Source organism: Bubalus bubalis, chromosome 9, assembly GCF_019923935.1.
Source record: "Bubalus bubalis isolate 160015118507 breed Murrah chromosome 9, NDDB_SH_1, whole genome shotgun sequence".
Classification (NCBI taxonomy): domain Eukaryota; kingdom Metazoa; phylum Chordata; class Mammalia; order Artiodactyla; family Bovidae; genus Bubalus; species Bubalus bubalis.
In genome coordinates, this window is record NC_059165.1 from 59,551,197 (window position 1) to 59,814,722 (window position 263,526).

General features: G+C 44.3%; 5 protein-coding genes and 4 long non-coding RNA genes across 27 annotated transcripts; 5 read left to right on the forward strand and 4 right to left on the reverse strand.

Moving 5' to 3' along the window:
- Positions 1-1,176: 1,176 nt before the first annotated feature.
- On the reverse strand, positions 1,177-14,974 carry SLC4A9 (solute carrier family 4 member 9). 4 transcript variants are annotated; one of them, XM_006070782.3, is made up of 22 exons: positions 14,693-14,974; positions 14,181-14,341; positions 13,774-13,887; positions 12,176-12,231; positions 11,875-12,032; positions 11,539-11,626; positions 11,029-11,183; positions 10,602-10,718; positions 10,263-10,437; positions 9,989-10,122; positions 9,562-9,824; positions 8,423-8,481; positions 8,022-8,210; positions 7,780-7,893; positions 6,427-6,588; positions 6,102-6,280; positions 5,392-5,464; positions 3,911-3,979; positions 3,533-3,706; positions 2,804-2,959; positions 2,356-2,448; positions 1,177-1,327 (listed from the first exon to the last, which is right to left on the reverse strand). In XM_006070782.3, the coding sequence occupies exons 1-21, from the start codon at positions 14,908-14,910 to the stop codon at positions 2,395-2,397; spliced, it is 2,868 nt and encodes a 955-aa protein (XP_006070844.3). In that variant the 5' UTR covers positions 14,911-14,974; the 3' UTR covers positions 1,177-1,327; positions 2,356-2,394. The 4 variants fall into 4 exon arrangements, with proteins under 4 accessions (XP_006070844.3, XP_044803518.1, XP_044803517.1 ...); XM_044947583.1 differs by lacking the exon at positions 8,022-8,210; XM_044947582.1 differs by lacking the exon at positions 3,911-3,979.
- LOC112586901 lies at positions 8,107-9,979 on the forward strand. The gene is made up of 3 exons (XR_003111384.2): positions 8,107-9,073; positions 9,152-9,247; positions 9,658-9,979. It is a non-coding gene; the product is annotated as an uncharacterized LOC112586901 (long non-coding RNA).
- Positions 14,975-27,183: 12,209 nt separating the features above from the next.
- Positions 27,184-29,629, reverse strand: LOC123335068. The gene is made up of 3 exons (XR_006553361.1): positions 29,493-29,629; positions 28,526-28,627; positions 27,184-27,531 (listed from the first exon to the last, which is right to left on the reverse strand). It is a non-coding gene; the product is annotated as an uncharacterized LOC123335068 (long non-coding RNA).
- Positions 28,947-40,910, forward strand: HBEGF (heparin binding EGF like growth factor). Its single transcript, XM_006070787.3, has 6 exons — positions 28,947-29,299; positions 29,499-29,672; positions 32,514-32,691; positions 37,964-38,119; positions 38,940-39,030; positions 39,446-40,910. The coding sequence occupies exons 1-5, from the start codon at positions 29,254-29,256 to the stop codon at positions 39,010-39,012; spliced, it is 627 nt and encodes a 208-aa protein (XP_006070849.1). The 5' UTR covers positions 28,947-29,253; the 3' UTR covers positions 39,013-39,030; positions 39,446-40,910.
- A 22,295-nt stretch (positions 40,911-63,205) lies between these two features.
- On the forward strand, positions 63,206-145,028 carry PFDN1 (prefoldin subunit 1). 16 transcript variants are annotated; one of them, XR_006553367.1, is made up of 8 exons: positions 63,380-63,552; positions 65,929-66,095; positions 102,670-102,754; positions 135,287-135,366; positions 136,164-136,309; positions 138,500-138,666; positions 138,997-139,119; positions 139,634-145,028. XR_006553367.1 is itself a non-coding variant. In XM_044947586.1 (6 exons), the coding sequence occupies exons 1-6, from the start codon at positions 63,330-63,332 to the stop codon at positions 138,613-138,615; spliced, it is 627 nt and encodes a 208-aa protein (XP_044803521.1). In that variant the 5' UTR covers positions 63,206-63,329; the 3' UTR covers positions 138,616-145,028. The 16 variants fall into 16 exon arrangements, 8 of the variants coding, with proteins under 8 accessions (XP_044803521.1, XP_006070856.1, XP_044803526.1 ...); XR_006553363.1 differs by having other exon boundaries at positions 138,500-141,936; positions 144,822-145,028; XR_006553364.1 differs by having other exon boundaries at positions 138,500-140,763; positions 141,323-145,028.
- Positions 102,761-106,076, forward strand: LOC123335070. Its single transcript, XR_006553372.2, has 2 exons — positions 102,761-103,212; positions 103,626-106,076. It is a non-coding gene; the product is annotated as an uncharacterized LOC123335070 (long non-coding RNA).
- A 3,408-nt stretch (positions 145,029-148,436) lies between the features above and the next one.
- CYSTM1 (cysteine rich transmembrane module containing 1) lies at positions 148,437-205,557 on the reverse strand. The gene is made up of 3 exons (XM_044947592.1): positions 205,394-205,557; positions 179,549-179,772; positions 148,437-148,621 (listed from the first exon to the last, which is right to left on the reverse strand). Exons 2-3 carry the CDS (start codon positions 179,751-179,753, stop codon positions 148,512-148,514), a joined length of 315 nt encoding a protein of 104 aa, XP_044803527.1. The 5' UTR covers positions 179,754-179,772; positions 205,394-205,557; the 3' UTR covers positions 148,437-148,511.
- On the forward strand, positions 204,537-205,126 carry LOC123335069. Its single transcript, XR_006553371.1, has 2 exons — positions 204,537-204,679; positions 204,820-205,126. It is a non-coding gene; the product is annotated as an uncharacterized LOC123335069 (long non-coding RNA).
- A 50,076-nt stretch (positions 205,558-255,633) lies between the features above and the next one.
- Positions 255,634-256,005, reverse strand: LOC102411997 (IgA inducing protein). Its single transcript, XM_006070788.3, has one exon. It carries the CDS (start codon positions 255,941-255,943, stop codon positions 255,800-255,802), a length of 144 nt encoding a protein of 47 aa, XP_006070850.1. The 5' UTR covers positions 255,944-256,005; the 3' UTR covers positions 255,634-255,799.
- Between the last annotated feature and the right edge of the window lie 7,521 nt (positions 256,006-263,526).

A 263,526-nucleotide genomic window follows, 5' to 3' on the forward strand; every position in this document is an offset into this window, starting at 1 on the left:
CTGTATCACAGACTCGAGATTCATCCACATCACTACAAATGATCAGTTTCATTCCTTTTTATGGCTCAGTAATATCCCATTGTACATATGTACAACATCTTTATCTATTCATCTGTTGATGAACATTTAGGTTGCTTTCATGTCTTGGCTATTGTAAATAGTGCTGCAATGAATACTGGGGTACATGTGTCTTTTTGTTTGTTTGCTTTTTGTTTTTTATTATTTTTTACATGTGTTTTTTTGAATTATAGTTTCCTGAAGGTATATGCCCAGTAGTGGGATTGCTGGATCATATGGTAGTTTCATTTTTAAAGGAACCTCTTTACTCTTCTCCACAGTGGTTTTATCAATTTACATTCCCACCAACAGTGCAAGAGGGTTCCCTTTTCTCCACACCCTCTCCAGCATTTATTGTTTGTAGATGTTTTTATGATGGCCATTCTGACTGGTGTGAGGTGGTGTCTCATTGTAGTTTTGATTTATATTTCTCTAATAACAAGCAGTGTTGATCCTCTTTTAATGTGTTTGTTGGCCATCTCTATATCTTCTTTGGCAGGTGTTCTTTTTGTTGTTACTCCTTAACTTCACTCCTAGGTATATACTCTGGGGAAATTCTTGCCCTTGCAGAAGACATTTTATATACTCTTTTATATATATGATATCTTTCCCAGCTTGTAAAGTTATTTATTCTATGCAAAAAGAATAAGTTGGATATGTATGCAGTACTGACATGGGGAAAACATCCAATGCATCCTAAGTATCATGCATGTTATAGAACTCAAGAAACCTGAACAATATATACTAAAAGGTGGGCCCTAGTTATCTCTGGAATGGTTTCCACTTCAAAATTATACATTTCTAGAGTGTTCCAATATTTTGCAGTAATCTCATTCACTTCTGTGGTTAAAAAAAAATTGTTTATTCTTATACATGTAAAAACACTTTAAAATAGAGGAGTACTTATTCTGGAAAGAGGGACATTTTTCCCTTTTGCAAACTGAGAAGAGTTCCCTGGCAACCCCCTGATTGTATAAAAGAGAATCTGTGAGGATAGAAGTTTCAAAATGAGAAGGGCTCCTAGACTTAAGTTCCTTTAATGGAGTAAAGAGTGAATGGGGCCTGGTCAGTCCCTCTGACTTACCAGACTTTCCTAACCACAAAGCAAGCCTGCTTGTTCCCTGCCACTCTCCACCCCAAGCTCAGGAGGGTGACTGAGGTCTTGGCCAGCTGCCTTCCAGTCCTGCCCCAGTGTTCCAGGCTCCCAGCTGACTGAGCATCTGGCAGTTAAGCCAAAGGCCAGTAATTTCCTGACTTCCTGAGTAAATACCTGTGAACAGAGAGAAAACATAGTGGGGTCAGAGCAAGTGCTCAGGGACACAAGTAAGACAACGAACAGAGCCAGCCGTAGTGACCGGGAGTAAGGCGAGCTCAGGAGATCTCGTTCTGGGTTAGACCATGATTTGCCCTGTCTCCCTCTAGCCCCCAGAATTTTCCACTGCAGCTGGTGGGGACTCAGGCTCTTGGACTTGGGGAACCATGGAGAGGACAAACCCCAAAGAGTTCATTTTATCAAAGGGGAAAAATTCCAGGCTTTTGCACGTGCTACACCCTTTGCCTAGAACGTTTTCCCTTCATCTTATCCTGACTAGCTTCTGTTTGTTCTTCAGTTTTCAAATTATGGACCACTTCCTCTTGGAAGCCCTACCCAGCTCCCACCACTTCACCACCCTCCTTGGAGGCCTCTCTGCTGCCACAGCCTCTCCTTCCCTGAGCCAGCACTAGCCCACTCTAACAGTTTCCAGTGTGTCTTTCCCACAGGAATTTTAACTTCCTGAGGTCAGGAACCGTGACTATTATACCACTAGTACCTGGACACTCCAGAAGTGCTAAGAAAATATTTTGAGAAATAGATGAATAAAATAAAAGAATGGCAGACAGGGCAAGTGACAAAGAACCCCCCACCCTCACTTGTTTGTAGTGTGGTTCTTGGCAGCCTCTGGAAGGAGCCTCCAAGGCTCAGCAAGCAAGCAAGCTGCTGGGAGCTTTATCCTCTCTTTCTCTCCTCCCATTCCTTTCCATTCTTTTATCTTCGAACCCTTCCCTTCCCCAGTTCCCATCCCTGCCAGGTTGATGTGAGCTTGAGCTCCCTCTACTGGCTAGACTTCAGTGCCACAGGAAGCCAGGCCCAGGTACCCTCTCTTGTTTCCAGCTTTCCTCTGGAGAGATTCTCCTACCCACTCCCACTCTGGGGTTCATGAAGGACTGGAACATGTAGAGGAAACAGCCATTCAGCACACAGACGAGCTTTCCACCGCCCCACCCTCGACCCTGGGGGCATTTCCCTCACACCCTTACCTCATTTTCCTGGGTCTCAACTCCATACTCCTACTCCAGCTAATTCACAGAGATGTTGATTTCCGGAGCCTTTGGCTGATACATCAGCTCTGACTGTGGAACAGAGATCTCAAGATGAGTTGGGAATAAAAAGACAAAAGACTGAGAGAAAGAGCAGAAAGAATAGGACCCAGAGAGGGAAAGGATATAAACCCACCTTAAGACAAAGATCCTGGGTAAGACAATCCACTTAAGAGTTTTGTCCCCGACCATTTCCAACCCTCATACAGCCCTGGACTCACATGAAGAAAAATTTCCCTCACTCTTTCAGTGTGCCTATGTTAATACAGAACTAGGAGGAGTCACTGTGTTGATCAGATCTTCAGACTTAATAGAGATATTATACTTCAGTTAAACTCCTGGAGATGACTTCTCTCCCCAACCCCTGCCCTGTTCTCCAGGAGCTCACATCTTCACTGTCACTTCCACTGAACGAGTACTCTGGCTCCACGCCCTTTTCAGGGATGCCTCTCTCTTTCTCCGGCATCAGCTCATCCAGCCAGAGGAGTTCCTGTGGCGAGAAGACCCACTCCAGTGCCTTTCGGACCCCCACCAGGCCCAGCAACTGCAGGGATAGAAACAAAGCCAAGGGCTGTCAGCAATAGCAGCAGGAACGTTAACAACAGCCGCATTGTGTATAGTTTCAGTGAATGCTAACACATTCATATGAGGTAGACATGATAATTATTTCCATTGTACAGAGGAGGAAACTGAGACCCTGGGAGCTTACTAACTTCTCAAGGTCACAGAACTGAGATGTAGTAACCAGATTGGTTCCAAAGCAAAGCCCATGACTCTTAACTTCCTCAGTGGGTAAGAACAAAGCCAGAAGCTTACAGTATCACCTAACTGGGTAAAAGAGTGCCAGCCTTGCCTCTCCCAGGTCCTCAGTTTCCTTCTGGGCCTTCTATCCCTACCTGTGGTTGACGAGCCCAAAGAGGTTGGGAAAGGAATTAAACCAGATATCCCAGGTCCAGAGCCTCACAGTCATCCCTTGGCCATCTTTCCTTGTCCTGAGATTCCCAACCAGGCAGAGCCAGGACAAGTGACAGAGGAGAGATTCTTCCTCTTGTGAGGACTTGACCACCCTCCCAGGCTCAGAGCCACCAGGACACCACCCAACCCTGCCACAAGTCACCATGATGGGGAAGATGATAGCTGCAGGGGTAGACTTGATTATCCAAAGCAGACCCAGGCAGGCAAGCTGGATGGCTGTGAACAGGTGGACCCTGCTCAGGGGCACATGCCGCAAGAACAGAAGGTCTGGCTGGTGCTTCGCTGGTATCAATAATAGCTGCACCCTCTTCATGAACTGGGGGAACAAGGGGAGGAAGAAAACAGGGTACTCAGGTAGTCTGGAGGGTGTCACTGTTAGCTATCGAAGCCTAGCTTGGAGGTCAGAAGGCTCCCTTGGTCCCCTCTCCATCCAGAGTGTGGCAGCAGAGGCTCTGTGCCCAGGAGAAGCAGGAAAAGAGGAGGAGAACTAGCAAATGTAGGCAGGAAGTAATGGGCTCACCTGGATGCTGCTAATCGCTGTCACCCCCATGTACAGGAAGATGCCATAGAGAAGAGGCATTGGGATGAACTGGTAGAGAGAATTGGAGAGCTGGCAAAGCAGTTCGCCTCTGCTAGCTGCCCAGATAACCCCATTTAGCCCCCAAGCCCAGCCTCCAGCCTCCAAGATCTGAACATACCCACTTTGCATGCCTGATTTCATTGAATGTTCACATCAGTCAAATGAGGTAAATTCTATAATTGTCTCCATTTTACAGATGGAGAAGTTGGATTTCAGAGAGGCTAAGTAACTTGCCCATTAGCTCTCCACTCCTCTCTCGCATTCCTCTCTGTTCTCTCTGTTCCTGTTGTACTGGCCCCCTTTCCTTTCCTCAATATGCCCACATTTACTTCTACCCCTTTGCAAGGCCTTTTGCTTTGCTAGTCCCTCCACCTAAATGCTCTTCCCTGACCTCCCTCTCATTACTCCTGTCGTGACACCCCAGAAAGGCCTTGCCTGCCCAGCACCATTAAGTGCACCATTAAGATCACCCCACCCTCTTTTATTTTCACAGAAGTTATCACTATCTGAAATTATCCCATTTTATTGTTTTAATTGTTTTTATCTGTCTCCTCTCACCAGAATGCAAGATGTGGATGACCTCTTTTGATCACCACTATATCCCCAGTCCCTGGAACAGTGCTTGGCATATGGCTTATGCTTGGTAAATATCTGCTGAACGGGAGTCACCTAGTTTAGTCAGCAGCCGATCCAGTCCATCTGGCTCTTTCAACTACTCTTCTCTCATCCAGCTTCCATGACCTTTCCCTCCCCTAACCTCCTGTCGTCCTGCCAGTGACTCTTGTGTGCAATTCTCCACACCCTCCTTGACTGCTCTGCTGTACTGGCTTGTTGAACCTTTCTGCTGTTACTTGTTACATAATTTTTATTCATGTGTATGTGTTGCTGACAGGGGCTTGGTTCCATACTCTTTTTCAGTATCCTTCCTCTTCCCATTCCCTTCTCCCAGGTGCCTCTCAGAGCCTTGCACTCAGCAGGTATTCTATAAACATCTGGTGAGGGAGATGTGAAGGGGTTTTGCCTCAGAAGTTTTCCTGGATTGTGATGATCATGTTCTTAGTCTAAGCCTCATTGAGTATGGAGTAAGAGTAGCTAGTGCTTGGCCCCTGGGGATGATGGCGTGTCTCTACTCGGCTCCACTGGGTAGAAAGCCAACTGGGTCACAGTTCAGGTTCTCAGATAGATCTGAGAAACCAGGTCTCTTGGTGGTCTCTTGTAAGTTCCTTAACCTCTTTAACTTTCAGCTTCCTCACTTTAAAAGTGTATATGCTTCTCATGGGTAATGCCAGGATTAAATGAGACTGTGGGTGAAGAAGACTTAACACAGTGCCCAGTATGTAGTAAATGTTCAACCAATGTTGATTCTTGCTATATTTATTATTTTTACTGCCTTGCCCCTGATGATGGCTTGTTTAAGGTACCTTGAGTATAGGTGCCAGGAAGATGGAGATTCCTGTGAGGATGAATACTGCCAGGCCCGTCAGCCTCTGCTCTCTGTGGGGAAAGGAGGAGTTAGCTCTGGGGGAGCCCCTGGGGTGCCAGGTTGGGGGCCCTGGCATGAGGGAAGTGGAGGGATCCCCTGATAGTTCCCTGGAAGGGAGGGGATCTGAGCTTGGTGTGAAAAATTGGTGGAGAAGAAGGGACAGGTTACCTCTATACGAGGGTCCCAGTCCTCTTCAGCAGCTCAAGTTCAAAGTTGCTCTTTGTTTTTATTTTGATGGAAAATTAAGCAATCTTATACCACCATAAAAACTTTTACTTCATAATGTACAAAGTTGATTTCCCATACTTTCAACAATTAGATTGCATTTCCAATAAAATTGTTTTTGTGATGTTACTCTATAATATCAATGAAGTGCTTCTACACAGAGTGGGATTCTTAGGTGGCACCTCATCCTTGCTCAGCCTTCACACTCACCTCCATGATGCTCCCCTGGAGGCCCATCCCAGTCCCATGACTGAAGGAGCCCAGCACCCACCCATTCACCCCACTGCAGTGCTCATGGGGCAGTGAGAGAGCCCTCTGGAGTCACCAGCTTAGAATTTAAGTTGCCCAAATAACTCTGCCCTGTACCCAGTACCCAACCTTGCTGCCCACGTCTCATTCCAGTCTCCTGAATACTGGCCTTACCTGATGCCCAGAAAGCTGGGAGCCTCCCCTGGGGCACAGGCTCTGCTTTCTCTCCGAAGACTGTCCATGTGGGCCAGGGAGATGACAGTGGCTGAGACATACCAGGGCAGCCCAAGCGCTGATGTGAAGGGCATGAGCACAGCCACACAGAAGAGGTCCAGGTGGAAGCCAGCTCCCTTCTGCAGGCAATGTGGGGCAGTGAGGATGAAGCTAGCCCAGATCTGGGCCCTCTGTCCTCTGGGGTGGGAAAGGGGGAACCCAGACCCCACCCTGGAGCTCCTGTCCCTTGGGCTAGGGACCTGGGGTCTGACCCCACAGGCCTTACCCGCAGTCTGTATTCAGCACGGTTGAGGATGACCCCTGTGATCTGCTGGTCCATGAAAATGAGGATAGACAATAGCAGAGCAGGCAGGGCAGCTGCCACACTCAGCCACCAGGGGTTGGCTCCAAAAGGTGACACCAGCCAGCCACGTCCAGGGAGTGTGGGCTGGGGAAGAGGAGTCCATGGACAAGTTGGAGAGGCTATCTTAAGAACACCTCATCTACACACTCTAGCCATGGCATTCTTCCACAATGCCCCCCTCCCCACCCACTGTAAGACGATGGATGCTAGGTGGGAGCAGTCTTGTGTGTGTACAGCTGGTTCAGCGCATCCCAGGGCAGAAGGACGGAGACCAGCCTGGGGCTTGGGCTGGAACCAGGGGCTCTGGACTTTGACTCTTAGGGTCCTTCCCTCCCTGTAAGAGGAGGAGGTAGTGGATGAGGCCCACCCACACTTCTTGATGTACAGAGCACTTCTCCCTAAGCAACCCCCCCCTCCCCCACCAAGAGCCGGGCAACTCAGGTTCAGACCTGCCCTGATCTGGGGCTGGGGCAGGGGTAGGGCTGGGTGTGTCTGCGTCTGCTCTGATTACAAGGCGTCTGTGTCGGGGAGGGCCTCAGTTGCTATCTTGGGTTCTGAGCCCCTAAGGCTGCCTTGGAGCCTTGGAGCCACCCTGCTTTCCTGTCCTGAGGGAAGCTGGAGGGGAGGTCTCCAAATGCACCGACAAAGTTTAGGTACTAAGTGAGCGCTGAGCCTTGTCCTGTGCACTGTCATGCCCTGGGCAGGGAGCTCTAGCTTGACCTCATCAGAGCAGGCAATTGGGGGTGCAAAGTAGAGAGTGGGGAGTAGTGAGTAGGGCCATGCCGAGGGTAGGGAGAACACAGAACAACAATAACTAGCTTTAATTGAGGTGTTGGTATGAGCCAGTCCCAGTAATGTGACAGTGCTTTGGACTATGATCTTCTGTGAACCTCAAAACAAGCTATGAGGCAGAAACTATTGTTATTTATTATTTCCATTTTATAGATGAAGAAATTGAGGCTCAGAATGTGGTTTAACTTCCCCAAGACACACAGCTAGGAAGTGACAGAAATGGGACTCAGACCCAGGGCTAGCTGACCAGAACCCACTCTTTCAACCTCTTACCTGCAACAGTAGCTACCTATCCTAGGCTTACTATGTGTCTGGCACACAATGCGCCCTCACAACAATTCTGTAAGACCATTATTATACTATTTCTATCTTATGAATGAGAAAACGGAAGGCTAGAGAAGTGTGGTATCGATTCATCTTCCTCCTCTAGGGTCCTGTCTGCTGACCCTGCTTTGCCCTCTCCCCTCCATGCCCAGCTCTCACCTTGAACTCTCTGGGCACCATGAGCTTCGGTGTGGCTAGGCCAAGGAAGGCATCGAGGCCACAGCCTAGCAGGATGGCCAGGACCGAGGAGAAGTCACCCAGCATCTTGCGTACCTGGCCACCCAGCGGACACTCAGTCAGGTTCAGGCCACCACCCCCTCCTTCTGCCCCCTTTCCCATTTGCAGACAGGGCCCAAGGCCAAGAGCCAGTTCTCTCCCACAGAAGTCCAGGTGACACTCACCACGGAGGGGAAGAAGCGACTGGTCTTTACGTGCTTGAGGGCCATGGCAAAGAGGAAGGAAGTAAGGAAGAGGAGGATGGAGAAGAAGGCAATATCTGGGACTGTATGACAGCCGGGCCCACGAGGATGGCCTCCCCGCTGGGCACACTCAGGTGGGGGCAGCAAGGATGCATTGACCAGGCCTAGGTCCTGTGTGGAGAGGTCATCCAGGTTGGGATTATGGGCAGTGGGATAAAGGTCCACCGATGCCCACTGAGACTGAGGACACCAGATAAGAGATCTCCAGCCATAGCAAATGGTTGGGCCTCAGTGGCCTATGAAGGGTCAGAAGAGCCTGGAACCACTGACTTCTTTGACCTCCACCCTCTCTTTCTCAGGCCCTCCCAGGAACAGGCCCTCACCATGCTCAAGATGTCATCTCTGTCTTTAGGGTTTGTGCTTGTCCACTGAGACTCATTTCCTGGGAAGCAGAGAATTCAAGTGAGTTTTCTTCCCCTGGGAACCTTCTCCAGCCCTAATTAGAAGCCTAATTTCACAGGTCCAGCTGAACCAGAGAGTTCTTTGTTCTGACTCATCTGTCTGCTGACTCCAATCACTACCCAGTCTATTCTCAGGACACTGCCTCTTGCCCTTATCCCTTCAAATTCCCTCCCTATCTGTATCCCTGGTGGCTGGCACAGGACCGGCCAAAGCAAGTGCCTAGTAAATGACTGAGCACACACATCTGTGTGTTTCCACCAGCATCAGAATTATTGTTGTTCGTGCCTGGTACAGAGTCTGGCACTCTTGAGAGGATGCCTATTCCCCAGTCCTGGTGTTCCTGGCCATGTGGAAGGAAATGTGCTGGTGCAATAGTCCGAGCTCCTCTCCACCCTGTCACTCACATGGCCCAGGGGAAGAGCGGTGATTTATTTGGTTGGTGACTTTGGGAGAAGAAGCTGGGCATGCCTGGTCCTGCCCCTTCCTCTTCCTCTCTAGGGAGTAAGCACCCTGCATGCATTGAGCTCTGCTCCTCTAGGGTGAGACAGTCCCTGTCCAGCATGGCCACGACTGTGAGTAAGTCAATCCAATTTTGGTTTCGTCATTAGGAAGCCCACATACTCATAGATATAACCATGGTCTTCTCTTAGCACTGGCAGAAGTAAAAGAAGAAATTGGGCCTGCTCTGTTGACTTATTTTTCATCTGACTCAGAACCAAAAAAGGAAGTTTGCTGCTGGCTACTGGGTAGGTACTCAGCATTTTGCTGAACTTAACTAAGGGGACAACCCTTCCTGCATCCTCCCTTATTTTGCCAAGCTCCCTATTTCCCTCGGGCTTCCCAGGTGGCTCAGTGGTAAAGAATCTGTCTGCCAATGCAGGAGATGTGAGTTTGATCCCTGGGTGGGGAAGATACCCTGGTGAAGGGAATGACAACCGCTCCAATATTCTTTGCTGGGAAATCCCATGGACAGAAGAGCCTGGCAGGCTACAGTCCATGGGGTTGCAAAAAGAGTTGAACATAACTTAGTGACCAAACAACAACAATTTCCCTCACCAACCTCCTGGATCTGGGTACTGGCAGAGACAGCCATAGGTGGGAGAGCCAGGTCTCTGGATGGGATAGGTATGGGTCAAGGTCAGCATTTTTCCAACAGCATCATAGATGAAGATGAGACTGATGAGAGCACAGAAGCCTTCCTCGGTGAAGCGGGTAAAGTAGCGCACCAGCACGCTGGCCTCCGTGGCCACCAGCACCAGGCAAAAGATGGCCACCCAGATGCCAACCCACAGGCGGAAGGGCAGGTAATCCAGGCTGTGATCTCTGGGGGAGGTGAGAGTCAGCAGGGTTTGCCTGGGCCCACTCTTAATCCCAACCTAACCCAGGTCAGGTGCCCCTGGAGCCAGTTTCTACCCTCCCCTACTGACCCAGCTGATACCAGGCTGAGGGTGTGCTAGTGAGGTCAGGTGAGGTGGGAATTCTCCTACCTGCTGAAGGAGAAGAGCAGACGTTCAAAGACCAGCACTGGCCCGGTGCTGCCAAGGATGGTGAGGGGCTGGCCAGCCATCAGGCAGAAGGCAGCTCCAGTCACTGCCGTGCCCAGGAAGCTTTCCAGCACCCCCTAGAAGCCAACAATGGCCCCTGTCAGCACAGGTACCCAAGTTCCCTAGGAGCCTCCTCAGCCCACCCATAGACACTAGAGGAGGGCGTAGGGCATGGCTGGTGGAACACAGAAGATAGGCCTGCTTCCCACCCACCCACCTGCGCACCGTCGGTGGCTTCTCCCAGCAGACCCCCAAAAGTGATGGCGTTAGTGATGGTGGCCAGGTAAATGTAGAGCACGGCCGAGAAGCACTGGGGGTGCAGGGCGTCCAAGAAGTCGCTGGGGTACCACGAGGCCTTCCTCCGCACGTCCTGGACAAGGCCCCCGAACAGCCTCCCGCCCATGGGTTGTCAGTGATCCAGGCTTCAGCATCCCAAGTCCCTGGGGCCAGGTGAGCCTCCCCCCGCGTCCCCCACAGTGACTGCACACCTCAAGCCCATGACAGCCCACTGCCCCCCCACCCAACGTACCCTGGCTTCCACCTCAGCACGACTCACCTGCCCGTCCGCCGCAACTCCGGGTTAGCCGCGTGCTGTCTGCGGCCGTGCCTGTCCTCAGCTGGGGTCCTTCTCCGGACAGAGGGCCCCTTGGCCACCCGCAATTGTGAAGGGAGCCTGAGGACCAGGGGAACCCGAGTTGGCTAAGGCTCTGCGACCAGACCGCGACTCGGCGCCGGAGTTCTCGGCGATCCGCCCCCTGGCGGCGGGTTGTGTGTTTGCGGGCTAGGGGCGCCGCAACTCCACAAGGTCCAGGTTGCCTTCTAATAGTGAAAGCCAGGCTCCAGCACGGGAAGGTACTCAAGGTCTCACAGCCACAGAGTGGTCCAGCAGAACGCAGGTCTGCCCCTTTCTTCTTGCCCCCCTTCCCCACTTCCCTTCCTCAACACTGGAAGGATCTCTATGGCATGATGACCCCCCCAGATACCTTTTGTGCTCAGACGGCAGGCATTTAGGTGGGGGAATCCGAGCTGTCGGGTCCCATCGACCTGGAGGGAGCACTGTCACTTCCTCTAGGAAAGCATCCAGGGCTGCCAGAAGGTCATGAAGGCTGCTGGCCCGCCGAACTCTCCACTGAAATTGCTGGGGACAGGGGCACAGAGAGGCACTAAATACAGTCTAAATACAAATCTGTGCTTACATGCATTTTCACAGTTTCAAAACTAGACACAGGTCACATAGGCAGATGAGTCATTTAAGCATTCATTCAGGCATGCATGCATTCAGGGAGTATCTGTGGGTGCCTACTGTGTGCCAGCTCTGTGCTAGGTAAGGGGGGCTGTGGTGGTAGCCAAGGCAATTTCAATCCTCCTGCTTACAGACAGGAAGCCACATTCTGCTTCACTGTCGTCCTCAGTCACACCTAGAGAGTACACACACACTCACTTGACACAAGCCTATGTGCATGCACACAGACACACACGCCTGTCCAGCTCACCAGGTCACTGAGGAGGATGGCCACTGCTCGGCCCATCTCATGGTAGCCCCTTCCCAGTGTAGGGGGACCGAGGAGCAGGCAGAAAAACCTGAGGAAAGAACCAGGTCCTGGAGAGAATCAGAGGCTGCTATCTCACAGGGCAGCCCTGGCCTCTGACCTCATTACTACTCCCTGTATACACGCTCACACCTTCTTTGCAGCTCTAACCACTACCCCTCCCTAAGCACCACCCCCCACACACCCTAAAGAACTGGTCCCAAAGACCTCCTAATACCCTCCTGGGTAAAGGCCTTTTCTGGATTCCAGGATCCCTGACCCCCAACTCAGCCACCTCACCTGCTGGGGAGGGGCACCTCAATAAGGGGCCCCAGTACCACTGGATCCCGCAGTCGCACAAAGACCCCCAGTGGCTGTTCCAGGAAGCCCAGCTGTCCTGCCAGCACAGCTCCTGCTTCAGCCCCTGCAGCAAACTTCTGTCTTAGAGGGTTCTGATGCTGGGTGGGGGTTCAAGGAGACACAGACGATGAAAGGTTATTCAGGGGCGAGGATGTAGGCAGGATCTTGACTGATGAGGAGCCCAGTGGAGGGTGGCTCCCCTGACCTCTCTCCCAGCCCTGCCCTTGGAAGGGCCACAAACCTGTTCCTTCAGGGGGGCTTCCTGCTCCAGAGAAGCCTCTCTTGGATGGGCAGATCCTACAAAACAGGATTATGTTTAAGAGCACAGGCTTTGGGGACTTCCCTAGTGGTCCAGTGGTTAAGAATCCACCTGCCAGTGCAGGGAATATGGGTTCAGTCCCTGGTATGGGAAGATTGCACATGCCACAGAGCAACTAAGCCCAACTAGAGAGCAGCCCCTACTTGCTGTGACTAGAGAAAGCCCTTGCTCGGCAAGGAATACCCAGCACAGCCAAACAAATAATAATAATAAATAAAAGCTATATCATAATCTGGAGAAGGCAATGGCACCCCACTCCAGTACTCTTGCCTGGAAAATCCCACGGACAGAGGAGCCTGGTAGGCTGCAGTCCATGGGGTCGCTGGGAGTCGGACACGACTGAGCGACTTCACTTTCACTTTTCACTTTCATGCATTGGAGAAGGAAATGGCAACCCACTCCAGTGTTCTTGCCTGGAGAATCCCAGAAACAGGGTAGCCTGGTGGGCTGCAGTCTATGGGGTCGCACAGAGTCGGACACGACTGAAGTGACTTAGCAGCAGCAGCATATCATAATCACTGCAGATGGTGGCTGCAGCCATGAAATGAAAAGACACTTACTCCTTGGAAGAAAAGTTATGACCACCCTAGACAGCATATTAAAAAGCAGAGACATTACTTTGCCAACAAAGGTCTGTCTCATCAAGGCTATGGTTTTTCCAGTAGTCATGTATGGATGTGAGAGTTGGACTATAAAGAAAGCTGAGAGCCAAAGAGCTGATGGTTTTGAACTGTGATGTTGGAGAATATTCTTGAGAGTCCCTTGGACTGCAAGGAGATCCAACCAGTCCATCCTAAAGGAGATCAGTCCTGAGTGTTCATTGGAAGGACTGATGCTGAAGCTGAAACTCCAATACTTTGCCACCTGATGTGAAGAGCTGACTCATTTGAAAAGACCCTGATGCTAGGAAAGATTGAAGGCAGGAGGAGAAGGGGACGACAGAGGATGAGATGGTTGGATGGCATTACTGACTCAATGGAGATGAGTTTGAGTAACCTCCGGGAGTTGGTGATGGACAGGGAAGTCTGGCATGCTGCAGTCCATGGGGTTCCAAAGAGTCGGACATGACTGAGCAACTGAATTGAGCTGAACTGAATATCTATATATTATAAAAAAACCACAGGCCTTGGGGGTGGATCCACCAGGGTTCCCTGACCAGCTTTGCATTGTTATGGAAACTGGAGCACACCTTCCCCCCGCTACTCCTCAGTTTTCTCATCACTAAAATGAGGATAATTATGGTGTTACCTCCCAGTGTTGTTGTGAAGATGAAATGATCTGCTGTGTGTAAAGCTCACCACGATGCCCGCCAAGAACATCTCTTCATGGAGCTCTGGCCCTTGTGCTTCTTTCTAGCCCTTCCTCTCCCCTCAGGACTGCCCCTGCTGCTTCTCACCCTCGAGTCCTAAGTTGAGGTCTGACCCAATGCCAGGCCACTGCTGGTCCAGGAAGGTGAGGGGAGACCTGGGGTCCTCCCACCCCAGGGATTTTGGTCTTGGGCCCAGGGAGGGCCCTCTTACCCCAGCAGGGGCTGGTGCATGGGGTCTGGATGAGGTGCTGGGGTCTCTGCAGCAGCAAAGCCTTCAGCTTCCCTCTCAGCTCTGGGCTCAGCGACTCCACTCTGGTCACTTGCTCTGGAGAACAGAGGTGGGGCTCCCATCCTTTCCTGAGAACTCCCTGCCCCTGAATTCTTCCCCTTTCCACTCTGCCCAGGCTTCTTTCCCTTCCAAGAGTCTCAGGGAACACAAGTCCAACCAATGGACTTGCTCTTCCCCTCTGCATTTCCACCTCTTCCTTGTGATACAGGGGTGGATAATTCTCAAGAGTAGGGTGGGGTGGGCTCTGGAAAATTCCAAGACTTCATGGGGAAAATCTTAGAGAAATCATGAGGATGCCCAGGCCCTCCCAGCAAAGGGTCCCAGGGCACCTGTGAGCTCCTGGAGGCTCAGAGCTGGACAGTCCAGCAGGACAAGGCCCTTGGCCAACAAGCTGCGGAGCTTCTGGAGGCTGGGTAGTGCCACGGTGGGCACGTGGGGGGTGCTCCACCGTCCTGCACCCACTTCCAACTTCTCCTCAAACAGCACCCACCTATGGTGAGAGGGGCAGACAGTGTTACCGGGGGCATCTCTCCCAGGTCCAAGAGTGAGGACGCAGGAGAGCCAGGGAAGGTGAGACAAGGGTGAAGTCATGGGCCCAGTGGTACAGAGCCCCTCCCCAGGGAAGTCACCCCCTCATCATGGATCTTGGGGAACTCAAAACCAGACTGCAGAAAAGGCTGAGCACCATAGGGCATGAGGGTCTGAAATGGGGAACACAAAAAGAAACTCATGATTGGAGGTGATAATACCAACCCCGCACACAGGAAGAGCTGGGGTCATGGAGGAGGACCCAATGGGGGAAGGGGAAGGACCCCATAAAACTGTCCTGGATCCCACTCACCTGCCTGTCTCTTTCCACTCGGGTGCGTGGGGCCAGCCCAGCAGCTCATTCAGCTGAATGAAGAGCGGAGGGTCCTTGTGTACCTCCAGTTCCCTGCTGTCTGTGTCTAAGGGGCCATCAGGGCTGAGGCCAGAGCCAGGGCCACTGTCCAGCTGTCCTGTAGGCACATTTTCACTAGCACTGGAGATGTCAGACCCCTCTTGGCCTGGCAACTTCATCTCAGCGAAGCTTCTACAAACTCTCAGGGACTGGTGTGGTCCTAGGTTCTGAGGCCAGGGGCCCTCTGGCTGGCTGCATTTATAATGCATCCCCCACCCCCACCCCCGACCTCCCTCCACCCCGCCATACAACACAAACAGAGCCAGACCTGCTGACTCCAGAGCCAACTGGTCACCTCCCCTGTGGTTGTTTTCCCCTCTTGGCTAGCCTGAGTGTGAGGCCAACCTGACCTTTTCCAGGCTCTCCAGAAACGCCCAACCTGGAGCAAAAGTGTTATGCGTGTTTCCTGTGGGATCAGGTCTGACCCTATTGTATTTTGTGTAAATTAATGGGAGTCTATCACTGGCTTGGGTCTGAGGACTGACCCCCAGATTATACCACCCCATACTCTGTATCAAATACAAACACAAAATACAGTGGACTGTTTTGGGTGTCACCAACACACCCTGAGAGTACCCATTTGGAGAAACAGAGGCCTACTAAATAACTGGGTCTGTAGAAGTTAGGCAGACTAACGAAGAAGGGAGACAGCAAGAAGAGACCCTGTCATTAAATGGGCTAATGATGGAAAGTAGAGGCCGTTCATGGAGAACATAGGTCCGCATCTTAACTTCATTTGTTCAGCCACACCTGGAAACTTCCTAATTTAGCTGTGTGCCTGGGATTGGCCTCTCTAACTCAGCCCCCCAGTGAAGATGGAGGAGCCACCTAGGGTGTGTGTGTGGAGGAGTTCCTGGAGCTAGATGAGCAAGGGAGAACATGGTCTGTTAGCAAGTCCTATTGACTCAACCTTCAAAACAGACCCAGAATTCAACCACACCTCCCTACTTCCAACATTACCTCCTTGTTCCAAGCTATAATCATGTCTCACCTGAATTATTTCAGCAGCTTTCTAATTTCTTATGGAGATCTCTCTGCTTCCACTCTTTCATTCTCCACAAAGCAGCCAAGAGGACCTTTTTATATTATTAGTTAGTGTAAGTGAAAGTCGCTCAGTTGTGTCCAGCTCACTGCGACCCCATGGACTATACAGTCCATGGAATTCTCCAGGCCAGAATACTGGAGTGGGTAGCCTTTCCCTTCTCCAGGGAATCTTCCCAACCCAGGGATCGAACCCAGGTCTCCTGCATTGCAGGCAGATTCTTTACCAGCTGAGCCACAAGAGAAGCCCTATTATATTATTATTTTAATAATCTCGTTTTTTATTTTCTGCAGTTCTGGGTCTTCGTTGCTTCAAGGGCTTTTTTCTAGTTGCATGAAGTGGGGCTACTCTTCATTGCAAGGTGTGGATTTCTCACTGCAGTGGTTTCTCTGGTTGCAGAGCTTGGGCTCTAGAGCTTGAGCTCAATAGTTGGGTGCACAGGCTTAGTTGTTCCATGCCATGGGAGATCTTCCCAGAGTAGGGATCAAAACTGTGTCTCCTGCATTGGCAGGCAGATTCTTTACCACTGAGCTACCAGGGAAGCCCTATTATTTTTATTTTTAATGTTTAAACTACATTTCCATTTCATCCAAACGTAATGGTCCTTTTATTCTGCTGAAAATCCACACAATACATTCTCATTACTCTTAGTAGAATAATTAAACTCTGTCATGGCCTGAAGATCTGATCTATAGTCTGGCCCCAGCCCACCTCCCTGATGGGCTCTTACTGTTCTGTCATTGCTCGCTCCTTTCCAGCCACACTGGCCTCCCTCTGTTACGTGAAGCCTGTTCCTGAGGGAGGGTCTGTGCAGCACTTTTTCTCTCTGCAAGAAGGGTTTTTACCCCCAGATTATCACAGGACTGCATCCCTGTCACCTAAGTCTCATTTCGGACATTACCTACTCATGGAATTTTTAGTTTCTTCATCACTTTTCTCTGTTTTATTTTCTCCCTGGCAATTGTCACTACTAGTAACTGCCTTGTTTATTTATTTATTTTTAATCGTTTATTGCCTACCCCTCCACACACACACACTGGAACGTACAGTCCACAAAGTAGATATTTTATCTATCTTCTTCACCACTGCCCCTAGAGCACCTAGTGGCACTCAATAAATACCTGTTCAATGAGCTCATAGAAAGGGAGGGGCTAAGGGAAGCGCTGCGCTTCTTCTGGAGACCACACGAGGGCGCTGCTCCCCGCGGACTGGATCGCTAGAGCCGCTCCCTTGGGCCAAGCGGCGGAGTTTGCTTCTTGCGCGGGCCCGTAGAGTGCACAGATGGAGGGGCGGCACGAAAGAGGTCCTTGAATACTTTGCCTTGCCTTGGGGTGTAGCGGGGAGCAACAGGCCTGGGGCGAGAGACCCATCAGGCTCATCTGATGTGGGTCAATCAAACCCCCCACTAGATACCTGGGACCCATTTCCTCTCTGAGAAATGGGATTCCCCACCAACTCCAGGTCTGGACTTGTGGCAAATATCTCCAAGTTCACGGAGGTCCCAGGGCAGGAATTAGAGGATCGAGTCACCCTATTACCAGTTGGGAATGGGTGCTGAGTCTGAGGGGGGAAATTGGTTTCAATCCAGGATGAATAGAAACTGGCCTAAGAACTGAAAGTTCAGGGAATCCCTGTGACCACTCCTTCAAGAATGCGTCCTAACCCCAGGGGCCAGTGACTCAAGGAAGCCTGAGGGGGACAGGAGCTGGATTTAGCATGAATACCCCCTCACAAACATGTCCTCCCTTCCCACCCCTACTCCAGCTAAAGTTCAGAGGGTTTGCCCTGCCCTCTCTGGCCCCAGCTACTCTGGCTCCCCAGGCTGCCTATAGTAGAGGGCCACCATGCCTCCATCCTCTCCAGACCCTTTTTTCTCTTAGGTCTCAAGTGCTCTGAGCTGCACAGGTTGATGAGGGAGTGAGTGAAGATCTGTCTGTGGGCATCAGTGGTCTCCCAGACAGGGCCAGTGAAAGTGTGCTGTCTGAGAGATCAGTACTGGGCATGAGCCCTGGAAAATGCCCTGGCCCAGGATGCAAAGACTTGGTTCTCCTCCTGGCTCAGTCACAGACTTGTCAGGTGTTCTTGAGCAAAGCTCTTCCCGCCTCTGAACCTGTTTTCTTCTACCAAAACTGCGACAGTGTTTAAAGCAGACCTTTAGCAGTACATGGGGGAGCCATGTCACCAGCTGGCTGCCTGGGTGTAAATTCCAGCTTGGTCACTGTCTAGCAAGTGGAGAAGAGATTTATCCTCACAGAACCCGAGTTTTCCTATCAGCAGGAGGGGAATAATAAACGTGCCCACTTCATAGGCTTTATTAAAGAAACAATGCATGTATAATAGGCCTGGTAAATAGTAAACACAATAAAGGGAGGCTGTTATTATTAAAAACTATGAATATAGTCACTTCTAGAGTGGAGAGAAAAGAAAATGTATGCTGAAATGTCAATTGCATCCAACCACTGTGCGTGGCACATTTTCTAATATTATCCTTAGGACAAGCTTTTAAAAAACTTTATTTTTACAAACTTTTAATTTATTTTTAAAAAACTGTTTATGTGAGTCTAATTATAGAAAAAGTTGCAAGAAAAAAAAGTAAGTCTCTGGCTGGTACCTATCATCCAGCTTCCCCCGGTGGTAACATCTCACATAACAACAGTACAACATCAAAACCACGATGATGACATAAGTACAACACTGTTGACTAGACTGCAGGCGTTATTCAGGTTTCACTTGTTTCTATTGGCGCTCATGTGTCTGTGTGTGTTTGTGTGTATAGTTTTATGCAATTTTATCGTATGTATAGCTTCACTTACACCCAACTGGACAAATTGCTCCTCAAGACTTGGTTTTCTCATCTATAAAATGGGAGTGAGAATGAAATGAAATAATGCATGTAAAGTGCTTGGAACAACACCTAAAATTGAGTAGCAAGTATTCAATAAATTTAAGTTTTTTTTCTTTTTTTTTCCCAGAAAAAAAGCATTTTTTAGAAAAAAATGACTTATATGAATAACTTATATTTGTTATAGAAAATATCTTCCCTGGTGGCACAAAGGATAAAAAGTCTGCCTGCAACACGGGAGACCCAAGTTCGATCCCTGGGTCGGGAAGATCCCCTGGAGAAGGAAATGGCAACCCACTCCAATATTCTTGCCTGGAGGATCCCCATGGACAGAGGAACCTGGTGGACTACAGTCCATGGGGTCGCGAAGAGTTAGACACGACTGAGCGACTTCACGTCACATTATAGAAAAAAACAGAAAATATTCATAAGATTAAAACTAAAATAAATTTTCAAATGCCCATACCTCCAAATTTTACTCATACCACAAATTTTAGGTGTATTTCATTATCCTTATTTTATTGTAAAGACACTGAGGCTCAGAAAGGAAAGCACTTTGCCATAGTCACTAAGCTTATGAATGAGGAGCCACAATTGAATGCATACTCTTGCCTCCAGGAGCTCACAGCTGTGGGGCAGTAGACAGGCCTATGAGTCATACCAACCCAGAGCAGACTGGAATGAACAGCCACTGGTGGTTTTCTGAACACTTGTTATGTTCCAGTCACTGCCTGAACACCTTGCAGGTTATCTCAGTGAGTCTTTGTAGTAGCCCTTTGAGATAGCTAACATTCTCATTTCTGGTGAGGAAGCAGATGAGGCTCAGAGAGGTACCTTGCTCAAGATCAGAGCTAGGGTCTGGTTGGCCCAGGGTTTAAAAAGGGGTCAGTTGCATGCCTCAACCTGAGCTTCAAAGCCTCCTCGCTGAGGGATTCAGACAAGGTGTGGAGTGTGTGTGGAAGGAGGGTCTCTCCAGCTGGAGCTTTGGGCTTCTCTCATCCTGGAGCTGGGGTGCCCTTCTCTGACCCCACTTTGACCCCAGACCACCAACATCCAGTCAAGACTTGGAGTGTACCCTAACAGCTGGAGCCTGCTTCCACTTCTCACAATACCCTGACTCCATCTGGAGTGGAAGAGTGAGAGCCTATGAAAGGAAATCGTGTTAGTCTCGTCAGTCATGTCCGATTCTTTGCAACCCCATGGACTATAGCCTGCCAGGCTCCTCTGTCCGTGGGATTTCCCAGACAAGAATACTGGAGTGGGTTGCCATTTCCTTCTCCGGGGGATCCTCCCAACCCAGAGATTGAACCCAGGTCTCCTGCGTTGCAGACAGATTCTTTACCTCTGAACCACTTGAAAGAAAGAAGCAGAGGAAAAAGAGCAAAACTGTCTGAGCCTAAATCGCTCTACCAGGCGCCTCTGACCCAGACTGCCAGGCTCAGGAATTGTTGGAAAGGCAACTGCAGGTATGTGATTGTTGAGTTTCAGAGTAATTACTTATGCTCCCCTTACTTTCAGAAAAGGTTTAGACAGCAAGAGACATAGAAACAAGTATTTAAAGAAGGATTAAAGAACCCCGTAATGAAATGAAATTGGAGAAGAAAGAAATAATTGTCCTCAAAATGCTGAATAGGGGATAATTACTGTAATTGAGCATAAAAGCTTAACTGTGAGCTTCCTGGCGGTGGATGCAAAAAGGGAACATATGAATTCTACACTTGCATTGTCTCATAAAAGGAAGTACTTCTACCAGATACTAGATGAGCCAAACTTTCTAACACTGAGCTACAAGAGAATTTATTGTACTTCATTCAGGCACTGGCCAGGGGCCTTATATGTAGTAATATCCAGAACAGTGCTTTTATAAAGGATACAGATATTCATATTCCATGTGAATATGTCTTATGTTAGTGGTTCTCAACCCTTTCTGAATCAGTATTTCCTTTTTTATTACAAAGATATTAACAACCCTTTAATATTCTGAAATGAAGTTAACAATAATATCCTATCTGCACACTTTTCTCTTTAAAGAAAGTCAATATCCAGGATCTCTCTGGCGGTCTAGCAGCTATAACTCCACATTCTCAATGCAGGTTGTATGGGTTCCATCCCTTGTTGAGGAACAAAGATCCCACGTGGTGTGCCACGTGGTGTGCTCTAAGCATTAAAATATATATGTGTGCATATGTATATATGTGTGTGTATATATATATATATAGTCAATACCCTAATTAATATAAACGTGATTAAAAATATGATATTTGAATATCAAATTCTTGGCCACAACTACTCTAGAAATCTCAATGAAGTAGCCCATTACTTGCACCTACACAGACTTGTCTTGAAATGTGACAACTACAAATATAAATATAGGTTTTTTGTTCAGCAACTCAAATACCACCAAAATTAATAATTCACGCTTAATTCCATTCCTGGAAAACAGTGCAAAAACCATTTTTGTGTTTTTAAAAATATTGACTTATTTATTTGGCCTTGCTGTAGGTCCTAGCTGCAAGCTGGATCTTCAGTTGCAGCGTGTGAGCTCTTAGCTGCAGAAGTTCTCCAACCAGGGATCAGACCCAAACCTCTTGCATTGGGAGCACAGAGTTCCAGCCACAACACCACCAGGGAAGTCCCTCTTTTTGTGTTTCTGTGTGAATTAGGTTCAAGTAATTGTAATCAAGAGTTTTACCCATATGAGTGTCTGGTGGGACACTCAACAGCAGTGTGGAATGTGCGGCAATTTTTTCCCCCATAAATTGCTTATTGACACATCCGTCCAAGTCACCTTTACAAACAACCCATCAAGAATCTTAAATGTCACTGAAGCTTCCTCCAATTCCCAGGGGCAATTCTTTTTTTTCCATCTCCCAAACTCCTTTTATTAGAAAACTACCGGAGAATGTCCTCTACCAAAAAACAGAGGTTTGGATCGAATACATACAGACATGGGGGTCCAGGGTTCAGAAGATCCAACGCAAGGCAGAATCAGAAGGAATCCTGAGGGTGACAGTAACGGGGAACCAGGCTAAGAGAACACTGAACCCACATTGTTAGAGAACTTTAGGAGTGATTTCTTCAAGAAGACAAACTTAACATAACCCTCAATGAACTTGCAGATTTTGAAAAGAGATTTACATAACTGAGGAAGTGTTTGGATTTGAATTACTACTAAGTACATAGAAAATTAACCCAATATAAAAACGTCAGAAAATCATTTCACTCCAGGGAAAACAAAATGCACTGGAAAAGACAAAGTAATCATAGTATACTATATGATTTACCTATGAATAGATATCACATTGTTGTTGTTTAGTCCCCATAAATCATGTCCAGCTCTTTGCAACCCCATGAACTGTAGGGAGTCACCAGGCCCCCCTGTCTGTGGGATTTCCCAGGCAAGAATACTGGAATGGGTTGCCATTTCCTTCTCCACAACAGGCAGTTCTTAATAGTGTGAGCCCAACAGCTTTCCCTCACAAATAAATGTCTGCTGCTGCTGCTGCTGCTAAGTTGCATCAGTCGTGTCCGACTCTGTGCGACCCCATAATCGGCAGCCCATAAGGCTCCCCTGTCCCTGGGATTCTCCAGGCAAGAACACTGGAGTGGGTTGCCATTTTCTTCTCCAATGCTTGAAAGTAAAAAGTGAAAGTGAAGTCGCTCAGTTGTGTCTGACTCTTAGCGACCCCATGGACTGCAGCCCACCAGGCTCCTCCGTCTGGGTTCCTCAATTGGTGACAATGAAAACTTTCCCACAGATTTCTAAAATGTTCCCTAAGAGTTAGTACCTCTTCCTTTGTGAATCATTGTCTTAGATCAATCCTAAGTTATAAAAAAGAACAAATGGAACTTCCTTGGTGGTCCAGTGGTTAGGACTCTGCGCTTCCACTTCAGGGGGCATGGGCCTGATCCCTGGTTGGGGAACTAAGATCCTGCAAGCCACTAGGCACAGCCCCCAAAATAAAATAAAATAATAAAAAGGCAAATGGATGTTGTTAAATTGCAGCTCTCTGTGACCAAATTTCTTTCTTTTTTTTTTTTTCTTTAATTATTTATTTATTTTTGGCTGTGCTGGGTCTTCATTGCCACAGGGGCTTTCCTCTGGATGTAGCGAGCAAGGGCTACTCTCTAGTTTCAGTGCTCAGGTTTCTCACTGCTGTGGTTTCCCTTGTTGCGGAGCATGGGCTTTACGGCACACGGGCTTCAGTAGTGATGGCTCACGAGCTCTAGAGCACAGTCTCAATAGTTGTGGTGCATGGACTTAGTTGCTCCGAGGCATGTGGGAATTTTCTGGATCAGAGATCAGAACCCATGTCCCCTGCATTGACAGGTAGATTCTTTACTACTGAGCCACTAGGGAAGCCCCGACCACATTTCTAAAGGGAACGAAACTTACACATTCCTGGTATAGGATGTGATGTGACCTTGTTCCAAGACTGAGCTCTGGAGATGTTAATAGTAGTTCTGGCCTATTCATATAGTGCTTTCCCTTTTGCCAAGCACTTTCGGAGGTGCTATCTCCTTCAATTGTCAAGAGCCCCCTAAGAAGATTGTTATTCTCTTCCCATCAGAAGACAAAGTTGAGGCACAGAGAGAAAGGTTATCACATAGAAAGGTTATCACATCTTGTAGATCAGGCACTGTAGATCGTCATAGAATTGTCTCGGCAAGCCTTTTCGCAGCAACATGACTGCAAACAGTTCAGGATGGACATCACTGGCCAGTGCCTGAATACAGAACAATTGTTTCAAAGTTTCATTTTACACAGAGGAACCTGAGGCTTGAGGAGGGAGGCAGGTTGTGTGATGCACAAGAATCACATAGCCGTCTATGCTAGGGGATGACTGAAGGGGTAAAGTCCTGGGACTGCAAATTTAAATCTCTTGAAGTCACAGAAATGGGCCCAGAAATGGAGGAGGATGGCCTGGAATCCAGGCCTTCGCCAATCACATCATAAATCCCTTTCCTCCACATCTTCTGTGGATGACATGAGTTCCAGATATCCTCTAACCTCCCCCTCCATCCATCCCTACTTTCACCCTATTCAAAGGATCTTGACTCGAGGCAATCAGACAGCAGAGCCTCTCCACCCTCTGGGTATGCATGAAGCATTATCTGGCACTTCCTCCAGGGGCCCCCAGTCAGCATAGGAGGTGCAAGGGGACTTCAAAGGGTAGGCCTGAGTTGAAATCCAGCTGCACCCCCAAAACTGCTGGATCAACCGGCTCTGATGGGGAAAGAGATATGGATGAGAGAAATCATACTGGGATAGGAGCAATGACCCCTTACCCTGAGCTTCCAAATTTGGGTAACTGGGCCCATGGCCACCTTGTGATAGAAGTATCCTCCATGGAGGAACCCCTCCTTTAGCAGTCTCCCCAGCCAGCTGAGCTCTGGGTCCACTTAGCACTCACTTCTCCAGGTCAGAATAGAAGAAGAAGACAGCTGTATCCCTCCCCCACGGGATACATGTTGTGAGTCAGGACTTCTTTCTTGGGTGGAGGTTTCTGAAACTCTGAGTGGCCTTGCAGAGCCACTGTCTCATTGGTAATTATGGCCATCTCCCAGCAGAGAGGGACCACTTCAACTGAGGATGACTGGTCCAGGTTAAAGCAGCACCTTACAAAACTCCCACTGGAAGGAAGGGAGGGAAGAATGAAGGAAGAAAGAAAGGATGGGGGGAAGGAAGAAAGTGGAAGAAAGTATCTGCTCTTAACTGCGGCTGTCACCAAGTCAGCACCTACAATGGGCCAGGCATCCTATTCTCCTATTATTATTGCCCCCATTTTGCAGATGAACAAACTATAGATCAGAGAAATTGACTAACATGTCCAAAGTTAGAAAGCTAGAAAAATAGCAGAACCCAAATTTGAACCCATGACAGTCTGGCTCCCGAGAGTGTACCCATTTCGTTAACTGCCCTGCTGCTCTTACCTAGGCCTCCTTCTAGTCTGTGAGGCAGAGATTCTTACCACCTCCCCCAGGACATATGGAGCACTGAGCCTCAGTGAAGCTGAGGACGTTACTGTCCGTAGAGGCAGAGGGAGGGTGGCCATCGTCTCATGTGTTTGTTCAGAGTAGCACTGAACCTTAAGAGCACAGGCCCAGAAGAAAGAGAGGAATTCTAATTGAGTCTGAGATTCTTGATAACTGGGTGGCATTGGGCTGTTACTCACCTGTTTTTAGCTTTACCCCTTTAAAATAGGGAGGAGTATCTAGTCTTAGGGCAGTTGTGAAGATTATGAAACATTATGAGCACATGGGAAGTGTCATTGCTTAAAGCTCGACCGTCTCTGCCTCAGAGGTTCAGATTTTGCTCATATGCTTAATTCATTACCCTAGTTAATTATGTAAACCAGTGCTTTAAATCCTGGTTGATGTCAGAATTACATGCTCAAAATGTAAATGTTTGGGCCCCACCCCAGGAAGTTTTGAATTAGGAGAACTGGGATGAGGCTTGGACCTCTTTATCTTAAATAAATTCTCAGGTAATTCTGATGCACAGTCAGGTGTGGGAGCAACAATTGACCTGCATAGACATCTCAGCCACATTTGGGGAAGGGACTCAGGTGGGTCCCTTCATGTCCCCTTCTCCCCTTTCTTGTCACCCACCAGCACCTCTTCCCCACTGGCTCACAAGTGCTCTTCCCAAATGTAGGTCTGTGTGGCCTAGCAGAGAGTCAGTGACACTCAGGGTCCCATGAAGCCTGCCTTTCCAGAGGCCTGGGAACCCAGCACAGAGCTAGGAAGCAGGATGCCAGGGTTTCTGCTGTGGATTTGCCCCCTTGGGACTCACTGGTGGCCCAGGGCCAGCAGGTTTCCAAGCCTCAGTTGCCCATTGTCCATCACTAGATAGTCAGGGAAAGCAGAGTGGCCTGTCTGCTTCCTCAGGAGTGTGTCCTTGGTGCTTGAACGCCAAAGAGCATGAGGAGGCCTGGGTGGAGAAAGGGGAGGAGGTGAAAGAATCCTTTATAACTGTGCTTTCCCACTGACATCGCCTTTGATGCTCACAGAGATAGGAAATAAAAACCAGCATCTGCCTGGGGCTTGGGGGCTTCCCTGGTGGCTCAGTGGTAAAGAATTTGCCTGCCAATGCAGGAGAGGACCCCTGGAGAAGGAAATGGAAACCTACTCCAGTATTCTTGCTTGGACAGAGGAGTATCATGGTGGGCTACAGTTCAAAGGCTTTCAAAGAGAGTCAGACATGACTTAGCAAATAAACAATAACAACAACCTGGGGCCTATAACATCCTCTGTTATCTGTCCTTGGTCTTTGCTTTAATGTTATCTAACCCTCCCTCCTTTCTGGCCTTCTAGCTGTTCCCTGAGTGCTCCAGGCTTGTTTCTACCTCAAAGTCTTTGCCCGAGTTGCTCTGCTTAGAATACTTCAGCAGTGGATCATCACAAGTCTGGTTCCTTCTGTTATTCAAGCATCAGCTTCCAGGTCACAGGCTCAGAAAGACCTTTGCTAATCAGTCACCAAATCTAAAGTGTTGTTCCGAGCACTGGGACATAGCATCCTAGAGTATACCATTAAAACTTAACTTTCATCTTAGTATTTGTCATCATAGGATCTATTTTCCTTTTTAATTTATTTAATGTGTTGCCTGTCTCCCCCTACTGTAGAATGTGAGCTCCATAATAGCACATCCTTGGCTGTCTTGTTTTTTGCTGTGTCTTAGTGCCTGAAAAGTGTTCAGTGATTGTGGAATAAATGAGTTAATGATACTGCCCCAGAATGAATTGCGATTCCTTTTTCTATTTTTTAAATATTTTTAATTTATTTTTGGCTCTGCTGGGTTCGTTGTTGTGCAGGCTTCTTACTGTGGGCTTCTCTTGTTGAGGAGCACAGGCTCTAGGCACCCAGACTTCAGTAGTTGCAACTCCCAGGCTCTAGAGCATAGGCTCAAGAGTTGTGGCTCTTGGGCTTAGTTGCTTTGTGGCACGTGGGATCTTTCTGAACCAGGGATTGAACCCGCATCTCCTACATTGGCAGGCAGATTCTTTACCACTGAGTCACCAGGGAAGCCCCTCCTTTTTCTATTTTTGGAAATTAATTTATTTATTGGCTGAGCTGGGTCTTTGCTGCATGTGGGCTTTCTCTGATTGTGATGAGTGGAGGCTACTCTCTTGTTTCGTAGCATAGGCTCTAGCCCGCAAGCTTCAGTAGTTGGGGCTCGTGGGCTCAATAGTTGTGGCACACAGGCTTAGTTGCTCCACAGCATGTGGGATCTTCTGGGACCAGGGACCGAACTTGTGTCCCTTGCGTTGGCAGGTGGATTCTTAACCACTGGACCACCAGGTAAGTCCGTGATTTCTTTTTCAGATTAGAGGACACTCAAAGTTCTGAGAGAAGTGACTGTCCCCAAACCATTCCAGGCCTTTTGAATTCTTTCTCCAGGTCCTTCCTGTAAAAAGTGGCTGACATACAAACGTAGCTGGGGTGAGGCTCACAGGTGTGATGAAAACTTGGAGTTGCCCCATGAATGGGCTACGACTGATGTGAGGGTGAGAGGGCGGAAGGACAGAGCGTGTGAGAGGCAGGCTGAGACAGGAGAGCAGGGTGTGGCCCTGGCAGGGACGGGGGGGAGGGGTGACCTGGCTGGTGTCAGGAAGTGTTCCCCCTACCCTCCCCTGGGGAGAGCCCTAACCCTGAGGCAGTTTTGTTGTGGGGAAGCAGGTTGTCAGGCAGCTGTTGAGGGAGAACAAAGGTGTGGCCTGGGTGGTGACTGTCTACTGAGGTCCTAGGCCCGATACTGATCACCCAAAGGAACAATCCCACAGTGGCGCTTGGCCAAATAGGCGATAGGTAAGCTTCCTCCTAAAACCAGCCCAACCACACATGAAGCCTCAGACCTGTGGGGAAGAGAGAGAAAAGAGTCTCTAAGGAAATGGAATGGTCAATGTAGAATGCTTAGTAATAATAATGATAATAATATGGCACATTTACTAGAACATGTCTGTTCCCTTGATCAATCTTCAAGAAGCTCTCTATAAAGTAGGCATTATTATTTTTGTTGTTCCCATTTGAGAGACTTGGAAACTGAGACTCAGTGAGATTAAACATCTTGTCCAAGGTCACACAGTAAGAAGCCAAGTCAGGATTCCAGCTTAGGTCTATAGTGATTCCAGGGCACTATGGAAACCTAAACCTGGGGAGAGTTGCTAGGGGCAAGTTAAGAAGCCAGAGCCCCATGGACTCCTGCAGAATTATGGATGGGGAGGGAGAGTGGAACAGGCTGTGTATAAATAGCAGGCCTGTTTTTATCCCTACACATGGGCTGAAGCAGGCAAGCAGCTCTATCTGGCACAATGTGAGGGCTCTGAATGCCAACCCAGCCTTGTGTCATACAACTCCCGCCCCAGCATGTCCCTGGGAGCTGAAATGCCTACTGAGAGTTTTTCTTTGGGTCAGGACATTGACTCCAGAGGATTTCTGTAAAAATACATAGATTGTTAGAGAAACACATCAATCTCCTGGCACCTGTTGAAGGTGGCAACCTAGGCCAGCCAGCTGGGTCCTGTGGGAGGGGGCTCAGCTTTTCTGTTGAAGAAGATGGCGTTTCAAGACAAAGAAAAGTATGAGGCTTGTTTCACAGTCTGTGTTTCTTCAATTCTATAAGCCTGGGAATTATAATCCAGAGTTCAAAAATCCTAATGGAGACTATGTCATCTGGGACAAAGATGGAAAGAAGCCACTCCAGTGGATGGAAGAATACTAACTTCCTTTGCTTTTGCTGGGTTGATACCAGATGCCTGCAGCTGCAACTCTGGTAACCTTAGGCTTACGACACTTGTTAGCATTCATGTGTTTAATTTTTAAATGATAAATTAATTAATTATTATTTACTCCTTGATTTGTGGGTAGGCAAAGAAGCAGGTTTCTGAAACTCAGACGAAGACATGGGCGGAGATCTCTGGTTTAGAGCACGGATAACCGAAGGGACCAGGCCTGGAAGGGAAGAAAGAACGAGGGGTGTCCAAGGGCGAAGCGCAGCTCAGCGGTCACAAGGTTGCAGCGGCGGACCAGCATTTGGGGAAAGGTAGGAACTGGTCCCCGCCACCTGCCGGTCAGCAGCCCTACCCACAGTCAGGCCGCGGCTGCACTGGCCTAGTCCCAAAATATGTGAGCGCCGCCCCTTTCTCCCGCCCCTTTTCCCCGCCGCGCCCGCGGGGTCGGGGGCTGAGCGGTCGGCGCCTGGAGCCCGGCCGGCATCCCAGAGCGGGAGGCGGGAGGGGGCCGCGGGGGGCGGGGCGGAGCCTCGGCGCCTCCCGGAGCCTTATTCCAGGCTGCACGCCGAGGAGTGCTCAGTCGACCCAGGGAGCTGCGCGCGGCAAGCAGCTGGCTCTCTTGCTTGAGGCACTAGGGCTCGGGCGGTCGGACAGACGGAGTGAATAGAGAGACGCCCAGCGGCCGCGAGCTCCGCGCAAATCCCAGGCAGGCTTGCACCCAGAGGCCCGCAGCCGACCGTGCCCGCCGGGATCTCCAGAGCTTCTCCCTCCCGGCTCCCGTGCCAGCGTCCGGTGGTCGCCGCCCCCCAAAGTGATTGCTGCCTCGCCTCCGCCGAGTCCGGGACCATGAAGCTGCTGCCGTCGGTGGTGCTGAAGCTCTTTCTTGCTGCAGGTAAGCGGGCTGCCGCCGCTCCCGGAGGTCTGGGGGGATGGGGACTCTCTGCTGGGGGCACAGGGGAAGATCGCTGCAGCGCCCCCGGCGCGAGCCACTTAGTGGGGCCCGTGCTCCCTGGCTTGCGGGAGCCGGCCGCGGTGCATGGCGACTGGGGTCTGGGCTGGGGGTCTGAGGCGGCCTCGCCCCTTACCCGCAGTGCTTTCGGCGTTGGTGACTGCCGAGAGCCTGGAGCGGCTTCGGAGAGGCCTGGCTGCTGGAACCAGCAATCTGGACTCCCCTACTCAATCTACGGACCAGCTGCTGCCCGCGGGAGGTGGCCAAGGCCGGGAAGTCCTGGACTTGGAAGAGGCAAACCTGGACCTTTTCAGAGGTGCGTGTGAGGGCTGCCCATCTTAGGACCCTGGTGGTCAGTTGAAGTATCATAGGATCTGGCATTTATGCCGATTGGGCACAGTTGTGGTTTGGAGCTTTTCAAGAGAGGACTTCAAGGAAAAGCCTCTTGGCCTGACAAGCTCCCTTGGGGATCCTAAAACGTAGGTCCTGTTATCTTTTTTGTCCTCGGGTCTCACATGCCACATTGCTGCCTTTCTGCATACTTGGGGGCAAATTGAGACAGGCAAGGTGCTTGGGTTTTTGTGTGTTCTTCTCTGAGGTAAGCTAGGTGACAGGAACAAGGACTGGTTGAGATGCTTTCCCTAGAGTTTCTATATAAAAATGTGCACAAGATCTAATTTCCACATTAATTGACTATTATGTATAAAATCACAGATGTGGAGGTGCTAGGCACATACCAGGTGTGCAGGATTAGTCTCCTCCATCCACCTGTCTCCAAGTTGGGGAAACAGTGGGGAATGAGGAACACTTGGTCCTGCCAGGTGAGGCCAGCACCTCTTGGGGAGGCTGTGAATGGCGAGCACTGGGACCCTAGAGAGCTGTTTTGATATGCTGGGTGTCCACAAATCCTTCACAAGCCTGGATACTTCCTGACCACTTGGAGACCCTGAGAGGGGCTCCAGAGGAGGAAGGGCCAGGTGGGATCCTTCAACCAGCAAAGGTACTGTGGCCAAGTACATACAAGTGCAGGGCAGAGTCCAGAACCTCCAGTATCGCCTGTTTCCCTGCCCCCAGTCACCTGCAGAGATTCTTGAGGGTGGAGCAGGGACTGAACCCTGGAGCCCCGGAATGACTATATTTGGTTGGAAAGATACCCACCTGTTCTAACTCCGCCTGCTTCTCTGCCACTCTTCTTCTTCCTTACCCAGGGATTACCTTAGGTGCTGTCCACTCCAAAGCTGAGGCTGGGCTCTCACCTTCCATCCTCTCACAGTAGCCCTCCAGGGGGCGGGGGTCACCCCTGGCCTGAACAACCTGGATTCTCCTGGCCCTCTCCTAGGCAGGGCAGAGCTGGGCTGTGACTCACTCTCCACCCACACAGCTGCTCCTCATACCTCGCAGACCTGACTCACTGCTCCCTCTCCCCAGCAGGAGCCTGGCTGTCACCCTGTCGCTCTCTCCCTCCCTTTTCTGATTGGCTCCTTCCTCCTGCCTCAGTTTCACCACAACTGTGGTCACTAATTTCCTCTGAGCATCTGCCTCTTCTGAGTTCTGAAGGGGCTGAGTTCTGAAGGGGCCTGGGTCTGCACGGTAGGAACAGGGGACTATGGGACTATTGGCACCTGTCTCTTCTCTTTTCTCAGGTTTGCTGGGCAAAGACTATTTTTCAAGTTTAGGGATCCTGTCACCTGAAATAAGTAACTGTTACCATTTACTAAGTGTGTTCTAGTCACTTAACATGTTATTGTGAATTAATTAATCCTGCTGCAACCCTCTGAAATAGGAACGCCTGTTCACTTTTTACCAAGAACCTCAGGGTTCAGAGAGATTAAGGGACTTGCCCAGGATCACATGGCTGTAATTCGAGCACCATTCTGCTGACTTCAGAGCCCATTCATTGTCTGGTTCCTGGCTCAGCATCCCAAGTGCTCTGGGCTTGTCTGGAGGAGGACACTGCTGGGGTGTATGAGGCAGCTTAGTGTGTTGGGGAAGAGCACTGGATATGGAGTCCAGAGACCACATTTCAGATCCCAAACCTGCATGACCTTGGTTTTTCATCTGAAAATGGAAAGCCATATATTTTGAAGTTAATTCTACTTTCAGAATCCTAAGCCTTCAATCTAATAATGTATGATGCTCACCCTTCTGCCAGACATGTGCCTATAGCCATAGACAGCAGGCACCTTTTCTTCTGCTGGGACAGGGGAGGGAAGACTGGCGTCAGACCCCTGGGCTGATGGGCATAGCCCAAGGTCAGTCCCAGCTGGGTGTCTGTGTGAGATTGTTTTTCTCCTTTGAAGCATCGAAAGAATGGAGAGAGCCATCATTGTTCTAGTTCCTTTTGGTAGTTCTTTGCTCTCCGTCTTTCTGCCTCTTGGGCACCCCATCCTAGAAAGCAATAAACAGGACATCTGGGGATAAATGTAAATGGGCCTTCGAGAAGTAGTGAACTGCAAAGAGCACCGAGCAGGGTAAATATTTTGCTTGATGTCAAAAAAGCAAGGCTCTTTGAAATTAGCACAATATTATAAATCAATTATAGATCAATAATATTTTTTAAAATTAAAATTAAAAAAATTTTTTTTAAGTTAAGAAGCAAGTGTCTGACCAGGGATGGCCTGCTTGCTGTCCCTGAGCTGGGTTCTGGTCTGGGCTTATGGTATCCTGGTGCTACAGGGTACCCCAGAGGGTACCGCCTGGGCATTATTATTATTTTAGAAACCTCTTTCCTCTAAAATACCCTCCAAGTGCCTTCTCCAGAAGCAGTTTTTATCTCTGACACTGTTTTCCTGTAAGTGGGTCACTGAGTGCAACATCAGGAAATGAGGCTGATTTAAGGCCAAAATAGAACCAAGTGGGTATGGGGGAGTAGGAGCTGAGTATAGACAGGGGTAGGAGTGAGGTCGGTAGAATTGCCCAATCAGCTGCAATTACTCAACTGAAGCTAGCATTCTTAGAATGAGATTCTTAAAATGAGGTTGTGAAATGCCTTCGTTGGGACCCCCCCACCAGCCTCTACTTCCTCTACCACTTTTGGGTGGTCTGCCCAGACTCTGACTTTAGGTAGAATCAAAGTGTCCTTCCAAACACTGTGCTGTTCTGATTTTTTTTTCCCTTGAGGGAGTCAAAGACTTAACAGGGTACTTTTCTACTGCAGCTGCTTTCTCCTCCAAGCCACAAGCTCTGGCCACACCAAGCAAGGAGGAGCGTGGGAAAAGAAAGAAGAAAGGCAAGGGGTTAGGGAAGAAGAGAAACCCATGTCTTCGGAGATACAAGGACTTCTGCATCCATGGAGAATGCAAATACGTGAAGGAGCTCCGGGTTCCAACCTGCATGTAAGTGTCCCTTCCCTGGGGCTGTTATCAGCTCGGTCTGTCAGCCTAGTGGCTGTTCTTCCATTATCACTGTTCCTTGAATTCATAAATCCACTCAGTTTCTTCTCACCCTCTGGGAGGAAGTTGGGAGGAGGGGAAATATTTTTAGTCAGCGGAAGGGGCTCCCCCCAACATAGGATGCAATTTCCTGTGGCGTGGGTTTGTGACGCTCTTTCATCTTTGGGGGCATTTCCTGCTTGTTCAGAAATGAGCATGTGACTAAGAGAGCTGACACCTGAAGGCAGGTTCTTCATCTCTGCCTCATGCCCTACTCCAGATGGGAGAAGCGAGTAGGAAACACGGCAGAGTGGGGCTCCTGGGCGGAGTGCAGCTCCCGTGGCCTCCTTTCCTAAGTCCTGCAGGCAGGTACGAGGTACCTTTGGACGTGTGCTGTGCAGGTGTGCTCAGACAAATGTGCATGTGAGTGAGCAGATGTGGGTTAATTGTAAGGCATGGCAGGATTGTACAGAAAGCAATCATTGTGGGAGCAGGGAGAAACCCTTCTTCCTCACCCCAGCGAGGGCCAGGATGTGGGGGACGTGGTGGGTATTGACCTTTGGCCATGGGGGTGGGAGAACACTTCCTTTGTGCAGGATTAACGGAAAATAGAACCCATCTCAGTAGGCATCAGCCCCCGGTCAGACGGCACCACCCCTTCCCTGGGCAGGGGTGTGGGTGGAGGGGCCATGGGTTCCCCAGCTACTCTGCTAGGCTGAGCCCAGCAAACGGCTGCCTTGGCAGTCCCTCAGGGATGACGACACTGCCATGCTCTGTGGCAGGCATAATGTCACCACTGTACCCAAGACCCACACCCACATCAGGCTGCAATCATGCCCTCTCTTCTGTTGGGCTGGAGTTTCTATGGGGAGGCAGCCTCTGTGACCTGGGAGACTCTGGGCAGATCAGGAAACTACTGTGTGCACACTGCCTCCCAGCGTGGCAGGAAGGCTTGGCTGCCTGGCACTTCTGCTTCTGTGATTGGTACAGATCCTTTGATTTTTTTTTTTTTTAAGCTTCCTTTTGCCATCTGATCTCATATAGCAGAGTTGCCCTGTATTTGGCAGTAGGATCCATCACCCCTCTCCATGTCCACAGTCACTTGTGGGTCCTCTCCTTTAATATCTGTATCAGGAACTTGGTGTTGGATGGGGATGCTTAAGAGTAACCTAAACAGTCCCCATATTCTTCTTCCAGAGGTCTGGGGACAGGGCAGGGAATGTTTGTCTTAAATTTGTAAAATGGCCTCATTAACACAGGGTGGAGGCAGTGACTCTGAGGGTTGTCAAGATGGATTCAGGCCAGGAATCTGTCTGGGCTGAACTGGCCAGGGCACTGGTGGATGGACTCCCATTGCTCAGCTGAGAACCCTTGTAAGGCTGCTCTCCTGGACACCTGGGCTCGACCGACCACCTAAGCCCAAAGAACCTAGGTAATGGTGTCCAGGGCCAAGGTGCCCCTAGGGATGGTGATGAAGACTGTGATGATGCCTTCTCTCCTTTTTCCTGGAGCTTAACAGTTTACATTTAATATGAATTGAGCCCAACAGGTATATGTTGACCACCCACTTGGTGCCAGTTATTCTAGGGGATGGGAAAATATAGCCCTGTATTCTCAAAAACACTCTGCTGGTTAGGCAGGGCTTACTGTCTCTACTTGAAAGATAAGGAAACTGGAGCCCGGAAGTAGGAAATGATTTGGTTTGAGATCAGCAGCTAAATAAAGTGGGTGGAAATAGGACAGGCACTCAGGTGCCTAACTTCCAGTCCAACATGCTTTTCATGCCCCCAGGCTGCACTAGGTGTTGGCTTGCTTCCTTCTTCCCCGTTTGTTCTTACAGAGTTGGAGCACAGTTTTATAGAGAGCAGCTATTATACTAGAGGTCTCTTAAGGCTTTTACTAGTTGAAGAACAGGTTGAAGTCTGATGTGACGACTTTGTCTGCTTCCAAGGCAAGATTTTCAAGGGGCTGGATTCTGTGTCTGGTTTTTCTGCCTCCTGCCTCCAGCCCTTGGTACTCAGGGCAGCAGGCAGCAAAAAGACACAGAGCTCCTGGTTTGGGAGAATGTGACATCTGGGCACCTAAATCTGGGGCCCTCTGTGGCTCCTTCTAGCCTCCAGACCCAGCAACCGCCAGCCAGGGTGTGTCCAGGCTGCCGTGGTAAGCTTGAGGCTGGCCAGCTTCCTAAACCAGCCCTCCACAGCCATCAATCCACAGGAAAACCCTTTTGTGTCACCAGCCAAATGTTACCCTCAAAGAGCAGTTTCCTGGGGCTCCTGACGAGCTGCTGACCCAGAAATTGACTGCAAAATTTCCTGTGGCTGGAGGAAGTCTAGGGACAGTTAGCCTGAGGAGGACTCAGGGCTGAAAGAGGGCTCTACTTGGCCTCGCTGCCCAGTTGCCAAGAAGCAATAGCGAGCCCCCTTCCCCTTGACTCTCACTCTGGTACCCCTTTCCTAAGGATATGGGCAGTATCCTCTGGAATCTGATTAACTCCCACACAAGTGGGATTTGGCCTTTATTCAGTGCTTTTATCCATATTATCTCATTTGATCTTCATAAAGCTCTAGTGAGGTAGGCACTTATTATTCCTGTCTTTCACATGAGAAAATCAAAGCTTGGAAACGTGACCCTCCCTTGCTCCAGATCACCTGGCTAGAAATAGTAGCAGAGCCAGTCTGGAACTCATATATTCAGAGTCCCCTCTGCCAAATGGTGCCCCTCCACCTCCTGGGATAGGCATGGAGAAATCCAACTTGGAAGATGTCTCTGGACTCTAGAGGGTTCTGTTATAATACACGTTCTGAAACGGGCCACAGACGTGGGTAGGAGGAACACGTCCCAGTTTGATGGGTCGCCGGCTCTGGGCAAGAGACACGATCTTGTCACCACCCTGGGATGCTTGGAATGCCCCTTCCCTGGGGGAGCCAGGAGTTGTCTACAAAGGGAGGGGGAGGTGGGTAATATTAGGATGTTTACATTATTATCCTTTTGACTCAGGGTGGCGGAGGGGGTGGAGGGATTATGTAACTGAATTGCGGGACTCTGAGACCAAGCTTTATTTCTATCATCTGAGTAAGTACCTGTGGGGTTTGAATGATGGGCTTGAAGTGAAAAACAGACTCAACTTCAGCTCCCCTCCCCCCAGGAAAGCACAGTCTCTGAAGTCAGCCAGATTACTGGGTTGAATCCTGACTCGACTCTACCATTCACACACTGTGTAGTCTTGGGCAGGTTATCTAACAGAAGTCCAACCTCAGTCCCTTCATCTTTAAAATGGAGATAGTAACTCCTACTTCAGAGGGATATTTTTAAGAAGAAATGATCCTTGTAAAGCCATTAGCACAGTACTTGGCTCATAGTAAACTTATAATGTGTGCTATTAATTATTATTTATTTATCATTCAAGATACTAATAATTAAGAAATCAGAGTCAGACAACCCCCAAAATCCATCAAGCCCATCAGATATGTGTTTCCTTGGGGTAACAGTGTTCAGAATGGAAAGAATTATGAATTTGGAATTTGGCCCTTCTGCTCTCTAGTTTTGAAACATTTGGCAAATTGTTTACTCTCTTCTGACCTTAATCTTAGTCTTTCAATATGTAAAAGAGGCTATCGCTGCCTACCAGGGTGTTGTCTTAGTTAAGCTAGTTGATAAGAATAGTGTCTTGTAAAGTGTGGTGCACAGGTGATGTTCCAGGGGTTCTCCTGAGAGCATCCTGTATGTCCCGGCAAGAAGAGGGGTCATTGTCTTGCCCACCTGGGTCGATGGGACAGTTGTGTGGAGAGGCTGGGCACGGAACTCTGTGCTGTGGGCCTGACCTACCTTTATCTTGCAATGAGATGGTTCTCAAAACGTGCAGGAGATGGGAGAGGAAGAGGTGCTGGGCAGGATGGCAGGGGCAGCCTGCCCCTGGGCTGGCGTCGGTCTGTTCCTTGGAACTTGCCTGCTACCCTTCCACAGGAACAAGAGATGCTTTGCTCTGAGGAGCCAGGTGCCTCACCTTCTCCCCAGAGGATGTGCAGTTCAGAATAAAGGGCCCCCAACTTCTTGGTGCTTCCTTTTGCAGCAAATGGCCTAAAGGCCATGGGCAGACAGTGCCACCACTTCCGTGACTAGGCATTCGTGGATGCGAGTGAGCAGCACGCTGAGTTCAGCGTCAGACAGTCTGCATCTGTGTTTCTGCCCTGCTGTGTGACCATGGGGAAAATTTCTCTGCCTTTCTGTGACATGGGCTCCTACCTACATCAAAGGATCCGTGGGCTGCTCAGATAAAGAAAGGGACATGAATGTGCCTGATCAACAGTGGGCATTTCTCAGTCTTCCCAAGAGCTTCCAGGAAAAGTTTTGTGTTAGAAGAGGCTGTTGCCTGTGATTTCTTTCTTTTTCTTTTTGGCCATGCCCTGTGGCAAGGATCCTAGTTCCCTGACCAGGGATCAAATCCGCCTTGGAAGCACAGAGTCTTAACCACTGGACCTCCAGGGAAGCTCCTGATTTATTTCTTGAGTGAAAAAGCCGAGGGGGTTGTTTCTGATGATCTAAAATGCGCTGGCAGGACAGCTGGGCAAGATGTTTTTCTTGCTTTGTTGCTTTGTCTTGGGATGATAGCTGGATGTTCAGAGGTCAAAGGCCAGAATTCAGCTTTCAAGTTGGGCCTTGCACCCAGGGGGAGCTGGGAGTTAAATGAAGGAAACTTGAGAAAAACGACTCCTGGCAAAGGAACAAGGCCTATTAATAGGCTGGGCAGTGGCAGAGAGGGACTGGCTGCTGGGAGCATCGGTGGGGAAGGCTGGGTTTATTTCTGGGTCAGAGTGATGAGGGGCCTCACTAGAGAGAGTGATACTGAATCCCCTCAGTTCAACCCATGTGCCTAAGTCCTCTGAACTGACTGAAACAACATCTTTACACACATGTAGTTAATCATCCACAAGTGGAACCTATCTAGCCAAAACCTGCAGTCCGTCCTTTTTTCCTGCCTGGAGCAGGATTCTGGGGCCAGAAAACCAAAGGGAATGAAGAAGGGGAGGGCTTGGAGTGAAGGAGGAATGCCACAGAGCCTTTAGAGGGGCTTCCAAAGAGCCTTGTACTAGAAAAGAATAGAGGAGCAACAGGGATCACAGAGACAGAGAGGCTGAAGCTGTGAGGAGTGGAGTTTGGCTTGTGTAGGCAGCCCATCACCAGGAGTGAAACCAGACCACTAACTTCGTCTCTGCTTTGTTCTGTTTTGGACCAGCTGCCACCCAGGTTATCACGGAGAGAGGTGCCACGGGCTGAGCCTCCCGGTGAAGAATCGCTTATATACGTACGATCACACAACCATCCTGGTTGTGGTGGCTGTGGTGCTGTCATCCGTCTGTCTGCTGGTCATCATGGGGCTTCTCATGTTTTGGTGAGTGTTACAGGCTGTTTCTGAAAATCACTTCTATTTCTCCTTCGTTAGGATCTTTTATCTGATGGTCACATGAGCCCTCCAAACCTCCAACCCCACCCCGTACTCCCCCTACCCTCTGCCAAATCCTGGGCTAAGAGCCTGACTGACATTCCTGGGTACGGGCCCTCCAAGAGCCTGGCTTCTTTGGTATGACGTGTGTCCAGTGTCTAGAGCCCAGGGCCAAAGTCACCAGGTCATAGGATGTCCTGTTCTAGCAGGCTCTGCAGCCCTCCCATGAAGCCACGTCTTCACACAGTTCTTTTTTCTCTATTTTCTGTTGGCATCAGGATGTGATTTGGTCAACGGAGCATGAATGGTGCTATTGGTGTATTTTTCTAAATCTGAGGCATCTGGACCTCAGGCCACACTTCTGATCCTGCTTCTGTTCTAGATCGGAGGGACCTATTAAGCACTCTGTGCCCATTTATAAGCAGTGCAGCTCATCTGTTGTGAGACCTGGATCTAATTACCTGTCTTTCTAAGAGTTGTAATCTTCCAGGGATTGTAATCTCTGTTCCCCTACTTCATAAACATGTTGTGAGGATTGTATAAATTAGATGAAAACTCTTGGCAAATTGTGGCCTGCAATTAAGAGACAGGCATCCTTTGGATATGGGCATTTGGACCTTTGGGCAGAGGTCTGTTGACCCACCATGTCCTCTGGGTTTTTCCAAATGTGAAGAGAATCACTGCGCCAGAATCTTTTAGGAGGGCCAGCTCTGGAACCCACACCCTGTTACAGCAGGCAGAACTTGCTCACAAAACTTACCTTCCTCAGGTACCACAGGAGAGGAGGTTATGATGTGGAAAATGAAGAGAAAGTGAAGTTGGGCATGACTACGTCCCACTGAGAGGAACCTGCGCTCAAGGTAATGGTCCATCCTTTGCCCCATGGTACCATCACCGCCTTTCCTGGATCTAGGAAGAGATCCAGGCATGCTGGATTCTTCTTTCTAGGCATTTTTCTCTTGACTGGGAGTTAGGGGGCAGGCTTCCATGGAGTCAGGGACCCATTGCAGAATTATTTTCAAAAAGCTTGTCAGTGCTGCATCTCTACTTAGGGTGAAAGTTGCCAGAGAGATACCCAAGAGAGATGCCTGAGAAGACAGCTTCTCCCATCCTCTTCTCCTCTCCTTCCCACCCCTTCTCAGAAGATCTTTCCACTTCTTTTTGTTGTTGTTGTTGTTTGTTTTTAGATTTTCCACTTCTTAAAGCTGGACCTAGGAGACTCTTAAGACCTCTTAAGCTGGATCCAGCTTTAAATACCTTCTTCTTGTACTTTAGGAATCAGCTGGGGACTGCTACCTCTGAGAAGATACAAGTTGATCACAGATTCTACAGAGGGGAAGGACTTCACAGCTAGCCATGAAGATTGCTTCATCCCCAGTTGCCATCTAGATTGGGCCTCCCATAATTGCTTTGCCAAAATACCAGAGCTTTCAAGTGCCAAACAGAATATGTCCAGTGGGATCTGGGTCAGAAGAAAGCAAAAGTGAGGGACCTTCGTGTCCTGATTCTCCTGCACCAAGCCCTACTTACCCCCATACGTTTGTTTGAACACTTCTCTTCTGGATTAAAAATGCCAGTTAAATTCCATATGCTCCAGGATCTTTGACTGAAAAAACAGAAGGAGAGGAAGAAAGAAAGATTTGGGGGCTGGAAGAAAGTAACAAAGATCGAGAAGCCATGTACTCAAGTCACCACCAAGGGATCTGCCATTTGGACCCTCCAGCGCTGGATTTGATGGGTTAACTGTGAAATACCATAGACCTGAGAACTCTGAATTTTGGGACTTCTACCCAGATGGAAAAATAACAACTATTTTTGTTTGTTTGTTTGTTTGTAAAATGCCTCTTAAATTATATATTTATTTTATTCTATGTATGTTAATTTATTTAGTTTTTAACAATCTAACAATAATTTTTCAAGTGCCTAGACTGTTACTTTGGAAATTTCCTGGCCCTCCACCCCACATCCCCCACCATCTGGCTCAACATTAGACTCTTCTGCTGCAAACATGAGATGGCTCTGTGACCCATCTGTAGTCATCCATTGTCTGTCCACATTTCTGAAGATCTTCCATGATCAGAGTGCCACAGGGGGAGTTCTGTATGGTCAGGATGTAGGAATTAACTTTGTCAGATCCACTCTGTGAGTTGGACTGCAGTCTTGCCTAGGCGATTGTGTCTACCGTTTGTGTTTTGAAAGCCCGCGGTGCTGATGTCAAGATGTAACAGATATCAGTGTTATCCTGTGTCCTCTCCCTGCCCAATCCCAGAAGAGGTTGGGCTTCCATGCCTCCAGCTTTCCTGGCCCCTCACTCTCCGTGGGCCCAGGTCCACAGAGTGGGAACTCACTGTCCCTTGTGTCAAGACATTTCTCTTACTCCTGCCGTTCTTCTGGTGCTACTCCATGCAGGGGTCAATGCAGCAGGGGATAACCTAGAGAAGGTATTCACAAAGAAAAAGGCTGAGGAGGAACAGGAAACATTGGAGCTGACTGTTCTTAGTAATTGATAACCTACCAATTGCTACAGAGAAGGATGGAGGTGGGGAGGGCTTTTGTGTAATCCCACCCACCTCACCCAAACTACAAAGGTATGCTGTCATGGTCCCTTCTGGAAGTTTCTGGTGCCATTACTGAACTGTTACAAACCTGTATTTCCAAACTTGTATTTCTAAAACTGTATTTCCAAACTTGGTTCATGTTTATACTTTGCAATTCAAATAAAGATAACCCTTACTCTGTAGTCTTCTGTGTGCTTGTTTTAACTGGGAAGTGGTTTAATGTAGGTATTTTCTAAGCCCTGACTCTCTGTTGGGCTCTGCACCAAGTCTGTTTATATATACTATCTCAGTATCCCCAACAATCCTGTGTAGAAGCTACTGTTGTCCCATTTTTCCAGAATCAGAAACTGAGGCTTGGAAAGTCTATGTAACTTGCCTGAGGATACCTAGTTGGTAAGTGACAGAGCTGCAACTGGTAATCTGACTTTTATTATTTGTCTTAATACTTATATGATAGCATATCTGAGGCAAGAGAGAACAGACTTTCACAAAGGAAAGGTTGTAACCAAGAAAGACATCTACGCTTTCAGTCAGCAGACCTTGGCCTCAGGGCCTGACCCTACTATGCTGTCTGTGCAAGCAGGCATTGCTCCTGGTGGAAACAGGCACGTTTGACTCCCCTCTCGTGCTCTACATTCCATCTATCATCCATCAACCAATCTTGTCAGACCTATCTTTTGGATATATGCAGAGCGCAGCCACTTCTCACTGCCACCATCACAATCTCAGTCAAATTTCGCCATCATCTCTCACCTAGACTTTTTTTTTTTAACTTTTGATTTTGTCTCACCACTTGTGGGGATCTTAGTTCCCTGACCAGGAGTTGAACCTGTGCCCTCAGCAGTGAAAGTGTGGAGTCCTAACTATTGAACCACCAGGGAATTCTCTCTTACCCAGACTCTTGTGATGTCCCCTTTCTTCCTCCTCACTCCCATATAGCCCATATCCAACATAAAACTCAGTGATCATTTAAAACATAATCCAGATCTTGTCTGCCTTACAGGCCTTTCCCGACCACCCTGTTACACAATAGCACATTCCTTCCCAGCCCACTCTTGCTCTCCTTGTTATTCTGCCTTATTTTTCTCCACTGCCCTCATCACCACTAACATATTCTTATTTGTTTTTGTCTATCTCTTCCTACTAGAATGCTAGCTCCATGAAGATTGGGGTGTGGACATTGCTCCAATCCCAGATTGTAAAACAGTGTAATTGAGTTGTAGGCACACAATATTTGTTATGTGGATAAGTGAATATAAGAGATGACTAAAATCCAGTCCAAGGCCAGCAAATGGACAGATACGGGATGCAGTACTGCCCTGGAAGTGTGGTTGAGTTTAAAGAAGGGTCTTTGTTGGGGAGGATGGATGGGAATGACAGGGTGAATGGAATTTGGGGCAGGTCATGGTGCCCTGGATAGACTGGAGGCAGAGATCCATTGGGAGGCCATGGAACAAGAGCTAATGGATGCCCCCTCCTCATCCTCTTCTCGTAGAGAGTTGTGACACTGTGAAGTTTCTCCAGGAGCCCACACAGAGATCTTATATCTCTTTGAATATCCAGAACTGAACACATGCACACCTGTAACCAAGCACTTCCAGGGATATACACAAGACAAATGAGTATGTATGCTCATCAAAAGGTATGTGCAAGAATGATCTTAGCATTATTTACAATAACTGAAAACTGGGAACTACCCGATTGCTCATCAGTATTTGATGATGAATAAATACATTGTGGTACAGCTATATAATGAAATGTTAAATAGCAATATGGATGAATCTCAACATACTCCAGTATTTTTGCCTGGAAAATCCCAAGGACAGAGGAGCCTGGTGGGCCACAATCCATGGGGTTGTAGAGAGTCAGACATAACCGAGCACACAGCACAACATACTGCTGAATCAAAGAAACCAGACTCAAAAGGATTCTGTGTGATGCCATTTATTTAAAATTTTAAAACTAATATATAGGGAAAGAAATCAGGAAAGGGATTGCTATTAGGATCTGTAATGACTGGAAGGGGACAGATGGTGATACTTCTGGTGTTCTAATAATGTTATATTCCAAGATTTAGGTACTGACTACCTAGGTGCCCCTTACTTTGAGAAAATTTATTGAGTGTGATTTGTGCAATATTTTTAAGGGTACTAAACTTCAAAGATTCTTCTTTGTTTTTTCTTTTTTTTTTTTGTTTAAACTTCAAAGATTCTTAAAACTTGGGTAGGGGACTCTTTTGCTGTTTGCATTATGCAAAGCTCTGTAAAATACCAATGTATTACTGTAGTAGTCAGAAAAAATGGTACAGATGTCAGAAGTAATTGGAGTATGAGTTACTTTGAACTCTTCATGGGGCTCCCTTTCCTGCTTCTAAGCTTCAAGCCTCTAGTCCTCACACAGGGCTGGGCTTTTCTGAGCACAGCTAATGTTTCCTGTGGGCTCTGGGCTTCCTGCCTTTCAGCTGCTTTCTCCTCCTGCCCCTGCCGCTGCTGAAATCTCTCCTCAGCATCCTCAGAGGAGGTCCCCTGGGCATCTACCTGGCTGATACAGTGACTCTGGGAGCCTCTGAACCATCAGCCACTTTTCAAGATTGGTCAGCAGAAGAGATTGGGCCCTTGTGAGTACTGAGAAGCATCTACCTCTTGTCTATGAACTTCCCTTTCAGCAGCCTTGGAGAGATTTTATTTTATGATGTTCATAATCATTGTTATCAGGTTAATAAAGATTTAACAGTCATTGAGTGCTCACTGAACCGGGTCCGCTGGGTTAGGAGAGAAGTGCTCTGACTCTCCTGTGTTGTAGTTGCTTAAGTTAAGGGGTAAAGTCAGACTGTTAACCTAATCCTTTAACAACTAACTACGTTCCCAAATGAGTTCTTGGGGCCATATTTATCTTCTCTTCCTCCCAAATCCAAAAACAATAGAGTGAAGAAATCCCATCAAAGGAATCTGAGAGAGCAGCTCCTCGGAGTTTCTTCTCTTGCCCCAAGGTGCCTTATTAGGGTGCCAGGGGAGGAGCAGGAGTGCAGCCTGACACACACTTGAGCCCGCGTCTAGGCTCCACTGTTTCATGCATGATACCTGACCTCTCTGAACCTTCCTTCCTACCTATAAACTAGACATACTAAAAATACCCACCTGGAAGAGTTGCAGAAATTATATGTGTGAGTGAAGTGCCTTACTCAGGACCAGCCAAATGTTAGATGCTCAGTAAATGTTGATTATCATCAGCAACCTGTCCAAAAAGCTAATTAGTGGCACATCCAGGATTGAAACCCAGGCTTCTGATTCTCAGTCCACAGTTCTTTTCCTTAGAGACAAGCAATACTTTTCAATTGTCTTACATTTTGCCATCAGTTTTGGTTTTTAACAAATATTTGTGGATTTAAGAAGCCATGGAACAGCAACTCAATCCAAACATATCACTTCAACTTGGCTGGCCTGAAATTTTTCCCTTTGTCAGCAGTGCCTGAAATTCAAGCTTCCTGTTTGAGAATGCTGATACTCCTGGGAACAGCCGTGTGTTAAGAGGCTAGCGTTCTTAGTTGACATAATTCATTCTAGCTTCATTCATTCAGTGAATATTTGTAGAGGCCTCTCTGTCAACTTCCAATGAAATCCATGCTCTGAAGAAGAGGGAGGGCATTTTGATGGAGTTGTGGGAGGCAGGGGAGGGAGAAGAAGTTGTCTTGCAGCAAGTACATTCATTTACTCATTCAAAAAAATCGACCGGGCACTTATAATGTGCCAAGTACTATCCTTGTTTCTGGAGAACAGTGAACAAGAATGACACATGGATCAACAATATATGTGTAAATAAAGAAATAGAATAATTTCAGAAATACACAAGTGTGATCTGCTAGAGAGTCAGTGGGGGTAGAATTAATTTATATACGTGGCTCAAAAAAGGTCTCTCTGAGGAGATAACATCTGAACTGGGAAAAACAAGATCAGGCACGCAAAGAATAAGCTTAGTATGTGTGTGTGACAAAAAAAGAACCCCTGAGCTGCAGCATAGGCATTGAAGATTTAAAAAGGAGGTAAGGACCAGATCATGTGGGGCCTTGTAGGCTGTGGTGAACAATCTGGAAGCCAGTGGAGTGTTTTGAGCAGAGGAGTGATATGATTTGATGTAGGTTTAACACATATGACTTTGATATAGAGAAGGTGTCTTAGGGGACAAAAGTTAGGAGACCTTTGGAGTCATCCAGGCAAGACATGATGGTGGCCAGGATTACAGTGGGAGCAGAGGAGGTGATGTTCAGATACAGGATACATATTGGAGGAACCACCTATAAGATAGGCTGATGGATCAAAGGTGGGCACTATGGGAGAGAGAAGAATCAAGGTTGATTTCTTGGATTTTAGCCTGAGAAACTGGCTGCATAATGGTTCTGTTCATCAGGATGGGAAGGAACACGGAAGGCATGTTCACAAGGGCCACAGAAATCAAGAATTCTTTCATGGACATATTAAGCCCAAATGAGGTAAAGAAAGGCACTACAAGTGAGAGTGATGGGTGGGAAAAAGATGCAAGGAGGAGAAAAATGGAACCAAAAAGGTAAATAAGAAGGACTTGAAGATAGAAAAAGGAAAAAAAGAAAAGACACTTGACATATGGTATTTCACAACTCTTCTGTTAGAGGATCTTATTTAATCCTTATAGTGCCTGGGGGAGATGGGTAGTATTATTATCTCCAGTTTAATGGAAGAAGGCCCTGAACTCAGAGGAATGAATGCAATTTGGTGTATGCTGCCTAGTCCGGCAGGGCCCAGGCTCCTCACTGACCTCAAGCTTCTATCTTGACCCCTGTTCTCCAAAGAGAGAAGAAGGCTCTGTGTTTTCCTTCTTGCTGTGGTGAGGTGCCCAAGCTGAGACAGGCCTCTGGGAACAGGACATCAGGCAGTGTCATTCCTGGAAAAAAGGAAAAGGCTAAACTTGTCTGAGAGCAGGAGAGGGAAGTTAGAATTGCCCCTTCCATGGTTGGTTTCTGGAGTGTCAGGCCACCACCATGTTAATGTAATTTGGAGATTGTTGTGGTTTGGATTTTCTTTTTGAATTTTTTAAATTGCATATTTTTTCTTGATTGCCCCCTTGACTGATGGAGAAGAAAACGGGACTTCTTAGCTCACTGCCACCCACACAGCTGTAAAGGAAGCCAGCCCTCTTGCTCTTCAGAGAACATCTCCCCTCCCTTCTTTCTTCCCTCCCAGCATCTTGGCCATTACTAAACAACAGGGCATCTAAGGAAAAGGGCTCCTTTCAGAGCTGGAGTGCTGTAGTTAGTGGCTCATAGTCTGTGTGGGAGGCTTCCCCAAAGATGTATGATGTGGGTGCAGCAACCAGACAGATGGGAGGAATTAAGTCACCCTTTTCCCCAACCCTCATTTCCTTGTAACCTAGAAGTCATTGGGTTGGTTTCCCTATGATGAGAGACTGGTTTTATTTTTGTTGTCCTCCAGATTTCGATAGCAGGCATGCTTCACTGAGAGTGTGAAAAAAGGAAGAAGCTACCAGCTTGTTCTTCCTTATGCCATTAGTGTCTGGGTTAAGCCTGGTTATGTATACCACACTCTCACCCAAGACTGTCTAGGAAGGCTTGATTTCTTTCTATTTCTTCTGTGGTACTGAGTGGATCAGTGGCCCTGGGAAGCCCTGTGCTTGGTAAGGAGGGCCTGATCAGGTCCATTTGCATGTAAGTGTGCTCTCCTGCCCAGTGGATGCAACTCTAGACCCCAAGATTCAAGGTGAGAGAAGCCTGATCCAAGTTCCGCCCTGCAGGTACAAACATCCTTTCCTAGTTTGGACACCTGGAGAAAGTCCACCGGTCCCAGTTGTGTTTGTCACCCCTCCTCTGCACTTTCACAGCAACTGGGCCTGGACGATGCAAGGAAAATTGGTCCTCTTCTCATAGCAGCTTTGGTTTTCCTCTACCATGGCTTCCATTGCACTGTGTATGGTCATTGCTCATCTGTTTTTCCCACTGTGAGCTCATGGAGCTCATGGAGAGTGTTCTTTTCCAGCTCTCTCTGCCTGTACCTGACACAGTTTCTAGCTCATCAGAGGCTCTCACTAAATGCTTGATGCATACATGAATGGACAATTGAATAAATGAATGAATGCATGAATAAAGAAATGAGTGAAAATAGGGGAGAGGTTAAGAGTTCAGGCTCTGCATTAGACAAAGCTGGGTCCATGGGATTTTCCAGGCAAGAACACTGGAGTGGGTTGCCATTTCCTCCTTCAGGGGATCTTCCCAACCCAAGGATTGAAACCCCAGCTTCTGTGGCTCCTGCATTGCAGGTGGATTCTTTACCACTGAGCCATCCGGGAAGTCCTCAAATCCTGACCAGGCCAATTTCTGGTTGTAGAATAATCTTAGACAAGTTATTTGACCTCTCAAAGCTTTACTTTTTAAAAATTCTTTTCTGTTATGGTTTATCATAGGGTATTGAATATAGTTCTCTGTGCTAACCAGTAGGACCTTGTTTATCTGTTCTATATAAAAGCTTAGCTTTGTTAACCCCAATCTCCACTCCATCCCTCCCCCAACCCGCTCTCCCTAGGGAACCACCAGTCTGTTCTCTATGTCTGTGATTCTGTTTCTGTTTCATAGATAGGTTCATTTGTGTTATTTTAGATTCCAGTTATGAGTGATATCATATGTTATCTTTCTCTTTCTGACTTATTTCACTTGGTATGATAATCTCTAGTTGTATAAAGCTTCACTTTTCCTATTAGGATTTTTGTGAGGATTATGGTGCATGTAAAGCATTTATCATAATACCCAGTGTGAAGGATGTACTCAATCCAGGATAGCTATTGACAAGCTCTGACTTCTAGCCCTCTGCTGGTTTTTACCATTGTGGATCTTGTTGGCAGTCTCCTTGCCAGACTCATGGCTGTGCGGGTACAAGTCAGAGTCAGGCTATGGATGTGCATACAGCACTGGGCTTTTCTGAGAGGGGGAAGCTCTGACAGGTCCCTGCCTGGAGCCGGGCACAATAGGTCAGCGGCTATCCCCATTATCTCAGGCCTTCTCTACGGGCAGGCGTCCTTAGGAAAAGTAGGAACAGGGCTTCTTTTAAGGTGTCTGGATGACAGCCACATCAACTATGTGACCTTTTCCTAGGAAGCCTGGTTTCCATGGTGAGCAAGGCGTATTCTTTCTCAAGCTACGGTCTGTGGTCTGTGACTTGTGGCCCTCTCTGGAATCTGGTGGCAGTGGCCCCAGCAACCGGGTGGGGACATCTGTCCAGAGGCTTCCCCTCCAATATCTCCAGGGTGTGCAAGCGCAGAGATAGCCCCCCAGGCTCTCCAGTGTCCACACCAGCCCTCTAACCTGGAAGGATTTGCCTTGAAGCCCTGACATTAATTCCCCACCCCATGCATGCACACTTACTGGCTCCTGGCCAACTGGCTGCCAGACTAGGCAGAAAGAAGGGGACTCTTTCTGTGATCCCCCATCTTAGGCAGAGGCCCTGACCTCCTCTACCTCATTCTGGCAGCCTGGGCCGGGAGAGGGCTGGCCTCCCTGGCCTTGGCAGAGTATGTGTTTGGGCCCAGGCTCTGCAGCTGCCAGAACAGGAGCTGAATGCCCAGTGCGTCTGCCAAAGCTTGCTAACTTCTTTCTTCTCTCTCAGAGCTATGCAAACGGAGGACGCTGAGGAATGTGGTGGCAGCGAACCTCCCCGCCACCGCCTCCCTCCCGCTGTGGCCTGTGCTCCCCCAACCCCCAGGCTGGAGTCACATCAGAAAAATGCAGTGGAAGAAAGAAATCCCCCAGTGTGTCATGACATTACATTTCCGCCTGGTGCTCAGAAACAAGAAAAGTGGGGTGGGGGGAGGTGGAGGTGGTGTGGTCATAGTTGGATCCCTGTGACTGCCTCACCTCTCTGCTTCCCTGGGGCAGATCACCTGCTCCCTTGGAGCTCTGTTTCCTCATTAAGAAATCAGAGCACATCACCACTGACTCAGATCACAGAGAAACTCTGAGAATTAACTGCTATCATGAAAGAGCACTGATATTCCTAAGAGGCTGCTGACAGAGGCCATATTGCAACTTTTAGTTGATAGTTACTGATCTAGTTTACTGACAGCATATGTTCATTTACCGTCATACAGTGATTCCTATTTTGTTCTAGAAGCTAAGAACACAAGAGTGAACAGGACTCAGGCTCTGCCCTCTTGGAATTTGCACTCTAACAGGAAAGATAGACAATTAAATAAGTCACACCAATCAAGTATCAAGAGACTTGTGATGGGCAGTAGGCAGTGCCAGGTGGGTGAGCCTGCTCCAGGGGTCAAGGAGGCCACCTCTGGAGGAAGTGAAATTCAAGCTGAGTCCTAAAAGATGAGCAGATGTGGCCCAGGGGAAGAGAGGGGTTAAGCTTGTTCTAAGCAGAGGAACAGTTAGTTGGGGGAGGGAGGATGATATGAATGAGGAACTGAATTTGCTGTGACAGGAGGGCAGACAGCTGGGCTGGGGTCAGCAGAGGAGTGAGGAGGTAGAGGGAGGCTGGCTCAGATCATGCAGGGCCTTCAAGACACTGCCAAGGAGTTTATACTGGATCCGCAGGGTGATGGGGAGTAAGTGTGGTACCCCAATGTTCAGAGCAGCACTCTTCACAGTAGCCAAGACATGGAAACAACCTAAATGTCCATCAACAGGTGAATGGACAAAGAAGATATAGAAAACTTATGGTTACCAAAGGGGAATACGGGTGGGGGAGGGATAAATCAGAAGTTTGGGATTAACAGATACATACTACTGTATATGAAATATAAATAGATAAACAACAGGGATCTGTTGTGTAGCTCAGGGAACTATATTCAATATCTTATAACTGGCTATAATGGAAAATATTCTGATAAAGGTTTTGTATAACCACTTTGCTATATACCTGAAACAATGTAAATCAACTATATGTCAATTAAAACTTGATTAATTAAAAAATAATAAGGGTGGGTAGGGGATGCTGTGATTGGATCTGCTTTTGAGTAGATGACTTGGGCTATAGTATGGAGAGCAAGCTAGAAGGGTAGCAATGGTAGAGTAGTGAGACTGTTTAGGGGTGGCTATTGTAGTAACCGGATAGCAGTATCTGATGGTGGGAGCAGTGAGGAAGAGGAGAAGTACATGAATGCAAGAGATGTTTATAAGGCATGTGGAGGAGAGAAAGGGAGAAGAGTCAAAGAAGACTGAGTTTTAGGCTTATGTGCCTGGATGGACTGTGGTGCCATCCACTGAGATGGGCCTTACTGGAGAAGGAGAAGCTGGTTGGGGAATAAAGAGAGCAAGCCCAGTATTGACCACATTTGACATCCCACCCTATCAGTAGGGTGTCTGGTGCTTAGTTGTAGAGCTAAGTTTGGAGCTTAGCTCCAAAGGAGAGGCTCTGGGCTGGAGAGGTATCATCATCCTGGGCAGAGTAAGGAACTATATAATTAAGATAATGCTAGCAGCTCTTAACAGGTAAATGCCCAGCTTAGTGGTCCATCACAGTGGTTTATTTCTCAGATCAAGTCTAAAATAGGTGTTATTAAGGCTTCCCTGGTGGTTCAGTGGTTAAGACACCATACTTCCACTGCAAGGGGCACAGGTTTGATCTGTGGTTGGAGAACTAAGATTCTGAATGCCACGCAGCACAGCCAAAAAAAAGGGAAAAAAAATAGGGTGTTCTTAATAAATGGGAGGCTCTTCTCCAAATATTAGTTCAGGGACCTAAGTCCTTTCATCTTGGATCTCTGCCATCTTTAATACATGACTTGACCTCTGAGGTCACTGTGATGTAGCAAGAACATGAAGGATTGTGCATGGGAGTTTCTATCACTTCTGTCCACATCCCACTGACAAAAGCTCATCATGTGGTCACATCTAGCTATAAGAGAAGTGGGAAAGCATAGTCTAGGTGGGTGTCTATGAGAAAGAGGAAATGGGTTTGGCAACCAGCTAGCCAGTGCCTGGCACAGGAATGCACAGGAGAGGATAAGATCATCTGGCAAGTCTGGGGCTTGTGCCCATTCATTTATCCCTATTTGTTATATGCCTACACAGGCCCAGGGCAGACAGAAGTGAAGGTAAGCCACTTCTTCCCCTCCCCAGGCTCATGTTCTTAGAGACCAACAGGAGAGGGTAGACTCCAGCCCATTTTGATCCCTCTTGTAAGTTCAACAGATCTTCAGGGTGAAATGATCCTGCAGTAGTGAGGCACGTTGATTCTGACACTGGCCACCCTTGCCTCTTCCCTGAGGCTGGCTGCCACTCACCCTTACTTACGTTCCTTCACCTCAACAAGCATTTATTGAGTATCTACTGTATGGGGGTATACAATGTCCAGTTCTGCAAATGCAGCATCGACAAGAGCAGGCTTATTTGTTTATTGTCTACTTCCCTCACTAGAATGTTAGTGTCATGAGTAGGGTCTATGGCTTATCTCGCCTCCCACTGTATCCTCAGGCTCCCAAACAAGACCTGGCACATAGTAGGAATTCTAGAAATGATTGTCGAATACATAGATGGTTGAATAAGGCCCTTTGGGAATTTACATATGTAATGAGTGCTAGGAAAGGAGAAGGACAGGTTTCTATGGGGTGGCCCACAACAGTGACCTATTCTGGTTCAGGAGGTCAAGAGAGCTCTTCCTGGAAAAGAAATTTTTAAGCTTAAAATAAGTGGGTGACCAGCAGATGGAAGAATGTGCAAAAGCCTGGCATCAAAAGGGTGTGTGGAAGAACGAAGGAAGTTCAGTGTGGCTGGACCCTAGAGGGGAGGATGGAGGAAGTGCTGCAAGATGAGACAGTGGGCGGGGAGGGGGGAGACCAGACTGCATTTGGCCTTGCGTGTGTGCTCAGTCGTGTCCAACTCTTTGCAACCCCGTGGACTGTAGTGTGCCAGGCTCCTCTGTCCATGGACATTTCCCATGCAAGAATACTGGAGTGGGTTGCCATTTCCTACTCCAGGGGATCTTCCCGACCCAGGATCAAATCCGCATCTCTTATGTCTCCTGCATTGGCAGGCAGATTCTTAACTACTGAAATCACCTATATGAATCACCCCACATATAGCCTTGAGGAACCTCTTAAGTCTCTGTATTCTGTCCTGAGGATGCATCACTCAGCAGCATCTTTGACATGCAATCATTATATTTCAAGTCCTTGTCCAAAGTGGGCAGTTTTTACTTCTCTAGTGATTTGCACATCACTGTCTCAATAGTGTTTGAACGCGGGTCGGAATGAAAGTTCCTGTCTGCTTGCCCTACTTCCTACACAGAGAGAGCTTCTCTTCTTTTCAGCAAAACAGACACCTAGACGCTTCTTCTTGCTGAAAGGATGTTGAGAATTGAACAATCACCTTGATGTGCTCAGTGCTTTTACATAAGACCTCATTTAATTATCACGACAACCCTGGAAGGTTGGCATGACCACCCCCATTTTATAGATGAGGAAACTGAGTCCCAAAAGGAATGAGAATCTGCAGGAAGGCTTAGGTAAAGTGCATCTCTCTAAACTAGAGATGTTGAAGTAAACGCTAGCCTTTATCAGAAAAATAATAACTCTGAGCTGCTCCGACAGGCTTAGACCAGAATTGCAAAGGAGTCAACAGTCCAATGAGTCAGGTTAGTTTAAGCAGCCAGTCGGAAAGTGTTAATGTCTGAGATGCTTAACATGACATTTTAAAAGAGTTAAACATGGTCCCAGCCCTGAGGAGCTCACTGACACCTGAGAGACAGACGAGGGAACTATAGTTTCAGCATCATGTAAGCAGCTACTCTCCAGAAGGTGTTGATGGAGAGCTGGGAGCCCGCAGGAACTTTGGTCAAGTTTACTGTGTGCTCAGAGCTGAGGGGGCAGGGAAGATGTGCAAAAGCTGGCAGTTCTGATACTGACCCAGTCTCTCTCTTCTTTTGAGATCCTTTCTTTTACCCCGCAAACATTGATGAATTTCTAATTATGTGCCAAACACTAGGGATAAGGCAATGAACAAATACACACAGTACATACTCTCAGTTTAATATAGGAGATAGCCATTTAACAAATAATTACATGGACCCACAAAACTATATAGAATTTTTATAGAATATAATGGCATTTGGCTGTGGGAAGAAGAGCTGAGAATCAGGGGGTCAGGAGCATGAAGCTAATTTTCTTTCCCTGCTATATATAATTTATACAGTTTTCATTTAATATGTGGTTATTGCATGAGTTACCTTTTTTTTTTTTTTAAAAAGTGATTTGGGACTTCCCTGGTGGTCCAGTGGCTAAGACTCCACATACGCAATGCAGAGGATACAGGTTTGATCCCTGGTAGGGGGACTAGATCTTCCATGCTGCAACTAAGACTCCATATTCGGCAGTGAAGAGCCAGTGCAGCAAATAAATAAATATTTTTAAAAAATCATGCAAATAAATATATTAAAAACTGTGATAAATGCCATGGAAAAAAAGTGTAGGATTCTCTGAGAAGATAACAGAGGCATCTACTTTACATTTTGGAGTCAGCACAGACTGAGAGAACAGACTTGCGGTTGCCAAGGGAGAGGGGTGTAGGGCGGTGGGTTGAGAGTTAGAATCTAATGGGATTAGCAGATGCACAAAGCCAATGTGTGAGTAGTTTTTGTTCAGAAACTATAAAAATACCAAGAAGGGATTGATTTGCACTAATGCTCTACTGCCCTGAGGACTGGGAATTCACAGAATCACACAGTCACTGGGGGGTAGAGTCAGGGAAACAAAGTCTGGGCTAGGAGCTGATCTGCCGGGTATGACCTGTGGTCACAGGGCAGTACAACAGAAACTCGGCACCTGCTTAATTCCACTGTTCTCTCTACAGCTTCTTGGGTTTCAACTTCCTTCCCTTTCCAGGAATTCTCATTTTCTCTTTGTAATAAGCACCTGAAGCATTTATATCAGAATGGCTTTAAAGTTCTGAGCTAATTTTTCTTTCTCTCTTCCAGAAAAGCATTTCATGAATATTTCCTTCCTGGTAAGTTCCTGGTAACATGCAGGTTCTCTGGGCTCCAGCACACAGATCCACTGAATCTATCTCCCCAGGAGGAGGGGCCCAGATATCGTGCTTTTGAAGATTTCCTGGGGAACTCCTTGACGGTCCAGTGGTTAGGACTCTGTGCTTTCACTGTCGAGGACCCGGATGTGAGCACTAGTTGGGGAACTAAGATCCCACAAGTCATGAAGCACAGTTGTGCTTATGGTGTACCCAGAGTTCATGTGTAGTCCAAATCTGAAATAACACCAGGTTCATGTTTCTTCTAGGGAGCAGAGGCCTAGAGCTTTTCCTATCTCAACTTCTCTTTGTGCCCTGGGATTGAGGCCCTTTTCCAAGATCTGCATGTTAAAGTCCAGTCAAGGGTAAATGGGTACAAAAAGGAGTCCCATATTCCCAAGACAAATGGAACCTTTTGATTCTAAATTCTGTTTGAGATTCAGCATAGTTTTGCCAGGATCCACTCAAAGGAGGCCATAAGGTGGCATGGAAGGAACTCTGGAAGGAAATCCAAGACTCCTGGGCTCTAGTTTCAGCTTGGATACCAATTTGCTATGTTCTAGACAAACTGCTTCTCTTTTGTGAGCTTCGTTTTCTATATTTCTATTTTATACTGTCCTATATATTTCTGTGTATTTTCTATATTTTCAACTATAAAATGAGAGGGTATGTGACAAATGGATGGACTGATTAGGATCCGTTGCAGTTTGCCCCCTGATTCTATGTGGCTTTCTGTCCTCAGAAGCTGATGTTTCCGGACAAGTATTTCTGCTAGGGACTTCTTATGTATTCTTCTAATCCCTGTGGTTAGAAAGACCAAGACCTATGAGGTCACTCACCCACAGCCAGCTACCCTTTGCCATCTTCCCAAGCCCAAGCTGACCTTAGCATTTGACCTTAGCTGAGGGGACAAAAGGAAGTGGTAACTTCCACATCCCCTCAACAATGCCTGCTACAATTTGTCGTCAATGAAACAAAGAGATAGTCCTTAGTGTCCCTGAGCTAAAAAAGCCAAACGATACTAAAACTTAGATTCAGTGCCCTTGGGTGGGACCCTCCATATCCTATGATCCAAGGACTCCATTGCAAAACAAGACTGTTTCCGTGAAGTCCTTGACCTCCACCATCTCAGGAAGAATAGAGGTTCACTATCATGAAGTTCATGTATTGACTGAAATGGAATTGACCTAGTCATTAAGAGAGAGGATTGAGAAAATTGAAATTTTGGACACTAAGGTGTAGTGGACACATTTTTTTCCCTATTTGTGACATCCATCACCTCTTTCTTTGATAGTTACACTTTATCCTTTGGTAAAGAAGACACTTTTCCCTCATTCTCAGTCCATGTGCTTTTTGGGTGGGGCTGTACCCTTAACCTTCCAGAAATGGCTGTATTACCTGCTCCTGGCTGATCAAGAGCCATGCCATTGGCTATTGTGATTGTTTCAAAGATGGGCATATGATCCAACCTAGGCCTGGAAAATCCAATCCTGGCACTCTTTCTGGAAACATAAAGGAAAGCGGTCTCTCTCTGCTTGGAGGCTAAACTGATAAAATGGAAGCCTGGAGTTGCTTGTGACTACAGATGAGAGTTAATAACAAGGTGGGCAATGTGCGACTTCTTGTTTCAACTAAGTTTTCTGCTTATTAGGTGTTACACTTACTCATGTTCTAATTTCTGAAAGGAAAAATAGTAAGTTTTAAAGCTTCTTACACTTTAGAAACCCTTGTTTAAAAAATTTGGAGCTGCTCTATGTGAGTGCTCTGGGGAAAAGCTTTAGTCACCATGTCCTAGGAACAGCTCTGAGGACAGAAAAACATTCTTCCATGTTGATGCTTTTTTGGAGCCTATTTAAAAATTGCATGTGGAGTTTTGTCCAGATCTCAACCCAACTCCATTGTATTCTTCTTCCTGTTTTAAAGGACAATGAACATTTTCCATTTAGGGTGAGCTGGGTGATAGAGACATGGATTCTCCACTAAGCTTTTGATTTTTCTGATTTTATTGCTTCCCTATTCTTGAGTCTCCTATTCTTGGCTCTCACCTCTGCCAGGCCCCACACCCTCACTTTCTCCGGTGAGCAATGGGGTAAATATCCCAGTCTTTGTTATGCTCTGTTACCCAGTTTCATCTCTGAGGCAAGGTTAAATCATCAGACTGACTGAAAGTACCCACTTTCTTTGGACTTTTCATAAACAGTTTGAATCAAATGTGGCCAGGTGCCTGGGAAAAGCTGCTGACTGTTCCTCCTTAGGACAACTCACTTCCTCTCTTTGCAGTTCACAATGACTGTTTCATTTGCTAGGCACAGCTAAGGCTCCCTCCTAGGAATGTCCCAGCCCCAAATCTTACTTTGTCAGCCAGAAGAGCTACTTCAGTTTCTTTGCAAATGTGTCACTTGGGAAGGACCACTCCCTATTCTTGTCCCTAAAGCCCTCACAGAACCATATAAGTCATACGAATGCCCCACCCCATCCTAACCTACTCCTAGGCAGACCCCTGCATAATTCATTTTCAGAAGAAACAGGTGCAAATTCCCTATTCCTGAGGATATCAGGAAGTAGCCCACTTGGAAGAGAATCTTAAAGGCCTTCAACACTATTAAACTCAATTTAATGCTCCAAGAGGCTACCCACAGATAACAGAGACCCTAGGATCACAGAACTACTTTTCTCACCATCCTTGGGTAAGGTGACTGGAGCTTGAAGTGAAAGATCTGGAGACATCCAAGAAATAATGACAGAGCAAGAGGATGTGTGGGACAGAAGTGAAATAAACCAGAAGACAGTAGGTTTATGGGTGTTCAGTCGCTCAGTCGTGTCTGACTCTTTGCGACCCAATGGACTGTAGCCCATCAGACTCCTCTGTCCATGGAATTTTCCAGGCAAGAATACTGCAGTGGGTTGCCATTTTCTCCTCCATGGGATCTTCCCAACCCAGTGATCGAACCTGTGACTCCTGTGTTTCCTGCATTGGCAGGCAGTTTCTTTACCACTAGTGCCAGCTGGGAAGCCCAGTAGGTTTATAACAGCTATAATTTCAGAATGGTCATGGCAAATGCAATTTTCTGGGTATCAGTCTAAATTTTAAATAGTATAGTTGTCCCTCAGTATTCACCAGGGATTGGTTCTTCTGATCCCATGGATATCAAAATCTCAGGATGTCCAAGTCCTTTAGAGTCAGCCCTTATCTTGAAATTGCATCCACAGATACAAAAGGCCAGCTCTATATTATTCACTCAGTTAATCTTCACAATAACCCTGTGAGGTAGTTACTACATTGCATCATCTCCATTTTTCATGTGGGGAAATTGAACTACAGAGAGGTAAAGTAACTTGCTCAAGGTCCTACACTTGATTCATAATTGGGCTAGGATTTGAATCCAGGCAATCTGGGTCCAGAATTTTTCTGTTATCCAGTACACAGTCTCTCTGTAAGCTGAGTGGCTGTCCTGGCCTGCCCAGGATTAAGCGGTTTCCCAGATCACAGGGCTTTCAGTGCAAAAACTGGTATAGTCTTAGGTAAACCATGATGGTTGATCACCTGAATATAGAAATATTATCAAAGAAGATGTTTCTGTAGTAAATTAAGTGATGCAAAAGCAGCTGAGATAAGGTAGAGTTAAGAGAGAACTTGCTCAAAACAGGAAAGGAATTTTGAAAAGCAGATGCACCCTAGGGCTCTCCTCTCTCCCACTGCCTTAGTTTTGGGCCCTTGCTATCTGCTTGGCTACTCTATTCTGATCTGGTTTCTCATCTTCTGCCTTCTAGGAATCACTCCCCCTAAAGCAGCCACCACAATTTTCTGGAGTGTAAATAAATGTGACCAGTCACTCCCTTGCTTACAACACTCCATTGCATTCAATGACCATTGCACTCAATGAGCTTGACTTCGAAGGCCCTCCACTGCTGGCTGTCATCGCTCTGTCCTTTCTCTCTGTGTTTAACATGCTCTGTGCTTCAGCCATACCAAACAATTTGTATTCCCCCAAAGACACTAGGCTCTTGCCTTGGTGTCTTAGTCTCTTCTAGGAATATCGTTTCTACTTTCTTTGCTGCAAACTCTTACTTTTCCTGCAAGATTCCTGGATTAGGAGTCCCTCTTCTCTGTTCTTCCAATTCCTGGTGTCACTTTCTCTACAGCTGAATTTTCAGATTCTTTCATAACTGTTTATCTGTGACACCTGCTGTACTGTGAACTGCTCTTTTATTTATCTGTAGGTTTGTAATACTTGACACATAATAGTAGCTAGTGTAGATTAGGTGTAACTGTATATCAAGAACTTTGCATGCATTATCTCACTTAATCCTTATAAAAACCTATGGGATGGGTACTATTACTATCTCTGTTTTATAGTTGAAGAGAAGGAGACTTGAGAAGTTAAGTCCTTTTCCTTGAATCTTGCAGCTAGTAAATAGTAGAAACAGAATTTGAAACTAGAAGGTCAGATTTCAAAGTCTATACTCTTAACTACTCTGCTAAACTTTCAAGTGGAATGAACCCTTCAGAGTCTATCCATCTTACAAAGTTGTTAAGATCAAATAACTTGATAAATAAGAAATGGCTTTGTAAGCTGAAAAGCTCTGATGTCAGAAACTGCTAATTTTAACCCAGTATCTCTTTGATTTCTCTTTCATAATAATATAATTCCTGGTGTCTAGCTGGTCACATAATTGCCCACAATAATAACTACATTTCCCAGTTTTTCTGGTCTCCAGGAATGGTCATGTGATTCTGTCTGGGCTAATGTGATATGAACAGAGCCACATTTTTATTTCTGGGTTACGCCTTTAAAGGGACAGAGTGAGTGTCCCCCGCCCCCACCCCAACCCCTGGGTCCTTTCCCCTTCCTTGTAGCTAGGCTATGAACATGGTAGTGATGAGTCATCTTCGATCACAGGGATAAGATAGAAGGAGCCTGGGAACTGTGGCATTGTAGAACTCACATACTTACCCTACATTGCTTTTGCCTGGATGATTGAGATGGAGAGAAATAAACTTCTATCTTGTTTTAGCCATTGTTGTTTTGGATCTTTATTATAGCAGCTGAACATATCTCTAACTAATACAGTCTGTTCACAGGGAGAAATATTATTCTTACTATTCCTATAGAGCAGCTTTGAAACTGCTTATAGGCTATATCATAAGAATTAACTTTCTCTTCTTTGTAAAAGACATTATCATTCAACTATTAATAGTTTGCTTGGGTCAAAAACCTTGGAGTCTTTGCTTTTCTTTTAAAACATCTTGATTGACATATAATTGACATATGATGAACTGAATATGTTTAAGTGTACACTTTGATAAGTTTCCACCTAGGAAACCTTCAGAATTAAGATAATAAGTATATCCATCACCACAAAAGTTATCTAATGCTCCTTTGTAATCACTTCCTTGTGCTTCTTCCTTAGGTTTCACCACCCCCAATCTGTCTGGTAACCACTGATCTTCTTTCTGTCACTTTAGATTTGTTTGCATATTCTAGAACTTTAGACATGGAATCATACAGCATGTTACTCTTTCTCATCTGGTTTCTCTCACTCAGCATATTTATTTTGAGATTACAAATCATCTTTGATTCATCTCTTTATTTCATTGCCACCCCCTCTGCCCCCAATCCATTCCTTCATTAAGTTTAGTAATCTCTACCTGAATCCATCTACTGCTATCTGTCTCCATTGTCATCATCCTCAGACCATTAGCATCTGTCTCGTGTACCACTGCAGTAATCTCCCGACTGGTCTCTTTGCTTCCAAGCTTGCTCCTTCCAATCCATTCTCCACCTTGAACCCTCAATGATCACCTTAAAATAGAATCATATCAATCTCTTCAGATCATATCAGTCCTCTGCTTGAAATTATTCACTGGCTTATAATCACACTCAGAATAACACTCTGATCCCTGACTGTAGCTTAAAGGTCTTTCATGGTCTGGCCCCCTGTGCAACTCTCTGATGTCACTGCCTTCTACCAATCTCTGCATCCAGCCATGCTGGCGTCTTCCGTTTGTTCTTCAAATATGCCAAGACTGCTCCCATCCTAAACTCTTTGTTCTTGCTGTTTCTTCTGTCTGGAAGGCTGTTTCCCCAGCTCTTTGCACAGCTATCTAATTCTCATTTTCCAGGTCTGATTTCAAATGTTATGGTCTTCCAGAGAGCTTCCCACACCTAAGTGGCCTCCACCCAGCAGCCTCTAACCACATTGCTGTTTCCTTCTTAATAACACTAATTAGTTTATTAAATTACTTGTTGGCATGTTTATTGTTTCTCTTTTCCCACTGGAATGTGTGCTCCATGGGGACAGGGAATTTGTCTCTTGTTGTTGTTATATCCCAAGGACCTAACAGATATTCAATAAATATTTGTTGAATGAATAAATAAGGGTATTGTGCATGGGTTGGCAGAGCTGAAGGGTAATAGGGGATCACTTTTTAAGTTCCACAACTGTGGTCTGTTTGCACCTCAGGAGTATATCCCTGTACTAGTGAAGTTTTCAGTGTGAAGGCTGTTTTTTTTTTTTTTCCCAAATAAAAATAATAGAAGCAAGCTCAGCATGGTTCTTCTCTAGACAAGTGTCCAAGGACTGAAAACCTTTTAGGGCTTTCATAGACAGTGTCTTCCTGTCATTTTAGAAACTCTAAAGAGGGAAAGGCAATAACATTTATTTTGAAGTCCAAAATAAAAGGGTGATAATATAGTGGCTGCCCATCATAAATGTATATCACATTCTGCCAACTTTATGCTCTGGGCAAAGTTTATTTTTCCCTAAGTTTGCTTCATTCATGTAGTATCAAGAATTAGCATAAAAATTGGTCTGGAACCTATGACTCTCTCAGGGCTCTGGTAGAAGTGAATGTGGAGGAATTCCCTGCCAGTCTAGTGGTTAGGACTTGGTATTTTCATGCTAAGGGTCTGGGTTCAGTCCCTGGCTAGGGAACTAAAATCCCAAAAGCCACAAGGTGCAGCAAAAAAAAAAGTGAATGTGAGACGTTTCTATAGTCCATGGACATGCTGGACACTGAAGACGGGTTCTAATGAAAAATTTATGAGTCAAATGAGAAAATCAGCTCTCATAAGAAAGACTAGCAGATGCCCAACAGTGCAAGAATTCATACCCCAAAGATTTCAACTGATAAGACATAAAGAAATTAAAAAATAGTTATGTGAATTATGTTTTAATTATTTTCACCATTAGGCAAGAATATATCACTGCATATCATTATGAAAAAGAAAAGAACATGTAGATTTGAAAAAATAACAAATACGTTTTTTAATTTTTTAAAATGTGGTGAAATATACCTAACATTTACTATTGTAATCATTTTTAAGTGTACAGTTCAGTGGTATTAAATACATTGACATTGTTGTGTTACTATCACTACCATCCATCTCCAGAACTCTTTTCATCTTATAAAACTGAAACTCTATACCTATTAAACAAGAATTCCTGGGCTTACCTGGTAGCTCAGTGGTAAAGAATCCACTTGCCAATGCAGGAGACACTGGTTTGATCCCTGATCTGGCAAGATTCCACATGCCCATGGAGTGACTAAGCCCACACACCACACTATTGAGCCTGTGCTCTAGAGCCCAGGAGCCACAAGTACTGAGCCGTGTGGCTGAACTGCTGAAGCCCTTGCACCCTGGAGTCTGTGCTCCACAACAAGAGAAGCCACCACAATGAGAAGTCCATGCATCACAACTAGAGAGTGGCCCCCGCAGCAATGAAGACCCAGTATGCTGCTGCTGCTAAGTCGCTTCAGTCATGTGCGACCCCATAGACGGCAGCCCACCAGGCTCCCCCATCCCTGGGATTCTCCAGGCAAGAACATTGGAGTGGGTTGCCATTTCCTTCTCCAATGCATGAAAGTGAAAAGTGAAAGGGAAGTCGCTCAGTCAGGTCTGACTCTTAGCGACCCCATGGACTGCAGCCTACCAGGCTCCTCCATCCATGGGATTTTCCAGGCAAGAGTACTGGAGTGGGGTGCCATTGCCTTCTCTGAAGACCCAGTATAGCCAAAAATAAATAAATACATTAAACATTTTTTTCCTTTCTATCCCTTCCTCCTGCCTCCTGGCAACACCATTCTACTTTCTGTCTTTATGATTTTGTCTACTCCAAGTCCCTTATATTGGAGAAGGACATGGCAACCACTTCAGTATTCTTGCCTGGGAAATCCCATGGACAGAGATGCCTGGCTAGCTATAGTCTGTGGGGTTACAGGAGTCAGACACAACCTAGTGACTAAACCACCACCACCACCAAGTCCCTCGTACAATGGAATCATACAGTATTTGTCTTTTCATGACTGGTTTATTTCACTTAGTGTAATGTCCTCACATTTTGTTTATCCATTTATCCAATGATGGACGTTTGAATAGCTAATAAGTCTAATAAAAAATTTTTTTTAAGACAGAAAGTGTCATGTGTCTTGAAAAAGGAACAGAAGTAGTCTTGAAATTCCGAGGAGAGATTATTTATGATCTGTGTGATGAGTGATGTAAAAAATAAAAAAATACATAAAGGATACATATTATGTGTCTGCTTGCTGGACCTTGAAAGACAAATATAACAATGCTAACTACATGAACTTAATTACAGCTTTTTCTTGTGTGCCTACTGTGTGCATTGTGCTATGCCTGGAGCTTTCCATCCTGACCTTATTTACTCCTCAGAATAACTCTGTTAGGTCAATACTGTTATTCTCATACTAAATGAGGAGACAAACTCTATTGATACACAACTAGTAAATGGAAGCAGACATACCTATGCTCAATGTAGACCAAACCTTGAATAGATTTGTTTAGTTCCAAACTCCCTGCCCTTTCCTCTGACTCACAGGTTTTTAGAGTAAGGAAGATATCCATTTCTTTCATGTCCATCCTTCTAGTCATCCTTCTGGTTCAAATGCCAGCTATTTTACAGCCGATTCTCAAAATGTGGTTTGCAGACCACTTAGACCAGATCATAAAAGGCGTTTGCAAAAGTACATATTTCTGTGTCCCATATCAAAGATTCTAATAAAGTTTGGGATGAGGATCAGAGAATCTGCATTTTTTTTCTTTTAAAAAGAAATTTGGTCTCTCGTGAGAACTCCTGTGTCTACAAGGTCTTCTGAGAGCATTCAATAGAAGTAAGTTCTTTGGGAAAACACTTCAACTACGCCTTCTGGTCTTCTCCATGCTGCCACGCCTGAAACTCAGGCTGATTTTTTCTCATCCCTCCCTGACAGCACCGGACCCGCTGAAGGCATGAATGACTTTAGAGGTTTTAGCCTGATCTACACACATTTTAATTTAGCGACACAAACTAAACTATTTGTCGAAGTGCTTAAAAACCACACACGAAATCTGTGCATTGTGCTGTGTTTGGAAGGACGTGGAGAATCAAGGCAGGCCTATAGGTAACGTGGGGAAGACGTACTCTGAATCGGAATCCCGGTTATTTTAGGCGTTAACGACGGGGAAGGTAGGAAAACCAAGCAGCCCCCTCATGCGCAGGCGCAGAAGGAAAAGGCGCTATCAAACCTTTAGGGCGCGCCCTTCCCCCACCCTCTTTCCGGGCTTCTCCCACTGCGCAGGCGCAATAGTGAAGCAAGATGGCGGCCCCCGTGGATCTGGAGTTGAAGAAGGTAAAAGAGGGTCTTGAGCAGGCGGAAGCTTTTGTTTGGAAGCTAAGGGGACTGTGGACAAGAATATCGAATGAGTCTCGAGTGCTGCGGAAGGAAAGAGGCCTCAGGGAAATGGGGAATGGTTTCTCAGAGTTCAAAGGCGGGACCGGGCCTCCTTAGGCTGGAGTCGAGGGCGAGCGGCTCTTTGCCGGTAAGAGCCAGTTGGGCTGGGCCTGGTTAAGTTTGGCGGGCCTATAGCTGTTTTGTTCCCTTGTTCCGAGCTCCAGAGTCCTTTCGTTGCTCTTGGTGCCTTCAGTTCCATAGTGAGGCCTGAAGTGAGCGCTTCCAGTTGGAGCCTGTTTAGCCTGCTTGCCCGAGCTGTAGCATCTGTAATTCTGTATCCTAATTTACTTTGAAAAACTTCAAGTCCAGTCTGTTTTTAGGTCAGTTCTTTAATCCCATATCTTGTAAGGTCGCTTCATACAGTTCAGTCAGGTATCCTCATAGCAATGTTCATCTTAGGGCTTTGCCAACAACCGCCCCCCTCCCCGCCCCGCCGTTTTTAAAGACTTGTCAAAGAAGAAGCAAGTCAAAGTTTTCCAGATAAAATTGGTATCAAGGAATTGAGTTTCTCTTTTCAAACAGTTGCCTAGAAATGTTACACAGAAACGTTTTCACCACCTAAGAGTTGTCAGGATTCTGACACCACTACCGACTCAAAAGCATATCCTTTTTTTTTTTTTTTTTTTTGCGAAGGGAGGGAGAATGGGGATTGGAAAGGAGCCTAGACTTCATCTACTTTAAACCAATACTTTTCTAGAAAAGGAAACAGTTTAACAGAAGATTCAGCCCAAGCTTGGTTCTAGAATACTGCATTCTCTGCCTCACTTCACACCTTTTGACCACTACTTTAGGTTAGAAGAGCAAATTTTGTTTAAGACTGTCTTGTGATCAACCTTTGCATGAGAATAAGACAGTTGAAGTAGCTCTTCCACGTAATAGATGAAGCAGTGTATTATTGCTCTGAGGATTTGTGTGTGTGTGTGTGTGTATTGCGTTTTGTTTGGAACTTGCACCTTTACTCCTTACGGTGCTCTCTAGTGCTGTATTATCTCAGCTTTAACAATATACTAGCTTCCTTAGCAAACTGTGTCTTAAAGTGTTTTAAAAGTTTACCTTTTTTTTCTGTTAAAAGTTCAAATTTAAGTTAGGGTTTAGTGAGAGCTAACAATAGAATACAGCTGTGAATGGACTTACCCCTCAATATTATTTGAATCTGTTGCTGGGAAACCTATGGACAGTGAATGCAAACTAAGAAAATAATTACAGGCTTAAATTGGGTCGTTTTGGCAACCAATAAAATTACAGAAGAAACTTGTTTAAAGGTCTTTTAATATGTTTATAATTTTGGGGGGAGGGGGAGGGATGGAGACTAAACTTTAGGTACCTCCTCTCCCCTCTAGATAAATCTTTTGAAACCTTACTAGTAGGTGAGAACAAAGTCAGAATAAAAGTTTAGTAGCTTTTTGCCATGCATTGCAGCCACAGATGTTATTATTAAGGCAGAATTTGACAGCATCTGAAAATCATTCTAGGCACTTCAGAAGTATCGAAAACCTTTTGAGTTAAGAGTACTCAGAGGTCAAGTTTGGCTTATTGTGTACATATGAAGATTATGATGCAATTCTTTTATCAATGCTTTGAATTTTTTGTGTGTCTTTCTCTTAAAATATTCATTTTCTGAATATTACTGTGGATAGTAGAGTAGAAAGATTAAGTAACTAGCGGTCAGAAGAAGTTAAGTACTTGGTTTTTGAGCTAGTAGTTGTTCAGCCCTGTGAAGGTCATTTATATCTCTTCAGAATGTTTAGTTAATTTGTAAACTGTGCTTATGAATCTGCCATCCTTAACTCAGGATTATTGAAAAGAGAAAATGAGACATTTATTATCTGTCAGTATTCTCATATTAATATTCACATGTTAATATTTTGAACAAGTGTGGGAAAGTGCTTTAAATAATCTTGAGTAGTACAGATGTGGTGAGTTGTTACATTTATGGTTCTTGATTTGGGTCTCTGGGTTTCTGATTTTTGCCTTTAGAGCTTTTATTACTGCTTGGGTACCTGCTACTTGATATGGTTATTATTTACCATGCCTTTGTTCAGCTTCTTCAGATAGGTTGCATCTTCTGAGGACTGGGTAAGTTCAGTACAGTTGACTCTCAAACAGCATTGGTTTAAACTGCAGCGATCCAGTTGTACACAGATTTTTAAAATAGTAAATACTGGAGTACTACATGATATGTAGTTGGGTGAATCAGCAAATGTAGAACCAGGGATACAGAGGAACTGCAATATGGAGAGTCAACTATAAATTATACTTGGATTTTCAACTGCACGGAGGGTCAGTGCTTCTAATCACTGAATTGTTCAGGGCTCAAGTTTTTAGCAGACTGGCTTTGAGATGTTTGCTGTGGTAAATTTCACAGCTTTTTCTGTTTAGCTGGCTTCATTATAATATATTAGATTTGATTTAAACATTTACTGTAAAATGTTGCACCTACTAAATCAAGGACATTTCTTTTTAGGCCTTCACAGAGCTTCAAGCCAAAGTTATTGACACTCAACAGAAGGTGAAGCTTGCAGATGTACAGATTGAACAGCTGAACAGAACGAAAAAGCATGCACATCTTACAGATACAGAGATTATGACTTTGGTAGATGAGACTAACATGTATGAAGGTGTAGGAAGAATGTAAGTAAAGTATATCCTTAAGGGGGTTATCCTGAAAGAAGTTTATCTGAATTAAGTCATAGAATTTGTTCACTTTACAACTTGGGTTAAAGTATTATAGTAGCTTTAAAGAACACTAGGTCAAATATCTTTTTTCTTTTAAATGAGAAACTGAATTCCAGGTAGATGTGTTTAATCTTAAACTTCGAAGTACATTTTAAAAATATTTATTCCATGTTCTTCTCTCCATACTTAGGTACTTATGTGTGTAACTTCAATGGTAAAAATATGATTTGTTGTGAAAAGATGTTTATAGTAGTTTTGTGTGTGAAGATTTTTTTTTAAGTAGTTGTAGTTTTAACCTCTTCTTCCCAACCTGATTATTAATAGTCACACAAGTCATGAATCTTAGATGTCTGATCAGGTTGTAAAACAAAAATAAATATTCAGTTGTCTATTTAAATATACTCATTCTGTCAAACATGAGAAATCTAGTAAGTCAATTTACCTTGTTCGTTCTAATTCTTATTATATGATTAACCACCTGCACTTCACTTTTTTTTTTCTTTTAAAAACTATATTGCCATTCTGAGGGAGACTACATCTGCTTCATGTTCTCTAAGTGGTAAATAGGAATGGAAAAGCCCTTAACTGCAGGTCACATTCCATTACACTGAGCTAAAAGGAGACTGATTTTTTTTTTTTAAGTGAAGGAGGTACAAGAGAAGGGTTTTTCTGGAATTTGGTCTTTGAATATTACTTAGTAAGTGGACCATTACTTAAGTTTGGAGCTCCTTTACTTGGAAAGGAATTTGACCTCAGTCTAGGATGATTTGTTTTGTGATTGATTTGAAGGAAGCACGGCATGTGTAACATTTACTGATGGCTTTAGAATGACATCATGAGAAATAGACTCTGCTCATGGCTGGCTAATCCATATTGGTTTGAAACAGAAGTAGATTATGATAAACTGTTCGTCTGATTTGCTCTCTGAGAATAAACAGCATGGATAAGTAAATAAAATCTTATTGTTGGAGTCCATTTTTTCATTTTAGCTTGTTTTAAAAGGAAGAAAATTCCAATTTGAGAGTTTGTTACTGGGACACAAAAGAATTGGGATGAAAACAAAGTAGAACCCTTGAATATGTGTCTGTGTAGCATGAAGTGCATTGTTGGCATTCACTGCAGGATAATTTTATCTTTGTTATGAATATCCTTAGGTCTTAAAACAGTAATGGTAGCTTTTATAGCATGCTTGTTAACATGTTGTGCTTCGGTTTCACATCATTACATTAGCCTTTGCTTGCTGCCGTTAAAGAATTTCTCTCTCCTGAAAAGAAAAACACTTTGGTCTTTTGATCTATAGTGAATTTTTTTTTTTTAATAATTTTGTTTTTTTATTTGTTTCGGCTTTGCTGGGTCTTTGTTTCTGCACGCTGGCGCTCTCTAGTTTTGGGGAGCAGGGGCTACTCTGGTTGCAGCGCTCTGGCTTCTTGTTGTGGTGGCTTCTCTTGTTGCAGAGCACAGGCTCTAGGGTGCACAGTCTTCCGTAGTTGTAGTTCCCGGGCTCTAGAGTACAGGCCCAATAGTTGTGGCTCACAGGCTTAGCTGCTCCACGGTGTATGGGATCTTCTGGGACCAGGGATTGAACCTGTGTCTTCTGCACTGGTGGGCGGATTCTACCAGTGAGCCACCAGAGAAGCCCAATCTATAGTGAAGTTTTAATTTTTAATAGAATAATTTCATTTACTAAACATTCTGTGGAGATGGTAGACAAGTTGCCTTTTTTTGCTTATTGCCCAAAGTGCTACTTATTGGTTGTATTCCACTCCAAGAATTTTAGAGTTTAAAGGCTGGGATATGAATTAGTTAATGGTAGAACAGTAGTATTTCTAAAAGATTTATTTCATGTGAATTATGTTTCTTAAAAGAAATAAGTAGCTTTAAGTGTTTAGATAATGTGGAATATCTACACGGTTTTAAACTTTGGTTTTAAATTTGTCTTTTGTACTTTGTGCATCTCACTGGAGTTTGTAGGGGCATGTAAGGTAAGTTGTGTTTGTTGTTTGGCTAGAGTGTTAGTGCCCTCAGGAGGAAAAGACTTGCTGAGTATTAGTCTGGTCATGAGGATGTTCTCTTTCTTGATGCTAAGCCTGAAATAGCTATTTCTGAATTTATAGTCTTGAGTAATCTTGAGTATCATTGCGATTCACTTCTTTAATTCTAGTCTTTACCTTAATTTGTCTTTTCTTTTCCTTTTTGAAAATTGTTAGGGAATTCTAATTAGAATGCTAATTTTTCTCAAACTGTTGTTTTAAAACCAAGAATTATAAAATCTAAAACGTTACATTTTTGTTTTAGAACCTCCAGTTTTACCCTTGCTGAAATTCAGCCCTCTTGCCTGGACTAAGAAGCAATAGCTTCTGAACTGTTCTTTCTGCCCTTATTGTGTTGGTTTAAATGCTTTCTTCACACATCTGCCAGATATGATTATGTCATTATTTTTCATAAAATCTTTTGTTCATCCTTGGTTGCCCACAGGATAAAATCTAAACTTGTTAGCCTAGCATTCATGGTCATTCATAATCTGTCCTTAATTTACCCTTCTAGCCTCAAATCCTACCACTTTCTATTCCCAGGCTGAGGATAGCACATAAATTTCATCTCATGGACTTACTTCTTTTCATTGGTTTTGAGTTATCTGTTGAGTTTGAGTCTCATGTGGGCTTAAACATGCTTTAATTGATCAGTGAGGTCTGTCATGGGCTGAAGGTAGAAGGGGAGTAGCTCATGTACCCAAAATTGTTACCCTACCCTCGTCACATGGGCTTCCTCGCTCATGCCATGTTTTTGTGTTTTCTTGGTTTTGCTCCTTCTGTCCTTCTTGGCCTGCAGTATCCCACTTTTCCTCCTGAAATTCACATCCTTTAAGACAGAGCATATCTTCTCTGAAGAGTTTTCCATCTTCCCTGGCAGATTTACTAACATGTTCCTGAATGATACCAGAGCTTTTGTTCCTGTAGATAGTAGAACACGTGGGTGGTGACATGAGGGTAGCGGGCAGAACCTGATTGAGTTTGAAATGGTCTGGTCTCCCCAACTAGATTGTCAAAGACCATATACATATCTATCTTTGTTTCCTCAGTCCTCAGTATAATGTCTGGCACAAAATGCGTGTTAAATGTGTGTTGGTTTGAATTGAATATAATTCTGTTGGCTAAAATAACTGCATTTTCTTTTGGTCCTTTAGAAAGGAAATGTTTAGTAAGTGTCAGAGACTTAAGAATTGAAGTTTATTATGCTTTTTAAATATATGATTCAATAAAGAAGAAAATTTAAAAGTAACATATTTTGAGTAAGGTCAAAGGAATTGTTTCTGACCAAAATTATGTCCTCTAATCTGACAGAATTAATTCTTTATTAAATCTTGTGAGAAGGTTGACTAATTCTAAATGCCAACCAGTTGCAGAGATTGTCAGCATTGACAATATAGAAAAACCCCAAGCCTTTAGGATTACGCTGAGGGCAGTATAATCCTTGGAGAGTAAAGGCTGTTCTGTGCAGAGTAATACTGGTATAATTGTATATTTTACCTTGCTTATGCTTACATAGGATGGAAGTCATATTTTTCATTTTAGGGTGTGCATTTAGTTTACAAAGTCATTTCAAGCCCAGATGCCTTTCCCAGTCATGAGTATGGAGAAAACTGGTAGTGTTAAATATCTTTTATATGTGGCCATTTTCGGGTTAAAACAAAGAAAATCAAGCTACAGGGTAAGAGATGATGAATTGCTGTATACTATAAACTCTGCATATTCGTTGCTCAAAAGTTATCGTCCATCTAGTCTCTTGGCATGTTGCCAGCACATTTTAGTTCTCTTACTTCATATTCTTTGGAGGGGCTGTTATGTAGCCTGATACTACTACCACCAATTTCTAGTTTTGCTACTTAAGCTGTTTGTGAGCTGACCTCACCATACTGCTTTGAGAACTATGATGAAAGTTACAACTGTGGAATGATGTGTCTGAATAGTTGGACGTGTTTGTCTTTTCATCTTTCTAGCATGCAAGGAAGGAATAGACACAGATCTCAGATAAATATTACATGAATGTTTCTTGTAGATTTTTTGTGTGTGTGTGAATAAAAACCAAGCTTGTAATTATTTATGGTAGTTTTCTTCCATTTTCCTTTGCATAGTATAAATAAGAATATTTTTCAAAGTTAGTATTACATCTGAAAGTGCACATAAATGACATTTAGTCATACTGATGTTTGAAAGAACCATCATTAGAATAAAGGTCAAATTTATTTTTATTAACAATAGGTATGATCCAGACTCTGATTTGATATTAGGTCCATTATTCTAATATCTTTGTGCTTGAGCATTACATTAATAACACTTCTTCTTTCCAAAAGAGATAAATTAAGCTTTATATTTCTTTAATGAGAGGAACTTGAGTAGATTAGCCTTTGAGAAGAATGATTAGTGCCTTTCTAAAACTTGAACCTAACTAAAAATAACTTTGTACCATATTTAAACTAATTTAGAGGTATGCCACCATTCTGTGGATATTTTTTACATTTAAGGAACTAAGAATGAACAATGGTATAAATCTACCAACTAGATAAGTGTCTAGCAATGCAGAAATTGCTGTTTGGGAGCGGTGTTGCTATTTCTACTTGTTGAAGTAATTTGATGGTTGATCTCTGGTGGTTGAAAAATCCACAAGTATAAAACTTAAGATAAATGTGGCACAGGTAGAAAATGAAAACAGTAGGTATATTTCTGATGGGTAACAAAATTAAAAAAAAATCCAAATAATTGAACAGATTTTCAACTAATTATGATGTAGAAATCTGAACTGTGACAGTTTGGTTGAACTGCCCTTTGTTTAGAATGTTACGTTAGTTTTGTTTTGATTTTAATTTTTAGCTTGAATGTTGACTTGTAATTTGGATTGTAACATTTAGAAAAGTCAAGATGAAACATTTGCAGTTGCTCTTGGTTTAGATATATTAAATATTAGTCAAAAGGGATATAATCAGGCTGTCTTAAGTTTTGCAGCCATTTTACTTCATGTAGAGTTGATATTCCAGTCAATTTGAGGTAATTTTAAAGCTGAAGATAAGTTGCATTATATTTTATTCCTAATACATTAGGAGACAAACCACAGATCTTGGTGTAATAGACATTGTTAAGTATTATTGATATTATAGTAATAATAGTCTCACTAGAACCAAGTTTAGATATTTTATGCTTACTGTTGGAGAGAAAAAATGCAGTCTACTTTTGGTGTGAGGGTCACATTGCAAATTCAAATTTATAAGCTCCTTTATATACTGTCTTTAAAGGTGTTAGTCTGTATTTTAGAGCAGAGAAAATGAAGCAAAGATAAAATAATTTTCAGTGGTAAGAAGAAATTTAATCATTTTTTAGGTTTTATTTTAAAAGGAAGAGGAGTTTTGATGTTGAGCTGCTTTTCCTAATAGAATATGAACCACCCTTCTTGTGTTTTTATACAGAGCTGTATAAAGTCATGGCTTTCATTTCTCAGAGTTCTAATGTGGAAAAAACAACTCTTTCTGTTGTGCAGGGGAAAATGACTTCAGTTTTGTTGATGTTGAGTATGTATATAACCCCAGCTGGGCATAGTCTCCTCTTCCACAGATGTGATACTCTAGGGAGAGGAGATTTCTGAGTCATAGTCTTAATTTTCTTAAGCTGTCAGTGATTTAAAAACTTGGTGTTCATTATAAGTCTTCTGACTGGTGTGTAGAATGACATCACTGTTTTTATGCCAGGAGAAGTTAACAAACATTTGCGTAGGAATGACATAGCTATGTTTCTTCTGCAGAAAGAGTAGTTTTAATAATTCTCTCCCTTCTTCCCCTCCCATGTCCTCCAAGATCCAAACAATCTCATTGAAACACTGGAAATTAATTTCCAAAATGTTGTGTTATTTAGGAGTTTATTGTTAAAAAAAAAAAAAGAGAGTTTGTACACTTACCTTGGGATGTACAAACATACTGAAATAAAAATTTTATTTAATGTGTCTTTGTTGTAGGGTTGGTTCATTTATGCTAGAACTTGTTGAGAAAAGGTAAATGTAATTGATTGATTTTGTTACTGTTACTTGGAGGAGTTTGCTTCTGCCATCTCCTGACATCAAAAAGCCTGCCTTTTTTTTCCTCATGTGCTTTTGTTGCATGAAAGTAATTAATCAGCAACATGAGAGGATAGTGGTACAGTGTATTCCAGTTGGTGATAAGCACGAAATTAATGTAGTTAACTGAGGGAAGGGTGAAAAAAATTACCTTGTTGTTCCTCTGTAAATAAAAATAAAGCTAGCAGTAATCTTGAACTTTGTTCCTTTGTCCTTGGGGATTTGGGTGCTGTAACTGACTTAAATCAGGTTGAATTTCTCTGAAGTAAAAAACAATCAATTTTAAGCTGTACCAAGGATTTTCTGATTTTAGCTGTCACTTATCTCATAGTGGCAAATTTAGGAACAACTTGCTATCTAATCTGTTTGAGAGAAGACTGATATGGTCAGGTCAAGGAACATAATCTGCTTAATGAAACATCCAAAAAAGAACTAGAAAAAAAAAACTGGCTTAAAAGTAAGAGCCAGTCCATATATATGAATATACAAGTAATGACTTATTGGTGTTTTTTCCATCTATTAGTTTTGTCAGGAATTGCTGTGAATTGCAAATGTCTTTTGCCCAGATAGAATAATTAGGATTGCATTGTGTTGCATGCACCATTAGTGCCTGTGGTTTTGTGAAGAATGCATGCCCACTTTATTTTTAGAATTTAGGTCTGAATGGACATTCTGGGAGAACGTTATCTAGTTGTTCTGACCAGAAACGCTCATTGCCAACTCTTGTTCTAAGATCAGTTACCTTGAAATGAACCAGATTACTTGGAAAACACTACCCTTTGGCTTTGAAGGGCTACCCTTTGAGGACTTGAAATATTCTTACATCAAAATTTCACAGCAGGAGGAGCCCAGTATCGAAAATGTATCTTTAAATAGGTAAGAGCATAACTGGCCTAAGCAAAGCCTTTTACATTGTTTGGCTTAGGGTAAAAAGATTTGGACCACAGTATGCATCCTGTATGTGTGTAATTCTTTTGTGCTTGTACCAAATTGTATTTATGTTTCTCTGTGACTTTCTGCTTTTGCACCAATAGTCTTCTGTTTGTGTTCTTCAGTACTCATTTTTTATTATCTGGTGATTCTAGTTTATCCAGTGTTATATTTTAACCTACGAGTGAAATAAAGATCACATCTTGGACAAATTTATAGCATAGCTCGATGCTTATGTGTGGAAATGTTTAGGTTTTGATGAGGCCAGAGTAAAAGTGGTAAACATCAGAGGTGATTATTTACCAGAATGCTTAGAATACCAAGTAGTGACCAAAAATAAGTGTCATGTTTAAAATAGATTAACATACTACTGTTTCTAATTTTGGAGTAATACTTTGATTTAAAAAATACACAGTGATTTTTAACTAGTACAGATTGAACCTATCAGTATATGAGTTACTCATCTAGAACAAGGAATGTTTACATGAAATTGGGTTCCTGATGGAACCATGATTTTTTAAAATAATTCCAGTGAATTCCCAATCCTCATCTTATTTAACCTATCAGTAGCATTTAGTCCAGTTTATATTTCTTTCCTTTATGTACTTTTTTCCCATGGCTTCTAGGATACTGCCTCTTAGTTTTCCTTCAATTTCACTGGTCATTCCTTCTCAGTCTCCTTCACTGTTTCCTTTTCTTTCCCATTTCCAAATATTGTTTGGGCTCATCTCAGCCTTTGGATTTTTTTTCTCTTTTCTTATATATAGTCAGTTTCTTAGTGATCTCATCCAGGCTTCTCTCTTTAAATGCTTTTTTGTATTCTGACAACTCCCAGAATTTTATCTTCCCTTCCCTGAACTCCAGACTTGGATATATCTACCTCCTTCCTTTACATTTCTTTTTGATGGGCTAATAGGCATCTCAAAACTAACTTGACCAAAATAAAAATATTATTTAAAATTTTGTGTATTTTTGGCCGTGCTGAGTCTTCATTGCTTTTCACGGGCTTTCTCTAGTTGCGGCGAACGGGGGCCACCCTTTGTTTTGGTGCAGGCTTCTGATTGCAGTGGCTTCTCTTGTTGTAGAGCACAGACACTAGAGCACAGGCTCAGTAGTTGTGGCACATAGGCTCAGTTGCTCCATGGCATGTGGAATCTTCCTGCACCAGGGATTGAACCCTTGTCACCTGCCTTCGCAGGTGGATTTCTTTCCAGTGTGCCACCAGGGGAGTCCAAAATGTTGTGGCAGTCTGAATAGGGTTGACGAGTTGGAAAAGAATTTCCAGACACAGAGTATTTCAGAAAGGAGTGAATTTATTGAGAACAAAGAGCAGAGATAGTGAGGGGCATTGCAAATGCCGACTTTCTGACACACCAGCGAGAGCCGGCTGTGAGAACAACAGGCCGGCTCAGGGAGAGCTGTCGCTTTTCATGGTTTAAGTACCCAATTTTTATAGCCTCGGGACAAAGAAGAATCCTACTGGAAGGATGGCATTAGGTAATTGGTGAGGGTGCTATAGGGTGAGTACTGGAGTGGCATTTTTGCCTAATTTGGAGTCAGGAAGCTGGCTGGTAATGATCAGGGGGGCTTTTGGCAGGCAGTGGTTACAAAGGGGCTCAGTCAACTTGAGAGGTGACCTTGGTTCTGGGCTTTACATCTATGGCCTTGGTACGAGGCCTTGCTACTGTGATCTTGGGATGGGACTCCACACAAAATTCTTATTCTTTACAAATTAACCAGTTCCTTCTTCAGTCTTTCTCATTTCAGCAAATGCATTTTCTTTCCTTTTAGTTCTTCTAAATCTTGGCTCATCCTTGACTCCTCTCTTTTAGTCTTAAGTTCAGTCCGTTAGCAAAGACTGTCTAAATTTTGTCTAGAATCTGCACATTACTTGTTACCAAGTTGGTCTAAACTGTCATTGGATTGCAGTTTTCTCTTAAATGGGTTTCCTGCTTCCATCCTTACCACATTATAGCTTTTCTCAACTGTGTAGCCAGAGTGATTCTTTTTTTTTTTTTTTAATTAATTTTTAGGCTGTGCTGGGTCTTCGTTGCTGCTTTCAGGCTTTCTCTAGTTGAGGCAAGCAGGGGCTACTCTCTAGTTGCAGTCTGCGGGCTTCCCATTGTGGTGGCTTCTCTTGTTGCAGAGCATGGGCTCCAGGGCACAGGGCTTCAGTAATTGTAGCGCACAGGCTCAGTAGTTGTGATGCACTGGGCTTAATTGCCCTCTGGCATGTGAAGTCTTCCCCAACTAGGGATCGAACCCATGTCCCTTGCATTGGCAGGTGGAGTCTTAAGCACTGCACCATCAAGAAAGTCCGAGAGTGATTCTTTTACAATATAGATCTTTCTTCCAGATGTCTGTATGGCTTATAACTTCCCTTCCTTCAGTCTGTACTAAGTAGGCATTGAGACCTTTTGTGACTACCCTATTTAGTTATTTATCAATATATTAAATTTTTTAATTGATATATAGTTAATTACAATGTTGTGTTACTTTCTGCAAAATAGCGAAGTGAATCAGTTATACATATATGTATATCCAATCTTAATGACCGCCCAGTTTAAAATTGGTATATGCATACTTCACCTCCCACCTACTTGCCTTGTGTACTCTTTTTTTTTTCCTTGGCTTTATTTTTCTCCTGCCACTTTAAACCATCTGGCATACCATAGTACTAACTGTCTATCTTTCTTAAATCAACTTTATTGAGCTATAACTTACATATAGTAAAATGCATTCATTTTAAGAGTAGAGTTGGGTGAATTTTGACAAAGTGGTGGTTATACTCCAATCATGATATAGAACATTTTCATCTCTCTAAAATGTTCTTCCTTGCTTTAGCCAATGCACTCCCCTAAATCCTGCCCTGGGCAACTGATAGTCAGATTTCTATCGCTGTAGATTAGTTTTGCCTGTTTTAGAACTTTATATAGAATATATAAGTAGAATCATTATGGTATATACTCCTTTTGTGGCTTCTTTGATTAAGCTTAATACTTCTGAGATCTGTCCATATCGTGCCTATTAGTCTTCCTCAGGGACTGTATTTTGGGCTTTAGTTCCACTTTTTAAAGTATTCTTGCCTCTGCCCTCCCCCCTGTGTTTGCCAGCTTCATCTTGAGATTGGTTGCAGGAATTCCAAGGATTTCATTCAGGTGTGACAACATCCAGAGTTAGAAAGTTATCATGTTTTTTTGTGTCACTTTTTGTGAGCAAAGAAATCTTTCCTTGAAGTCATCAAAAGGACCATCTCTCATATTTCACGACAAGAGCTGAGCTACATGCTTGGCTTAAATCTTGGGGGTTGGAACTGCCATAATTAGGAAAGACCAAAATTTACTGCAGAATTCACCTCCCGGAGTCACTCAACAGCGCAGGCTACCCAGACAAAACTGGGACTCTGTCAATAAAGAAGAACAGATATTGGATAGCCAACCAGTAGCATCTGCTAAAATCATCAACAGTAATCATTGCAGTGTCCAACAGTTCAGGGCTAGCTACATAAGAATTATGTAAAATATTTAAGAAGAATTAGGGAGTTTAATTAGGGAATATAGGTGGGAAATTCTTGAAGTAATTCAGGAGTATAGTATTAAGGGCATAATTAAGGTGGAAGAAGTGGGATGGAGAGGAAGAGGGTGAAAGAAAGTGATGAGCCTTGGAGATAAATTGGGAATATGGGGGCACAGAGAATAGCTATAGGTTTGGGACTTAGGTGAGTGGGCAAGTGGTGACATTGATAGAGACTGCATTTGAAATGGGGAAACCTGATTGTAGGCAGTGTTGGCCTGGGTAGATAAAATGAGTTTAATTTGGGACTTGTTGAATTTGAGGAAATGTGGAAAATATAAGTGGAAGTGACCATTAGATGATAGTGCAGGTGATAGGGATTTGTACTATTTTGAGATTCATTAGCCAAGTTTGTGGTGGTTTAGTCGTTAAAGCCATGACCAACTCTTGTGACCCCATGGACTGTAGCCTACCAGGCTCCTCTGTCCATGGGATTTCTCAGGCAAAAGTATTGATGTGGATTGCCATTTCCTTCTCCAGGGAATCTTCCTGACCCAGGGATTAAACCTGTGTCTACTGCATTGCAGGTGGATTCTTTACTGCTGAGACAGCCAAGTTTAAGCCTTGAAAATAAAAGAGTTCTCAGAGGGACTTTGGGTACAAATAGCTTAGCCCAGAGCTTGCATAGTGTTTTTAATATGGGCACTGGAAGAGAAAAGGAAAGAAGGACTTAAAGAATATAGTAGTTGGTAAGGGGAGCATGAATAGTACAGTACTAAGATGCAGCAGTATCACTCAGTTTATATTAATTTTTGATAATATTCTGTAGGTTTTTATCAGGGAATCTCCTATATGCTTTTAACATGTTCTCAACCTGCTTTATTTTAATTAATAGACTTTTATTTTTTAGAGCATAACTTTAAAAGAAAACTGAGCAGAAAGTACCAAGAGCTCTCACATTCTTCCTCCCCAGTCTCCTCCTTTTATATCTTGAATTTGTGTAGTATATTTGTTTCAGTTGAAGGAATATTGATACATTATGATTAATAAGATCCAGTGGGCTCCCTGGTGGCTTAGTCAGGAGATGTGTGTAGTATTTTAGTTCCCCAGCCAGGGATTGATCCCATATCCTCTGCATTGAAAATGGTGAGTAGCCACTGGACTGCCAGGGAAATTCCAGCTCACTTCTTTTTTTTTTTTTTTTTTTTTTTTTAAATTTATTTATTTTTGGCTGTGCTGAGTCTTTGTTGCTGTGCAGACTTTTTCTCTAGTTGCAGTGAGCAGAGACTACTCTCCAATTGCAGTTGCTGGCTTCTCATTGCCGTGGCTTTTCTTGTTGTGGAGCATGGGCTTTAGAGCCTAAGGGCTTCAGTAGTTGCGGCTCTCGGGCTCTAGAGCACAGACTCAGTAGTGTGGTGCCCGGGCTTAGTTGTTCTGTGGTATATGGGATCTTCCCAGATCAGGGATCCAACCCATGTCTGCTGCATTGGCAGGCAGATTCTTTATCACTGAGCCAGCAGGGAAGCCTTCATTTCTTTTTTAATTTCCTTTTTTTCTCACAGTGTTTCCGTCTGTCAGTTCTGTTGTTATATCTTTGAGTGTACTTATTATTTTGTTTATTTAAAACATTTTATTGGAGTAGAGTTGATTTATAAGGTTGTGTTAGTTTGGGTGTACAGTAAAGTCATTCAGTTATATTCATTATTTTTCAGATTCTTTTTTTTTTTTTTTTTTTTTAAATATTTATTCATTTATTTGGTTGCACCAGGTCTTAGTTGCAGCATGTGGGATCTAGTTCCCTGACCAGGGATCGAACCTGGGCCCCCTGCTTTGGGAGCTGAGAGAGTTAACCACTGGACCAGCAGGGAAGTCCCTATTTTTCAGATTCTTTTCTCGTATTGGTTATCACAGAACATTGAGTAGTTCATAAGGTATACAGTAGGTTCTTGTTGATTATCTGTCTTATAAATAATACTGCATGTATGTTAATCTCAAGCTCCTAATTATCCCTTCCCACCACATTTCCCTTTTGGTAACCATATTTATAAAATGTTTGTATCTGGATATCTGTTTAATCAAATAATCTGTAAGTCTGTTTCTGTTTTGTGATTAAGTTCATTTCTATCATTTTTTAAAAATTACATTCCACATATGAATGATATCATTTGATATTTCTATTTGACTTACTTCCATAGTATGATAATCTCTAGTTCCATTCATGTTGCTGCAGATGGCATTATTTCATTCCTTTTTATGTCTGAGTAATATTCCAGTGTGTGTGTGTGTGTGTGCGTGTGTGTATGTGTATATATATACTACATTTCTTTATCCATTCTTCTGTTGATGAACATTTGGGTTGCTTCCATGTCTTATAATTGCAGATAGTACTGCAGGGAACATTGGAGTGCATGTATGTTTTCACACCATGGTTTCCTCCATATATATTCTGAGCATATTTTCATGTGCTTCTGGTTTATGCTGTGTGTTTCCTTTGGAGAATTTTCTATTTTAGATCTTGTGTCCAGTTTTTGATTGATTTTTGAATTGAGCTGCCGGAGCTTTTTGTATATTTTGGAGATTAATCCGTCAATGGTTGCATTATTGGAAATATTTTCTCCCATTCTGTGGATTGTCTTTTCATTTTGCTTATGGTTTCCTTTGCTGTGCAAAGCTTTTGAGTTTATTAGGTCCCATTTGTTTGTTTTTGTTTTGATTTTCATCACTCTAGGAGGTGACGCAAAGAAGATATCACTGCGATTTATATCATAGAGTATTCTGCCTGTGTTTTACTCTTAAGGGTTTTATAGCGTCTGGCCTTAGAGTTTTGAATTTATTTTTGTGTATGGTGTTAAAAATAGTTCTATTTCATTTTTTACATGTAGCTGTCCAGTTTTCCTAGCACCACTTATTGAAGAGACACTCTTTTCTCCATTGTATATTTTTATCTCCTTTGTCATAGATTAATTGACCATAGGTGCTTGGATTTATTTCTGGGCATTTTGTCTTGTTCAGTTGATCTGTATTTCTGTTTTTGTGCCTGTACCATACTGTTTTTTTTTTTTTAGTTTATTTTTAATTGGAGGATAATTGCTTTACAATGTTATGTTGGTTTCTGCCATATATCAACATGAATCAGCCATAGGTATACATATGTCCTCTCCCTCTCCCTCCCATCTCCCACCCCATCCCACCCTCTAGCTTGTCATAGAGCACCCAGTTGAGCTCCCTGTGTCATACATCAAATTCCCACTGGCTGTTTTACCAATGGTAATGCATATGTACCACTGTTTTGATGACTGTAGCTTTGTGGTATAGTGTGCAGCTAGTGAGCCTGATTCCTCTGGCTCTTTTTCTTTCTCTAGATTGCTTTGGCTATTCAGGGTCTTTTGTGTTTCAATAGAAATTAAATTTTTTGATCTAGTTCTGTGAAAAATGCCATTGGTAATTTGACAGGGATTACATTGAATCTATAGATTGCTTTGGGTAGCATATTCATTTTAATAATATTGATTATTCCAATCCAAGAACATGATATATCTTTCCATCTGTTCTGTTATCTTCAGTTTCTTTCATCAGTGTCATAGTTTTTACAGTACAGGCCTTTTGTCTTCTTAGGTTTATTCCTAGGTATTTTACTTTTTTTTTTTCTTTAAAAAATTATTTTTTAATTGAAGGATAATTGCTTTACAGAATTTTGTTGTTTTCTGCCAAATATCAGCATGAATCAGCCATAGGTATACATATGTCCCCTCCCTCTTGAACTTGCCTCCCATCTCCCTCCCAATCCCACCCCTCTAGGTTGTTACAGAGCCCCTGTTTTGAGTTCCCTGAATCATACAGCAAATTCCCATTGGCTGTCTGGTTTGCATGTGGTAATATAAGTTCGCATGTGGTAATATAAGTTTCCATGTTACTCTCTCCATACAGCTCACTTTCTTTCTCTTCCCTGTGTCCATAAGTCTGTTCTCTATGTCTGTTTCTCCATTGTGTGTGTGCTTAGTCTCTCAGTCGTGTCCGACTCTTTGAGATACCACGGACCGTAGCCCACCAGGCACCTCTGTCCATGGGGATTCTTCAGGCAAGAATACTGGAGTGGGTTGCTATGCCCTCCTCCAGGGGAATCTTCCCAACAAAGGGATCAAACCCAGGTATCCTGCATTGCAGATGAATTCTTTACTGTCTGAGCCACCAGGGAAGCACAAGAATGCTGGAGTGGGTAGCCTGTCCCTTCTCCAGGGGAACTTCCCGACCCAGGAATCAAACTGGGGTCTCTTGCTTTGCAAGCGGATTTGTTACCAGCTAAGCTACCAGGGAAGCCCGTTTCAGCATTGCTGCCCTGCAAATAATTTCATCAGTACCATCTTTCTAGATTCCATACATACATGTTAGTATATGATATTTCTCTTTCTGACTTCACTCTGTATATTAGGCTCTAGGTTCATCTACCTCATTAGAATTGACTCAAATGCATTCTTTTTTATGACAGAGTAAGACTATTTTGGGGGCTCCAAAATCACTGCAGATGGTGATTGCAGCCATGAAATTAAAAAGACGCTTGCTCCTTGGAAGGAAAGTTATGACCAACCTAGATAGCATATTCAAAAGCAGAGATATTGCTTTGCCAACAAAGGTCCGTCTAGTCAAGGTATGGTTTTTCCAGTGGTCATGTATGGATGTGAGTTGGACTGTGAAGAAAGCTGAGCGCCAAAGAATTGATGCTTTTGAACTGTGGTGTTGGAGAAGACTCTTGAGAGTCCCTTGAACTGCAAGGAGATCCAACCAGTCCATCCTAAAGGAGATTAGTCCTGGGTGTTCATTGGAAGGACTGATGCAGAAGCTGAAACCCCAATACTTTGGCCACCTCATGCGAAGAGTTGACTCATTGGAAAAGACCCTGATGCTGGGAGGGATTGGGGGCAGGAGGAGAAGGGGACTACAGAGGATGAGATGGCTGGATGGCATCACCAACTCAATGGACATAAGTTTGAGTGAACTTGGGAGTTGGTGATGGATATGGAGGCCTGGCGTGCTGTGATTCACCGGATTGCAAAGAGTCGGACACGACTGAATAACTGAACCATTGTATATATGTACGACAGCTTCTTTATCCATTCACCTTTCAATGGACATCTAGGTTGCTTCCAAGTTCTGGCTATTTTAAATAGTGTTGCAGTGAACATTGGGGTACTGTGTCTTTTTCAGTTTTGGTCTCCTCAGGGTATATGCATAGTAGTGGGATTGCTGGGTCGTGTGGTAGTTTTATTCCTAGTTTTTTAAGGAATCTCCATAGTGGCTGTTTACATTCCCACCAGTAGTACAAGAGGGTTCCCTTTTCCATACCTCTCCAGCATTTATTGTTTGTAGACTTTTTGATGATGACCATTCTGACTGGTGTGAGGTGATACCTCATTGTAGTTTTGATTTGTATTTCTCTAATAATGAGTGATGTTGAGCATCTTTTCATGTTTGTTAGCTGTCTGTATGTCTTCTTTGGCGAAAGAAGGTCTTTCCCCCACCTTTTGATTGGGTTGTTTATTTTTCTGGTATTGAGTTGTATGAGCTGCTTGTATATTTTGGAAATTAACCCTTTGTCACTTGTTTCATTTGCTATTAATTTTCTCCAATTCTGAGGTTTGTCTTTTCACCTTGTTTATAATTTCCTTTGCTTTGCAAAAGCTTTTAAGTTTAATTAGGTCCCACTTGTTTGTTTTTATTTCCATTACTCTAGAAGGTGGGTCATAGAGGATCTTGCTTTATGTCAAATGTTCTGTATATGTTTACCTCTAAGAGTTTTATAGTTTTTGGTCTTACATTTACGTTTTAATCCATTTTGAGTTTATCTTTGGGTATGGTGTTAGGAATTGTTCTAATTTCCGTTTTTTACACATAGCTGTCCAGTTTTCCTAGCAGTAGTAACTGGGATTGGCTTCTTAAGATCTCTTTCTGATCTTTCATTGTTAGTGTTTAAAAATGCAGCAGATTTCTGTATATTTTGTATCATGCAGCTTTACCTAATTCATTGATGAGCTCTAGTAGCTTTTCGTAGCATCCTTAGGATTGTCAAATATAGTATCGTGTCATCTGCAAACAGTGACAGTTTTACTTCTTTTCCAATTGGATTCTTTTTATTTTTCTTCTCTGATTGCCATGGCTAGGACTTCCAACACTGTTTGAATATCAGTGGTGGGAGTGGACATCCTTGTCTCCTTGTTCCTGATCTTAGAGAAAAATGCTTTCAGCGTTTCACCATTGAGTATGATGTTAGCTGTGGGTTTGTTAGATATGGCCTTTATTATATTGAGCCATGTTCCCTTAATACCCACTTTTTGGAGATTTTTTTATCGTAAATGGGTCTTGAATTTTGTGAGAAGGTTGTTCTACATCTATTGAGATGGTCGTATGATGTTCATTCTTCAGTTTGTTGATGTGATGTATCCCATGATTTGAAGAATCCTTGCACCTCTGGGATAAATCCCACTTGATCGTGGTAAATGATCCTTTTAGTGTATTGTTGTATAGAATTTGCTAGTTTTTGTTGATTTTTTTTTTTGCATCTATGTTCATCAGTGATATTGGCCTGTAGTTTTTCATTTTTTGTGGTACCTTTGCCTGGCTTCGGTATCAGGGTGATGGTGGTGTTATAGAATTAGCTTGGAAATGTTCTTTCCTATGCAATTTTTTGAAAGAGTTTCAGAAGGATAGATGTTAATTCTTCTCTGAATGTTTTATAGAGTTCCCCTGTGAGGCTATCTGGTCTTGGACTTTTATTTATTCAGTTCAGTTTAGTCGCTCAGTTGTGTCCAACTCTTCACGACTCCATGGACTGCAGCACACCAGGCCTCCCTGTCCATCACCAGTTCCCGGAGTTTACTCAGACTCATCTCCATTGAGTCAGTGATGCCATGCAGCCATCTCATCCTCTGTTGTCCCCTTCTCCTCTTGCCTTCAATCTTTCCCAGCATAAGGGTCTTTTCAAATGAATCAGCCCTTTGCATCAGGTGGCCAAAGTATTGGAGTTTCAGCTTCAGCATCAGTCCTTCCAGTGAACACTCAGGACTGATCTCCTCTTGGATGGACTGGTTGGATCTCCTTGCAGTCCAAGGGACTCTCAAGAGTCTTCTCCAACACCACAGTTCAAAAGCATCAATCCTTCGGCACTCAGCTTTCTTTATAGTCTTAACTCTCACATCCATACATGACTACTGAAAAAACCATAGCCTTGACGAGACGGACCTTTGTTGGCAAAGAAATGTCTCTGCTTTTTAATGTGCTGTCTAGGTTGGTCATAACTTTCCTTCCAAGGAGTAAGCATCTTTTAATTTCATGGCTGCAATCACCATCTGCAGTGATTTTGAAGCCCCAGAAAATAAACTCAGCTACTGTTTCCACTGTTTCTCCATCTATTTGTCATGAAGTGATGAGACCAGATGCCACGATTTTCTTTTTCTGAATGTTGAACTTTAAGCCAACTTTTTCACTCTCCTCTTTCATTTTCATCAAGAGGCTCTTTAGTTCTTCTTCACTTTCTGCTATAAGGGTGTTGTCATCTGCATATCTGAGGTTATTGATATTTCTCCTGGCAATCTTGATTCCAGCTTGTGCTTCATCCAGCCAGCATTTCTCATGATGTACTCTGCATATAAGTTAAATAAGCACGGTGACAATACAAGCCTTGACATACTCCTTTTCCTATTTGGAACCAGTCTGTTGTTCCATGTCCATTTCTAACTGTTGCTTCCTGACCTGCATGTAGGTTTCTCAAGAGGCAGGTCAGATGGTCTGATATTCCCATCTCTTTCAGAATTTTCCACAGTTTATTGTGATCCACACAAAGGCTTTGGCATAGTTAATGAAGCAGAAGGAGATGTTTTTCTGGAACTCTCTTGCTTTTTTGATGATCCAGTGGATGTTGGCAATCCTCTGCTTTTCTAAAACCAGCTTGAACATGTGGAAGTTCACGGTTCATTGTATTGCTGAAGCCTGGCTTGGAGAATTTTGAGCATTACTTTACTAGCATGTGAGATGAGTGCAATTGTGTGGTAGTTTAAGCATTCTTTGTCATTGCCTTTCTTTGGGATTGTAATGAAATTGGACCTTTTCCAGTCCTGTGGCCACTGCTGAGTTTTCCAAATTTGCCGGCATATTGAGTGCAGCACTTTCACAGCATCATCTTTTCAGATTTGAAATAGCTCAACTGGAGTTCCATCACCTCCACTAGCTTTGTAGTGATGTTTCCTAAGGCCCACTTGACTTCACTTTTCAGGATGTCTGGCTCTAGGTGAGTGATCACACCATTGTGATTATCATTTTTTTATAGTTCTTCTATGTATTCTTGCCACCTCTTCTTAATGTCTTCTGCTTCTGTAAGGTCCATACCATTTCTGTCCTTTATTGAGCCCATCTTTGCATGAAATGTTCCCTTGGTATCTTACCGAGGGAATCCAGGGATTCCCTCGGGAGGACAGCATTGGCGATTAGAATAGCAAAGCAGAGAGATTAGAGGCTCATTATAACTGGTTTACGTGGAAAATCAATATAACCTGTGACATCAGGTTTGCTTTGACCACGGAGGCCGCAGGCGCCTTCTCGAATCGCTGAAGGTGCTCCACCTTAGGCACCTTCTCAAGTGGGTCTTAGAAGCCCAGGCAAGTAAGTGGTCCCAGAGGACCCCTGTGCTCTAATTAAATGTCCTGAAGGAAGAACAGAAAAGAAAAGGAGAGAAAAAGAAACAAGAAAGAACGACACGGGGAGACCAAGCTCTGAGCAAGGCCCGTATCTTTATTTTCAAAGGGAGCTTATATACCTTAAGTTGTGCATAGAGGATAATAGGGGGGTGTGAAATCATGCGAAGTCAGCAGTGTTTGATCCTTATCGAGACCAGGCTTTCTTTTCTGCAAACTTATCGTATACAAATGGTTTAGGTGATTTACATCATCTTCTGGCCAGAAGGCCTGTTAACATTTTATGACTCTGATAAAGGTTTGTCAACCATAAGACTTATTTTCTCTAAGAGTAATTATTTTAAAGTTTGGTGCCATCCTCAGAAGGTGTTAGATAAAGTTGCATTCCTATAGGGCAGAGGTGCAGTGGGTTTACAACAAGGAAAGAATTTATTACCTTAAGGGTCTAAAGTTGTTAGCACCAAGGCCACTACTTATTTTTTCTATGTACCAACTATATTAATTAATACATATTCAAGGATACAATACAGGGGATGTGGAAACTTGGCAGCAAGCATTGGCTCAACAATGAAATCTTCTACTAGTCCTAACAATTTCTAACTCTCCGAGAGGCTCTATACTATTTGAATATCTTAAGCTTCCCATGTCTCTCTTGGTTGGGAGACTGTAAACAATCGTATGCGTAGCTGTAGGAGTCCTGGTAAACCTGTCAGGCAAGTTGGAGAGCCGTCTGAGGGGTTTGGATTGAAACACTCCTATTATGCCCAGGAGGCTAATTAGCTAGGGCTCTAAGTTGATTTCTTTCAGAGAAAAGGTGGTCGCGGATAGCCCCCCGTGACTGTCAGAGGAGTTGGTGAAAGTCATGAAGCAGTAAAACAGACAGACTCTGGTTTTGGGGTAGACGCTCAGGCAGGCCCAGAGGGGCACCCCTTGAGTTCTGGCTCGCCTTGCCCACCAGAACTCTCCCACATGACTTTGTCATGGGTGGGGACTCCCGTGCTGGCTCTCGGCAGTATCTCTAATTTTCTTGACGAGATCTCTAGTCTTTCCCATTCTGTTGTTTTCCTCTGTTTCTTTGCATTGATCACTGAGGAAGGCTTTCCTATCTCTCCTTGCTATTCTTTGGAATTCTGCCTTCAAACGTGTTATCTTTTCTTTTCTCCCTTGCTTTTCGCTTCTTTTCTTTTCATGGCTATTTGTAAGGCCTCACCAGACAGCCATTTTGCTTCTTTGCATTTTCTTCTCGGAGATGGTCTTCATCCCTGTCTCCTGTACATTGTCACAGGAACCTGTGTTTATAGTTCTTCAGGCACTCTATCAGATCTAGTCACATAAATCTATTTCTTACTTCCACTATATAATCATAAGGGATTTGATTTAGGTCATACCTGAATGGTCTAGTGATTTTCCCTACTTTCTTCAATTTAAGTCTGAATTGGGCAATAAGGAGTTCATGATCTGAGCCACAGTCAGCTCCCGGTCTTGTTTTTGCTGACTGTATAGAGCTTCTCCATCTTTGGCTACAAAGAATATAATCAATCTGATTTTGGTGTTGACCATCTGGTGATGTCCATGTGTATAGTCTTCTCTTGTGTTGTTGGAAGAGGGTGTTTGCTGTGACCAGTGTGTTCTCTTGGCAAAACTCGGTTAGCCTTTGCCCTGCTTCATTCTGTACTCCAAGGCCAAATTTGCCTGTTACTCCAGCTGTTTCTTGATTTCCTACTTTTGCATTCCAGTCCACTATGATGAAAAGGACATCTTTTTTTGGGTGTTAATTCTAGAAGGTCTTGTAGGTCTCCATAGAACCATTCAACTTCAGCTTCTTCAGCATTACTGGTCAGGGCTTAGACTTGCATTGCCATGATATTGAATGGTTTGCCTTGGAAACGAACAGAGATCATTCTGTCATTTTTGAGATTGCATCCAGGTACTGCATTTCAGACTCTTTTGTTGACTATGATGTTTATTTACTGGGAGTTTTAAAATCACAGTTTCAATTTCAGTACTTGTGATTGATCTGTTTATATTTTCTATTTCTTCCTGGTTCAGGCTTGGAATATTGTACATTTTAAAAATTTAGAAAATTTCCTCCAAGTTGTCAGGGTTTTTTGCGTATGATTGTAGTAATCTCTCATCTTTTATATTTCTGTGGTGTCCATTGTAACTTCTCCTTTTCCATTTCTGATTTTATTTATTTGAGCCCTCTCTCTTTTTTCTTTTTTGATAAGTTTAGCTAAAGCCTTAACAAATTTGTTTATCTTTTAAAGGACCAACTTTTAGTTTGATCCTTTTATTGTTTACTTCATCTCTGTTTATTTCTACTCTGATCTTTATGATTCCTTACTTCTGCTACCTTTGGCTTTTGTTTATTCCTCTTCCCCTGTTACTTTAGGTATAAGGTTAGACTGTTTCAGATTTTTCTTGTTTCCTGAGGTAAGGTTGTATTGCTGTGGACTTCCTTCTTAGCATTGCTTTTGCCATATCTCAGGTTTTGGATTGTATTTTCATTGTCATTTGTCTCTAGGTATTTTTTTTTTAATTTCCTCTTTGATTTCATCAGTAATCTATTGGTTGGTTAGTAGCATGTTGTTTAGCTTCCACATGCTTGTGTTTTTACAGTTTTTTTCCCTCTGTAATTGATTTCTAATCTCATAAAATTGTGGTTGGAAAAGGTGCTTTATATGATTTCAGTATTCTGAAAGTTACCAAGTCTTGTTTTGTGGCCCAAGATGTAGTCTGTTCTGGAGAACGTTCCATGTGCAGTTGAGAAGAAAGTGCATTCTGCTGCTTTTGCATGTCCTATAAATATCAGTTAAGTCTGTCTGATCTAATGTGTCATTTAAAGCCTGTGTTTTTTAAAATTGATATTCTGTGTGGATGATCTGCCCATTGGTGAGAGTGGAGTGTTAAAATCCCCCACCATTAATTGTGTTAATGTCCGTTTCTCTTTCTTTGAGTGTTAGAATTTACCTTATATATTGGGGTGTTCCTTTGTTGGGTTGTTGTTGAGTCACCATTGTATATTGACTCTGCGACCACATGGACTGCAGCATGCTAGGCTTCCCTGTCCTTCACTGTCCTGGAGTTTGCTTAAATTCAAGCGCGTTGAGTCAGTGATGCTGTTTGACTATTTCATCCTCTGCTGCCCTCTTCTCCTTTTGCCTTCAATCTTTCCCAGCCTCTGGGTCTTTTCCAGTGACTCTTTACATCAGGTGGTCTGAGTATTGGTGCTTCAGTATCAGCATCTGTCCTTCCTATGTTGGGTACCTACGTATTTTATAATTGTTACTCTTCTTGGATTGATTCCTCGTTCATTGTTTAGTGTCCTTCTTTCTCTCTTGTGACATTCTTTCTTTATTTTAGTGTCTGTTTTGTCTGCTGTGAGTATTGCTATTCTGGCTTTCTTTTGATTTGCATTTGCATGGAATACCTTCTATCCCCTCACTTTTAGGTCTGTATGTGTCCTTAGATCTGAAGAGCATCTGTTACAGACAGCATATATGCGAGCCTTGTTTTTGTAGCCATTCAATCTGTGTCTTTTTGTTGGAGCACTTAATCCATTTATATTAAAGGTAATTATCAATATGTATATTTCTATTGTTTTAAATTTGTTTTTGTGGGTCTTCTTCCCTTCCTCTTTTGTATTGTGATTTGATGTCTATCTTTGCATTTGGATTGCTTTTTCTTTTTTATGTGCATATCTATTGTAGATTTTTGGTTTGTGGTTCCCATGAGGTTTTGCTATAGTAGTCTGTATATAAACAAGATTGTTTTAGTTACTGGTCTTTTAATTTCAAATGCATTTTCAGTATTCTGCATTTGTGCTCTCTTCTCAGTATTGCTGGCTTTGATGTCATATTTGTGTGTAGATGTTTACTACTTTTGCTTTATGCTTGCCTTTTCTGGTGGTTTTTGTGATTGCAGTTTTCTTATGTCTAATAGAGGCCTTTTCTATTTAGAGAAGTTCCTTTAGCAATTGTTGTAGGTTATCTTGTGGCATTGAATTGTCTTAGCTTTTGCTTGCCTGTAAAGCTTTTTCTCCATCAAATCTGAATGAAAGCCTTGCTAGGTACAGTGTTCTTGGTTGTAAGTTCTTCCTTTTCGTCTCTTTAAATATATTCTGCCACTGCCTTACAGTCCGCAGACCGTCTGCTGAGAAATCAACTGATAATCTTGTGAAAGTTTCCTTGCGTATTATTTATTGCTCTTGCCTTGTTGCTTTTAATATTTTTTTCTTTGTCTTTAATTTTTGTCAGTTTGATTGCTGTTGTCTCTTGGTGTGTTCTTCCTTGGGTTTATCCTGCCTGGGGCTCTCTGTGCTTCATGGATTTGGGTGACTCTTCTCTTTCCCATGTTAGAGAAGTTTTCAGCCATTATCTGTTCAGGTAATTTTTTTTTATATAATAAAAATTTTATTATAAAGTATTTTCTCAGGTTCTTTCCTGCTGTCTCTTCTCCTTTTGCTGCTGCTGCTGCTGCTGCTAAGTTGCTTCAGTTGTGTCCGACTCTGTGCGACCCCATAGATGGCAGCCCACCAGGCTCCTCTGTCCCTGGGACTCTCCAGGCAAGAATACTGGAGAGGGTTGCCATTGCCTTCTCGGTCTCCTTCTGGGACCCCTGTAATGCTCATGTTGGTGTGTTTAATGCTGTCCCAGAGGTCTCTGAGACTGTCCTAATTCCTTTTTCCTTTTTTCTGTTCCATGGCGGTGATTTCCACAGTTCTGTCTTCCAGCTCACTTATCCGTTTTTCAGCCTCAGTTATTCTGCAATTGATTTCTTCTATTGTACTTTTCATTTCAGGTATTGTATTGCTCATCTCTGTTCATTCTTAGTTCTTCTAGGTCTTTGTTAAACATTTCTTGTATCTTCTTGATGTACCTCCATTTTTTCTCGTGAGATTCTTAAATATCTCTACTGTTATTATTCTAAATTCTTTTTTGTCTAAATTGCCTATCTCCAGTTCACATCTTCTGAGGTTTTATCCTGTTCCTTGATATGGGACATGTTCCTTTGCTATCTCCTTTTGCCTCACTTTCTGTGATTACAGTTTCTGTTTCGCAGGCTGCAGGATTATAGCTCTTGATCCTGCTGTCTTCTTCCTGGTGGATGAGTCTAAGAAACTTGTGCAGGTTTCCTGCTCGGAGGTACTGGTTCTTGCCCACTGGGTGGTGGAGCTGGGTCTTGTCCGTCTGGTGGGCAGGGCTGTGTCAAGGGTTGTATTTATTGGGCAGCTGTATGCTTAGGAAGAATTTAAGCACTTTTTCTACTAATGCATGGGGCTGTGTTTTCACTGTGTTGGTTTTTTGATCCAAAGTGTACCTGCACTGGAACCTACAGGTTGTTGGGTGGGGCCAGTTCTTATGAGAAAATGGCAGCCTTTCAGAGGGCTCATGCCAGTGAGCACTCCCCAGAACTACTGCTGCCAGTGTCTTTTTCCCTGCAGTGGGCCCCAGCTGCTCTTTGCTTCCACAGGAGACACTCCAGTTCCAGCAGGTAGATCTGGCCCAGGCTCTTCTGAGGTCATTGGTTTTTTCCCTGGGTCCTAGTGCTTTTGAGACCTTGTGTGCCCGCTCCAGGAATGGAGTTTATGTTTCCCCCAGTCCTGTGGACTTCCTGTGATCAAACCCTGCTGACCTTCAAAGCTAGATTCTCTGGGATCTACTCTTGTTGCCAGATCCACAGGCTGGAGGGCCTGACAGGTGGCTTAGAACTGTTGTGCAAGAACTGTGATGTAGTTATTTTCTAGTTTGTGGGTTGCCCACCCAGTGGATATAGGATTTGATTTTATCATGATTGTGCTCCTTCTGTGCTGTCCTGTGGATTTTTCTTTATCTTTGATATCTTTTTTGGTCGGTTCCAGTGTTTTTCTGTTAATGGTTCTGCAGTTGTGATTTTGGGGTTTCCATAAAGAGGTGAGCTCACATCCTTCCACTATGCCATCTTAGGTTTATAATTTACATTTAGTTGATATTTAATTCAGCAATCTCAAAATGTTCCAAAAATAATTTAATGTACTCATCACTGTAACATTGAGAATATCTGGCATACGGTTTGAAGAGACTGGTAATAAGGAAGGGGGCTTCTGTGCTGTTCCACACACAGTGAGGCTCCTGCAACATCTTCCTAGGACTGCTCAAGATCCCCCAGCTGAACCATAACTACACACCATGTGCCCCAGGCCCCCCACGCCCCAAACTTTGGAGACATGTGGGGTCTGCATGGTCCACATGATGCTGTCCAAAGCAGGTAGCTAGCTGGGGATCGGTGTGTAAGGGTGGATTTCTTCTGTGTTAACATTTTAGTTGTATAGTTCTGTATGTTTTAAGAAACATGCTGCTGTGTTATTATCACCACAGTTAAGCTATAGAATATTTACATCCCCTCAAAACATTCCTTTATATTCGTTTGTAGTTAGTTATCTCTTAACCCTCACCCCCTAACAACTGTTGATTTGCTTTTTGTTCTTGTAGTTTTGCTTTTTTAAGAATGTTTTGTAAATAGAATCATAATGTATGCAACCTTCTGCATCTGTCTTGCTTGGCTTAACATAATGGTTTTGAGACATCTCCATGTTGCTTAGTATGTCAGTAGTTTGTTCGTTTTCATTGCTCAATAGCATACTGTTGTATAATTGTACCACAGTTCATCCATGCAATTCTTGGTGGACTTTGAGTTTCCAGTTTTTGGTAATTCTGGATAACCCAGCCGTAAATATTTGTGTACAGTCTTTGCATGGACATATGTTTTGTTTCTCTTAGGTAAATATCTAGGAGTGGGATTACTGTGTTGAAGGGTAAATGATTGCTTACATTTATAAGAAACTGCCAAACTCTTTTCCAGAGTGGCTATACCATTTTGCATGCCCACCATCTGTATGTGAGAGTTCTAGTTGCTTCCATCTTCACCAGCACTTGGTATTGCCTTTTTTTGTTGTTAATTCTAGCTATTGTAATAACTGTAACAGTATCTCTTTGTGGGCTTAATTTTTATGTCTCTAAAAACTAATGATGTTGAGCATTTATTTGTCATTCTTACCGCTTTGATGAAATGTCAGTTTAAGTATTTGTTTTTGTTTTTTTTTTTTTAAGTTTTTGCTTATTTATTTGACTGTGCTAGGTCTTATTTGCAGTATGTAGAATCTTTTAGTTGTGTCATGAGGGATCTTTAATCATGGCTTGCAAACTCTTAGTTGTGGCATGGAAACTCGTAGTTGCAGCATGGTGGGATCTGGTTCCCTGAACAGGAATTGAACCCAGGCCCCCTGCATTGAGAACATGAAGTCTTAGCCACTTGGCCACCAAGAAAGTCCACTCTTGGCTATATTTTATTTTTTAAATATTAAAAAATATTTACTTGGCTGCACTGGGTCTTAGTTGTTGTACACGGGATCTTCGATCTTTGTTGTGGTATGCAGCATCTTTAGTTGTGGCGTGTGAACTCTTTTGTTGTGGCGTGTGGGATTGAGTTCCCTGACCAGGATCAAACCCAGGCCCTCTGCATTGGGAGCATGGAATCTTAGCCACTGGACCAGCACGGAAGTCCCTTGGTTATTTTTTTAAAGATAAAATTAATTATAACAAAATTCACTCTTAATAGTTTTAAAGTATACAATTTAGTGTTTTTTTAATATTTATGAAAATTTTAAAGATTTTTATATATTTTTGGCTACACTGGGTCTTTGTTGCTGTGCACAGACTTTCTCTAGTTGTGGTGAGCGGGGGCTACATGAATGGGCTTCTCATTGCAGTGACTTCTCTTAGTGCAGAACACAGGTTCTAGGGTGTGCAGGCTTCAGAAGTTGTGGCTTAAGGTGTTTGTTGCCCCATGACACATGGGATCATCCTGGAGCAGGGTTTGAACCTGTGTCTCCTGCATTGACAGGTGGATTCTTAACCACTGGACTACTAGGGAAGTCCCCGGAAAAATATAGCCACAAAAAGTATTCTTAAACCTATTATCAGTTATTCCATAATACCCCTTTCCTCTGGCCGTGTGTGTGCGTGCGCATGCTTAGTTGTGTCTGACTCTCTGCGTCCCTATAGACTGTAGCTTGCCAGACTCCTCTGTCCACGGAATTTTCCAGGCCAGAATACTGGAGTGGCTTGCCATTTCCTTCTTTAACGGATCTCTCCAACCCAGAAATCAAACCCATGTCTCTTGTGTCTCCTGCATTGGCAGGTGGATTCTTTACCCCTGCACCACCTGGGAAGCCCTTCCCCTCACCCTTTGCAATCACTAATCATTCTGTCTGTATAGACTTGCCCATTTTGGATATTTCACATAAATATAACCTTACAGTCATATAGTGTATGATCGTGTCTCTCTTGTCAGCATTATGTAGTAAAGGTTAATCCACGTTGTAGCATGTGCCAGTACTTTGTTCCTTTGCCAAATAATATTCCTTTGTATGACTGTGCCACATTTTATTTATCCATTTATCATTTGATGCACATTTTAATTGTACTTTTTGGTTATTGTGAATAATCTACTTTGAACACTTATAGTCAAGTTTTTGTGCATGTGTGTTTGTGTGTATTTGTTCTTTTCTCTTAGTATATTTCTAGAAGTAGAATTGCTGAAGTGTAACTCTTAACATTTTAAGGAACTGTCAGAATCTTCCACAGCAGCTATACTATTTCATGTATCCATCAGCAAAGTATGAGGGTTCCAACTTCTCCATATGCTCTTAAAAATTGTTATTATCTGTCTTTTTTGATTATTTCCATCCTTGAGGGTGTGATGGTTGTGCTTTTACTTGGAACATATCTGTGTCTTTTTATTGAAAGGGGATTTCTTGTGATTGCATGTAGTTAGGTCATGCTTTTAGATTAAATCTGGCAATCTTTGCCTTTTAATTGGGGTCTTTAGATCGTTTACATTTCCAGTAATTAATGCTGTAATTGGATTTAAATCTACCACCTTGCTGCTTGCTTTGTCTTTTTCTCATCTGTTCTATATTCCTTTTTTTCTTTTTCTGCCTTCTTTTAGATTAATTGAGTATGTTTTATGATCCTGTGTTATCTTCATTTTGGCTTATTAGTCTTTAGTAAAAATTTTTTTTTTATTTAGCTATTACCTTATTTTTATGCAATATGTCTTTAGTTTATTGTAACCTGTTGTTAAATAATATCACTTCATCTTGTTATATTTCAAATTTCTGCACTTTTTTTATTGTTATACATTTTAAGATATGTATTGAAGTCCATGGTATATTGTTACTATTTTGCTTTAGATCATGGGTTAACAAGCTTTTTATTTTTTAATTGAATAATTGCTTTATAGAATTTGACAAGCTTGCTTTTTAATGGGATATAAATAGTTTTGCTGACTGTATAATTCCTGTCTCAGCTCTCTTACCTGCCATTGTTGGGAGAACGCAACCATAGACATTCTGTAAACAAATGAGTGTGACCAGTTCAGCCTGCAAGCAGTAGTTTGTCAACCCATGTTTTAGACAGTGAACTATTTTTAAAATCATTAACAATGAGAAAAACATGTGTTTTATATTTACATCTTTTTTGTTGTTGTTATTCTAAACTTTAAACTTTTTATTTTGTATTGGGGTATAGCCGATTTTAACAGTGTTGTGGTAGTTTCAGGTGAACAGCAAAGGGACTCAGTTATACATATAAGCATATCCATTCTCTCCTAAACCCCATTCCCATCCAGGCTGGCACATAACATTGAGCGGTATATTTATCTTAATTTGTAATATTTTTAGTGCTTTTCATTTCTTTGTAAGTTGACATATGTTATCATACTCCTGCTGGAACAACTACTTATGAAATTCCTTGTTTATGTTTGCTAGAATAAGTTCTCTGAGTGTTAGTTTGAATTTCCCCTTCATTTTTGAAAGATGTGTTCAATGTGTGTGTAATGCTGATTAATAGCTTTTGTCTTTTAGTACATTGAAAATGTCATTCCATTGTCTTCTTCCTTGCATAATTTGTGGCAAGAAGTTTGATGTAACTCTTAACCATTGTTTCTTTTAATGCAGTGTGTCATTTTCTACTTTCAAAGTTTTCTTTCTAGTTCTCAATAGTTTGATTATGTTACATGTAATTTTGTTCTGTTGTATTTATTTTTGTCTGGGTTTCTCTGGGTGTCTTGGAACTGTGATTTGGCTTCTTTTTTTTCATTTGTTTTAGAAAATTTTTGTCCATTATTTCTTCAAATATTTCTCTAATTTTCTTCTTCTATTTTTGGGTCTCTAATTACACATATGTTGTGTGTTAGTTGCTCAGTCGTGTCCAACTCTTTGCGACTCCATGGACTGTAGCCTGCCAGGCTCCTCTGTCCGTGGGATCCTGGCAAGAATACTGGAGTGGGTTGCCATTTCCTTCTCCAACACATATGTTAGGCAGCTTAATTATTATCTCTTGCCTGCTATATCCTGTTTTTGCTTTATTGGTTTTCATGCCATTTTTTCCTCTTTGTGTTTCAGTTTGATTAATTTTTCTTAACCCATCTTCACGTTTACTAGACCTTTGCCATTTATGTGAGTAGGAACACTGTAAATTAAATTCTGTGAGTGAAATTTTCTGGACCGTATATAGTAGGTTTTTTTTTTTTATTTTTTTATTTTCGTGTTTTATTTTTGGCCACCATGCACAGCTTATGGAATCTTAGTTCCTTAACCAGAGATTGAACCTGCATGCTTGGTAGTGAAAGTGTGGAGTCTTAACCACCGATTTCCAGGTAATTCCCTGATAGGTTGGATTTGGACCACAGCCCATCAGGAAATCAGCTTGAATTTGGACCACAACCCATGAGGAAGTCAGCTTAGGGTTACAAATTCTTAGGGGACCTTTTTTTTAATTTTCATTTTACTCAATACCATGGTATGGATAGACGAGTTTCTTTTATTTTACATACTGAGAGACACGTTTTTTTCCCCCCCTCCCTAGACTGAGGGTGGAATCCTTTAATTCAGGATTATCTTAATAATGTCCTTACTTTGGATGGTGCCTAGGTTTTATCTTCTGTTTTAAATCCTGTTTCTTTGACAGTTTGGATGCTCATGGTCTCTAGGATTCAGCAGAATCGCTCAAGGTGAAAACCAGTTTATTGCTTTCTTCTTGTAGTTGTTCAGTTGCAAAGTTGTGTTCAACTCTTTGTGACCCCATGGACTGCAGCACACCAGGCTTCCCTGTCCTTCACTATCTCCTGGAGTTGGCTCAAATTCATGTCCACATTTCACTTCATTTTGGCCCTCTGTATTTCTTTTTTTATTGTTAGTTTTAATGAGATGTAGTTGACAAAAAAGCATTGTGTATGTTTAAGGTGTACAGCTTAATGATTTGGCTTACATATATTATGAAATGTTTGTCACCTAAGTTTAGTGAACATTTATCTCATAGATACACAATTAAAGAATAGAGAAAAATATTTTTTCTTTGTGATGAGAACGCTTAGGACTTACTCTACAACTTCATATATAACATACAGTAATGTTAATTATATTTACTATGTTAAACACTACATCTCTAGTACTTACTTGTCTTATAGGGAGTTTGTACCTTTTGACTGCCTTTATCCAGTTCCCCTTCCCTCACTCCCTGCTTCTCATAACTACAAATCTGATTTCTTTTTCTATGAGTTAGTATGTTTTTAAAGTATAATTGACCTAAAATGTTATGTTAGTTCCTGTTATACATCATAGTGATTTGATATTTCTGTACATTTCAGAATGATCACCATGGCAAATCTAGTTGTGATATGTCACCACAGAAAGATGCTGTTGAGTGTGACCCCCATGCTGTACATTTTATACCTTTGACTCATTTATTTTGCACCTGGAATTTTGTTCCTCATTATCTCCCTCACCTGTTTCTTCCCCTTGCCCCTCCTCTCTGGTGGTTTCCTGTTAGTTCTCTGTATCTATAACAGTGTTTCTTTTTTTACTAAGTTTGTTAATTTGTTTTTGAGATTCCACATATAAGTGAAATCATAGGGTATTTGTCTTCCTTTGACTAATTTTACTTAGCGTAATACCCTCTGGTTCTATTCATATTGTTACATATGGGAAGATTTCATTCTTCTTATGGCTGAATAATATTTCCTCATATATTTATGTGTGTATATATATGTATATATCTTATGTCTTTTATCCATTCATCTATTGATGGACACTTAGGTTCCTTCCATATCCTATTACAAATAATGATGCAATGAACATATGGGTGAATATATCTTTTCTAATTTGTGTTTTCATTTTCTTCCTATAAATATTCAGGAGTGGAATTGCTGGATAATAGGATAGTTCTATATTTAATTTTTTGAGGTATCTCTATACTGTTTTCTGTAGTGACTGCACCAATTTACATCCCCACCAACAGTGCACGAAGGTTCCCTTTTCTCCACTTTGTGGAATATTTGTGGTTGCTCAGCAAAATGTTAAAAAAATTTTTTTTTCTTTGTCCTGGATGTCTGCTCTACAAGATGCCAATAATAGAAGTCTTACTCAGGCTTTTACAATGTGGAGAGTTGTGAAAGCCTGAGTAATTTAATTGCTTTTTTACTAAGGGATTTAGGTTGTTGTTTGTTTTTGTTTTGCTAAAAAACTATGGAAAAAAAATTTGCATGTAGGCCTTTGTGCACACAGGCAAAGTTATTTCATCATCATGGAATGAGACAAAGGAATAAGATATGATCATTCTTATTTAGCTTTTTCTATGCTATATAATTTGTGGATTCCTTAAATACCACTAAAATATGTTTTTATATTCTAAAAATTTCCCACCCAGACAAAGTGCATTATCATAAGCATATCGTTATTTCTGAATAGTGTGTGTCCAGGTTACCATACTTTGCAAGTGTAGCCAAAAGACAGCATTGCCACTGATTCTAGGTTGTGTTTTGGCAGGGAATAACACTGTTGATACGTGCTGAATCATTAGAAAACGGAAGTTATGTACCAAACTGCAGGACAGTTCAGAACACAGCTTCTGATGTTTCTCAGATAAAACCAGACGTCATTGTAAAATTATGTTTTTCAAATGGCATAGTTACAAATAAATGAGGAAATGAAACGGCAGGCTACGCATCATTGGTAGATTACATGCATAGCCACATGGCATTGATTTCCAATGTAGAGGCTTTTTTACGAAGCAGTGACAATTGTAGGTTATGTAATACTGAGGATTAATAAGTACATTTTGGATATATCATTTGTTATATGAAAATAACTTTTCATTTCATGCTCTATTTTTCCTTTGCAGCACATTCTGAGCTGTAGAACAGTTTATCTACCATTTGGCTTTCCATAAACCATCAGGCAAGATGCCTATGAGAGTCTCTACTTTGAGAAGTAGTGTACGTAATACTTATTATATACCACTCATCAGTTCAGTCGCTCAGTCGTGTCCGACTCTTTGCAATCCCATGAATTGCAGCACACCAGGCCTCCCTGTCCATCACCAACTCCCGGAGTTCACCCAAACTCAGGTCCATCAAGTCGGTGATGCCTTCCAGCCATCTCATCCTCCTGCCCCCAATCCCTCCCAGCATCAGAGTCTTTTCCAGTGAGTCAACTCTTCACATGAGGTGGCCAAAGTACTGGAGTTTCAGCTTCAGCATCAGTCCTTCCAAAGAACACCCAGGACTGATCTCCTTAGAATGGACTGGTTGGATCTCCTTGCAGTCCAAGGGACTCTCAAGAGTCTTCTCCAACACCACAGTTCAAAAGCATCAATTCTTTGGCGCTCAGCTTTCTTCACAGTCCAACTCTCACATCCATACATGAGCACTGGAAAAACCATAGCCTTGACTAGATGGACCTTTTTTGGCAAAATAATGTCTCTGCTTTTGAATATGCTATCTAGGTTGGTCATAACTTTCCTTCCAAGGAGTAAGCGTCTTTTGATTTCATGGCTGCAGTCACCATCTGCAGTGATTTTGGAGCCCAAAAACATTAAGTCTGACACTGTTCCCACTGTTTCCCCATCTATTTCCCATGAAGTGATGGGACCAGATGCTATGATCTTAGTTTTCTGAATGTTGAGTTTTGAGCCAACTTTTTCACTCTCCTCTTTCACTTTCATCAAGAGGCTTTTTAGTCCCTCCTCACTTTCTGCCATAAGGGTGGTGTCATTTGCATGTCTGAGGTTATTGATATTTCTCCCGGCAATCTTGATTCCAGCTTGTGCTTCTTCCAGCCCAGCGTTTCTCATGATGTACTCTGCATATAAGTTAAAGAAGCAGGGTGACAATATACAGCCTTGACGTACTCCTTTTCCTATTTGGAACCAGTCTGTTGTTCCATGTGCAGTTCTAACTGTTGCTTCCTGACCTGCATACAGGTTTCTCAAGAGGCAGGTCAGGTGGTCTGGTATTCCCATCTCTTGAAGAATTTTCCACAGTTTATTGTGATCCACACAGTCAAAGGCTTTGGCATAGTCAATAAAGCAGAAATAGATGTTTTTCTGGAACTCTCTTGCTTTTTCCATGATCCAGCGGATGTTGGCAATTTGATCTCTGGTTCCTCTGCCTTTTCTAAAACCAGTTTGAACATCTGGAAGTTCACGGTTCACGTATTGCTGAAGCCTGGCTTGGAGAATTTTGAGCATTACTTCACTAGTGTCTGAGATGGGTGCAACTGTGCGGTAGTTTGAGCATTCTTTGGCATTGCCTTTCTTTGGGATTGGAACGAAGACTGACCTTTTCCAGTCCTGTGGCCAGTGCTGAGTTTTCCAAATTTGCTGGCATATTGAGTGCAGCACTTTCACAGCATCATCTTTCTGGATTTGAAATAGCTCATCTGGAATTCCATCACCTCCACTAGCTTTGTTCGTAGTGATGCTTTCTAACGCCCACTTGACTTCACATTCCAGGATGTCTGACTCTCTAGGTGAGTGATCACACCATCGTGATTATCTGGGTCGTGAAGATCTTTTTGTACAGTTCTTCTGTGTATTCTTGCCACCTCTTCTTAATATCTTCTGCTTCTGTTAGGTCCATACCATTTCTGTCCTTTATCGAGCCCATCTTTGCATAAAATATTCCCTTGGTATCTCTAATTTTCTTGAAGAGATCTCTAGTCTTTCCCATTCTGTTATTTTCCTCTATTTCTTTGAATAGCTGTCTTCAAAGTAACATCTAATAACTCATTTTTTCTTCTTTTTGACACCGGATAAAGGTGTTTTCTAAAGACTTTTCCCAGAAATCCAAATGTTTCTGGGGACTCCTTCCAATCCTCAATACAATGTATCTTTGGCATTTTGAAAATTGAGGACTAAACCAAATTTTCTGTAATTTTTTTTTGAAATTTTTCTATGTAATTATTCTTTGAAGTAGACATTTGCATTTTACTCCATACTCATCCCTGTTTAAAATTTTCAAGGCTAAGATGTCCTCAGGCTTGTAAGTAGATTGGTCAGCTTTGATGACATCTCTTTGGCCTTTGAAGTTGGCCCAGTTCAGTATAGATACCTCAGGGGTGTGTGGTCATGGAAAAACATGTTTTTGTTGAGTGTTCTTGCTTTCTAGTAATTTTATTTTCTGCTCAAGGGATTTAGTATCTGTTCAGATACTTTATTTTTAAAGACCACATAAGTAATGACTTGACCTCTAATCTTAGCTTTGAAAATTTCCCAGACACTAATAAAGATAATGTCTAATGACCTGTTATTTGAGAATACTACTCACTGGCCAGCAATCAGTGCTATTTAAAAATGTATATTTTACTCTGAAAATTATTTCCTTGGCCAAAAGCCTTTGTTAGTAAAATTGTGCGTTTTTATAATGACATAATTTGGTAACTCTGGGGCCTTGATTTGTAATACTTTTTATATGTTGTCACAAGACTTATTACAGTTCAAAACAACTCTTTTCCTTGAATACTACACTAAATAATTAGTTCTGAGAAAAATATTCTGTAAACAGTAGTCTTATCAGAAATAGCACCTGTCTCTTGGGCTAATAATATGAGTATTTTGGACACAAAGCATTACATGGTAATCCTTGTTTTTCATGAATGTGGGCTATCTTTGCAGTAAATATATGAATAAGATTTTTGCAAAGGGTCAAGTTAGTACTGAAGACTAGGATTATCAATTAAATTTCCTGGACTGTCTTTGTCAGGACACATGCTTAATAATTTGTGGAGTGAAAGAAAGAATCACACCATACTGTGTTTGTATGTCAGGGTGTATTCATGAAGAGAGGAAAGAAGTTTCCTCCCAGGTGTCTGGGCAAAGCTAGAGTTGTCCTTTTTTGTTATCTGGTGTGACAACAAACCCGCTTGGTAAGAACCTATCTAGATACAGTGTTGTTTTTGTGAGATAGGGTGTTGTTTTTGTGCCCTTGGTAGAGGAAACATTCTGTTGCTAACTTAATGTGCTTTCTTCTTTGGGTTCTTAAGAGATGATGTTTAGTTTTTTGCTTAACTCTTAAGTTATATGCAAAGAGAAGAAACAGTCTGTGTAATTAATTTTTTTTAAAATTTTTTATAACTGAGTTGGACAATTCTGAAAAGAGATTTGAGTAATTGAGATTTTCCCTTGCTTCCAGTGGAAGGGAAATATTTCAGTTTACTTACTTTAGGCTATAAAAATAGTTTGTTCTTCCTTTGCCTGCAGCAAGACTTATGAACATAAAGTCCCAAAACAGATTTAGTATTAATTTTTAAAGCTTCCCCATATTTCTGCCCTCACCTACTGTAACTAATGTGCCTGAATGTAAAATGGAAAAAGTTGAAAATTTCCACTTGTGCTTTTTGAGCTTTTCAGAGGTATTATACACTCTGGATATAGTAAAAGATACTGGGACTTATACAGTGCTTTTTGTGTGAGGAACTCATATAAACACTAATGCATTGATCCTAACACAGTACTTGATTGTGACTTTAAAAGGTCATGAGTTACTGCTGTTTCAGAGAAAATTTTTTAAAGATTGGAGGAAGAGCTGTGATTTACAAATATTGTTTGAAAGATATCTAGATAAAATTTGATACAGAAAACTGAAAAATTAAAATTGGGGGGGGGAGATTTTTATTGTTTGTTCAGTTTTCTTTTAGCCTGCAATAGATTTTTATCTCCCTTCCTTTTTTTCTTGTCTATGAATATCCTTGAAGCCTGATTCCCTTCTTGAAGGCAAAATTTACTTTTAAACTTTTATTCCTTCTCAGCCAAGAAGGCTTCAGCCTGAGGACGTTTTGTGAGGAAGTTGGTCATATTAACATAATGCATTTTATTTGTTCTGAGTTGGGAGATGATCCTTCTGGTTTTCTTCATTTAGTATTTGTGGCATATGGTTATTGATAAACATAGTGGTCAAGTGGCTTAATCTTCAACCATTTGTGTTTTTAGGTTTATTCTTCAATCCAAGGAGGCAATTCATAATCAGCTGTTAGAGAAACAGAAGATAGCAGAAGAAAAAATTAAAGAATTGGAAGTAAGTAGGTTTTGAGTGAATAATAGCTGTAGTCAGCTTTTAGGAGAAAAGTAATGATCTCATTTTGTCACATGAAATGAAAATGTGTGCCTGCCAAGGTCATGTCACATTGTTTTTATTTTTTCTGATTGTGCTAGAGCTAATGATGCAGTCTTTTTATGGCAGTGTATGACCAAAAAAAAAAAAAAAAGACTAGTCTCTTAAAACTTTAGGGAGTTTTGGATACTTTAGGATAGGATATTGTTAACCTGAATGTGTTTCTTCCATTTCCTTTGAGTGAACATGTTTATTTTTAAAAAATAAAAGCACAGTGTGTATGTGAATACCACATATTGTGGCAGATGGGTGTGAGAGTGGGTAATGATAATAATAGTTAAAGAATCTAGATATATGACTCTTACATGTTGTAATTCTAGATAAGGACAGAGTGAGTAGTAAGCTGTAATTGGGCTTCCCTGGTGGCTCAGACAGTAAAGAATCCGCCTGCAATGCAGGAGACCTGGGTTCAGTCCCTGAATTGGGAGGATTCCCTGAAGGAGGGCATGGCAACCAAGCTAAAACTAATTATTTATCTGAAGGATAGTGCTCCAGTCAAGAAAACAATCTTTTTTTTCTTAAGGAAAAAGATGATAGGTAAGAATAATAACTTTATAAGTGTTTGGAAAATAGGGAGTTTATTATTATCATCTTCTTACACATTAAAACCTTTGCTGTTGCTGTTTAGTTGTACGACTCGTGTCTGACTTTTTGTGATCCCATGGACTGTAGCCTGCCTGGCTCCTCTGTCCAGGAACACTGGAGCGGGTTGCCATTTTTTTCTCCAGGAGATCTTCCCAACACAGGGATTGAACTGGGGTCTCCTGCATTGCAGGTGGATTCTTTACCAGATGAGCTTTCAGGGAAGGCACCTGGAAAGTCCTTAAAACCTTTAATGAAATAGTTTTCTTGGACTTTGGTGAATGGTCTATCCTCTGTGTAGTAAAAGTTGGAAAGGACAAAAAATTGGTCATTATTTTTGGGGACCAAGATTTCCTGAGGTGGGGGTGGATTCAGTGACTTCATAGGTCACTTTATCTAATTTCTTTGAATAGTATTTGAGGCAGTGGTTCAGAATCTGACTCAGCCTTTTACTGAATTGATGAGACATCCCTTATAGCCTTTTGGGGATTTCTCAAGGACACCAACTTGGCATGGCCTGGGCAAGGATGTGGTGTTTTAGGTTACTTAGGCTTATTTTTGTTTGACTACTGATTAAAATTTAAGCAGACTTGATAATGGCTTTGTAACTTAGAAAATGTATTGTGAAACAAAACAAATAAGCAAACAACAGAAAAAAGAAAACTTGCCTTGTAGTAATCAGGTTTTTATTATTTCCTACTTTATTATTTTTGTCAGCCCAACTCTTCTAGGTTGAGTTTTCCAAACAAAAATACCTTTAAAAAAAAACAAGTGAACAAAACTATTTCATGTAGAGTACCAAAAAAAAGAAAAAGAAAATGTGTTTTTGCAATTGTTGATAGATATATCTAAACATTGTCCTGATGAATAAGTGGCAAAGTAATGTGTAAATAATTTTCTTTTAATGAAAACAAACAAAAGCCAAGATCTGTATATGAACATTGAGTATGATTGTTGTAAGTGTCTATTAAATTAACACTAGTTACCCTAAGGAAATTAGATGGGGTGTGGCTGTAATTGTTTTTTTCTTATAACCTCTGTGTTGGGTAAATTGTAACAAGTATATGTTAACTTTCATAGTTAAAAAGAAACATCAAGGTGTAAAATTGCCACAGATGATGATTTTAGCATACTATTTAGCTCTGGTGAATATCAGGAAATTCATTTTCCAAAAGTTTCCTTTCATGGAGTCTCTCAAATACTGGTAAGAGTATTCTTATATCTGTCAGATGATAGACTAGATTAGCTCGCTTTTTGGTATTTGAAATGCTTGTTAACAACTATAAAAAGAGTAGTTCTGTCTGGGAACTTATTCTTCTTCTTCCTACCAACTCTGTTAATCCTTAAGATCTTAGTTTAGGGCTACTTCTAAGAAGCATCTTCTGATTCCTCAGTATTAAATTAAGTGCTTTCCCCTTGTTCTAATTTTTCTAGTTTCATAGCACAATGTGAGGATTTGAGCCTATAAACTATTATCAGTTGAAGTCATTACAAATATTACTTCCTATTACTTGGGAAGCCTGATACAGATTCAGAGCTCTAAATAGTTTTTCTCAAGGTCTTCCAGTTATTACTCTGCCTTTCAAATATAGTCTCTTCTTTTGAGCATTAGTATTTCTTGCCAGTCCAACATACTTATCATTATTGTTAATAATTTTGAACCCTCAGATACCTTACTGTTAAGTTGAGGAAGCATAATTTATACAATAACTCTGCAGACTAAGGCCAGGCTGCTTCGTTTAGCACCTTTCATCCCTTATGAAGTAAGGTTTTTGGTTTGGGTCAAGAGTTCCAGTTTCTGACCTGGTTCGCTGGGTATGCCTTTGCATCCCCTACCAGAAGTCTATATAAATGACACTATGGATCAACCATGACGTAGCATAGGTGCTGGTCTGATCTGAGAGCCCACCTTAGTTAGTAATTTTTTAGACTGCCTTTTCTCCACCTCCATTCTTAGTTTCTTTTTGCCCTCTCCATATTTTTTTCCCCTAGTCCTTAACTTATGAGTGCAAGGATTACCTGAAATTTGTTTAGCTTTTAATAACGCTAGTATGCTGTGCTGACATTGTCAACTAGCCTGGTATCTCATTTTCTGGCCCTTTTCCTCTTCTGGAGCAAAAGTGGGAATACTATAATGTTGCACTCACGTCCTTAGTTCCCCAACCAGGGATTAGACCCATGGCCCCTGCAGTGGAAGCCCAGAGTCTTACCCACTGGACCTCCAGGGGAGTCTCTGCTCTCATGTCCTCTTAATAGGGAGTTCTGTTACCTACTAGAAGGGTAGAAATAAGTACCATGTTAACCTTGGGAAGATAGGCTGTCTTTTTCTTTCTAAAATTCAGTATTTTACATTTTAATACCCCTATGTTGGTTTTTCAGGCTATAATCAGTTTCTTGGGTTAGATTAGGAAGTGTCTTCATAACAGACTCACAATGTGATAGTGTTATATAGATTTTTACCTTTCCTTTATAAAGATGATTGATCAGGTTCTGGGAGCAAATGTCACAGTTTCATCCTCGTGGTGATTAGCAGACCAATGATGCTACTCCAATTGAAGAGAAAAAATAAAATGATGCCTTTAGTATGGTAGAGTAACCATGTTGTTTATGTCATTGAGGGAATTCATTATTTTTTTTAAAAATACTGATAACAAATAACTTTAAGGAAGCTGCCTGAGTATATAACACATAATACAGTATATGTTATTAGAAAGTATAAAATTGTACTTCTTAAAAATGACATGCATATAACTGGGATTTCTGATTAGGACTTTATGTGTCTCATCTGTCTGTATAAAAATAATTTTTGAAATATACAGCATTGCTACATAAAGAAAGTACAAGTTTTTATTTTTTTGAGATTTAAGAATTTAATTAGACACCCTATCATTAAACTCACAGACACTTTTGAGGTATCAGACACAAAATACAGTAGTAATGTAGTGTTGTTTGCTCAGCTGTGTCCGACTCTTTGCGACCCAATGGACTGTAGCCCACCAGGCTCCTCTGTCTGTGGGATTTTCCAGGCAAGAATCCTGGAGTGGATTGCCATCCCCTTCTCCGGGAAAGTACAAATTTTTTAAAGTTTTATTTTTTTTATGGCTGCTCTGGGTCTTTGTTGCTGCTTGCGGGCTTTTTTTGTTGCAGTGAGTAGGGGCTACTGTGTAGTTGCAGTGCGGGGCCTTCTCATTGTGGTGGCTTGTTGGCGGTGTGGGCTCAGTGGTTGTGGTCCACAAGCTTAGTTGCCCTGCAGCATATGGCATCTTCCTGAACCAGGGATTGAACCTGCATCCCCTGCACTGGCAGGCGGATTCCTAACCACAGGACCACCAGGGAAGACCTGAGTTGTTTTTTTTGTTTGTTTGTTTTTATTTCAGTTTTAGTTAAAGTGACCTAAAACCTTATTGATGGATTGAAGAGATATATATCTTCTAAAGAGTGAAAAATACATCCTATATTTCTGCTCACTTTTGGGGGGTAAAAAAAAAACACCAAAAAACAATTACTTGTGGACTTTTACAGTTGGCAAAAACTTAGATTCAGCATTTAGATGAGCTAGAGCTGAATTTTTGACCCCTTTTGCCTTTGACTCTCAAGTATTTGGAATACTTGAGATAACTGTAAGCTTTCAGTGATGTGTTTGAATACATTTTGACCATCATTCTCCTGTGTTCTCTCTCATTGAATTACTGCTTCAGGCTCATCTGCCTAAAGTCTAAAATTCACCTTATATTTTAGGCACATGCAAATATTGGTTGACGGCTTTCCTTCCTCTCTTTCTCTGACGTGGTTCCCACCCTTCACCACCCAGGTTAGCTCAGCAATGACACAATAAAAAATAAGAATAAGGAAATTAAGACATTCTGCCCTGCATAATACCACTCTGACGCAGAATGTTTCAATCCCAGAGTTGTGAAATAGCTCTCCAGCCCATGCTATAAGTAAAATCTGAGAAACTGTGCAAGTCCTGACTCTTCCATAAAAGTGGCTCTTATAGTCAGATGATAGTTCCTGAAACAAGTAGGAAGACTAGTGGCAAGAAAAGTGGATAGGAGGTGCCTGTGACACTCTGCAGTTGGCTGAGTTCTGAGACTCTGATGAGAAAATGTTTTGGAGTAGTTCCCATGATTAAGGATATTTCACTCTGCCTAAGGAGGATCATTTTTTCCACAGCATGGGTGGTGACTGGTAGGCACTTGGATGGATGCCTAGTTTTTGCCCTAAATACTTCACTTTTGAGCTGGTACCTTTGTGTGTATGATGGGACAGCCTCTTTGGAGGTGATGTCAGGTGGACACTACTGTATGTTAAGCACTGATTCTTATCTGTGTTTTCAATGAAGAGAGAAGGGCAGGTGAGAGCAAAGCCAGTGGCAGAATGTTTTACATATATTAAACAAGAATTATACCCAGTGGTTCATCTGCTTGCGTACCTCAGAGTTTAGAATCCATTAAAAAATTCGTCATTTCTTTATTTTGTAGTGAAATACAGCATTTACAGAAATGTGTATTAAAATTCATGTAGTTGAATCAGTAATGATAAAGCAGTCACCTGTAACAATCATCCAAGTCAAGAAATCAAACATTGACAGGACACCAGAGTGCCACCCACTTCCATTCACCTGTTCTCCCCCTCCCCCAGGTAACTGTAACTTCTGGATATTTATTTTCTTTTATAAAAAGTTTTACTACCTCTGTAGGTACCCCTCAAAAGTTTTTGAACTTTATATGAACAACATCAATCTCCATATTTTTTGCTTTTCTTCTTTCCCTCAACATTGTGTCTGTAAACTATTCGATATGTTCATGTTGAGATTGTGATTTGTTCATTTTCATTGCTGTATGTAGTCCGTTATATAGTTGCGCCACAATTTATCTTTCCAGACAGCTCATTTTTAAAATTTTTAATTGGAGGATGATAGCTTTACAGTGTTGTGTTGGTTTCTGCCGTGTATCAACATGAATCAGCCATTGGTATACATATGTCCCCTGCCTCTTGAACCTCCTTCCCACCTATATCCTATCCCACTGGTCTTGGTTGTTACAGAGGACTTGATTGAGTTCCCTGTGTCATACAGCAAATTCCCACTGGTTGTTTTACATATGGTAATCTATTAGATTCAGTGCTAACTCTGTCAATTCATCCGACCCTCTCCTTCCCCCACTATGTCCACAAGTCTGTTCTGTATGTCTGCATCTCTGTTGTGACTCCCCAAATTGATTGATCAGTACCATTTTTCTAGATTCCATATATATATATATATATATATGCATTAATATATGATATTTGTCTTTTTCTTTTTGACTTAGTTCACTCTGCATAACAGGCTCTAGGTTCATCCTCAAATTTGTTCTTTTTTATGGCTAATATCCCTTTGAATATATGTACCGCCATCATTCATTTGTCGATGGACATCTTAAGTTGCTTCCATGTCCTGGCTGTTTTAAGTAGTGCTGCAGTGAACACTGGGGTACATGCAGACAGCTCATTTTTACCCTTAAGAAGACAAGATGTTTTCATAAAATATTTGCATAGTTTATCGCTTAGCCTCTTGCTGAGGAGATCTGTTTTCCAAAGACATCTCCTACTGTATCCCAGGGGAGTTTGAGTGTCTAGAGAGAAGTGAAATATAAAATGTCTGTGCTCTAAAAGTTAGCTTGGTGAGTACCCACCTTCAGTAGTAACTAGATAGCTAGGCATGTCTGGTATCTTTAAAATTGAAAAAAAAAAAATTGCAAGTTTAGCAAATCATCTCTTTTCTATGTTGATTTGAATTTGGGAGTCTTGGGTGAAACTTCTCTTATTGTTCCATATGTTGGGATTTCAGATATGAATCAGTTCAGTCACTCAGTTGTGTCTGACTCTTTGCGACCCCATGGACTGCAGCATGCTAGGCTTCCCTGTCCATCACCAACTCCCGGAGCTTGCTCAAACTCATGTTCATCGAGTCAGTGATGCCATTCAGCCATCTCATCATCTGTTGTCCCCTTCTCTTCCTGCCTTCAGTCTTGCCCAGCATCAGGGTTTTTTCATATGGGTTAGTTCTTTGCATCAGGTGGCCAAAGTATTGGAGTTTCAGCTTCAACATCAGTCCTTCCAATGAATATTTAGGACTGATTTCCTTTAGGATGGACTGGTTGGATCTCCTTGCAGTCCAAGGGACTCGCAAGAGTCTTCTCCAACACCACAGTTCAAAAGCATCAATTCTTTGGCACTCAGCTTTCTTTATAGTCCAACTCTTACATCCATACATGACTACTGGAAAAACCATAGCTTTGACTAGATGGACCTTTGTCGGCAAAGTAATGTCTCTGCTTTTTAATATGCTGTCTAGGTTGGTCATAGCTTTTCTTCCAAGGAGCAAGTGTCTTTGAATTTCATGGCTGCAGTCACCATCTGCAGTGATTTTGGAGCCCAAAAAAGTCTGTCACTGTTTCCATTGTTTCCCCATCTATTTGCCATGAAATGATGGGACTAGATGCCATGATCTTTATTTTTTGAATGTTGAGTTTTAAGCCAGCTTTTTCACTCTCCTCTTTCATTTTCATCAAGAGGCTCTTTAGGTTCTTCGCTTTTTGCCATAAGGGTAGTGTCATCTGTGTATCTGATGAATACTTATCTCTTTGTAGAGTTCATTTGCATTCTCAGCATACATAAAAATGAATGTTTTTAACATAGTTTTTAGTTACTTAAGACTTAAATCTAAAAGGGCCTGATGGTTGGAAGGCTAGAGTTATAGTGAACTATATATGTATATATATATTACACACACACACACACAAACACACTCTCTCTCTCTCTCTCTCTCTCTGCATGTCCTGGTGTTTTAGGACATGTAGCTTAATGTAGCTATGTGATCCTCCTCTGTGGCTTTCAGAGGAGAGTGAATCTGAAAAAGCCCATGTATGGTCCTTTTTCTGGTTGAGTATTTATTGGTTATTATCAATATTATCAGTATCTTGGTAAATATATATGTGATATGATTCAAGTGCTAGTATTTGCCCAAATGTAAACTGTCTGTATATTTCATTTCCTCAGTAGAAGTATTTCAGTTCTGGTAAGAACTTAGATGTAACCAGTCCAGATACATTTGCCCTTTATTGACCATTTCTTGTTTGTCTCTGAAGTGCATATTACAGATATTTTACACACATACTCGTTTGATTTGATCTGTTCATTTCTGTGTCTTCATTTTGTGATTAAGATTTTAAAAAGGTTTTGCATTCCAGTTAGTCCAGAATTAAGCTTTTTGCATCTTGATTCAGTTATTCTTTTCTTCTAGGATACATTCCCAGGGTGGAACACATGTCCGTAACCACACCAGACTCTTCCTTTGAATGCTTTAGAGGGTTGTTGACCTCAACCTTTGCTGCTGTATGCTTTATATGGTCTGTATTTTTCTTTGTCTAGCCATAAATATTTGTCCTTAGCCTCCTCCCTCCCATGCCTGAGAGTTCCTCCATTCATTTTCAGGCTGCCTAGTGAACTATTTCTTTTGATGAGTTAGAATTTGAATTTTGTGTTCTGTTATTTGTATGCCTCCTTGCTCTTGTAACTTGATGGTAAGGTGAAGTTGGTCAGTATACTTTTGTTTGTACTAGATTTTTGGGGCTTCCCAGGTGGCAGTAGTGGTGAAGAACCGTCCTGCCAATACAGGAGACATGAGATGCAGGTTTGATCCCTGGGTTGAGAAGATTCCCGAGAGGAGGCCATGGCAACCCACTCCATTATTCTTGCCTGGAAAATCCCACGGACAAAGGAGTGTGGAAGGCTACAGTCCATCGGGTTGCAAAGAGTCAGATGTGACTAAAGGACTTTGCACACACAGCACGTACTAAATTCTTACTCTGATCGGTCTTTATATGGTAGGTCTCCTTTAATCTGAAGTAATAGATGCTGTCCAGAAGAAATGAGTTGTTCAATACTTAATGTGGACAGGCCACACCTGTATTAAATGAGCACACTGTGTATGTTAACTCAAAAAAACAAGATCCAAACTAATATTTGAACCTGTATAAATAGAGATCTCAAAGTCAACTAGACTTGTAGTAGAGCATTCGTTACTCTAAATTCCTAATTTAAATACTAAATTCTCATTTAAATGCCTTCTGTTGAGTTATGAGTTCTGGATTCTAGCCCTTGCTGTATTCTAACCCTCGATGTCCTCATCTGTAAAAGAAGAAGGTTGGACTAGAAGATATCTAGGGTTACTTCTATTACACTTATTGTTAGAACCTTGTTCTTTTTTTGAATTGCCACTTTAGAAGCAAAAATGCCCCCTTAAAATGAAAAGATGAAGGGAGGCAGACCAGAACAAAAAAACCCAGTTTCCTTTCTATTAAGATCATTATCTTAATTTAAAAAAGTAAATTGTAATCATATTTTTGCAGGTAAATAAAATTAGTTGTCTGTCTATAGCTTTGCCAGCTAAAATGTAATACAAGGTGATAGCATCTCCTTTGATCTTTGCAGTAGTTGTTTAAGTTACTGAAATCACAGAGATTGTGTGTGTGATGGCTTAAAGGTAGTTTACATTAGGTATCACCTGTTCTAGAGATACTTTTGGATAGAGCTGTGTAATAGCTTATTAACTCCACATTCATAAAGTAGCATTCTCAAGGAATGTTATTATTTGTAGTGTTTTATCTTTTAGTGATCATGTAAAATACATGATACTTAGAAGAGTGGCAAAAATATTCAGAAAATGTTGAAAAATTATTAAATTCCTTGAGTGTATGTGGACATTTTTTATAAGTGGCAAATTTTATAAAATGTGTTTTAATGAATTTTAGTTAATCTGATATAGATAGTTATACTTCTTAGGGCTTTACTATTTTTATTTTTACCATTTTATTCATTTTTCAAAGCATTTTTACTCCATTATTTCATTTAAAAGTACTGTTGATGGTTGATGCTGTCTTGCTAATTATGATTAATTAGAGGATTTTCTCCCATCTCACTTTGTCTTGTTTCAAACAAATCTCTCACTTGCCACCAGGATAATAAAAATATTTGAATTCCATCACTATTCATGAGGCTGTTCTTTTGGGTAGGTAATTATCTTGTGAGGGAATTTTTCCAAAATGGACACACATGCATTAAACTCCTAACTTTTGTATAAAACAGTTTAGTTCATTTTATTCTGCTTTTGTTTTTAAGAAAACACATGAGGGTGGAACAATACTTCATGTCAGGAAGCATTATCAGTTTCCACTGATGTTTTATACGTGCTCTGTTTTTATATGAGACTCTAAAAGCTCAAATGCTGTGTGATGTTATAAAGACATGGAAAATGATTCTTTCTTAGGGTTGGAGGAAGTGATGACTAGTGTTTTGCTGGTAGTATCTGATAATCCCCCCTCCCTTTAGCTATTCTAGGCATGTTTAGTTGTCGGGCGTTGTCGGACTAAATTGCTAAAAATAACAAATAAGGGGGAGGCTGTTATAAGACCAGCTCTTGCCACTGTCTGTAATCTGTTTAATTTAGTTCCTAAGGAGAAAGGGCAAAAGTAACATGGTGCCATTCTCATTGAATGGGTTTTTTGTTTGAAGTGCTGACAAGTACATTGAGCTCTCTCTTTCCCCAAGCCCATAGGGCTCACATATGCACATCCACTTATAGTGGAGAGCCGGAGCTGGGGGACTCAAAGAGCTTGTTCTAATCAGTGGTTATGCTTGAGATTAACCAAGTGGTTGTGGTCTTTTGCATAACTTTAATGTGGTTTTTGACAGTGGAAATGTGCAGTTAGCCTGTGAGAGAGGGTGAGGTGGAGAAGATGGTGATTAGAAATGGATATTGTAAGAATAGACATCTATATAGTATTCTCTACTACACTAACTCAGTGTTCCCAGAGAGTCAGGTTGTTTAAAATTAATCACATATGTGACTTCAGTACATCTGCATGTATTGATAATTTTAACTCACATTGCCAGCATAAACCTTTCTGTGGATTTGGCTCTTGATCTTTCTTCACCTTAACTTCTTTCTAGTAGTAGAAATAACTTTCTGTAAAGTGGAGATAGCAATCTAGTCAGTCATTTCAGTTCAGTCGCTCAGTTGTGTCTGACTCTTTGCAACCCCATGAACCGCAGCACGCCAGGCCTCCCTGTCCATCACCAACTCCCGGAGTCCACCCAAACCCATGTCCATTGAGTCGGTGATGCCATCCAACCACCTCATCCTCTGTCGTCCCCTTTTCCTCCTGCCCTCAATCTTTCCCAGCATCAGGGTCTTTTCAGTGAATCAGCTCTTCGCATGAGGTGGCCAAAGTATTGGAGTTTCAGCTTCAACATCAGTCCTACCAATGAACACCCAGAACTGATCTCATTTAGGATGGACTGGTCGGATCTCCTTGCATTCCAAGGGATTCTCAAAAGTCTTCTCCAACACCACAGTTCAAAAGCATCAGTTCTTCGGCGCTCAGCCTTCTTCACAGTCCAACTCTCACATCCATACATGACCACAGGAAAAACCATAGCCTTGACTAGATGGACCTTTTTTGGCAAAGTAATGTCTCTGCTTTTCAATATGCTCTCTAGGTTGGTCCTAACTTTCCTTCCAAGGAGTAAGCATCTTTTAATTTCATGGCTGCAATCACCATCTGCAGTGATTTTGGAGCCCCCAAAAATGAAGTCAGCCACTGTTTCCCATCTATTTGCCATGAAGTGATGGGACCGGATGCTGTGATCCTAGTTTTCTGAATGATGAGCTTTAAGCCAACTTTTTCACTCTCCTCTTACACTTTCATCAAGAGGCTCTTGAGTTTTTCTTAACTTTCTGTCATAAGGGTGGTGTCATCTGCATATCTGAGGTTATTGATATTTCTCCTGGCAATCTTGATTTCAGCTTGTGTTTCCTCCAGCTCAGCGTTTCTCAAGATGTACTCTGCATATAAGTTAAAGAAGCAGGGTGACAATATACAGCCTTGACGTACTCCTTTTCCTATTTGGAACCAGTCTGTTGTTCCATGTCCAGTTCTAACTGTTGCTTCCTGACCTGCATACAGGTTTCTCAAGAGGCAGGTCAGGTGGTCTGGTATTCCCATCTCTTTCAGAATTTTTCACAGTTTATTGTGATCCACACAGTCAAAGGCTTTGGCATAGTCAATAAAGCAGAAATAGATGTTTTTCTGGAACTTTCTTGCTTTTTCCATGATCCAGTGGATGTTGGCAATTTGATCTCTGGTTCCTCTGCCTTTTCTAAAACCAGCTTGAACATCTGGAAGTTCACAGTTCACGTATTGCTGAGGCCTGGCTTGAAGAAATTTTAAGCATTACTTTAGTAGCATGTGAGATGAGTGCAATTGTGTGGTAGTTTGAGCATTCTTTGGCATTGCCTTTCTTTGGGATTGGAATGAAAGCAATCTAGTACTTGTTAGTAAAGTATTGAAGATCACTGAAATGAAAGTCGCTCATTTGTGTTTGACTCTTTGTGACCCCGTGGACTATACAGTCCATGGAATTTTTTAGGCCAGAATACTGGAGTGGGTAGCCTTCCTGTCCTCCAGGGGATCTTCCCAACCCAGGGATCAAACCCAGGTCTCCCGCATTTCAGGTGGATTCTTTATCAGCTGAGCGACAAGGGAAGCCCAAGAATATTGGAGTTGGGTAGCCTATCCCTTCTGCAGGGGATCTCCCCACCCAGGAATTGATGATAACTGAAGGAATGAGTTAAGTGTCTTTCTTGTCCCCTGTTATGCATTTACCAGCAGTAGAGTGTGTGAAAATTGGAAGCAAATTTGCAGTTATATTTCTGGTATTCCACATTCTTTGTTGACTCACCTGAGCATTTATTGATTTTTATATTCTGAAGTTGCTTATTGATTTTTGCGTCTGAAGTCCTATCCAGAAATCCCTTTGTGTAATAATTGTTTTGTTTTTTTTCTGTGTGTGTTTTGTTTTGGTTTGAATCTGGCCACTTTACTGCCAAAGAAAGAATGGATTGCTTTTATTAGAGATTCTTGCTAAGGAGTATCTTGGGAAAGCCTGTTTTTAATGAAGATCCTGATATTTACCTAAAGCTTTGAAATCTGAGCGGTTGGACACTGCAAGCTTTGGGAATGCTTACTCCTTTTAGGCATTTCTTAAGTCACCAGCCTGCCTTACTGCCTAATTTAATGAAACACGTAATCATTTTAACTGAACTAAAGGGTCTTAGAGATACAATTTAGAGCACAGTCTTCAGCACTACCTGTGCTATATAGTTGATGATGAAGTCTTGTGATTCATGTGGAATGACATGTATGGCAGCACTTAAAACCGTTACAAGTAGCTCAAGATTGATATCATTTATGGCCAAGTTTAATCAGCTCTAGAAATTTGTTAAAAAAAAAAATCACTTTGCACTTCTGGATTTTTGAGGTTCAAATTCAGATTCTTCATTAAGGCAGGCTTAGTGTCTTTATCTCTTTAGAGAAGGCATGAGAGGGAAATAAAAGGTAGATGGTGATGGAAAACATAAGAGGAAGAGGAGCTTCTGGTACTAGAGTTGATCCTTGAAATGGATCAAGTTTTGAAATTAATTGTAAAATGTCAGCTGCCTTAATTTTTAAGTGTTGATGCTTTCAGTATCAGGGTTTGAATTTCCCACCTACAGTGGATGTTCCTTCCTTTGGGCTGTGTGTGCACTCAGTCCTGTCTACCTCTTTGTGACCACATGGATTGTAGCCTGCCAGGTTCCTCTGTCTGTGAGATTTTCTAGGCAAAAATGCTGGAGTGGGTTGTCATTTCTTCCTCCAGGGGATCTTCCAGACCCAGGGAGCAAACCTGTATCTCTTCTGTCTCCTGCATTGGCACAGATTCTTTACCACTAGTGCCACCTGGGTAAACAATTCTAAGATTCATGAGCTAAGACTCTGGCCAGTAATAAGTTGGCCAGAAGAAGTGTATGCATGTAAAAAAAAATGCATCATTAAATGTTTGCTGGGTGTCTTGATTATACAGTATACTTTGGTGTTTTGACTAACTATGGAGGTTTTTTGTTCTTATTTTTATACATCAAGAAACCTACAGTCTATTGTAATACTGTGTGCCATGCACTATTATAGGCAAAGAAAACATAATTAGCAAAGACCCTGAAGGCATGAAACTTATATTCTGGAGAATGGGAGTGAGGGGACAGATAATAAATAATTGATAAATGTTAGAAAAACAAACAACACAGGATAAAGAGAGAATGGTGAGATATAAGCTGTCTTATGTAGTGCTGACAGGGAGGGTTTCTCTGACATGGTGATATTTGAGCAGAGAGACCTGAAGAGAGTAAGAGAGCAAGCTATGAGTACATCTCGGAGAAGAGGGTTCCAAGCAGAGGGAACAGTGAGTATAAAAACGCTGGAGGTGAGAGCATATTTGATGAGTTGTGGGAACAGCAAGGAGGCCATGTCAGCTGGAGCTGAGTGAGCAAGAATAGTAGGAGATGAAATCAGAGAGGTATCAGGGAATAGATTATATAGGGCTTTGTAGGCCATATTAAGGATTTTGTATTATGGTCTGAAGTTGGGAGTTTTGGGAGGGTTTTGAACCAGAGGAATGGTATTATCTGATTTACATTTACATTTTAAATTTCACCATTCTGGATGCTTTGGTGAGAATGGATTATGGAGAGTAAGTGTGGGAGCAAGGAGACTTGTCAGGAGGCTGTTGCATTAAGATTGATGGTGGCTTGGACCATGGTGGTAGCAGTGGAGATGATCAGAATCTGGATATATTCTAAGGTAGAGCCAAAACAACTGAGTGTAGGGATGAAAGAGACTGAAAGTTTTGAACCTGTCACAAAAGAATCATACTTCCTTCCTCCCACATATATCACTCATCACCTGTTGTAGAGATCTGGATTGGGTTCATGAGAGAAGGAGGCATTTTAGCTGGGCCTTGAAGATCAATTAGAATTTTATTATTAATACATAGGATTGGTTCAGGGGGGTCAGCATTTCAAAGCAAAAAAATGCTATGACCAGAAGTCTGAAAGTAGAGTGGTAGAATGGAGAGTTAAAGTGAAAAACGAAGCTGGAAAGGCCTAAGGGAAAGAAGTGGAGGCTAAAATGAATGAAATCAGTATGGTGTATACTCCCTTTAAGTTCTCCTTGTTCTGGGTGAGTAGTTGTTCCCAGTGCAATGCTCTTCATTCACTCTGGTTTCCACACAGCACTCCATGTGTGATGGGCTCCACAGAGATTCTGCATGTTTATGGGAACATATATGCTGTTGATAATGCATAGATCAGTATTTCTTAGTCAATTTTCAAGTTTCAAAAGTAATTTTAAAAGCAAATTGAAAGTTGTTTTGGGCCTTGTTAACCTTTGAGATACTGTTAGACACCCAAGTAGAAATGTTGAATAGACAGTTGGAAATAGGAATCTGGAACTCCAGGCTAGTGAAATAAAATTGAGAATTGTCTATAAATTGTCAGTTTGTAGGTGGCATTTAAAGTCATAGAACTGGATTAGATCAACTAAGGAGAAAAGGTAGCTGCTTATAGGAGGTATAAAAAAGGTCATGTACTGAACCAAGGGCACTGCAGCAGGATGTAAAAGCTCTGTACAGAGGTGTGGACCGTGTGCAGTGTGAATTCAGAGAACTGAGTGAGCACCCCCATGGGCAAGCCTCTGCTGTGAAGGGGCCAAGCTGCAGTGATGAGACCGGCTTCCTCCATGGTTAGGGGGCTGTGCGGCCCCTGGTTTTGTGCTGCAGCAGTCGCTGTCAGCCCAGTTAGCCCTAAGTTTCTACGGCTTTGTGGCCTTCTCTCATTAGCACTGACCTGGAGCTGGGCAGGCCTGGTCTGTTGAAGGACAGTTTGCTTTCTCTGGGGAGACATTGCAGAATGTAGAGACCGACATCTAGTTAATCTCAGAGCTGACCGGGCTCTGGGGGCTGCACTGCAGGGAGTGGTGCAGCATAGCTCCTTTAAAGCACAGGAGATTTTAACACTGCCTGTGTGTGTCTGGTTTCTTGGGTGAGACCTGATGGAGGAGTGTGCTTGCATGTGTGGAAGCAAGCGTGCCTGCCAGTGCTGAAGGATAAAAGTTCCCTAAAAGGATTTTATAATACAGTACTTTCACTGGTGTTTATATACACTCAACACACATGCATATACAAACGTGCAGTTTCCTGCCCTCTTTCAGTGTGTATTAAGAAATAACTTCAACCTTTAGAATATGTTTCGAGTTCCTCTTACAAATTCTTAGCAAGTAATTGGCACTGCTTTTCTTGGCTCTGATAAGCACAGCATAATGCCTTGACATAATTATTAAGAAGATGAACTCTGGAATCAGTAAATATGAATTTGAACTCTAACTCTGCCACATACTATCACCTTGGGTAAATTACTTAGTGTCTCTAAGCCTGAATATACTTTTCTATAAAATAGCAACAACAGCAGGGTTGATGCATAAGGACAGTAAATAACCCTCTTATTTCCTGTTTAAGTATGGAATCAACTGAAAGTTGGGCATATTGATATGAAAATTTAAAATATCAGATCAGATCAGATCAATCGCTCAGTCGTGTCCGACTCTTTGCGACCCCATGAATTGCAGCACACCAGGCCTCCCTGTCCATCACCAACTCCCGGAGTTCACCCAGACTCATATCCATCGAGTCAGTGATGCCATCCAGCCATCTCATCCTCTGTCGTCCCCTTCTTCTCCTGCCTCCAATCCCTCCCAGCATCAGTCTTTTCCAATGAGTCAACTCTTCGCATGAGGTGGCCAAAGTACTGGAGTTTCAGCTTTAGCATCATTCCTTCCAAAGAAATCCCAGGGCTGATCTCCTTCAGAATGGACTGGTTGGATCGCCTTGCAGTCCAAGGGACTCTCCAGAGTCTTCTCCAACACCACAGTTCAAAAGCATCCATTCTTCGGCGCTCAGCCTTCTTCACAGTCCAACTCTCACATCCATACATGACCACAGGAAAAACCATAGCCTTGACTAGATGGACCTTTGTTGGCAAAGTAATGTCTCTGCTTTTGAATATGCTACCTAGGTTGGTCATAACTTTCCTTCCAAGGAGTAAGCATCTTTTAATTTCATGGCTGCAGTCACCATCTGTTATTACTGGTGAAGATTAGGTTGAAGGATGTTTCTTAGATGTGCAGCAGTAATAATGATTTCTAATACTGATCCAGAATTAAGTTACCCAGCAAATCTCTGGAAGTTTGGGACAAGCACAGGCCTCCTGCAGAGGCAGGGAGAGCATATCGGTTAAATTTATGAGGAAAATGTGTACCTTCTGCAAGCAGGTAAATCCTGGCAAAGTGGCAGGAGCCAAGCCATAGTTCCTTTTTCTAAACACACCAGTCAGAAAAGCCAGTAGTCTTCCTGAGAGTAGACTGGGGAGACCAGGATGGATAGCTGGTGAAAACCGGAGGTGAAGAGAATCAGCATTTCTTCGTTCTTACAGGAAGTACCTACCTCATAACATGATACAGACAAATCACTTGGTGGCTGGCACCCATTAACTACTTGGTAAATGCAGGGTTTTGTTAATTGCATATGATGGATGCTCAGTAACTATTTACTGATGGAGCATTTTGCCACCACATGCTTATAAGATAAAAGTTTCCTTTTAATTGGGAAAAAAATAAAGGTACACAAATGTACAAAACTAATACAACAAACACCTGTGTACTCATCACCCAGAGCTAACAAATGTTAGCATACGGTAATGTTTATTTATTTTTGTTTTTTTACAAAAATAAAACCATACTAATGAAATTGAAGTCTGCTTTGTAACTTGCCTCCTGGCTATACATTCGTTTCATTCCCACTAACTAGGAGAAACTACTCTGAGCTATTAGGTATAACTTTCCAAGCCATGTTTCATAACATCCTATAATCAACAAATGACATTATATTGTTCATGTCTTTAAGTAACTTGCCTTTTTTTGAGTTCTGTTCACACTAATAAATATATGTAATTTATTCAGTTTGCTGTAGGGTATTCTATAAGAACGTGTAACTTTCTGTATTTTATTCAAAGGATCCATTGTTGATAGCTTCAGTGTATACATGTAAATGTGGGCAAGGGACCCGATGACTCCTTTCACATGTAGCATAAATACAGACATGTTAAGGCTAGTCAGTGGGCTCAAGGATGTAAGTGCCAACAGGTTGGTGAGATCTCCTGCTCTCACTTCCTAATGGCCATGGATTCTGTGGTGAAGCCATCTCCTAAACTAGCTGGGCGGGATTGAAGGCGGGAGGAGAAGGGGATGACAAAGGATGAGATGGTTGGATGACATCACCAATGCAATGGACATGAGTTTGAGTAGGTTCTGGGAGTTGGTGATGGACAGGGAAGCCTGGCGTGCTGCAGTCTTTGGGGGTTGCAAAAGTCAGACACGACCAAGTGACTGAACTGACTGCAACTAGCTGGCCTCTGCCAGTGTTTTAGAAATGGAGATCACATGTCCTTCACAGAGCCAGAATCAGAATTGATGAGAAAGAGAGGGCAGGCCTTAGTGGGAACCCAGGATTCCAGATTCTCATTTCCAACCACTTTTGCTGTGAAAGAAATGAGGATTCCTCGCCATGGTTGGATACTTCCAATAGCTGGGTCGTCTAATATTAGTGGTCCTTTTCTTATAAAATTATAAACCCCTAAACACCAACTCTTTGAGTAAAGAGATAAAGTGGCTTCTAAGTGGCCTTGTGTCTGGAAATTGAAGGAAGGGCAAAAGAAAAACCACCCCTTGAATCATGTTTGCAAAGAGAAGTGTGCCAAGTGCTCTTTATTACTCCAGTGTCATTATAAATTTAATTGGTCTTATGTCAGCTACTTAGATCAGAGCTAATAGCATGTTCAACTCTGTTCTGTTTGTACCAGTTCCATGGTAACTTGGGTGGGTGTGGAGTTGGGACAAGTGGCAGCTGCAACGTCTGGTCTGTGGAGTGATTTCATCATGATACGAGCCCCTTTATCAGCCTGGATGGAGAAGTGTCACTGGGCAATGTGACCTGACTTTCCAGTGCCCTCAGAGCAATGAGCCAAGGTCTTGGGCTGCTTGTCCGACCTAGAGGTTTAGCTCAGAGTTAGAGAGCAGTGATTTCTTGGTGACATGAACAGGTGTAACTATCAGTTTCCCTTTTCTCTTTCTGAGTAAAAAGAAAGCTGAGGTTTTTTGAAAGCTTTATAAAATAACCCTTTGGTGTTAGAGTGAGTTTGTAGTTCTCTGGTTCTGCCCTCTGATGACCTGTACAAATCAGCAGAGGAGGTGCCCATGAGTCATGCATCTGTGCTTTTAGTGGCTTTGAGCTCTTACTTGTTTTCACTGTCTCCTGGTCCTTTTATGGGTTTCCGGTTGCCGTATCTCTATTTTTTTAGTTGTATAAATATGTTACTCGATTGGAAAGTAATATTGTGATCACATAGAAGTTTCCTTGCCTTTGTTTGTCCATAGTCTCTCCCAGAGTACCTTATAAACTCATGAAATGTTAATGTTTCTGCTGATAACATTAATTTTCAGAAATTAATACATCAGTTTATTTTATCCTGCCTGGTTTGTGTATGTGTTACTGTCAGCCTCTGGGTGGAGTAAAGACTAATTTGCTCTGAAAATTAATTCCTTCGGAACTTGCATTGCTATGCCTGTTTTTAAACACAGCCTTATTACTGTCTAATTCTAGGACATGTTCATCACCCCCCAGAAGAAACCCCTAAATCATTAAGCATTTGCTTCCCATTTCCCCTTCCCCCAGCACCTGGTAATCATTCATCTATTTTTTGTCTTTGTAGATTTGCCTGTTCTGGATATTCGTATAAATGGATCACACAGTATGTGGCTTTCTGAGTCTAGCTTCTTTCACTTAGCTTAGTGTTTTCAAAGTTCATCTGTGTTGTAACATGTATCAGTACTTCTTTCCTTTTATGGCTGAATAATATTCAGTTATATGGATATATACTACATTTAGTTTATCTGCTTATCAACTGATAGACATTTGGGTGGTTCCTACTTTTGGGCTATTATGAGTAATGCTACTAACAATCACAAGTTTCTGGTACTACACCTGTCTTCATTTTTCTTACTTGGATATATACCTAGGAGTGGAATTGCTGGGTCTGATGGTTATTTTGTCTTTTCAATTTCTTGAGTAGCTACTAAACTGTTTTCCATAGCGGCTGCATCATTTTACATTTCCCACCATCATATATGAGGGTTCTGATTTCTCTGTGTCTTCATTAACACTTATTTGCCATTTTTGATTGTAACCATATTAGTGGGTATAAAATAGTATCACATCGTGGTTTTGTTTGCATTTCCCCAGTGAATAATGATGTTGAACATCTTTTCATGTGCTAATCGGCCACTAATATATCTTCCTTGGAGAAATGTCTACTTGAGGGTCCCTTGTTTGTTTTTTAAGTGGGTTGTGTATCTTTTGTTGTTGAGTTGTAAGAAAATAGAAATTCTTAACTTGCTTGGAGCAAAGAGTAGAATCAGACTGACTTCTGGCTTTTGCCACACATATTTGCATGTTAGTCTTGCCACCACAAGTGAGTCAGTTACACCTCCACTTCTAAGAATGCAAGGTGTTGCCCTTACTTCCGCTCTCAGAAGGCACACCTTTGTTCACCTAACCCTTTACCATGCCTACAGGCCAAACTCCATAGTAAACACTGTTGATTTGATCCTCTTGCTCTTCTTGTAAGAGGGCAAACTAAAGACAAACTGAAATAGTAAAACTTGTTTTATTTGCTCATTTGGAAGACTTGGATAGTTTCGATAGTCCTGTTGATAGGTCAGGCTTTCTGACCCTGGAGAAGCAGAAGAAACTAATGCATATTAGAAAATTTCCTTTTGTAAAACTTGTTTTCATGAGACTTATTTATTATGTACTGTGTACATTTATTTTTCAAATATGATGAAACTTAGAATAATGTTCTAGTTGGGCTCTAAGGAATCAGAGACCCCAGGGTTGTGATATTGGTAGTTGTCTTTGCCCATCGTTTTTCTGATCTCTTTCCTGCAGGCCCTGAATCAAACACTTAGCATGTTTAGTATACTGTTAGGAGATTTGTACAACACACAGTTCTCAGTTGTGGCATTGCGTGATCTCTGAAGGATATTTTCTTTGTGTGTTTATTTCCTGAATATAGCAATTCGGCCCTTCTAATAATTTCCTTGGGTGTACTGATACTCTGCAACTCTTGTGTTAGACCTATGTGAAGCCCAGTGTCTCCTTTGAAGTTAAGAGGTAAAATTAATTTGTCCTGACACTTAACGTACTCTTAGGGCTCATCTGTGACAATTAAAATACCAGGTGGTTTCCCTTCATGAAGTTTTAGGGTCAGGTCTCAAAGAGCTATAGACTTTTAATTTTTATTTTCAGTTTTTTTGGCTGTGCTGCTTGGCTTGTGGGATCTTAGTTCCTCGGCCAGGGATTGAATCCGGGCCCTCAGCAGTGAGAGCAAGGAGTCCTAACCACTGGACTGCCAGGACATTTCCTGCTGCTAAGTCACTTCAGTCGTCTCCGACTCTGTGCGACCCTGTAGACGGCAGCCCACCAGGTTCCCCTGTCCCTGGGGTTCCCGGACGTTTTAAAGTTGGAAGATATTCCAGAGGCCCCTTGATGGAACACTCCCCCCACTGCCCTCAACATTTCTGATGTGTTGTCGTGGTTCCTACTTGAACACATCCAGTGATTTCTCGGAGAAGGCAATGGCACCCCACTCCAGTACTCTTGCCTGGAGAGTCCCATGGACGGAGGAGCCCGGTGGGCTGCAGTCCATGGGGTCGCTAAAAGTCGGACACGACTGAGTGAGTTCACTTTCACTTTTCACTTTCATGCATTGGAGAAAGCAATGGCAACCCACTCCAGTGTTCTTGCCTGGAGAATCCCAGGGATGGGGGAGCCTGGTGGGCTGCCGTCCATTGGGTTGCACAGAGTTGGACACGACTGAAGTGACTTAGCAGCAACAGCAGCAGCAGCAGTGATTTCTAGTCATCTCATCCTTTTTTCCTGAACCACCCTTCTCTTGGTTTTTGTGAAACAGTGCCCCTCCTCTTTAGATATTACTGGCTGGTGCCTCTTCTTCCTTTCATTCTTCCTAAATGTTAACTTCCTATAAGGCTAAGTCCTTGTATTCTGAGTTCTTTCTCAAAGAATTCCAATCATTCTCATGGCTTCAAGTACCTATATGTAAACTTGTATCTCTAGCCCAGACTTCTGTGAACTTCAGGGATGCAATCTAGTTTTCTTTTCACATCTCACTTAGATGTTTCACAAGTACCTTAAACTCGGCATGTCTAAAACTAAATTTAGAATCTTTCCTTCCAAACCTGATCCCCTTGGGAGGTGTTCTTGACACCCCCCCCCCCCCCGCCACCTTCTGATTAATAATGAAGGTTATGGTGAAGTCCTCTGATATCTTTTTCTCTTAAAATCTTCTCTAGCTCCATTGCCATCACTAAGATACTGTCATCTCTTTCCAAGATTATTACAATGGCTTCCTAATAGGTTTCTCAGCATTCACACTTGTATTCTCTAACCGCGTGCTTCCCAACCCTTTTCACATCACAGCACCTAGAGAATAGTATTTGCATGGTTCTCTGGGATAAGGGGACAGAGGGTGCTCAAGGTGGCAGCAACTGCCCAGGGGAGATGGGGGGCCCTTTGGCTACTCCAGGGACTAAAGGGATCAATATCATGGATACATCTATTACCCTTTCATTACTCACCGGGCTTTCTGCAGGAAGCCTTGCTCTAGCTCATTCTCTGTGTTGCAGCCAGAGTAGTTTTTGTTTCCAGTGGAAATTTGATTTTTGTTACTCTGTCTTAAGACCCAGTGGCTTTTCATCATCTTTAAGATCTTTAATATGGCTTTTGACCCTCTGTGATCTGACTCAACCTCACCAGCCTTATCCTTCTGTCTTATCTATCCCTCCCTCCCCCTTCAGTACTTCGACCTCACTTGCTGTCATTTAGTTCCCAGACGTGTCTTGCTTCATTTGACCTTTGCACATGCTGCTCCATTTGCCTGGAATTGCTCTCTCCCCCTGCTAACCTCTCCACTTAATTTCCATTCATCCTTCATAGCTTATTCAAAAGTGCTTCTGTGATTTCCTTGATTATACCAGGTGTTTCCTGTGTTAGCATGCTCAGACACTCAGTCGTGTCCGACTCTTTGCGACCCTTTGGACCGTAGTCCACCAAGCTCCTCTGTCCATGGGGTTTCCCAGACAAGAATACTGGAGTGGGTTACTAATTTCCTCCTTCAGGGGATCTTCCCAACCCAGGAATCGAACTCACATCTCCTGCATTGCAGGCAGATTCTTCACTGCTGAGCCATCAGGGAAGCCCCTTCCTCTCTTAGACACTGTGGTTTCCCCTCAGAGCCCTTATTGCAATGGTGATTAAGTGTCTGTGTGTCCAGCAACAGTGTGACCTCTGTGAATAAGTGTGTGACTTGTTCACTGCTCTAAGCCCAGTGCTCTTCGGGTATAACATGTATTGAGTGCCCAATAAATATTGGTTAAATTATGTGTCACTTCTTGGTACTGAGGATGAAGGATTAATCACATCAGAGAAAATCCTTACTTTTATGAAACTCATATTCAGATATAGACAATGACAATATAAGCAAGAAGACAATGTAAGCAAGAAAATACGTAGTAAAGTGATGTTTTAGAGAGCTGTTGGGCAGGCCTCTCAGAAAAGATGAAATTTCGGCTGAGGTCTGCATGAGAGGAAACAGCCAGCCACTTAAAAGTATCCAAAGGAAGAACATTCCAGGTGGAGGGCACAGATGATACAAATGTCTTGTTAGAAAACATTTTGAATTGTTTAAGCAAGTGAGAAAAGGAAAGAGTTGTAATAAGGTTGGAGTGGTTAGCATGGACCAAATGATGCAGGGCCTTATTCCTGGGGTGAAGAGTTCAGATTTTATTTGAAGTGTAATGGGAAGACATTCAAGGGTTTTGAGCAGAAAGTAACCCTGATTTACTTGTTAAAATATCCATGACAAACATCCAGGCGAGGATGATAGAGGCTTGAGCTAGGATGGTAGCTGTGGTGCTGGATAGAAAGAAGAGGATGGTTTGGGGATATCTTTGGAAGTAAGTTAAGACTGATGGGTGGATGGAAGGGGGGATATTGGATTCAAGGAAAAGAGAAGAAAAGAGTGGCTTCTGTATTTTTTTGTTTCTCTGGTTTTTAAATTGAGCAATTGAATGTATAAATCAATTGTGCTTATTTTAGACATGTTAATTTTGGGTTTGACAACCAGGAAGATACGTTTTATAAGCAATTTGATGTGTAAATCTGGAATTAAGGGGAGTCTGGGTTGGAGATACAGATTTGGGAATCATAATGATGTTTAAAGCTGAGAGTAGATGAGGGTTTCTAAGATAGAGTGATGAAGAGAAGAGAAGTTAAGGACAGCTTCCCAGAAAATACCAACATTTTGAAGTTGAGCAGAGAAGTAGTCAGCAAAAGAGAGCTTAGAAGGAGTAGCCAGTAGTAGGAGAAAGATAAGAGTGTGGTGTCATGAAAGCTAAGAGAAGAAGTTATTTGAAGAATTGTGTTGAATGCTGTTGATGAGTAAGAATGAACAGGTTGAGTAAGAAGAGAACAGAGAGTAGCCACTGCTTTGGGTAACATAGAGATCATTGGCGACCTGGACTTCAGTCAGTTCAGTAGAGTAGATGGGAAGCGTGATTGGAGAGGTTTGAAGAGATAATGCGAAGTGAGGAAGTGAAGGCAGCTGCTGAACAGTTAGTTCAGGAGGTTTTGCAAGACGGAGAGGAGAGAAAGGAGACAGTACTTACAGGGGAATGTGAGGTCAAGAAAAGTGTGGTTGTGTGTTGGGTGTGTGACTTGCCTTACCAATAGTTACCTTGCAGAGAAAGAGAAGTTGAAGATTAAGAAGAAAGAAAAAGGATAACTGTGGGAGTGAAAATTTTGAAAAGTGGATGGATTCAACCCCCAAGTGGAATTGTGTTTTTATAAAAACAGAGACACTCTGTCCATTTTGGAGTGTCTCCAACATGGAGAAAGAAGAGAGTATGTGTATAGGTGTAAGTTAGGTGATGGATTTGGTAGTGAAAAGAGATAATTCTCCTCAGATTGCTTCTGTTTTCTCTGAGCTGGGAATGAGAGAGGAAGAAAGAGTATAGGAAATTTGAGGAGACAGGAAAGCATGAAATAGTTATTTGGGAGAGCAGAGAAGTTAATATGTTAAGGAAATTTAATAGAGCTTCTGGACACTGGGTGAGTGCTGAAATTCATGGTCTTGAATTTAAGTGAAACTGTGTAGCACAGTTCCGTGTTTTTCTCCAGCTACGTTCAGCTAGTCGGGTACAAATGTGGAGTAGATGGCTGGTTGGATTAGCTTGGGTTGTTAGTATTTTGCCAGGGGAGTGCAACAGAGGGAGAGAGGGGGCAAAAGGGAGTTCAGAAGGGGAATAAATATAAATGATTGACTGTGGAAGCTGAGCTGGGTGGGAGGGGAGAAAGTCCTGGAAGCAGAGTGGATAATGAAAAATTTGTTGAGTGATGAGGTTGAAGAAGTGCTGGAGGGAGAGTTATCAGATCAAAATGACCTGGAAAAATATGAAGTGGTGGTGGTGAAACTGAAATTCTGGAGGAGGTACAGTTACTGGTGTCAGTATCTCTGGGATATGACTATGGCGTGGGTGACTTAGGTGGGGTAAAGTAAAAATTGTGAGAGGGGAGAGAAGGTCATAGTATTAAATGGATCATCTCTACTCTTGTTAAAGTCACCTTGAGCGGTGCAGGTGTGGTGGAGAGGGAGACGGTGAGCCATCGATGAATGAGGGGCCGCACCCAGACTACTGGTAGATTGCGGCAGCAAGGAGGGGAGAAGAGGGTGGCACACTGTGATGCCACAGACTTCAAGGACCAGGGATTTTGGAGGAAAAAAGAAAATGGTTTGGCAGTAGGCTTGATGAATGAATGGAAGGCTGGATGGATGGAGATTTATGCTTTTATTAGGCAGCTTTCATTGAAAGTTAAAATCTCTGCTTGCTGGATTCAGTTCTACCTTGTTAAGGCTCCCTCTTTTTATAAAGAAGAGAAGTTGGCAAACCTTGCTGGCTAGATCTGGCTTGCTTCTTGTTTTTGTGTTTTTAGAACACAGCTAGCCCATCTGTTTACATATTAAAAAATTTTTATTTTTGGCTGTGCTGGTGGATCTTTGTTGCTGTGCTCAGACTTTGTTTAGTTGTGATGAGTGGCAGCTACTCTCTAGTTGCGGTGCATGGGCTTCTCATTGTGGTGGCTTCTCTCATTGCGGGGCACCGGCTCTATAGAGTGTATGGGCTTCTGTAGTTGTGGCGCACAGGCTTGGTTGCCCATCAGCATGTGGGATCTTCCCGGCCCAGGGATTCTTAACCACTGGGCCACTGGGAAGTCCTGCTTACACATTTTTTATGTTGCGTTTGCACTACAGTGGCAGAGTTGAGTAGATGTGACAGAGGCAGTTCCACAAAGCCTAAAATATTTACTCTCTAGCCCTTCATGCATTGAAGAAGGAAATGGCATCCCACTCCAGTGTTCTTGCCTGGAGAATCCCAGGGATGGGGGAGCCTGGTGGGCTGCCGTCTATGGGGTCACACAGAGTTGGACACGACTGAAGTGACTTAGCAGCAGCAGCAGCAGCCCTTTATTGAAGGAGTTTGCTGGAGTCCATTTTTGAAGGAGGTTCTCAAACTTCAGTGTGCATCAGAATCACCTGGAGGGCTTGTGAAAACAGATTGCCAGGCTCCATCTCTAGAGGTGCTGATTCAGTAAGTCTGGGTTGGGACCTAAGAACGTGGATTTCTAATAAGTTCCCAGGTGTTGATGGTGCTGCTGGTCAGGGGACCACACTTCAAGAGCCGTTGTTTTAGATATTTAAGTTAGTGATTGGATTCCTTCTCTGCTTAATATTCTTTGAGCCAAGTTCCCTACCTCCATTAGCTATATATCTCTTTAACATGATCATTGTCTTATCTTACCCCCTTTAAGCTTGGTGCCTGTGAACATAATGATTCTTTGGCTAAAGCCTGATCTTTGCCACATGCATTGGAACAGGTGCCCGACCTTGCTCTTCACTTAACCTGTGAGCTTGTTTTCTTTGTTTCTCTTGTTTCTCACATTGTCTAATGTACGGGTCTTTCTCTGAGACTTAAATGAAACTGATGTGGTAGGGAGAGTAATAGTAGGTAGAGATCACACACTTTAGGTAGATTAAAATGCTAATAAACGTTATTATTTGGAGGAAATAAGACCCCTTTCCTCCCCCTGCCTCTACCCTGGTATATCTCTGCTCTAAGGAACTTGAGTTTGCTCTGCCTTGGGTAGATTGAACCATGTGATCATAGGTGGGATATGGGAGTCTGGCCTCATATGGTAGCTGTGTTAGAATCTCTTTAGATGTTCTCTTTAAAAGAACATCTGGGAGAAAAAAAAAGGTCATTGCTCAACTAATCCAAGCCTTTTGTCCCTGTCTTTCAGTAGAGGAACTTCTGAAAGGTGTCTTGAAAGCAGTTTCTAAAAGATATGGAGACAGTAACCGCTTCTTAGGCTTCTTTTTATTCTCGTGCTCCATGCCTAAAATTGCTCTCTCGTTCTTTGAGCTCATCTCCCGGCCATATGTAGCTCAGCAGTTACCTTGCAGCCTCATTGTTTCCTAATGGTGAAGTGGATAAACGCAGATGAGTTCACAGGTGAACGTGTGTCCTTGGATCACTTGTCTCTTATCTCCAGGTCCTGGTCAGGTTTGGCCTGCCCTTTCTGCCTCTGGTGCTCCTCACCCATGCAGACTCTCGTCACACTTGCACTTTCAGACCTCTGCCCATCCCTGTCTCATTTCCCTTTCTGACTTCTCTCATTGTGCCCTTGCATGGCCTTTGTTTTTCTCTTCTTCCTCTTGTTTCCCTGCCCTCTTCACATTTTACCCCATCTGCCAAAACATGCCTTCTCAGCCTCAGATGCTGGCCTCTTGCTAAATTTCCCCATTATGGGCAACCGGCCCCCTCTGACCATTTTATGGTTCCACGAACTGAGAGAACAGGAGAATCATTGAATCTCTTGAGTTTTTAATTTGGTATTGTCTAAATCCTCATTTAATAAGTTGGAAAATAAAAAGGGAGAGAGGAAAAAACTTATATACCCCAAGGTAGGACAGACAGGAAAAGCATTACTTTCGAGAAAGAAAGGAAAACAATGTTCCTAAGAAAAGTCTATAGAGATAGTGTCACAAGATGCATTACCTCAGGAGTCTATTTGAGAGATTGTGTCATGTCAGAAAAGTTCTAGAGGACTTGAGCCTCTTTCCTCTGTGAGAGGATGAGAATGAACTCCAGGCCCTCAGTCTGACTCCGGAAAGAAGGACTTCACGCTGATGAGCAAGAAGGCCAACAATGTCATTTCCCTGGCCATGCTGAGCCCCACAGGAAAGCTCAGAATTTTGCGTCAGGACAAGGCCCACAAGAATGTTGCTGCGCGCAGAGCCCTGTGGTTTGATGCCACTAGAGAATTTCCTACGGAAAGGGTTCTGAGGGAGTGCTCAGTAAGGCCGAAAGGTGCTGCAGTGAGGCAAGCAAATGCCTTCCCAGGACTCGGGATGGAAGGTGGGGGTTGAAAATGCCTCCTAGAGTTTCCACAGCAGTCATTATGCCCTTGTTGCGCACAGCAGCCCTGACAGACATCACGTGGCGCCCTTTCTCAAGGATTTCTGACTCTAGGATGCGGGAAATGGGGATGGTTTGTATTATGGTTTCACAAGTTAACCAGTTAAAGCATAAGGGCTTTGACCCGTATGTAGGGCCTGTTCACGGGAGCGAGGTTTTGATATCCATGTCAGTATCAGTGAGGTCTGAGTTTTAAACCTGTGTATTTCTTGAGGCAGAGGTTAGAGGGCAATGCCAGAAACTGAGAACCACCTTGAAAGAGAATGATCATTTTCTGCCTTTGCTTCCTCTGGTGGGTATTCCTTATTCATTCAGATTGGGAGGGAAACAAAAACGGAGTGTGCATACAAGGAAATCAGAAAGGCCTCGTTTCCCATGATAAATGTATTATTCAGCTACTGAGTTCCTGTTATGAACCAGCCATTCTTCTAGACACTGGGACTCTATCATGAGCAGAGTCTTGCCATCAAGGACCATTTCTTCTCATAGGGAAGACAGACAAACATATACTCGCCTTCAGGTGGACAGGTCCTAAGGAGGAAAATCACAGAGTGAGGAGAATAGAGTATGGAGCTACACACGTGGTCACGAAGGCCTTTCCGTAGGTGACATTTGAGAAAGACCTGAAGGAACAAGTAATGCGGATATCTGGGGAAGAAGGGCCCTACAGAGAGAACCAAAGGCAAAGGACAGGCAGGGGCATGGCTGGTGGATCTGTGGGACAGCTTGGAGGCCAGGGGGCTGGAGCCGAAGTGAGAGAGGGAGACGTGGGAGGGGAGGCCAGAGAGTCAGCTTAGAGCAGGACTGTACGTGGCTCTTTGAAAGGCTTTTGCCTCTTGAGAGAGACAGGAAGCCGTTGGAAGGTTTTAAATGTTGAAAGATGACTCTGGGCACTGTGAAGAAACTGAAAGGGGTGGTCAAGGATAGAAGAAAGGAGACCACTTAGGAAGCTCTTGATTAAGGTCAGAGTCTGGAGATTTTGAGATAGCGCTAGCAGGATTTGTTGTTTGATTGGATGTCAGGTGTGAAAGAAAGAAAATTCAAGGATGACATTGAAGTTTTTGCCTTGAGTTGCGAAAATGGAGTTATTTACAGGAATGAGGAAGAGCCAGGTCCACACGGTTTCTGGTTTGACTAATGGTTTTAAACTGGAAATTCAAGGAAGAGAAGGTTTAACTTAATCATTGGTTCCTTAATTTTATCCATTCTCTCTGATAGTCTCATTTGTATTTGGGTCAATTCTACAACAATTATTTCTGAGATAAATACAGCCCCAGCATTCTCACTTTCAGGGCTCCTTAACTAAGCCTCTGTGATGCGGTGTGGTGAAATGTATGGTCCACAAGAGCCTTGGGGTACACTCTGTCTCTGGGAGCGCCCTTCACTTCAGGTGCTGTGTTGGTATCCTAGGGCCGCATAACAAGTTACCAGAAACTGGGTGGTTTAAAACAACAGAAATTGATTTTTTTTTTTTTTTTTTTTTTGCAATTCTGGAAGGTGAAAGTCCAGAATCAAGGTGTTGCAGGCTGTGCTCCATGTGAAGGGTTTGGGGAAGACTCCTTCCTGCTGTCTGGCTGATGGTGGTTGTGGGCCACCCTCGGCCTTCCTCCTCTTGGAGGTGCACCTCCCACTCTCTGCATGGCGTCTCCCCCGTGTGTCCCTTAGTCTTTGTGTGGCCTTCTTACAAGGACAGGAGTCATTGGATATAGATCCTGCCCTAACCTAGCGTGCCCGCATCTTAACCTGGTTACATCTGCAAAGACCCTGTTTCCGAATAAGGTCACATTGACACATACCAGGGGTCAGGACTGCCTCATGTCTCTTCACGAGACACAATTCAACCCATTTCATGTGCTTTGGGACAGGTTTGACTGTGAGGGTCTGCTGGGTTTACGTGTTTGAGGATGAGACAACTGAAATACAGTTGGAAGGCAGGACTATGCTAGAGATGCCCCATCTGTTGGGATGAAAAAAATTCTTTACTGTCCAGTAAGTCTGTTTAAACTGAAGATTTAAAGATAGACAAGTTCATTTTACATTATTTTGAAACTTGAAGACTTTAGGATATGCAGTAGTAAAAATAATGAAAAAGTAATGAAATTGGAAGTGGAAGATGGAAGGAAGAGATGTGACAGAATAAAGAATTTTAAAGTTGAGAGTTACAACCTGGATTCGATTGGCCAGAGGCTGGGGCTGTAGGGAGAAAGGCTCTTGCTGGTGTTCAGTTTGATGGTTTTGTTCATTGGGGCAGCAAGTGGGTGGACATGAAATGCAGCAGATGTGGGTCCTGAGCTCTGGCTGAACTGCAGGGCTAGAACCCCACTTGCTCGCCTCTCCTCTTCCTTGGATTCCTTACCGGGCTGGGACCCAAAAGGTGCCCGGATGGTGCGTGGCACTCACTCTCTAGCTACCATGCAACAGCTGGTACATGTACATTCTTCAGTGGTGTGTCAGGAGTTACTAAGTATTTGCCTTTTTTACTCACAAGTAAATCTAACAATTGTTTATCAGAGGAAGTTTAAGTTCCCACTCTGATATCACAGTGATAGATAGGACTGTACCAGGTTTAGCGGTGCACAAAATTTTCTTGGCAGTAACACACTTGTGGCCATAGAATCACCATGGTCACTAGGAGTTTTTGTGGAGATCTTGTTCTTTTGTAAGGAATTGAGTGCAAGTTGAAGGGATGGGAGATGGGTAAAGAGACAGGGCTCTTCCTGGCCTTCAAGAAATTTAAAGTTCAGAGACAAACAGGAACCAGAAGTTCACATAAGAACTGTGATAAAGATTTGTGGGATTAGCAGATGCAGAGCGTTACACAGGATGGATGAATGGTGGGCCCTGCTGTGTAGAGCCGGGAAGTGTGCTCCATGTCCTGTGAGGGGCACGGTGGAGGGATATGAAAGAGAACATGAATGTGTGTACTGAGGTATTCTGCCATGCAGTGGAAATTGGCACAGCGCTGTGAATCAACTAACTTAAAATTGTGGCTGCCTCAGCACATGGCACCTAAAGGAAACTGTACTTTCCAGTGTATCATTTAATAAATGTCTGGACAGAGAGTGGGAGAAGTTGGAGGCAGGGGTATGGAGAAGGGGTGCCAGAGAGGTTTCATGGTGAAGGCCCTGGGCAGTAGAAGCCCTCATTTCCATTTTTCTGCTTCAGAGGTTGGGGATCAGGTCTTTGCAAGGCCTGAAACCAGGCTGCTTACCTGCCCTCTGCCGCCGCCCTCCCCTGGCTTCCCTGGGTTATCTGGGAACCTCAGCAGTCAAAACCCTCAGTTGCTGGGGTGAGGGAGGGGCAGTGGCTGCCTCTGGGCTAGGGCTCTGCACCTCTGACTCTAGTGTGGCTCCATCCCATGCGCCCTGGCAGGGGGTTATTTTGAGCACTCCCCAAAAGGGAGACTTGCTGTCATGTCTGTTCAGTGGGCGGAGCCACAGTGTGCCCTCAGGGCAGGGGCCAGTGGTGAAGCCAGGCTTCTGGGGTGGCCACGGGGCAAATAACGCACAGACATCATTTCCTTTGACTAATCTTTCGTAATCCTGGTCCAGATGTGGCTCCTGAAAGTGAAGTTCTTTGTCTAAGTCAAGATTTTTAATTTAGGACCCAGATGGGGTAGGAGGTACACTTCCAGAAGGTCTGTTTTACTCAGTGTGTCATTGTCCTGGATTCCTGGTAGGCCAGTGGTTTCATTAGAAAAACAGATTTCATCCTGACTCATCTGCCTCGGTGAGCCGTGTGATACAGCTTCTCAGTCCGTGAGGCAGCCGGTCTCCCGTCGCGCTGGACAGAGCGGAGGGCACGCTGTCCGCTCTGCAGCAGCGACAGCTACAGGCGCCTGGCCTGGGCTTTGGAAAACCTTGAGAGACAGTCTGTTATGGGGCCAGAGCTTTGTCCTGGAATTTCCTGGCCTTTGTCTGTCTGGTGTAACTTCATGTACCACGACGCCTGTTTTTAGAGTCTGCTTCCTTCTTGGGGAAGAGTGCTGTTGCTTTCTACAGAGCACTTCTGCTTCCGGAACTGAGCGACACCCTCCCCGGTGCCCAGGCGTCGGGGTTGGGGAACGCTCTGGAGCAGGTGTGTACACCTGGCTGTCAATAGACAGTAGGCTCCTGGAAGTCACTAGTCACAGAGAAGCCATAACCCTTGGGCATAAAAGCAGCATCTGTCAGCTTGGCACATTCACCCTGATCCTAACCCTTGTTTCCTTCTCATATTGCAGCAGAAAAAATCCTATCTGGAGCGGAGTGTGAAGGAAGCTGAGGACAATATCCGGGAGATGCTGATGGCGCGAAGGGCACAGTAGGCAGCCTCTCAGGAACCTCTTCCTTCTGACCCCTGCCATTCCTGGCGAGGGGCCTGTGTAGGGAAACTGCTCTGCCTGAGGGACATTTTATCTGGATGGTCTAGTAACCTTATGTTTTATGCATGGCCTGGAGCCCCTTTCAGATCTCATCCTTGTATGTTTTATCCTGGCTCTGCCTGCCACCCTTCTCCCCTGTGGTTGAATCATGAACTCCAGGGAAGGGAAGAGGGGAGCCAGGACAGACAGGGGAGTTCTTCCGGGGCCTACTGCTGGTCACGCCAGTCAGACCAATAAAAGACATCTGTCCCACTCTGCTAAGTCTGCTTTTCTTGAGCTGATGGATGAGAACAGAGGACCAGAGAGGCAAAGTGTGTCTCCACCTCACTTCTCCATGTTGCCTCTCTAGGGCTGTGGCCCTGCTCCTTATGCATTGAAGTCTTGCCCTTTTTTCTGTTTCTGTTCCTCTAGGTAAACCCCTCAACTTCTGAGCCTCCATGTATCAGTAGTATGCAGATGAGGAAAAAGGGAGAGCAGGCTCAGTGGCAGTCTGCCTAGAGTCCTCATGTCTGAGTCTCTGCAACCCCCATGGACTGCAGCACGCCAGGCACCTCTGTTCTCCACTGTCTCCTGGAGTTTGCTCAAATTCAGGTCCACTGAGTTGGTTAAACAATAGTCGTTATTAAAAATTACATTTGTAAATTTACTATTATATTAAAAGTAAGGTTAATAATTATTAAGAACTTATCCTTTCTGAATTACTTTACTGAATTTGACCATTATCTGTGTTTTTGAGGTTGACAGTCTGTTGTGTCTGGATGGTGGAAATACAACCTAGCAGTGTGAGCCTGCCCTTCTCTTCCCAACTCCATGTTCAAGATACCACGTTGGTAGCTTCAAATCAGCCATGGGGGTACCTACCGTTTACTCCACAGAAATCAGGTGATGATACAAAATCATGGCTTTTTGCTTTTAGAGAGAGAGATGGTAGTTACATATTTTTGTTTTTAAAGCAAGAGAGCTAATAGTTAAATATTTGTCAGCAACTGTAGAAGAAAAGTGGGCAGGCGCAGTTAGGCAGGGAGAGCTGTCAGCTGTGCCTCAGGATGGGCCTCTGAAGGAAAATGAGACTTGCTGCTATGGCGGCCCAGCGCCACCCTGTGGCCAAAGCTGAGATGGATGGCCTGACCGGCTAGTTTGTATTTAATATTGTGACAGCTATCTCTCCTTGTGTGGCAACGGAGGGGGTAGGTTCTGGGAGGGCATAGCAGGAACAGACAGACTCAGGTCTGTCCGGCCCTGGGGGCAGCCATGGTTACCAGGACACCCTGCTCTAGGCTCAGGTAAAAAGCCAGCGTGGCTCCTTGGTGAGGCCGTCTCTCAGTGGGCCTGGGGAGAGAATGCTCGCTTGGCGAGGGCCCCATGACCCAACTGAAGGACACTTGGCTTTGGACCCTGCCTTCCTAGGAGCTGCCAGGATGAACAGGTAAATCAGCTTCCTTGTATACTGGTCAGTGGCTGAGAAATCCAGGGCTTAGATTCTATCTGAAATAACTGAGACAGTTGAGGCTTAGACAAATTTATTGAAACATACAGGATGTGAGCAGAGAAATCATTCAGTGGTAAATTACATCAAACCTGAATATAATTCTAAAATTATAAATATATATTTTATAACTAAGGCATTGGCCAAAAAAATAAAGAGAAAAGTCATTTAGGACATTTGTGAAAGGCCAATAAGAATGGATTTGAACATTAAAAAGATCAAGTCACTGAATTAAACAGCAGCAACCCGTGCTAATCTAGAATCCCACTGAGTTGAAGGTAGAAATGTCTGTGCAGAGCTAGTCGTTGATTTCAGCAATCAATCAGAAGAGGCGGGGCAGGCACACCCGTGTGCGGTGGTGGCAGAGCTGGCAGGACAGGAGAGCTGGGCTGGTCAGGTGAGCATGTCCCAGAGACAGCAGCAACAGAGGGCCGTCCAGCAGGCTGTGAGGCAGGTAGATGTGCCCAGGTCATCCCTTCTTTGGTCTTCTACCACGTACACTGCAGGGGGAAGGGCACAGAGGGTGAGAATGAACTAATAGTAACTTAACAATAAACCCCAGGCCCTACAAAGCCAGCACCACCCAGACCAAGGGAGAGCTCCATACAGCAGCCAGAGCCACGGAGGCAATCTCGGTGATGAATGCAGGAAGGGTAGCTTAGGACTGTCGCCCTTCCTGCTAAGGACAGTCATCCCCGCAGGAGGGCAAGCCCAGGGGAACCTCCACAGTGGCCTCACACCAGGCCAGCCTGAGTTAAGTAAGGAATGTCCGTTGTGCTCTGGCCAGAGCTGGCTAACCCTACTGGGTTTATAAACCAGGGAGCACCCTGTTCCAAATCTTACAGGGGAACTGGGGGGTGGGGGTAGGGTTTCCTCAGATATACCTAAGCCATCTCTCAAGAGCAAGAGGGTAACTATAATCTAAAGGGGCTTTAGGCTGTAAAAGATTAATTAAGAATCTTGGTTTTTTTCATACCTGACCAATGCAGAATGTGCTCCAGCCTCTAAACTTTTGCACAAAGCAATGGAAGGCAGGATGAAAACCTGGGCAAGTGGGAGGGTATGGCTGGAGCTTGGTACTCTTGTGTTTCCTCTGAATGGAGTAGGAACTTGGAGCCCTGTCAGGGCTAAGTGCTCTATTAGGAGAGATGAGTGCTAAACAATCCCCAGATCAAGAAGGACCCCCAGCCGCCCTTTACTCATCAACTGACTTGTGGCTGACATCAGCCTCACTTCCTGTTAGAATATCTGATGGTTGACTGTGGCCTGATCTGCAGACACTTTTAAGACAATCTCAAAACAGCTACCATCATCAAACTCAAGTTATAAAGCAGTAAGGATCTTAAATTTTTTTTTTGCAAGTTCACGAATACATGAATCTTCTAAGTTAAACCAATCCTTGGGCAATCATCTTTCAGTTCTGTTTTTGCTTATCTGTTTTTATACCTCCTCGCTTGGCAGCTCCTCTCTCTAGAGCCTGGTATATAGTAGCTAGAACACGCTGGGTAGTGTGAGCTTGTCCAAGTTCTGTTGTATCAGCAGCTGCCCTCCACAGAGATAGCCCTTTCCCTTCTCTCACGGCACAGGTCTAAATCTCATTTGGCCCCCACTCAGCAACACAGGAAAAGCTGTTCAGGGTCTGGGAGTCAAGACCCACCACCAGGGGAGCCTAGTCAACCTAGTCAAAAAGAAGACAGCCTGATAAGGCACATGACCTATGTGGAACTATGTGGTGGATGTTCCCATTTCACAGGTAAGGAACTCGAGGTTCAGAGAGGTCAAGTCTCTTGTTCAAGCACAGAAACAGCCAGAGCAGCAATGTGAGCCCAGGCCCCAGCTAAGATAGCAAAGGGACCAGGAGGAGCACAGGAGTGAATGGGCTCCAGGACAGTCTTCTCTCACCAGCCAGCGCACACCCAACTCGGGTCACCAGAGCAGGAAAGCCCCAGGCAGGGCGACCTGCCATTTCTGCCCTGATGACCGACCCAGGTTCCCAGCCTCCCCTGATCCTGCATGGGTAGCGCTGGACAGGGGTTGGCTGTGGCTTCCCTTGCCTAATCTCTGGTTGCATTCTCCTTGACAGGCTGAGGACAGAAAGGCTCCCTCCCCTGCAAACGCAGCCTATTGGACCCAGGCCAGAGACCTAGCCCAGCACTGGGCTCCTGTGTGCTGGGCCCTGCAGTCTCTCTCAAGCTGCCTTTACGAGGTGCTTACTAAGTGCCCCAACCCGTGCTTAAGGCCTTCACAGCCCCACAGGACACCTGTCTGCTCCAGGCTTCCCCACTCCCAGCCCTTCCTCCTGTCACCTTCCTCCTCTAGTCCACGTCTGTCCTAGCCAGGGCTTATTTCACATGACGTCCTCCACAGCCTGGTGCAGTGGAGAGACTCAGCTGATTACCCCCAGACAGTGGTTACAGAGGTTAGAAATAGTCAGTCTGGCTTAAAAAAAAAAAAAGAACTTCAAGCCTGAGGGCTGCGTCAGCCTTGATGGGGGTAGTTAGTGCTGTACCTACCTTAGAAACCCGGTCAGTTATTTCCTGGAGCACTGAGTCTTCCAAAGCCCTTATTATGTCTTTTTCCTTCGCATTAGCTGAGGACAGAACCTATCCCCCCAGACTAGAGAAGACGGGGGGCGGGGGTGTGGAGGAGTCTGTTTGGTAAAGTAGGTCTGGAGGTAGGAGTGAAGTGATTTCCTTGCTTTCTTTCCATCACCAAAACAGGGATGACGGGCACAGGAGAAAGCTCTGAGGAAGGCCTCACAGCACCCACTGTGGGGCCCGGAAACTGCGTATTTTATAACCGAATCTTCCTAGGTGCCCTGCCTACCTGCGCAGTCTGAGGTACTGCGCCTTCAGAGGGGCCTGCTGCACTGAGCAGTGGGGTCTGGTCTGCCCAGGGCCCCACCTCACCTCGAGGCTTCTGCTCCTCACATCCTCTACTCTGCCACCCCTCCCCATCCCTGCCCTGCAGTGGTGAACCCCCCTTCCCCCCCCGAGAGCTCCCACACTGCCCTAGCTCAGCAGTCAGGATGCAGCCGTGCTGCCCAAGTCCTGGGCCAGGACAGCCTCCCTGGGTACCTTAAGTCAGGGCACTGTATATACACCACAGCTTCGCTGGCCGTACTGGTTCCCCAGAAGGAGCTGGGGCGTAGAGGATTCTAACACAGGTGTTTCCACACCCAGGCCACATGAGCCTTACTGGCAACTGGCCTGTACTGGCAAGCTGAGCATGGGGGGGTGGGGGGTGGCAGGACCATGTTATGTAAGATGTTAAACTTTAAGGGAGGCTGGATCAAGGGTATACAGCAACTGTACTATTTCTGACTCATCTGTAAATCTACAATTATTCCAGAATTAAAAAAAATTTTTTTTTCTTTTAAAGGAAGGAACAATGGAGAGGGATCAAAAGTGCAGTGGGAGCAGTAAGTGCCCAGTGAGGGGCACCGGGTCTGGTGTGTGCAGGGGCTGCTCACACAGCGCTCCTACTGAGGGGTCCAATGCCCCCTTGTGGCCAGCCTGGGCACCAGCTCCTGCTAACGCAGGCAGGCCTTTACAGATGGGCCCACGCACATAGCAGCCAAAAGGCTTACCGTACCATTTGCTGTGTAGTATTTCAGGAGTCAAGGCCACCTTATTCAGCCTGTGCCCTGGTCCCAGGAAAGGGACTGAACAGACTCTCAATTTCCAGAAAACTGTGGTTGAGTTGGAGAGCAGGTCTCGAGGTTCCTTCACCAGCTTGTCTGCCTTGCCCCAACACGGCTCTTTGGTACCAACCTTCAGTGTCCTCAGCCCCATTCCAGGGGTGGGGCCAATACTCAGAGTTGCCACGTGAATGCGGTGCAAAAGACAGTGTGAGTAGTGGTGGTGTAGGGGTTGGGGGATGTAGAGGGAAGGGTGTGTGAGCATGTGTGTGACTTGGAGGCCCAGCCTCGGTCAGAAAGGCCCAGGGGCACTGAGCAGACTGTGGCAGAGGATCCTCATCCACTGTCTTGCCTCAGCTGGAAGCAGAGAAGACAAATGCAAGATGCTTGGAGGCACGCAGCCCCCTGGGCCCAGCTGCCTGCTCACCAAGCCCTGGGGTCTTCTCCAGGGCCACCAGCCACACCAACCAGCAGTCCCAAATTCTAGGACTACCATAGTGTACACCCAGGGAACAGGTATTCACATGGGCTACTCAGAACCCTGGTTCTGGGCATGCAGTGGGCAAGCAGGCTCCAGGCCACACAGGGACCCGGGCAGGAATGTGAGTGGAGACTCTTAGCCAAAGGCTCCAGTTCTCAGTCAGCCCCATCCTGGAATCTGAAACCTCGACTTGCTCAGCTCAGACATTTTAAATGATTAATCAAGGGCTTTGAAGTGGTAATTGAGCCTTAGCAGGCTCTGAGTTCTTGTGCCTGCATCTATCTGCAGTCCCAGCCCAGGAAGCTAGTAAGGAGAAGCAAATACAACAGACTGGGGCCTTCCAGACAGTTCTGACGTCTCAGGCCTTCTTGCTCCAGAAACGAAGGAAGGTGCACCTTGGCCTCTTGTGCAGGCTCAGACCAGTGGTGGGCACCCCATGCTGCTGCTTTACTGCTGAAACCACCACAGCCCAGCGCCGCCCCGGGAGTGCCCCCAGTGGAGGTGACAGCGCTGCCAGAGGCAGGAGGCCTGTGGTCAGTGCTCAGCTGTCTTCACCCCGTCTTCTAAACCAGCATCCAAAACAACATAAGGCCAGCCTTCCATGAGGTATCAGAGGATGCCGAACAGCCCTCCTCCTGCTCAGACCAAGAGGTAGGAAGAGGGAAAAATCTTAATGCATCTGAGGAATAAGTACAATCTCAAGACGGCCCCAGGACAGCTCCTGCGCCTTCCGAGCAGCCAGAGAGGACACACTGCTGGCTGAGGATGCACTCGAGCTTTCCTTGGGTGTGCACGTGCGGTGGGACCATTTTTTACTCAGCACAAGGGGGCTGCACCTGGGACGGAAGCTGTCCTAAAGGCAGTACCCCTCTGCCACCTGCTCTGAAGGCCACGAGCACCAGGTAAATACGCTGGGGGAGGGCTGCCGTAGGGGATGAAGGGCGGCCAGGAGCATAGAGGCAGTCAAGGGAGTGTGGTTTTCACTGGAGCCTGGAGGTTAAGAGCAGGAGAGGTGAGGCGCAGCTTCCTCTCTCCACGGCAGGAGGGGTGCGGGCTGGTGCACCAGCACAGCCTTGGTCCTCTCGCGCTGTGACAACGCCGGCCCTCCCGGGCCTCACGCCTGCCCTGCTCCTCCTGCCACTTCAGCCATGTCTGCCACGACTCTGTCCCTCTCCTTGCTTCAGTGTCCCAAGACACCTACTCTAAGGCACGGCAGGCTGGGAGCTGGCCCACCAGTTCATCTGTCCACTCACGTGCCTACTGCCTGCCGCCCCACTGAGCAGCCAGCCAGTCCAGCATCACTGTCAGACACTGAGTGCCAAGTTTTGCTGCGGATTGGTCTGGAAAGGGTGGGAGTCTGCTGACTGTGGGTCCCTGTCCCGAGATCTCCAGAAGTGCAGCCACCACCATCCTCTGAGGAGGAGCTGCTGGACAAAACCCAGCAGCCATCACGGCCAAGCCTTCTGGGGGTCTGGGCGACCCTAGCCTGCCTCAGCCAGAGCACCCAGAGGGCTCAGTCGCAGGCCAGCTTGTACTTTCGTCCTGTCCAACACAGTCAGTCCTATGAATAGCAGACCTGATGGTAAAATTTTTTCATGAACTACAAAAAGGTTAAGTACATGTGGACATCTCACACCAGTCTGGTAAGTAAGACTGGACTGCCACCACCTCCTGAGATCCTATCCTTGGGTTAGACCTGCTGGGGCCACTGGGACAGAGGTGGTTGTGGATACAGGGGCAGTTGAGCACATCCTGGATGCCAGAATTGCAAATGAAACTGCTTTGGAGATCATGTGGCAGTCATTTTTTGGTAAGAAAAGGATCCTGAGCTCAGAAGGCAGGTGGTAGTCAAGGCTGCATGGTGAGTTGATGGTAGGCCCTGGCCTGTCACCCAGCACTCCTGGCCCAGTGCTGTCTGCACATCAAGGTTACGCTCACTTAAGATGAGACGGCAGGCTGCCTGCAGGTGACCTGAAACCCAGATTGTGGAGAGGCGAAAGGCCTCTCCTCCACTGCCCCATTCTCCCTTGAAATCCAGGGTCTGTGTGCGAGCAAGATCTAGCCCTCACCCTCCCCACAGTGTGTCCCCAAAGAGAGCAGAATGGCCCTGGCGCAGCAGCAGCCAGCCGGGAGACGAGTGAGCTCCAGGGTCCCTCCTGGCAGCCGTTCGGCCCAGAACAAGGCACTTCTTGGGGGCGTGTGGGGGAGGTGTACTTGGACTGTCCCCCTGAAGAAATCGACTTCAGACTTCCCCTGAGCCCCCACCACTTGTTACTTTATTCTCTGAGGGCAACAGCCGTGTACATGGGCTCTCTGCAGGGCACTGCACAAGTGACAGCTTGCCCATGCCCCAGCCTCTGGCTGGCGAAGTGGGGAAGGGGCATAGTGCCTACGTTTCGTGACAAAAACATAAAATGTTTGGCCTGGGGCCTGGCACAGAGTGAAGCAGGAAGGACTCAATAAATGGGAACCACAGTGTGACAGTATCCTACAGAAAGATCACTGAAGTCTGTTTCCTTAAGATCACTGTAGTCTGTTTCCTTATTCTCAGTCTGTGTGCAGGGAGGGGCTCCTCCCACCAGTCCATATTCAGGTTGGGGTTCGTACTTGTAGCACTAAATCACGGGATGACAAAAGCAGAGGAACCAGCTGTCCACGTGAAGCACAGTTGCTCAGAAAAGGGAAGGAAGAGACAACCCAGGGAGAAGCAAGGGGCTGTGTGTGTGTATCGCAGGGGCTAGGAAGGCTGAATACAAACAGCTTTAGCTGTTGAGGCCCCTCAAGAGAATAGAGAAATATTCAGCAACATCCCATTTCTCGAGATAAAGGGAGTAAGGAGACCCTCATACGTATACGGGTGAGCGTCTGCCTGGATGTGATGCGTCTGTGGCTGTCCCTGAGACAATGCACACACTAAGGGCCGCAGGAGAACATAATACAAGAGAGAACAGTCAACAAAGCATGTACACATTCAAAAAGACTTCTGTCCACAGTCGTAAAATACTCAAGTGAAAGGACATCCTCCCAGATGGAGATGCTGCAGAAGGCAAGGAGGTTGCTAAGGAGCCTGAAAAGGGCATGTGACCGAGAACGCACGAGTGCTGTCCCTCTTCCTCCGATGGGACTCGACGCAGGGCTGGAAGCTGCCAGTCTGGGTGCACGCGGTGGAGATCCAGCCGTGCTCACTAGTCAGTAGGGCCAGGCTGTTTGTTCTACGAGTGTGGAGACAGGAACTCATTGCACTTACACAACACACAAAAAAGGCTTCCTTTCTTCCCTGTAGCGACAGAAGAGGTTAAGACCAGGGCCTACAGAACTGAGTTGAGAGGCCCTGGCTCTGTTCTGTAGCTGGGTGACTTTGGGTTAAGTCACTTGACATCTTGGAGCCCCTGCATCCTCCTCTATGGGAAGGAAAGATGGCAGGGGAAGCTGCTGCCTTAAGAGGACATGTGAAAATGTAATGTGGACAAAGGTGAATATCATTAAGATGGGTCAAAAAAAGAAGTATCAATTTACAGCCAGGTTTCACCATGGGGTGAGATCATATCATTGGTGCTCAGTCATGTCTGACTCTTTGTGACTCCGGGGACTGCGGCCCCCCAGGCTCCTCTGTCCATGGGATTTCACAGACAAGAACACTGGAGTGGGTTGCTATTTCCTTCTCCAGGAGAGCTTCATGACCCAGGGATCGAACCCACGTCTCCTGCATTGGCAGGTGGATTCCTTACCACTGAGCTTTCACACATTATCTTTCACAATTTGAAAAGCTAACTGTTTATGTCCACAGAGCTGAAGACCTGAGGTGCCAGGAGTTCCAGTGCAGCCTCTGCAACCACGTGTGCTGCCTGGCAGTGTGCACCAAGCTTCGTCTTGACAACTTGGCCACAGTGAGCACCTCGGGCCCACATCTACAGAAATGCCCCAGGCTGACGCAAGGGCTGAACAGCTTAGGGGACGGGTGCTCTATCCAAGCTTATAGAATGAAAAACCTAGATAAATCTTTTGTTTTTTATTTTTTCTAAAAATCTGAGAAGATAATCAAGAGCTACTGCTTCTGCTGATGAGAAAAGAAAATAGGTGATCAAAAGGGAAACTCAAATGATTGGCTAGGGTGATGGCAAAAGACTTCAGTGAGTGACCTTATATACCCTGAGACCAAGAGACAGAACAGCCGGTGTTCTAGAATCCTGAATTCAGCCAAGAGACTAGGGAGGGGACTGAAGAACAGTGATGGGGGGAATACGCAGGTTGAGAATGCACACAGCGACCCCTCAGCACCAGCTATTCTGCTCCAAGTCTGTGTGTGCCATTGCCTCAGGTGAGAGGAACCATGGTGTGACCTAGGGAAGGTCAAAGGGAAGAGTATGAGAAGTCCTGACATCATGGCTGATGTTACTACAGCAGACAGGAGGACGCAATTCATTATATTGTGATGCATCATGAATATATTTCTAATGTGGGTTTTTAAGAAATAAATACGAGTGAGGCTGCTATGCCAGGCAGAAGAAATTAAAGGAGAATCTAGAAAAAATTCAGATCATGCCCAGTACAGGACAGTTCTATGACCCTGTGGCTGCAGTTTAAAGACCCCAAGGCAGGGAGGTTCCTTTAATGACCAGCAGGTCTTGCTCACAACCTACTCAGGAAGGAGGCAGAGATCAAGGTTGCTAATGATGGTGGCTGACCTGCTTCAGAGCATGACTTGGCCCACAAGCCCCTCAACATACTGGTCATCTTTTCATGACTGTTCCTACTCAGTTCGATGTAGACACACCTCTACCGCAAAGCTTCAAAAGACACCAATACAATCAATCATAAGCTAGAATTACCACAACAGAGCAAATGAGGGAGCAGGCTGCCTGGCTTCATTAGAGGTTATGGCATATAAGAGGGAACAAGTGAAGTGAAAGGCGCTCAGTCGTGTTCAACTCTTCGCAACCCCATGGACTATAGAGTCCATGGAATTCTCCAGGCCAGAATACTGGAGCGGGTAGCCTTTCCCTTCTCCAGGGGATCTTCCTAACCCAGGGATTGAACCCAGGTCTCCTGCATTGCAGGCGGATTCTTTACCAGCTGAGCCACAAGGGAAGCCCAGGAGGGAACAAGTCGTGCCATTAAATACCCGCCAAGCCTCATAATCTATAGATTTAATGCAATTCTAATCATAATCCCAACCATTGTTTATAGATAAACTGATTCTAAAATATATGGAAAAAATTAAGAGAACTAGAATAACAAAAAATATGGAAAAAGAATAAAGTTGGAGGACTTAATGCTACCTTATTTTAAGGTTAATATAAAGCTACAGGAGTCACGACAGTCAGTTCAGGAGGAGGGACTGCCAGATGACAGGAGCAGCACAGGACAGCAGCAGCGCCACAGGAACACGCCAACTGTGACAAACGCGAGAGCGACTCCATGCAGAAAGGACAGTCTTTCCAAACGAATGACTGGCACACAAAACCCCAAGAACTTCAGCCATTTTAAGCCTCACATTTTATGTAAACAACCCCAAATGGCTCATAGATCTAAATGTAAAACTATAAAAATTTAGAAGAAGACAGATTCCTCATGACCCGGAGTTAGGCAAAGAGTTCTCCAATCTAACAACAAAAGCATGATAGTTTGGATTTAATCAAAATTTAAACTTGTGCACTATGGAAGACATGGTTGAGATGAAAAGACAAGCTACAGACTGGGAGAAAATACATGGAAATAACATCCAGTACAAACCTTGTATCTAGAATGTAGAAACACTCTCAAAACTCCACAGTGAGAAGTCAACAGACATGTCACCAAACAGGATTTGAGAAGAACAAATACATGACAACATCATTAGCCATTTAAAAAATGCAAATTAAAACCACACCTATCAGAGTGGCTAAAATTAAAATCACTGACAATAAGTGCTGACAAGGACACAGGGCAACTGGAACCCCCAGTCACTGCTGACAGGGATGCATAATGGTATAGCCACTCTGAAAAACAGCTTCTTAAAGTTAATACACAATCATTTAAGCCAGAAATCATACTTCTTAGAGAAATGAGAACTTATGTTCACACAAAAACCTGTACATAAATTTATAATCACCTAAAAGTGGCAACAACCCAAATGTCCTTCAATAGGTAAATGAATAGGTAAACAATAGGTAACTGTTATCTCCAGACAATGGAATACTACACCCAGATCTTCAGACTGATTAATTCTGCTTACAAGGCAGTATCTCGGAAGGACATTATAGGGCAGAGAAACCATTCAGCCCAAATCTCCCTTGGCCAAATGTGCTGGAAAATCCAGACCAACTAAGGTTCTCAGATGTATTCCTCAGGTCCCCGGGATTCTAGACAAGAGGCAGGTGACGGCCCCTCCTTGCCTCAACTGCAGTTCCACAGTATCTATTCCACATTGCAGTTACATGGGGAGTTTCTTACAGAACAGTTTATACTAGAAAAATCTATCAGACTGAAATGATGGTTATGAAGGATCTATACTTGCTGCTGTTCAGAAGGACCTCCCCAGCACAGCCGTAAATAAACAGTTTTTTAAAAATTAAGAGAAATCATGTTCCTGATAGGAAGACAGCACTCTAAATACGTCAGTTCTCCTCCATTTATTCTAAATCAAAGTCAGACATGGCAGCTTTCCATGACAGTGTGTCATTTTAGGATGACACACGCATCCTAAAGTCCTGATTAAATGAGTAAAAGGCCAAGAAAGTTCTAAAGAAGAAAAGGGTATGTGGGTACACATGTCCGGGGCGGGGGGGGGGGGGGGGGGGGGGGGGGGCGCAGCGAAGATGCTTATCACACCAGACTCCCCATTCTAGCCTATTTGTATGTGGGAATTTGGTGTATGACAAATCTTATTTTAAATCAATGGGGAAAGGGTGACCTAATCCATAAATGGTATTGGAACTATCAAAACAGAAAAAACCAGAACCCTATCCTACACCGTAATCAAAAACCAATTTAGGTGGACTAAAGACTGTTAAAAAGTTTTAGAAGAAATATAGACTTATCTTTGCATCGAAGATTAAAACACACAAAGCATGAGGGAAAGATTGATAAACATAACATTTAGAAACTTTCATACTAGAAAACACACTATAAAAATGTTAAGAAACAGGCAGAAGATATTTCCAAACCTATGAAAGTGACAAATATTAGTGTGTGGAATTTTTAAGTTTCCCTACTAATCAGTAAGAGAAGACAAACAAGTAGAAAAAATGGGCTAAGACTCAAACAAGTCACAAGATTGGTAAAGACAAGTCAAAAACATTTATGTTCAAGGTCACTAGTAAGCAGGGAAGGTAAAATAGCGAGATACCATTTCACACCCATTCCAGATGCTAAAATGTTGAAGTCTGCAGATGAGGTAATTTTTAATGAAAGAAAAACTGTCAACTGTGCAGCACTAGTTTTTTATTCCAGTAACAGAAGGTAGCGGGCCTGCAGGGAGCACTTGGGGCGCCGCTGCTCAGTCCAGGCTTTCCAGGAGGCAGCAGCAGCAGAGAGCGGCCCAGCACGCAGCCAGGGCCGCTTGACACCCGGTGTCTTCCGTCTTCCTCTCCCGCTCCACCACGTACGCTGGGGGGCAGGGGAGGGGCGGGGAGAGAGAGACCCAGTCAGAGGCGACTGTGAGCCGCGGCGGCCCGTGCTGCTCAAGCACCTAGCGCACGTGAGGAGCCGGATTCCAGTCTCCCTCCCTCTCCAGACTGTCAGCTCCGGGAAGGGGAGCCACGCCTATCTGCCCGCCCCGCCCCGGTGTCACTACCTGCACGTGTCAGGTAGCTTCCTGGATGTGGGAGTGAAGGTGGCATCTGCTTGAAAGTGAAAGTGAAGTCGCCCAGTCGTGTCCGACTCTGCGACCCCATGGACTGTAGCCTACCAGGCTCCTCTGTCCATGGGATTTTCCAGGCAAGAGTACTGGAGTGGATTGCCATTTCCTTCACCAGGGGATCTTCCCGACCCAGGGATCAAACCCAGGTCTCCCGCATTGTAGACAGACGCTTTACCGTCTGAGCCACCAGCGAAGTCAGCTGTCAGATCACTGTTGCCTGCCACCTCCCCTTCCCCAAGCTGACCACCAAACACGACCCAGTACCTGCCTGGACAAAGTTAAAGTTTGTGGTGAGGCCCGCCCTGCAGCCAGATACGGCAGGCACTGACTGAAAGCTTTACACATTGTCTCATTTAATCCTCACAACAGCTCTGTTACTATCATTTGTAACTCTCAAACAGTTTGCAGGAGTGTGAATTTATAGAAGCCCTTTGAAAGAGAATGTGTGTGTGTGTGGGGGGAGGGTGCTGCATAGAGTTTTGACCCACAAAATCTGTATCTAGGGTTTTTCTATAGAAACAATTGTTTCATTGTTCAAAAATGTGTGTACATTGTGATTGCGGCTGTATCAAAATAACCCCAAGCTACCAACAACCTTGATGTCCATCACCTGGAGACTGACTAGGTAAGCTAATACATCCCATAGAATAGAATACTAAATGGCCATTAAGAAGAAGGAGATGGTTCTTCCATCCTGCCAATAAATTAAGCAAAGGATAAAAGCAAGGTATACAGCAGTGTGCTTGTTATGTTTGTACAATGAAAAGGATACACATACACACAGACATACAGACAGATATCTGAAAGAATATAAGAAACAAAGGTCAGAATGTGGGGGGGGAGGGGCTTTTACTCTGCTTTTGCATTTTATGTTTTTCTCAAATCCAGGCTCGTCCAGTTCCAAAGTCCCACTCAAAGCTGCTGCTCCTCCATGCCACTGCTGGGGTCCTGTGGGCAGGAGGGAGGGCTGTCCAGGTTCAGCACAGCTTAGACCCCCCCTCGCCTCTGCCACTGTGCTAGCTCTGGGGCTTTCTCTGGGGGCAGCTGGCATCGACTGATCCGGGTTCCCTGGTGGCGCTGGCCTCAGTCCCGGATGTCTTCCCCAGTGTCACGATCACCTACAGACCACCCTCGGCCCAGCTCCCCTAACCTGTGGTCCCAGTGATGCTGCTCCCTCCACAGCTGGGCCTGGTGGCCCCTATGACCTGGAGTTTGACCCATCAGATTTGCCTTCAACGCAATTCTGATTTCCCTCAGGCCTTGCTGACTCAGCCCCAGGCACAAGCTAGGGTTTCTGCTGGGCCAACCTGGCAAGCAGCGGCTGGATCAGATCACCACTCCCCCCACAAGGAGCCTGGAGACCAGGGGGTCCTCACGCTGGTGCAATTCCTAAGGCTGGGCCCCATGAGCCAGAAAACCCGCCACCATACCAGGTCCCCAACAGCCCCGCTTCCAGGGTTCCTTTTGCACTCTTCCCTCTCCAGTGACAGGAGTTGCTGGCATTTCCCAAACCAACCCCAGCCTCTTCTCTTCCACTCCGGGTTTGGGCAGGAGGGAGTCAGGAGCCCACCTGAGCCTGGTCTGGCATAAAGGGCGCCGAGGAGCAGGTAAAGTCGGTCTAGCCTTGCAAACCCCGGGGAGCCCGTGATCTGCCAGGGACCGCCTTCAGGTCCCTCACCACCCCTCCTGGCTCCCCTCTCATACACTGCTTTGAGTGCCAACATCAAGATCTTTCTGCTCCCACCACTTCAGCAGAGCCCCCACACAGACCCAGCCCCCCAGCACAGACCTGCCCCCGCCCCCCGCCAGCACAGACCCGGCCCCCCAGCACAGACCCAGCCCCCCAGCACAGACCCCTGTCCCCCCAAAGCAGCCCCAGAGGTTCCAGTGTCTCTTCCTAGGAACCCGAGGTTGAACAGGAGTAGGAGTGGGGTAAGTAGGCAGTGAGTTCTCATCAGATTTCAGAGATGGGGAAGTTCAGAGAAGCAGGGCAGAAACTTCCCTATCAGATATGGCTGCCCCAGTCCAGGTCTCAATTCCCAGACACTCTGCTCCAATTTAGTGAGAGACCACAATTAGAATTTCAGAACAGAGATTTTTAATAAGATGTATCAAATTGGATTTAAATATAGGCTTATCTACTGGTTGGCCATGTAACAAACAGGTGACAACCTCTCTTAGCCTCAGCTTCCTGTGCTGTAAAATAAGAGTGACACCAGTAATCTATACCCGACAGGGTTGCAGGGAAAATAAGGAGATTAGACGTGCACAGTGCCCAGCACATTGTCACTATTCAATAAATGCTCATTGGTGTTATTACCATGTTAAAATGACTGACTCTCAGGGAGACCCCTCCCAGGACTGACTAAAGAGGTAGCCTACACACAGGTAGAGAGAAGGGGTTCGGGGGCTCACCCGGACTCAGAAATAAACCAGAGGCCAGGAGGCAGTTACAGGCTGTTCTGGGAGCCAAGGGCCTGCAAGGTCACCTAGTCCTTCACTGTGCAGAGGGTAACAGGTCCCGCCGGAGGGAGGGTGTGCCCAAAGCCCGGAGGAGGGGAGTGGCAGAACAGAGTCAGGCCCCCACCTCCGCGGCCCCCACAGCAGGACGGAAGACTGCTGGAGGAGAGCTGCCCGCAATTCTAGGCCCTGCTCTCACCCCAACTTAGGCGCGCGCGCACACACACACACACACACACACACTCACACTCTCTCTCTCTCTCTGTCATTCCCTGTCACTTTTCCTTCGGCCTCAACCAACCACAAGGCATCAGAGCCCAAGTTCAGGGTTAGGGAGGTGCGACTCTGGGAAGTTCAGAGCGAGTCCAGGACAGGGAGCCTGGGACAGAAGAGGGACCTGGTTAGCAGGGGAATAAACAGGACAACAGTACAAGGTGTAACCCAAGGACCAGAGACAGACCTGCGTCCTGACTGCCAGACCCGCGGCCAGCGACAACCCACCCCGCCTGCTGAGACCCGGGCACTGACCCAGCGGGAGAGTCCACAGTGGGTGGCACAGGACCTCCCAGACCACCTGCCAGTCATCCACCTTCCCATCCAGCCTGTGACACCTGAGCAGAGATGCCAGCCCCCCTCCCAGGTCTGGCTGTGCACCCCATGAACAGCTTACTCTCCTCCTCTCTCTGCCAGAGAACTGCTCGCCTGCCCCAGGGCAGAGAAGTGCCCCTGTGCTCCACGTCAGCGCCAGGAATAGTGGCCTGATCCACTTGCAGGCTCCTCCCAGGGTCAGGCCAGAGATAGTGCTCAAGGTTGGGTTACTATGTGAAAGGCTCTCCCCTTCGACTCAACACACAGATCTTTCAGACGCTCTGAGAAGCATCTTATCTGTTTGTTTGAAGGTAAACTCCTCCCTTCTTCCTCCAGCATCTAAAACCAGAGCCAAATAAGGCAACCCTCAGGAGACTAGAATGGCCGCCTGCAGGACAGCACCCTCACCTGGGGCTCCCTGCGTCTCCCAGAAGCCTTTCCGACCTGGTCCAGCCCAACCCAGATCTTTCTGACGCGGATCTGCTGCTATCACCTATCAGTACAATCATTCAGAAACCTTGGTCTGAGAAATACCAAGCAGAGACAGAGACAGGCCCGAGGGCAGTCCTCAGATGAAAAGGGGAGGCTGCTTGCGCAGTAGTCAGTCAGTGTCTAGAACGCAGCCTGGGGCTAAGAGCTCGGCCTTTCCCTTTGTGGGCCAGCAGTGCTTTCTGTTTACCTGAAGCGCTGGAACAGGTAAGAAAACAGGACTGCCTCAGAAATGGCTGGTTTATCCTCAGGGTTTCTGAGTGCCATAGCTATTAACAGACTATAAAGGACTATAAAGGTCCTCGAGTGCAGGGAGCAGGTCTTCTCCCAGTGCTCCCATGTCCACTTCCTAACTGGTCTGGCAAATACAGATGGGCACTGGCCAAAGAAGTCTCCTCTAGAGGTCGAGGGACCCACGACAGGACAGGTGAATCCGCTGAAGGCCTGTCATCCCTGGATGTGTCCACCTCACCAACACCGTGGGCCTCAGGCTGGTCTAAGCTGGTGCGGGGAAGACCACTTCCTGTGGCAACTCCAAATGCCAAGCTGTTTCAGAAAAGCATTTTATTTTCCTGGGGGAAAAAATGACATATAATTCGAATAATGCTAAATGTTGTGTAAGAAAACCGGATCAAATAAAAACAGATGATGAGAACCAGTAGACCTGGGGGATAACACCATGACTGCCCAAAGCTGCTGGGAGTTGAAGACAAGTGACTTCAATATTCTCAGCTGGCAGAGGCTCAGGGTTTTGGGTCCCAAGACGGAGCCAGGGGTGGGGACAAGGCCAGAAGACCAGCTCAACTCGGGTGAGGAGGGGCGAAGTCAGCAAGAGCCTGCACCCCTGGAACAAGCCAGCTGTAAGGAAGCGCACTGCCGAGGGTCAATGCCCACCGCTGAGTGACAAGGGGCTGCCACAATCACAAGGGAGTCGCCAGCTAAGTGTAGTCAACAAAAGCTAATACATAAAACTGGAATTTTAACATGTTGTGAAATCCTATCAAATATCAAAAGGAAGCCTGATGTTATGAGTGACCAGTGGTGGTTGCGTTATAGTCTAAAATTAGGCCATGAGTAAAGCTTCCTTTTGGCCCATAAGCCCAGCTCTCAGTGGAGAAGGGTGAGTCATCAGAAACTGACCTTCAAAGACATCCTTCTCCTGTGCTTTACAACTCCTACTCAAAAGAACTGAAAGCAGGCGCTTGGACAGGTATTTGCACACCTATGTCCACAGCAGCGTATTTGCATTACCAAAAGGTGGAAGCCACCCAGGTATCCACCGGTGGACGAAAGGATAAACAAAACACGGTTTACACATACAATGGAATACTCTTCAATCCAAGAAAGGAATTTTGACATATGACACAACATGGATTAAAGACATTTTGCTAAGTGAAGTAAGCCAGTCACAGAAGGACAAATACTGTAAGACTCCTGCTACATGAGGTACCTAAAGGAGTCAAATTCGTAGAGACAGGAAGTGGGATGGTGGTTGCCAGGGGCTAGCAGGTAAGGAGTTCTAGTTTGGGGTGATGAACCAAGTTTTGGATACAGATGGTGGTGACGGCTGCACAATAATGTCAACAGGCTCACTGCCACCCGTACTGTACACTTAAGAGTGGTTAAAACGATAAAGCCTACACTCTCATCCTCTGCTTATTTGAGAGGGTTCCAAGCATATCAACACCTGGGGAAAGGGATACGGATCAGAGCTTTGCTTCCCAGCAGGCAAAGCTCTGTGGGCTGGTGCCCCAGGGCCGTTCTGCGCCAGCAGCTGTGGCCATTCTCCTGGGCTGGTGGTATGGTGGATCCTGCCACCCCTCAGAGGAGGGATGCTCTGCCAGTCAGGTGCCTGCCCACCCTCTGGCCCGAAGACCCCTCCAGAACGCTCCAGCCGGACCTCACAGACAGAGGATGTGCCAAGGAGACAGAGACACTGCTCAGGGTCCCTCCCAGCCCACACGCTCACTTCTCATTTCCCTGACATGGCCAACTCTGCAGGGGAGTCTGGGAATAAAGGACACCGGGCCTGACTCAGGCGGCTCACAGACAGCCTGGACGGAAAAGCCCACGAGCCAGCTGAGGAAGCGCACTGGCACGCCATGCTGGGGGCACCAGTAATCACCAGAGAGCCTGGACAAGGCCTTTTGGTGAGCTGAAGAGACAGGAATGCCAGCCCATTACTGCCCTGTCCTTGCGTTCCTTCCTTCACAAGAAAACCTAGAGAAACGCGGGCTTTGAGCGGCTCACTTACAAACAGGCAGTGTTGTAGGCTGGCCCAGCTGTGTTCCAGCCCCGACCTCTCCTGACTGGTAAGAGTCATCATGGCCTGAACTCCCAAGGAGGGAGTGGTGGTGATGGGGCCTGACCGCAGGATCTGTTATTTCACAGCCTGCTGAGCAGCAAGAAAGACGCTTAGAACCAGGCAATCGGGGGAACAAGTGATGAGAGAAAAGGTAAGAGAACAGAAATAGACTCAGAACCCACAAACTCCCAACATCGCTGCCCCTGAATATAAGAAAACAACTGCCATGATTTTGGATGCTAAACAGAACTAGGAAAATTTTTTTTTTTTTGGTTTCAGGCACTGCTGCTGCTGCTAAGTCGCTTCAGTTGTGTCCGACTCTGTGCGACCCCAGAGACGGCAGCCCACCAGGCTCCCCCGTCCCTGGGATTCTCCAGGCAAGAACACTGGAGTGGGTTGCCATTTCCTTCTCCAATGCATGGAAGTGAAAAGTGAAAGTGAAGTCGCTCAGTCGTGTCCGACTCTTAGCGACCCCATGGACTGCAGCCTACCAGGCTCCTCCGTCCATGGGATTTTCCAGGCAAGAGTACTGGAGTGGGGTGCCATTGCAGGAAAAAAAAGAGGTTCATCAGAGGGGAGCTGGCTTTTTGGACTCTCTTGTTGACTATGACAGCTACTCCATTTTTTCTAAGGGATTCCTGCCCACAGTAGTCTTCTGAGTTAAATTCACCCATTCCAGTCCATTTTAGTTCACTGATTCCTAAAATGTCGACGTTCACTCTTGCCATCTCCTGTTTGACCACTTCCAATTTACTTTGATTCATGGACCTGACATTCCAGGTTCCTATGCAATATTGCTCTTTACAGCATCGGACCTTGCTGCCATCACCAGTCACATCCACAACTGGGTGTTGTTTTTGCTTTGGCTCCGTCTCTTCATTATTTCTGGAGTTATTTCTCCACTCTTCCCCAGAAGCATACTGGGCGCCTACTGACCTGGGGAGTTCATCTTTCAGTGTCGTATCTTTTTGCCTTTTCATAACTGTTCATGGGGTTCTCAAGGCAAGATTACTGAAGTGGTTTGCCATTCCCTTCTCCAGTGGACCACATTCTGTCAGACCTCTCCACCGTGACCCACCCGTCTTGGGTGGCCCCACACAGCACAGATCATAGTTTTACTGAGTTAGACAAGGCTGTGGTCCATGTGACCAGTTTGGTTAGTTTTCTGTGACTGTGGTTTTCATTCTGTCTTCCCTCTGATGGATATGGAGAAGAGGCTTATGGAAGCTTCCTGATGGGAGAGACTGACTGTGGGGAAAACTGGGTCTTGTTCTGATGGGTGGGGCCACGTTCAGTAAGTCTTTAACGCAATTTTCTGTTGAAGGGTGGGGCTGTGTGCTCTCCCTGTTATTTGACCTGAGACCAAACTATGGTGGAGGTGATGAAGATAATGGTGACCTCCTTCAAAAGGTCCCACGCACGCACTGCTACACTCAATGGCCCCGACCCTGCAGCAGGCCACTGCTGAGCCAGGCATCCACCGGAGACTCCTGGACACTCACAGGCAAGTCTAGGTCAGTCTCTTGTGGAGTCACTGCTCCCTTCTCCTGGGTCAGTACTTGGGTGCAATCTCAAAAATGACAGAATGATCTCTGTTTGTTTCCAAGGCAAACCATTCAATATCACAGTAATCCAAGTCTATGCCCCAACCAGTAATGCTGAAGAAGCTGAAGTTGAATGGTTCTATGAAGACCCACAAGACCTTCTAGAACTAACACCCAAAAAAGATGTCCTTTTCATCATAGGGGACTGGAATGCAAAAGTAGAAAGTCAAGAGATACCTGGAATAAAGGGCAAATTTGGCCTTGGAATACAAAATGAAACAGGTCAAAGGCTACTAGAATTCTGCCAAGAGAATGCACTGGTCATAGCAAACACCCTTTTCCAACAGCACAAAAGAAGACTCTACACAAGGACATCAGCGGATGGTCAATACAGAAATCAGACTGATTATACTCTTTGCAGCCAAAGATGGAGAAGCTCTATACAGTCAGCAAAAATAAGACCGGGAGCTGACTGTGGCTCAGATCATGAACTCCTTATTGCCAAATTCTGACTTAAATTGAAGAAAGTAGGGAAAACCACTAGACCATTCAAGTATGACCTAAATCAAATCCCTTACGATTATAGAGTAGAAGTGACATATAGATTCATGGGATTAGATCTGATAGACAGAGTGCCTGAAGAACTATGGACAGAGGTTTGTGACACTGTACAGGAGGCAATGATCAAGACCATCCCTAAGAAAAAGAAATGCAAAAAGGCAAAATGGTTGTCTGAGGAGGCCTTACAAATAGCTGAGAAATGAAGAGAAGCAAATGGCAAAGGAGAAAAGGAAAGATTCAAGCATCTGAATGCAGAGTTCCAAAGAATAGTAAGGAGAGATAAGAAAGCCTTCCTCAGCAATCAATGCAAAGAAATAGAGGAAAACAACAGAATGGGAAAGACTAGAGATCTCTTCAAGAAAATTAGAGATACCAAGGGAACATTTCATGCAAAGATGGGCACAATAAAGGACAGAAATGGTATGGACCTAACAAAAGCAAAATATATTAGGAAAAGGTGGCAAGAATACACAGAAGATCTATACAAAAAAGATATTCATGACCTAGATAACCATGATGGTGTGATGACTGGACTAGAGCCAGACATCCTGGAATGAGAAGGCAAGTGGGCCTTAGAAAGCATCATCATGAACAAAGCTAGTGGAGGTGATGGAATTCCAGTTGAGCTATTTCAAATCCAGAAAGATGATGCTGTGAAAGTGCTGAACTCAATATGCCAGCAAACTTGGAAAACTCAGCAGTGACCATAGGACTGGAAAAGGTCAGTTGTCATTCCAATCTCAAAGAAAGGTAATGCCAAAGAATGCTCAAACTACCACACAATTGCACTCATCTCACATGCTAGCAAAGTAATGCTCAAAATTCTCCAAGCCAGGCTTCAACAGTACGTAAACTGAGAACTTCCAGATGTTCAAGCTGGATTTAGAAAAGGCAGAGGAACCAGAGATCAAATTGCCAACATCCACTGGATCATTGAAAAAGCAAGAGAGTTCCAGAAAAAACATCTACTTCTGTTTTATTGACTACGCCAAAGCTTTTGACTGTGTGGATCACAACAAACTGTGGAATATTCTTCAAGAAATGGGAATACCAGACCACCTGACCTGCCTCCTGAGAAATCTGTATGCAGGTCAAGAAGCAACTGTTAGAACTGGACATGGAACAACAGACTGGTTCCAAGTCGGGAAAGGAGTACGTCAAGGCTGTATATTGTCACCCTGCTTCTTTAACTTATATGCAGAGTACATCATGAGAAATGCCAGGCTGGATGAAGCACAAGCTGGAATCAAGATTGCCAGGAGAAATATCAATAACCTCAGATATGCAGATGACACCACCCTTATGGCAGAAAGTGAAGAACTAAAGGGCCTCTTGGTGAAAGTGAAAGAGGAGAGTGAAAAAGTTGGCTTAAAACTCAACATTCAGAAAACTAAGATCATGGCATCCAGTCCCATCACTTCATGGCAAATAGACAGGGAAACAATGGAAACAGTGGCTGACTTTATTTTGGGGGGCTCCAAAATCACTGCAGACGGTGACTGCAGCCATGAAATTAAAAGACTCTTGCTCCTTGGAAGAAAAGCTATGACCAACCTAGACAGCATATTAAAAAGCAGAGACATTACTTTGCCAACAAAGGGCCGTCTAGTAAAAGCTATGGTTTTTCCCTAAGTCATGTATGGATGTGAGAGTTGGACTGTAAAGAAAGCTGAATGACAAAGAGTTGATGCTTTTCAACTGTGATGTTGGATAAGACTCTTGAAAGTCCCTTGGACTGCAAGGAGATCCAACCAGTCAATCCTAAAGGAGATGAGTCCTTAGTGTTCACTGGAAGGACTGATGCTGAAGCTGAAACTCCAATACTTTGGCCACCTGATATGGAGAGCTGACTCACTGGAAAAGACCCTGATGCTGGGAAAGATTGAGGGCAGGAGAAAGGGACAACAGAGGATGAGATGGTTTGATGGCATCACTGACTCGATGGACATGAGTTTGAGCGAGCTCCAGGAGTTGGTGATGGACAGGGAAGCCTGGTGTGCTGCAGTCCATGGGGTCGCAAAGAATCGAACACGACTGAGTGACTGAACTGAACTGGCTCTTTGGAACAGGCCCAGATGGACAGAGATCAGCATGGAGGTCACTGCTGGGCCCTTCCCATTAGTGTCCAGGCACAGACGGGCACAGGCCCCTCTGCTATCGGCAATGTTAGCCTGACTCACGTTGAGCACCGGCCTCGGGAGTCTCATTCAAATAGGTCTTGCTGCATTTTCTCACAAGGCAAACACCACCCTATTGTTTTTTATCGAACACCAAGTGTATCTTTATCTTACGTATACAGACCACAACTGGCTTCTGCAGGTACCAGGTTCCTACGTTATTGATTAACAGTCCTAGCAGATATATTTATGCAAAATGCCCCAGGTTGATTTCTTCCTCCTTGGTCAAGCTTAATTTGGCGACAGTAAAAATAGCTGGGTTTTCACCTGAATGCACTCCAGTGCAGAGCCCTGGTACACAGTGACCTCTAGGGCGGGGCGGGACAGGATGACCACTCTCAGTGAGCACGCTGAGTGGTGATTTCAGCAAGGCAAACCTCACTTGTAACGACTGTCTCCTCCACAGGCCTCTACTACCTGAAGCACACCACCAGCCATTTCCCAGCAACAAAGGTTGTCCTTGTAGATATGGAAAGAACTGTGAGGGGCCCCTGGGCTCTGCCGAGTAATCCCCAACAGTTCCTCCTGCTCTGTAACTGCCACAACCCAGCATCCACCCAGAAGTCAACCAGGAAGGGCCCTGAAAACCACCACCCAACCTGCTGAGATGTGCCCCTCGGCAAATGTGAGGCCAGAGACGTCCCTAGTGGAGAAAGGCGGGCAGAGGGGGAACCTGGCCCATAGAAAAGCTTCTTTCCATGGTCAACTCTACTATTAATATTAATAGTTCTAGCCAGCTTGTCACTGAAGCTAGATCCAAAAAGTCTCGCAACATCGTGACCAACCACCTTTCCAGTGAAACAGGAAGCGACAGGCTAATCCTTGCCATGAAAGGCTGAGGTGGGAAGCTAGGTGAGGTGAGACCTGGTGATGGAGCGGGTACAAAGGGAGCCCCATTGTGTCAAGAGTGACGGAGGCAGCTGACTGCTCCCCATCTGCTGAGCAGGGTTCAGTTGCCCAAAGTGGCAGGTTTATTCATAGACCTGCTGGTCTGGAGAACGCAAGGCCTCTCAGCAAAGTCAGAAAGCCCAGCCCCCTCGGCCGAGGGCCCCCTCCTGTTGCCCAGCTGTCATCCTGAGTCAGGAGCACCCCGAGGTCACCACACAAACAGACCCTGGCCTCCTAACAGCGCACCAAGGAACCCTGTGGGGATGAGGAAAGGCGGTTGTAGAGTCGGGTACCCCAGGGTCCACTCTATGTGCCACTTTGAAGGGTGACCACTTCTCTCAGCTTTGGTTTTCTCGCTTGTGAGATGGGAATAATAACAGCACCTCGTCCCGGGGACTTAGTTAAGCCACACTAACCACCTAGTATACAGCAGGCTCGAAGTTTTTGTCAGCTGCCATTACTACTCTCAAGACAGAGACCTGAAGGACAGAGGTGCCAAGACAGCTGGAAGTGGCCCTGGCATTATGTGAAGCTGCTAGGAGAGCCTACAGACAGCTTCTCCTTCTACCTGATGAACTGAGGTTTTTGAAGAACAACCAAGTGATGTGGAAATCGGGTAAAAGAGGTGTCTATTTCCGTTAAGTATTGCCTAGACCCCCTCCTTGTGGATGCCAGGCTGCTGGGCAATGACCCAGGAAGGCAGGGGGCACAGCCGCCTAATGAGGCACAACCACTAGGCATCCCCACGACTCCCCACCCCACCACAGCAGCAGCTGGAGCCGGCGACCCCCAAGAATCCTCCTACCAGCCCCTCACTCTCCTGCCCCTTCCACTAGGCCCGCAAAGTGGAAATGCCCAGTCCAGGAGGAATTCCTTTAGGTCTCCAAGATGAAGTCTGGTGACCCTTAGCTCCTGATTCTATGCTGCACACGCCAACGTTACTAACCACGCCCCGAGTCTACTCCACAGACCTGAGGTACAGGAGACATGGAATGAATGAGTGAATGAATGGAGGACTGAACAAAAGGTGTCTTGCACCTTTTACCTCAGCTGGAAAAGCTGTTTGTAGCTGGCCTTGCAGGCAAGCTCAGATACAGCCTCAGCTGGCTCCTCTCTGAAGCAATGGCAGAGTGCAACTAAGAAAAGATATGAATATCCTGTCAGTCTCAAGTTCTGAAGGAAGGTGCCACTCTCACTTTGGTCAATTTAAATCCTTCGAGAGATCTTGGCTCATCCTGAACTTCTCTGAAATGGTTGAGGGTATCAGGGCCATCACTCTATCCCAGAAGGAATCCATGTGACTAGGAGGATATCTTGGAATGAGTGAAGCCAGCACAAACAGCTCAGGATGCCAGGCCTGGCTGGGCTGGGGAGAGTGGGCCCCACAGCCGCAGGCTTCACCTTCTCAAGAGGGGGGACCCTCCTGAGAGCCTTTCCTTCAGATCCGTAGGCCTAGGGCACTGCGCCCATAGCTGTGAGGAATTCATGGTTACCCACGGCTGCCCGGGGTGCTGGACAGGGACTGGGGTGGAGAGGGGAATACTGATCCTTTATAAACTACCCATGATATGCCTACTCTCAGAAGCAAAAATCCATTTTTACTCAAAAGCAATCTGGTCCACTCTAAAATCCTCCAGGCTGACAAGGTATCCCAGGCTACCAAATGGACTTATTTCAGGGGTAAATGGAAAAGCTCAGAGGGAATCAAGACACTACCAAAAAGAAAATCTAATGGAATTCTTTTTTTCCCCTAAGGAAAATGCAATTGAAAGGCACTAGAATCTTCCCTGGACCATTTCTGATTTACAGTCTTGAAGCAGGCATGTCCCTGGGAAAAGACTCTGATGCCTGGGATCCCAAGAACAAAGCTCTCCATGTCACCACATACACCCAGGGATAACCTCTAGAGGAAAAGTGTGTGCGTGTGCCTGCACTTGTACATGTGCGTGGGGGGTGGGGTTGCCCTTCTCCAGCTTCAGAAAACCTCTAGAGTCTAAAAGGCTGAGAATGTGTAAGGGCAGCCGGAGGGAGGGAGTCACCTTTTCCATCGCACCACAGATCTAATGAGGAAAAAGCCACCAAGCCCAGCACTGGGACAAGGAGGCAAGCGGTACTGGCTTCTCGAAACTAAAAGGGTTGGCATCTACAGCCATACCACCCTGAACGCTCCTGATCTTCTCTACAAGGGTGGGCAGCCTTGACAGCACACTGCAGCAAGCTTCCTGGTTGCAAGCTGATAAGGCTTCCCAGAAGAGTGGATAGGAAAACGCATTTCCTGGAGGAGGAAGCCACTCCCTCAAGGAGCCAAGGCCAAGTGTGGAACAGCAGAAGGCCAGGGCAGGCTACTAATACTGCCACGATCCGCTCGCTGGCGGTTCTCGGTGGGTTTGAGACCAGCTCTCAGGGCAGGAGCTGGGCTCTCCTCATCCCTGTAGTGCCCCACCCCCGGCCCAATCCAGCAGCTGCAGATCTGGCTTCACTGGCTCTGGGGCTAAGCCTGCCACACCGAAAATAGCCCATTTCAATAAAATGCACTTATTTCCCTTCACTTCTCTGTGGCTCATCTGAAAAATGGAGGCAATACCACCACCCACCTCTTGGGATTGTTATAAAGATTAGATGACTAACTTGAAAAGCAGCACAGTGCCAGGCACGAAGTAAGTGGATAATATACTGTAAGTATTACTGTTACTGTAAAAAAATAAAGGGCTAGAAGGAAAGGCACTTCTGGCGACTGGGTGGAGGGCAGGCATTAAGTCAGCATGGTGAGACTGACATCTGCATGGAGACCTCACTGAGAACCACTGCTCACTGCTCACAAGACTCCCACATTGTATGGGGCCAAGATGCAGCTGAGGAGATACAGACTTAATGAATTTAAGAAGAAGGAAAAAAACTCAGAACACCCAACCACACTTTTATGCAGCATTTATATCAGCTTCAAATAGATCTCCTGGACAGAGATGAACATAACAGTCAAATTTCAAAAGGGCTGCATCATGAAGAACTAAACACAGACCAAAAGATTTACATGAAAATGTTAACTATTGTCTCTGGATAGCAAAAGTATGGGCATATTACTTTTTATAAAGAAGAGCTATTTCTGTAAATTAAAAAGTTCTTTAAAAACAAAGCCATGTTTTTCTGTGTGAGAACCTGGTTGTCCCCAGGAGCAGCGGCCTGGGCTCTGGATAAGCGGCACCAAGTCAGGGTTTGGAGAAAGCCACTCTGGCCCCTGACCACACTGGGCTTGATCCCCATACACGTGTCAGCGTCTGCTGGGCAAAGCCCTCATCCACTAATGAGGCTGTCAGTCCTTACCATCTTCAATGCCAGCATTTTAGTTACAACCATCCCATGTTGCATCCCACCTTTTAGAGAATCTCAACTCTGGGGAGCCACAATGTAAACCGAATATAGATTTTTTCCCCGGTGGCTAACCACACTGACTGCGGGGAAGCAGGTGCCCGTGGGCACAGGGCCACAGCAGCACAGGTGCAGGCAGAGCCTCAGGGCCTGTGCTTGGGCCTGGGCCGCCTCTCAACAAGGCTAGTCTTACTTCTGTTTGGAAGGGTTCATCCTAGGGAAAGACCCTGCCACTCTAATGGCCTCACACTCACAGGGCAGTCCCAACACCCTGGTGCTGGCTCCAAGCCCACCCGCGCCTCCCAGTTTCCCTGGATACCTTTCACCAAAAGCAGCCTTCCTCTCCTTGCCCGCCAAACCAATTTCCTCATTGTTTATACCAACCTAACTGAAAAGGCTTATGTGAGATGTGAAGGAAAGGCGTTTGTCAACTTTCAAGACTGGATGAGAGCAGTTGCTGCTAAGTCGTTTGTCTGACTCTGTGCGACCCCGTAGACGGCAGCCCACCAGGCTCTGTTGTCCCTGGGATTCTCCAGGAAAGAACACTGGAGTGGGTTGCCATTTCCTTCTCCAATGCATGAAAATGAAAAGTGAAAGTGAAGCTGCTCAGTCGTGTCCGACCCTCAGCGAGCCCATGGACTGCAGCCCACCAGGCTCCTCCGTCCATAGGATTTTCCAGGCAAGAGTACTGGAGTGGGGTGCCATTGCCTTCTCCGGGATGAGAGCAGTATTAGAGCAGAAAACCCCAGCTGCATCTGGAGGGCGGGGGAGGCTGAGGAAGCAGTGCGGCAGAGTTGTCTGGGGGCAGGCAGGACTTCAAACCCCTGCCACATGCCCCTGGCCAGCTGAGCAGACTGGACCTGCAAAGAGCAGCCGCCCTTTTATACTCCATTACCCCTGAGTGCTGGGCGGGCCAAGGCTTTTGAAAAAGCAAAAGTGTTTTGCATTAAGCACTTGACCAAAACAGACTGTGTCTCTAAATCCAAAAAGAATTAAAAGCCCAAGGCCATCTTTAGGAGCCTGTGGTCTCCCAGTGTCCTTGTGACCAGGCTGTCTTCATGTGACGCCACGTCCCAGACCTTGGGCTGTCACTAGGGAGTGGGGGACAGGGCATGGGGCTTCATTTAAGCGCAGGCCTACCGGAGCAGATCTGTCAAGTCAAAGCCTGAGGTCACAAACCTGGGGACTCAGAATCAAAACTGGTGCCAAGAGCCCACTCACTAAAGACTAGTCTCATCTGCTTTTGTGAAGAGTTGCAACTGAGGGTCCCAGAGAGAAGAGGTGAGCCTGCCTCTTCATTGCTGTTAACAATGTATGTTATTGTTATGAATATTATACATTTTATATTTAAACTATTATAGATATTATTAATATTTTGAAGTATTTCAAGGGCATTTTCTAATGTAATGTAAATAAGCATGCAAGTTAAGAACACAATTTGAAACCAGACAGACGTGGGTTCAATTCAAGGCTCAGGGAGTTACTCTCTGACTTTAGGCCAGTTAAATTCATCTCTCTGAACCTGTGTCCGCATCTCTGAAATAGGAAACCACCAGCACAGGACTGCTGTACGGATTAAATAAGATAATATACACAAAACACCTGAACAAGATCTAATTAGAAACAGCAACATTTACTTAGTGCTTGGCACTAAATTACACAAGGCATTTAACAACTATTGGAGCAAGAGGTGAGATTCCAAGGAAAAGTGAAAGACAAAGTTATTAAAAAAAAAAAAAAAAAAAAACAGAAAAAAACTTATATTCATTCATGGGAAGCCGAATGATACATGGAAGCGTGTCAGGCTTTGGGTCAGATCCCCGGGGAACCATGGTCAAGCCATCACAGCCTAAGACTCAGGTTCCCTGACTGTAAGGTCTGGGATAACTTACCCAGGAGGACTATAGAAAGAATCAAAGCCATGTCCATAGAGCTTCCAGCCCAGCATGGGGTACCTCACTAGGTGCTCAGTAGTCACAGAGGAGCACAGGCTTTGGGGTTAAGACTGGTGGGTCTGAATCTCAGCCCTACAACCTCCTAGTTGTAGGACCATGAACAAGGTTCATGCTTTCTCTGCTTCAGTTCCTTCATCTATACCAGTGGTCCCTAGCTTTTAGGCACTGGGGACCAGTTTCGTGGAAGACAATTATTTTTCATGGATGGGGCGAGGAGGATGGTTTTGGGACGATTCTCATATTCTCATAAGCAGCCCCCAACCCCGATCCCTTGCAGGTTCAGTTCACAGTAGGGCCTGAACTTGAGAATCTAATGTGGCTGATCTGGCAGGAGGTGGAGCTCAGGTGGTAACGTGAACAGTGGGGAGCGGCTTTAAATACAGATGAAGCTTCACTCACTCACTCACTGCTCACCACCTGCTGTGGGGCCCAGTTCCTAAAAGACCACAGACTGGCAGCAGTCTGGGGCCCGGGGCTTGGGGACCTCTGATCTGTATGATGGGGATGGTAAGAAACCTATTTCACAGGGTTGTTACAAGGACTAAAAGAGCTGACTCATAAAAATGCCTGATACACCATAACCACTTGATAACTATTCGTTCTTTTATTTAGCTTTTATTAATTATTCAACAATTAATAATTAATATTAAATGTTCAAAAACTAAGAACACTGGCCTCAAACTCTTCTTGTCCTGCTAGTTTTAACCTAGGAATTGCTTTCAGACACCCAGATTCTCCAGGCCCACCTGCAGAGAGGCTCAGAAACAAAGCTTGTCTATCCAGTAAGAAGTCATGAGTGAATTCTTTAAAGCTCCAGGTTCCTGGAGGCTTTTTCCTGGGCTGGCCACCAAAAAAACGTCATGAATTTTTTAGCTGCTGCTAAAGCTTTTCGTCCGCTGGGCTCAAAAGCCCAACTTACAGCTTTCATATGAAAGACTCTATAGAAGTGGTTCTCAAAGGCAAGTGATCTGAGCCCCTCAGGAACATCTGGTAACGTCTGGACGACACTGCTGGTTGTCATAACTGAGCGGATACTACTGGCACATAGTGGGCAGAGGCCAGGGATGCTGCCAACCACACAGTGCACAGGGCAGCTCTGTGTTCCCCCTGCCAAAACCATCCAACCCAAATATCAAGGTGCCAAGGGTGAGACACCCTGCCCTACAGGGAATCTGCTTATACAGGTACGTGGGGTGGAGGACGGGACCCGACACACAACGGGCTCTACACGACAGTGGCCGCCAGGTGCAGACAACACGCGCATCTCAGCAAGAACTGCTGGGCGAATGAGAACACAAAAATGATTTGAGATAATGGGGTATCTGGACTACGAGTGGAAAAAATTTTTTTCTATGAGAGTTGTTACTATATTCAGTGACCAGACCACTCAGTGGAAGCAAAAATGACCCAAAGCTGCACCTCTCAGTTCTGATAATTCACACACCCATGACTCTGAATATCCTGCTCAGAGCCCAGACCAACAAATGAATTACACGAGGGAGGGGAAAGGGGTGTAAATGATCCTTTCTGCAAATTCAGGTTTAAAGTTTAACAACTTGACAAAGCTTACTCCAGAAACTCACTCTGTCCTCTCTCCTGTGTATGTTCAAACTCCTCTTCATCTTTAATCACTCAAGTACTCACCGGGGAATCAAGGGGTCAGTCAATTTATTCAAGGTCTCTGCAATCAGGACACTTTTGGACAGTGGTGGAGACCTTAATTCTCTAACTAGAGCCAAGGCTGTAAAATTACAAACCTAGAGCATGCTATGAAGGGCAGAGAGCTGACCCAGGCTACGCTGGGGAGTGAGGGTGAGGTACCACTCAGTGTCACTGATGCGACGCAAGAGCGAGATGGGAAGGATTAATAAGAGTTACTCGCACTGAGTCAAGAAAGGTATGATTTTGCAAGCCATACAGAGGAAACACCATTTGCAAAAGCCATACGGGAGGAGAGGCCTAGGGAGGTTGAGGAAGTGGAAACAGAATCTGCTAGCAAGGCTAGAACATGAAGGACCTCTCAAGGCCTTTGGAAATGTTGGTCTTTATTCTAATAATAGGAAGGGAAAAGAAATGTTTAAACCCTTAACTTTTATAGGTTCTACTCTGGCACACTCAAGGGTTAGGTGAGGAACAGCTCTCCCCAAAACCTCTTTATCTTCAGGTAAATCAAAACTTCTGGCCTATCACACAGAAACCCAGGCCAGCAGCAAAGCCTCAAACTAAATGGAAGCCAAGAGACCATGACCAAAAGTAAGGAGGAGCAGTTTTCTCTCCAAAGTAAGGATGAGCAAGCTGAAAGCCCAGTGGGCCGCAGTCCTGGCCCCCCCTGCATCAGGGAGAGGGGAGGTCTGCAGTGCTGAGAGAAATAGCTGGTGCCACAGCCCTTGTCAAGAGCCACAAATCCCCGGAGGACCCCACAAGCAGCCCACCCCCTCCTGGTTAAGGGGTGAGCGTGTTCAGGCTGGCCCAGACCACAGGCAGCTGTCCCTTTTGCCCCATTTCTGTGCCTTTGTCTGGACAGGCCCTGGGATTGATGCTTTCTATAGCTCTTTCTGGAAACCCTACTCACTACCAGCTACTGTGCCAGCTCTGGGCACCTTACTGTCTCCATCTCATACCCCTTCTTTGCTCATCCTCTTCTTCCTCCTCCCTTTCTAGAGACCTTCCTCCTTGTGGTCACTGGGTCTGTCTCAGGTCACACATGGTGTTAGAATGACTGCTTGCCACTTACTAGCTCTGACCTTGGGCAAACTCTTCTTTAATAAGACCTACCTCATGGAGCTGTCCCCTAATTAAAAGCTGAAGGATATACAGTGTTCAGCACCAGGTCTGACCCACAGCAAAAACTCAGAGCCACTCCCAGGATTCTATACAGAGAAGATGAGAAGGGAGAGGAACCCAAGGTAACGTCACAAGGAGGGTGCTGCAGAGACACCTGTGCAGGCAGAGGACCCTGGAGGGGACAGCCTGCCAGCCAACACACCCTTGGAATCAAGTAAAAAACATGATGTACAAAAGGCCCTGCCTTCAAGCAACCTACGTTCCAGCAGGAGGACGAAGGCAGCCAAGGAACCCGCGAGCAATGTGCTGGGAAGGGAAAAGAGGCGGGCAGAGTGGGGAGAGAGTGCAGGCTAGGGTGTTACGATTGATGCGGTGGGGAGAGGGAAGGTGGGTGGAAGGCCTCTCTGACTAGGTGACAGCTGAGCAAGAATCAAGAGAACACAGGCCGGGTGGATTTCGGAGCAAAGAGAAAGGCAGAGGGGAAGGGAACGGCAAATACCACAAATACCAAGGAGTACTGGAGCAGTGCATAGTGGCAGCCTGCCCATGGAGGGCCTGGCTGGTCACCTAAGGACTGGTTTTTACTCTGAGTGACAAGGGAAGCATCTAGAGGGTCTGGGGGAGAAAGCAGACAGCAGGGGCAAGAGCAGGAGGAGGGAGACCAGTTATAAGGCGGATGACGTGACTCTGGAGTTGAGGGTCCCATGGCTGCCTCAGGCCGGTGGGGATTCTGGAGGGGAGATCCGGAATGACTCTCACCAACTGGGATCCCCACCTTTCCCCTGACAGCTTCCTGTCTTCAGCAGCCCCATCCACCCCCAAGCAAAAATTCAGAATAGTGGTGTGGGCCAAGGGAGGGTGCTGAGTCCTCCCTGCCTGTACACTGGACAGTATATGACTTTATGTTTCGCCTCAGTCCCGCGATCACAGTATGACAGATAAGGAAGCGGAAGCTCAGGGAACTGGAGAGACTCCACCTAGATTCCTGAGCCAGTGTGGCTTTTGGTGGCTCCACGCAGAGTCCTTGCTGGGACATTCTGTCATCTGACACCTGGTGAAGAAGGTACTGTGCTGGGCTTTACCCTGGAAAGGCTTCCCGGGGCAATGAAATATGCCTCATCAGAGTTTCTGATTTTAAAAAAAAAGCATAAATGGCTCAAACAAGCCAGCTGTAATTTCTTAGCAGAGATTCTGGATCGTTCAAGTCTTTCTTTGTTTACCCCTGTGCTGAAAGAGCAGCATCAGACATGAAGGTGGTGCGCAGGCAAACCAGGCTGTGCCGCCAGCCTGCACCGACTGTGGACTGGGGACAGGCCGGCTGGTTGGCCAGTGACCCGGGTAGGGCTCTCCTCCCGCAAGCACTCACCTTTGCATCTTCAAATTACAAAGAGCAAAAACAGGCACACTTTACAGGCTCAGAAACCCCGTGCAAAGGCCAATCAGCCTTCTGAACTCCATGGGGACATCCTAGGGACTCTGCTGAAGCAGATTTCATTTACATCCATACATTGCCAAATGTCAGTCCTAACCCAGAAGAACATGAATAAAACCCCAGTATCTGGACCTATGACAGTTAAATAGCAAGGGAAGAGTCTCAAAGGGAAAGGGGACCAGAAATGGAACATGAATTCACAAACATCTTTCGAACTGATGTTATTTCCATCCATTCAGCAGACATTTACTGAGCGTATACCATGAGTTAGCACTGTTCTAGGTTCTGTGGAAACAGAGGCTGAGAGAAAAAGATCACCTTCCTGAAGCTTACAAGGGGAAGCAGGCACACTCAAAGATCTGAGAGGTTAACCCATCTACCCAGGTCCTAGCACTAATAAGGGGATTTAAATTCAGCTTTTATCACACTTGCCACCTGTCTACTAGGAAAGTGGTTATCCCTGTTATAACTACCAGCTTTCTGTGTTTCTTTCTGTGGCTGGGGGGCGAGGGGGAGGGAGGAAACAGAGGGGGAGACAGGGGAAGAAATAGGCTGAGAAGAAGGTACTTTCCTCGGATGGGTGTCCGAGGGCTGCTGCGGATCAGTGCTGGATCGCAGCAGCATGCAGTAAAGAGGAAATGCATTCAGCCTGGATTCAGGACTTAGGTCCTTGTCAAAACACAAGCACCCAGCAAGTCACTAAACCTCTCTGTATTTCAGTATCTCTAAGAAAGAGGGCCTAGAGCCAGACATCCTGGAATGTGAAGGCAAGTGGGCCTTAGGAAGCTTCACTACGAACAAAGCTAGTGGAGGTGATGGAATTCCAGTTGAGCTATTTCAAATACTAAAGGATGCTGTGGAAGTGCTGCACTCAATACGTCAGCAAAGTTGGAAAACTTAGCAGTGGCCACAGGCCTGGAAAAGGTCCGTTTTCATTCCAATCCCAAAGAAAGGCAACCCCAAAGAATGCTCAAGCTACCGCACAATTGCACTCATCTCACACGCTAGTAAAGTAATGCTCAAAATTCTCCAAGCCAGGCTTCAGCAATATGTGAACCGTGAACTTCCAGATGTTCAAGCTGGTTTTGGAAAAGGCAGAGGAACCAGAGATCAAATTGCCAACATCTGTTGGATCATTGAAAAAGCAAGAGAGTTCCAGAAAAACATCTATTTCTGTTTTATTGACTATGCCAAAGCCTTTGACTGTGTGGACTACCACAAACTGGAAAATTCTTCAAGAGATGGGAATACCAGACACCTGACCTGCCTCTTGAGAAACCTGTATCCAGGTCAGGAAGCAACAGTTAGAACTGGACATGGAACAACAGACTGGTTCCAAAAAGGAAAAGGAGTATGTCAAGGCTGTATTCCTGCTTCTTTAACTTATATGCAGAATACATCATGCAAAATGCCAGGCTGGATGAAGCAAAAGCTAGAATCAAGACTGCTGGGAGAAATATCAATAACCTCAGATATGCAGATGATACCACCCTTATGGCAGAAAGTGAAGAAGAACTAAAGAGCCTCTTGAGGAAAGTGAAAGAGGAGAATAAGAAAGTTGGCTTAAAGCTCAACATTCAGAAAACTAAGATCATGGCATCCAGTCCCATCACTTCACGGCAAACAGACAGGGAAAGAGTGGAAACAGTGGCTGACTTTATTTTGGAAGGCTCCAAAATCACTGTAGATGGTGATTGCAGCCATGAAATTAAAAGATGCTTACTCCTTGGAAGGAAAGTTATGACCAACCTAGACAGTATTAAAAAGCAGAGACAAAAAAAAAAAAAAAAAAAAAGCAGAGACGTTACTTTGCCAACAAAGGCCTGTCTTGTCAAGGCTACGGTTTTTCCAGTAGTCATGTATGGGTGTGAGAGTTGGACTATAAAGAAAGCTGAGCGCCAAATAACTGATGCTTTTGAACTGTTGGAGAAGACTCTTGAGAATCCCTTGGACTGCAAGGAGATCCAACCAGTCCCTCCTAAAGGAGATCAGTCCTGGGTCTTTATTGGAGGGACTGATGTTGAAGCTGAAACTCCGATACTCTGGCCACCTGATGCGAAGAGCTGACTCATTTGAAAAGACCCTGATGCTGGGAAAGATTGAAGGCAGGAGGAGAAGGGAACGACAGAGGATGAGATGGTTGGATGGCATCACCGACTCAATGTACATGAGTTTGGGTAAACTCCGGGAGTTGCTGATAGACAGTTCTTCTGAACTGAAGAAAGAGGGCACAAGGAATGGTAAATGGCCGCATCCTACCTAACAAACAATTTAAGCCTTGTTCATAGCTGCTGCCTAGGACCCTTTGGTAAGGAGGCTTCTGAAGCCACATTTGGGCTGAGCAGATAGAGCTGGAATTGGTGAGTGACATCTCCCATGAGCTTGGGAGAGTGATAAGCTGGGCAACCCGACACTTTTGATGATTTGAGGTATCCGAGTGGGAGCCATTTCAATTTTGGTGACAGAATTTAAAAACCTCTGACTTCCTGACTTTCTAACCAATTCACAGAGTTTTCCTTAAAAAGACAGATGGCCTATTTTCTGACATAAGACTGGAGATGCTGCTGTGTTTAACTGCCACCTTAAATAGTTTTGTTACTATGGCATATGCCCAAGAACCTAGAAAGACTTTTGTTATTTAGAATGCTTCACTGAACATGAGCTCACCCAGCACCAGGACTTGGGGGTGGAGTTTCCTAAGATCTTCCCACTCATTTTGCATGTGGCTTTGCCACCCACCCATCAAGAGTAAAGTCTACCCACTCCTCCCACCACACACACACACACACACACACACACACACTGAAGTTTTGCTGCATAGGCCTGTGCCTTCTCTGACTGAGAGAGTGTGATGGAAGTGACATGCTGAGACTTGTGAGTCCGGGCAGTGAAAAAGCCAGGCTGATCATTACTCTGAAGTTATATAAAGTTTGGGGAAATCTGGGTGAAAGGTACACAGAACTGCTTGTACTATTTCTGCAAAGCTTTTATAAAGTCTGGAATTTTTTCAAAATTAGAAGTTAAATGAAAAGTTTTTTGTTTCTTTTCTTTTTTTTGTAAGGAAGGCCTGGGAGTTGCTACTTTTGCACTCTGATGCCAAAGGAGCCCAGACCTCCTGAGGCTGTCACACTGTGTGGCCCCAGTCAGCCTCACTGAGGGGCCATGTGGAGGCAGCTGGAGGCGGAAAGGACACCAGATGCATTTGGGGTTTTTTGCTTGTTTCATTTTTGCATTTGAAAGAACAATTTCTTGTTATAATGAAGCAGAAGTATAAGATTTCACTGAAACTGAAACAACTGACAGAATGCTACAAAACTTAAACTTCCATGGGAAATAAAAGGGTCAGATCAAGCCAGTAGGAGTGGAAAAGCCCAAGCCTGGACTGCATACAGATGAAGAGAGTAACTTCTCAGCCTGTGTATCACCTGACCTCTCCCAGCAGTGAGACAGCCAGTCATGCCCTTACCTCCCTCTCCCTTCCAAAGAATCTGCCAAACCAAATAGCTTCTTCCTCTGTGATACAGGTGTAAGCCAAACCAAGAGTATCCCTTTAGACAGCTATAAATATGAAAGCCAAGAAGGAAAGTGTGTAAATCCCATTCAAGGGTAGAAAGCACACAGACTCAGCCCAGCCCCCTCTAGGTCATCCTCTATGCTCCAGCCCCAGTGAGCAGAGACACATCTTTCTGGCTAAGTTCTGCCAAATTATAGAATCATTAATGGCAAAATTTAGGGTAATTTACTACACAAAGATCTGTTTAGTCAAGGCTATGGTTTTTCCAGTGGTCATGTATGGATGCGAGAGTTGGACTGTGAAGAAAGCTGAGTGCCGAAGAATTGATGCTTTTGAACTGTGGTGTGGGAGAAGACTCTTGAGAGTCCCTTGGACTGCAAGGAGATCCAACCAGTCCATTCTAAAGGAGATCAGCCCTGGGTGTTCTTTGGAAGGAATGATACTAAAGCTGAAACTCCAGTTTCAGCTCATGCTGAAGAGCTGACTCTTCGTGCCACCTCATGCAAGAGTTGACTCATTGGAAAATACCCTGATGCTGGGAGGGATTGGGGGCAGGAGGAAAAGGGGACGACAGAGGATGAGATGGCTGGATGCATCACCGACTCGATGGACGTGAGTTTGAGTGAACTCTGGGTGATGGACAGGGAGGCCTGGCGTGCTGCAATTCCTGGGGTCGCAAAGAGTTGCACACGACTGAGCGACTGAACTGAACTGAACTGAATGTGTATTACTGCAGGGAGATCCAACCAGTCCATCCTAAAGGAAATCAGTCCTGAATATCCATTGGAAGGACTGATGCTGAAGCTGAAACTCCAATACTTTGGCCACCTGGTGCGAAGAGCTGACTCACTGGAAAAGACCCTGATGCTGGGAAAGATTGAAGGCAGGAGGAGAAGGGGCGACAGAGGATGAGATGGTTGGATGGCATCACTGACTCAATGGACATGAGTTTGAGTGAACTCCGGGAGTTGGTGATGGACAGGGAAGCCTGGTGTGTTGCAGTCTGCGGGGTCACAAAGAGTCGGATGAGACTGAGCGACTAAAGTGACTGACTACATAGTAATAGACACCCAAAACACATGTCAAACTTCCACCTGAGGGAAAAAGCCTTAAATTCTGGTTTGGTAAGACCTGGCTTTCCAAAAGGGTCTTTGAACCAAATCCTTGGGCTGATATAGCTCCTTGCCCAAGTGCTTTTGTTTCCTGAGTTGCTTTTTATAGAGCATCCCTACTCTTATTTCAATAAGAAATCTTGCATATCTAAGAATACTATAAGATTCCTCTCCTCCCTTTCTTTTTCTAGCAAGGTTTTTGCTCCCTGTGTTGCCTCTGTTCCCTCAGTGACCCTTTTTCCCGTCTTATCATTTGGGGCCTTTACTCAGGTCTCTGAAGATCCTCTGTTGTTCGTTAATATTTAAGGCTGAGATTCTATTACTTGCAGTCTTATGAGTCTTGACTAACACAAATGGTGAAGTCTAAACTAAAACAGTAAGAGCAAGGTTGACTGCAGTCAGTCATTTAAGAGGTTCTTTACGGAACATGAAACCTAACTGAATTTGCTGAGAGGAAGTGCTTTGAAAGAAGTCTGTATGGAGTGCAGCTGAAGCACCTAGGAGTGGTAAGTCTACGGAAGTTGTGGGATTCAGGTGGGAAAGTTTCATGGAGGTACTGATATTCTGTGTGATCTCTCTGTAGGATTGGGCAGAATGAGAATGAGGAGCAGGGACTGAAGGGAGCAACATGGCTGGTTTGAGGCCATCCTCAGTGGTGAGAGCCTTAACTCCAAGCCAGGGTAGTTACTGGATGAGACATCTGATAGTCTAATAAGGGGGTGGGTATATTTTTCACATGGGAGGGATGTGAACTGTTAAAAGCAAAGACCAGAGCGTGGTGGACCAATTGCCAAGACGGCCACAGCTCCTCTCACCCTGGATTCCCATGCTGTTTCTCCTAGTGTGTGCCTGTTCAGTTGCATTCAAATCTGCAATCCTATGGACAGTAGCCCGCCAGGTTCCTCTGTCCATGGGATTCTCCAGGCAAGAATACTGGAGTGGGTTGCCATTTCCTCCTCCAGGGGATCTTCCCGACCCAGGGATTGAACCCGTCTCCTGCGTCTCCCACACTGCAGATTCCTTATCACACTGAGCCACCTAGGAAGCCCCTATTCCTCCTAGTGAGATGAAGTCTGTTTTACACCAATGTTTGTAACAGCCATTTATTTATTATTCATAAGATTTAAAAAGAAAATATCCATCAACTAATGAAAGGATGAATAAAATATGGTATATCCATACAGTATTATTTGGCAAAGGAATGGAGCACTGATATTTGCTACAACGTGGATGAACCTTGAAAACATTACACTCAGTAAAAGAAGCCAGTCATAAAAGACTACATATTACATGATTCAAAGTTCAGCACAGACAAATCTACAGAGACAGAAAATAAATTAATGGAGGAGGAGATTTAAGGATATGGGGAGTAACTGCCAAAGAGTCTCTTTTCAGGGTGATGAAAATGTTCTGGAATTAGTGGTGATGGTCACACAACTCTGTGACTACACCAAAACCCATTGGACTGTACACTTGAAGTAGGATAGCTGTATGCTACGCGAATTGTATCTAAACCAAACTGTTACCAAAAAAGCAGAAGTGGGGGAGATGGCATCTATTTCCCCTCCTGCTGAACCTGGCCAGCCTTTGCGCAACAGGATACAGGCCTCACTATTAAAAGCCTGGCAGCTGCTGCTTTCAGACTCTTGAAGGACAGGGAGATGTGCAGAGAGAGGCCTCATAGAGGTAAACGAGGTCTTAGTCATGTGAGTGAGGTCGTCTTGGACATTTCAGCTCCAGCCAGGCTGACAGCTGAATTAAGTCATGCAAGTGACCCCAGGAGAGATCCCCTAAAGCCAACACACTGGACCATGAGAAATAATAAATCACTGTTGTTTTAAGCCACTTCGTTTCTGAGTGATATGTTATACAGTAGTAACTGAGCCTCATATTCCACTATAACATGGGACTAATGCCAGAGGGTCACTGTGACAATCATGGGAAGCTAATGCCAATGCAAGAAATATTAACTATTATTATTAAAAATCATCCCCGGAGATCCTTGACATATTGAGGGTGTGCTCCCCAGGGAAGCCTCATTCTCACAAACACCTGCTCCTTCCAATCACATGGTTCCCGAAAAGCTGGTTTGCTGAGAAAAACAAAGGCTTAAAAAAATATAATATCTGAGAAAATGAAATTTGAACTATAAACAGAGTACCAAAAAAGGGTCTGCTTAGATCAGGCATCTACCTACCTTCTTGTACATTCAACACATCTTTATTAAATCCTTACTAATTACCAAACATCAATTAAGAATAGCTAAGACCCCCCTCCAGCTCAGCTGGTAAAGAATCTGCCTGCAATGCGGGAGACCTGGGTTCAATCCCTGGGTTGGGAAGATACCCTGGAGAAGGGAAAGGCTACCCACCCCAACATTCTGGCTTGGAGAATCCCATGGACTGTATAGTCCATGGGATCACAAAGAGTTAGACACAACTGAGCAACTTTCACTTTCACTAAGACCTTAGAATAATTTCCACCTAGGTGGCTGTTAACAGAATGGACTACACACTAGAACTCCAGCTGAGAGATGGCATATGCAGCAGTAGATACATCTAAAATCATCCTGCTAGAGGAAAAAAAACCCTTTAAATTTCTGCAGGGCGCTCAAATTCTCGTGCTTAGAATATAGGCCCCAAAAATGATTCTGACTGAGAATCCCAGGAGCAACAGAGAGAAATAAATGAAACGGGTTCCCTAAAGGTGCATCTCTTAGTGAGGGGGGTCAGGGGGTCCCATTCACAGAATCTGGATCCCCCAGAACCCAGGCTGAGAGAAGGACTTCACCATCTGGCATCGCCTGCCAAGTCTGGTGCAGAATGGGTGTAGGCAATTAACAATACCCAGACTGATGTGAGCGAGAAATCCTGTAGAGAAGGATGTTCAACAGCTTTCAACTGCATTTATGAAATCATGACAAACTGATAACACTGAACTAAAAGAACCTTTTAATCCTAAGAACAATTAAGATCCTATTTTTTCCTCAAAAATGCTGACATAATATTAACACTTAAATGACACCAAAGTTAAGAAAGAGGGCCAAACCCATAAATATTTTCTGCATGAGGGGACAAGGTCCACCGAGCCCAGGAAGCACTTATTCTAGACAAGCTCTGGAACATTCCTATCCACTGAATGCTACTTATAATCAGTACAAACAATACAGGCCCGGAAATGTTTGGAAGGCCTGTACTGCCTGTATTATATAGGCCAGAAGGGCTCTGGGTGAAAGATACAACCTAGGGAGGCACTGGACTGAGTCTATTGTTTAATACAAATGCTGGGCTGACTTTTTTTTAATTGACATATATACTAAAGTGCACAGATATAAAGTTTGAGGCTTGTAAAATGTTTATACCCAGATTAAGATAAAAGCATACTCCTAATACCCAGAAGGTTCCCTGTGCCCTTCCCAGTCAATAACAAACCCCACCCTAGCCCCCCACTCCACTATTTTGATCTCCAGAACCACAGGTTAGTTTGGCTTAGTCTTGAACTGCACATAAACAGAATCATACATTGTGTGGTCTTTTCAGACTGCCTTCTTTCATTCATCACAGGGTTACCTTATTTTGAAACAGAAACCTAGAAACTGAGCTTTATTTTCAGGAAATCCCCCTCTGATGTCACAGACCTGGATGCCAACTATTCTGATTATACTGGTTGTACTTCCTGAACTCCTCCAAGCACACGTTGTAACACTTTAAAACAGAGCCTTGGATTGTAGAAGTTTTTCTTCAAAATAAACTAAATCTTTTAAAGGTATTCAAATCTATTCAACCTTAATATAGCCTCTGACTTAATACCATAAAAGTGTAATCTTTCCCATACTGAGCCCACAACTCCTCTTAAACCTATTTTTCTTCCTTGGTATCCACCCATTCTAAAGAACCCTCAAATTCTGAAATAAAAATAACCTTCAATTCTGTTACTACTTTTGATTAGTGAGGGGTTAAACTATAAAATTTAACCTTAGGGGTTAAACTATTAAACCTTAGGGGTTAAACTGTAAATTAACCTCAGAAAATCTCTGAGGCAGCTTAAGGTTCTAAAATTCAGACGAATGTGGCAGTTCAGAAAAGAGAGGAGAGGGACAACAGCAACAAGATACAGGTACAGAGTCCACAGTTAACCTGTCAGGATTCAGATCTGGGCTCTGCCATTTCTAGCTGGGGGGCCTTGGGCAAGTCATTACTCCACTCTGTGCCTCAATCACTTCCCTGGAAAATGGGAATAACCTCGTAAGACTGTTGCAAGGATTAAATGTGAATGTATATAAAGCTCTTAGGAAAGCACCCGGCACATAATAAGCACTCGGTAAGAATGAGCTATGTTCAAAAGCTGGAAGCTCTAAGAGAGCAACTCTGCAAACCGCAAGGTTACAGAGCAGTCGCAGCAGTCACCCGGACACACACAGCGCTTCTCAAGGTGTTTCCTTCCAGCCCTTCACAGGCGGCTGCTTTTGTAAAATGCAGGATTACAGGTTGAATGTCACAGCAATGTCAAACTATTTTCAAAGTTTTTAGATGTTTACTCTAAAAATGTTTGCACTTTCTGTATTTACCTCATGGCAGCCTGAAAGCTGCTCACGGACTGGCCCTTGTCTCCAGAGTAAACTTTGAGAAGCACTGTTCTGGCACACAAGACGGACCACGAGCCTGCTGACAACTCAGCCAGCAGGTTACACAGAATTATGAAAACACGTTAGCAAAGAAAACCAACCTCAACAGCAGGGGCAAGAGGATGACTTGAGGGTCAACAAGTTGAGAGATAAAATAATCCCAACAGGCTAAACTTGGAAAACAAAACTGGCTGCCAGAGCAAGAATCCAACTGCTAATTTGCCCCCATTCGCTGCTTGAGGAGGTGCCCTCAGAAAACATGCCGGCCAGGAAGTGATGTGAAGGAAGGAAGGGGTCAAGAGATGTGAAGAAGGAAGCAGAACTGAGTCAACGCTCCTGAGTTAGAAGCCAACCTATGCAGTCAGCAAGCTTTGGGAATGTCAACCACAGCACGCAAAGACCAGAGTTTCTCCTCTGCCAAGGAAAACATGCAAAGCAAACATCTCCTTTGGTGACGTGGGACTGCACATGTGCACCCAGGCACACACAGTCGTCCCTCAGTGTCTGTGGGGACTTACTTGTTCTAGGACCCACATGACACCAACACCTGTGGTGCCTCGAGTGCCTTATATATACATATTTATATGAAAGGCATTGGCATATAACCTACACAAGTCCTTCTGTATGCTTTAAATCACTTATAGATTATTTATAACACCCAACACAATGTAAACGTTGTTTAAATAGTTGTAAATACAACAGGAATGTTATGGGAGTAGTTTCTAGAGTGCAGCAAACTCAAATTCTGCTTTTTGGAAATTTCCAGAATTTCTTTCCCCAAACATTTTCAATCTGGTGGTTGGCTGAACTCATGGGTACGGAACCCACAGACATGGAGGGCCGACTGTGCACCCACCCCATTCACGTCATAGTACCTGTGGTTTTAGGAGGCTCCTGAGGTCCGCCCTGCCAGCCATACTGCGGGTATCCTTGGTAGGGGTACCCGCCCTGAGGAGGTGGGTAGGGTCCCCCTGGAGGTCCTGGAGGGTAGTACCCAGGCCCCATCGGTTGCGATGGATAAGGGGGATACGGGGCCGTCGGACCGGGGCCCGGATACGGCGGAGGGTTCCCTTGGTTCATCAGGGACTTCAGAGTACACCTAGGAGATAAACGGTGAAAGTTATTTGTTTTTAACCTGACAAAATCATTAGAAAAAAACTGTAATCATGAGACAATTTACAAATTGCCTTAGAGATTTCCTAAACCTCTTGCACACTTTCAGCTCTGCCCATTTTGTTTTCTTCTCACTACTGGCAAATATCTTAAGTATCTGATTGCTTTCTGTCTGCCTGCCTCACTAGACAACAGGCTGTGACCCCAGGAATCAGGCCAGGCAGCCACGCCAGCAGTGAGTGACCAGGGACGGGGTAAGGGCTGCTCCGCCCCGGGCGCTGGGTGGCCTGGTCGCTCGCCCCAGACCCCAGCTCTGCGCAGCTGAGCAGTGTGCTCGGTGGCACCGCGCAAAGGGTAGAGCTATTTACAGAGGATGCCAAGCATCTTCTCTGACCATCCAGGCTCCCAGGACTCTGGAGGGCTCACCAGGAACCCCCACTGTCTTACAGTTCCTGTTCTGGGTGCTTTCTTCTGTGAGGGAGGCCACTTCCTCCCAGCACCCAGAGCCTTTTATCCATTTTCTTGATAAGGCCTGAAGTCTGGAGGGGGTCAGCATCTCCTTTCTATCATCTCTGTAGCCCCCGAAGTGCCTGATCAAGGACTTCCTGATTAAAAGCATTACTGCGGAATGCAAAGTCCACACACGCTGGATGAATCGGATACTGCCATCTTGCTGCCTGGTACTTTTACCCCTCTCCTGTGCTGATATGTAATGTTTTATCTAAGTTAATAAAGGAAAGAGTCTCTTGCTCAAAATTTAATACTTTCACCATTAATTCTTTATAACATGCAATCAACAAATTCATAAATGACTCTATAAAAAGAAGAGAACAACTTCTTATAAAGTAATAAATTACTTTTCTTACTTATAAATAAGGTAAGCCTCCCTAAAAAATATGGATTAAAATAGTGGACTTTGCTGGCTGCCCACACAACAACCATATACCCCTTCATAAGAAGTCAGATTTCCAGTTACGGATCCATTCTTTCCTCCTGCAGTTCATGTGCTTCATAGGAAGCTCATTCCTTACCAGCTCCAGGGTAAACCCAGTCTAACCTAAGCCAATCCAGGTGACCCTTTCCTCTTTTCCATCAAGATTGATTCAAGGAATTTAGGACTAAGCCAATCACAAATGGCAACCCTTGGCCACTCGGATTATTTCTAAAGTGGTTTGATCAGTTAAAATCTTAGGGCTCTTCAAACACGCTCCCAAACGTCCTTTTGCCTTAACATAGGCAAACACATAGTCCACCAAGGACATGGGCTACAAATTGCTGACAGCCAATCTTCAGCCCTGAGGGGGTCACCAGCCTTAAGATGAAGTAGGTACTTTAGAAAGGTACAGCAGGAAGAAGGAAAGAAATGGAATTCCAGATGACTTTATCAGTTCAGTTCAGTTCAGTCGCTCAGTCGTGTCCGACTCTTTGTGACCTCATGAATTGCAGCACGCCAGGCCTCCCTGTCCATCAACAACTCCAGGAGTTCACTCAAACTGAGGTCCATCGAGTCGGTGATGCCATCCAGCCATCTCATCCTCTGTTGTCCCCTTTTCCTCCTGCCCCTAATCCCTCCCAGCATTAGGGTATTTTCCAGTGAGTCAACTCTTCGCATGAGGTGGCTAAAGTACTGGAGTTTCAGTTTTAGCATCATTCCTTCCAAAGAACACCTAGGACTGATCTCCTTTAGGATGGAATGGTTGGATCTCCTTGCAGTCCAAGGACTCTCAAGAGTCTTCTCCAACACCACAGTTCAAAAGCATCAATTCTTTGGCGCTCAGCTTTCTTCACAGTCCAACTCTCACATCCATACATGACTACTGGAAAAACCATAGCCTTGACTAGACAGACCTTTGTTGGCAAAATAATGTCTCTGCTTTTGAATATGCTATCTAGGTTGGTCATAATCCTGAAAGATGATGCTGTGAAAGTGCTGCACTCAATATGCCAGCAAATTTGGAAAACTCAGCAGTGGCCACAGGACTGGAAAAGGTCAGTTTTCATTCCAATCCCAAAGAATGCTCAAACTACCACACAATTGCACTCATCTCACACGCTAGCAAAGTAATGCTCAAAATTCTCCAAGCCAGGCTTCAGCAATATGTGAACCATGAACTTCCAGATGTTCAAGCTGGTTTTAGAAAAGGCAGAGGAACCAGAGATCAAATTGCCAACATCTGCTGGATCATCAAAAAAGCAAGAGAGTTCCAGAAAAACATCTATTTCTGCTTTATTGACTACGCCAAAGCCTTTGACTGTGTGGATCACAATAAACTGTGGAAAATTCTGAAAGAGATGGGAATACCAGACCACCTGATCAGCCTCTTGAGAAACCTATATGCAGGTCAGGAAGCAACAGTTAGAACTGGACATGGAACAACAGACTGGTTCCAAATAGGAAAAGGAGTACATCAAGGCTGTATATTGTCACCCTGCTTATTTAACTTATATGCAGAATACATCATGAGAAACGCTGGGCTGGAAGAAGCACAAGCTGGAATCGGATTGCCGGGAGAAATATCAATAACCTCAGATATGCAGATGACACCACCCTTATGACAGAAAGTGAAGAGGAACTAAAAAGCCTCTTGATGAAAGTGAAAGAAGAGAGTGAAAAAGTTGGCTTAAAGCTCAACATTCAGAAAACGAAGATCATGGCATCTGGTCCCATCACTTCATGGCAAAGAGACAGGGAAACAGCGGAAACAGTGTCAGACTTCATTTTTTTGGGGGTCCAAAATCACTGCAGATGGTGATTGCAGCCATGAAATTAAAAGATGACTTTATAATAGCTCATAAATCAGACTGAATCCAAACCTAACCTAAGCTACTACCTCTGTAGAATTTCCAGTGCTAGGAGCCAATAGTAAGGTAAGCTAAGGAATCCCTGAGTGATGTTCAAGCAAGCAGACTTTTATGTAGTGCTGACTATGCCTGGCACTGGTCTAAGCAGCGGGGTATAGAAATGAACATGGTTCAAATCCTTCCCTGGACAATGGGTTAAAAAGAGAAACATAAGGATGGTGTTTTTTAGAAAAGGTGGTAAACAGATTACTGGGCTGGAGTAGGGGCTTAAACCCAGTAGGAGGAGGTGTGAGTGAGGAGACTGTCATTTGAAGGAGGTGATAATAAACTGAAACTTTATAATATGGAGTCAGAATGGCTGGACACTCTCTCTTTTGACCACATCTGTCTTCTGTCTCCATTCTTCTTTTTCCAGGGGCCTAACAGGGATTCAGAAAAGAATGGGAGTTCTTTTCCCTCTTTGCTCTCTGGCCTATTCCAACATGGCATCATACTCTGAGCTGAGAATGACTTTCCCTTTAACCTAAGGCAAAGGCTCGTGGTGACTAACACCGCAATCATCACATGAATCTGAGCATACTTAACTGCTGACTACTTCTGCATTTCCTCTCTCCTACCTGGAAGGCTGTGGTAAAGCTAGTGAGCCCTGGCTAATACAGTAATCAGTCTTATTAATCCCCTATGGCTATTCCATTAGTTACAGAACACAGCCATCATAACTATTCTTTCCTAAAATTCAGTGTGTGTGTATAGGGGGTGGGGTCAGTGGGTATCCTCTGAATTGACCTAATTCCATCAAAACTAGTTTAATAACTTCATTAATCCAACAAGACCCTGTAATAATGATTGTTCTCCCTCTAGCAAAATCTAGACCTATATTTCTCTGAAGACACTGCCCTTCTAAAAACAATGAGCAGTGAAAAGGAAAAGAGAACAAAGTATTTAGAAATATCACAACCTCACACCTCAATGTTTCATGACTTTTCTTGATTGATTTCTGTGTATGTATTCCTCACTATTCCTGGGACCCTCAAAACTCTCTCAAATAAATGTATCTTCCCTCTTCTCCCTCAATCATGTTTCCCCCTCATTTTTGGTGCATATCTTTCTCCTGCCTGACAAATTGCTTGATGTCTGGGGTTGGGGGGAACCTCATGTGCTACTCAGAGGCACTTATAAAGAGGATAAACCCAACAGTGCTCTACTGTCACGACCCAACCCTACTGCACACTCTGTCCCTGTTTTCCCAGAACACAATCATCTTAGGGCAATAAAATCTGGATTTATTTTCAGTGTCCTCTAGGCTGGAAAAAAATTCCAAGAAGAGAACATCAAAAATCACAGAAACTCCATCTATGTTGAGATCAAGGATTCCAGAGCTGGCATCTTTTTGAAAAGCAGGAGTTCACCCAGTGGGAATCAATTGTTCCCAAGTTTGCACAGAAGCAAACCCAAGTAAAGAAAGATTCCCTCACATTAACACAGTCTAGTACAAACCATTTAACATAACAAAAATATAAATGAGCTTTAAATTTAAGGTATGATACAAAACTTTAAAACATGAATTTTTCCATTATAAATTTGGTTGGGTGAAATGTAAGCACTGCTCTGGGAGAGTGTGTTATACTGAAGATCAAATGTAAACAGTGGAAACTGCAGCATTAAGGACAGTTCACAGCTCCAAACGGAGACGGCAATGGCAACCCACTCCAGTACTCTTGCCTGGAAAATCCCATGGACAGAGGAGCCTGGTAAGCTACAGTCCATGGGGTCACTAAGACTTGGACACGACTGAGCGACTTCCCTTTCACTTTTCACTTTCATGCATTGGAGAAGGAAATGGCAACCCACTCCAGTGTTCTTTCCTGGAGAATCCCAGGGACGGGGGAGCCTGGTGGGCTGCTGTCTATGGGGTCGCACAGAGTCAGACACAACTGAAGCAACTTAGCAGCAGCAGCAGCAGAGCTCCAAAACAGACCGTTCAAAGCAAGCAGCAGCCAGGATCAATTAAGACTGCATTGAATCCATCTGAAAAAGAATTCAGAGTAATGACAGTAAATATGATCCAAGGTCTCAGAGAAAGAATGGAGGCACAGATCAAGAAGATACAAGAACTGTTTAACAAAGAGGTAGAAAATCTAAAGAATAAACAGAGATGAACACTAACTGAAATGAAAAATATGCTAGAAAAAAATCAATAGCAGAATAAATGAGGCAGAAGGATTGGTAAGTGAGCTGGAAGACAGAACAGTGTAAATTATTGCCATGGAACCGAATAAAGAAAAAATAATGGAAAAAAAAAAAAAGGATGGTCTCAGAGACCTCTGGGACAACACTAAACACACAACTTGCATTATAGGGGTCCCAGAAGGAAAAAAGAAAGGACCTGAAAAAAATACCTGAAGAGATAATAGCTGAAAACTACCCTATCGTGGGAAAGCAAACAGTCATACCCAAGTCCAGGAAGCACAGAGAGTCCCAGGCAGAATAAACCCAAGGAAGAGTGTGCTGAGAGGCATAGTAATCAAACTGACAGAAAATATTAATACATTATTGACTGGGAGATTTCTGCAGAAACTAATGCCTGTGGCTGGCAATTTCTTATGTAAGTGAATACTGAAATGTTTCCAGTCAATAATGCTTGGATAACAGATATATTAATATGTCTCCAGTCATTAAGTTGTTAAAAGCAACAAGGGAAAAGCAACAAATAACATACAAGGGGGAAGTTCTCTGTTGGTCCAGTGGTTAGGATATGGCACTTTCATTGCCATATCCCGAGTTCAAGAACCCTGGTAGAACTAAAATCCCATAAGCTGCACAGTGGAGAAACAAAACCAAAAAAAGAAACCATATATAAGAATTCCCCTAAGGTTATCAGCTGATTTTTCAGCAGAAATTCTGCAGGCCAGAAGGGAGTGGCACACTATATTTAAAGTGATGAAAGGGAAGAACCCACAACCAAGAACTCCACCCAGCTGGACTCTCATTCAAATTTGATGGAGAAATCAAAAGCTTTACAGACAAGCAAGAGCTAAGAGAATTTAGCACGAGCCGACCAACTTTCCAACAAACGCTAAAGGAGCTTCTCTAGGTGGAAAAGAAAAGGCTAAACTAGAAACAGGAAAATTATGAATGGAAAAGCTCACCAGCAAAGCAAACATATAGTAAAGGTAGGAAATCATCCACATACAAATATGATATCAAAACCCGCAATCATAAGAAGAGGAAAGCACAATGCAGGATATTGAAAATGCATTTGAAATTAAAAGACCAGCAACTTAAAACAGTTTTGTTTATATATAGACCACTGTATCAAAACTTCATGGAAACCACAAACCAAAAATCCACAATAGATGAAAAAAAAGAAAAACCAACCCACACACAAAGAAAAGCAATCCAAAACAACACTAAAGTTAGTTATCAAATCACAAGAGACAAGAACAAAGAGGAAAAAAGACTTACAAAAACAAATCCAAAACAATTAACAAAATGGCAATAAGAACATACATACCAATAATTACCCTAAATATAAACGGATTAAATGTTCCAACAGAAGACAGAAACTGCCTGTCTTAAAAAAGACAAGACCTATTTTTCTCTCCCTACAAGAGACCCAATTCAGATCTAGGGATGCATACAGACTAAAAGTGAGGGAACGGAAATCTCCATGCAAATGGAAATCAAAAGAAACCTGGAGTGTCAATACTCATAGCAGACAAAATAGACTTTAAAATAAAGACTGTTACAAGAGACAAGGAAGGACACTACATAATGATCAAGGGATCAATTCAAGAACAAGATATAACAATTGTAAATATATATATGCACCCAACATAGGAGCATCTCAATATTTAAGATAAATACTAACAACCACAAAACGAGGAAATGACAGTAACACAATAATAGTGAGGGACTTTAAGACCCCACTTTCATCAAAGGACAGATCATAAAGACAGAAAATTTAAAAGGAAACACAGGTCTTAAATGACACATTAGACTACAAAGACTTAACTGATATTTATAGAACATTCCATCCCCAAATCAGATGAATACACATTCTTTTCAAGTGCACATGGAACATACTCCAAGAATGATCACATGCTGGGCCACAAAGCAAGTCTCAGTAAATTTAAGAAAATTAAAATAATATCAAACATCTTATCCAACCACAATGCTATGAGATTAGAAATCAATTACAGGGAAAAAACTGTAAAAAACACAGACACGTGGAGGCTAAACACTGTTACTAAACAACCAATGGATCACCAATGAAATCAAGGAGGAAATTAAAAAAAAAAAAAACACCTGTAGACAAACAACAGTGAAAACACAACAACCTAAAACCTATGGGATGCAACAAAAGTAGTTCTAGAAGTAGAGAGAGGTTTATAGCAATATAATCTTACCTCAGGAAACAAGAAAAATATCTAACAACCTAACCTGACATCTAAAGCAACTAGAGAAAGGACAAACAAAACCCAAAGTTAATAAAAGGAAATAAATCCTAAAGATTAGAGCAGAAATAAATGAAATAGACACACACACACACACAAACCCAGAAACAATCAATGAAATTAAAAGCTGGTTCTCTGAAAAGATAAAATTGATAAACCTTTAGTCAGATTCATCATGAAAAAAGGGAGAGTGCTCAAATCAATAAAATAGAAATGAAAAAGATATTACACTGACACCACAAAAATACAAACGATCATAAGAGACTACAAACAACTATATGCCAATAAAATGGACAACCTAGAAGAAATGGACAAATTCTTAGAAAGGTACAAACTTGCAGAACTGAACCAAGAAGAAATAGAAAATATGAAAAGATCAATCACAAGTACTGAAACTATGATTTAAAATTCCCAACAAAGAAAAGTCCAGGACCAGATGGCTTCACAGGCAAATTCTATCAAACATTTAGAGAAAATTGTACATCTACCCTTATGAAACTATTCAAAAAAAATTTCAGAGAAAGGAACACTTCTTAATTCATTCTATGAGGCCACCATCACCCTGCTACTAAAACCTGACAAAGATGCTACAAAAATAGAAAATTAGAGGCCAGTATCACTGATGAACATAAATGCAAAAATACTCAACAAAATACTAGCAAATCAAAGTCAACAATATATTAAAAGGCTTATACATCATAATCAAGTGGAATTTATCCAAGGGATGCAAAGACTCTTTAATATACACAAACCAATCAATGTGATACACCATCAACAACCTGAAGAATAAATACGATCATCTCAATAGATGCAGAACAACTTTATGACAAAATTCAACATCCATTTATGATAAAACTCTCCAGAAAGTGGGCATAGAGGGAGCTAACCTCAACATAATAAAGGCCATATATGACAAACCCACAGCTAACCTCACACTCAATGGTGAAAAGCTGAAAGCATTTTCTCTAAGATCAGGAACAAGAGAAGGATGTCCCCTCTTGCCACTGTTACTCAACATAGTGTTGGAAGTCCTAGCCATGGCAATCAGAGGAGAAAAAGAAATAAAAGGAATTCAAACTGCAGAAGAAGTAAAACTTTCACTCTTTACAGATGGCATGATACTATACATAAAAAATCCTAAAGAGGCTACTGGGTAACTACTAGAGTTCATCAAGGAACTTGGTAACATTGTAGAATACAAAATTAACACACAGCAATCTGTTGCATTTCTCTACACTAACAATGAAAGAGAATTAAAGAAACAATCCCATTTTCCATTGCATCAAAAAGAATGAAATACCTAGTAATAAACCTGCCTAAGGAGACAAAAGACCTGTACTCTGAAAACTGTAAGACACTGATGAAAGAAATCGAAGATGACACAAACAGATGGAAAGAAATACCATGTTCTTGGACTGGAAGAATCAATATTGTCAAAATGACTATAACACTCAAGGCAATCTACAGATTCAATGCAATCCCTATTAAATTACCAGTGGCATTTTTCACATAACTAGAACAAAACATTTAAAAATTTTTATGGAGACACAAAAGACCCTGAATAGTCAAAGCAATTTTGAGAAAGAAAAATGGTTGAAGGAGTTAGGTTCCCTGACTTCAGACTATACTACAAAGCTAGAGTCATAAAAACAATATGGTACTGGCACAAAAACAGAAATATAGACCAATGGAACAGGATAGAAAACCCAGAAATAAAGCCAAGCTACTATGGTCAATTAATCTATGACAAAGGAAACAAAAATATACAATGGAGGAAACAGAGTCTCTTCAATAAGTGGTGCTGGGAAAACTGGACAGCTACATGTAAAAGAATGAAATAATTTTTTTTTAAACACCATACACAGAAATAAACTCAAAATAGATTAAAAGACCTAAATATAAGACCAGATACTATAAAACTTAGAGGAAAACAGTCAGAATGCTCTATGACATAAAACACAGCAATGTCTTTTTCATCTGACTCTGAAAGTAATGGAAATAAAAACAAAAATAAACAAATAGGACCTAATTAAACTCAAAAGCTTTTGCACAGCAAACTATAAACAAAGTGAAAAGACAACCCACAGAATGGGAGAAAATATTTGCCAATGATGTGACCAACAGGGATTAATCTCCAAAATATACAAACAACTCATGTACCCCAACATCAAAGAAACAACCTAATCAAAAAACAGGCAGAAGACCTAAATAGACATTTCTTCAAAGAAGACATACAGATGGCCAATAGGCACATGAAAAGATGCTCAACATTGCTAATTATCTATCACTTCACATCAGTCAGCACGGTCATCATCCAAAAGTCTATGAACAACAGATACTGGAGAGGGTGTGGAGAAAAGGGAAGCCCTCCCTACACCGTTGGTGGGAATGTACACTGGTGCGGCCCCTAAGGAGAACAGTACAAAGGTTCCTTAAAAAACTAAAACAGAGCTACTATATGATCCAGCAATTCCACTCCTGGGCACATATCTGGAGAAAACCACGGTTTGCAAGGATTTGTTGTTTAGTTATAAACCATGTCTGATTCTTTTGCAATCCCATGTCTTAATTCATGCACCCATATGTTTACTGCAGCACTGTTTACAATAGCCAAGACATGAAAGCAACCTAAGTGTCCATCAACAGATGAACAGATAAAGATGTGGTACATACGTACAATGGAATATTGCTCAGCCATAAAAACAATAATGTCATTTGCAGCAACATGGATGGACCTGGAGATTATCATAACTAAGTGAAGTAAGACAGACAGACAAAGACAAATATCATATGATAATGCTTATATGCAGAATCTTAAAAAAAGATGATACAAATGAACTTATTTATAAAACAGAAACAGACTTAGAGAACAAATTTATGGTAACTGAAGGGGAAACATGAGTTTGGGATTGACATATACACACTATATTTAAAATAGATAACCAACAAGGGCCTACTGTATAGCACAGGGAACTCTACTCAATCTAAATGGGAAAAGAATCTGAAAAAGAACAGATACCTAAATATGAATAACTGAATTACTTTGCTATATACCTGAAACTAACACAACATTATAAATCAACTATAACCCAATATAAAATAAAAACTTTTTTAAAAGACTGCATTGAACAGTATCTGATGATCCCACTCAAGACATGCTCGAAGTCACAGGATTTTCAGTCATTCAACCATAAAATGAGAAGAGTAGAAACTATTCTTTCAGAAAGTGGTCCATGGAGATAACAGTCAAAGACCTCAGTAAAGTAGAGATGAAGGAAAGAACAGTTTTTCAAAGTTGTTAGTTTTTAAATGACAAGATACCTGGTATCTTGGCACTGACCTTGCAGGCAGTAGGGTGGAGAATGTTCCTCTGGAAAAACTGAGCAGCCCCAAGGGGAAAAATATATTGATAATGATACTCGAGAGTGCAAAGAAATGACTCACCCAGTCATTCCACAATAAAACCCATGAACAGAGAACTTCTAATCGACTTTTTATTGCCTCATAAATAAATGAATGAACAAGGATTATCAAGACATTTGCGGAAAGCCTGCAACATAAAAGAGCAAAACAAAAAAGAAAAAAGAAAGAAAACCCAAATGTCCAAAAAAACCAAAACAATAAATTATGGTATATCTATATAATAGTTTCTTTGCACTTATTTTTAATTTGCTTTCAAAGCATGATATAATATTAAGTGTAAGAAAAATGCAATAGCATGATCCTGATTTTCTTTAAAATAAATATTAATAAAGGATCAATGTTACAGAATCAAGAATCCTACAAGAGACCCACATAGTAGTCACCTAATTTAATAGAAAGGTACCACTGCAACTCAGAAAGTAAAAATTAGTCTTTTCAATAAATAGTGCCAACTATTCTTATGGGAGAAAAAAAAATGATCTCCATCCTTATAAACCATGAATAATTCATACTACACCATGGATTTTTATATAAAAGCTAAAGCAATCATACCTTTAGAACAAAGTTTATAATATATTCATGACTCAGGCAGTATTTACCTTATGACCTAGCAACTTTTCTCTTAGAAATACACTGAAGTAAAATGAGTGCATAAGCACACCAAAGACATATGCAAGAATCGTCAGTGACTTCCCTGGTGGTCCAGTGGTTAAGATTCTGCACCTCCAATACAGGGGGTGTGGGTGCTATCTCTGGTCAGGGAACTAAAGATCCCATATGCTGTGTGATCCGGACCAAAAAAAAAAAGGTCAAAGCAGCTTGATTTATTATAGCCTCAAACTGGAAACTATCCAAATGTTCATCAACAGCAGAACAGAAAGATTACAGTATAGTCTATCAAATAGAAACTGCCCACCAATAAGGAAAGAATGATTACTATCTGCAGCAACATGGATGAGTCAAACAGATAATGATCAATGAAAGAACCTAGACTTCATATTGTTAAGATTCCATTTATATGAGGTTCAAGAACAGCCAAAACGAATCTACGGATATTGACTGGAAGAGGCACTGGAGGTGACTTCTGGGATAATGGAGATGTTCCCATCTTAAGCTGAGTCATGATTACATGAATACCCCTGGAGTTGTACATTAAGATTTTCATGCTTTAAGTGTACAGTAACAGTAGACAAATAAAATTTGGCTAGATGGGGAAAAAAAAAGCATTTATAGTGGTTTTCCCTGGGTGCCAGAATTACAGGCAATTGTTATTTATTCTGTATTTTTAAACATTTCAGTCAGAAAAAAATTGTTTTCTTAGTGCTTTTTGGTGTTTTCATGCTACCCACCTATTTTTTTTTTAATAGCTAGAATGCCTCTGTAAACCTTCTGTCTCCTTCTAGTACTAATTTCCCTTCCTATTACTAAAAATTCTCCTTTATGGATAAACTACTTTATATCTGCTCATCACTGCTTTTTACAGTGATTTTTGTAATTGTGATTTTTTTTTTTTTTTGGTTATACCACGAGGCATATAGGATCTTAGTTCCCAACCAAGGATCAAATCTGTGCCGCCTGCCGTATAAGCTCAGAGTCTTAACCACTGAACAGCCAGGCAAGTCCCATGATTCTTTTCTTCACAAGACACCACAGTTCCTTAAGCTGTTTAAATGTTTTCTTCTGCTTCAAACTGAGAAGTCATTTGGCTAAGTAACAAACTTGGGGTTAAAAAAAAATTTCTCTAGGTTACATACAGACTTTCCCCACCTTGGAACTATTCTTACATTCAAAGCCAGAAGTTATGCTTATCCCTCTCCCTTTACATATCCTTTTGGGGATTTTACAAAACTGCAAAGTTTGAAAACATGAAAGCTGATCTTATTCTAAAGACCTCTGTGTCTTTTTTTGAACTCCCTAATTAGCTGGCCTTTTAATAGGATCTTTGTGAATAGATTATTTTGTATTCTAGGTCACTCAGGTTTTTTTTTTATTCTCATACCCATAATTTTGGGTATGACTGTGCTAAAAAAAAGCTTTAGAATTACTAGTTCTGTGCTGCTCTATCATCTCAGGTTTATAGTTTTCGTTAATTTTGGTGTTGACATGTTTGTTTATTCTATTCACAGTCATCTGGCCATTCTAAAAAAAGCAGAGACAACAGGTCAGGGGAGTCAGAGAAGGCTTTTAAGAAGAAGCAACGATCACACCGAGAATTAGGCAGAAAGAGGAATTCAGATTACTCAAACCTCACACTCTTGTCAGAGACAACACTCAAAAACAACCTTGCTAACAGTAAACTTTCAGGATCATTGCAGCTTCTTTTTCTCTTATTTTTATAACTTTTTCTAGTTATTCTTTATATCTTTTAATAGGATTCATGCAATTTTGTTTTGCAGAAAACTATAGGCAACCCTGATCATTTGTTTATTCAACATTAAGTATTTACTACCTGACAGGCCCAGTAATGAGGATATCAGAGGAAGAACTAACTCTGGCTGGCTTGCTCTTCCTCTTCAGTACCTCTGGTAATAAAAATAAAATTATCTTTTCCATTTGTTGGTTACTGCATCATATGGAAAAGTCTGGAAGTTCACCAAATTTCAAGAGTATGGTGTGGGTGGTTTGGCTAAACAGACCAGATGCTTTGCCTGGTTCAGAGGGCAGTTATTTCAAAGAGTTACTCAAGTTTATTGAAACTCATGTACAAGTAGAGAATGACCCTGCCAACAGAGGAAGTGGGCCACATAGTGTGAGTCTGCTGTGGGCCAAGAAAAGAAGCAACGGCATCAAATCTGAACCCCAAAGCCACAAGAACAGGCATTCCACAGCCACAAGCCTTCATCTAGGAAGAACCTACTCCTGACATGCAAGCTTCACACTGGGGCCCTGGGGAACAGCAACAGCAAGGGTTCACTTCAACTGAATTTTTTTTTTTTTTGGCCATGCTGCATGGCTTATGGGATCTTAGTTCCTGGACCAGGGATTGAACCTGTGGCCTCCTCAGTGAAAGCACAGAGTATTAACCACTGGACCACCAGGGAATTCCCAGGATTCCCTTCTAAAAGGTGGCAGTGACATTCACGATAACAGAGCAACACCAGGAGACTCTGACAGTTGATACTGTGACATAGACAAGATCTTTGTTTTTATGACTTCCTCACGATGGGTAACACGTTTGGCTGTGTTACCATTTCCTAAGTTGTTTTTCTTTGGGGAACAGGTGGGAAGGAGACAACCTGCTGTTTTATTCATTACTGTCTAAATACTGATTCTGGTATCAATCTCCCAAATATTATTAACCATCCCTACTTCATTCATGATCTTTTGTTTGCCAGAGAGTTAACTGGGCCTGGAGCTGTCCTCACATAATGAATGAATGAATAAACCAGGGCATGCCTTTTGTATCAGCATTTTGGCTTGTGGCTTTAGCATAGTAGCCTCTCAGTGGAATGCACAATGACACAGAGCTCAGAAATGGGCTCTTCACTGAACAAGGGCCTCAAAATGAACAAGGGAGGCAAAAAAATAATAGTGAATCATCCACCCCTGGAGGCCCTGTCCTAGAGTAATGAAGAATTTCACAGACTGTCTTGTTTCCCCTTCTTACAAAGGCTATAAAAACTATTTATTGCTTATATAACTGAGTTACACATGAAACTAAAAAAATCTACAAATTGTTTAGTAACATGGCTTGCTAAAGCCACTCAGGTAACTGCTTTAAGCCACTATCTCCAAAATTAAACTAACACAAAGATATAAGCATTCTCCATTTGTCCTGATATATTAGATGAAGAACAATGAAGTCTGAAAAGTCATACACACGTTAATAATTCACAATAGGTCAATATTATTTGAAAACCTGGCTATAGCCAATCTCATCTCCCTCCAACAATAAACTTGCAGCCTTGGAGACTGTGAGAATCCAGAGAAGTTCCCCTCAACACAGAAAACATATCATCTGCTAAAATCTCACTGCATAAAGCTTTCTATACAGAATCTCTGGCTGGATCCTAGGCCTGTCACTCCCTAAGGAATAAGATATATAACCTTTACTAAACAGCCCTCAAAAAAAAAAAAAAAGCTTCCTGAATTACTCAACCATCAAAAAGAATGAAATAACATGGATGGACCTAGAGATTACCATACTAAGTGAAGCAAATCAGAAAGAGAAAGACAAATACCATATGCTATCACTTACATGTGGAATATAGAAGACAACACAAGTCAACATATCTGCGGAACATAAACAGACTCGCAGATACAGAGAACTGACTTGTGGTTGCCAATGGGGAGAGGGAGTAGGGGAGGAAAGGACTGAAGTCTGGGATTAGCACAGGCAAACTTTTATGTATGCGACGGATAACAACAAGGTCCTACTGAATAGCACAGGGAACTATATTCAATATCCTGTGACAAGTTATGAGGGAAAAGAATATGGATAGAATATATATGTATGACTGAGTCACTCTGCTGTACAGCAGAAATTGACACAGCATTGTAAATCAACTATACCTCAATAAAATTTAAAAAGAGAAATGCAAATGCAAAAACAACAAAAATCGCTCCCTGAAAATATCTACCAACAACTAAAATAGTGTATGCTGAACCATCCAGGCATCAGAATCCCATTCCTCTCTAATGTTTGGAGGAAACACCCTTTCTTTTTATTGAGAGTTCATTCTTTTTCCTTATAAATTCTTCAATAAAGACTCATTTTTAAGTGAAACTTTCAAATAATAAAAAGAAGTCTATTCTATGAACGAGAAATTCCTCCTTTAGGATTTATCCTACAGGTATAGACTAGTGCCAGTATGCCAAAAAAAAAAAAAACCCACCACTTACACAATTTTATACCACAAACACAAATATTTACTATAACATTTGTTTACAACTATATAACATATTATATATAAAATACATACAAATACATATATATTTGTTTGTTGTTTAGTCACTAAGTCACGTCCAACTCTTCCTCTGTGCATGATATTTCCCAGGCAAGAATACTGGAGTGGGTTGCCATTTCCTTCTCCAGGGGATCTTCTCCACCCAGGGATAGAACCTGAATCTCCAGCATTGGCAGGCTGATTCTTTGCCACCACAAACACAAATATTTATTATAATATTTGCTTATAATAACTATATAACATATATTATATATAAAATACATACACATACATAAATGATAGGTAACATCCTAAAGGTCCACCAATATGGGGACAGTTAAATAAGCAATGGAATTTCCAAACCACAGAATTTCTATTTGACCCTTAAGAAGAATGAGGTAGAATTATATGCACTGATAATGGAAAAGTGCGAACACAGTGAAAAAAGCAAATTACAATACAAAGCATTCTTACTATCTCATTTGGGTTTAAAAATAAAGTTCTATTTCTAGACCTGAATAGGTTACAGTTATATTAGTGAATATAATTATTCATTAAACTGTACTTTTTTTGTCATACACACTTTTCTACACAGTTGGCCCTCTGTATCTGCAGGTTTCACAACCTTGGATTCAACCAACAGCAAATTAAAAATATTCAGAAAAAAAAAATCCCAGAGAGTTCCAGAAAGGAAAGCTTGAATGGCAACCATTTATAAAGCATTTACAATGTGTTAGGTATTACAAGTAATCCAGAGATAATTTAAAGTATTCAGAGGATATGCATAGGTTATATGCAAATACTATGTCATTTTATCTAAGAGATTTGAACATCCACATAATTTTGGTGAGAGGGTCCTGGAACTACTGAGAGGTGACTATACATGGTAAAAAATGGAAATTATCTTTAGGTAAAGTCTATTCATAGCTTTTAGGAGAACCCAGGTGGTGCAGTAGAAAAGAATCCACCTGTCAATACAGGAGACACAGGAGACTCAGGTTCAATCCCTGGACGGGAAATATCCCCTGGAGGAGGGAATGTACCCACTCCAGGATCCTTGTCTGGACAGTTCCATGGACAGAGGAACCTGGCGGGCTATAGCTCATAAGGTCGTGAAGAGTCGGACACGACTGAACAGGCACACAACCTATTTCTTAACTTATTGAGCTGGAAAGCCACGCTTCTAGATGCTTCCAACAACCATCCAACTACTACTGAGAATATGTTTTGTTCCAGCTTCAGGGCAGGATCCACAGCTGTGAACAGACCCATAGATTCTAGGCGAACCTCACCAAGGGCTCCTTCTCCAGCCTTTATTAATCTTGGATGGCTCTCTGCAGAAACCACAGGACACCTGAATGCAGGGCAGACTACTGTCTTCAGCTTCTGGAAGGACTCCTCAAAGGTGGACCTCACTCAGCCCCTTGTCTGACAGACAGCTCCCCAAATGCCAGCAATTCCCCCACCTCTCACTACCTCCTTTGGAACTCCAATGTCCAGCTTCATCCGGCCATAAGTTCAGGGACTCTGGTCAGTACCCCACTAATGTAGCTATCTGAAAGCCATGGGGAAGTGAAGACTGGCTCCTCCTCAGGAAGAAAGGCTGGGATCTCTGAATTACATCTAGTCACTGGGATGTACAAGATGGCATTGTCACTCTGCAACTTCAAACAGCCAGTCCTCAAAGTGACAATGGAGAGAAAATGAGTTCAGCAAGAGGGAGGGCAGAAGCGAAAGCAGCAGTGAACAGAAGGAAAAGTAAAAGGGAAGAAAGCTGTTAATAGAGAAAGTGAGTTGAGGAGATGAAAGGACAGGTTAGAGCAGGGAGAGAGAAAAAAGGGAGGAACTCTGCCCCCTGCCAACTTGAGAGGACACACTAGAAAGGCACAGGTCCGTCCCTCCTACAAGCTGACGAGGCCACTTCCCAGGCCAGGTCCCCCACCAGCACGGCCCCTGAAAGACGGGCTCTGCCTGCCCCCTCCCAGAGCATTAGACTAGGCTTTGTGGGATAGCTGAAATCTTGATAGCTTAGAAAGAGGCCCCTACAGCTTCATGTGCTGGTAATTTAACTGAGCACTCCTGGTTCCTGCCGGCTACCAGACCGGCCCTGGCTTTGCTTCATCATTAAAGCAAGCTCTCCTGACCCTCTGCAGGAGCCGCAGCTCAGTCAGCACCGCAGGGCGGCTTCAAAGGACAAGAGTGGATTTCATTGCGCACCAGCAAGTACCAGTCACACCTGCCATGTGGTCACCCCAAGGACCAGACAACCCAGGGCAGTTCATTTCTTCCTCCTTTCTTTTCTTCATTTTCTTAGAATTTTTAAAATAGGCATTACAGACAAAAAGGTTACACAAAACAGAGGCTAGATGCTAACTTCAGAGTTCTATCATTAGTTACACCCACCAAGAGCAACTGTATGTTAATATATGGAAGCCAAGGAGATCAAAGGAGTATGGGGTGGTAATTACTTGAAACCAAAACAAAAAATACAAACTGCATCCACCCTGAGCAAAATTTTGAGTTTTCCAAGCACACACTTGCACAGGAAGAGCAATAGAACACAGCACCAATAAAGTCACATCCTTGGCAGAGGGCCTAGAACTTATTGATGATATAGTATACAGGTTCACCACCACCCAGACCTCCTTTTGGCAAACCTATCAAAACAGCAGTGGTTTCAACTGACTGCATGCATTTCTTTTTAGTTCCTAGACCCTTCACTCTGCTGTCTTCCTGGTATCACAGAGCCACTAGGAGTGTCAAGAGGTGGGGTTCAAGGGGCCCTCTCTGAAACCTGGCTACCCTCAAACCATCCCTATCACCTGTCTACTGCCGCCCGAAAAAACTCACAGTGAGTCGTATCTTTGGATGAAGGCAGTATTTTTCCAAGTGGGATACACGGCAGGTGTGGGGAATGTGGACAATTGTAACAGTTATGCTTTTTAAGATTTGCCTTTGTCAGGTGATAGCTGTTTCCAATTTAAGCCAATCATAGTTCCCCCCTGAAATAACTTCTGGAGGGTTTTTTTTTAAATGGCACATTTTAAAGAAAAAAATGTTAACAGTACTGATGGCAAAGAAATAAGACAAAAATCATGCAGGTGGAATACAAATGAACTGTGAGAAAGAGGTAAAGCATCCACCTCCAAGCCCTTTGACTTTGCATGCAACTAGCCCTCACTGGGGCCTTCCCAGGAGGCTCAGTGGTAAAGAATCCACAGTGCACGTGGGTTCAATCCCTGGGTTGGGAAAATCCCCTGGAATAGAAAATGGCAACCCACTCCAGTATTCTTGCCTGGAAAATCCCATGGACAGAGGAGCCTGGCAGGCTACAGTCCATGGGGTTGCAAAAGAGTTGGACATGACTGAGCAACTAAATAGCAACAACGGCCATCACTGGTGTTTCTACTGCCACCATCACATATCAAGATTTGCCAAGGTTTAGCTCCACAAAGTCAGCAGAACCGGAAGGATGCAGAAACTGCATCAGAGACTGAAGAAACAATCTTAGGGTGTTGCAGAAGAAAGGCTGGGGGGTGGGGGAAGGAGGGACACTGGGTCTGGGGTTTATGGGAAGCTGGCAGGCAGCAGGAAAGCAGTAAAAACAAGCTGAAAGATAAGGACTCATGAGCTAGGCACATTCCTACAGAAGTCCCCCTCTTCACATGTCTTGTACCCACATGATCCTACCCAAGGTCCCAACACTGAAAGCTGATGGGCAAAGTACTGAGGCCAGAAGCCAGGCACCACTTCCCAGGTCTTCTTCGTCCCAGAGAACTTTACAACTCAACAGCCCCCAACCCCTACTTTTTTGTGAACACTGGCCACGAGGTCAGATAGTTTTCAGTCATTAAAACTATTTTCTGGGCCAATTTTCTTGACACTAATAACTCTTTAGCACAAATCAGAGAAGTGATAAGAGGCATCTGTGAATAAGGTATTACTCTCTAATGAGTAAATTCAGGTAAATCAAACCCTCTTCTCACCATGATTACCAAGACTCCCTTATATCATTTACTTGCATCATCACAATAAACTGAATATCACAATAAAGCAACTAACACAAGTTTTTTGGCTTCCCAGTGCAGATAAAGGTTATGTATTCACTATACGATAGTCTGAGGGTGCGAAAGTATTACGTCTAAAAAAACAATGTACACACCTTAATGTACAACCTCTGATGCTGGGAAAGACAAAGCAGGAGAAGGGGACGACAGAGGATGAGATGGTGGGATGGCATCATTGACTCATTGGACATGAGTTTGAGAAAGTTCTGGGAGTTGGTGATGGACAGGGAAGCTTGGTGTGCTGCAGTCCATGGGGTCGCAAAGAGTCGGACACAGCCGAGCGACTGAACTGAACGCACCTAATTTAAAAATATTTTATTGCTGAAAAATGCTAACAAACATCCAAGCCTTCAGCAAATTGTAATCTCTTTGCTGGTGGAGGTTTGAAGTATTGTGACAATTACCAAAATGTGACACATACACACAAAGTGAACAACTGCTGTTGAAAAATGACATTGACAGACATAGGGTTGCCACAAACCTTCAATCCCTAATAATCGCAGTATATGCAAAGCACAACGGAGCCAAGTACAATAAAATGAGGGAGGCCTATTGAGAAATGGAGTGTTTCCTGCCCGATTAGTAAACAGGGATATCACCATCATTAGCAATTCAATTGCAGCCCTCAATCGTGAGCCTGAGCCAGGCAGCCCCAAGGGAACTCAGGAAGGAGAATGCCTGCCATCCAGCCTCCCTCAGACTCAAGCCTCTTCCTATGGTGAGAGTAAGCCCTGATGAACTGAGGATATTCATTCACAGGATACTGGCCTGATAGCTGAGGTGTATATCAAAGGAATAATTTCAGTTAGCTCAGCCTCTCACATCTTCCACATACAGAAAATAGATATATTCCTTAACTTGGGTTATCTGGTTTTCTTTAAATGATAATAACCTTTTGATGTTCAGACTACCTGCCTTTTGTTGCAAAATTTCTATATAACCTGGCTCCCCTTCTCATCTCCTTGGAGCAATTTTCTCAGGATTACTTCAGAAGTTGTTTTCTGGGCTTAAAAGTCCTCAAAATTCCCACCAAATAACACTCAACTTTAAGTTGTGAATATTTTTTAAGTCGACACTATAATCGAAAGGTTCAGAAAAATAGACACTATCTCTTGTTTTTGGCAAAGACATAAAAGACTTGCTGCCTGCCCACAGAGACTGGATGCAAAGCATTTATCTCCCTTGCTTTAGAAGGGAGGGCCCATTCAGTTTCCCAGCTCTGATTCTGAGGCTTAAATAAGTACTAATATTCCACACAGCACAGTGAAAGTCACTCAGTCGTGTCCGACTCTTTACAACCCCAAGGGCTACATAATCCATGGAATTCTCCAGGCCAGAATACTGGAGTGGTTAGCCGTTCCCTTCTCCAGGAGATCTCCCCAACCCAGGGATTGAACCCAGGTCTCCCATATTGCAGGCGGATTCTGCAGTAATATTCCACATGTGCGTCAAAAACTACAAAAGAAGTCATTCTCAGTTCACTTCCTTTTGAAGAGCCCTTTATATACAGTATCCAAGATGGTGTGAACTTTTTGGTCAGAGCTTGGAGGGTCAACTCATGCCCACTCCCCTTGCTTCTAAACTGCTGGGTTTTAATTACTGACTCCCATTTTACAGCCAAGTCAATTAGTAGCCTTGGTTAAGTGTGAGGAGGTTGGAGGCCTAGAATACAGCTTTCAATTCAGCATGAGAAAAACAGGAAGCCTCTCCTGTCAGCAACTTCCCTCATGTGATAACTACTCCACAAGTCTAAGAGATGGATTTTGTAGTTCTGTAGGGTCCCTGGATGCTTCAGCAAGCACCTGAATCCCTACCTGACCAAGAACTGGCAGAGTGACATAGTAGGAGAGGGGAATTTTAAAAGGTGACTATTTCACTCCTCATTCAATTTAGTGAGCATTATTGCTCACTTCAGTCTCTGAAGAGCTTAATAACTAACTCCTGGGTTGAAAGGATGCTGGGTCAAAAGCCCAAGAGGCTGCTAGGTTACTGGTTTACTTCAGGCACTCTAAACCAGCTGGATACAATGTAAAACAGTCTGAACTTATTTACATATGAAATGCAAACATGAACTTACCCTTAGGCCTCCAGATCACACTATTGGTTTACTGGTGACCAAACCCAAATATACCAGGAAACAAAAACAAAAAAACCTTAGGGTGCTCAATGAAGCTTTTATAAAAATTCAGAATGTCCACCTCTTTTTTTTATTTCACGGTATCTCAAAAAAATACCATTCATCCAACAAAGCAAAATATTTGCTTTGGAGGAGCTCAAATTTCATATAAGCGTCCTATGAATACTCCTTCAGAATCTCTGTGAAGAGAGCACTGCCCATTACCCCATTTCAAGGGTGAGGAATGTTTCCAGCCAGGAAAGGAGGGCCTGCTGTTGGCTGACAAAGGCACAGGCCTAGAAGGTTCCATGGGGGTCTCGGGCTCATACCCCAGCCCTGCCTCTCACCTGGGCCCAGTTTCCCTTAAGGGAGGTTATTTCTGTTCTTCAACAGAACAACCAGCCCTGGTGTTTATCATAGACTGTGTTTAGGGAAACACTATTTTTTCTTCCTATCAGAGTCTTAAATTCTCTACCAGTAGAAAACTTGTGGAGGTAGCAAGGGTGAATGAAAGCGGAAAATTTCCCAAAACTCTTGGCTTACCTAACTGCCCTGACAGCACATAGTTTGGAAACCGCTGGGTGTCGTCTCAGGGGCCTCCGAAGAGCTCCCAGTCTTTTATGCCTCAGCACAGAAAAGAATTCAGCGAGAGGCAAAGTGACAGATGAGATTTACTAGAACAAGATGCTTGTAAGGTTTACAAGCAGGCAGGCAAGTGTTGCACTGCCCTGAGTACTCAGTGGGTTACATTTTTATAATCAGAAAAAGAGAGGGGTGGGGGAGAAGATCTCTGTCTTTCTTGAGTAGTGTCACACTTCCATGATCAGTTCTTCCCCCAGGTAGAGCAGGCAAGTTTTCTTGTCCCTATTTGATCGGGCCAGGACTGTCATAGCACTTTGGAGAAGTTATTCGGGTCTCAGTACAATGTGGGTCTTTCATTTTGAAAAGTCACCTTTCCATAAATGACTGTTTTTGTGTGCACAGAGCACGTCCTGAGGGTCATTAACTTGATGACGCTACTGGGTAGGTTGTGGGCCTTATTCTCTACTATTGTTTTATTGCTTGGGGGGCACTGTGCAATGAACATGTCTTAGGGGTCAAAAAGTATGTTTTAGGGATCATTAACTCACTGAGCTCACTGGGTAGGAGGTAGGTCTCAAGCCACCACTGCTTTATTGTCTGGGGGCATGTCTTGTGCTTCTGTTGCATGGTTTTGTTGCTAAGCAGGTTAGATTTGATTTTATTGTTAAGCCAACCAATCTGGCTTTGATGCTAAGTGACTTGTTTTGCTTTATGAGTCAAGCAAGCGCACATGGTCTCAGAATCTTCCCATTATTTTCTTGAGTGATCATTAATCTTACTGTAGTCTCCCAAAGCCCCCTGAAGTTCCCTCTCTATCTACAATTCCCTAACCGGGTTTCTAAGCTAACTATTTGCTTATCCTTGTGCTTGCTTGCATGTGCGCTCAGTCCGACTCTTTTCGATCCCATGGATTGCAGGCCACCAGGCTCCTCTGTCCATGGAATTTTCCAGGCAGGAATACTGAAGTGAGTTGCCATTTCCTACTCCAGGGGATTATCCTACTCTATCCCTATTAGTTATCGTGTTTGGAGGGTGGGGGGACCGTTTACAAAGAAAGCATGATTAACTGGCTGTTTCAAATATTTCCAAAGAGATTTAGAAAATTGATAACAATTTTTTAAAAATGTGGCCCAGAAATTTAATCTCCAGTGATTCTTAAAATTATGGGGCTCCTGGAGAGCCCAATAAAAAACACTAACAAACCCTACCAATGAATAAGCACACAAGGGGAAAAGTTCTCCGGGTTAGTAGAAATATGCTGTAAACACACATTGCTCAATGCTCAAATGGCCTGTCTTAAGATGTCATTTACAGAGAATGATGTTGCTGATCTGACTGGAAGTTCACTTTCCCCAGATACCACCACTCAATTTGTCCTCCCTTGGGTGCTGTGCTGGTTTCTCCATTTATACACAAACCTTGCCAAGTTCTCAGCAATTCCCTCAACTGGCTTTTACTGTACAGGATCCCTGGAGGTTCAATTCTGTTTTCTGGAGTCAAGCAAATACAAAACAAGTTGGTGAGAAGTTTCAGCTATTTCACTTCCTCCAGAAAAAAGAAGTTTGTGGAAGATTCAATATAAAAGGGACAGCTGGTTTTTTTTTTTTTAATTTTTTTTTTCCCCCACAGGATCAGTAAATTTCAGAGTTGGAAAAAATTGTACATCAATCATTCCTCTTCAATAATCAAAATATCTTCTTCTCACTTCTTAAGAATTTAAGACAAAAATGGCCAATTAACACTTATGCAGCGTTACCTGGAAAGCCCACACACTGAAAGTAGTAGGTAGGAAGAGGGGAATTTGTTCTACAATTAACAAAGAGCATGGAACTCCTTTCAGCTTCCCCAGTGCCCCCATATTCATGTTTTGGGCACTCATTATCCTTCAAGAACTTCTGTGCCATTAAATCTCCTATCATTCACTTGGACTTTGGGTTTCACCTAGGAGAAGGCAATGGCAACCCACTCCAGTGTTCTTGCCTGGAGAATCCCAGGGACGGGGGAGCCTGGTGGGCTGCCGTCTATGGGGTCGCACAGAGTCGGACACGACTGAAGCGACTTAGCAGCAGCAAGGTATAAGAGGTGTTGTAGAACACTCTGAAACCTCTAAAGGGTAAGTGCTGTGGACAATACAACCTCAATGCAAATGGAGGAAGGCAAATCCCGTAAACAGTCATAACTGATCGGATCAAATGAGATAAGAGAAGGCAGCTGGGTGCTTCTTTTCCCTCAGAAGAAGGAATTATTTAAAATTCTAGGATAATTGGCACCTGGCTGCCTACGCCCCCATCCCTGTCTCCTACAAACATTTCCGAAGCAAGGTTTCCAGAATCCCAACAGATTAGAGTTCTAGGCGTTGTCATCTCTTTTCCAGGCTGTCACAACAGCCTCCTCAGTCTCCCCATACCAGTATTCCCCCTACCGCAATCCAGCCGACGCTTCAATGGGCTCCCACCCACAAACCCTCAGCTAAGCACTCAGAAGAGTTTTTTCAAATGGGCCCTAACCTAACTTTCCAAACTTCTCCTCCGACCCCAAAACCGCCCTAGCACTCAATCCAGTAAGTCTTTCCTTTACTTCCAGCTCAAGGTCTCTTTCCCAGAGGTCCCCGTTCCCTCCCCCTACTCTTCCAACCCCCACAGCTGCCGGAGATTAGCCCCATCCCTTGGGGCTCCGCTCAGATTTCACTCCTCCCAACAGGTCTATTCACATTTCTATCAACCGCACTCAACAGGATTGAAACATCTTTTCTGAACACCTCTGGTCCCAGCTCCCACCCGGCCTCGCGTCCCCAGCAGGCTCGGTTCTGCGCATGGAGTGGGTCGCCCGCAGCACTCTAGAAATCGCAGCTCAAGGCAAAGAGACGCGGACGCCTCCCGCAGACGTCCCTCGAGACCGGGTGTGGCAAGCCTAGCTCTCAGTCAGCCGACTCCTCGCTACGCGGAGCCCCTAAGTCCTCGGCCCAGAGGCCCCGGCGGGCAGTGCGGGATCTTCCCAGCCTCAGCCAGCGGCGCTGCGACTGGACCCGGAGGAGCAGCCGCTAAGCGCTGGGGTGTGTATCAGGCCGGCTCCAACAGCTCCGCCGGCTCCCGGCCTCTCCCCCAGCTCTGCTCGCTTCCCGGCTCGAGTCCGCCCATCGCGCCCAGGAGCCCGTCGCTCTCCCGGCGCCCTCTGGGGATCTCGGGGGTGCGCAAAAGCCCGGAAGGGCGCTGCCCGCGCCTAACCCCCTCCTTGGTCCCAGCTTGGCTGGGCCCGGGTCCACCGCGGGCCTCACCTCTCCTCTCTACGAATCCGCTGAGCACTGGTTCGGCCGGGACCCGCTGGAACCTGACGAGACCGAACAAGTAGCGCCGCACCTGCCAAGGAGCAAGTGAGGAGACTAGGCTCGCCTGACGTCACGGCCTCCCCGAGCGCCGCGAGCGCGGAGTCACCTGATCACCCTGGCAACACGCGCGGGGCGGGGCGAGGCGGGGGGCGGTGTCACAGCGCGAGCCCGCCCCCAGCAGCGAGGCCCGAAGGCGCCACCCAGAGAGCTCCCGAGAGGTTTACGGTAACTCGAGGTCCGGGTCCGGCCGTCCGGCTCCGGCTTCCCTGCTCTGGCCTTAAAGTAGGCACGGATAAGTGGGCATGGATACCCGAGGCTCCAAAAGGCAGTCACCTCAGGCTGGATCAGTGCTCCGAGACTCCAGACGTTATCCCCTCGCCGTCAGGGCAAGTGCCTGGCCTCAGGGCCTGTGTCCGCACCGAATCCATAAGGGATTCAGTGCTAGGCGTGCTGCAGGCTTCGCTTGTGGGCCGCTTCTCTCCGCGTCTTCTTCTAGATCCAACTAGGTTCGAGGGTTTGCTTCGAAAACTGTACATGAGAGGACTGGGGCTGAGGTTGATAACTGGATTGCTCTCTGGCAACATTACCCATAAGCCTCACAACAAGTAGTGCAGCCATTCACTCAGGATGAAGAACAGGCTGTAGGCCAGCCCAGTCCTCCAGTCCTGCAGCCCTCCTTCTCTGCCAACAGAAAGAGAAAGCACTGAAACACCCAGAGCAAAGCTTAGCACAACTCTGAAAGTCCTAGTTGAAGTCCGATTTATTTTCAGTTTAGAAATTGATTTTCCCTTCAGTTTCCTCCCCTAGCTCACTATAATGGTATGCCTACATCTCTGTGACTTTCCAGTCACTAGACATAGACCGTCAGTTTCAAAATGAAAATGTAAGATCCTGTGGAGGTCCTGGTTTGAGAGCCACTGCTTATTCTATCCCTTTACTTCTTTCTGAGTTCCATTTAAGTTTTACTCTCCTACACCCTGCACCACTATGGAAGTTTCATATATGTTGTCCTTCCCTCTTAGAGTATGGGATTTTAAACCCAAAAGTTACTTTATAAATAACTTCTAGTGAGCATCTTTGACTGGCAATGGGTGCTTAAGGCACGATCCTTGAAGATTAAAAGTTTATGAGTGGTGCATCTCATATCCAAGTACCACCTGTACTGTTTACTTAATAGTTTTGTTTCAAGTGACACTTGTTTATTTTTACATTTAAAAAAGAAACTAGCATATAAAAAAGAAACATTAAAAAAGTTTAAAAAAATTTTTTTAAATTAACATTAAAAAAATTAAAAACATTAAAAAAATTAAAAAATAAACACTTGTTTATTTTTACATTTAAAAAAGAAACTAGCATATAAATGGGGTGGGGGGAAGACAGCTGTGAAAGAGAAGAATCATGGCTCCAGACAGAGTTGTACTAAAAGGAGAGAGATTTAAAACATGAGCCCAGGTCCCAAAGAGCAGAGATTAGGAGGCAGGAAGATGGTGGGAGCAGAGCAGGGGCAGCCAGACCTGGGGTGGCTGGTTGGGCTGAGGAGAGGAGCTCTAAGTGCAGGTTAGGGATGCGTGGGGGAAGAGCTGGGCTGGAATGAGGTTTGAGGGATGCAGTAGAGGGGAGAAGTCTGGGAGTGGAGAGAATGGAGAGGGGATCTAGAGGAAGAAGGAACAGTGGTTTGAGGAGGGACTACTGAAAGGAAGGGTGTGCTAACAGCATTAAGGAAAGGGAGATTACGAAAATGAGGACTGCAAGGAAGGAGGAGCAGTGAGAAGAACCTGATGGAGGCCCTACAGGAAAGCTCAGAGCTTCTGAGGCTGTAATGTGGGCAGAGCAAGGTGAGATGAGAGTGGGGGCAGGGTTAACTGCCTTGGAAGAGAGGGCAGCTGGACATATAGGGCCATGCTGTGGGAGAAGAATGGTGTTTTCAGTAAGGTCCTTGGCCACTCCCATTTTACTGAGTTGTTTGGGATGATGGCAATAAGCAGTTCATGATCTGAGCCACAGTCAGCTCCTGGTCTTGTTTTTGCTGACTGTATAGAGCTTCTCCATCTTTGGCTGCAAAGAATATAATCAATCTGATTTCAGTGTTGACCATCTGGTGATGTCCACGTGTAGAGTCTTCTCTTGTGTTGTTGGAAGAGGGTGTTTGCTATGACCAGTGCATTCTCTTGGCAAAGCTCTGTTAGCCTTTGCCTTGCTTCATTCTGTACGCCAAGGCCAAATTTGCCTGTTACTCCAGGTATTTCTTGACTTCCTATTTTTGCATTCCAGTCCCCTATAATGAAAAGGACATCTTTTTTGGGTGTTAGTTCTAGAAGGTCTTGTAGGTCTTCACAGAACCATTCAACTTCAGCTTCTTCAGCATTACTGATCAGGGCATAGACTTGGATTACTGTGATATTGAATGGTTTGCCTTGGAAACAAACAGAGATCATTTTGTCATTTTTGAGATTGCATCCAAGTACTGTATATGTTGTACTTGACTCTTGTTGACTATAATGGCTATTCCATTTCTTCTAAGGGATTCTTTCCCACAGTAGTAGATATACTGGTCATCTGAGTTAAATTTACCCATACCAGTCCATTTTAGTTCGCAGATTCCTAAAATGTTGATGTTCACTCTTGTCATCTCCATACAGTCAGCAAAAACAAGACTGGGAGCTGACTGTGGCTTGGGTCATAAACTCCTTACTGCCAAATTCAGACTTAAATTGAAGAAAGTAGGGAAAACCACTAGACCATTCAGGTATGACCTAAATCAAATCCCTTACGATTATACAATGGAAGTGAGAAATAGATTCAAGGGATTAGATCTGATAGACAGAGTGCCTGAAGAACTATGGACAGAGGTTCGTAACATTGTATAGGAGGCAATGATCAAGACCATCCCCAAGAAAAAGAAATGCAAAAAGGAAAAATGGTTGCCTGAGAGGCCTTACAATAGCTGTGAATAGAAGAGAAGCAAAAGGCAAAGGAGAAAAGGAAAGATATAAGCATCTGAGTGCAGAGTTCCAAAGACTAGCAAGGAGAGATAAGAAAGCCTTCCTCAGCGATCAATGCAAAGAAATAGAGGAAAACAACAGAATGGGAAAGACTAGAGATCTCTTCAAGAAAATTAGAGATACCAAGGGAACATTTTATGCAAAGATGGGCACAATAAAGGACAGAAATGGTATGGACCTAACAGAAGCAGAAGACATTAAGGAGAGGTGGCAAGAATACACAGAAGAACTATTAAAAAAAGATCTTCATGACCCAGATAATCACAATGGTGTGATCACTCACCTAGAGCCAGACATCCTGGAATGAGAAGGCAAGTGGACCTTAGGAAGCATCACTACGAACAAAGCTAGTAGAGGTGATGGAATTCCAGTTGAGCTGTTTCAAAATCCTAAAAGATGATGCTGTGAAAGTGCTACACTCAATATGCCAGCAAATTTGGAAAACTTAGCAGTGGCCAAAGGACTGGAAAAGGTCAGTTTTCATTCCAAATCCAAAGAAAGGCAATGCTAAAGAATGCTCAAGCTATTGCACAATTTCAGTCATCTCATATGCTAGCAAAGTAATGCCCCAAATTTTCCAAGATAGGCTTCAACAGTACATGAACCAAGAACTTCCAGATGTTCAAGCTGGATTTAGAAAAGGCAGAGGAACCAGAGATCAAATTGCCAACATTCACTGGATCATCGAAAAAGCAAGAGAGTTCCAGAGAAACATCTACTTCTGCTTTATTGACTACGCCAAAGACTTTGACTGTGTGAATCACCACAAACTGTGGAATATTCTTCAAGAAATGGGAATACCAGACCACCTGACCTGCCTCCTGAGAAATATGTATGCAGGTCAAGAAGCAACAGTTAGACTGGACATGGAGCAACAGACTGGTTCCAAATTGGGAAAGGAATACGTCAAGGCTGTATATTGTCACCCTGCTTATTTAACTTATATGTAGAGTACATCATGAGAAATGCTGGACTGGATGAAAAACAAGCTGGAATCAAGATTGTAACCTCAGATATGCAGATGACACCACTCTTATGGCAGAAAGTGAAGAAGAACTAAAGAGCCTCTTGATGAAAGTGAAAGAGGAGAGTGAAAAAGTTGGCTTAAAACTCAACATTCAGAAAACTAAGATCATGGCATCTGGTCCCATCATCACATGGCAAATAGATGGGGGAACAGTGGAAAGAGTGACAGACTATTTTGGGGGGCTCCAAAATCACTGCAGATGGTGACTGCATCCATGAAATTAAAATATGCTTGCTCCTTGGAAGACAAGCTATGACCAATCTAGACAGCATATTAAAAAGCAGAGACATTACTTTGCCCACAAAGGTCCATCTAGCCAAAGCTATGGTTTTTCCAGTAGTCATGTATGGATGTGAGACTTGGACTATAAAGAAAGCTGAGCCCTGAAGAATTGATGCTTTTGAACTGTGGAGTTGGAGAAGACTCTTGAGAGTCCCTTGGACTGCAAGGAGATCCAACCAGTCCATTCTAAAGGAGATCAGCCCTGGGTGATGCTAAAGCTGAAACTCCAGTACTTTGGCCACCTCATGTGAAGAGTTGACTCATTGGAAAAGACTCTGATGCTGGTAGGGATTGGGGGCAGGAGGAGAAGGGGATGACAGAGGATGAGATGGCAGCTGGATGGTATCACCTACTCGATGGACGTGAGTTTGAGTGAACTCCAGGAGATGGTGATGGACAGGGAGGCCTGGCGTGCTGGGATTCATGGGGTCGCAAAGAGTTGGACACAACTGAGCGACTGAACTGAACTGAACTTGGGTGTGATGGGGCATAACCATCAAAGGAAAAATAGAATGTTCCCCACTCTCATTCCCACCACTCCCTTGAGGAAGGAGCGCTATCATGAATACAAACTCAAGGAATGTTACTTGGCAGCAATCCAGAACTGAGACATGGCCAAGGAGCATGGCCATTTCTAGGATTTGACTTCCAATCCCAGAAGTGAATAGTCAGCCAGATGTAGAAGTTGCTGGAGTTTCTTCAAATTTTCTTTCCTGAAAATACAGAAAAATGCCTGTGTGAAAGGTTCTGAAACTCCAGTCTTTGGCCACCTCATGAGAAGAGTTGACTTATTGGAAAAGACTCTGATGCTAGGAGGGATTGGGGGCAGGAGGAGAAGGGGACAACAGAGGATGAGATGGCTGGATGGCATCACCGACTCAATGGACGTGAGTCTGAGTGAACTCCAGGAGTTGGTGATGGACAGGGAGGCCTGGCATGCTGCTATTCGTGGGGTTGCAAAGAGTCGGACACGACTGAGCGACTGAACTGAACTGAACTGAACTGAAGGTCCTGACAACGCAAAGTTTTGTGAATGGATTAGCCACAGAAATGGCAAAGGATTTTCAACATTTGTGAGCTCAGGAAAACCATCCAAGGATTGTGGAGGCAGCATAATGCAGGGGTGGGGAACATATGCTCTGTGATTTATCCATTTTGTGAAATCAGACAAGTTATCCACCTTCCTTGTCCCTCAGTCTTATCTGTAAAATGGGTACAATACCTACTTCGTGAGACTGTCATTAACTCGATGTGAATTCTAAGTCAAAGGAAAGACACAGATTCAGGTTTTCAGAAGGCCATTTTCAAACTCATTGTATTTGGGGGACTTCCCTGGTGGTCCTGTGGTTAAGAATCTGCCTTGCAATGAGCACGATGCAGATTCAATCCTTGGTCAGGGAACTAAGAGCCCATATGCCACAGGGCAACTTAGCCCGTGCCACAACTACTGAGCCCATGGGAGCCCACTCACCACAACTAGAGAGAGTCTATGCCCCGTAACAAAAGATAACGGATGGCGCAATGAAGATCCTGCATGCTGCAACTAAGACCTGATGCATCCAAATACATAAATATTTTTAAAAAATCACTCTATTTTCATTGGCCCCATTTGTTCACTCACCAACTAGATGAAAGAATGTCTCTTGGATGCCTAATACACACACTACACTGTGATGGATATGAAAGGAGCAAGTTCTCTGACTTGGTCCTCCAGACTTCAGACTCCTGACAGGACAGTGGGACAGTATGAGAGCTCCACAAAGACCCTGTGAAACTGAAGGCTAAACTATGTCATGCCCTTCTCTGCCCTTAGCATTCACGAAGAGGGACACCATGCTGGCCGCATTGGAAGGTGGGATGTATGAAAGAGAGGGTCTGGAACACAGCCGGAAAGGCAAGATTTGGAGAAGTGGTGAGAGAAAAGAGCTTTCTTGGTCATGTCATCCAGATGACATGAACACCTGGGACAGGGGCTTAGTAAATATTTGCTGAGTGAATAAATGAATGAATGAAAGATTGAACAAATAAGCAAAGGCCATACCATTAGGGAATGGTGGGCCCAGGCATAAGCCCAGCCTAGGTCGGCTGTGGAAACTGGAGAGTTGTGAGAAACAAGGTAGGGACAGGGCAGACTGTAAGAGGAGCTTTTGAAACAGCAGAATCTTCTGGTAGCAGCACAGGGTCTGGAGCCAGGGTGACAGGGTTGCATTCGAACTCTTATCACTTATTGGCCACATGTCCTTGAGAAAGTTATTTAGCCTCTTTCTGTGTTAGTGTCCTCATTTGGAAAAAAAAATATGGATTACATTGTTATCTACTTTATAGATTTTTTCCCACCCCATCGCTACCCACAGTGTATCTAGAGTGTTATTTTGAAGATTAACTAAGATGATGTGTATGAAACCTAGACATGGAGCTTGGCACCTAGTCAGTGCTCCTACTGGAAAAGATGCTTTTGAACTGTGGTATTGGAGACTCTTTTTATTAAAATCTAAATTTATTTATTTTAATTGGAGGCTAATTACTTTACAATATTGTATTGGTTTTGCCATACATCAACATGAATCCGCCACGGTGGAGAAGACTCTTGCGAGTCCCTTGGACTGCAAGGAGATTCAACCAGTCCCTCCTAAAGGAGATCAGTCCTGAATGTTCATTGGAAGGACTGATGTTGAAGCTGAAACTCCAACACTTTGGCCACCTGATGCGAAGAGCTGACTCATTTGAAAAGACCCTGATGCTGGGAAAGATTGAGGGCAGGAGGAAAAGGGGACCACAGAGGATGAGATGGTTGGATGGCATCACTGACTCAATGGACATGAGTTTGAGTAAACTCTGGGAGTTGGTGATGGACAGGGAGGCCAGGTATGCTGCAGTCCATGGGGTTGCAAAGAGTCGGACATGACTGAGCGACTGAACTGAAGCGCTCCTAACTGTTCACTTTTCTTTATTATTGGTATTGGTTTTATTAAGGCATGAGAAGAAGAGTATGGATTCAATACAAAAACTATAGGAATCTACTGAAGCTCCTCAGAATGGAAAGTGGGAATGGAGGCAATGTTTTTGTGTTTGTTCTTTAAGAATATATTTTTATTTATTTTAAAATTTCTATTGGAGTATAGTTGCTTTACAATGTTGTATTAGTTTCTACTGTATGGCAAAGTGGATCAGCTGTATGTGTACATATATCCCCTCCTTTTGGAGGATGTAGTGTTTTGTAAAGAAACAGCAGCATCCGACATGGTCAGAAGGGAGAGTAGGGGCAAAGGTGCAGCCCCAAGAGCTGAGGAAGGGCTGACCAAGGACTAGAAACCACCCCTTCTGGAGAGGAGGAGGGCTGTCTTTTGCTCACATGTGTGTGGCAGTTGGAGCCTGGCAGGTGGAGGTGCACAGAAACCCTATTAAAATGAACATCTCTACATGCTGCACAGGTGAAATAATGTCTTTCTGGAGCTCACAGGCTCAGTGGCAAACACTGTGGAACTCCTCTCAAAACAGAGTTTTAAAGCACTGGGAAATCCACTAAGAGTTGGCTTCTGGCTTTCCTCCTGTGGAAACAGACAAATGAACACATGTGAAAGGAAAGCCAGTGAATGTGGCCAGTACATACACAAAAACCAGAAAAAAAACCAAATCAGATTCTTTTCATGTTTGAGGATATTAAAGAAAGGGGAAAACAGCTTCACTTCTGTTTGCTAGCTCATTGGTCTGCCTGATTGTAACAGAATTTGAGGTGCATGCGAAGGAGAAAGGTGTCAGTCTGCTTTTGGCCGTGCTTCAAGGTTTGGGGTTTCACCTGAGCAATGAGTTTCAGTTTTACACATCTTTTTTCTGATTTACATTTTCAGATTCCAATCTGCTAGTCAGGATTGTCTCCATTGCAAGGAACTAAAATGCTCTTCAAATCAGTTTAAGAGAGAGAGAGAATTTATTGGCTCTTGAAACCAGGAGTCCAGACACAAATCTGAACTTCAGGTATAGCTGGATCCAGGCACTCAAACAGTTTCACCAGGAATCATCTCTCTTGCTCTATCTCTCGGCTCTCTTTTCTGTGCATTCTCTGAGAGTGCAGCCCCTCTGAGAGTGTTAGAAGCACATTCTCAAATCAGACAAAAGGTCTTCTCTTTCCCAGAGAACTTTTTACTAAGAAAAGTTCCAGATTGGAGTCTTACTGTTTGCATCAGCTTGGGGTAAATTGCTTCTCTCTGAATGTGTGGTTGTGGCCAGGGGATGTGGCATCTTGGCTAGTTTGTGCTGTCATCTGGAACTGGGGGTAAGGCTAGCCATCTCTCAAACCCCACATTGGAAAGTGCGGAAAAAACAGCTTCCCCAGGAAAATTGAAATTTAGTTACCAGAACTAGGAAGAACAGATGCCTAGCAAACAAAAAACACAGCTGACCCCTACAGGCCACTGATACCAAAACCACAAGCTTATTGAAGAGTCCTGTAGGCACATGTATTCAATAATATGAAATTCCAGTATTATTCCAAAAGGGTAGCTTTGACTCTAACTGGGAGCCAACTCACCTCCGGTATTTCCAGGAAAATTGCATCCACTGGGGGGCAAACTCCAGCACTGAGAGGTTCAGCCTTGTTGAGATCATGGTATAGAACCCACCACTGGTTTTACCTAAGTGCACTCTCTTCTCTGGAAGGATTACTTCTGAGGAAAGTGCTTCAGAGAGCACTTCATGCTTTAAATGTGTTTGCACAGCACCTTGAGTTCTCAAGAAGCACCACATAAAGGCGTGCAATTTTAATTGTGACTTTTCAAAGCACTGATTCCTAAAGTGGCCTGGCATTTAGATTATGATCTTAGAAACCCAGCCCTGGAGGAAAACACATTTTTCTCATAGGCTGTGACTCAAGTGAGTATGAAGTTTTCATCAACTCTTAAGAATCTCCCTGATTTCTGATATTTTGAAAATAAGGGGGAAAAAATCAGCACCTATAAATTTGAGATACTCAGCCTATATGTCTGTTTGCATTTATATTTATTCAATGAACCAATGATTCATGGAGAAGGGAGCCACAGAGGATGAGATGGGTTGATGGCATCACTGAATCAAAGGACACGAGTTTGAGCAAACTCCGAGAGAGATAGTGAAGGACAGGGAAGCCAGGCATGCTGCAGTCCATGGGGTCGCCAAGAGTTGAACACGACTTAGCCACTAAACGATAACAAATGATGATTTAGCACTTGACATATGAAGAATATGAACTCAGGGAAAACAATAAATCCACATATTCATTCAGCACATGTATTAAGTACCAACCACGTGCCAGGGGCTGTTCTAAGCTCTGGAGATGTAGGAATAAGCAAAACAAAATTTTCAAAATCCTTGCTTATATCAAACTTACATTTTAGTAGCTGTGTCCATTCATATACAGCTTTGGGTCTCCTCTGTGTCACTCACAGGGATTGTCATAATCACCAGTAAACATGCAGGACAAATTCTTTGCGAGTGCGTCCTCTAAGGCAAGGCTTTTGGCCAACGCTCTGTGTACGTTTTCTCGTTATTCTCTTCTTCCTAGGGATTAAAAACAGAATTCAGAGAGATGCACACACCTGTTTAAGAGGCCCTAGAAAGTAAGGGGTGGAGCCAAGATTGAAACTCATTTATCCATTTCTGCCTTTTTAAAAATTATTTTATTTCTTACGGTTGTATCATTTATTTATTTGTTTTTGACCATGCCATGTGGTATGTGAGATCTTTGTTCCCCTACCAGGGATTGAACCTGAGCCCCTTGCATTAGAAACACAGAGTTTTAACCACTGGACCACAGGAAAGTCCCTTCACATCTGCCTTTTAATTTGTACCCTTTCTTCGAGTGTGGAAAGAGGATGATGCGAAGTGGTGGGATTATGGCAAACTGGAGAACAAGCTCTGTGCAAAGGGAGCCACTATCTAGCCACTTGACACAGGGGAGTTGGCCCGGTGTAGCCAAGTCTTATGATTTTTTTTCCAGAGAAGCTAGCAAACAGAATTTTGACGTGAAAACCAGTTTTTAAAATACTGGTTAAGCTAAGTATTTTTTAAAATACTGGTGAAAGCTAAACACAATCTGTCTGAGCATTATTCAGGCCACAGGTCTGCCCTTCTATGAGAAAGCACCCCAAAACGAAAAGTGGGTTGAAAAATACAGCTCTGGGGGCTTGCATGATGTAGTTGTCAGGTTGATTTGATAAGGCTAAGTTAAACAGGTGCCCCTGTTTACCAGTAAAGCAATGTCCTTAATGAACGTTAACAGTGAGGGAGCAGCTGGGGCGTTCCTACCCACGAGCATGGAGGAGGCTGCAGTGAGCCATCTTAGGCTGGGTTGACAGGCCATGCTTATCTGAAAGGGAAAATTTAACTTCAGGGCGGGCTCCATGTTACATCTGAGGCCCTAATAATGATGATTATGCTGTCAGTGCACAAGACGCAGTTCAAAATAATTCTCCTCCTAAAAATTACATTCTGCTCGCTTCCTGGTTCTTCTTTGTCTCCTCTTGCCCCAGGACTCCCGTGCTCAGCAAGCCTTTCCTCTTACCCACCCCAACGACTGGCAGTCACAGGACAGATGGTGGTCCCATCACTGGGGTGGTCTGAGACCAGAACAAGGCTGGTCACCTGTTGGTGGTGCGCCTCTTCCTGTCCTGGCCTTTGGAGGGAGGGCAGGAGAGCTTCCACATTTAAAAAAAAAAATCATTTGCACCATCAATAGGCTGAGACTCTACAAGACAATAGTTTTGCTTAAAATGAGTAAAGGAATTCCCATCTCCTGGATCTTCACAAGATCAGAAAACCTCTGTTTACTACAAGGATTGTTTCAAAAAGGAAAGTGAAATCTGGCATATGAAAAATCCCCTTTCTATCCGTTCTCAAGATAGTAACTCTGCAGACATATGCCACGTGTATTCCATCACAGCACAACAGTGCTGTCGTGCGCTGGGGACAGATTTGCTGCTGCTGCTAAGGCTGCTGCTGCCACCGCCGCCTCCACCACCTCCTTCTGTTGCCTGGAGAAAGCCGAGGCATGTGGCACTGCTGTGAGATTCTTAGAAGATCAGGCAATTGTTCCTGGCTGGGGCCCTACAACTCAGTTTGTACAGCAAGGCTCTGAATCCTACCTCTCCTGGGCCCTGGAAGCCTTGTTTTTGTTTTCTTTGGAAAACACACCTAGTAAGGACTTAGACACTTTCTGAAAGGAATAGGAGAAGGAAAACTCCCCCATTCCTTACTTGAAAGATCATTTAAGAGGAGAAGTGACTTCTCCCGCTCAGGGAGGCAGGGCAGTGCTATGAGTGTCCAGAGACCTGCATTCTAGCCCTGGTTCCCCTAAATCCTTGTTTTGGAACCCAGAACCATTTATTAAATCTTTTGGGGCCTCAATTTCCTCATCTGTAGAGTGGGAATAATAATAGGCCCAGACACACAGAGCTGTCACAAGGGTTAAATGGTATGGGCAGTAGAAGCTGCTCTCTGCACAGAACAAGTTCTCCAGGTCACAGGAGCCTCCATGTATCCCCACCATTGACCCCCAGCATCCACACCCTAGGTTGCTGCTGCTACTGCTGCTAAGTTGCTTCAGTTGTGTCCGACTCTGTGCGACACCATAGACGGCAGCCCACCAGGCTCCCCCATCCCTGGGATTCTCCAGGCAAGAACACTGGAGTGAGTTGCCATTTCCTCCTCCAATGCATGAAAGTGAAAAGTGAAAGTGAAGTCGCTCAGTCGTGTCTGACTCTTAGCGACCCCATGGACTGCAGCCTACCAGGCTCCTCCATCCATGGGATTTTCCAGGCAAGAGTACTGGAGTGGGGTGCCATTGCCTTAGGCATCTGCTTCACCTTGGCCCCACCACTAATTTTTCTGGGACTCTTTGGTCAGGTGATCAGGAGTTATGCATGATGACCAGGGTTACTCTAGTGCAGTTCTTTTTTAAAAAAAAAATTTATTGAAGTATAGTTAATTTGGGTTTTCCAGGAGGCAGGAGTGGTAAAGAACTCGCCTGCCAATTCAGGAGATGTGAGACGGGTTCGATCCCTGGGTTGGGAAGATCCCCTGGAGGAGGGCATGGCAACCCACTCCAGAATCCCATGGACAAAGGAGCATGGTGGGTTACAGTCCATAGGGTTGCAAAGAGTCGGACACAACTGATGTGCCTTAGCATAGCATGCGTAGCACATAGTTACGCACTTTACAATGTTATGTTTAATTTCTTCTGTAGAGCAAACTGACTTATTATATATTCTTTTTCACATTCTTTTTCATTATAGTTTATCACAGGATAGTGAATCCCTGCGCTGTAGAGTAGGGCCTTGTGGTTTACCTCTAGTGCAATTCTTTGGCTGCTGCAGGGGAGACCTTGGTACCAATTACACCCGGAGCCTTATTTAAGTGTCACCTTTACCTGAATTTCTGGGCTGCTTTGGCCACAGGCCAGAGGAGAGTAAGTCTGTTTACCTCCTGCTCCAGGCCGCTCCCTGGAGAGGCCAAACTCGCAGTTCCCTGGGTGTGGAGTCCACCTGCATCAGAGAGGGAGGGGCACTGTGGCCATGCAGTTTCCTCAGCTCCAGGCTAGATCCACTGCTTCTTTTTTTTTCCCCCATATTTTAATTTTTATTGAATATTTTAATTTTTATTGAATATATTAATTTTTATTGAATATATTAACTTATAATATTTGGACGTAGGTGAAAAATATATTGTTGAAATTCATTTCACCTGAGCTTTTTACTTTTAATTAAAATTGCATGTATGATTTTCATTATATTTCTATTGGAGAGCACTATCCTAAGGTGTCCTGGACGAGCCTGTTCTGGGATTCCCTGGTGGCTCAGTAGTAGAGAATCTGCCTGCCAAGCAGGAGATGCAGTTTCGATCCCTGGGTCAGGAAGATCTCCTGGAGAAGGTAACAGCAATTCACTCCATTATTCTTGCCTGGAAAATCCCATGGACAGAGGAGCCCGGCATGCTACAGTCCATGGAAGACTCACTGCTTCTGAATCACTGGGGCCAGGGCCTAGGAATCTTCAAGTAACAAATCCTCTGAGGGAGAAGAGCCTATCAGATCAGATCAGATCAGTCCGACTCTTTGCAACCCCATGAATCGCAGCACACCAGACCTCCCTGTCCATCACCAAGTCCCAGAGTTCACTCAGACTCACGTCACAGTTAACATTTATGGCCCTCTGGTCCCTCAGACTCTGCAGACATTTTCCTCAACCTGTCTCTCCTCATGTGTCCTGCTTAACTGGGTCATTGTCATGCAGGGAAGCCAGGCCTTCAAGCTACAAAGTCCCCTGAGTCTGGGATCGTCCCCATCACCTCATAGCAGAGTTTGGCCCTTCTCCCCTCCCCCTGTCCTCACCCCCAGACCTGTTCAGGCCTTCCCCTTGATTTCACGCCAGAACCAGTGGTCTTGCTCTCACCTGTCTAATCTGGAGGTCTTGATCTGGAATGGACACCTGGCTCTAATATTCCCGTATTTAAAATTTTCCAGTGGTTTCCCACCCTGCAGGATCCAGTCTGAGGCAGTTAAAAGCCTTTGTCCTCAGCTTCATCTCTCTGGCCACTCCCCTAGAAGGAAAACTCCAGCTGGACTTATCTGATACCCAGATCTTTGAATTTTCCATGGAGCTGCTTGCCTCTGGGCTACTACAGACACAGCACCCTTCACTGGAACAGTCTTCTTTGCTACTCTTCCTTCAAGTCTGAGCTGAAATGTCACCTCCTCTGGTGAGAGGTTACAAATAGAACATCTGTCACCTTCCCAGATGTTCTCAGGTAGTGCTGACTACTCCCTCCTCTTTCCTGTACATGCCCTAAAAATATCACCCATGACTCTGTATTGCCTTTATTTGCTTGTGTGTTTCTGCCCCTCTAGACCCATGAGGGATTTCCATCTCATTAATTTCAAATTCCAAACCTTTATCAGGGTTGATAAGGTCCAGTATGATTTGGCTCACACCTACCTCTTCACCCCGACTCCTATCACTCTGCCCTACCCACTTCACCCTGTCACTCTGGCCTTCGAACTGTTTCCAAGATTACCAGACTGCTTCCTGTTCTGGGTCATTGTTCTTGAAGTGACCTTTTTCTGGAATGGCCTCCCCTAGATCTTTCATGGCTGTCTCTCTTGAATGTTCAGTCACTTTAATCGTGTCCTACTCTTTGCGACCCCATGGACTGTAACCCAGCAGGCTCCTCTGTCCATGGGGATTCTCCAGGCAAGAATACTAGAGTGGATTACCATGCCCTCCTCCAAGGGATCTTTCCAACTGAGGGATCGAACCCACGTCTCTTATGTCTCCTGCATTGGCAGGAGGGTTCTTTACCACGAGAGTCACCTGGGAAGCCCCTTGACCTCCAGATCTCCTCTCAAATGTCACCTCCTCAAGAATTACTTGGCCAACCAATCAAAAGTAATCTTCCCTCCCTCCATTTTCTCTTGCATACTATATTTTCTTTCCTTTATAGCACTTACCATAAGCTATAGTTAATTCATTTTAAAAATCAGCCCTATTGGAGTACAATTTACATATGATAAAATGCACATGTTTAAGGTGTACAGTTATGTGAGTTTTGACAAATACCCAAATATTTACCACTCTACTCAAGATGTAAAATATTTCCATAATCTGTATAATTTTACTGATTCCCCCTTCCAGTCAGTACTCCCCCTCCCCAGGGCCAGTCCCAGTCAATCTCTACTCTGCTTTCTGTTCTGTTCCCATAGCTTCATGTTACTTGTTCTAGAACTTCGTTTAAATGCAATCATCCAGGGAGTTCTCTGGTGGTCTAGTGGTTAGAATTCAGCACTTTCACTCCTGTGACCCGGGTTCAATCCCTGGTCAGGGAACTGAGATCCCACAAGCTGGGCAGAGGCAGCACCCCCTAAAAAGAACAGTGTAAATGTTATTATCTACCAGCATGTACTCTCCTGCCTGGCTTCTTTCACTTCGCAAAATGTTCTGGAGGTCCATTCCTGTTGTAGCAGTTATCAGCACCTGTTTCTTTTTATTATTGAGTAGTAAGCTATTGTATGAATATATCTATTTGCTTGTTGATGGACACCTGGGCCATTTCCATTTTCAGGCTATTATGAATAATGCTGCTTTGACTTACAGACACAGGAAACAAACTTATGGTTACCAAAGGGGAAAGGAGTTGGGGAGGGATAAATAAGGAGTTTGGGATTAGCAAATACAAACTATTACATATGAAATAGATAGACAACAAGGTCCTACTGTATAGCACAGGGAACTATATTCAATATCTTGTAATAAAATATAATGGAAAAGAATCTGAAAAAGAATATATCTATATCTATCTGAATCCCTTTGCTGTATACCAGAAACTAAAACGGCATTATAAATCAAGTATACCTCAATTTTTAATTATCTAAATAAATAAAGCTGCTTGGACAGTTTGTGACAAGTCTTTGTGTAGACATACATTTCGTTTTTTTCAGCTAAATACCTGTATTAGAGATTGCTGGGCATATGGTAAGTGTATATTTTACTTTAAAAGATACTGCCACATTTCTTTCCAAAGTGATTTTCCATTTCACACTCCTGCCAGCAAGATATGAGTTTCAGTTGTTTCACATCTTTGACAACACTTATTACTGGTCTTTTAAATTTTAGCCATCCTAATAGATGTATGGTGTTATCTCATTTGTATTTCCCTAACAGCTAATGACATTAGACAGCTTTTCATGTGTTTATGGAATTTGTGTCTCTTCTTTTTAAAGTATTTGTTAAAATCTTTTGCCCATATTTTATTTTGGTTATCTTCTTAATATTGAGTTATATTTCTTTATGTATTTTAGATACAAATTATTTGTCAAAAATGTGATTGCAAAACTTTCTTCTAGTTGGCAACTTACCTTTTCATGTTCTTAATGCTGTCTTCCAACTCACTCCCCCTTTTATAATTAGTTCTTTCCATGATCTGAGAAATCTCTGCCTATCCCAAGGTCATGTAGATTTTCTTATGCTTTCTTCTACAAGTTTTAAAGTTTTCTTTTTAAAAAATTTAGTTCTTTGATCCATCTCAAGTATATTGTGAAGTAGAGACTGAGAGTCATTCATTTCCATATGGATATTCAATTATTCCAGCACCATCTGCTGGAAAGTCTATCTCTTCACCTGTAGTTACTTACATTTTAATTACTGAATTTTTCATTTAATTATTTGTCTCTCCCACTAGACTGTAAACTCCATATATTTGTTCTAACTGAATCTGGGCTCTTTTCCATCACTGCTACCCCCTTGCAGGGAGAGGAAACAGAGTAAGGTTTACTCGGCAGTTAATTTTAGACATGACCCTGGGAACAGAAGTAGGGTGTGGGACGGGAAGGAAGGAAAGCAAGACATGTGCTGTGGAATTGGTGGCCACCGTGGGGCTCAATCCAGCGGGGGCCTGCTGAGGAGCAGCACAGATGGCACCTCAGAACTGTCCACCAAGCATCAGAGCAGCGGGCATCCATCCACCAATACCAGTCCTATGGGTCCAGGGTTACCCCAGCAGGGCTAACTCGCCCACACTTTCAGACCATCATGCTTGAGTCCAGATACAAGCAAGAAGGCACACGTTGTGGGGAGCAGCTAAGCCAACCTGTTCGAAGCTGGTTGCCATGGCAATGGCTGAGTAAAGGGTGGTGGGCCAGAAGGATGGGAGAAGCGCCATGAGAGGGCTCCGACCCACATTCATTCAACAAATACTCATTGTCTCCTCTGTGCCAAGCCCTGTGTTAAGCACTGGAGACAGTCATCAAAAAGCCAACAGGAGACAGACAGTAAGCAGTTTGGTAACTGATACAACATTTTATCAAGCAAAGTACCACGAAGACAAATAAAACAGGGTAGGAGAACTGTAAGGCTGAGTGGCACGATGGGGTTCCTTTGGACCGTCAGGGAAGGCCTCTGAGAAGCTGATATTAGACAGAGTAAATGGGGTGAGAAACTGAGCCATCTGCATACGGAGAGCAGGAACATTCCAGGCAGAAGCAGCTTAGGGTGTTAGAGAAACAATAGGGAAGTCACTGCGACGGGAGCTCAAGGCACAAAGCCTGGGAGAGAGGGTCTGGCTGGCCTCAGAAGTGAATTTGAACTTTATTTGAGTGTGGTGTGAAACCATTGGGGGTTTTAAGAAGGGTCATGGCATAGTCTTATTTACAGTTTAAAAGTTGTGCGGGCTACCATGACACATGTATTAGAATGGCTGAAATTAAAAATGATAATACCCAGTGGTAGCAGGAATGTAGGGTGACAGCAGCTCTCATACACTGCTGGTGGGAATGCAAAGTGGTAGAGCCAGTTGGCAAAAGAGTTCAGTCATTTCACATAAAGATAAACAAAGATAAACTTACATTTATCATGCAACCCAACAATCCCATTCTTAGGGATTTACCGGAGTGGAGTGAAGCTTATATTCACAAACCTGTTACACAAATGTTCACAGTAACTTGACTCATAATCACCAAAAAACTGGAAACAATTCAAATGCCCTTCAAATGATAAAAGGCTAAAAGGTGGCAAGTCCATGTAAAAATACTGCTGCTGCTACTGCTGCTGCTAAGTCGCTTCAGTCGTGTCCGACTCTGTGTGACCCCATAGACGGCAGCCCACCAGGCTCCCCCGTCCCTGGGATTCTCCAGGCAAGAACACTGGAGTGGGTTGCCATTTCCTTCTCCAATGCATGAAAGTGAAAAGTGAAAGTGAAGTCGCTCAGTCGTGTCCGACTCTTAGCGACCCCATGGACTGTAGCCTACCAGGCTCCTCCATCCATGGGATTTTCCAGGCAAGAGTACTGGAGTGGGGTGCCATTGCCTTCTCCGGTAAAAATACTGCTTAGTAACAAAAAAGGATGAACTACTAATCATGCATGCAACAACCTGGAAGAACCTCAAGAGCCTTATGCTTAGTGAAAAAACTCAATCTCAAAAGGTTACATATTATATGATTTCATTTATACAACATTCTAAAAATGACAAAACTATAGAAATGGAGATCAGATTACTGGTTTCCAGAGGTCAGGGAGGAGGACCAGGGAGGCCTGAGGTGGGAGTGAGTGTCACTACAAAGAGCGAGCATGAGAGAGTTCTTCCATGATGATATAACAGTTATCCATCTCAACGGGCTGTGGTAGTTACAGGAATCTCTACTCTGGATTTAAGTGCATAGAACTACACACACAGCTCCCCCCACACAAATGAATGTGGTTAAAAACTGGTTAAAACTAGGGAATTCCCTGGTGGCCCAGTGGTTAGTACTTTGTGTTGCTTTCATTGCAAGAGTGAGGGTTCAATCCCTGGTTGGGGTACTCAGATCCCATAAGCCACGTGGTGTAAGGTCTGTTGTCTAGTTAACAGTAATGTACCAATGCAAATGTCCTCAGATCAGATCAGTCGCTCAGTCGTGTCTGACTCTTTGCGACCCCATGAATCGCAGCAAATGTCCTAGTTTTGATATTTTACTGCAGCACAATTTAAGATGTCTGAGACTCTATTATTTTTGCAGGGTCCTGTGAGTGTATATCTATTTCAAAACTAAAAGTTTAGAAATAAAACTCTAGCAAGTGCATAAAAAAACTATAAAAGGCTTTCTCTGAGATAGGGGAGATTTGCAAATGATGGAGAGTAGATGACATCTGGGAATGTATTGTCAACCCTCTTAGGTAAGATAACGTATGGTCAGCACTCATTCTATTTTGGGGCGAGTGGTTTGGCCACACCTTGGGGCTTGCAGGGATCTCAGTTCCCTGACAAGGGATGAACCCACACCCTCTGTAGTGGAAATGCAGAGTCTTAACCACTGAACCACCAGGTAAGTCCCTCATCACTCATTCTTAGGTGATATATGTTGAAGTTTTAGAAATGTACAGTTGTTCATTTCTTACTTACTTTCAAATGGTTCAACAAATACATACCTATTGTAGATGTCACTTTAAAATACAGCAAAATGCAAACAATTATTGAACTAGGTGGTACGTTTATAGGTATTCACTTTATTATTCTTTTAAATTTGTATTGAAAACATTTTATGATGAAAAGTTGAAAGAAGGAGAAAAGGGATGAATTGCTGATACATGCAACAATATGGATGACTCTCAAAAGCATTGCAGTAAATGAAAGAGGCACAAGGCTGCAAATTGCAAGATTCCATTCTGCAACTGGAAAAAAAGGCAAAACTATAAGGACAAAATCAGATCACTGGCTTCCAGTGGCTGGGCTAGGGGGAGAGGTCTTATCACTAAAGAACAGAAGAAAAATTTGGTGTAGGGGGGGCATATTCTATATTTTGATTGTGATGGTGGTTACATGACTGTGTTTGTTGAAATTCATACATCTATACACTCAAAAAGGTAAAAATTAATGTGTGTAAATTATACCCTTCCAAAAGGGAAGTGTCATGTATAGAAAAACCATTAAAACACAAGCTACTGAAGATCTAAATATAAGACATAACACTATAAAAATCCTAGAAGAGAACATAGGCAAAATATCCTCTGACATAAATCTTACCAATGTTTTCTTAGGTTAGTCTCCCAAGGCAATAGCAAAAAAAAAAAAAAAAAAAAATCAAATAGGACCTAATAAAACCATAAACAAAAAGACAACCTACAGACTGGGGGGAAATATTTGCAAATGATGTGACTGACAAGGGCTTAGTTTCCAAAATATACAAACAGCTCACACAGCTCAATACAAAATAACAAACAACCCAATCAAAAAAGGGCAGAGGACCTAAATAGACATTTGTGCAAAGAAGATATATAGATGGCCAATAGGCACATGAAAAGATGTTCAACATTGCTAATTATCAGAGAAATGCAAATCAAAACTACAATCAAAACTATCAGTCAGAATGGCCATCATTAAAAAGTCTACAAATAATAAATGCTGGTGAGGGTGTGGAGAAAAGGAAGCCCTCCTACACTGTTGATGGGAATGTAAACTGGTGCAGCCACTATGTATGGAGGTTACTCAAAGAACTAAAAATAGAGTTGCCATATGATCTAGCAATCCCACTCCTGGGCATATACCCAGACAAGACTATAATTTAAAAAGATACAGGCACCCCTATGTTCATAGCAGCACTACTTACAATAGCCAAGACACAAAAACAACCTAAACGTCCACTGACGAGGAATGGATAAAGAAGATGGACTATTACTCAGCCATCAAAAAGAATGAGATAATGCCAGGTGCAGCACCATGGATGGACCTAAGGATTAGCATACTAAGCAAAGTAAGAAAGAGAAAGTCAAATACCATGTGGTATCACTTATATGGGGAATCTAAAGTACACAAATCAACATGTCTACAAAACAAAAACAGACTCACGGGGAGAACAGACATGTGCTTGTCACGTGGGCATGGGAGAGGAACGGACTGGGAGTTTAGGCTTAGTAGATGCAAACTATTACATATAGTGTGGATAAACAACAAGGTCCCATTGTATCACACAGGAAACCGTATTCAATATCCTGTAACATATCATAATGGAAAAGAATATATATATATACACACACATATAACTGAGTCACTTTGCAGAACAGAAGAAATTAACACAACATTTTAAACCAACAATACTTCAGTAAAATAAAAAAAAATAAAATTACAATAAAACACAAGCTGTACTGTGCTTAGTCCCTCAGTCATGTCTGACTGTTTGCGACCCCATGGGCTGTAGGCTGCCAGGCCCGTCTGTCCACAGGAATTCTCCAGGCAAGATTACTGGAGTGGGTTGCCATGCCCTCCTCCAGGGGAACTTCCCAACCCAGGGATCAAACCCAGGTCTCCAGCATTGCAGGTGGATTCTCTACTGTCTGAGCCACCAGGGAAGCCCAAGAATACTTGAGTGGGTAGCCTATCCCTTCTCCAGGGTATCTTCCCAACCCAGGAATTGAACTGGGGTCTCCTGCATCGCAGGCAGATTCTTTACCGGCTGAGCTACCAGGGAAGCCCAAAACACAAGCTACTGGGGGGCAAAGATCTTATTTAAGTCTTGTTTGTTTTCCTTATAACACACCTGGCATCTAATAAGCACTGAATAAACATTAGCTCATATGTGCAGTAAGGTTTTCCCCCAATAAAACCCCTATAGCCTGGGGAGCCTCAGCTGTGTAGGCTCTGCTCTATGGCTCTATGAGTGATATGGCCTTGTCTTACTCACATAGGTTTGATGTATTTCCTGCTGTATTCTTGGGAACAGTGAGGTCCTTTGGTCTCATGTATCCTGATGCTCTCTGTGGCCATCTGAGGGGCCAGCGACAACCCCAGGAAATGGCACTGCTTCAACAGAGACCCAGGAAAAGGTGTTTACCTTATTCCTGAGACTTGTAAATCCAAACCAAGCTTCCTTCTCCATGTAGCAAAGAGTAGTTCATTTTACATAGAAAAAATAAGTTAGAAATTCTCCTTGCAAACATCAAACGCTAAACAAACATGACACTTAGTCTTCCAACATAATAACATTGATAACTACTATCCGGCTTTCTCAGTGCCAAGTTCCTTCACAGGCTCTGTGTTATCCTCATAGGGTTTGAATATGGTGGCTATTGTTAGCAGCCCCATTGCACAAGTGGGGTAACTGTGACTCAGAGAGGTGAAATGAGTTGCCCTTGGCCACACCCTGGGGTGCTCTGACAACCAACCCTATGCCTACTTACCTGCTTTACTGTTATCTTTCACGGAGCATCCCCACCCCCACCCCCTTTCAGCCACTAGCCCTTCCCCTACCCAGGGAACAGCCTTTATGCACAAGCACTGTGGGTCCAACAACACTGCACGGGACCTTGGGACTCCTCTCCGAACACAGAATGGAATGTTCTCTCTGCAGTGGGTGAGCGGTGGCATTTAGGTCAAATACGGAAGGCAAGGGGCGGGTGGGGGTGAAGGGAGGGGAAGGGAGGGGAGAACATGCAGAAAACACCAGATGCTCTCTCTAGGTTTAAAAAAACACAGGCATTAGGGAACACAGATTTTTATCAGGCTGTTGGGAGGGAGAGGGGGAGGGGAAGAGCAGGCTGTAGAGAAAGTCAGGGCTCCCATCCAGACCTTAGAACTGGGTCTGGGGCCCAATGATAATGATAATAAGGATGGTGAGTGATGACAATAGTCCCAGATGCTGTGCGCCAGGTGCTAAACTAAGCGCCCCACACGAGTCATCTCAGGTAACATTCTCAGTAACTCTTCCGACTTAACTACTATTATTTTCATTCCCATTTTTTCAGATTAGGAAACTGAGGCCTAGAGAGTACATACACGAAATCACGTATTTTCATACGTCAGGCTCGTGCACATTCATTGAATCAGGTCAGGAAGGACACACATCACCACTCTAACAGGAGCAATTATCTGAGGTGGGGGGAGGGGGTGAGCATGACAAGGGTGCGGAGCTTTAGCTTTTTAATTGTATCGTTTCATATTTTTTACAAGGAAATGTATATCCCTGTGTGTGTGCTGAAAGAAAAAAAAAAAAAAAAGGAGGGAAGGAAAAAAGAAAGAGAAAAAGGTGGGCGGTATTAAAGACTGTGTCCAGGGATCCCGCAGCTCATTCGAAGCCGGTTCTCCCAGACTGCAGATCGTAGCCCTTAACCACTAGGCAGCACAGGTTTTCAAACAAAGTCCTGAGTTCTTGCCCCCAAACTCCTGACAGGGAGTAGCCAAGAGGACTCGAGTTCTGAGAGACGTCGGCCCCTTGCCCCACCCGCCCTCGCTGGGATTCCCCGCAGGACAGGACCAGTCGTGCGTATCAGCCCCCGCGGGAGCCCAGCGCTCACCGTTCAGCCCCGGGGCCCGCCCACTGTCACCGAGCGGACTCCGGGCCAATCAGCCCCGGGTGATGCCACGCCGGGAGACGACAGCGGCAGGAAATCAAGGTCAAGGCCCCGGACACAATGGGGCCATTGTCGGTCTCCAGTCAGTTGACTTTCAAGCAGCAGTTCCCCATCCACCCAAGCTCCTTCCCCCCATTCTCGCCCCCTGCCAGGAAGTCACCCAAACCTACTGCCTCCTTTTCAACCTCCGCCCGAAGGCAGCCGCATTCCGGATCCTACCCCAGACCCGCGAGGCCGGGCGGCCCCGTGCGGAGGCCTGCTATGTCCACCAGGTGGCGATAGAGCACCGCACTTCTGAGGGCGGGCAGCGAGGCCAGGGGCCGGCGCTCAATCACCCATCAGGGCGAGGGGGCACCCAGCACTTCCTGTTTTATCCAAAAAACCAAGTCGCATTATGCTTTCCCTCACCTTTACTCTGAGGTCACCGGACCTGAAATTTCAAGGCCTCTTCTCTCAGCAAACGGAAAAATGGCCCGTAGACTGCAGCACTTTTCCTTAATGGAGAGGAAAGACAAGTGGGAACTTCTTTACTCTGCAAATCACTGCAGGTGAAGCCTTTCCGACCTGGGTTATCAACTGGCTGATTGATTGGTTGTTGTTGTTTAGTCGCGAAGTCGTGTCCGATTCTTGGCGACCCCGTGGTCTGTAGCCCGCCAGCCTCCTCTGTCCATGGGATTCTCCAGGCAACATTACCCGAGTGGGTTGCCATTTAGTGCGTAATAATAGACATCATCTCCAAAAGGCCTTGCTGCTCCGCACCGCACCTCCCCTTGTAAATTATGTCCCCCCTGTTGTTGTGCCTTAGAATCCGCTGTAGTTTTGCTTCTTGTCATGTATCACAACTAGTAATTGGACACGTTTTTTTGGTTCTTTTCCACGTGGGTATATACTCCAGGAGAGCGGGTACCAGGTCCACTTTTGTTTACCAATGCATCCTTAGTGCCTCGTACAGGATCTGGCACACAGTGTTGCTCAGTCGTGTCCAACTCTTTGCGACTGCATGAACTGCAGCATGCCAGGCTACCCTGTCCTTCGTCATCTCCCAGAGTTTGCTCAAACTCATGTCCATTGAGTCAGTGATGCCATTCAACCATCTCATCCTCTGTCATCTCCTTCCCCTCCTGCCTTCAATCTTTCCCAGCATCAGGGTCTTTTCCAATAAGTTGGCTGTTTGCATCAGGTGGCCAAAGGATTGGAGCTTCAGCTTCAGCATCAGTCCTTCCAATGAATATTCAGGATTGATTTCCTTTAGGATTGACTGGTTTGATCTCCTTGTAGTCAGAGGGACTCTCAAGAATCTTCTCCAACACCACAGTTTGAAAGCATCTATTCTCTGCACACAGTAGGTGTTCAATAAATATCTACCAACATGGGGGCTTCCCTGGGACTCAATAGTAAAGAATCTGCCTGCCAATGCAGGAGACATGGGTTCAATCCCTGGTTGGGGAAGATCTCACATGCCAAGGAGCAAGTAAGCCCCAGTGCCACAACTACTGAGCCCATGCTCTACAGCCCACCAGCTGCAGCTACGGAGTCCACATGGGGCAACTACTGCAGCCTGGGCACCCTAGAGCCTGAATTCTGCAACATGAGAAGCCGCCTCAATGAGAAGCCCGAGCACCACAACTAGAGAGAAGCCCCCACTTGCAGCAACTAGAGAAAAGCCTGTGCAGCAATGAAGACCCAGAGCAGCCAACAATAAATAAATAAAATTACAAATATTTGTCAACATAATAAATGAGCTGGGCTCCAGCTGCCTGGCTCCACAATCTCCCTTCCACCCTGCATATGATGGGCAATTTTACATGTATCACTTAATATTTCTGAGTTTCAGTTTCCTCATCGGTTGACCCAGTGGAACCTCAGGCCCTTCCTGGGCCAGGCAAGTGGTCGGATAGGAGAAGATTCAAAACAAGTGCACCCGGTACACAGGGTCCTCCTGAGACCTGCCATCCTCACTGCGTCACCGGGAGACGTGCCCACACCATACCCCAGCCCTGGAGAAGGAAGAAGAGCCTTTCAGAGAGGTGACCAGGAGAAGCCCGCCACTGACTCAGAAGGCCTAGGAAGGGGATCCTGGCAGCATTCCAGTCCCCATTGCTATCAGGGACTCTTGCAGCCCCTCTGCAAAAATGGGCTGGGGAGTGAGCCAGAGGATCTGAGGGCCCAAACACATAAGCACCCACACTTCACACACTGGGGTAGCTGACAGCACAGACTCTGGAGGCCTACCCCAGCTCTGTGGCTTACCAGTGTTGCCAAATCATTTTCCTTAAGCCTCAGCCTCCTTGCCTATAAAATTGGGGCAATGATAATAGCGCTGAACTCCTAGGGTGGTTTTGTGGATTTAGTGAGCTAACACATAAAACATCCTGCACACTGTGGGCACTTAGTAACATTAATGTTACTACCATTAAACACTCGCTCTTTAGCTCCTTTATCACAAGGTTGCGCCAGTTTGGAGATAAGGAACCTGAGACCCAGAGAGGTAAAGTAACTTGCTCAGGGTTACAGGATTCAAACCCAGATTTGATCTCAGAGCCTGTGCTCTTGGCAGGTGAGGGAAGTGGTCCCAGGTGCCTGAGGCATGATGGGGTCAGAGCAGGCAGAAAAGGAGAGGGAAGGAACCCCCCAGGGCAGGTAGGTGCTGAGGCCACCTACAGAGCCTGGCAAGCCAGCCTGAGCCACAAATCTCCTCTCACATCACCCCCAGGAGTTTGTGGCCCCCACTCACCCACATTGTCCCGTTGGGCTTGGGCCCCTCCTTCTCTCCTCTTCCCTCCAGAATTCAGTCATCTTGACTAACAAAAGTGACCATGGCTACCCTGACACGTGTGTGACGCCTGCTGGTCAGCCCAGGCCAGTCAGCGTGCCAAGTTGAGCTCAGGCCCCCTCCCACATGCCAGGGTGCACAGGCTCTTCCACCCCAGCAGTAGAGCCATCCTGCTTCCTCCCCTGCTCTGCAAAGGTGGGCCAGGAGCTGGGGCAGAACTGAGCTTGAGGAAAAAGAGATGAAAAGGGCTGTGGAGTGTAGAAGATGCTGCCCTGTGAGGCCTTGGGTTTGGGAGTGAGTGGGCATGGTGGGGAAGGGAAGAGGCAGTCCAGCTTTGCCCACCCTCCAGAGTGAATGAGACCAAATCTGAGTCCAGACACTGTCACTTATAAACTATGTGACTTTGGGAAGCCATAACTTCTCTGAGCCTCAGTTGTCTTATCTGTAAAATGGGGTTATTAAGCTCACCTGAGGTTTATGGGGACTTCAAAAACTAATGCATTAAAAATGTGGGACCACAGGGCAGACACCTAGTCAGCTCTCCATACATGATCTCCTTTACTGCTGCTGCTGTTACTGATGACAGCTTGGGAACAAGGCCACGCAAAGAGTTTGGCCAACCTCTGGAAGAGGGTCAGCCAGGTTGGCAGGGGGAAGCTTCCTCCTTGTCTGGTCCTGCTGATGACACCAGGTCCTTGGACCTGAAGGAGGAAGCTCAGAGGTCTTGGAAGGGGGAGTCCCCCTCCCCTTCTGCACCCTGCCCCCCCATCACGTGGTGTCCTGCCAGCCTGTGAGATGGCATGGGGACCTCTTATCCTGAAGCAGCCTGGTGTCTCTTCCTTTCCTCTCACTGCTTCTCTAACTGTTGCCAGTGCCAGAGACCTGCTTCCCTGTGCGGTGGGTGGTGGGGTGGGGTAAGGTTGGGGTTGGGGGTGGGCAGGAGTCGAGTGTGTAGAAGGCTGAGGGAGCTGGGGGTGGGTGAATAGAGAAGATTCTCCAGTGTATAAAGAGGATGGGGCCACTTCTACTTTAGGCTGAAATGAGGTAATTGTCCCCATACCCTTCCATCCCCTTAGCTCTTTTCCTATGCATGATGCTGTTGGCAAAGTAAAAGAATGGAAGCTTTAATGAAGAAGTAAAAATGACTTTTTTCCAACAACAGAATCTCCAGTCCAGGTGGCCATCTGACACCCCATTTCCAGGGCTGGGGGCTGCTGCTCCTATATCCCAGCCTGTATCCTTGCTCAACCTGACAGCAGGCGGGCCTGGGCCTTGCAAAGGCAGCCGTGCAGGCTTGGGCTCAGGCTGGGACTGAAATCCTGCCCTTCAGACCTTTTCCTAAACATTGGCCTGAGTAGGGCCGATCGAGAGCCAGGATGGCTCTGGAGTCCCAATCCTCAGGCAGGGTCTTTCAGCCCCTCCAGTAGGTGAGCCCCACCGGCTCTATTTCCATCCTCCTAACCTCCTAACCTCCATCCCTATCCAGATCCCCCAGAATCTGGGGAGGGAAAACTCTGGGCCTCCTGCCTTCTGAGGGTCTGAATCCCTGAGGACCTGTCAGCACCCCTGGGAACTGGCCTGAGAGGACAGGTGAGCTCCCCAGGGAGACCGGCCCATATGTGTGTGGAGCCTCTGGAGTTCACGATCTGATCTTTGATTAGGCTGGAATGTTCCCAGTCCGGTTCGCAGCAATGTCTAATGTCCAACAGGAGAGACTGTGGGAGGGTGTCTCTGGTTCCTCAGCTTGGAAACCCACAGGCCGTTTTCAGGGTCTGTGACTTCTGACCTGCCCACCCACCCTCTCCTCCTGCCTCTGCTCACCTCATCCCCATCCCCCTCCCCCCCATTTCTCAGCAGCCCTCAAAGGGCTTAGGCCTCCCTGGGCGTCGCTCTTGTGGTCCCCTCTGCCCCTACCTCCAGTCATCCCTCTGTCTCCCTGATTTAATTTTTACTGTTTCATTAGGACTCCCCTCTGAAGTCTTGCTGACCCCTCCCCTCCCTGCTGACCCAGGCTGAGCTGGCTGTCCCTCCACTCTGCCATATGCTAGTTCCAGAGTACTTGCCTTGGAAAGCGTCTGTCCCCTCTCACCTGCCCCAGGACAGGGACACTGCCATCGCTGGACCTACATGTGGAAGGGCTCAACTGGAATTGATTAATGAGTGGTGGTCACCTTTAGGCTTTAGGTCAAACACCTTATCTACAGAAAGAATGCCTCTCCCCTCTCTAACTCCTGGGGTTCAGGACCCCTTTCTCTTCTCCTAAACCCTCCCCACTGGCCCCACTCCCATCACCACCTGATAAAGGCCATGGAGATGATCCCACCGAGGAGATGACACGGGGCTACATGGCAACTGAAGGACCCAGGTTTCCCAGCTGGAAAAGCCCTTGACCCTAGTCCCCTCTTCTGTAAAATGGATAATAGGATGGCTTTATGGACTGAATGTGATAATCCCCATAAGAAGCCCCTTTCCCCTAACTGGTGACTCTCTTTCCTGGAGGCCTTGATCTCCTCTGGAAAGGGGAGGGCGGCTCTGCATTCTGGCACCCATCCTGCTTGCCGCAGCTCTACATCCCTCACCCCTGCCCTGTTCCCTCCCCAGGGCCACACTTTCTCAGAGCACAGAAGCCAGGGCTGCTCCGGGACATGGAGCAAACTCTGGGGCGGGGCTTCAGTGGCAGGTTTCTGCCCACTTGTCTGTGTTTGGCTTTGGGTTCGGGGGGTACCTCTGGCTCCACAGGTGCATCCTTATTCCTAAGCCCACCTGCCTGCCAGGTGCCTGACTCTGGGAAGTCACCACCTAAGCATATCAGGGAGCACAGGCATCTGGGGAGCTCAGCCCGGGCTCTGGGGGATGGTCTGTAGGAATGAAAGGTGTAAGTGTAAACCCTGGAGGCACAGAGACCTCAGTTTTAATCCTAATTGGTTGTGTGTGAATGTGGCCAAATGACTTCATTTCTCTGGGCCTCAGTTTCCTAAGCTATAAAATGGGGGTGACAGGAGCAGTTCTTGCTGAGAAAGTCGTAAAGATGAAATAATATAACCTAGGTGGTTCATGCAGCTCAGAGGGCCCCTATCAAGTGAGCAATACATAGTAATGTTACTGTTATTATTATCTGTCCCTTGCTGTGTTCCCAGCATCTACTCAGGATACCTTAATGCTGTCCAAACTAATGGAGTTGGAATTCATTCAACATTTATAATGCCTAAGGGACTTGCCTGGTGGTCTAGTGGCTAAGACTGCGCGCTACAAATGCAGGGGGCCTGGCTTCAATCCCTGGTAGGGGAACTAGATTGCTCATGTGGCAACTGAAGATCTCACATGCCTCAACTGAGACCCAGCACAGCCAGATAAATAAATATTTATAATACCTTAAAGAGGAGTTCAGTCAACTGAATGAAAGGAGAAAGGGGCCCACCAGCTTCTAAGGCATGGGGTGCTCTCCTTTTCTGCCCCAACTCCTGCCTGGAGCCCCAGTGACCCTGCTGCTGGCCTTAGCTCTTCCATGTCTAAAAGCTCAAGGTGCTCTTGCCTCACTTTCCTGATGTGACAACTCAGGCAGGAGGGCTACCGTGCTACTTGAGGCCCAAGTACCCTGGCTGGGATGCATGCCTGGCCAGGAAGCGCTAACAAGGATCATACCTCTGTTTAATGCCTGCTTCTGGCTTTCCAATGAGGACTCTAGGACTTTCCTCTCCACAGACACAACTCACAGGCAATGATACCAGCAGGGGAAGTGGCCTCTCTGTGCTGGGGTCTCAGAGGCGACCAAATCTAGCTGTGGAGCTTTGTAGCCGCTGATAAAGTGGAGTGGCCAGCAGAGGGGAAGGGGGAGGCTGAGAGCCCCACATCCCCAAAGAGGGCAGCAGGTGTGTAGAGCACTCCCCTGGGTCCCAGGTTCTGGCCTCATCCTGTGGAGCACTCAGGGGCTAATATCCAGCACATCTGTAAAGACACAAGGAAGCAAATGCAGAGGCCACAGCTGCCTGTGGGTCTAGGCCACCTCATCCACCCCAGGCTGCTGCCCGCTAACCCGTGGCAGCGGCATAGGTACTTGTGTGTCAGCTGAGGGGGCCTGGCATTCCCAGCAGGCCACCCTGGAGGTCTCTCTTGGTGACACCAAGAAGCCTGAGAGAGAGACTCTGCCCAAGGACTGAGGCTAGTTGGTGGAGCTCAGGAGGCTGGGATACAGCGGCTCCACAGGCTGAAACCCCGCCCTGCCACTGGCCTGGAAACTTCAGTCAGTGGCCACAAGGGGCACTGTGGCCTCCTGCCACCAACTGGCAGCAAAGGAAAAGTGCGTGGCATCCTCAGGGAGAGAGGCTGGCAGAATTCCTGGGTGTTGGGGGTGAGGGATAGGGTACAGGGAGGGGCCTTCTCAAAGCTCTGGGGTCATGTTTCAGGAGGAAGATAAGCACCATACCAGGTTCTGCAGGGGGTCTGTGTCCCGGTCAGTCCCCTCCCACTTCCCCTCCCCCTCAGATTGTTTCCCTCCCCCCCACCCCTTCACAAGCATCCTGTGATTCTCTTCATCATGGCTTATAATTCTCTATTTGCCAGATGGCTTGATTAAAGTCTGTATCCCTTATGGACTGTGGATCTACAAGGTGGCACTATTAGGATGGCCAGTGCTGTGCTTGTCTTCTTTGCTGTCTCCCTAGCAGTTGGCACAGGGCCTCATTCATTTGGTGAAAGAATGAGAATAAACTCCTTTATCAGACATGGTGAGCTGTCTAAGGGCAGGAATGGCTTCATTTATTTTTGTACCCCCACCCTCCGCCATGGTGCCTGGCACAAAGTAGGTACCCACTAAACAGTGTGAGATGGAAGACCCTCTGTGACTAAAGGTAGGTCAAGGGGAGCCTTGGCAGGTATATTCCTGTCTACCCCTTTCCACCTGCGAGGTAGTGAGGACATGGCCTTCTCCTCTGGGTAGGTCTCCTGGGAACAGAGGGCTCCCTGGCAGAGCTGGGCAGCAGGAAGGGTAGTGCTGACTTGAGAAGAGGACAGGATGTGCTCTTCCGCAAGTGAATGGGGAAACTGTGGGAGGCATACGTGGCAAGCACTCCCCTCTGGGGAAGCTCAGAGAAGACAGAGTGGCAGCAGGGTAGGTGTCTGTGCCAAGGTCAGAGGCTGTGGTCAGGCAGACGGTTCACCTGACCCCATCCATCTCCAGAGCTTCCTGAGGTGGGGATGGGGGCCAGGGCTCCCATAAGTGCTGCTCTTCAGGTGTGAGGCTCTGGACTGTAGGCCCTCCTTGTCTCCATGGAGCAAGGAAGTCTCAGACACTGAATGACTGGGGGACCAGGGCTGGGATCTCACCTTGGGCACAGGGTGGCTCAGGGAGCCTTAGTGCTGTGTCCTGGGAAGGTGTGGGGTCAGGGGCCAGGGGCCAGGGGAGGTTCCCTCAGGGCTGCAGAATCACCCAGGCTCTCTGACAATGGCTTGATTTCTGGACCCACCTTTCATGTCCAGATGAACTGAGGAGGAGGCAGAGGGTCTCTTGGGACGCAGGTCCCAGATGCTAAACAGATTTAGAGTCTGGAGTTTGCAGCCCAACCCCACATCCCAGAGCCTGAAAGCCACTTAAGACTACTGCTGGTCCCTCTTTGCCGACACACAGGTCAGGCCTTGTGAATTTCCAACTCTCTAGAGGAAGAGGAGCGCACTCGCTCCGGATCTCCGCCCCCAGCGGTTTGTTTCAGCGTATATCAAGCCAGCAGAAATACAGCCGTATGCAGATTTGAAAACAGAGCTCATGTGCAGCTTGAGACATAATTTAACCTTTAATTCTGACTTTCAGGGTCGCAAAACCCCCGAAACTGACCAAAGCAAAGCAAAATTAAGTGTGTGTGATTGACTAGCGGCGAGTAGAGAGGTACTGTTTCCAAGACTCTCGCTGAAACGAAACATAAACTTGACTTCCTTTTATTCAGTGGTAGAAATACTTACCTAGAATGGATGCAGGCCAGTGTGTGGGCACAAAGAGGATTTAAACACACACATGTTTATCACCAACTCTGTCAGGCCCGACATGTTTTGATAAAGGCTGATTTGGGTTCCAAAGAACAGACTGTTTTTCTACGGAAACAGCATCTCATCGAGTCGGAAGAGCCTCAGCAAAGCCAAGGCCAGGGCGCATGTCCTGAGCCGTCGGGGTCTCCGCCGGCAGGCCTAGACTGACCGAAATGTGGTCCTAACTGGCTGACCCAGGAAGGAGCAGACATACGTAATTGTGAACCCACGATTTCGTTTTGTTTTCCTGAAGCCAACTGTGGCCCTTCAGTACACGCCCGGGCAGCGTGTACCACGGGCCGGCTCGGGTCCGAGCGGGTGGAGGCCGGCTCCAACAGGTGCGGCACGGGTGCGCCCGGCCAACCTCGCGCGGGGTCTCTCCCTAGCACCCGCACCAGCACCGGCCCCGGGCAGGGCCGGAGCCCCAGGGCTTAGAGATCGGCCTGCGCACCGCCCGCGGCCGCTTCGCAGGGGTGGGGAGAAGGCGGGAGGCCGAGATGCGTGTTCCCTCGCCCCCTCCTTAAATTCCAGCGTCCTCCATTTGCTGCGCCCGGGGTGCGGCCTATTCAGTCGCCGGCCCCCAAATCGGGGCGGCTTCGAGAGCAGAGCCAGGGCTGCCAAGAGGGCGGAGGAGGGGCGGGAAGGGAGTGCGGCGAGTCCTCGGGGCACTGCCCTGTGCGCGCGGAGCTGAGCGCGCTGGCGGCCCTGCCACCTGTGCAGGCGCGCGGCGGCTGCGCCCCCGCCCAGGCCTGGGGCGCCCAGAAAGACCGAGCCAGCCCGAAGGCGGGGCTGGAAGTAGCGGCACGGCCCAGCTGGAAGCTGGGAGGTTCTGGCGGGCGCGAGTTCCCTGACCGGGCCTCTCCCGAGCGCTGCGTCGGCGCCCCGGGCGTCCCGAGAGCCTGCGGGCACCCTATTCGCCCCCTGGCGGCGCCGGGGACACGGCGGGCGCCGCCGCTACCACCGCCACCGCCGCGGAATGAGCTGTCCACAGTAGCACTGGGCGCCGCCCGAAGTCACGCAAGAATCTGTCCCAGGGCTGCGAACAGGGAGGCAGGTAGCCCTTGGGAGGGATAGGGGTGGTGAAGGGATGGAGGCAACTATGAGGTCTGGGGCTTTTCCTGGGATCCACGTCCTCTACAACCCGCGTGCGCTTCTCCACCAGCGAGGTGGCTAACACCCAGGGACCTGACTCCCGACTGGTCCTCCCTCCTTTCACCCCGGAAATAAAAGCCTCCCTCTTATCCTCACCCGTTTTAGGAAAAGTTCCTCTGTCTTCCTTCCCCGAGTGAGCGGGCAGTGGGCGCCTCGGAGGCCCAACCACACCCGGACTTGCCACTCCTCCGACCTTGCGCGGAAACCTGAGGCAGCGCTAGGTTCGAAGAGGATCAGCGTTCAGCGCGGTTGTGAGCGCTGGCCTAAGCTTTGTAGGAGGTAAAATTCCTTGCCTTCTGGGTGCTGCCAATCTCAGAGGACAAACACGCTTGGGAGACTTTTGTCACAGCAAGTGACCTGGCAGCAGGAGGTTCAGGAGTGGACATCGTGGAGATGGGCTAGCGTGTGAACACCAGAGCCAGCAGAACTTGCCAAGTGGACGGGGTTTGGAAGAGCAGAGGGAGAGGGAGGGAAAGAGAGAAAGCTGTTCCAAGTCCAGTGGAGTGGTGTGGAGGGCTGGTCTGGGAGCGCTGGGGAGCCGGGAGAGGCTCTGTCTGTCAGGGTGGGCTTCTGCTGGAAGCGTCAGCTTCTGCAGTGGGACACACAGAGGGAGAAGGCAGCGCTGAGGCTAGGTGCCCTCTGGGGAGCAGCAGAGGCGGCTGCTCCGAGGTGCTGGCTGGGAAGGCTGCCACCTGCACAGTTCTGAGTGGCTTCTTCAAGAGGCTGGGTCATACATTACAAAAATGAAGTCCCGGGTCGCACTCAGAGGTTTCTGTCCAGAAGGAGGAAGCCCAGGTTATGGAAGGAAGAAGGAGCAGCTGTAGGCTAGGTCCAAAGGTGAAAAGAGGAAGAGAGTGAGGCGGGAGGGGATGATGAAGAAGCACTGGGATAGGAAGGAAGCGTCAGGCTGCGTCCTGGGGAGGAGGAAGCCGAAGGGTAGAAGCCCCTATGAGGGGCCAGCAGGTGGCGCAGGGGCCCCAGAACCTCAGGCCCACCAGAGCCAAAGGGTAGTTGACAGTCTGGCTTTGTCAGTTTCTGCCCCATTGCACATTCCATTTTCCTTACCAAAGTCATCTCAGGTAATTCAGAAGAAGGAGTCCCACTCAGCTTCTGGCTTTGCACTGAAGATGTGGCAAACCCAGGATGAAACCTCTAAGCCTCAGTGTGCCCTCCTTCCCAAATCTGTCTAGATCTTAGAGCTGCTGGTATCTTGCCTCCATCTCTGACTTGGAAAAGCTATCTTTCTGGCAGTGGAGACAGTCACTGGGTCATGGATCAGTAATGTGGTCTTCCCAGTTGGCCCCAGCATCTAGGAAAGCCAGCCTGGGGTTGGGTTGCTTCATGGTAACCTCTCATCCTCACTCTGGGGCAGGCTCCGATAGGGTCAGAGAGTCAAGCCTGGCAGACAGAGAGTGAAGAGCCCACAGACCCAGGCACTGGCTATACCAGCACTTTCATGAGGTGGACTGAGAATGCCCAGATGTTGAACTGAGAGAGTTAGGAGCACGATGCCCCAGCCACCAGCTGCAAAGAAGGCTTTGGGAATGGGCTCCCCTGAAGCCCCACAGTCAGACAGGGGCAGCCCTTGATGCGGGAGAGGGAGAGGGCCAAGCGCTGTCACCAAATTCTGCCCTTGTGATCAGGGCACTCCACCAGTGAGGGCCCAAGGAAGCACCATTTGAAAGAAAAGCCAGGGTCAAAAGTCTCCTGGTGGGACTTCCCTGGTGGTCCAGTGGTTAAGACTCTGTGCTTCCAATACAGGAGGCACAGGTTCAATACCTGGTTGAGGGACTAAGCTCCCACATGTCACTGCCAAAAAAAGAAAAAAAAAAGTATTCTGGATTAAGAGTGGAGTGCGGTTCTGGTGTGTGCAGAGACCAGGCGGGGTTGGGGGGCGGGGAACAGAGGAGGGGAAGGGTCCTTGCCTAGCAAGAACTGAAGAACTGCAAAGGTCAGTAGTACTCTTTTGCCCAGGACAGATTTCCTCACCTTTGCTAATAAATCACAATTAAAGGAGAACCTCCATTTATACGTGCTCTGCTTGAATTTCTCCAGGGTCAACCACTTGCAGTTTCCCCCATCTTCTAAAGGGGCCTGGTGAAAGCAGGGAGAAGCATGTGCATTTCTTCATGGGCAGTATGGGGGTGGGGATGGGGGGCATGGCTGAGGGTCTGTGTCCCTGGCTACCGTTACCCTGCTCTCCCTTGGAGCCACCTTTCCCTGCCAACGTGTTTTTAAAATTTACAAACACAGCCATCAATATCTAAGTCCCTGCTATGTGCCAGGCACCATAGCAAACACGTTCGGTGCATGGCTTCATCTGCTCCTCTGAGTAGCTTGGGGCCCCATCATCCCTTCTTTGACTAGTTCCGGTTCCCAATCCCAGCCAGGCACAAGGGGTTGAAGTCTGTTCCCTATGCTGATATAGAGGACACAGTCCAGTTTTGGCGTCACTCGCTGTGGGGTGGCTCAGTAAATATTAATTAACTTTGAAGACAAACTGCACTTTAACTTACCTTTGGCTAATTAAATAAAACTGCCATGTAAATCAGCAGAGGGGACAGAGAGACAATAGGCTATTTTGAAGAGAAATTGTGCTGGGGGATAGTAGGACTGTTGGCCTTCAAGTAGAAGTTGATCTTGGCCTGCTCTGGCTCCCTTTGCGTTCTTTGAAGCTTGAGCCAGAGTGGTGGGATAAGGAATTACCCTTCTTAGAGAAAGCCTCCCCTCTGAAGTTCTGGAGAACTAGAAGGAATGAGGCAGGACACACATGCATGCTGGGGCCCCCATGCCAGCAACCACAGGAGAGTTCTGTAAGTAACAAAGCAGAACCACCCAGCTCTCCCTCTCCCCTCCCATTCATCCTCATCTTGAGTTGTCATGTCCCTGTGGTCCTGGGTTGGCTGCAGGTGACCTGGGGCCTAGGAAAGACAGGCTCTGAAAGCCCCTTCCAGCTGTTCCTGGCAGTTTTAGATTGTTGGGGCTGGCAGGCGCCTTGCTGGGCTCTGCTTCCTTCTGCTTCTTCCTGAAGATAATGAGCCATGGCAATGGCCCAGGCCCTCTGGAGGCCCAGATCCTCCTCTGACCAACTGGAAGACCTGGGGCAGGCCATTTAACCTCACCAGGCCTGGCCCTACTCCATTAAATAGGGAAATAGTAATGTCAGGCTCACAGGGGCCTGTGCACAAAGTAAGGGCTCAGTAAGTCGTAACTGTCTCTGGTTCCTAACAACCAACTGTATCCCTAATAATGCTGGTCTGTCTTGAGATGTAGTTGGAGTAGCTACTGTGTTTGAGCCCTAAGCTGTCACTTTGAAGATGGATATTTTTTATGTGGAAAAACAAAGAACAGCATCTCAAAATAATGTCATGAAGTTAACATGTAAGAATAGAGTGAGATAAGGTAAGGGTGAGGGCAAGGGCAGAGTGAGTACAGAAACTGCTGAGAATGAATGTGGTGGTGTGGCAGGACACCCATGTCCCTTCCCATCCCATGTAAGCCCCTTCCTGCAGCCACGTTGGAGCCTTTGCCCCTCAGAGCTCTCACCCCTCCTTTCTCCCTGGGATAGTGTTGCCAACTCTAGGGGCCTGTGGCTCATAGCAGGTAGTCCCCCACACTGTCATCTCTTAGAGAAAGCCACACGGGTCACCATGGTGGGCCACAGAAGCCCTGCAGAGTCCCCCAGAACTGCCAAGCAGGCACAAGACAAACATTTACATTCAACACACTGGAATGGGTCAGATGTGGTTCTCAAAAAGCTCAGACTTGCAAGCTTTGGAGAAGGCCCAGGTTTGGCTTCTTTTAACTCCTAAACAAATTCTTGTGGGATGTTGCAATTACTTGTGACAATCCCTCTCCCTGCCTGGGACTTTGATTTCAGATTTAGACATGTAAAACTGGGTGGCTGGCTGGGCCTTGAGCAACTTGGGGGGTGTGGTGGGAGATGGCCAGGGAAAACTCTTTGTAGCCTCTTGTGTTTGGAAGCGAGATCTCTAGGAATTAGATACTGCACTTATGTTTGTGTTATAGAACTTTTCAGCCCCTGTGGCAGATTTCCTGTCCCTAAAATCAGTTCACTGTGCTGTAGTGGCTCCTTCTGTCCCTTGAAACATAAATGTCTAGAAATCATTTTCTCTAAGAGTCTTATGTGGGAGTGACTTTCCAACCACTGTGACGAATTCTGCAGTCCTTACCCTGAAATCTTATCCCCTGGATAAGCGGCAGGTGAAGATGTGTCAAGGGGATATTTTAGTGCTAACTGGTGCTGACCTGGCCCAGTGGCACCTGGAAGCAGGAGGAGGTGATGCAGAGACAGCCAAGTGGATGCAGAAACACAAGAGGAACATGGCTGAGCAAAGCGTGTCTGACAGTCGGGACTCTGTGGCCTTTCTTGGTAACCAGGTGCATATGCAAACTCTGGGCAAACTGCCTAGGTCTTTGTGTTGCCATTGTACCTGCCCTTAAAGCACATTCAGCTATTCTGGGGAATGAGGTGAGGCCCTAGACCCCAGTCAGGCTCCTGTTTTCCTTCTTCCTGGCTATCACACCTGCTGTGAGAGCCCACAGAACTTTAGTTCTGGCCCTTTAGGCTTTCACACTGGCAACAAGACAGCTGGAAAAGGCTATTCCTGAAAGAGTTTTGAGTGGAAGGGCTAGGACCCTTTGCTTCACCCCTAGGCCTCTGGCAGTCAGTCGAATCTAACAACCTGCCTCTTGAAGCTGTTGCACATGACAGAAATCAGGAGTCACAAATGGCTGGGAATTCCTGGACCCTTTGTAAAGCTGAAGGTGGTGAGTAGAGTCACAGGCTGATATCTGCTGGCAAATCTGGGGAAACGGGCTCTTGCTTCTTGTGTAGGCAACAGGCACAGAATCACTAACACTGCTATATCCTCAGATACCTGTGAGCTCTCCTTCCAAGTTATCATCTTGTCTGGATGAAGCTTAGAAAGTACATGGAACAATGTGAAAAAGAGAAGGTCAGAATGAGGGGTGGTGTTTCAGGCCAACCTGATTCTTGGGGAAATCTGGACTAAAGAAACCATTAATCAGTTCTACTCTAAAGAGTAGACAGCAAGACAAGAAGGGGGATTCCAGGAATGGGATATAAAGGTAGAAGAGATGGGACAATTCCCCTGAGTACTTTCAGGTCTTGGAAAAATAAAACTTGGAATTCCTGAGCAAAATCAAATATTCAACTGTTTCATTTCTCTGAGGGGAAGAGGGAATGAATCAACTAGAACCATAGTACACTGCAGCACAAGGCTCTGGAGGCTCAGGGCACTAGCCAATGGCCACTGAGCGACTGTGGGGGTCAGGAGAAGAGAGAGTCTCCCCTGGAGGCCCTTAGGAACACATCTGAGACATTCTACTTCTGCATGAGAAGATTCAATATCATAAAGATATCGACTCTCTCCCAACTTAATCTGCATAATAAATAAAATCCCAACCAAAATTCCAATAGTACTTGTTAAAAGAAATCTGACAAACTTCCCACAGGAAGAAGTGAAGTACATTTGGAAAGAAAATATATGTAAGAATAACAAAAAGCAGTGTTTGGAAAAAGAGCAAAAGAGAAAAATACATTGTATCAAGACACACTCAAAGCTACAACTATTAAAATGGTATACAGACTTTATTATTTTGGGGCTCCAAAATCACTGCAGATGGTGACTGCAGCCATGAAATTAAAAGACGCATGCTCCTTGGAAGAAAAGTTATAACCAACCTAGACAGCATATTAAAAAGCAGAGACATTACTTTGCCCACAAAGGTCCATCTAGTCAAAGCTATGGTTTTTCCAGTAGTCATGTATGGATGTGAGAGTTGGACTATAAAGACAGCTGAGTGCCAAAGAATTGATGCTTCTGAACTGTGGTGTTGGAGAAGACTCTTGAGAGGCCCTTGGACTGCAAGGAGATCCAACCAGTCCATCCTAAAGGAAATCAGTCCTGAATATTCATTGGAAGGACTGATGCTGAAGCTGAAGCTCCAATACTTTGGCCACCTGATGTGAAGAACTGACTCACTGCAAAAGACCCTGATGCTGGGAAAGACTGAAGGCAGGAGAAGGAGGGGATGACAGAGGATGAGATGGTTGGATGGCATCACTGACTCAACAGACATGAGTTTGAGTAAACTCCAGGAGTTGGTGATGGACAGGGAGGCCTGGCATGCTGTAGTCCATGGGGTCGCAAAGAATTGGACACAACTGAGCGACTGAACTGAACTGTACAAGGAATATAAAAAGTTCAATGCAACAAAATACAGAATCCAGACAGTCACATGAATTCATGGGACACTTGAATATGAGAAGAGTAGTGTTTTGAGTCACTGGTGAGAAGATGGCCTACAGGATAGATAATTCTGGGCAGCATGCCAGAATTTCCCTCTGGAAAAAAAAAAGTTAGATCCCTAGCTCACACCATATATGAAAATAAATTCTACATAAAGGACTAACACAGAAATACAACTATAAAAGAAATATAAGAAAATATGAGAGAATATGTTTACTATCTGGGGATGGAGAAACCTTCTTTAAAAACCACAAAATACAAAGCCATAAAAGAAAGGATAGGTAATTTGATCAAAATAAAAAGCCTCTGTAATAACCCAAGAAACTATTATGAGGTTAGAAGGACCAGTCAGCCTGGGCTGAGGGGTAGTTCATTCTGCCTGGGAGCAGACTGTGAGAGACCGGATGGCCTCGGAGGCCTTTCCTTTCCCTCGCAATTCCTACATGGAAGTCAGGGTTCAGGAGGAAGCAAACACTAGAGGGTAGCTGCTCCCATTGTTATCATCCTTAGAGCCCTATAATCAAGAGGCATCTGAAGTCATAGTTGTTCAGAACCGGCGCAAAACGAGTGGGTGAAGGGCATCAGGGTGCAGGAGGGGAGCAGTGAAGCAAGATGGATGGAGCAGAAACACTTTTGCCGGCGCTGGGTGAAGATGGGGAGGAAGCCCTGACCCTCTGTCAGGCGGCATGGTCTCCAGACCGTAGGCCCACCTTTCAAAGAGGGGAATGTGGCTCAGGCAGCTCCTCGCAGGACCTCATTTTCCCTGTATAGAGAACCTTTTTGGAAGAGCTTTTGGAGAAAATGTTGGCCTGTGTGGCCTTTAATACCTCCATCCGAACCCTCAGCTCTGTGGGGATCACAGCAGTCCTGGGGTGATGGCCCTGCCCAGAGCTCCAGTGGCAGAGAGGATGGAAGCACCCATGTTCTTGGGGGAGCTGGAGGACCTTACACAGTCTGATGACTCCAAATCATAGGCCTATGTCTGGAGAATATTCCAAAAGCAAAGTTGAAACTTGTCTCATGGAGCTTCTGTCAGTAAATTCACCTTACAGGGACCATGCTGTGCTCTTAGGGGAGTCCAGGGAACCACTGCGTTCAGTTACTTTCAGCTCGTACTTCCTACTTGTGAACTGACTCTGAGCTCAGAGCATGTTTGCCTGATTCAGGTAGGAAGACATCCACGTCTTAGGAAACCCTTGCTGCATTCTGAGGCCATCCAGGGAGCTGGCTTGAGCACATGGACTTGAGGTTGGAGAGGAGGGAGAAAATTCTGAGCAGGGAGAGAGATGCCATTTGTGAACAGGAACAAGTAGCTGAAACAAGGAATGATGGGTATTGAGAAGAGCAGGAGATAGTACCAGGACTGGCCAGAACTGAAATAGACTCAGTGATGGAATCATATTCCAAGAAGCAGCAGACAACCTCAAAGGCCCCAAGTTGGCCTTCAGAGCCATTTTTCAGGATTTGTAGGGTAAGGGGTAAGAAGTAAATAAGCACAGCTGGGGATAAGACAGGGGCACTTGGCCTCTCATGAAAGGATGCCACAGGGGTAAGGAGAAGCCACTGGCCCCGGGTAAATTTAAAAAATGGACTATGGAACTTAGATTTATTGTCTCCAAGAGGAAGGATACAAAGACAAAGCAATGTAAAAACTGTGGCTGAGTACCAACTATGTAACAAGCAGCCAAATTAGGGCCATGTAAAGAGACCCCGTAAGGAGACCCTGCTGTTACAACCCCCAGCGCACACCCAGCACAGTCACTCAACCCTGTTTCTCACCTCTGAGATAACATTGGACTAGTCCCCTCATGTGGCATAAAATACCACAGTTTAGAGTGCTTTATAATATTGCAACCAAAATTCAGGGAAACAAGGGATATTAACCTAGCTCAAAGTCCCCAACTTCCCAAATGGATAGAGCAGGCTCTAACCAGTCACCCCAGGTCCAATAAAGAGAATAACTCTCTTTCCTCCAAGCCTCAGCAACCCCACTTGCAGGCGCTTTTCATTAACAGTCCTGCTGATCAGCCAAGCTGAAGGATGCAGCCTCTTACAGACCCCCTAGAGGACGGTTCTATTTCTACTCTCAGATCAGGACCAGTGATTCTGAACCTATTTGGGCTCTGACTTCCCTTGAGAGTTTTGAAGAAAACTATGGATCCTCTTCTCAGAAAAATGTACTTTGCACATAAAGGTATAAACTTGTGTAAAATTTCGGGAGCTTCAGTCTGGTGCTCTGTGACAACCTAGAGGGGTGGGACGGAGTGGGAGTTGGGAGGGAGGTTCAAGAAGGAACATATGTGTACCTATAGCTGATTCATGTTGATGTATGGCAGAAACCAACACAACACTGTAATTATCCTCCAATTAAAAATAAATATATTTTTTAAAAACTTCAGGAGCTTTACAGACCCCCGAAAGCCCCAGCGTAAAAATGTCTGCCAAAGGCAAATGTCTCCTTTCCTTATGCAAGAGCTGTTCCCCAGGGCTGATTAACTGCTATCTTAGATGTCCAACAGGTGAATTAATATTCAGCATTGACCTCTAGTCATCCCATGCCCTTAGCAGATGGCAGCTTCTCTGCTGTTGCTTGTAGCCAGAAGGAAGCAGAGCGCCTAGACGGAGACCTCATTTTGTTTTTCAAAACAGCACTCTGCTCCACCATCGCCAAAAAACCTCAGACACTCCAGGCCTGGAACAGAGATAGTGAGAGGGAAACCAAAATGCAATCTGGTCTGGTACACAACTAGGTCTGTGAAGAGGGCATCACAGACTGGATCCTCCTTGGGCTAGTAGGGAAACGAATGTAGGAAAGACCAAAGCAGAAACAGGAAGGGGTCAGAATGGGTTCCCCTCCTTTTAGCTAAATGCCGACTAGCTGATCACTCTAGAAGAGGAATTTACTCTTTCTCTGGCTCCTCTACCTGGGAACTCAGAGGCTGTTGGAGGAAGTGCTCCTATCAACTACACAAGTTCTACATTTGTTTCCCTTTTGACCAGCAACCTCAACGAGGAAAAGGATGATGAAAGGATTTATTGAACACTACTCTGTGCTGTAATTTCTTCACATGAATTATTTCATTTAATCTTCCTGATGATCAGATGAAGCAGGCACTCTTATGCCATTTACAGATGAGGAAACTGAGACCAGCAGAGGTTAGGTAGAGGTGCTGAAGGCCACAAAGCTAGTGAGTGGCAGAGTCTGCATTTGTATCTAGATCTGATGTCAAAACTAATATTTTTAACCTCCACCTCCATGCTCCTTCCTCAAAGGCCAGAACTCAGACAAAGACCCTGGAAATCCTCCAGAGTGATGGTCTGTCTCCAAGTCCTTGCTTCCCCTTCCCTGTCCTCTGCCCACCATGCAGCAGCCTGGCTCTCATCAAGGACTCACTTTACGGCAAGTTGGTTGAAAACCATCGAACTCTCTCTTCTCTCTGTATGACTTTGCTATTTGAGTCCATATTCCATAGCCCTAAATTTATCTTGGAGCCTAAATTTATTTTAAACTCAGCTGAGCTCAGGAGCCTCATTTCCTCTTCAGGTTTAGAATGAAGGAGGGAGGTTCTTTTTCACTGCTGCTCTGGAATGCTATTGGGGGAGGGGTTCATTGTCACAACTCTCATTTTAAAGACTGGGAGGATGGGACTTCCCTTGTGGTCTAGTGGTTAAGAATCTGCTTTCCAATACAGGGGACCTGGGTTTGATCCCTGGTCAGGGAACTAAGATCTCACATGTCTTGGGGCAACTAAGCCTGCACTCCACAACTGGAGAGAAGCAGGAATGCTGAAACAAAGAGCCCGCGTGCTGCAACTAAGATGTTACACAGCCAATAATAAATTAATAAGTATTTTAAAAATAAAAAATAAAGATCGGAGGGAGGACCAAGGAACAGAGAATAGAAGAGCCAGGATTTGGTAAAATGTCACCAATGATGTTGGTGCTCTATGGAAGCCATAATTCTCTAGACACCTCCCAGCTTGTGGCACTGGAAAATAGGGAATATAACTCCTTGAAGAGCTAGTCTCCTCTACTCCCTCAGCTAGTGGATTCCAGGGAGACTGAGTTCCCAGCTCATCAAGAAGCCCAGAAGAATGCTGCCCATCAAAAGCTTAGTGGCCGAGGGCCTCCCTAAGTGCATACTGAATGGCTAGAGCCCCAAACAACAGTGCTTTGGCGGGCAGCTGGGGGCACAGTGGGCATCAAGTGATCTTTTGAAGCCAGGGTTATTGCCCTTTCCCCAGAAGCTCACCTGGAGATGAAATACCTAGGGAGAGGAGATGCTGAGGCCCATTCAGAGATGGGAGGTACATGAAGCTAGGGAGAGTTGGCAGCGGGCAGAGAAGAATCATCTCATACTCAGGGTCCCTGTCCTATGCCACCTGTGGGCCAGAGGTGAGATAAAACAGGATGACAGTACTTGCATTTAACACGGATAAGGAAGTCAGCCCCAGAAGCACTCTGGGCGTCACTGAAGTCCAGCTGCTTAGCTAAGAGATGTTTACTGAGTATCTGCTGTGTGCCAGACTTATCCAGGCACTGGGAATGCCTTAGTTTTGCCCTCACAGTGTTAGCCTCCCAGAAAAAGAAAAAAACAATTTTGGACAGTGATAAGCACTGGGAAGAAAATGGAAATGGAGCTGTGAGGGAGAGGGATTGGAAGGGGGGCTCCTTGAAAGAACATGAAGGGTGATGCCTGTTTATGAAAAAGGGCCAATATGAGAGGACCTGTAGGGAAGCATGTTCTGGGCAGAGGGCAGAGCAAGGCTGAAGATTCTTAGGTGGCAATGGGCTTCATGCATTTAAGACACGGGAAGATGACCAGCTTAGCTTAAGAGAGATGAACACAGAGGTGAAAGGAAGGAGACAAAACAGGGGAGTCAGGAGGGGCCAGGTCATAAGGGCCTTGTAACCACATTTATGGGCGAGCTGCTGAATGGAGAATGGACTGTAGGGAGCAAAAATGGCCACAGGGAGACCAGTGACGAGGCTGTTAGGTGAGAAAAGGGGTGACCATATACGATTTGTTGTCTAAACCAAGATACTTGTACAAGCGAACAGGGGTACCACAAATAATCAAAGAGGGACAACCAGAATAGCCAGGCCTCGGCACTGACAAAGCTCTAGCTGCAGTCATCTTCCCCAGCCAGGACTGTCACAGGAAGTGCCGCAGTTTTTAGCAGTTCTGTTCTGACACAGAGCTCCCAGCTCCAGGAGATGGAATCACTTTTCTGTTTGCCCAGGCCCTGGCCTGCTGCCCCGTGCCTGAGCGTTTGGTTTTTGTCTAGAGGCCACGGGTTACAGTTGCAGCACAAATGGGGCAGGAAGCCCTTTCCCCTGGTGTGGGGGCTGCCCACTCTCAGTAACAACCAACAGGACAGGAATGAAAGTGCTAACAGGGAGTGCATGGCCACTGCTTCTCAAGGCAGTGTGGAGAGGCAGGAAGCCAGAGAGTCATGGACAAGCTTTCAGTTCCAGAGCAGGGATTCTTAACTCAGACTTGAGGAGGTCTGTGAAGCAGGTGAGAGGGTCCTAACCTTTTATCAGATTCTCAAACCAAAAACGACAAAAAAGATAAAGAACCTTTGTTCTAGAGAGTAGGGGTTCTCACACTTTAGTGTGCATCAGAGTCTCCTGGAAGGCTTGCTTCAACAGGGACTGCTGATTTCAGCAGGTTCTGATTCAGTTCTGTCTGGAGTGTGGACCAAGAATTTGCACTTCTAACAATTTCTAATGGGGTGCTAATGCTCTTGGGTGAGGGAACACACCATGAGAATCACTGCTTTAGAGGATACAAGAAACATGAGGGATTATGAGTGTCCCTTTTCAGACAAGAGTTCTAATAGATACCATAGCCCTCTAAACCAGCCCTAAGTCCCAAAGGATTTCATATTTTGTATTTGGAAGAAGCCTTAGGAGAGTGACACTCAGGACCTTCCCTTAGAGCTCAGGAAGCATCTGGGAAATAGCATTTTTAGAGGATGCTAAGTGCCTTCAGAAACATTACAAGCCCAAGCAAAACTCTAAGCTGGAAACTACATGGCTGGCCCTGACGGATCCAATTACTGGGCCAATTATTGGCAAGTAGTGAGATTTAGGGAATCTGGGCAGACCCAGATCCTCTCCTGGAAGCTGCCTCCTGTTCTCTTTTGAGCTTGTATCTGCAGCCAAGTGGGCCCAGATAGGAGGTCAGCCATAAGGAAGACAGAGGGTGTCTGCTGGGGGTATAACCTGGGGACAAGAAAGAAATCAACAGCTCCACTGGACAGAACTGAAGGGCTCATTCACAGGGCTTTTTGATCAGGTCATTGTCATGAAGATGAGAAGAGGCAGGAATAGTACCTAGCACTGTACTTTAAGCAAGAGCAGTGGGGAGAGGCCTGGAAGGGCCATTCGCCATGTTTCTTCAGACCTTGTCTGAGTAAGTCACTCCCCCATGAAAGTGGAGGGGGAAATGAAAATGTAGATTCATTCATGAATCAACCTTCAGAACAGGAAGTGTGGCTTGTGAGCTATACGGAGAAATCTTCCTTTACTTCAGGGAACGTTGGTTTTGCCCTCCAGCTGAATACATCCCGAGCTAAGGCACTGTCAGAGTCAGGGAGTCCCTAGGAGTTAGGGGAAAAGAGGAGGCGCTAGAGTGACTGAGACCAAGTCGCAGTCTCCTGGGCACCATCTGCCAGGACGTGTGACTTGAATTCTGACTGTGTGACCCGGGCATGTTACTTGATCTCTTTGTGTCTTAGTTTCCTCTTCTGTAAAATGGGGGTAATAATAGTGCCTGTTTCATAGGGTTGTATAAAGATTTAATGAAATAACCTAGACAAAACACTTAGCTTGCATATTTTAAGCACTCAACATTGAGCTTTTTTTTTAAGTGAGGGGCTTGGAAAAATTTAGGATGGTGGCAGTACATACTCACCCTCAGTGTCACTGCCAGAGGCAGAAAGAGAGGGCTGGCCGAGCCTGGAGCTGCTGCCAGTCTCCCTGGGAGGCTGACAAACAAATTCCTGCTTCCTGGGGAAGGTCTGAGTTGTGAGCTAAGCAAGCAGGGAGAGTCAGGATTCCTAGGATGGTGGGGTTAACTGGACAACTCTGCTGGCTGTGAGGTGGGGATATCCTGCTCTTTTAAACATTGCAACATTCAGTGAGCCTTTCTGTGACATTTTCTCACTGCCAACCTAAGTGCCAAATGGCCTGATTTGAACAAATCAAAATGAATGAAAATCAAAGCTGGTAGGAAAATGGGAATGATGTTATTGGAAACACTCCAGAGATTTGCAAAAATAAGGTAAAATCCCCATTTTCAGAGGGAAAAATCAGTGGTTCCTTCTCAAGTTCCTGAAGTGTGGGGGTCGATGCTGAAGTGAAGCAGTAGTGCCTGTGCTGACCCTGAGGTTAGCTAGCAGACAAAAAGAGCTCTCTCGTTCCTCTGATCCCGTAAGAGCAGAACCTCTTCTAAAACTCAGTACCCCAAATCAAAAAGTCCTGTCTGCTTAGAAGGAAACTGTTACTGGCACTAGGAACACAGTTCTAAAAAAATCATGCAAAAGAGCCAAAGTAAATGACATACTACATGGTTAAATAAAAGTTAACATCCATTGGAGGTGGGAGTGGGGAGAGATTGCTGATTTTATCGCTTTAGAAAACTGCTAAATAAAAATGGCTAACAGTTCTGTTGACCATGCTGGGCCCCCTTCCTCAGGGGCTCCCATGGGCCCATAATTCTTGCCCTAGAGTTCAGCCCCATTCCAAGTCTGGGATGTTCCCCCTGCAGCCCTGCAACAGAACTTCACCTCCACCTCTCCAAAATGACCTCAGGGCATATTCCCCGAGGTCAGGGATTCCCATTTGGAATCTTTCAAAGACAGTTAGGAAGGGGCCTGGCTTCCGGCTTTTCACTCCCTTTTACCTTACCACAAATCGTGGCTGGAGTTTCTACCACAATCTCCAATACTAGAGAGTCCTCCTCTGGGACAAGCCCAGGAGTTTGTCTGACTCTACATTGAGGTGAGAGGGGGAATCTTTAGGAAGTACCCACCTGTCCCCTGCGTGCCACCTAAATCAAGAGGCACTGCCACCTGCCCTACCCATGCAAAACAGAGGCCCCTCCGTTTTAAGTCTGTTATTTTTACAGGAGTTGGTGGTTGTCAAGTGTGGAAGCTGGTCCAACAGCTGGCTAGCTGTGACTAGCTGTCTTCCAATAGCTAGTCTGCTGCTCTCTACAAAGGAGAGCCATTTCAGTAAGAAAAAATCCAAACAGCAACAAAGCTTTCTTGGAATTTACTCAAGGAAGCCTGAAACTGTGTTACTGTGAACATGAGATATTTCAATGACCACACATCAGTTTTTAGAATATAACTACTGTTATACACATGTATATATGTATAACAGTATATGACTTTCCTGGTGGCTCAGATGGTAAAGCGTCTGTATACAATGTGGGAGACCCGGGTTCGATCCCTGGGTCGGGAAGATCCCCTCGAGAATAAAATGGCAATCCACTCCAGTACTACTGCCTGGAAAATCCCATGGACAGAGGAGTCTGGTAGGCTACAGTCCATGGGGTCGCCAAGAGTCGGACACGACTAAGCGACTTCACTTCACTTCACTGTTATACACATGTATATACGTATATTTATTTACTTGGTTGTCTCTCTTTTTTTTGGCCATGCTGCACAGCATGCAGGAGCTTATTAGGTTGGTGCAAACGTAACTGCGGTTTTTGCATTGTTGAAATCTGCCATTTGATATTGGAATACATTCTTAAATAAATGTGGTTATGTTCTACATCATTTTAATGTGAATTTCTCACTTTATTTTTTGGTAATGACTTATTAATTGCTGTTTATTTTATATATATTTGAGACTATGGAAATGGTAGACAAAAAGCAAATTTGAGCGATTTTCTTATTCGAGTTCAAAATGGGTCATAAAGCAGCAGAGACAGATTGCAACACCAATGCAGTTGGCCCAGGAACTGCTAACAAATGTATAGTGGTAGTGCAAGAAGTTTTGCAAAGGAGACGAGAGCCTTGAAGATGAGCGTAGTGGATGGCCTTCAGAAGCTGACAACAACCAACTGAGAGCAATCACTGAAGCTGATCCTTTTACAACTACATGAGAAGTTGCCAAAGAACTCAATGTTGACCATTCTATGGTCGTGAAGCATTTGAAGCAAATTGGAAAGGTGAAAATGCAATAGGTGAGTGCCTCATGAGCTGACCGAAAATTTTAAAAAACCGTTGTTTTGAAGAGCTGTCTTCTCTTATTCTATGTAACAACAACAAGCCATTTCTCTGTTGGATTGTGACAAGAAATGAAGAGTGAATTTTATATGACAACCAGCGACAACCAGCTTGGTAGTTGGACCAAGAAGCTCCAAAGCACTTACCATGGCCAAACGTGCACCAAAAAAGGTCAAGTCATTGTTTGGCAGTCTGCTGCCTGTCTGATCCACTACAGTTTTCTGAATCCCGGAGAAACCATTATATCTGAGAAGTATGCTCAGCAAATCGATGAGATGCACAGAAAACTGCAACACCTCCAGCCAGCACTGGTCAACAGAAAGGGCCCAATTCTTCTCCTCGACAACGCCTGACTACATGTTGCACAACCAATGTTTCAAAAGTTGAATGAATTGGGCTACGAAGTTTTGCCTCATCCGCCATATTCACCTGACCTCTCGCAAACCGACTACCACTTCTTCAAGAACTTGACGACTTTTTGCAGGGAAATGCTTCCACAACCAGCAGGAGGCAGAAAATGCTTTCCAGGAGTTTGTCCAATCCCTAAGCATGGATTTTTACACTACAGGAATAAACAAACTTATTTCTCATTGGCAAAAATGTGTTAATTGTAATGATTCATATTTCGATTAATAAATATGTGTTTGAGTCTAGTTATAATGATTTAAAATTCACACTTCAAAACCGCAATTACTTTTGTACCAACCAAAATAGCTCCCCGACCAGGGATTAAACACATGCTCCTTGCATTCGAAGCGCAAAGAAAAAATCTTTTATAGTGTGATTTTTGCAGAAACTTTGTTTCTGCAACCACTTGTTCCAAGCCTTCTCATATCCAGCCTAAAAGTAACTGAAAGTACCAGAAAAGATAATTTGAGGAGAAAGCAGAAATCCAAACTTCCAACTCCATTTCTAAAGGTTGAGGAAAATACCATACAACTGAAGCCACTGCTGGTTTTTGAGTTAGAGGCCAAAACTGAGATAGCTCTTTTTGGTCAGATAATCTAATCTTCTATAAGAAGGTTCCATTAAAACTATTCTGAAGGATCACTCCTGTGGCACATTTTTATTGGTAACTTCTTTCACTAAAAAAGCAGTTTCAAAAGGATCTTATTTTCAAGCACAACTGTTACTTTCTGCAGAGGATTCTCTTCATCTTTTGTCATGACTCTTTTATAACCCAAACCAACTTCAAATTTAAACGACAAAAAACAAAGTTTCCAGTGGAAAAGGGGCATAGTCTATGGGAAAAGTTTTCCTTCTCTTTATGTGATGGCTTGGTTAACCATCCCACCACCAGAGAATTTTTAAAATGGACTTAAGAAGCAAGATAGGGAAGCCATTCACATAAAATCTAATTTGTTTTAAGAGGAAAGTTTTCCAATGTGAGACAGCACACCTAATGCCTGAAGCAAATCAATTATCAGACAAATATACCTGCTACTGAACACTTAAAATGGTTTTTGTCTATCCAAAAAAAAAAAAAAAAAATCCAAGAGCAACCATAACCACCCCCCACCAAAGGCACTGAAACAAAAGACTGATCTGTTTATACGGTCACATGAAAAATAAACATCTTTATTTTTTTGCCTACTTTATTTCATTTTTTTCAAATAAAATTTAAATCTGTACAAAGTATACTGTTACAGTATATATTTTTTAAGAATCAATGCCTAAAAGAATCACAATACTTCAATAAGCAGTACAGCAGACCTCGCTAGTTTCAGCTTTGATATTGAACAAACTCAAGCCGGCTGATGCACAACACATTTGCTTGGTTTCCACATGGTGAGTTCCCAGCACTGAGATGGGAGAACACAACAGCAAGTATGGTTATATTACAGCCCGACACACTGCGCTTCTTCATGTGATAATAGCTGCACAGATTTAATACAGAATGCTCAAATTTACTTTTTAAATTGCATTTGCTTACTTCTTAGTTGGCAAAATTCAGCATTCTTAATGGGGTCCCCAAACAGTGCAAATTAATGATATTCTACTATATAATTGGCACATCTCCAATAAGGATTAACTTGTAAACTCAAAGAATATTACAACTTTGTCCTAAATTTTAACTAATATACATCTGGTCCATTTAACCAAAGTCATTTTGGAAAGATATTAAAGAACAATTCTATTTCTGAAAGGATATTGTTTTGACCATTCTTTAGAGAAGATAAATTTTTAAATTGTCATTAAAATGTTTTACTATAAAAATTTTACAAACTTGATTAGAAATTTCAAGATTATGATTCACAGCAGACAAATACAAACTGTTCATATTCCAACAATACCTACTCTTAGGCTTTCAGAGCACAACCATGTCAGCTGTGTTAACTAAAATTTTGAACAGTGTACTAAATTTATAAGTGGTGCTGGGTCTAGCAAGTGTAAATACACAGTATATTTTAATGAAAAGAATTGTCTTCTTTATACTTTATTTGTTTTCCCATAAGGAAACATTAATGTTTACATTCTTTAATAAAGTTAATCTTACATCAGAATATAACTTAATACTGTCAGCAACAGGGACCACACACAGTAAATAAGAAGCACATTTAAAATAAGTCTGAATTCACATAGATTAACATTTGTTGGTTAATAAAATATCGACAGTATTACAATCTTACAATATTTACAGTAAGAAAAATCTAGAGTAATATATACCTTTCACAGCAGGATTCCTTTTTTTTTTAAATTATTATTTCTTCCAGTTTGGGATTGTGTATACACAAAAAGCTCAAATAAAGCAACTCTGCAATATAATCTTAAAATAATGGCTACTGAGGGAAATTCTATCACAACCATTGAAAATAATGGTGACTTTTCACGGAGTCTGTGGCATCTGAGAACCTAGTTAATTAACCAAAGTCTTGCTCAAACCAGCCTCAGTTACCCAGATTAAAGCTGCAGAACTCCGGCCTTCCCTGACTGCTAAAAACCCAACAGATTTTCTCAACATGCTATAAGAAAAGAGGGAAAGTAGGTTTCAGTTCACACCTCATGGCTGGAAGCCTCTGACCAGTGTACATTCCCAACTTATGCTAAAAAGAGGGCCAACTTCATCCCTAAATCATCACAAGAGTTTACCCTCCAACTATAGGGCACTGTGATACCAAGCTCACTCATTCCTCAACCTTCCAGCATTAGGATAAGGCATGAATTTGGCCCATATAATACACACCAGCATCTTAAAGACTTGGGATCAGGGCAAAGAAATATACCAGTGCAGTCTGCACTGAGATCAACAGGGAAAATGGGAAGCGATGCACATTTCCGATTAGAATGGCAAGAAGACCCACATCCCTAAACTGGAATTTGGCCAGGGCATCAGAGTTAGCACCCCCTCTCTGAGTACCGCAAGCGATTAGGATGTGTGCTCTGGGCCTCCTCCAAGAGAGAGCATCTACAGGAAGTAACACCATGTGGGACATTAGTTCAGTGATGACTCCCAAGAAAGCAGATACAATTCTTGAATCTGGGGCTGTCCACAGCTCCTGAGGTCACTCATCAGAGCTGTGACCTGTCCCAACCCTGCTTAACTTTAAGAGATCTGATGGGCACAGAGCACTCAGGGATACGGCTGCTGGCTACTTTGGACTCTAGATCTCACAGGTAATCAACAGGTATCTGAGATTGAATTAGCAAACTGTACCATAGCTCCTTAAACAGACACTGTCAGGTTTGAAATCATGTCAAGCATGAACCTTCACTGTCAGGTCAGAAATCAAAGTGGGAGTTTTCCCACATCAGCCAAGGTTATTTTGTCAAAACCTTAGAGGAGTTGGACAGTTTTTCATGTTGTAAGTGATTAGTTTACTTATTTAGTCAAGCTGGATTGGCAAACCAGACTGATTTATTTAGTTAGCTTTGTTTTTTTGATTCCTATGTATGTGTTAACCCAAAGCTGTTCTATTTGGGCTAAATACACTGACAGAGAAAATTCAAACAACAAAAGTTCTCAGCAAACTTTTGTGGCATTTTCTTTTTGGATGTCAATGCAAGATCTAAAGGTATTTCTACCCAACAAAGTCTGTTTAAGTTGTTTAATGTTATTTCCTTTGTGGTCCTATACAGAATGCTATGACTTCTATATAGGTCTGAATGCTGCTCCATGTAGATTCCTTCTGTATATCTAAAAATATATACTTTTCAGTAGTTCAATACATGGTTAATCTTCCCACAGAGGAAGATTTTTGTAATCACATGTTGCAAAGTAGAAAAACATCTCCTTTCTAAGAAAGGAAATACGTATACTTTCCTATTGTACACTTTTGAATAAGCCCAAAGGCATGCACCAAAAATCATTATTAAAACTAATACATGCACTAAAATGGTATACAGTTAGACTTAAATAAGGTGCTGCTTTTTCAATTTTTCAATTTGAAGAAGACATTTTGTCAGTTTGTTGACTCAAAGATCTCTCCCCACCCACCCACCCCACTCCACGGCATCAAGAGAGAAAAATAAAAAGTATGCATAAACCTTTAAACTATTCTTTATAGGGGGAAAGGACAGATATATCAACTATCCTATTCATACACTGGATTCTCAGTTTGAAATAAAACCAATATTTACTGGTAAAAATTGTCAAAGCTAATACATCCAAACAAATGTTACTAGTAAATAAGGTTCTACATAGAGAATAATTTACTTTGGTTTTATGTACTTTCTCAAAAACAATACCGGTGTCCCATACGTCACCAAACTGATGTGTTCCAGCAAAGTTGTAAGGCAAATCTTTTTCTTCCCTAGTGACATCTTGTTTCCCAATAGACAAAACTAAAATCTTTTGGTGAGGAAGGGGTTAAGATAATGGCTTACCCCTTGGCATCCTGAGCATTGTGGTTTATCAAACGCTACCCTGCTAGAAGCTGTCAGGCACCCTGACCCCTGCCTTGAACCAGGAGTGGCTCCCATGTTTAGAGATGCCCTAACTCCTTAGAAATCGCTCTCAGAACTTTGCTGCTCTCTTCCTTCTGTCTGGTTGTTAGAATGTCTAGCAAAGCTGTCTAGAATGTTACATTTTGTGAGTAGGGGCTACCATCTAACAGTAATTCCAATCTGAAATGTTTTATGCCAATACTTAGTTCCTAATTTTATCAATTAATTGCATTAAAATTTTCTCTATGGAGTTTAGAGCAGAGATCCTTAACTTGGATTCCAGAAGATGTGTGATGCCCCTGAGGTTGTGTGCAAAATTAACTGTATGTGGTATTTTCTTTCAGGGGGGAGCGTCTATCACTTTCATCTGATAATCAAAGGTATCTGTGACCCCAAAAAGATGATACAGGGACTTAAGAGGGCTACCCGTAATTTGTTTTATTCTAGGATTGGGAAATGGGGTCAAAAAAACTAAAAATGTCCTCAAAAAGTAGGGGGGCATATTGTTGATCTTTTCCCATTATTCATATTTGGGAAATAAGTGCTTCAAACTAGAAAAAATAATTAAGCTGATTAAGCCCTATTTAAAAATAATCAAAGCCACTTTCTAAAATTTTTTCATTTTCCATATATGATAAATTTAGTCTCCAATAAAAGGTTTGGAGACTGAATATTTCTCTTTTCTCAAAGAAAATTCATAGATATACTACTGATCATCATCCACATTTAATCCAAGACAACATAAAACCTAAGACAACTATAATGATGTAAGCCTTTAAGTTACAGTTTTGAATAAAGGATTATCTAGAGTCAAATACACATTTGTCAACATTCATTTCCCAAAATTGGTCCATATTTAGATAACTACCGGGCACATTTCCACTAGATAAACCTCAAATCTGAACAATGGAAGTTTATAACTTTCTACCTCAATTAAAAACAAAGCCACAAAGTTCCACAATAGAGTCCAGCCATACACATTCACACTATGTCATAGAGAACTTTCTCATTTCAAATACATCACTGAATTTTCAACAGAATTTGCAAACTTAAGATCCAGAATAAATAGCAAACGTGCTGAGAAGAGCATGTCGAGAATTAAAACACCACCCCCTGCCGCACCCCTTCCATCCAGAAACACACTCAGGCATTCCAAAAATAAACCAGCTCTGAAGAGAGGCCTCTAGCTTGTTGGTTTTAAGTATGAAGCTCCTAAAAGGCTATGGGAGAGGGAGTATAAAATGAAATAATAATTTACAAAAAATAATTTCAGTTAAAACACATTTCTGTTCTATTGACAAAACTGTCTTTTTTTTTTTTTTTTTTTTTTTTTTTTGCAATTCCAAACACTGTCGCGCAATCTAAGACAAAAAATATGTTCACAGGTACGCTTTTTGTTCTCCTACTCTTTCTAGAGTACATCTTGAGGTTATAAGAATGCCTCTAGTTAAAATAAAGTCTTTTATCCCTTGCTACCCCCCTCCTCAAAAAGTGAGTCAACCTTGAATTCCAAAAAGGAATATTCATCTAATATAGTTATTTCAACACCAGTTATATCACATAGACCATAAGGAAACTCCATGAGTATTATGGAAAACTACATGAAAGAGGGAGCTGCCACTTGCCACCCACTTCACTTTCAGCTTTTTAAGCCAATGCCCAGCTAGACTCCAATCTCATTGACTTCACTGAAAACAAATTAACATCCAAAATCAGGCCATTTCAGGCTGGAAATTGGATCTCAAAGACATCACTTCATATATATATGTATGTATATATATTTTTTCTACCCTAACTTTCACTTTGTCTATTCAAATAGTTTAATAAAACTCACATTTACAAAGGATTTTATTGGCAAATAAAGGCCCATATTAAAAATTTTATCAAAACAAATTTTTGTTCTACATAGCTAACACTACGAAATATTTTCTTGGACTTATAAAGAATATTTAATTGCATATAAGTTTTGCTTTGGGTGGGATATTGAAAATGTAAGAAATTAGAAAAGACTAGAACAAAAGTGAAAGTGACTAGTCTTAACTTTCAAAAAATCAAGTGCAAAGATAAATAGTGCAAATAATGAAAACTAGAAATTTTATAGGCAACTTTACAGTCTTTCCTGCTTTTGCACTTTTACATATTGACAACTTTATAAACCCTAACAACTGTATGCAGCATGGAAATGGGCTATCATTTATCTCCATTGACTAGACTCAAGGAAGCCTTTCAAAGACTTGTCTCACAGTTATTTAAATCACTGGTTCTTGACACAGGTTTGGGAATTCACTTCTTTTTAAACAATTCCTAAGGGAGGGGTTTAAGAAGGCTCTGCACTGACTTAAGTTATAGTATGTAACCATCATAATTTAAAATCTGACATATAATACTACTGGATGAAAATCATACTAACTGCCAACTCTACAAAATAAGTTAAAATAAAAATAATTATTATTAATGTATTTGACATTTATAAAAAAAATTACATTCCAAATACAAAATCAGAACCTCTTTTTTAAAAGTTATCTTTAAGAGGTTTTATCACTAAAATATACAGATTTGGGTAAAATGAAACATTAAAGTAATCTGTCAAAATCACTGAGATTAAGTTCATACCAAACTAGAAAACAGTTAATTCAAATATAGTTGAATTGTGTAACTTTAAAAACAAGTATTATAGCAACTTTTCATCTTATCAAAATGTTACTGGGATACTGAGAACAGAAATCTTAACACAATCAGTTTCACCCTATAAAGGACATAAGAACTTCTAAGATATACTAAATTATATTATTAATATTTGCCACCAATGAACTCTTGGGATACAATTTTAAAGTAATATAGAAAATGGAAAAATAAACAGAAACTTGAGCTTGAGGGCAGGTATGTTGCCTAATTTCAGAAATATATATTCTTGAGGGTCTCATAAGGGCCACAATGTTAAATAGTTGCTAGGACTGCAAACAGAAAACAAATAGAAAAGACACCTAAGATTTCAATTCAATGTTTTTAACCTGGTTTATTGTACTTCTAAAAATTTATGTGGAACAAAGGCTCAAGGTTCTATAAAGCAAGGCATAATATGAATCTTTGTGGATTGCAAAGCTGAATAATTTGATCTAAAGAACATTTTGAAAAGCAAATGTAAACTACATTGTAACATGAGTCCAGGAGAATAGTCTGTATGATAAAATATTTCTGATAGTTTAAAAATAAATATGAAAAAGTTTGAAACTTTTAAAATTTCTTCCCCTCAAAATAAGTCTCTAGCACCATTTGCCTTAACCAGAAAAGTTGCCATTCCACAATTGTGCTATTTATATTTGTCCAGAAAAGCAAATATCCTATACCTGAAAACAGATTCATATACTGCATCATCATCATCATCATAACATAGACCAATAGCTCTCTCATAACCAACAAGGGACCCATTTTTTCTGAAAACTTCCTTAGTGAACATCAGCTTCACTGTCCTTAGCAAACAACTCTCATTTAAACTCTCAGTGTCTTTTCCTACCTCCAAACCGTTCCCTTGTATACCTCTCACACTTCCATTCATAAACACTTCAAACAGCTCTCCCCATTTCTGCTCTCAAATTTCCAAACCAGTAAGTCTCAGCTCCAGGAACTTACCTAAAATACACATACTTCTTACTTTCTTCAATTCATACCTATCTTAATAATGTCAATGCTCTTCAAACTGCCAACTTAATACTACAGGGAAGACAGCAGTCAGAAAAAACTGCCCAATTACCTCATAATACAGAAATCTTTCTGGGGTCAGTTAGCTATGTTCTTTTCTAAGGCAGGAGTCAGCAATTTCTTTACTTCCTTCTTGAGGAGGTAAACTGGAGTGCCACTGGCAAGAAGTATGCTGCTAAGTCACTTCAGTTGTGTCCGACTCTGAGACCCCATAGACGGCAGCCCACCAGGCTCCCCCGTCCCTGGGATTCTGCAGGCAAGAACACTGGAGTGGGTTGCCATTTCCTTCTCCAGTGCATGAAAGTGAAAAGTGAAAGTGAAGTCGCTCAGTCGTGTCCGACTCTTAGCGACCCCATGGACTGCAGCCTACCAGCCTCCTCCGCCATGGGATTTTCCAGGCAAGAGTACTGGAGTGGGGTGCCATTGCCTTCTCCGATGGCAAGAAGTATAAAAGAGAGCAAAACAAGGAAAAAAGAAGATGGGAAAAAGAAAATTCCAGTGTATAGGGTAGGGAGGTAGGTCAAATGTCACCAACAACTATCTGCACTGGAAACTGCCAATCCACTCCAGCTCAAGAGGAGTTTGATCGATTCCCCAACATGACTATTAACTCATCAGCGGATGGCCATCACTGAGCTGGTCAATGTGAATACCTAGGTCACCTGTCCCGTAAGTTTGACTGCTACTTTGTAGTAAGAACATAAGTCCTCTTAGGATTTTTCTGTATTAATCCAGTTTAGAGCAAAACACATGCTAACAAGAGTTTTTCCAGGTTTCTCACAATTCTGGAATATAAAGGTTTGGTCCTTGAACTTGGAGGCTTCTTAAATTATTAAAGTGCACCCTAAATCAAAAAAATTAAACTCC

Coding starts and splice junctions, on each gene's coding strand:
- HBEGF (XM_006070787.3), top strand. CDS start 29,254: ATGAAGCTGCTGCCGTCGGTGGTGCTGAAGCTCTTTCTTGCTGCAG. Junction 29,673..32,513: donor AAACCTGGACCTTTTCAGAG/GTGCGTGTGAGG, acceptor TTTCTACTGCAG/CTGCTTTCTCCTCCAAGCCA. Junction 32,692..37,963: donor CTCCGGGTTCCAACCTGCAT/GTAAGTGTCCCT, acceptor GTTTTGGACCAG/CTGCCACCCAGGTTATCACG.
- SLC4A9 (XM_006070782.3), bottom strand. CDS start 14,910: ATGAAGTTGCCAGGCCAAGAGGGGTCTGACATCTCCAGTGCTAGTGAA. Junction 10,719..11,028: donor CTGCCGTCTGAGCACAAAAG/GTATCTGGGGGG, acceptor CCTGGTCCTCAG/GCTCCCTTCACAATTGCGGG. Junction 8,482..9,561: donor CCAGTACCCAGATCCAGGAG/GTTGGTGAGGGA, acceptor TCTGCTTCCCAG/GAAATGAGTCTCAGTGGACA.
- PFDN1 (XM_044947585.1), top strand. CDS start 63,433: ATGAGTCTCGAGTGCTGCGGAAGGAAAGAGGCCTCAGGGAAATGGGGA. Junction 102,755..135,286: donor AAAAAATTAAAGAATTGGAA/GTAAGTAGGTTT, acceptor CTCATATTGCAG/CAGAAAAAATCCTATCTGGA. Junction 135,367..136,163: donor CTGATGGCGCGAAGGGCACA/GTAGGCAGCCTC, acceptor TGTGTTTTTGAG/GTTGACAGTCTGTTGTGTCT.
- CYSTM1 (XM_044947592.1), bottom strand. CDS start 179,753: ATGAACCAAGGGAACCCTCCGCCGTATCCGGGCCCCGGTCCGACGGCC. Junction 148,622..179,548: donor GGAGCCTCCTAAAACCACAG/GTACTATGACGT, acceptor CCTGCCCCCCAG/CGTACGTGGTGGAGCGGGAG.
- LOC102411997 (XM_006070788.3), bottom strand. CDS start 255,943: ATGAAGAAGCGCAGTGTGTCGGGCTGTAATATAACCATACTTGCTGTT.